The following is a 246508-nucleotide window of genomic DNA, read 5'->3' on the forward strand; positions in this document are numbered from 1 at the left end:
GTGAACTCAATGGTTTCTTTTATGGATCTTGTTGATTTCCGGCTTTTCTTTGTAGTTCGGAACATTTTTTAGGTTTTGGATTCAGATTGTTGCGTTTTCTGCTTTTTTTATTTTGGATTTAGTTTTCTGTTTGTAGATCCGTTTGGTTTTCAGTTTTCGGTAATTATTAGGGTTTCAGCTATTAGATCTTCGTGTGCGTGTTTTGAATTTTTGGCATACATGATTTAATTTGTAGATCGGTTCGGATTTTGGGGTTCGCTTGCAGATCTTTTGGTTAGATTCTCATGTGTTGATCGGATTGGATTAGAAGGTTTTGAATTTATGAGGATCCTTGTTTACATATCCTTGTTTTTCAGATTTGGATTTTCTGGTTCTAGGTCTGTGCTTTTGGATCGTTTTGGTTGGTTTGTTTGATGTTTAGGGTTTTGGATCATATCGTCTGTTCCTATTTTTGTAGTTTCAGGGTTCATATCGGAAGTTGTCTGGGTTTTTCTGTATTGAAGAGATTTGTTGTGTTTTGATTTAATTTGTGTGGATCACATCAGTTCTTAGTCTTTTTTGTCACCGTCAGGGAGAGGTTTGCGGCTCTTTTTTGGTTGAGAATTTTATCAAAGTAGGTTAATCTTGTAGGGATTGAGCCTCTAGCTCAATGATGAAGGCTTTGTTCTTCGACTGGAGGTTAGAGGTTTAATCCCATCATGCCTACCAAAAAAAAAGAGGTTGATTTTGTAGATCTGGTCTTTGTGAGTCGAATAGGAGATCCTTTCTACCTTTTGCTGTTGTGGTGATAAGAATTCATAGTATTTCTTTTTACAGATAGTTTCATAAGCCTGTGGGTTGGATCTGAATTTTGTTTTGGATTTTCATTTCAGGTGATGAGGATCTCCTCCCTTCTGGGGCATTATACTCAAATCTTATGGATTCAAGCATCATTTTGTCTCTCGGTCCTCATTTGGATGTTTACTACCCACCTCGCAAGAGATCCCGCATCAGTGCCCCATTTGTTTTCAGAGAGAGGGCTGAGCAAAAGATGCAGTACTCCATTGAAGTTCTTCCTGATGAGTGCCTCTTTGAGATTTTCAGAAGGCTGCCTCGACGCCAAGAGAGGAGTGCTTGTGCCCTTGTTTCCAAGCGCTGGCTTTTGCTTCAGAGTAGCCTTCGCCGGGCTGAAATTTGTAGCAACAAACCGAGTCCTTCTCTGAAACTGTCTGGGCAGGATAACTCTTCAAAAGTTGGGAATGACCATTCTTCAGATTCTAACGGTGGTGGAGAGATAAATTCTGCCATCCATAATGAAAAAGAGGAATTTGAGAACGATGGTGGGTATCTTACCAGGTGCTTGGAGGGAAAGAAAGCAACAGATATTAGACTTGCTGCTATAGCTGTTGGTACTTACAGCCGTGGTGGGCTGGGAAAGCTTCTGATCAGAGGAAGCAATGCCACTCGTGGAGTTACCAATTTTGGCCTCTCTGCAATTGCTCGTGGGTGTCCATCTCTTAGGGTTCTTTCGCTGTGGAACGTCCCTTATATCAGTGATGAAGGGCTATCTGAGATCGCAAATGGGTGCCACAGTTTAGAGAAGCTTGACCTCTGCCAATGCCCTTTGATCTCTGATAAGGGTCTTCTTTCTATTGCAGAAAAGTGCCCAAATTTGACTGATTTAACTATAGACTCTTGCTTCAAGATCGGGAATGAGGGTCTGCAGGCTATTGGCTGCTGCTGCCCTAATCTACGATCTATTTCCATCAAGGATTGCCAGCTTGTAGGGGATCAAGGAGTTGCTAGTTTGGTATCATCAGCCTCCACTGTCCTTACAAAGATAAAGATTCAGGCTATAAACATCACTGATGTATCTCTTGCAGTCATAGGGCATTATGGAAATGCCGTTACTGATCTTTCTCTTATTAGCCTGCAAAACGTGAGTGAGAGGGGTTTCTGGGTCTTGGGCAATGCAGTGGGTTTGCAAAAGCTGAAATCTTTTACAGTAACCTCATGCCATGGTGTAACAGATCTGGGTCTCGAAGCTGTGGGAAAAGGTTGCCCAAACCTTAGGAAGCTCATCCTTCATAGGTGTTCCTTCTTGTCTGACAATGGGCTGAAAGCTTTCAGCAGATTAGCCGTGTCCCTTGAAAGCCTGCATCTAGAGGAATGCAATAGAATCACACAGTGCGGTGTTCTTGGTGCACTTTCGAACTGTGGCACAAAGTTGAAGTCACTTGCTCTGGTAAAATGTTCTGGAATTAGAGCGACAGTTTTGGGTTTGTCTGCACTCACTCCTTGCAAATCTCTCCGTTCCCTCACCATTCGTAACTGCCCTGGGTTTGGTAGTGCTGGCTTAGCCATTGTTGGGAAACTGTGCCCCAATTTACAGACTGTAGACTTCAGTGGACTTTGTGGAGCAACAGATAGTGGGCTCCTCTTGCTGCTTGAGAGTTGTGAATCAGGGCTTATTAATGTCAACCTCGGTGGCTGCATCAATATATCAGACGCAGTGGTGTTGACTATGGCGAGGAAGCATGGAAATACACTTAAACATCTGAGTCTTGATGGTTGCAGGAAGATCACTGACCAGAGTTTGGTTGCTTTGGGAGACAGCTGTTCTTTGCTTATAGACCTTGATATATCAAAGTGCGCTGTCACTGATATGGGTATTGCTGCCCTGGCATGTGCCAAGCAGCTCAACTTGCGGATCCTCTCCCTATCAGGTTGTTCGCTTTTATCAGACAAAAGCATGCCATTTTTGCATAACCTCGGCCAATCGCTGGTCGGGTTGAACCTCCAACATTGCAGTTTAATCAGCAGAAAGGCAGTCGAGTTGCTCGAGGAGCAGTCATGGAGATGTGATATCCTTTTTTGATCTAGGGTAAGGAACTAGATCACGAAGAAAAGGTACAGGAACAAGAAAGGCAGTGAAGAAGATGGGCGACAAATAAAACACTAGTAGTAGAGGCATCTATAGTTTTGCTGGGGTATCATTCCAGTTAGGTTTTTTCAACCCACTTCAGTAATGGGGCTTTTCCTTCTCTCATGGCTTGGTTGTTTTCCAGGGACTTTGGCTTCTCTTCCCATTTTTGCAGGTTTCCTTATTTGGTGAAAACCTGTTTGGTTTTTGGCTCCCATTGATGGGAGCTTCCTTTGATGGCCAAAGTTCTTGAGAATACAGCTACCAAGTTCTGAGTTTGAGGTTATTTCTTTTTTTTCTTTCTCTGTCATGGAGTCTGTAATGTTTGCTTTCCATGTGATTTAGCCTCCTCTTTCACTGGAAGTAATACTGTTGTGTGTCCTTGTGTTTGCTGGTTTTAGAGAGGGGGGTTTCTCCTTTGTTTTGTTGCTTTTGGCAGTTCGTATGGTGCCTGGAGATTCATGGGCTTTGGCAATGGCAGTAGATTCTTTTGAGTCTGCCATGACGACCCTCCGGTTGTTTTTTCTCACCAAGCCCTACTTTTACAGGCTGCTGTAACTGTACTTCGCAACTTCTAAATATGAAATGGATATTGCCATTGTGTTGTGTTCTTGTATGTGAAATATTTCGATTGAATGTGATTTACTTTCTCTATTTCATATGCCTCTCAAGTTACCAAACGCAAGGTAATATACTTTATTGGGCGGATTTGATTCCCCCATAGAAAGCTAGCATGGGCATGTAAAATAGACCAACCATGTCATAGCCTGGGCGGTTAATCAAGGTGGAGGGCCACGGAGACTACACAATATCTTAGATGAAATTCGGGACTTGGTGAGGAGTGTGCGCCCTCATCTTACGCGTCAAAGGAGAACTGCAAATTCCTCTGCCGACACCTTGGCTAAAGAGGGTGCCATCTCCCCTCGATCAATGTAATCTATGTTGAATCTGTGGCATCTATGCAGGCATAGTCCTGCTGTACAGCCATTCTCACACTTGTACCGGGACATCTTGTCTGCCCCCCATTTTCTTTTCAATAAATTTACTGTTAATTTTCAAAAAAAAAAAAAAAAACATACCAACCCTACGAGCACAACTTGGAGGAGCCATTTGCTCGGAGGAACCATTCTTCTCATCGACACATTGGAGATGGATCCTGCCACGAGAGCTGTTTAACCATTGATCATACCCCATTCAATTATGTAAATAAATTTCCTAAAACAGCAAAAACCCTACCCTCATATTTTTAATAAAAAAACCATGATATTGGAGGATTAGGATCATCTGATACGGGAGTTCCTTAATGGGATGGGATAATACTTAACAGGTCTGGTGAGTGAATAGTTTCTGTCAATCCAAGTACCTTAATATAATCAATTTGTAAACTTGAGTTGAATTGAACCTTAGCTACTATCAACCTTACTTTTTGTAAGATCGACTCCGATGCTTAGCGGCCAAAGGAGGAGGAGATGACTAACAAAAGTCCACACATGCTACCAAGGAAGCTTCCCGAAGCATTCCATACGGATTATGTATCGTATAAAAAGACAAGGGAGTCACATTGCACACATTTTCTCACATGCCAAACACGTTGATGGCGCACACAAGAAAACAAGGCAACAATCACACTCAATACAAAATCCAAAACAAACACGGCCTTAGCAATCCCGTGTTTACAAAAGCCACTAATAATTAATTTCCTTTTGCATTTATCCTTCATCCTCTGTTCGTCTTGGATTTTAAGAATTGATCTTGAGTAAAAAACTGACCGTGGGCCTTAAGTTAAAGGAACAAACAGAGGGGGTTTAGTCACTTAGTTGCACTTGACTTTGTGGGACTCCATCGGACTCGGAGTATCGCGTTGGTCGTGCACATGATGTCCCGCTCCCACTCTCAAATGCAGAGTTAGTCGGATGGGGAGTGATTTACTCTAAAGACATCCCTAAAACCCGTACCCCTTATTAAAATCTTCACCAGAAAATCCCCGCTTAAAGCTTGGAACTTGAAATTAGCGGGCAACTACTCTCCTCCAACTCTAGCGACATCCCTAGTGGAACAGCCCTCCCTTCATGAGCAACCCTCATTCCCTCCAAGAGCAGCCCTGAAATACCCTAAATTACCCCTATAACAAAATCCGTCCCTTTCAATAGGGAGAAGGGTGTTTTTGTCCATCCCTAATTAGTGATTAGGGCTGCATTGTAATCAAGTACAAATACTAATATTAGACAAATCCTACAAAAATACACAAAATCCAAGAGAGGCGACTGTCCGGGTGAACCAAAACCGTGTGAGAAGAGGAGTAGAGGCTGGAAATCATGACCAAGGTTGGAAATGTTAGATATAGGTTTGTTTCCTATTCTATTGGAGAGAAAGTAGGAAAGGAAATAATAAAGAGAGAGAGAGAGAGAGAGAGAGAGAGAGAGAGAGAGAGAGGTTGTAGGAGAGAACATAGAAGATAGTGGGAGAATTTTTGGGAAACTTTTTAAACCCAAGTATCACACATTTTGGAGTGTTGGAAACACACCCAAAATGGTATATTGGAATGTCCATAAAGTTTTAAAAAGATCCCTATAATATTAGGTTTCTATCCTGGAAAACCTGGTTGACTAGTTACTATTTTAAAAGGGAAACTATGGAGAAATTTTAGGGAATGTTTTTCCAAAGAAACAACACTTTATATAAGATTAATAGGAGACGGTTTCTGCTGTTGCAGAAGTAAAAATACATGCCCACTATAGATCTGATTTAGTGAAATACAAGTATGACAATCCAAGAGGGGGAGGGGAGTGAATTGGTCAATTATAAATTTTAGGCTTAATTAAGGGAGATTAAAAATTAATCAATTTAATTAAGCACTAATTAGTCTAACCCTAGTTCAAATATGTATATCAATAAAAGCTAGGAATTAGACTTTCTAATCATGCACATTTACTAACCCTTGTTCAAATGGATATTATAATGCAATTAAGGTTTATAACATTTAACTCAAGTGCATTTACTAACCCTTGTTCAATTAAAGCAAAAACATAAGTATGGCTAGAAATTACCAATCACCACACGTCTGAGAGAGAGAGAGAGAAGAGCAAACATCCACAAGGCACAAGATTTATAGTGGTTCGGTCACAACTTGACCTACTCCACTCTTCCAAGTTTACCTCATTGGGATCTCCACTAAAATGATGAAGCCGTACACCCGACTCCTTCATCTCCAAAGGGAACAAACCCTTACTTTTTCATTCTCAAGGACCAAAGCGAAGCCCCTCGCACGAAGCATTGACAAGGGAATCAAACCCTTGCACATGATTCACCTTTCTTCACCGGCCGAATCGGAGACCCTTTTCTTCACCTTTCTTTACGGGCCGAAGAGGAGACTATCACATGAAAAGCAAATAAAAATAAAACTCTCAATGCCTCTTAATAGGCGGATTACAACATTATAAGCTCACATTCACTCCAACAAATAAACAAATAAAAGTCCTGTGGAGTGCCTCTTAATAACATGTAGAAATGGAAGATCAAAGAGGTTTTTAGCTTTTGAAATAAAATGTTGAAGCTCAAAGAGAAATGAGATTTGATCTTTCTCAAATGTTCAAAAAGCTTGTAGAGATAGGTTTTAATCACGTATATATAGTGTATTTGAAAATATGACTATTTGAGGTAAAACTGTAAATTATTGGCTTGAAAAAGTCAAGCAGAAAACGCCCAAACAGCTAGTTTGGTCGACCACGACGGTCGACGGGCTACGGCGGTCGCCTGCCACTATCGGACGCCCTATTCTATTTCAAATTTCTTTCCGTCGCGGTCGATCGGCCACATGGCGGTCGCCCGACGAGGGCTTACTGTTTGGTCAAAAAAATTTAGCTCAAAAACCTATCTCGGTCGACCAACCCACGGCGGTCGCCCGCCCTAGACCAAATTGGATTGTTCTGAAACAGAAGCGCATCTGCGGTTGCCCTGCTTAACCCGGTCAACCGGTCGGATAAAATTCGAGATGGCCTGAATTTCCAGGTTCCATCCCGCGGTCGCCCGGCATAGCCCGGTCGACCGACCCTGAGTGAAATTTCATTTTTACTTTAAAATCGAGGGGCTTTTGGGCTATGGTCTTTGGGCTTAAGTCCAAGGTTTTCAAACACATTTTTGGGTGTGTTGATTGTATTCAAAGATGTAAAATGTTATGTATAAAAACCATATGAAAACCTTTTGAAAGTACATTTAAACATAAAATCAAGAGGACTCCAAATACATTCTAAAAATAAGAACCTTGAGTCTTCTTGGAATGAACTGGCTCATTTGCACTTTCTTAGACTTTTTCGGCTTGGGTGGTGGCTCTTGTGACATCCTCCAATCTTCACTGCAGGTAGTGAAGTGCATGAGATGTCACCAATGGTATGTTCAGCTCCAAGCTCCTTCTTGACACTTGTTTAGGAACTTGTGAGATCTTCATGATAAGCTTCTTTACTTGAGCATCTTCAAATGAGGATGACTCCAATGTAGGTACAAGCTCTTGGTTCCTTTGATCTTTGATCCACAAGTCATGTGTTGTGAAGAGTTGTGTAATGGCGATTATGACATGAAATTCCTGTATACAACACAACACCTCAAAGCAACACATCAGTCCATAAATGCTAATCAATTTAGTTTGCTAGCATCAAAACAAGAAGGTAAGTTAAATGATTAACCCAGGAAAACCCTTAGGCTTACATTTAGATCAGAATACAACCAAGAACAAAAATTGTTCTCCATCCCTTTGTGAAAATCAAAGGATCCCATCGGATCAACTTGCGATGTTCACGAAGAAGAGTTCGTTCGTGATGAGTCGGGGAGTAGATCAAGTGGACGATTTTCTTCGTGTCTTCAACAACTAAGATATGATTATATGTTTATTTTATCACTATCAGATCTCTTAGTCTCTAGAATTCCTGGGCTAAGGCCAAAATTGAAGTATGTTTTATTTTGTTCTATGCGATTTTATTCTGTTGCGCATAGTGATTTTGCCCAAGGGTTTGTAACCCTTTCTAACAAGTGGTATAAGAGCAAACTAGGAAATAGATTAGGAGGCTAACGAACCAAAAATACCTCAACGGATGGATCGTGGGAACCGTGGCATGGCGATGCTCCAGATTGTCTGGCGGATGGTGGCGTAATTCAATTCAACCAAGGAGGGACATTGTTACTAATGTTTCTGATGTATTTATGCTTCATATGATAAGGCATATCAGATCTCACTCATTTGAAAAATTCGCTTTGAGGCCAACAGATTTTCCCTTGTACTGTTGCACATAGTTCACCCTCAATGTGGTAATATGGAATTATAGGGATTCCCTTGTTCTAATAAAGTGGGAGAATCCCTATAATCTAAGATACCATATTGGGTTCATGGATGTGTATGTTTATGGTCCCATGGTTTGGTTTATTTATTTCCATGTGAGGGATAGTAACATGTTTTTTATTCCATGTATGTTTTTACATTTCCATGCGATGGTTATTTTGAAAACATAAACAATGCAATTTTTACACTTCCACAAGAATAACCCTCTTTGATAATATTAAGTTGTAAGATGAGGTTTTAATAAAAAGGATTAAGCCCGTGGTCTTCCATAGCCATCTAACTGTTGACTAGTCTAGGGAATGGGATGGTTATATGCCAAAGCAGAAGCTGATAGTATTTTCTAGATTAGAGTAACCGTTAGATTCATATAAGGATAAGGGGAACATGTGGACATACAGTAGTCATATGCCAAAGCAGAAGCTGTTGTGTATTTGCATGGTTTTCCGAGGCAATGGGTCTAACTTAACCAAGCTAAGGGTATTAATGCCCAAAGGATAGACATACTGCGACGCTTGGAGGCGAAAGATATGTCAGAAGTTATGATAGACTGTAGACACCCAATTTTGTCAAGGTGGAACTAATGATAGGTTGTCGCAAGGAAGAGTCTCATGACGAGTCCCAGATCTCTTGTTATCTTTTTCTCTATCTCTCTCTAGGTTATTGAAACAGGAAAGATTTCTCGAAAATAAATTTATCCCAGAATTGCAACAAAGCCCGTCCTTACACGGCACCCGCCTTTTACGGCACAACCAAAAAGCTCGTTTCCACACGGCATTTCAACCAAGAAGTTAATTTTGAGTAAAAACATACATTTTTACCCAAAAATACTTCATGCCCCGAAAGCTTGTGATATTAGACTCATTGCAATCTCCACGGAATGAGGAATCTAACGGATCTGATCGCGTGCAATTTGGAGTCGAAACGAAAGAATTACGGCCCGTCAAAACTCTCAAAAAATCCCCCACAAAGGACAAAATTTATGAAATTCTAAATCTTATCGACCTGACACTGACGGCCAGGTTGTTAGAGTAGGTGCCCTAAAACCCAGTATATTTCGCATATTAATCAACAAAAGGTTCTTTTCATGACAATTAATGAGTAACTATAAGTTAAATATGTATGACATGCTACTTGTTATTGACACGTATTTGTCCTTAGGTAGCAAAGTAGGAAACCCATTGTAGACACTTCCATTTTGCTACGCTTTGAAAAGCGAGAGATTCGGAAGTTTCATCGAGTCTTGAGTCGGTCTTCCGCATTAGATTATGTATTCTTGTATTTTTTTAAGGAGTTTTGAAGTTGATTCGCAATCCTAAAAGTCTCTAGGGGTTCCATTGGCCTCCGGAAGATGAAAATTCAAGTTTCCGATCAAGTAAGAAAACCTGCTATTTTTGGAATTTATCAGGGTTTTCCCTATTTTTCATCAATTTTTGCACTACATGGGTATTTTGGTCATTTTCAGTGTGTCCCATTTGACCCCCAAGTTGTGTATGAGAAATATTGAGTGATTCCATGAATTTTTAAAAACCTTCTAAATTTAGAACTTCTCAGGGTTTCACTTGATTTGGAAATTTTGTGAGACGAGGGCATTGTGGGCATTTTCAAGGGATTCCAAGTGATCCTGTTGGATGTCACCCACTAAAAGGAGCCAACTTAAAAACTTTCTATTTTAGAAGTTTGACCATGAAGACTTTCTATTTTTAACTTTCTCCTTCAAGAGCAATTCGGTTTGATGGCATTTTGGTCACTTTTTGATATATGTTGATCAAACGAGGTCATTTGGGCAAAAAATATTTTCCCAACGGGTGAATGAGGTTAGACCATGTGTGTAGGACCCACCATGTGCATCACATGGTGTGGGTCCACCATTATAAATTTCGAATTATTCTTTGAAATAGGTTGGATTTCATAAAAGATGAGAAAGATAAAAGAGTTAATATGGTCAAGTTACTAAAACGGCCATAACATTTTAATAACTAGTTCAAATAATTCGTACTTGTACTTGTTGGAAACGTCTCGAGAAGCGCTATAACTTTCTAGTTTACAACTTCTCGTGATTCTTCCATGAAACAAGTAAAAAATAAACTTTAAAATCAGGCAATGCCTTTTGGATGAGAATTCCAGCCCACATGACAAACCTAGGGTGTGTACTCAATTTGAACATCATCTATTCTTTCTTATCATGATATTCTTGAAATAATATCTCTATAATTTCATGATAAGATTCTTTAGGAAAAAAAACGGGGCTTATCATGCTATGCTTTGACTTGATTGTGTATCTTTCATGATAAGCATAAAATTAACTTTACATATTATTGATGTTAAATGGGTCATAAGGTTTATAATACGCTTATTGCTTATTTTTGTATATTGTGTTATAACTTGCTAATCCACTGTGGACCCCTATCAGAGAGAGGCGGGGGACAAGCCCCCACGAGAAAGTCTCTCTGGAATCATCCACGTGAAGGAGAGCTCTACCAAGGAACTTGAAATAGTCAAGAGGGGGGGTGAATTGAATTTAACTCAAAATTAGGCCTTTTGAAAATTACCTATGAACCCTAATTGGAATTTTCTTCACTTAGTTAAATATTTGGTTAGTGTAAATAATTAGAAACAAAAAGGAAATGTCAAACCAAAAGTTAATAATGGAAATGCAAGACAAGAAAGAACACACTGATGTATAGTGGTTCGGGCAAAGCCCTACTCCACTCTTCTTAAGATCGTCCTTAAGGATTTCCACTATTGAAGACCTCCACGATGCCCGGCTCCGAGGCGGTTACACTTCCAAGGGATATTAAATGAGGATGCCCTTACACCTTTACAAAGACTCTCCTTCTCCGCGGAGTTCTAAGCGGTTGCTCTCTAGGGAATTAAAATAAGGAATGCCCTAGCCACCTATACAAGGAATGAAGATTGAATAGCTTGGCTTCTTCTTGAAAGCTTGATGCTCTTTGTAGATCCTTGATTGCTCTTCAATGATGGTTGCAAGTGAAAGCTCTAAAATCCCAACTCAAATAGATTTGCAAGTTGCAAGGCAAATTTGGGGAAAACAAAAATCTCAAGCAATAATAGGTTGCAAGTTTTCTTTGATGCTCAAGGATGTTTTCAAATGATCAAGAGAGTGAGAAAAACTTCTCTACATATTGTATTTATAGCCTCTCCAAAGAATATGACCGTTTGGGGGTGGAAATATCAAAATACAAGAATTAATTCAAATCCCAACGGCTATATTCTGAGCTGTCGCAGGGTTCTCGGAGTTCCGAGAATCATTCTCGGAGTTCCGAGAAATATTCTCGGAGTTCCGAGACAACGGCCAGAAGAAATAAAATTTCTACTGGACCATTTCTCGGAGTTCCGAGAAATTTTCTCGGAGTTCCGAGAAATTTTCTCGGAGTTCCGAGAAATTTTCTCGGAGTTCCGAGAAAATGTCCAGACGCTACTGGACCATTTCTCGGAGTTCCGAGGGAACTCTTGGAGTTCCGAGCTCGGAGCTCCGAGAAAAATCTCGGAGTTCCGAGAAGCCTAAAAATCCGCAGTTTTTTATTTTTATTGCTTGTTTGATTTTTAGCTTTTGGAACTCAACTCCTATGGTTATTTTGGAATGTTTATGAGGGTCCCAACATGTTGGTCCACCACATAACCATTCACTAATCCATTTTAAGTTCTTAAGTGTTCTTTGAAAAATAAATTGAAAACACTTTGAAAACGTTTTGCCTTGACTTGAAAATCTAAAGAGAAAGGATGTACAATGATACCTATGCAATCTTCGATCCCTCTTTAGCTTTGGTCTTCAAATGATCTTCCATCTTTGGATGCTTGCTTGAGTGATGATGTGAGCTACACTTAGCTCCTTTGGCTCTTGTTTGGTACACCTTTAAGCATGACCAAGTTGAGTGTTGGTTTCTTCAACGATCAATCCTATCTTAAACACAACACTTCAAAGCAAATTGATTAGTATTCAAAAAACACAATCAATTATGTTTAGAATCATCAAAACAAGATAGGAGAGTAGACCCTTGGGTTTACAGAACTCTCAAAAGAAGTGCCTCTCACAGCATGAGTGGCGATAAAAGGTGAGATACCTCTCGATTCGGGGACTAGCCCAGATTCGAGATGCACCTTAAACAAAGAAGAGTCGCGATCCAAGGAACTGGGCCCTAGATCCCATACTATACTCTGTTGCAATGGATAACCAGAGATATAAAGAAAGGTTCGTGCCTGGTTATGAATTTGGAAGGTCCGAAGAGCATCTCGTCCGCCCAAGTGCAAGCACCTGCTCTCTTATGCCATTTATTATTGATTTTGAAGAGTTTTGAGCGAAAGTCATGTGAAATGGGAACATATATCTCCGAGAAGACGTCTACCTAATCATGCATATCTCAGAGAAGAATAATAAACACACAAAATAAATGAAAGAAGTGTCACCTAAGAGTAGCTAGATTTTGAGTGACAAGCCTAAATGATGTCTAAGTTCTGGTGTGCAAACACATGCATGCTACAGCTAAAGTATATGATCTTTACATGAAAGTAAGAAAACACAGCAAAATACACAACATAATTCAACCCTATACACGACTCGGCAAGACGAATCCTAAAACTCTAATGCAATACTTGACTCGGACCAGAATGGCCATCCACCCTGGCTGCTCTACGTATCCCGGCCTCGGGAAGAATCAGAATCAACGTAGTTCGATAACCTATTCTAAACTACGATGCCTAACCATCTAGAACCGCTATCCTAGACTCGATCCACTAGACTCGACTGATTTTTACAGCTTTTTTTGGGCAATTGCTTAAGGTCATGTGAATTGTAATTTTTAGGACTCTCTATATGCCCTAACTAATGCAAGTTGGTTAGCCTTAAGTTAATGCAGGTGGGCCCTACATCCTATGTGTAACTAGGCTGTGCATCCTAAAGAAAATCATGGGTTGACTATATGCTTCCTAGTCTAGCCATCGGTTCGACTAAATGTCTAACCGACTAGGACTCGAGGCCTCCTAACTCTAGGGACACTCACACGACAAGACACGCAAAGCATCAACACAAACAAAACAGACTCCTAACTCTAAAACACCCCAAATATCTAGGACAGACTCCTAACTCTAGGAGAAGATCTTTTTGAAAAATAAGTTTTGAAGAATTTTTGTATTTTTGGAAGATTTGAAATACTTATTTTGAAAGGTCTGGCTGCACTTGGGATGTGAATCCCAAGCTGCACTACGTACCCTATGAAAATAGATCAAGCCAACGTAGTTCGGAACAGACTTTCCTAACTACTCTCAAAATGACTCAAGACTTTTGAGATTTGTTTGGATTTTGAAATGTTTTCAGATGTTTTTTACTCTAAGAGGACAGCATCCTATCATCATAAGGGTAAAACAGACTCCTGATATCCTGCAAAGGTTGGACAACATCCTATGCTTTGCGGGGGAATTGGACAGAATCATAGCTTTGCAAGGGTTGGACAGCATCCCATACCTCGTAAGAATTGGATAAAATCACATGACTTGATGAGAGGTTTGACAGACTCCTAACCCCTATGATGATAGGACAGACTCCTGAAAGACTGACTCTCTGGCTGAGGACAGACTCCTATGCTAAAAGACTGGCTCCGAAACTAGTAACTCTAAGAGGGAGGTGCTAATGAGACAAGGCATGTCTCTTAGAAGAAAATGAGACAAAAAAGGGCGTTAGTGAGACTGGGCAAGTCTCCTAGAAGAGAGAACACTATGACCAAAGAGACAAAGCCTGTCTCCAAAAGATGGATGACTTTTCTATCGAGACAAAGCTTGTCTCCTAAAAGGGTTTGATTTTTCTATTGAGACATAACTTGTCTTTCTAAATGGCGAGCTCTACATTGCCCTTGCAATGAATGGAAAATCCGAATGTCTTAAGGGATACACATCTAAAAGACTGTGCCAGTCTTCTAAATAAAACAGGGGAGTGCTACTTGGAGTAGGTATAAGACTTACTCCAGTACACAAATATGACCTAATAGGTATAAAATCTCAAAAATCTAAAAAGGGACATGGAGAATCAAAAGGTCTTGAATACATTGATTACATTAAGAAAAATAAAAGGCATTATCATAAGTTCAAAAAGAAATCTAAGCAATGATTTACTTTATATCTGAGAAGATAAACTAAATGTCCAACTCTTTTTTAGGTCATAGAGAAAACATTTCAAATAAAACTTCACATAGACATAAATAAATAGGGAATAATCATATCCCATTCGTATCAAACTAAACAATTATCAGTAAAACAATTAAATTAATTCTATGTTCTGATGAATTGGCATTAGTAAACAAGTAGTGTAAGCCAAACCATAGTAGTGTTAATTTTATCAAGTGAATGTCACATGAATCAACAGAAACTCCTTATTCCATATTAATATCATATCTGTTCTTTTAATCATTAGGGAATTTCATTATAACATTAAACCTTCTTGATTTAAACCAACTTAATAATGCAAACAAATTTTATTCATGTCCACATTTAAAGATATGTGTTCTGGAGATTTAAAAAAAAAGAATAGAAACATGTGAACCTGTAATTATATAAATATCCAAACATAAACACAATCACAATTAAAATTTGAGTATTTTCTTGATGGGAAGATATGTCTTAAACTATTACAACTAATTGGACTGATCGGTTTCTGAGGAACATACAAATCAGACCACACATTTGTAGGAAATAACTATAAAGATTCATTTATATTGTGGAAATCACAGGTCAAATAGAAAAGAAAATAATCTATAAGACACATCAGACCTATTATCCAACGCCTATTAATAAAAATGTCCATATTATGGAGCAAAGTTACTTCAAAGATTAAATATCCTTGCTTAGATATTCATTATTAGAAAGCTTTAATGTTCACAGTCAAACTAAGATATGGTGAAGGCTGCCAAAATCAATGGGATGGTGGCTAATACAAGGTGAAAAAGGGCTATAAATATCAAATACATGAGGGCTTATTATAGTGATAGAAACAGAGAGGAATAACACAATTCAAGGATCTTACTGTACATAAGAAACTGAGCCACAATGAAATGACTTGGAAACATGCAATTGAAACCATTAGCACACACACACTATCTTATCTAGATGAAATTCCAAGCCTAGTCTATTTCCCTTTGATTTCTTACAGCTTTCAATATCATAGTGATTCATGACAGATGCAAAGAATTTGTACAATTACTCCAAATGTAATAACACCAACACCAAATAAACCTGTCAAAGCATCTTAACATTCAAAAGATGGGATTGCTAAAAATCTAAACCTGAAAATAAACTGAATCTGTTTGGTAAAAAAAAATCTACAATGCCCCTTTATAAATTGACAATGACTGCCATTGAATGAAACTCTTAATTCTTACATTAGCCTAACAATGTAAACAGAACACAACCTTTAAGCACAAAAATATTGTCCATTAATGCAAAACTGGAATAGAGCTCAAATGTGAAGAATTATTAGATGACAGCTCCTTATTATATGCATCATGAAATTTAATATAAAAGATAATACTTAGGGAAATATTGCCAACACATGAAAAACAACTACTTCATCACTCAAACTCTTATGATATATACTCTGAAACAAAGACAAAAACGAGCTAATCTCCAAAATTGAAGTGCCTGCAAAGTTAAATTTTAAGGTAAAATTGATTCCAGTTGCATGTAAATACGAGTTCCAAGTAATACATCCCCACTATAGTCTAAAACCACTTGACATACTTATGACATTTTGCATAATAACACTGACAGACACAATTTAACTCCTGAGGATTCAAGATCTGGTTCAAACACTCCTACGAAAGCTGAGTTACATAAAAAAGAAAAAACAATCACTACGAAAGCTGAGTTACCTCTTCTTCCCCTCCTTTTTGCAGCCACCATTAAATCCGACCTCCCTACCCAAATCAACCACCCTTACCACCACAAAACCCATTTCATTTTAACCTCTCCCATTTTTGATCTTTTATAAACCCATTTCACCACCTACCTCCACCCTCAGCCACCTCTGCAGATTTCCTTCTTCCCCTTCTCAGCCGTTCCACCTCCTACCACCATCTTTTTCAACCTTCATTGTTTCCCTCTATTCTAGAACCCAGCCATAAAACCCATTCCCTCCATTGTGCTGCGGAAGAAAAAAGGGGGGAGAAGAGAATGGTGGTTCCTTGGGCGAAGCAGAAGAATCGCAGGGAGAAGAGAATAGATAGAATAGGAAAGAAGAGAGTGGAACAGCTGAGGGGAGACTGGCAGTGCTGCAAGTGCGGGTTCTACAATTTCAAGAGAAGGGTTGAGTGTTGGCAATGCGGGAAGATCTGGTCGTCGTATGACTGCAATGTCGATACGAGTCCGACAAAACCAAAGACCAACGCATTGAATGCATCAAGTAGTGGGAGTATCGAAGGGATTGATAAGCCTGAGTCTGGCAGTAGGAAATCTCCTTTGAATATTGTCTTTGGCGAGCCGGACAATGGAGCGGTTCTTCCATTGGTCTCTTTGAAAGGAACAGAACGTAGTTTGTGGGGCAAAATCGGGGAAGGATGGTCTGGCAATGTTCAGGCTTTGGAAGCTTGGTTGTTTGAAAGGAAAGTTGCAGAAGGGGCTGTTAAAGTTTACAAAATAGATGAAAGGGAAGTTATGATTGTTTTAAAGGCAGAATCTGCTCTTGAGCAATCGAAGATAGCCTGGTTTACTGCTAGAAATTCGCCATTTGTTGAATTGAGCTCTTGGTCGAAGAAGTTTGAGAATCTGACAAGGGTGGAGTGGTGGTTCATTTCTGGAATTCCACCTCAAGCTTGGTGTGTGGAGAATTTCAGAAACATCGGGAAGAGGATTGGTAGGGTAATTGAGATGGATGATTCCTGCAAAGCTGCTAGAGGATATCAGTGGGCCAAAGTTCGGATTGCCACAAGCTCTGGCTGCCCAGTCGTGGTGGCTTTTCCGGTAGGCATCGACGGAGCAACAATGTGGGTGAAATGCGAAATGGAGTCGGCGCGCAAAAAGGTGGATGGGGGGAAGACATATTCCACTCAATTCAGCTCGGATGATGATGAGGATGGGTTTGGGGCTGATGGATGTTCGGAAAAACAGTCTGGTAGTGGGGAGGAGGAGCAGGTTAGCATGGATTGGGCTGGAAGGAATAGGGTGGTGCACGATAGCGGGGAGGCACACGATAGCAGGGGGGCGCACGATAGCGCAGAATATGCAAATCAAATTTCCCAAATTTGTGGTGAGGAAAGAGTGGAAGGGAGTGGGCTGGAGTTTCTGGAAGGTCAGACGTCTGGTGTTGACAGAGGTAGGGGGGTTGACTTGATTGACGCTAGGATGGTGGGCTTGCCAGATGATCAAATCAGTGGACATATTAATGGGCTTAGAAGACATTTGAACCTGCTGGTGGAGAATATTATTGGACTGGTGGAGAACAACTCAGGGAGAGGTTGTGGGCCTGTTACACCTTTAAGACAAATGCCAATTGCTAGGAAATTTTGCAACATTGCTGATGGCCCGCCCTTGATTGACATGTCACCAGATCAAGGGAGCATAAACTTTGGGGCAGATTTGCATGGTGTTGCTGGCAATGAAATTAGCCTGGAAGAATGGAGGGCTGATTCAAGAGCAGTGGATAGTGTCTCTTCAAGTGACGCTGAATTAAGGCGAACATCGGTGAGTCGTAGGGAAGATTCTAACACTGCTTTGAGGGGAGGGTGTGAGGAATACTCTCGGAGGATTATCCCTTCGGAATTGGTTTTCCGGAGAATTAATGATGGGTTGGGTAACTCAGAGCACTCTGTACAGTTCAGCCTGGACCGAGCGGGAGAGAAAAGCACCACAAGTGCCGTATAAGATCCTATCTTACCAGGTATTGGTGGGTTAATGAAAATATTTCAAGTCAATCAATCACAACTGGAATGCGATGGTTGTAGTCTTGGCTTCAACTCCCCCAAAGGTATCAACTCTTTGTTTTCATTTCGTGGCAATGAGGTGTCTTTTCCTTATCCAAATATGCAGGGCACAAAAATGGGTTTCTATGTAGAGGACGAAATCAGTGAGTCTTTGGGTATGGATGTCCCAAACCATTGCTTGCTATCCTCTCCTATTCCTTCTTGTTATGCGCATCTTGATAAGAGGGCTTTGTTGGGCCGGGAAAATTCCAATAGTCCCGAGGAGATAGAGGGGGTTGAGGGGTCTGAGAGTAACATGGAGCTACTGGAGAGGGCAGTGGATAAGGTGATAGATGTTAGTGGGAAGGTGGGGTTAAGATACCTCGGACCATTACCGGAGTTTCGTGGTATGATTCGGTCGATTGAATTAAGGGATATGGTTGGGGGAGAGGTTAACGAGTCTCACAGGGGTGATTCTTCGAAGAAGTCACTCCGAGAGTTGGCTAGATTGAAATCGGGTGTTAATTATGGGGATAAGAAGAGTGAGGGAGGTAAGAAGAGTGAGGGAGGTGAGAAGAGTTCTCCATTGAGGAGTGTCAAGTCAGGGAGAAAGGGGAGAAAGTACGTGAAAATTGTTTCCTTATGAAGACGTTATCATGGAATGTAAATGGATTGGGTTCTTTGGCGAAGAGAGCTCAAGTGAAGGAAATGGTTAAAAGATGTAAACCGAGTCTTGTATGTCTACAAGAAACCAAATTAGAGGTTATTGATAAGGTTACTGTTCAGAGTATTGGTCTCACAGGTCAGTGGAGCTTCTCTTTTGTGGGTTCAATTGGCCTTTCTGGGGGGATTTTGGTTGCTTGGGAGGAGTCTTATTGGAATGTGGTCGAGGAATGGAAGGGTAGGTTCTCCTTGTCTGTTGTTCTGGAAAGGGTGGAAGACACGGTGAGGGTTGTTTTCTCTGGGATCTATGGGCCTTCTCAAAGGGTGGAGAAAAGGTTGTTATGGGGGGAGTTAGATGGGATTAGGGCGCGATGGTCCCATCCTTGGTGTTTAGGTGGAGACTTTAATGAAATTAGATTTGCATGTGAAAGGGTGGATTGCACGAGGTCTAATAGAAATATGGTCTTGTTCGCTGATTTCATTTCTAAGCATGAGTTAATTGATCTTCCATTATCTGGGGCTCGTTTCACGTGGAATAGAGGGGAGAGTCATAGTAGGATTGATCGCTTCCTTGTAAGTCCACTGTGGATGTGCTTGACTCCTGAGGTGATACAAAAATCCCTGGTTCATTCGGTTTCAGATCACTGTCCTATTCTTCTGGATCCGAGGTTAGAATCTTGGGGGCCCCCACCTTTTCGATTTGAGATTGCATGGCTCCAGGATCCGAATATGGAAGAAAGGATGGGAAAATGGTGGGCCTCTGAAAATTTTGAGGGGCCTGCAGACGTTAGAATAGGGAGAAAATTGAGATTTGTTAAGAAGATGTTGAAGGAATGGATTAAGGAGAAAAGAGGGTCTGACTCTTGCAGAAAGAATTGGTTGGAAAGTAGGATTGTAGAACTAGGAGATTTAGAGGAAGAGGGATTGGGGAACATTGTTTCTAGGGAGGAATTGGGGCGTCTTCGTGAAGAACATAAAAGTATTCTTCTACATGAAGAGATATCCTGGAGGCAAAAGTCGAGGGTCAAGTGGCTGAAGGAAGGTGATAAAAATACAGCTTACTTTCATGCTATGGCTAGTGCTAGAAGAAGGGGTAATAGGATTGTCTCATTGATGGTGGACGGGGCGGTGGTTTCCGGAAAGGAAGATATTTCGAGTGCTATATTGAGCTTTTATAATGCCTTATATACATCAGATGGTATATTGAAGCCTATTCCGGAGGGGGTGGATTTTAATCATTTAGAATGTGATCAGAGTAGGAAATTGGAGGATCCGTTTGAGGTCGACGAGATTGAGAGGGCTGTTTTCTCTTTGAGTAGAGATAAGGCTCCCGGGCCGGATGGCTTTTGTTTGGCATTTTTCCAATCTTGTTGGGAATATGTCAAGGGTGACCTAGTGGTATTTTTTCATGAGTTCCATCAAGGAATGGAGTTGGATAGAGGTTCGGGGGCTACTTTCATTACTCTAATTCCTAAGGTGGAAGGTGCTAGCAGGATATCAGAGTTTAGGCCTATCAGTCTTGTGGGATGCCTTTATAAGGTTTTGGCTAAAGTTTTAGCGGATCGCTTAAAAAGGGTACTTCCATCAATCATATCGGATTATCAATGTGCTTTCGTAGAAAAAAGACAAATTTTAGATTGCTCCTTGATTGCAAATGAGGCTATTGACTCATATCGCAAACCTCGTAAGCAAGGCATCTTGTGTAAGTTGGACATGGAGAAAGCTTATGATAGAGTGGATTGGGGATGTATGGATTACTCTCTTCAGCGTATGGGATTCGGATGTCTATGGCGTTCGTGGATGAAGAATTGTGTGTCATCTGCTTGGTTTTCTATTCTCATTAATGGATCTCCAAAGGGTTTCTTCAAGTCGTCTAGAGGGCTTAGACAAGGGGATCCTTTATCCCCTTTCTTGTTTATCATTGTGGCGGAAACCCTTAGTAGGTTACTGGCGAAGGGAAGCGGTCTTGATCTTTTTAGAGGATTCAGGATCGGCTTGGAGGAGGTGGAGGTCTCCCACTTGCAATTTGCTGATGATACATTATTATTTTGTGAGCCGGAGATTGGGCAAGTGAGAAACTTAAAAGCCATTTTGAGATGCTATGAGCTCATTTCAGGCCAAAAATCTAATTTCCACAAGTCTAAAATTTTTGCTTTGAATATTCCTGAGGAGAGGGCTCTGGAAATTGCTGTGATTCTGGGATGTCAGCTGGACACGTTGCCTTCCTCATATTTGGGCCTTCCGTTAGGGGTTGGTAGACCGAATAAATACATGTGGGTTCCTATAGTTGAGAGGATCGAGAGAAGATTAGGTTCATGGAAAAGGAATCTTGTTTCTCGTGGTGGTAGGCTTGTGCTGGTTAAGGCAGTATTGTCCAATATACCTATATACTTCATGTCTTTATTTAAATGCCCTGTTAGTGTCTCCCTCAGGATTGAACAGATTCAGAGGAGATTTTTGTGGGGTGGGAATGAGGATAAGAGAGGAATTGCTTTGGTCAAATGGGAGGAGGTTTGTATCCCCATCAAGTTGGGTGGTTTGGGTATCAGGAGAATTAGAGATTTTAATCATGCGCTCTTGGGTAAATGGTTATGGAGATTTGGGGATGAGCATGATCGTTGGTGGGTCAAGGTCATTAGAAGTAAGTATGGATGTGATATGGGGAGATGGGAATCCTTGGACTTGTTTGAAAAAAAAGGGTTGTCGGTTTGGAGAGACATTCTAAAAATCTCTTCTCTTTTCAAGTTAAAGGTTAGATTTAGAGTGTATAGAGGTGATAGAATATCTTTCTGGCAGGATGTGTGGTGTGGGGATGTGTCCTTTAAGTGTCGATTTCCGAGATTATTCAATATGGCTTCAAATAGGGAGGCCTTTGTTAGCGATTGCTTTGAGTGGAATGAGGGTGTTCTTATGTGGAACCCTGGGTTTAGAAGATCATTTTTTGAGTGGGAGGTGGAATTGGTCTCTAGCCTGCGGGCCCTTCTTGCGGGTTGTTACATTAAAAGGAATGGGGAGGATAAAAGGCTTTGGATTGAGGAACCTTCTGGGACTTTCTCAGTTATCTTTCTATAAAAGTATTATGCCCATTTCTAACCCTTCATGTTCGGCAAAGGTATGGAAATTTCATTGCCCACCTAGAGTTTGTATCTTTGGTTGGGCGGTTTGTCGTGATAGAATACAAACTATCAATTTTCTGAGAAACCGTGGTATGTGGCTTATTGATCATTGCCCACTATGTCTGCATGATGGGGAATCTGTGGATCACTTGTTTATGCATTGTTCGTTCACTAGGCTCATATGGCATTTCATCTTCATGCGATTTGGGATTTGTTGGGTTTTTCCAAAATCTATTCCGTCGCTATTGCACCAATGGGGAGGGGTTCCTTGGAAGGAAAAAGGAAAAACCTTGTGGAATTTTTGTTTACTTGCTACGTGGTGGTCTATATGGAAGGAGAGGAACTCTAGAGTCTTTGAGGGGAAAGCCATGAATCCTCATTGGATTTACTTGAAGATCATCACCTTGGTTATATCTTGGGTGAGATGCCTCCCATCCTTTCGGTTTGTATCGGCTTTTGATCTTTGGGAAGGTTGGCGGGAGGTGTGCTTTAGTGTTGAGCGCAGAGATCTTATTTTGCATAGGTGGAAGCCCCCTGCTCAAAACATGTATAAGGTTAATTTCGATGGTGCAAGTTCCGGCAATCCGGGTCCGGCAGGAGTGGGAGGGGTTTGTCACAATGATAAGGGGGATGTTATGTGGGCATACTACGGCTCTATTGGTGTGTCTGATTCCTCAGATGCGGAAGTAAGGGCGGCACATTGTGGCATTTTGAATATTGATAGAAGGTTGATGGATCAGACCATTGTTGAGGGTGATTCGTTAAATGTGATTCGTTGGCTGAAAGGTGAGGTGGCTCCTCCGTGGAGATTTCTTTCCATTTTTGATGAGATTGAGGACTTAACTGCGGGGTCCGCTATCGGCTTTCAACATGTTAGAAGATCAGCAAATGAAAAAGCGGATGCGCTAGTTAAGCGTGGTGTCTCCGGTGGTTCTATTCTGTGGTTCGACCACCTTCCTCCCTGATAAGGGTTTTCTCTGTATTTTGTTTTTTCTTCGTTCCTGTGTCTTTCTTGCTTCCTATTGTAGATATGGGTGGTCCATCTCGGCCTCCTAAATTTGCTATATATTATTATTGCCATTTCAAAAAAAAAAAAAAAAATATCTCTGTACGCAAACATCCACAAGAAAGCTATGGTCATATTATTACAAATGAAATTATGTCTTCTATCAAAATTTTAGAGGGCCGAATAGTAAAAAAAAAAATCACAAAAACTACAAGTCTTCAACAGAGATAACACAAATCTCATTAATACTAAGATCAACTCTTTTTAGAGACATAAAATCATCAAATTCACCATATAGTCAATGATGAAAACACAAAACATCTAAACAAATTTACTTTCACAACAGACTTATCTACACTAATAAAAAAAATACCGAAATAATCAGCATGTTAATTAAGAAATTTAAATAAAGGAATATTTCAACACAATCCTTAACTAATAGAAATAACGCGACAGAAGAAATTTTTACCTCAAAATAATGATGACATGATCAAGGTAGGGAAATCTACTGACCTGAGCAAAATGAGGGAGACAATTAATAGCCGGATCTAGAAATTGAAGCTCCAAACCTTCTTTGAAATCTCTCAATTGATCTTTCTTCTTCTTGCTCTTCTTTTCCTTTTAATAAGATGAAACACTTTCCAACCGGTTTTCAGCCAGAATTTCAGCAAGATTGCTGGAAAAAAGATCGATTCCTCTATTCCTCTCTTAGTTAGGGTTGTAGATCTGAGATCTTCAAGTTCGTGTTAGGGTTTTATACAAAACTACAAAGAGATCTACAATTCTTTAGAAGAACAAAGAAGAAGATAATAAGAGAATAACAGCCGGAGTTTTGCCAGAAGAATAACCGGGGAACGGAAAAGCAATGTTAAAGTTTGGAATTTAAAGACGAAGATGATGGAGGATTTGATAGCTTGAGGTGCGGTTTAGGGTTTGAAATGAGAAAATCAAGATGAAGATAATCAGATCAAGCTCGGCCGGAAGATCGACCGGAATAATGTCGGAATCTCACCGAAGAAGAAAGGATAACAGGGTTAGGGTATTGGATCGGGTTTTCTCCTCTCTCTCGGCTTTTTCCGATTTTTTTTTTAGAAAATGAGCTTAAGTCTCTATTTATAAGCAAATTTTGAAATTGATATTAGCACTCCAATTGATAAGGCGCGCGAAAAGTTGATATGGCGCGCCCGCCATTTTTGTCCTATTCGGCTCGGGCGCGTCCCCCACAGGATAAATTCACCCCCTTTTCTGCTTACATTGTAGCCCTCTCTCACTTCGTCTTATTTGGCAAATCTACTCAGATTTTGACGAAATTTTGCAGAGACCTAGTTGGGACCCTAAGCTAGCTTAGAGAGAAGTTTTGAGTTTTAAAACATTGGTTTGGTGGGGTTTTGCTCAAACATGGAGGGTTCAGGAGTTTGGTCAAAATGGGGTGTCTACATCCACCTTTTTGCTGATGCCAAAAGGGGGAGAATTTGTGAATTGATTAATCGTCCATGTATGTATATACATCTTGTGCTATAATGCGGTATCCATAGTTGTGTTATAAATGGATATCTTTAATGTATGCATATGTTGAGGGGGAGTAACAGCTTTATCTTATGCAAATATGCCTCTATAGAGGTTCCACTCACCTCCTAATCAATTTGGGTTATCATCATAAAAAAGGGGGAGATTATAAGCCCAAGGGTTCCCATGGGTTCAATCAATCACCATGTTTTGATGATTTACAAATACAAATTGATTAATGTTTTATGGACTAATGACTTGCCTTGAGTGTTGTGCTATAGACAGGATTTCACAGGTTGATATATTCTAGCACATCACTATACATGGCCTATGCTTGAGAATGAACCAAACACAAGTCAAAGGAGCTGGAACAAACATGATTCATAATGCCTTGGAGGTACAACCAAGGAGGAGCTCTATCTCAACCATCCCAAGCATTTGAAGAATCAAAGAAAGATAAAAGAAGGCCAAAGTTGAGGATCAACGTGCACAAAGGACAAAGAAGCTTGAACACATTGGTGACGTCATACCACAAGAGAAGACCTTGAAGAATGGAAGATGTCAAGCAATGAAGCTCAAGATGAAGATCCCAAAGGTAAGCCATGCATTGAATGGAAGATCAAGTAATGGCTAGCACAAGAGTCATTCAAGAGAGTATTAAAAAATGGTAGAAAGTATTCCTCTCTCTTGAATTTATTCTTGGTCAAGGCACAATCAAAATTAACTTAAAATAAACCCAAAATGTTTTCAAAACAGGCCCAAAACCAAGTTGACGCAAAGCCCAAGTGCTAATTGAGAATGAGACCAATCGTAGAGATTTTATCATGATTCTGGATTCCAAGGCTACTGTAGGACACTAAGGTAGTTTATTTCATGTTTTGGACAAGACCAATTGAGAATGAGATCGCTCACTTAGAGACCGACGGATGGTTTGAATCAACCACAGCATGGAGATGCTTCAGATAATCTGTCGGATGATGGAGTTTTTTCTACAACCATGGAGCAACATCCTAATGTTGCTGATTTGTTTTGCCTTATTAGATGACACACACATATATATATATATATATATATATATATATATATATATATATATATATATATATATATATACATGTGATATTCCCCTTTGGAAAATTGGCCTAGAGGTTGGCGGATTTGCCCAAAGTGCGAAGGCACTAAGTTGCCCAAAATTCACCCTCGATTTGATAATATGGTGTTGTAAGGATCCATTTATTCAAATAAAGTTAGTGGGAGGATCCCTATAATCCAAGATACCAAATTGAGTCTATGGATATGTGTATGGTTTATGCCCATGTTTTGGTTGAATGGGCTCATGTAATGGATGCCATGTTTATATAGCTTTTATGTATCTTTTTGTTCCATGCCGTGGATGCTAATGTAAAACATGCTAGCTATAATTTGAGACTCTCATAATGTAAATTCCCTCTTAATAACATTAAGTTGTTAATTGGAGTTCAAGTTTAAAGAATTTGAGCTTCAAGGCCTTCCATAGCCATCTAATGGTTGGCTAGTTAAGAGAATAGAAAGGTCACATGCCAAAGCAGAAACCTATTCTATTTTCTTGATTAGAGTAACCGTTAGATTCCCATTAGGATAAGAGGCATGTGCAAAAATGCAAATGTCACATGCCAAAGCAGAAGCCTTTGTAGATTTGCATAAGTTTATCAACCAATGGGTCTAACTTAACCAAGCAAAGGGTATTGACGCCCAAAGGATAAATATACCTCGATGCTTGGAGGCCAAAAAGGAAATTGGAAATTATGTTATACATAATGGATTAGAAGAATCCACTAATTATTTTTGGATAAGTTTTCGATACCCATTCAAGAAATAATTGATTTCTCTTGATTCACGAAGTAGAGAGACCCGTGAATGAGACGTACAATGGGCGGGACCATCGCAGATCGAAAACCCAAATCCGATAGATATATGTCATGAAATTAATATGGTTAATGTTGCTAATGTTTTCCTCTTTCTCATTTCATGTAGATTAATGGGTTCCTTCAACCCACTAGCTAGAATCCCAGATGATAATAATTTAACTGGCCCAAATTACATAGACTGGAAAAGAAACTTGATACTGGTTCTAACGGCTGCGAAAGTTTACTGGGTTCTAATCACTAATGAACCTAAAGAACCTGCTCTCAATGCCCCACACGCTGAAAGGGACAGAAGGCAGAAGTGGACTGAGGATAACGAAATGGCTAAGTGGTTAGTATGTTCTAACCACTAATGAACCTGAAGAGCCTGCTGCCAATGCCCCACAAGCTGAAAGGGACAGAAGGCAGAAGTGGACTGAGGATAGTGAAATGGATGTGTTATATCCTTGGCGCTATGTCCAATGTGTTGCAACAACAACACGTTGGAATGACGACAGGCTTGGAAATAATGCTGAATTTAAAAGAATTATTTGGAGAGTAGAATCACACAGGTAGACTGATTGCAATTAAGGCCCTTGTATCGGTAATTGAGGGAACCCCAGTTAGGGACCATATGCTAAAGATTATGGGTTTTCTTAACGAACTAGACATCTTAGGGGTCATCATAGATGCAGAGACGTAGATTGGCATTGTTTTATCTTTCCTCACTGGGTCATTCAAAGAGTTCGTGATGCCCTATCATATGAACAAGTTATCGATGACATTAACTGAGTTGTTAAATGAACTTTAGTCAATGGAGGATCTGCAGAAAATGAGTAAGAAAAGTGCTTTCTCATCAGAGGGTTGCGTACCTTCAGCCTCCAAACCGAAAGGTAAGAGGAAAAGAAAGAAAAAGTCCATGTCACCAAGAAAAAGGCTCCAGGGGTTAAGAACAAGAAAGCTTTCAAGAAAAAATCAACCAAAAGCAACGATGCATGCTTCCATTGTGGCAAGCCTGAACATTGGACGAGAAAGTGCAGGAGCTACTTAGCTAGCAAGCAAGGCGACAAGCTTTTCTCAAGGTATGTTGCAAGTGTTTGTTGCTGAAACCAATATGATTGGTCATGGTTTTTCCTAGTGTGTTGATACTGGTGCGACTTCACATAACTGCAATGTTTTGCAGGAGTTCAGGATAGGCATAAGGGTGACTGAGGGCGAGCTTAGCCTACACTTTGGAATTGATACAACTATTGCAGTCCAAGCTGTGGGTGATTTCAATTTGGCATTTTCTAGGGCATACTTACATCCAAAAGAATGTCTTTATGTACCTTCTATAAGAAGGAATTTGATTTCAATTTTCAAACTTATTTCTTATGGATATTTAGTAGAATTCAATAAAAAGGGAAATTCTTTGATTGTGGAAGGTGCATCGATAAATGGTTTGTATCTAATTAGCGCCAAAGAGAATGTAAGTAATATTGAGAGTGTTCCAAGTGTTGATGTTCCAAACCTCAAAATGGCAAGGGAAACGATAATTCCAACAAACCTTTGGCATATTCGATTAGGTCATAATGGCCTAGAGCGGATCACAACGTCAGTGAAAGATGGTCAATTGGATTCTATCCATGTGGAGCCTTTCCAACTTGCAAACCATGTCTCCAAGGCAAAATGACTAAAATTCCCTTTAAGGGCAAGAGTGGAAGAAGTGAAAGTGTATTGGATTTGATACATACGGATGTTTGTGAACCTATTTCTCATCCTGCGAGATGAGGGTTTGTCTACTTCGTGACTTTTACGGATTACCATTCAAGGTACGGTTACCTGTACCTATTGCGACATAAGCTTGAGACTTTTGACAAGTTCAAAGAGTTCAAGAATGAAGTAGAAAACTAGTTGAATAATAAAATTAAAACTCTTCGCTCAAATAAGGGGAGGAGAGTATCTCTATGATGAATTTAAAGACTACTTAAAAGAACATGGAATTAGGGGTGCAACTCGGGTCGGGCAAGTCGGGTTTTGAAGAACCCTAGCCTACCCGAGAAATATCTCGGGTCAGGTCGAATTTGGTTTTTTTTTCTCAAAACCCATGATTCCCAAACCCGGCCCTACCCATGATAATTCTCGAGTCGGGGTTTTTCACGTTGCAGGAAAAAAAACAAATCTTCACACCAAAAATCACTAAATTTGTGTAATCAAGTGTATAAATTTAAGAAGGAAACTATATTTCCACATCATAAACATGATCATGTCAATGAAAACAATTATATCAATATATTGAAAAACAATTTGCTATGTTATTCAAGAGATAATTAAAAATGTAATAGTAAACCTACATAAGTCGAGTCGGGTTTCAGGTTTTTTTCTTTAAACCCGACCCTACCCATGATAATTCTCGAGTCGGGTTAGGTTTTTTCACGTTGACGCGTTGCAGGAAAAAAACAGATCTTCACACCAAAAATCACTAAATTTGTGTAATCAAGTATATAAATTTAAGAAGGAAACCATATTTCCACATCACAAACATGATCACCTCAAGGAAAACAATTATATCAATACATTGAAAAACAATTTGCTATGTTGTTCAAGTGATAATTAAAAATGTCATAGTAAACCTACATAAGTCGGGTCGCATTTCGGGTTTTTTTTCTTTAAACCCGACCCTACCCAAGGTTGAGCCGGGTTTTTAAACTAAAACCCAACCCTACGCAAGACCCATGATTTCTAAACCCGACACATGCTATTTTCAGGTCGGGTCGATGCGGATAGGGTAAAACCCGACCCAAATTGCACCCCTACCTGCCACTCCATAGTTGAATGGTGTGTCAGAAAGGGGAAATCAAACTTTGTTAGGCATATTTCGATCTATGATGAGCTTTGCCATTATAAATGCACAATCGCTCCATTGGCGTCCTTTCACCTCTTTTCTACAAAGGGGCCTTCAGTTTAGAATACTTCTTATAATGATATTCCTCTAAAATATGGCAGAAGTATATCATTTCCCTTTGAATAGAGGGTAAAATTTTCGTAGGATAATTTTTCCAAGTAGAAATGTTATTCCTTCAAGGCCTTGGTTATTCCCCTTTTACAATTTTATTTTGGAAAATATAGTAGTTATATTTGTTGAGAAATATTATTTGAATATCACAATCAAAGTCTGGATCAACGCTTTTTTATCATAATCTGATCGTCCTAGTCCCTTCATCCGGGGGTCAACATAAGACTTACAGAAAATTTATCAATTGGCTGCATAACATAACATCGAGAAATCATTATAAAAATTTAATCCTTTTGAGTACGACTAGGAAGATTACTGTTGATCAATGCTAATTATCAACATTGGGTCCCACATAGGGATGAGTGTAATCAAAATCGTTGATTTTCCAAAAGATGCCATGGCGGTTGCCTCACAATTTTAACGAGGAAAAGCGAGAAGAAAACAGCAACTCGCCAAAATTTCCATTTTTAAGTGCAGTTGAGTTGATGCCTGATAGAACACAAGTTGGCTACGATACATTTCAAAATTTCTGATATTTTTATCCATCTCTTGTTATTCTGTATGATTTTTACACTCTGAATACATAATACGCTTGGGAAACTAATAAGACATTGCTCAATGATCACTTGGAGCAAGCACAAAATACCGACGATGCTTTTGAAAGCTCCATTTCCTTTCTCACAGGGCCAGCTTCTGAATGGTCCTTTCCTTGAGCGAGATCACTAATCTGTGAAAGACTTTTAGGCCGTGTCCCGTCTTATCCTACACAAATTAGGAGCCAAAGAACACACAATAAATATTGAAATCAGTGAGATAGGATGATCTATTGTTTCTAATAATTTCTTTCCAAAAGTTATTACTCGGAAAAGCAGTGTATTTTGAAATAAACATTCCAAGAATACGACATTAACCTAATTCAACTCTGTTTGCCTCGACTATGATATTAAAAAACCAACTTTGGGTTTTAAATTGATTGATTCAAATATATAGCTTAAATAAGATCGTAAAAGCAATTATGGGACAATAAACACAAACAGGCTCCTCCAACCCCCAGAGTATTTCTTTCAGCCTCTATATTTACATGTTGCAAGAGGCTTTGGAGAGAGAATAAAATAACACATTATGAGATTTATTGCTGCAGAAAGCACTTCTTGCAGGAGTGTTCTAAGGTTTTTCACGGAGCTCATAGGTACTGAGAGTCCACTTCCTACACGTAATAATATCCCCAAGAAACCACAAACATTCAAATAAAGGTTGTTCAATGTTTGAATGAGGATTCGAGTTGATCCCGATGATATCCAGATATGGATAAGGATATGGATATGGGTATGGGCACGGGATTGGAGATATCACTCAGTATTTTCCAAAATGAAGGATATGGAAGCAGATATGGGTAACCCAACACTACATAAAGCAGAAGACACCTAGAAATTCAAAATAATAATAATAATAATAATAATAATAATAATAATAATAAAGCAGTAAGGCACCCATAAATAAACTATCATATGTCAATGTGTGAACTTTTCTAGAATCTGTGCCTCACACCTCATCCATCTCTAACACTTGAAATGCATGCCCTATCTGAGTTACTTGAGTTAGAAGAAAACAGAGTTCCATTACTACACCCTGCAAAATATTAACCAAAGAGATCCACCGAAGGAAACAATGCAGTAGAGAATAAATCATTATAGGCATTGAGGAAGCATACCTCGCCGAGTAATTCAAGCCGCTCTAAAGTTGGAAGTAGTTTCCTACACAATTTAGAAATCTCCCCTGCTGAAGCTGTCTTGATACCATGGACAACCATTTGAGTAGTTATTGTGGATTCTGGAATTCCATGACTGCGGAGAGATGAACAAGAGGGGTGTCAGAACGACTTTTCTCGGAGGGTATGGACTTCAAGAATTATAACCACAAGAAATATAAAAATGTCCTACCTGTCTTGAAAATGAACCAGGAGAATGTTAAGTACATGCTCCGAAAGCTGAAGCAACAGGGTAATAAGCTGATCCCTATTCCCTGCGATCCGACACATTTCAACCATTGCAATATATCTCCTGTGAAATAAGAAAACCACTTAAGAATACGTCAAACGCACCAAGAACTAGCCAAACATGTATATCTCTGGCAAATAATGAACACCAAATATTGTTATCTAATGAACCTACCGAGCCCAAGGGTATATCAGCTACGAGACAGCCATTATCAAGCACAAAATGCATTTCCCACTTTTTGGATAGAATAGATGAATCATTCTTCTTTTGGTTGGGAAACCTAACTTGTGGAATGCCATTATTAAAGAATCTGTTTCTTTACGAAATTATTTGGTTCATGAAAGATAAGGTTTTCTTCTCTCAGGAATGATACTCCTCATTTTAGTTCTTATTAATGTTCTGAATATGTCATGAATCTGGAGCCCTCCGGTTTGGATTCTGTCAAGTTTCTCTCTGATGGGATCCACACTTACAATAGTATTTGTTTGACATCATAGTACTAAAAATCACCTAGACGACCTAGGCAACGGCATCCTCATGTGCCTAGAAAACTACCCTAGAACATTATATTTATAGAAAATTACCCGTTCCCGTACCGCATACAGGAACGAACCGTGTTCCAGGCAACATTGTTTTGCCCCCGTGACCCATCATTTTACACCCATGCATGGCATGGGCCAAAAATGCTAGTAGTTCTATGAAATATGTTGTATGAGATGGAGTTGGGGATTTTTGACAAACTTATATTATTGATAATACATCAATTTGACTGAGAATTGCTCCCGTTTCCTTCTTGGTTGTTTGATTGTGTTATACTTTCTTCTTCTTCCCTCTTACGCACCTGCATCAAGGGACCCATCGGAAGGCCAAAATCAGTACTCGGAGTCTCAATAGCCAAGGAGTTCACCTCAGATCCATCTGAAGAAGCCATTTTTTGTGTAAGATACCTCAAACCAACCAAAGAAGGGAGATTCTCATATCCTAACTGTAAGTGGTGTGAAAACGCACAAATTCCATAAGAAACGGACCCGAAAAATAGAAAATGCCCAAGTAATACAGCAACAAAAGTGGATGAAACTCGCTCACACGAGCTCCGATCTGAAAAAGCACCCAGTCCTTCTATTCCTCTACAAAAAAAGGCCCAAAAGGAAGCAAACCCCTTTCGAAACAAGTCGGGTTGAGAAAAAAAACTCTCATCCAGACAAAGAAAGGGATTTCTAGATTTTAAAACTCAGAAAAATAGCAAATAACTCCCCAAAAAATTTGAAAAATCACCATCTGATATGTACATCAGAGTCATGTATGTTTCAGGCCTAATCCATGATTGTACGACTACCGACGTCAGTCGTACGACCTAATGATGTCACAAAAGCGCCGTGCAGTCAAAGGTGTTGATTCTCTTGGAAAATATAAAAGATCACCTAGCTCTAATACCAAGTTGGAGTTGTTGGAGAGAGAGAGAGAGAGAGAGAGAGAGAGGAGAGGAGAGGAGAGGAGAGGAGAGGAGAGGAGATGGAGTGAATGGAATTCCAACCATAGGTTATTCCAAAAAACCCTACGTGACATTAAAAAACATAAATACCCCGCAAATACAATCCAATTCCCATACAAGAAATAACCCTTATTTCCTACAAAGAGTGTTTACAAATGTTTCATATTGTTATTAAGAGTGTTTCAGAAAGTCTTAGTAATGTCCTTTATTTTTAGTTAGTAAGATTGAATAAAAGTTGCAATGGAGCAACCTTACCAGTGCGCCTCTCTGCAAAGCAGGGGTAAGGGTGCATACATCTAGTCCTCCCCAGACCCCGCAATGGTGGGAGCGTCGTGCACTGGGCTGCCCTAAGATGGAATAGAAGTTGACTAGAGACAAGTCCATTCTAAATTTTTTGTAAGATTTCACCTACATAAAGAATGCAAATGCTTGATTTACTATGATGAATGGGAACTAAAGAGTTGAATCTTTGCTTGTGGAAGTCTTTTTCACTCTTGAGCGTGGGTATCATGCTCACATTCAAACCATTGGAGTGACTCTCTCGGTTCCACGAAAAGATTCCTAGGCTAATCCTCATTCCAAGGAAGAGCTATCTTGTATCTTTTTTGTTCTTTTACTTCCTCATCTTCTACTTCTCTTCTACAAACCTAACTCTACTTTTCTTGAATGCATGGGATAGAAAAACATAATTTCAAATCAATCCCCAAGGTTCGAAGCTCTTGGAATTGCTTCCTTGAGAAATTTGAGCCATGAGTCGGATCCTAATATTATTAAAATCACAAACCCTAAGTTGTCTGTATTCAGATGACTACAATTTCCACAAGTTTTGGCTTGAGAGACTACGTCTCTCTCTTAGACTCGATTTTAGACTGGATCCTCTTGCTTTGCTATCTTATCTCTTGGGATGCGGCGATTACATCAGCATTTTGAATACCGGGCGTTTGTTATGCTAATAGAACTAATGGGGTTTAGCTCGCAGAGAGGTCTGAGGGTATAGAGAGACGCATTTGGAGCCTTAAAAGATATGTTGCCAATGGCATGAAGAAAGAAAGAGAAGAAATGTTACTGTATTTTGCCTTGTTTTGATGTTCTATTATTTCCTGGTCCCGGGTATGCCCGATCCAGCTGTCTTTGATATTCTGTAATGTAGGATGGGACTCCTGGTCCCCAATGTTATTCCAATCATTGTTTTGAAAATCTTACGATTTACGGTTCAATTTACGATTCGATTTACGATTCTTAGGCAAAACGATTTGAATCCCATGATGAATCTTAATTTGTATGAATCTTACGATTCGATCGTAAATCGTACGATTCATACGATTTATGCGATTTATCCAAATTAAGTTTTGTATAAAAGAAAATATGTCTTTCTTTCAAAAAACCTCATTTCCTTTCTACATTACAAGAAACCTTTGAAATCCCTCTCATTAGAAGGAAGAAGACAGAGGAGGATTAGGACATCGAACAAATCGAACCAATCGAGCACAGAGCATTTGTTGAGGGCATTACTCACATCGAGGTGGGAGTCGACGTGGGAGGCTACCATAATAAGGACAACATCGATTCCCGTCTTTTATGATTGATATTTCTCATTTGATGTTTGAGACTTTGAGAATTGATATGATCATGTGCCTTTTTTTAAAGATTATTAACCAAAATTCATGGTTTTGGATGAGAATTAGATGATTAGTATGTGTCAAGTTTGTCAACAAACAATTTGTATTACGATATTGAATGCTTATCATGGTAGTTTCTGTTTGAATTAATGAATTTGAATGAAAAATGAATAATTGGCTATTTTTATTCTTTAATTTATTTATAATTTTTTATTATACATATTTTTTTTATATTTTTGAATGAATCTTACGATTTACGATACGATTTACAGTCCGATACGATTCGACCCCAATTACGATTTACGATTCGATTCCGATTTTCAAAACATTGATTCCAATATCAATGAAATATGTCAATTTTCAAAAAAAAAAAAATATCACAAACCCCAACAACAGATTTGGTGCAAAACCCTAAAATCTCGAGATTCATCAATTTCTGCAGTATTTGAGTCTCCGTTAGATCGACCATTGTGTCCAGATCATCCCCAAATTTGAATATAATCTTCGGTTCATATGCTCTTGACACATCTAAACTTGAGAAAGATCCAACGGTTACATCTACATCGATCGTTTGGGTCAGATGCAAAATTTAAAAACTTTTCGTACTCCGAAAAATTGAAAGAGATCCATTAACTAATCTTGATTCCTTACAATTGGTTCTCAGTTTAGGCCACTAGAAATCTCATCAAGAGCCTTAGAACAGCAATTTTCCCTTAGATCCTCAATTCCCTCCAAGTTTTCCTACGCTAGTGTGTCATAGATCCATGGAATTGCCAGCAGTCCATGAATCTAGGATCTAACTAATGGTACATTAACGACATATTAGTCGTATTTTAATAACTTTCTGGAAGTTTTATGGGCTTCGTCTTGTATGTTTTCTTTGCATTAACATGTGATGAATAAGGATAGGCATAAACTTGGCACTGAAAACATGCACCTTTGACATTACTAGAGGATCACTAATGATATTTTATTATTTTTCTCTGTTCTTTAAACGACATGTGCGAAATCATAAAAGCTTCAATTCGACACTAGATCATGAAATTATCTTAGTGAGTCAACATAAAAAGGAGGTTCTTAGTCAAATTAAGTCTATCGACATGAATGAAGAGGTTGCTCCTCTTCTAGAGGCGAGGCTAGGGGCATATTAGCTTTATAAGAGGTGTAAAGACTGGTCATTCAGGAAGAAATTAGATGGTGTCCATGTGCTACAGTGCTACAGTGCTAGAACCAAATGACTTCAATGAGATAAAAACACATCCTTTTATTATGAGAGATAATGCTTTGCTTCAGAGTCTTCTCTATCATTGACTATATGGAACCATTAGCTTGCTCATACAACCAATAGTGTCATAGTCATTTTTGTTATCTGTGATTCCATTTAGTTCTTATAATGTTTTTTTTAATGAAAATGCTTATAATAATACATTAATACCCACCCTTTTCCATTTGAAGTAGTTCATTCCAATCTTTAGGGCCCTACCCCCAATTGCTTCTCTATCTGGCTCACAATTTTGTGATTGTTTTTCATAATTTAAGGGAGATGATATTTTCACCCCCCCTGCATTACGTGCACACCCCCTTATAACCTGATTTGAAGTGAAAAGTGGGCAACTTTATGTCAAATCACGTTATAAGGGCGGGGGGGGGGGGGGGGGGGGGGGGGGTGAAAATATCATCACCCTAATTTAAATGTTATAAATGGATACACTTAGTCAAACAACTCAGAAGTGAGAGTGGAGGAGAATGCAACTCCCGGGCCTATAGAGACCTTTATAATACTAGTGATATTTTTCCACATATGCCACATTAGAATTGTCTAGTATAGTGAAAGCATTGTCACATATTAGATGCAAGGATGTCCATGATGTTCCACTGAAGTGTTTTTAAGCATCCGTGGGCGGAGGCTTCTATATAGCCACTTATATCATCAACAAGCTTCCATCATCTACACTTGGACATCGGACTCACACACACTCACTAGTAAGGCATCCTGCCTATGCTCTCTAACCCCCCTCAGAGAGAGAGAGAGAGAGGCGGGCGGGGGGGGGAGGGGTGGGGTGGGTAGGGTAGGGTGTGTGTGCGGGGGCATATGCGTTGTCATACTTGCAAGGCTTCTCATACAGCCACCCATATGATCAGCCAGCTTCCATCATCAACACTAAGAGCATATGCAATGTCCGCATACCATCTACATATCGGAAAAAGTTATTACATAAGCCGTGTATTCTTGTTGGATGAAGCAGTGAGAATTGTAACAATACAAAGCTCTATTGGTGCAGGCCGCAACCCACAAATGAAAATACAAAAGAGATTTGATCAAAGAACAAGATAATGGTAAAGAATAGCAAGGCCGAATCACACGACGCCTGATAGGATGCTAGGAATCACTCGACTAGCAAGGCAGAATCGCTCAACGCCAAAGGGGAATCACTCAACCCTTGGGAGGAATAACTCAACTCCAGATTTACAGCAATTTGCTATACAGAATTTTAACCAAAGTACCATCCCTTCTTTTCTCATTCTCATTGATATATATGGAGATAAAAGAAGTAAATGAGATGCATGAAAAATGACTTACCAATAACTTCTATGCCTATTCTCAATAGCCTATAATAACTTCTAGGACAATTTTCATGACAATACCATTTTCCAAGTAGTCAAAATACAAACCCAATAAGTCTTAACAAAGTCCCAAAGAAGCATTAAAGAAAGACTCCACTACTAACACCAATAACTAGAGATACTTATTACTTAGCCAACTTTTTATGCAACAACCCAAGACCAAGTCAAAGACAAACTCAAACCAAAGGATGTGCCACATGGATGACAAATGGCATTATCCTATGGTGCCACTTGGGTATGCCATTGCATCATTCACCCCTTCCAAAAAAAAAACTCGACCTCGAGTTCTTCGTGAGGTCATGCCAAAGCTGCTCATCCAATTGCTTCAATTCTTCCGCTGAGATCCATGCATCTTCAGAGTTTGGCTTTCCTTTCCATCGCATAAGGTACTGTGTATAGTCTCCACGACGAGTAGTGATAGAACGCATGTCCAGCACATCGATATTTTCTCGCGGCAAAGTAGCAGGTATAACAGGAAAATCAGTGCCTTCGAACAACTCTCTATCTATGTCACCATAATATGGGTAAAGATCGCTTACATTGAAAACAGGGCTGATCGCCAATCCATTTGGTAACTCCAAGCGATATGCATTTGCACCCAACTTCTTTAGAACTTTGCACGGTCCAAACTTTCTTTGCTTCAGCTTGTTATAAGTTCCTGTTGGAAACCTTTCCTTACGAAGATACACCATAACAAGATCTCCTTCTTTAAACTCAACATGGCGCCTATGTGCATCACCTTTTGCTTTGAAGTGTTGTGTGGCTTTTTGCAAATTTTGATGAACTTGCTTGTGCATAGCTCATATATGTTCAGCAAACTTTTTTGCTTCCATGCTTGTTTGATTTGGGCTTGGCAAAGGTAGGAAGTCCAAAACATGAGGAGGATTTTGACCGTACACAATCTCAAATGGCGCCTTCTTAGTGGATCGATTTATGGAGCTGTTAAAAGCAAACTCGGCTTGTGGTAGTACAAGCTCCCATTTCTTTGGATTTTCTCCCACCAAGCTTCGTAAGAGATTTCCAAGAGATCTATTGGCAACCTATGTTTGTCCATCTGTTTGTGGATGATATGCACCTGAGAATTGTAGACGAGTGCCCATGAGTCCCCATAGAGTACGCAAAAGTGACTTACAAATCGCACATCTCTATTCGATGTAATTGATCTTGGCACTCCATGCAAGCGAACAACTTCTTGAAAAATAGATTGGCAATGTGAGATTTATCTGTATAGTTCTTGCATGGCACAAAATGAGCCATCTATTTTGCATGGATTCTTTGCCCCCCTATGCCGAATCCGTGTCGACACGTCTCCGCATCCGAATCGGATATGGATTCACATGGGACCATAGTTATAAATTTCGTTTTGTTTCGTCCGAAATGGACGAAACATTTCGTTTCGGAACGAAAACGAAACGAAATCTGCAAAATTTCGTTTCGTCCAAAATTTCGGTCATTTCGTTCGAAATTGTGACCGAAATTCCGGATTTCTGACGAAATGGACGAAATTTTGAATATCGTCCGAAATTCAAAATAACGGCTAGTTTGACTGGATTTTGCAGAATTTATGATAATGCCCCTGGAACGGTTCTTTTTGGTTTTTGACCATTTTAACCTCAAAATGTGACCGTTTATAGCTGTTGGGAAGGGTATTTTAGTCATTTTAAAATGCACAATCAATTAAAAACTCTATAAATAGCCTTTTCCCTATCTTCTTATCCTCCACCTTCACATAAGTGATTCTCTTTCTTTCTCTCCTTCTTTCTCTACTTTCACTTGCATATTCTGTGGCAAAGTCATATCGGGTGGAGGTATAACCCGCTTGAAAAAACATTTAGCGGCTGTTCCTGGTGAAGTAGCATCATGCAAAAAAGTGACTGAAGATGTAAAATATCGAATGAACCAACTTTTAGATGCAAAGAGAAAAGAAAGAGCTGGGATGAGCCTATCCAGAGCAGAGGTTGGAGGTTTTTATGGCACACCAGACGAAGAAGAAGAGCAGGATGAAGAAGACATTGGCACACAAAGGAGTCATATTCCTCAAATCCGTTAATGCGTCTGGCATAGTGAAGAATGCCGATGAATTATACAATATCTTTGCAAAGATTGTCGGAGAGGTGAATCCGGAATATGTGGTGCAATTTGTAACTGACAGTGAGCCAAGTTACAAAGCTGCTGGGAAAAGACTAGAAGCTGGACTCCGTGCGCAGCTCATTGCTTAGATCTCATCTTGGAGCATCTATGCAAACTGACTGTATTTCCTCACATAGCAACCACAATTGAGAGGGCTCGGACGATTACAAAGTTCATCTACAACCATGGAAGCCTCTTGAATTTGATGAGGAAGAAGTTCACAGGTGGGAAGGAGTTGTGCCGCCCTGCTGCAACCAGATTTGCTACAAATTTCATTAGCATACAAAGTCTGGTGTTGAATCGGAAAGCACTTCGGCAGATGTTTGTGTCTGATGAGTATAGTACTAGTAGGTTTGTCCAACACCCACTGAGTGAAGGGGTAGTTAGTACTGTGTTGGATAAATCTTTTTGGGACCAATGCAAGTACATTCTAAACATCAGCGAGCCTTTAGTGAGAGTGCTGCGTTTGGTAGATCGGCAGGACAAACCGGCGATGGGTTAACTATATGAGGCCATGGATAAGGCCAAAGAGAACATCAAGGAGAGGTTGAAGAGAAAATCAGATTACAATCCTATCTGGAGGATCATCGACCAAAGATGGGATAAGCAACTCCACAGTCCCCTCCATGCAGCAGGATATTTTCTTAACCCTGCTCTCTTTTTCACTCCTACCTTCTCTAGGCACAGTGAAGTAACCAGAGGCTTGTTGGCATGCATCACTCGACTGGTACCTGATGAAGGTACACAAGACCTCATCACCAATCAGATTGAGGATTATCGAGAGGCTAAGGGTATGTTTGGAATGAAGCTTGCAATCCGCAACTGAACGAAGTTGGGACCAGGTATATTTGAGTTGTTTGTTTAATTAAGTATAATTTATTTTAACTTTCAGTTTCTCAACAAATAATGCTTTACTATTTGTTACTTTACAGTTGCATGGTGGAATCAATTCGGAGGTGACGTGGAAGAATTACAGACCTTTGCGATCAGAATCCTCAGTCAGACCTGCAGTACGACTGGGTGTGAAAGGAATTGGAGCACCTTCGAACGCATTCACTCTGCAAAGAGAAATAGGTTGGAGCACCAGAGATTAGATGACTTGGTGTTTGTCCATTACAATCTTAATTTTCGAGAAAAGTATATAACGTAATATAATGTTTTCAACTCTCACCTCATCACTTTAAGCTTTTAAGTTTAACCTTTGACATTAAACTTAATGTTTTCCTTTTCAGGGACTTGTTGAGGAAATCATCTACCACTAGTGACCCTTTGAGCATAGAACATCTGGATATCATGATGGATTGGGTTGCAGAAGAAGAAGATGTCATATTCACGCCGGAAGACATTGGGTGGGAAAATCTTGAAGCACCTACTGCTGTGGTTGGGGCCGGGGACGACGACGACGACTTTCTCATGCCTCTTGAAGAAGATGTCCCTACTGGTGGTCCAGGTGGTGATGACGGCGGTGACGATGACGACAACGACGACGACAACGACGAAGACATTGCGTATGATCATCCGGGTTATGATGACTGAGAGTTGTTTCTTCTAGCTATTGTCTATGTTTCACTTCATGTATCTCTTTTCTTTTATGTTTTTCTATGTATCAGACTATCAGTTGGACTTGTGCAAGACTTTATGTATTTAAGTAATGAATATGCCTTTTGGGACACATATTTTGGACTATTTATTAGTTTTTCATCTTTTTCTATTGATTTTATATTTTTTTGGATTTTTCTCATATTTTTTAATATATTTTTTGTGTGAACGAAAAGTTTCGACTGAAATGCACCGAAATCCCACAGAAATTTCGTTTCGGTGGCCAAAACGAAATGGCGACCGAAAGGGAATTTACAACTAAGCATGGGACACACCCGGATTCTTGTCGTAGCCGTGTCCCGCACGAATCTTGTTTTCTTCGGGCGAATCCAATTCATCGTTGTCGCTTTTGAAATGCGAATCCTATATATTTTCACTTAAATGTATTTTCTTAACTTTTTTTTATTTGAAAGCACAACCCGTACACCATTAATAAGAACCCTAGCGCCTCGCCCTCGAAGATCGCCCCCTTCCTCCTTCAACTCTCTTAATACAAAACTCGCTTCAACCCTCTATCCTCAAAATTTTCACATATATATATATATGTGTGTGTGTGTGTGTGTATTTAAATTTTGATTTTTTTTATTTTATTTTTTGAAATGGACCGAATCCGAATCCTACTTTTGGGCAAGGTTTTAAATTTCAACCGAAATTCAAAATTTTGAATTTTGGTAGTTTCGGATTTCGACCAAGACCGAAATCGAAATGGGCGAAATGCAAAATGGCCGAAATGTATGGTCGAAATTTCGGCCGAAATTTTAGAATTTTGGCTGAAATTTCGGTTTTGGTGGGGTCTGAAATTAACCCCGAAACCGAAATTTAAAACCTTGCTTTTGGGGTATGCCGAATCCGACACCTCGAATCCATGTCGGATCCCGACACGCGAATCTGAATCCATGCAACACTGTGAGCCATCCTAGAGAAACGATCAACAATAACAAAAATAGTCACACCCACGTTGAGTCCTAGGCATGGTTTCAAATTTCGCCCGAAATCGAAATGGGCGAAATGCGAAATGGCCAAATGTACCAAATTTCGGCCAAAATTTTGGAAATTTCGGTAATTTCGCTGAAATTTGAGAAAATAAATTTATTTTTAATCCTTTACCAAATTTTGGCCCAAATTACTGAAATTTCGATCCAAAAATTTGAAATTTCGAGCCCCAATACGAAATTTCGGAATTTCGACTGAAATTTCAGTTTCGGTGGGGTCCGAAATTAGCCCCGAAACCGAAATTTAAAACCTTGGTCCTAGGTGGGCCAAGAATGAAGTCCATTAAGAGATCTTCCCACGGATATTCAGGTATAGGTAGGGGCTGATATAAACCCACATTTTGAGATCCTCCCTTAGCTGGTTGGCAAATATGACACCTTTGCACAAAGCGAGCTACATCGTGCTTCAGTGTAGGCCAAAAGTACCGCTCCTTTACAAGAGCCTCCGTCTTATCTAGCCCAAAATGCGCACCAAGTCCACCACCATGTAACTCAGTGATAACTGGCAATCGTAAAGAACCTGTAGGTAGACATAGCCGATTTGCTTTGAAGAGATAGCCATTGATCACGCTATAATCATTGCTTGTTCCTTCTTGGTAGTCTTGCAACACTTCGGAAAAGAAGGGATCCGTAGTATAGTATTTTGGTAAGAGATCAAAACCAAGAACCTCTTAAGAAAGAGTAGTGAGTAAAGCTTACTTTCTACTAAGAGCATCCGCTAACTTGTTGGCCGTACCGACTTTGTGATGAAGGACAAAAGAGAATTCTTGCAAGTAAGACACCCAACTCGCATGGCGAGAATTTAACCTTTTTTTGTGCACTGAGAAACTTGAGTGCTTGATGATCTGAATAGAGAATAAAGTCCTTGTTGATGAGATAAAGACGCCAATGCGTAATGCTTGAACTATAGCATATGGATCAACATCATAAGTAGAATACTTCTTCTTGGCATCACTCAATTTCTCACTGAAATAAGCTACCGGTCTTCCTTCTTGAGTGAGGATAGCACCAATGCCAACATGTGAGGCATCACACTCAAGGTTTTAAATCTCGGTTTCGGTTTCGGTTTCGGTCATCACCGAAACCGAAACGTTTCGGTTTCGGAACGAAATTTCGGACGAAATCTTGTAAAAATTTCACCGAAATTTCGGTGAAATTTTGGAAATTTCCGAAACGTTTCACCGAAATTTCCGAAATTTCACCGAAATTTTGTACTTCACCGAAACGTTTCACCGAAATTTCCGAAACGTTTCACCGAAATTTCCGAAACTTCACCGAAATTTCCGAAATTTCACCGAAATTTTACCGAAACGAAATGTTTCGGCCGAAATTTCCGAAACGTTTCGGCGAAGTTTGGTACTTTTCCGACTCACAGTGAATTTCGTTTCGGTTTCCACCGAAACCGAAATATTTCGGCCGAAACGAAACGTTTCGGCCGAAATTTAAAACCATGATCACACTCAACTTGGAATGTCTTAGAGAAATTAGGTAAAGCCAACACGGGTGATTCTGTTAGCTTTGATTTCAGCAATTCAAAGCTGTTTTCCGTCTACTTGGTCCATTGGAATGCCTTTTGCTTCAACACATCTGTCATAGGAGCGACTATGCTGCTGAAACCTTTTATAAACGGCCTATAAAATGATGCCAAAACATGAAAACTCCGCACATCAGTGATGCTTTTAGGAATAGGCCAATCAAGAATGGCTTGGACCTTATCACCATCCATTTGGATGCCACCTGCAGTCACAACATAGCCTAGGAACACAATATGATCACTCATAACGCAACACTTCTTAAAGTTGATGTACAACATGTTCTCATGGAGGATTTTGAACACACTTTTCAAGTGTTCAATGTGCGACTTTTCATCCTTGCTGTAAATCAATATGTCGTCAAAGTACACGACGACAAATCTTCCCAAAAACTCCTTTAAGACTTGTGTCATAAGTCTCATGAAAGTGCTTGGAGCATTAGACAATCCAAATGGCATTACAAGCCATTCAAAGAGACCATCTTTTGTCTTGAATGCTGTCTTCCATTCATCACCAGGTTGAATGCGGATTTGGTGATAGCCACTTCGCAAATCAATCTTTGAAAATACCTTTGCACCGGCAAGCATGTCGATCATGTCATCAAGAAGAGGAATTGGAAACCTATACTTCATAGTTATCCTGTTCACAGCACGACTATCGATACACATCCTCCATGTCCCATCTTTTTTTGGAGTAAGAAGGCTCGGAACTGCACAAGGGCTAAGACTCTCTCTCACAAGTCCTTTATGCATCAAGTCCTCAACTTGCCTTTGCAATTCAGCATGCTCTTTTGGGCTCATTCGATGATGGGGCAAATTAGGGAGGGTCGCTCCAGGAATGAGGTCAATCCGATGTTGGATATCACGAATGGGCGGCAAGCCATGAGGCAATTCATCTGGAATTAAATCTTTGAACTCATTCAACAAGTTGGAAACACTTGCTGGAATTTCTTTCTCAAACTCTTGACTTTCTCCCATAGCTACCAAAACATAGACCACTCCTTTTCTTTGCAACATTGTTCAATGCTTTCGTATGATAGCGAACTGATTTGACTATTCGATTGCACCTTAGTAGACATGTCTTTTAATGGGTTAAGCACATACTTCACCCCATGCTTGATAAGAGAGTAGGTGTTTCTTTTCCCATCATGGTGAACACATCTATCAAATTGCCACGGCCTTCCAAGAAGAAGATGGCAAGAATTCATAGGAAGGACATCAAAGAAAATCTCATCATCATATTTTCCGATTGAGAACTTGATTCGACACCTCTTAGAAATCATGACTTCACCACCTCGCTTAAACCATGAAACTTTGTAAGGCCTACGGTGGTGCTCGCATTTGAGATTAAGCTATTCAACCATGGCTTTAGACACCATATTCTCACAACTTCCAAAATCAATCATCACTACACATTTTTTCCCATATGACGTGCAATATGTTCGGAAAATATTGTGTCTAAGCCACTTGTCATCTTCTTGAACAAACAACACACGACGAATAACAAGGCTCTCAACATCACAATCAGGATTAACTCTTCTTCTTCATTTTCAGGTTCTTCATCATATATAGGTTCTGTTTCTTCCTCATCTTCTTCAACTTCTTCTTCAACAATGTTTAGTTCAGCCTTTTTCTTAGAGTACTCATATGCTCTATGCCCAGGTTCAACACAACGAAAGCAAGAAGAATTCGGTGATATAGTCGCCTCGTTATGCTCCTTGTTTCCTCCCCCATCACATGGGTTTAGACGTTCAGAAGCATGTGAAGAATTCTTCATCTTTTCTATTGTTATCTTAGAGGATTCACCCCTTCTAAAAGATTTCCACCTGGACTTTTCTTCAGCCTTAAGAGGCATTTGATATGCCTCTTCAAGAGTGTGAAGAGAATGCATCACAAGCTCTCCATAAAAACTATATTTCAGTTCACTCAAATATCTTCCCACAAGCTGGTCATCATTTTCATTCAGATCTATACGGCTCAATAATTTATAAAATTGCTCCGTATAATCAGCCACGGATTGATCATTTCGTTGGCACAATTGATGAAACTTTTTATAAAGAGATTGAGAATAGTCCAAGGGTAGAAACTTGTCATCTAGCTTAAGTTTCATTTCCGCCCATGTACTAATACTTCTAAATAATCCCCCTTCTTTCACGATTGTTTTGATATTGTTGCCACCAAACAAGAGCATGTCCTTTGAGTTTTGTGGCGTCAAATTACAAATTGCACCTTTCTTTCATCCGAGAGATTTTTCTATTCAAAGAATGCTTCTAGTGATGCTATCCAATCAAAATAGTCATCGGGATTGAGCTAACCTTCAAAGTCCAGAGCATTCACTTGGACGCTTCTATCGGCTCCTTCAAAAGCTCTAGCCAATCGTTCCATACTCCATCGGTCATTTGGTGGGGGTGTTGGAGCTTCAATGGAACTAGAAGAGTCACACATCTTCATTCGTATTCCACTTTTCACGACCAAATGATGCACTTCTCCTACTTCGGGGAGATGAGTGGGCCGGCACTCTTTCTAAGAGATTATTCACCATTTGTCGAAACTCTTGATTAGATTGACAGAGTTTGGCAAATTCTGCTCGCACATCATCATCATCATATGTTTCCGTAATAGGTCGTCCACAAGCTTGTCGTCCATGTCGCATTTTATAAGCTTGAAAAATGAAGGAAATTTGGATTTGCAGCCCCTCCGTCGGCCTATAGTAAAACACTAATATTTCCCTATAGAAAACTCTGATTTACGATCTGTTTGTTGCGTTGGAAAGTAGACTCGACGAACTTTTCGTTGGTATATGGCTTGCTTAGATTGGACACCGATAACCCCTTCAAAAACAGTACGAAACAGACCCAAAATTTCTGGACAACAAAATTCTGGATTGTGCCGAATATCAAAGTGTGCCACAAAATCATCGTGCTCTGATACCAAATTTGGTGCAGGCCGCAACCCACAAATGAAAATACAAAAGAGATTTGATCAAAGAACAAAGATAATGGTAAAGAATAGCAAGACGGAATCACTCGACGCCGGATAGGATGCTAGGAATCACTCGACTAGCAAGGCGGAATCGCTAAATGCCAAAGGGGAATCACTCAACCCTTCGGAGGAATCACTCAACTACAGATTTACAGCAATTTGCTACAGAGAATTTTAACCAAAGTACCATCCCTTCTTTTCTCATTCTCATTGATATATATGGAGATACAAGAAGTAAATGAGATACATGGAAAATGACTTACCAATAACTTCTATGCCTATTCTCAATACCCTATAATAACTTCTAGGAAAATTTTCATGACAATACCATTTCCCAAGTAGTCAAAATACAAACCCATTAAGTCTTAACAAAATCCCAAAGAAGCATTAAAGAAAGACTCCACTACTAACAGTAATAACTAGAGATACTTATTACTTACCCAACTTTTTATGCAACAAACCAAGACCAAGTAAGAGACCAAGTCAAACCAAAGGATGTGCCACATGGATGACAAATGGCATTATCCTATGGTGCCACTTGGATATGCCGCTGCATCATCTATAGACCGAGAAGATATTAATCTCACATCGTCTTTAGTTTGATGAAGGCCATTTCTATAATCCCCCTCAAAATTGGATAAGAACTCAAGGGTAGACACCACAATCTACCTCTTCCTTTGCAAATCCATCCTTTCCCAATCACATGGCATGGTTCTCACAACCATTTGAATTACTATACCTATCATACCCCTGTTTAGAAAGTTGATGGACATAAATGGGTCTTTAAGCAAAGATAAAAAGTTGAAGGCACCATTTGACAAGACAAGTGTCACAGGCCTATTGTTTTAGAAGCGAAATAGCCCATGCGGCGCCCCAACATATGCGTATGCTAGGGCAAGCCTTCAACCGTGCAAGGCTCTGAAGGCCCTACACGCCAACACCTCTTGATGCTTCATATGTGCACAAAATCTCCAGGCTGTTCAACAGGATACTTGGTTAAGATCATGACATACACTTCTGGATACTTTGTTCACGACCACCAAACCTTTCATCAGGTTACTGAGTTTAGACTTGCCGAGACCAACCCTAAGCCCACTCTCGTGATCAGCCTGCATCATGAGTACATCGAACATCAGGCCTTGAAGCCCAATGCAAAGTCCATCGAGTACAAGCCATGACGATGCCAAGCACAAATTCCCCAAGAACAGAGGCTTGGTCATCCAAGGAGCAAGATGCCCCATGGACTTATCCGCAAGGTGTACACCTCGCGAGGGCAGCCGAGGTCGCCCCGGCACGAGCTCATGGAAGACCTAAAGATTGGCCTACGCACAAGACGTACCGCGATGCAGAAGGCAAGTAGTATAACTAGCCCTTTGAATCGTTCCGTACGCGCAATCATGGTTTTAAATTTCGACCAAAATCCGCCGTCAAGACCGACACCAAAACGTACCGAAACCGAAATGGCCGAAACTAACCAAATTTAGGAAATTTCGGCAATTTCAACGAAATTTTGAAAAAAAATATTAATTTTTTATTCTTGTACCAAATTTCAGCCGAATCGGCCGAAATTTCGGTCCCAAAAATAGAAATTTCGTGTGTTTGTACTGAATTTCGGCCGAAATTTTGGTTTCGGCTAGATCCGAAATTTATGCCTAAACCGAAATTTCAAACCATGCGCGTAATGCATGTGGGAACCCAACCCAACATGCACCGTCTTTGGCCCCCATCCTCAACCAAAGAAATCGGAGCATCCCTGTGGATAACTCGCAATCCGCACCCAAAGCTCCCTTATGGCACGTACACAAGCTCTAGCATGATTTCCTGCTGTGTGCCTCATATGCACAAGCAAGTCCTCTTGCAACTCACAAGTAAACCACTAAGGTTCTGGCCTACACCTGCTAGGCCTATCGAGGAAGGAGTCAGCATATCACGGGACCAACTCCTCCTATAAGGGAATTGCCAACCAACCCTCTTAACGAGGAGTGCCTACCAAAGGTGTTGTTAGCTATGTGCCCCTGAAAATTTACGTGATATTGATGGCCAAAAATGCCAACTACGTCTCCATGACACTCTCCCACCGGATAACGTCGACGCCCTCGTCGACACTGAGCACTCTGCGAAGCTTAGTTCCACAATAACAATGACTTCACAATCTTGAAATCAATTGCCACTTATACTTCAACAACTCGTCCCTCAGTGACCTCCTTGCTTCTGCATACCACACTGCCCCGAGTTCTGCCTACAATTGCCCTATCAATCTCTGGAGTTATCCTCAACAACGATGGTTTTCTCGGAAACCATCAAACTATACGAAGGTTTTGACGATCACTACAAACGCTGATGATGGTTTTGAGCACTCCACCAAACTCCCTAAGGGCAGAGCGACCAGACTTGAATCTTTCCCTCAAGCAACCCTCAAGTTCCTCCTCAGCAGCACCCGAACTTCCTTTGGAGCGGTCTTCTGAAACGGCCAACGTGCACCCCTTCGTCTCTCCCTGAACCCCTTCCAGCACAGCATCTGCCTCACTTTCGGCCAAGTGCAGCACTTGCCACCAGCAAAGTGCAAACCAACCACGGAAGCCACTAGCACTCCTGAACAAAGGGACCACCACATCAGTCCCGCCTCCTGAGGCCAAACATCCCCTTCTGGGAAAAGCACTTGCCACAAGTAAAGTACGAACAAACCACGAGAAGCCACCAACATTCTCAATCTATGGGACCACAACGTCAGTCCCGCCTCCTCCTGAGGCCAAACATCCCCTGCTGGTAGGGTTGCAAATTGGATCGGGCGGGCGGGTTTTTAAGAACCCTACCTTACTCGAGAAACTATCTCGGGTCGGGTTGGGTCGGGTTTATTTTTTTGAAAACCCCACGATTCATAAACCCGACCCTACCCAAGATAGTTTCTCGCGTAGGGTCGGGCCATTTTTCAACATTGTCGCGTTAGCTATGTTTATTTTTTCTCTGGAATTAGTAGGACCCTAAAATGGAATATTAAATCTGTCACAAGTACAACCAAACATTAGCCCTAGCTACACTCAATTCATTTAATAGATTCTTATTTCTTGATCATTAAGATAAATTAGAAAATAGACCAAGGTCCTATCTTTTTACAAATAAAAAAAAAAGGTGAATATTGAAGTAAGAAAATATTCTTCCTGATAACCCAAACAACAAAGTTGTAAATGTGCCCCAAAAAATAAAACACATTTGTCATCCAGTCAATTACTTGGATCAACATTTACATGCCTCAAACTAACACAGAACATGATTACGAAATCAGTAGAAGCAGATTAATAATAAGTGGTTTATAAATTAGAACATCAACAGCACCCAGTCCAATAAACAACATCAAAATTTAATCAACCAAATTTTTTATATTAGGCATCATTCCACTTGTTAGGATTACAAAAACTGAAGTTGCAACACGGGTCGGGCAGGTTGGGCTTTCCAAAACTGTACCCCACCCTAGAAGCTATCTCGGGTCGGGTCAAGTCGGGTTATTTTTTAAAAAACCCGAGATTCCTAAACCCGGCCCATGTATTTTTCGGGTCGGGTTGATGTGGGTCAGGTAAAACCCGACCCAAGTTGCAACCCTACCTGCTGGGATCAACCAACACAACGCACCCGCTACTCTTGCCGGGTGTAAACTATCGCGGGGAGCAACCTACATCCCCAAGCCACAAAGGAACCATCTCAATGGTCCCGCCCCATCATGAGGCCAAGGGTTTCCCCACTTCGGGATCCTCCACTGCAACACTTGGTCTTGCATCCTTCGCCCAAAGCCAACTTACTTCACCGGACATACCAATCCTTATACCACCAATGGTCACCTTGTGTACCCGCAGCCAACACTCACACTGTTAACCACCCAAATCTTCCATCATTCAGATTGAACTACCCTATCGGTTTTCCCCAACACTGAAGCTTCGAAGTAGTAAGAAGCACACACACAATGTCATCCCATACCAACATAGTCTACCCAAATGCCATCTGAGATCACCACACTGTCTCATACCAGTACAACAAACCCATTATCGATCTAAGCGGCCCAACCACCATCCAAGTACTTCAGGAAATGCCCAGCTCTTCACCCTGAGTATGCACCTTCAGTCCTTCGAGGTCGCAAAACCTTCACCCTACAAACTAGGCCGCTGGTATCACATCCCTCCTCATGGGCTCCACTCTCTTCCTTTCAAAGTGGATCGGATACCTTGACCATGATTCCTCGGTGCCTCTTCACCCCAATGAGCATACTGTTAGTCTGCGATCTGGTTATCCATCACACTAAGTAAACAAATTCACCTTTGTAAAGTTCTCTAGCACTGACACATTCAACAACTCATCACTTGGGGAAGACCTCTACCATCAAGCCAACCCTTTGACATTTCAAGCCCTCGGGCCATCTGATAACCCATCATCTGTTCAGCCAACACGGCAATGGACCATATCCAACTTCCCATCTGCCACTTCTGAGCTCACACATCGGTGGGTTGTTGGAATACGCCAACCCATTCATACTAATGGCTGCTGCTCTTTCACTGAATAAGCTTCAAGCGAATCCATTGACCAATGCTTACACCAATACTGACGGAACAAATTCTTTCCATGCTGTCACACCTCTACTGCACGACTCAAATAAGATAGGGGAGAGTCCAAACTTTCAAGCTGCCATATTTTGTCAGTTTGTTAGCCGAGCTTACAAAACAACCTGTGCCACCAACACAGCTCAATGATATCTCACACACACCACTGAGAAAGCGATGGATTCACTCTTTAGAAAGAATCATTCCCACACAATTTCAGCTCTTCTTTGGCTGACTAATGGACATACAAAGTGTTAGTTTCAAAGACATCCACAAATATAGCATACCAAGCTGCAACCAAGGTTTTAAATTTCAACCGAAATTTCGGGTTTTAGTCGCGAACGAAATCGAAATTGGGTATACACGAAACGATATAAAATTTTGACCGAAATTTCGTTTCCCCGTAAATTTTGGCCAAAATTTTAGGGATTTAACCCAAAAAGTAGAATTTCTTTGCGTTAAATATACTTGGCCAAAATTTTAGAGATTTCACGTAGATTTTTTTGTGTTAAATATACTTTCCCGAAATTTCAGTTTCGGCTATCACACGTTGGTAATCTTTTGCTGATATTTTGGCTTCTAGTTTCCTTACAATGACAAAACCACGCCTCCAATTTCAACTGATAGAGTGGGAGTGCGATAAAGAGACCAAATATGGGGCGAGATAGATATAGCAAATATTGTTTTTTTTTCAAACTTATCGAACTTTTCCTGAAATTTCGAACGAAGTTAACTAAAAGTTGAAGTGTTTTTTTTTTAAATACCACACTTCCCGAAATTTCGACCGAAATTTAATACAAAATATAATATTGCTTTTTAATAGGTGTACGGGATTTCGACTGAAATTTTGGAATTTCAGTCGAAATTTCGGTTTCGCTGGGGTCCGAAACGCATCACGAAATCGAAATTTAAAACCATAGCTGCAACTACTTGGCGAACATTCACGTTCCTTCCAACTTTGCCACAACTGAAAGTGTTTCCCGTTCTTTTGTGCACTGCCACATGCACTAGAGATGCACTAAACATAACCACAAACACTGCAACTTACTGCAACTATGCCAAGCACAGACAACTGTATCACAGCTCCTTGACAAACTCTTACACTCACAACCTTGATACCCATCTGATACCAACTATCAAAGCACACTCTGAATTTAGCTTGGACCATTTTGCTCAGATACCAACTGTCACGTGCAAATTGTTTTAGCAAGAAAATAGCCCGTGCGGTGCCCCAACATATGCGTACTAGGGCAAGCTTTCAACCGTGCAAGGCTCTAGAGGCCCTACACGCCAACACCTTTTGACGCTTCGTGTGTGCACACAATCTCCAAGTTGTCCAATAGGCTACTTGGCTAAGATCTTGACATGCACTTCTAGATACTTTGTTCACAACCACCAAACCTTTCATCAGGTTATTGAGTTTAGACTTGCAGGACCAACTTTGAGCCCACTCTCGTGATCAGCCTGCATTACGAGAACATTGAACATTAGGCCTTGAAGCCCAATGCAAAGGCCATCGAGTATGAGACATGACGATGCCACACACAAATCCGTCAAGCACAGAGGCTTGGTCATCCAAGAAGCAAGATGCCCCATGGACTGATCCGCAAGGTTTACACCTCGCGAGGGCAACCGAGGTCGCCCCGGCACGAATTCATGGAAGACCTAGAGATTGGCGTACCCACAAGACGTACCGCGGTGCAGAAGGCAAGTAGTATAGCTAGCCCCCTGCACCAGTCCGTACGCGCAATGCATGTGGGAACCCAACCCAACAAGTATTGTCTTTGGTCCCCATCCTCGACCAAAGAAACTGGAACATCCCTGTGGATAACTTGCAGTCCGCACCCAAGGCTACCTTAAGGCTTGCACATGAGCTGTAGTATGATTTCCTGCTGTGTGCGTCATATGCACAAGTAAGTCCTCTTGCAACTCACAAGCAAACCACCAAGGTTCCGGCCTACACCTGCTAGGCCTATCGGGGGAGGAGTCAACATGTCACGGGGCAAACTCCTCCTACAAGGGAATAGCCAACCGACCCTGTCAACCAGGAGTGCCCACCAAAGGTGTTGTTAGCTATGTGCCCTTGAAAATTTACATGACATTGATGGCCCCAAATGCCAATTGCGTCCCCGTGACACAAGGCATGTTCAGTAGTTAAAGGATATCATCAACAAGGACCAGCCTGTTTATGGTCCTCTTCTTCAAAACACATGAATTGAGTGCTTCTCCAAGGTTTTTTTCTCTTCCATTTTACTTTTAACAAATAATAAAGAAATGTGTTCCCTAAAGAATAGATAAATTATGAAATTAGGTATGACATCATCATAACATAAAGAAGCACCCATATATTGCATAGGTGGCCTCAACATTTGGTCAGACCAGCATGGCCTAAGAATATAACTAACCAACCAATGTTTACCATCGAACCAAGTGCTTGCAAATGAATGTTGAAAAAGAAAATCTATAGCATGGTCCATTTTTTTATGGCTGGTCCATTTTTTTGTGGACAAGTACATTTGATCGGAGAGTTAGACGGTTCCAACCAATATGATTTTTGGTCAATGTCAGATCCGATGTATGCCCCACAAGGTCGAGAATCCAGATTGATAAAAGGTAGGGGCCACCTCCAATAATGAATAACTCCTAGTAGTACAATAAGGTTATACCTAACTGGAGCATTTCCCCTAAATATCCCACATAATCCAAACATTTACAATTAGATTCATGAGACTAACACTGTAAGAGACCTTGTGTTACAGCTGAAACCTTCATGGAGATAACCTTTAAATACCAGTTAAAGAAGGATATGTTAAGGTAGAAGTCACTTTTCCAAATTTCAAAACACCAAAAGGTTGTAGTATGAATATGATTACAAGTAACTAATCATATTTTGCAAAATTAGGCTAAAAAATGATCCTTGCATATGAAATACAAAACAATTTCAAAAATTGTATCATATAAGTACAGGTAAATAACGAAGCAGAGCATTGAGCAATATTAGCTGATACCTTTTCCGAATATTGTCAGATGGCAATACACAGTCCTGTCGCATGCATATACTTATAATTTCATCAACCTCCTGTCTAGATAGTTCGTTGATGTCTTGAATCTAGGACCATGAAGAACTATTATTCATAATTGCAAAAAACAAAAAGAAGTCTACCTAGGAGGGAAAAGAATAGGAAAATAAATAAGTTATAGTCATTTGAAAAATGAAGTAACCTTGTTAAGCAATAATGTTTTTTCTTCAACCACTCTCGAGAGAGAAACTGTCGCAGAATGAAGAAGATGAACAAGTAAAGTCAATGTGGGTTGTAGTTGTCCCACAGGTGTTTGATAATTACCAGAGCTATCTGAAACCTGTCATGTCAAACATATGTTTCAAAAGTATGATCAAAACATCATGCATAAATGGAAAAAAGATGCAGCTTAAGAAGTTATGGTAAATCGACCCTTGTTTCTTTTAATACCAAGACTTCTATCGCAGAGTGATCTGTGTCACCTAAAGATGTACAATTAGCATTTTTTTTAATTTAACCTCTTTTTTGTTTGAAGCTAGAGAAGTCAATACATCATAATGAGTATTCTATAGAAGAAAAAAGTTTTTGGTTATGATTCGTGGACACTTTATGTTAAGAGCATAGCCAGTGTCGACACGGACACAGACGTGAACACATATCCCACCTGGATTACGGTAGGCAACAAAGAATTTAAGTATCTTTTCCTCCTTTGTTACGGTAAACAATGCAAACAGTAAGGTAGTGCTCCTCCATTGTTACGACAAGATCTCGAAAGCCGTCACCCGATGGTCGTCGTTTCAGTGCAGGCTGTTGCTGGTGGACTGGCCTTTAAGTGTGATATACGATCGAGAAACCAGCGCCCAAAGTGCCAAGCATTCGAGGATTCGCTTGCATGCAAGGCGGCAAAAAGCGCCAGGTAGAGCTATCGCGCGCGGGCGAAGGAGATGCATTTCTGGTACTGGTGGTACTGGACAAGCTCTCAGGGAATTGCTACCATTATTCACGTGGCGTTTCTTTGCCGATGTTCTTTACCCCACTGTCCCTCTCATCTTCACCGGAAAAGGGAACCAGATTGCGGGCAGGCTTTGTTATCCTTGCTGCAAGTTCTAAAAGTGAAACAGGAGAGTGGGAAATGCCACAAGAGCCGCCAGATTTGGCCGGTCCTCACCAATTGGGAGATCTGTAAAACAAGGTGGGAGAGTTCCGGGTTGGACTTATATAGATGAGAATACAAGTTCATCAATGTGGTGCTGGAGGAGAAACAAAGGTACTTACTGGAAGTGGAAATGGTGGATGGGGATGTCCTGACTCCTGAGTGTTAGATGCCATAAGGGCAAAATAATATTGCGTATTATATATATATATATATATATATATATATATATATATATATATATATATATATAACGTGTGAGAGAGAGAGAGAGAGCAGTTTTTGAACTCTCCTACTCACGCCTCTCTCTCTCTCTCTCTCTCTCTCTCTCTCTCTCTCTCACACACACACACACACACACACACATTCACCATGTAAATCAACATGGTATCAGAGACAAAGGTCGAAGATTAAGAGTTCTCTCCGCGAAGACGAAGACAAGATTGCTACAACTTCATCAAACCCGAACTGTATCCATCGAAACCCTAACCTTCATCAAACCTTAATCGATCCTCTTCAAACCCTAACCTTCATCAAAGCCCTAGCCGTACCCTACGCCTAATCAAGGTCACCCTATTATAACCCTAACCCTAGCCGCCAGCTACATCCTCCAACTATTTTGGGTTTTCTTCCCAATCGAATTAGCCGCACCCCCCAACCCTAAAACACTGTTTTTCTCTATCCTTCTACCATTCTCAAACAAACTGCCCACCCCTTTTTCTTTATTTTTTCGTATTCCAATCACCACCACTTCAACAGACCCGATATACCCTAGTTTTCCTTGTTGAATCCATCTATCCTTACGTCTTTCCATTCAAATACTCTAACCCTATTGCTCTCCACTCCACAAATCTGTCCCTAAACCATTTTTTCTAGTACTATCTACACCTAACCATGTTTTAAACTATCCTTCTCCTCCTCCTCTGATTTTGAGTTTATTCACGTATTTCGTTGGATGATCCTGCCGTGGATCAATGTTGTTTTGTCGTTGGTCATCGAGGTGCGTTATTTGCATTGTGTTGAAGACTGGTTTGTTGTGGTTCGTGCTGATTTTCTGATGGTCGAAAGAAATAGGTTGGGACTGTTTGTTGATGGTAATCAGTTGTTGGTGCTGGTTTTGATTGTGGTTGTGACTGTGGACATTGTTTTGGGTCGGTGGCTAGTGTTGCTGTGGTTCTTCTTTGTGGATGATTATTGATGGTGCTGGGCTGCTATTTGTTGGTTGTTGATGTCGATGTCGTGTTGACATCGTGGTTTCGTTGATTTTTTGGCCATGGTTATTCATTCTGAGTTGGTGGACTTGTTTGTTCTATTGTGGTTGGTGGGTACTTGTTGTGGTGTTGTGTTATTGTGTCTTGTTGGAGGTTCTTCGTAGTGTTGTGGGTGTTCGAATATTTGTAGTGGTGTTATTGGTGTTTGGGTGTCTTTGTTATGGAATCCGTGGACCAATCTTCTAAGCAAACTGCTGACAACAAGGTTGTTGAAATTCGTTCTTCGTCATACAGTGGCCAATCTAGTTATTCGCATGTCGAACCTCCCCTTCAGATGACTTCAATAAAGCTGGATGGGACTAATTACCCCCAATGGAAGATGGCCGTTCTACACTTATTTACTTGGCCGTCGGAAAATCAGTTTTTTAGAGCACGCACCACCGACTACTAGTGATTTGAAATATGATCAGTGGCGTGAGGACGATGCTGCAATCCGTTCTTTTCTCTGGGGTCGTGTGGAACTCAATATTGCTACTTCTCTGATGTATCTTCAGTCATCGAAAGAAATTTGGGAGCAGACGACTATGATGTATTCTGGGGTGGATAATCTAATGCGCATAAGTGATCGTTTTTCTGAGAGGTTTAGTCTTACGAGAGGCGACAATCAGGTGGACAACCACTACATGGACTATCTAGCACTTTGTCAGGAGCTTGATCTACTGATGTCGTTTACTACAGATTCTTTCGTACTTAAAATACGTCAGGAGAAGTTACGTGTGGTTAGATTTCTTGACTCGTTGGAGCTTGCCTATCTCCAGCTCTGAAAGCAGATTGTCAGTTCTGGATCGATTCCCACCCTTGCAGATGTATTTTCTTGGGTTCAGCGTATGAGAGTAGTTCAACCTAGTGACCCTATGATGGATGGGTTTGCTCATGTGACATGTTGGGACTGATTGTGGTCGTGGTGGTGGCCAATTTGGGCACGGTCGTAGCCGTGGCCGTGAGTCAGGGAGAGGCCGCAATGGAGGAGGCTGTGGACACGGGTCCCGTTATTATACTCACTGTCGTATGGAGGGACATACTGTTGATTTTTTATATGATCTGCATCCTGAAGTTCGTCCCTACAAACCTACGAGTGCTTCTGCTGCAGCTTCTGATAGTCCTTCCTCCTCTGCTGCTCCATCTGTGACTCCTGACACCATGGTAATCCCCCGTGCAAAATATGATGATCTGTTGCGTCTTCGGGAAAAAGGAAAGCAGTTACCTACCACATTTGCACATAAAGGTAGCACCTCATGTTTTTTTTCTGGTACTTCTTCTGGATCATGGCTCATTGATTCAGGAGCATCACACCATATGACTAGTAATCCTACAATTCTCTCGTCCTTCCAGTCATTTCCTTCTATGGGACCTCGTACTGTCGCTTTAGCAGATGGAACTACATCCCCTGTATCTGGAATGGGTGTAGTCTCCACCTCAACGGGTCTTCAATTATCTTCTGTTCAAGATGATCGAATCTGTCCCTTGGCTTGTTGTTTGAGAGTGAAAGTCTTAGGAGGGGAAAAAGATCTCCTAAGCTGAAGGTATCCTTCTGATCAGCCAATTGTCGTGCAGACAGAGAAAGCTTAATAATGGCATTTCTTTAGAGCTTGACTAAACAAAATCTCCCCCTTGAGAAAGATGGAATCCAAGTATAGGAAAGAAATGAAAGTTATGTTCCCTAGAGATAACATAAGCTTCCCATGTAATTGACTAAGAAGATAATCTTCCGGAGATCGCAAATCAAAATGTCGACAGCTCCATTCATATGTTCTCACCCTTCTACCGACTCCTCATTGTTCCCTAGCTCCCTCTCACATCTACACTGACGGTGAGTGTAATGATTGCCATATAAATTTCCTTCTTTATCTTAAAATGTGGACCCTTGGATCGTTAGATCATAACTTCGAGGGTTGGGATCATTGATCCACATTAGATTGACCATCGATCTTAAATTAAATCCTTCAATTTTCTCCTTGATTATCTTAGCTCCAATCATCTAAAAATCAAGGGTCATCAGTCATGGTAACATAAAACACCTAATGACTTAGAATATCAAAATTTTCCCTTGGAAATCTAATTCCATGAAAAAGCAAATAATTAAAGGGAAGTAGAAAATATGTCTCATAAGTGGACCCACTTCATGTCGCTTCATATTCCACACGCTCACCATGTCCTTTCACATTCCCACTGTTATTAAAAAGGAGCACATGTGCCCCTTTGCATTCCAACACCCCTCCCCCACACGTCCACTCCTTGTTTGTTCATATTCCCACCTTTTGATAAAAGCAGCACATGATCAGCCCTTTCACATCCCAGCAGACCCACACGCATAGAGAGAGAGAGAGAGAGAGAGAGAGAAGAAAAGAGAGAAGAAAAAGAGGAAGAGAGAAGAGAAGAAAAAAAAAGCTAGAGCTTTCTTCGATTAATTCTTCGCCTCAAGTAAGTGCCTAAAATTGATGTTTCTTGGTATTTTTCATGTAAAAACATTAGATTTTTGTTTTTTTTTAATTTAAAACGGTCTTTATGTATTTTCTTTTAGAAGTTTGTTTTCTTTTGGATCAAGAAAGGAATTTTGATATCTCTTTTTAGGGTTTTTGGTGTAATAAACTTGTTTAAGTGTTGGAAAATTGTTTTTGAGTGACAAAAATCCAAGTGTGTGTTTCCTTGGAAGTTTTCCTTGGATGTTTTCGCTATATATTCGAGGTATAGTGTATGTATGTTGTTATTTATAAAGATTCTGATATGTTTGTATGTTATAAGGGCTTTAGAGAGTATAACAATGCGAATATGGGTTGTCTGTGTCGATTTCTTTACTTATGTATTTTACAAGTTATAGGTATTGTCGTACGTTAAGTATATGTCATATATAGGATATTTCTAAACCTTTAAGGGGCTGATTTCTAAGAAAATCAGAAAGTATCATTGATTTTAAGGACTGTTTTAAGTAATCCCTTTCATAAAATTGTTGTGTAAGGTGTAAATAATACTTTTCAAATAAGGGATGATGTATATATGTAATCTACAAGTGTTAGGGTGTTATTTTAATTAAAATCAGCACTATCAACTGTTTTTATGAAAACAGCCCCTTACATGTGTGTTATTTATATATGGTTAAGGATCTTATGGAAAAACACTTTCGTATATATTTAATATGAAACATACTAATTATTTATATGAAGAGAGTCCTCTTAAGTGAAAGATCTTATTTTCTAACTTACATCCTTTGGAAAATTAGCATTAAAGTATAAAAATTAAGTTTTGATAGATTTTTATAAAGATAAAATATAAATACGATATAGCTACGAAAAAGGGGACTTTTAGGGGTAAGGGTATTACTTAGGTTTTCACATAGGAATGAATTAGGATAAATTATAAAAAGGGAGAATGAATAGGATTGAGAAGAAATAAATTAAATTAGCAAAGATATTGTAACACTTGGAATAACTAACTGACACCCTTTGACATGTAATATTTACATGTTACCTTCTTATTGATTCACAGAACATCTCATCTCTTCCAGATTCCACACTCAAAATCCAAGTGAAGTTATAGTGACTTATATAATAATGGTTTCAAGAATGGTTTCCTTACATAATCTCATTTCATGTGATGGTGTTCTTGCCTTCTATTTTGTATACCTTTTAGAATTGTTAAAATTAATAATGCTAACTCTATCTCAAATATATTGTTGGAAATTGTAGAAATTACTAATCATGACAGGTGGTAACAAATAAAAACCCCTCATAACAGAGGGAAGAGGTATAATTTATGATGCACTGAAATTTTTGGCCCTATATATATACGATGTTCTGAGCTATATATTTCGATATACAAGAAAATTGGTAGCCGTATATATACATATATGTGTGTGTGTGTGTGTTCGCAACAAATTTCACATGCATGAAAAAGAGAATCACACACATAAAATAAATTGGGATCAAATTTCCCTCTTGCGAGAAGAGGTTTTATTAATTTTGGTTGGGATCGTACACTTCCGGCTCTATTGGCCGTTAATTACATTTCATGACGAAGAAAACACCTCTAATTCCATCAAGAGGTTCCCTATCTAAATACAACTTTTATTAATTGTCCTCCACAAAGAGGGATTTTTGAAGATCTGATTTTTTGTGAACAGATCCTTTATAATTAATTTTTTTGGAAAATGTTGTCTTTGTCATCTTCCTCCTGGAGGAGAAAGGTCTTCTCCCTTTAGGGAGTCTCTGGGAAGAGATCCTAAAGGGACCTTTAGAGAGAGATTCTCTAAAGGGATTTTCCTCTGTCTTTCTTTTTGGGATCATTCATCTTTATCATCCTTCTCTTGAAGAAGAAGGGTCTTCTCCCATTAGGGAGTCTCTGGGAAAAGATCTTAGAGGAAACTTTAGAGAGAGATTCTCTAAAGGGATTTTCCTCCGTCTTTCTTTTTGGGAGCCTTCATCTTTACCATCATTCTCCTGGAGGAGAAGGGTCTTCTCCCTTTAGGGAGTCTCTGGGAAGAGATCTAAATGGACCTTTAGAGAAAGATTCTCTAAAAAGATTTTCCTCCAACTTTCTTTTTGGGAGCCTTCATCTTTACCATCTTTCTCCTGGAGGAGAAGGGGCTTCTTCCTTTAGGGATCTCTGGGAAGAGATCCTAAAGGGACCTTTAGAGAGATTCTCTAAAGGAATTTTCTTCCGTCTTTCTTTTTTGGAGCCTTCATCTTTATCATCCTTCTCCTTCTCCTGGAGAAGAAGGATCAAAGCAAAAGTTGGAAGGAAGATTGCTATAAAGAAGAAGAAAGGAAAACCGAACAGAAAAGGTGGTTGATCCCTGCACATGGAGGAAGATAAAAAGAGATCAAAAAAACCATGGAGGATCTATTGGGGCTGCTGCTTCCCGGAAGGGAGAAACCCACATAGCTCTTCTTCTCTCTTTATGGCTTGTTTGCTTGTTTAGGAAAAAAAATGAGTGTTGCACTCTCTTTATATAAGACTATTGATATAAGAAGAGAGGGAGAGAATAAGTGACCTAGTTTTGCTCATTTCCTACATCCCTTATCTTTTTTTTTGAAGAGTATCACATAACTCATATTATCACCGATTCTCGTCCTATTATATCTCACGGAATAGTCCTTCCATACTTATCATCTCCTTTCCCTAATAAAACTAGGACTCTACACATGTAATATACAGGTGGCCAAGATAAGTGGGCACACCATCAGAACGTGAAGTGTAAAATGACTGTCTCCACATTATGCCTAAGTTTTGGAAAATAATGGACCCCACACATGCTACCCATGCAGTAAGTACGGCAACATAAAATGTGGCCCCACCCTAGCACGGCTTGGGTGCAGATTATGGGACCTACATCATCAGAACATGGAGTAAAATGGTGGACCCCACCCACGCATAAGTACTTTGGACTGTGTGGAATAGGTGGGACCTATCCGAGTAAGATGATAAGCCCTACCACATCAGACCATAGTGTGTAAATATTGTGGGTCCCACCATCAAAGCACATGATGTCAAATGATGGACCCCATTTAATTAAAGCATGGTGTCAAATGGTGGGCCCACAACAGATGCACAGAGTGATGATGGCATTCCCAGCCATTAAAATATGAGATGAAATTGTGGGCCCACAACAAATGCCCAGGATCGATGATGGTGGTCCAAGCCATTAAAATATGCGATGAAGTGGTGGGCCCACAGATCAATAAAATGTGACCCCACCCATGCTAAGATCGAGTGGGGTTGGTGGGCCCTACTATACTAACTTTGCAAATTACTAAAATACCCTAGAGTAAAGGAAAATGGTCAAAATACCGCCAAATCAGGTAAAAAGACCAGGAGACCCTCGAGTAAAGGAAAATGGTCAAAATACAGCCAAATCAGGTAAAAAAGACCAGAATACCCTCGGGGCAAGGAAATTGGTAAAAATATCCCCAAGTGAAAAAGACCGGATACCCTCGAGTAAAGGAAAATGGTCAAAATACCGCCAAATAAGGTAAAAAGAAAAGAATACCCTTGGGGCAAGGAAATTAGTCATATACCCAGGTGAAAAAGATCGGATACCCTTGGGTAAAGGAAAATCAACAAAATATCCCCAAGTCAGGAAAAAAGACCAAAATACATTCGGGTCAAGGAAAATGGTCAAAATACCACCAAGTCAGGAAAAAAAGACCAAAATACCCTTGGGTCAAGGAAAATAGTCAAGATACCACCCAATTAGGGAAAAAAGACCACCATACCCTCAGATCAAGAAAGATGGTCAGAATACCACTAAATCAGATGAAAAGACCATCATACCCTCGGGTTAAGAAAAATGGTCAAAATACCACCAAATCAGGTGAAAAGACCAACATAGCCTTGGGTCGAGGAAAATGGAAAATTACTAAGACACCCTTATATCAAAATCAAGTCTTGCAAGCTTCAAAACCCTTCCCCTTACAAGATTTAAGGGGGCATTTGTTGGACCCAAAATTTTACTAAAAGGGCATAATAGTAAAATTCCTTACTAAAAAAAGAAGATAAAAAAAAAAGAGTGGTTAGACGTTACGTTATGCTATCCCTAAAATAAAGCGATATGCACAAAAAAAAACACTTAAGTGAAAAGGAGAAAATTCCTAAATCCACTAAAGTTTAAACTTTCGCGAGAATCACCCACTTTAAAAAAGAGGCAACGTAACTTCCCATAAAAGAGGGAGATTGAAATCGTGGAACCCAAAGAAATGGGTGAGGTGGCATTCACAGCAACTCCTAAAAAAAGAAAGTGGAGATCGTGAAATGAAAGATAAGGGGTGAGGTGGCACTTGCCAACCACTCTAAGGAACCTCTATAAATAGGAGGAAATATCCTTCGCAAAGGACGGATCCAATCCTGGCAAGAAAAAGCTAAGCAAAGAGGATCCGATCTTTGCGAAAGAAAAGCTACATGAAGAAAATGAGGAGAAAGAAAGGTGAAAAGAGATTACTGGCTAACGATGTTTTCTTTATTCTTTCTTTGCAGCCTTCTCCCATAAGGTTCCAGAAAGGAGACCAAGAAGAGAAGACCTTTCTCCTTCGGGAGAAAGAGGAAAATCTCTTTAGAGGATCTCTCTCTAAAGGTCTCTTTAGGATCTCCTTCCAGAGACTCCCTAAAGGGAGAAGACCTTTCTCCTCCAGGAGAAGGATGATAAAGATGAAGGCTCCCAAAAAAGAAAGGAGGAAAATCCCTTTCGAGAATCTCTCTCTAAAGGTCCCTTTAGGGTTGAAGAAAAAAACACCTCTGATTATCCATCAAGAGGTTCCCTATCTAAATACAACTTTTATTAATTGTCCTCCACAAAGAGGGATTTTTGAAGATCTGATTTTTTTGTGAACAGATCCTTTATAATTAATTTTTTTTGGAAAATGTTGCTTTGTCATCTTCCTTCTGGAGGGACCTTTAGAGAGAGATTCTTTAAAGGGATTTTCCTATGTCTTTCTTTTTGGGATCCTTCATCTTTAACATCCTTTTCCTTGAGAAAGGTCTTCTCCCTTTAGGGAGTCTCTGGGAAGATATCTTAAAGGAGCTTTTAGAGACAAATTTCCTAAAGGGATTTTCCTCCGCCTTTCTTTTTGGGAGCCTTCATCTTTACCATCCTTATCCTGGAGAAGGATCTTCTCCCTTTAGGGAGTCTCTGGGAAGAGATCCTAAAGGGACCTTTAGAGAGAGATTCTCTAAAGGGATTTTCCTCCGTCTTTCTTTTTGGGAGCCTTCATCTTTATCATCCTTCTCCTTCTCATAGAGGAGAAGGGTCTTCTCCCTTCAGGGAGTCTCTGGGAAGAGATCCTAAAGGGACCTTTAGAGAGAGATTCTCAAAAGGGATTTTCCTCCGTCTTTCTTTTTGGGAGCTTTCATCTTTATCATCCTTCTCCTGGAGGAGAAATGTCTTTTCCCTTTAGGAATTCTCTAGAAAGATATCCTAAAGGGACCTTTAGAGAGAGATCCTTTAAAGGGATTTTCCTTTCTCCTAAAAGAGAAAAGGTCTTCTTCTTGGTCCCCTTTCTATAAACTTTTGGGAGAAAACTGCAAAGAAAGAAAGAAAAAAAGCACCGTTAGCCACTAATCTCTTCTCACCTTTCTTTCTCCTTTTCTTCACGTAGCTTTTATTTCGTAAAGATCCGATCCTCTTTGCTTAGCTTTTTCTAGCCAGAATTGGACCCATCCTTTTCAAATGATATTTCCTCCTATTTATAGAGGTTCCTTGGAGTGGTTGGCAATTGCCACCTCACCCCTTATCTTTCATTTCACGATCTCCATTTTTTCTTAGGTGTTTCTGTTAATGCCACCTCACCCATATCTTTAGGTTCCACGATTTTAAGTTCCCTCTTTTATGGGAAGTTACGTAACCTCTTTTTTAAAGTGGGTGATTCGCACGAAAGTTTAAACTTTAGTGGATTTAGGAATTTTCTCCTTTTCACTTGAGTGTTTTTTTTGTGTATATCCCTTTATTTTAGGGATAGCATAACGTAACGTCTAACCACTCTTTTCTTTTTTTTATCTTCTTATCTTAATAAGGAATTTTACTATTATGCCCTTTTTGTAAAATTTCGGGTCCAACAGTGTGTGTGTGTGTGAGAGAGAGAGAGTGAGGAAACAGTTCCTGGGTTCGAGCGCGAATAAGCTTATCTACGTTGAGTGCAGGAAACATGGTGGGCCCACATTTTTTGGGTGATCCTTAGCATTCATTTGAAAGACCCCATCATGTATGGGGTGTCTACCAAAACTCAACACCATTGGATCAACCTAACCCTTCCATTGTGGGGTGAAAAAATGAGCAGATTTGTGGACAAACAGTATCTGTCCATTTTTTCACCCACAGTGAGACCCTAGGCGTCTTCGACAACATCATTGTCGATGGATCTTTTCTAACTTCCATTAGATCACGCCATCTCCCCTCTCATCCTCTTCGGCCCCATCTTCATGTATTTTAAGAACGAAAATAACAAGTCTTAGCTCTTGCTGTCTCTTAAACCAATAAGAGAAGTTGAGATCTGAAATCTCTTTCACCCAATTTTCTAGGGTTCTAAAGAGCAAAATTTTCATCGCTCTATGTTGACTCTAAGGAATTTCTAGGGTTTCAAAAAGAGTTCAATCTCCCCCCTATTGGATCTGGGGATTTTTTAGGGTTTGAGCCATGACTTTGCTGGCCTTGAAGCCTCTCATGTAATGACTGACCCTTTCAATTGGTTTTGTAAATTTAAAATTTGATAATTCCACCCCAAATTTTAATAATAAAGTGGGTGTGACTAAATTACCCAAATAAGTGTATTACATTAAGTAATAGTTTAGGGGTATTTTGGACTTGTAAAGTTTAAATTGAGAATCCACCTTTAGGCCTCCAAATGGATAGTTGTATCTCAACCTCCAAAAATACAAGTGTGCCCCATTAATTTCTCCCCAAAATTTGGATCGAAATTTCCAAATCCCTAAAATATTGCTGCCCACTCCAATTTTGGAGTGGGTACAGCAAATCGACACCCCTCCCCCTTTTTGGGCATGTAATGTGGGCCCCATGCGATTTTTGGAATGTTTGGATTTAGTTAATCTTTAAAAATCTGTGGAGATTTGTTATAACACCTAATATGAGCGCACATTCATATTCCTAAAAACACCCCCTGGCCGATGCATTTTCGTTAACATGGCTTGTCAACAAGATGCCCATGCCAAGTTGAAAATCCCTCTGCAACTTGGTTATTGCTCAGTATGTAATGAGTTAGAATATCACCATTTTCAACTTTCTCTCGAATAAAATGATAAATTTCTATATTTTCTGTCTAAGCATGAAAAGTTTGGCTTCTAGGATAGCTTGATTGCACACTGATTATTAGAGTAGAGTGTGTGACATCGAAAATCAAAGTGGAGTTCCTGCAAAATATGTAGAAACCAAGTGAGCTCGGCATAAGTAGATACCATCGCGTGGTAATCTGCTTCAACATTGGATCATGCAATTATTCTTTGTTTCTATTAATATTTAGAAAATATTGTCATGATCACATTAACTTCAAACAAGAGGAGAAAAAGAACAAAAGATGAGCATGCCGATCCAACGCATATTTACACCATTTAGCTTCATTAGGGCCACACAAACCGTGGACTTGTTCCGTAGTGTTGGTTTGGTGATAGTCTCATCGTATAATCAACCCATGACAGTTGGTTCCAAAGGTTTTAAATTTCGGTTTCGGTCGCATGGAAATTTAAACATTTCGGTTTCGGTGGAAATCTATTAAAATCACGAAAACGCATGGAAACATATGCAAATAATGAAATTTTTAATCTTGTAAAAAAATATGGAAATAATGAAATTTTAAGATGCAACTTTCTGAAATGGTAGAATAAGCACAAATGCATACTTAGAAGCCAGCACATAAAGTTACGAGGTACTATTGGTCCCATGCCAATCTAACATCCAACGCATGAATTTGCTACACAGTGCAATGATGTTGCTAACCGAATATCATTCTCTACATTAGTGAAATGCAAATAATATCTTTTTATTTTATTTTGTCATTCTGATCATTTAAGTTGAATTTCGAAAATTTCAGTCAAATTTCGAGAATTTCGGTCTAATTTTAGAAAGTTCGGTGAAAATTTCGGGAAAATAATGACGTAAAAGGAAACCAATGCTCCATCCCCTTCAATTAAAGTAATGTACAAGTGGATCCTGATGCTCTTTTCACATTGAACAAAGTGACTGTCCAAATGAAGATCTTCTTTTCCTCCTCCAAGATGGAATCAATTATGGACAGGACACAACTATTCAAATGGGAGTAGTCCCCTTTAAGACCTAAGAGCAGTTGAATAGTATGTCTTCAATTATTATGACCAGCAATAACAATAGACATACCTGGTTGGCATTTTTGCCCAGCGTTTCAAAACGCAAATGTGGGTCAAACAGCAGCCAAAGCAAATCTTAGTCGACTCGGCACGACGCGGTCGAGTACTTAGTTGAAGCAGCCGAGTACTCAGTTGATACGGTCACAACTCGGGTGAGTCAAAGAAGTTTTGATTGACTGGAGCTCAAAACACGGACAAATAAGAACGCGGCCAAGGTAAATAGGAGTCAACGATGGCGCAGTGTAGTTTTGAAACTATGGTCGTGCCAGAAATTCTACTTGTTCAATGAATGCCAGATTCGTTAGCAGATGCACCGTGCCGATCTTGATAGAGGCAGGGGTGATGGATTTGAACCACCTCGTAACTTGACGTGGTATTGACATAGAGTTGGCGTCAGTGGGGAGATGATTGGTCATTGTACTGTCTTTACATTATACTTTGTTACATTGTACTACTTTACTTCAAATCTAGAATTCAATTTTATTGTTCTAGACTTGTGTGATAGTGCATATCACTAGGTGTTCATTGTTAAACTATTATTGGTTCGCTTACATGCTTACATGATGGTTTCTATGTGTCTATTTGTGCTTATTCTAACATTTCCTGAAGTTTCATTTAAAATTCAATCATTTACATATGTTTCCATTTCAATGCTTTTACAAGATTTCCACCTAAACTTCCAACCAAAACTGACATGTTTCTATTTTCATAATGACTCAAATCGAAACCGGAACCAAAAATTAAAACCATAGCTAAAATAGATGGGAAGGTGAGGGGAAGGTGAGGGGAAGCTAATGGAATAGAGGATTTACGGGGGTGTATGGAGGGGATATGGATTTCAAACAAAGGCTGCCAATTTAGAAGCGATAAAAATGGATGGATGCTAGGGAAAGACTTTCAAATGAAAGAAATAGGAAGGGATGATGTGGAATGAGAGATTTGGTTTCGGGCTAGCCGAGGACGGATTTGAATTTCTTTAACCCTTCATTCTTTCTTTCTTTTTTTATGATTTTAAGAGGGAAGAAGAATAGACAAGATAGATTGGTGGGGTTTTTGAAAAAGATGGATCTGGAAGAAGCAAAGATGAGAACCTAGTGTTTAAAAAAAACAGAGAGGTGAGAAACAAGGAAGCAGGAATCTTCCCCTGCATCGGGGAATCACAACTCCCCAGAACCCGATTCCGAACCAGGAATCTCGATGCTTCCCCAAAAAGTGTGAATTGCGCTTCCCAAAATGGGACTCGCGCTTCCCCAACAACAGGAATCATGTTTCTCCAACAATGGGAATTGCGCTTCACCAAAATGGGAATCGCAGTTCTCCAAAATGGGAACGCGCTTCCCCGTCGCTTCTTATCGTTTTAATTTTATGGGAATCACAAAAAAGGGAAACACGCTTCTCCGTCGCTTCCTCGTCATGCTCCCCCGGCGCTTCCCTTCACTCTTCCCCCAACCCATCACGCTTCCTACCATCCCGGGAGCCATCGCTTCCCGCTTTCTGTTTTCCTTCCCGCTCTAGCAACCTGACTAAGAAATAAAGAAAAAAGATCCGGGGATTGGATGAAAAGGAGAAAGTGATAGATTCAATTGGTGCCTTTGACTTGGATCTAATTGCCTCTGAGTAAAATCAAATTCAATATTGTGTCTCACCACTTATAAAAGACAAAAGAAAGAAGATAATAGAAAGATAGATAAGCCGCTAAAGAGAAATTGAAATTCATAATCCGTGTAGAGTTGAGTTAGTACATAAGAACAGATGGAAAATATACCCTTCATAACATGCACCTAACAACCTACATGAGTAGCTTAAAAGCAGGAATCTTTCTCATGGGTGTCACTCCCGCCCCGAAACCGTGATTTGGCACTCCTTACGAAGGAGCATCCAAGGAGCGCGACCCTAAAGAGACGGAAACCGCTCCCATGACACTCCCAACCTCCTCCCCTATTACTCCATTACTCCCACCATCACCAACTTCCTATCATCAAACTCCTCCAAGTCTTCAAAGTAGTTCATTGGAGAAAGCAAAAAGGCATCTTCAAAAGGCATGAGAAAAGAGGGCACAAAAATGAAGATGGTTAGAACTTACTGCTTTTAGACGTATTTAAATTTTGAAAAATATATACGAAGATGGTTAGAAATTTCTATTTTTTAATGTACTTGAATTTTGAAAGATATAAACCGGAAAATATTACATGCACACTCCCATGGCACTCCCAAACTTAGACCCATCTAGACCCCACGCTTCCCTGCCCCGGTACCTGCTTCGTGATTCTAAACTCTAGTCCTATACCCAACTCTAATTTACATTACTACAACTGGCTGTTGATAGTTTTGTGGAAATGTTAAACTGCCACTGAAGTGTAACATAAAGAGAAGATTGCCAATATCAAAACAAGAGTTTTCACACATCATCTCTTGATAAAAGACAAATTAAGTGAATTAAAGAATGGAACGGCAGCCTAGATAGGAAAGCATAAAAAGGCATAAGAATTTTCATAAGGTTGGTTTCTAGCTTGAGCGAATGATAGCTTCTATCCCTTGTGCCATTTCCACAACACACAATGGCCACATCCAAACCTATCTGGACCATCCATCCAGCTGGGATCCAAGCGCATACCCACAGCACAAGAATCACATTGATCGGGTCATTGTAACATCCAATCAAAGGACTGGTGCCCATTGAATGTTCACAGTGCATTCCTTCCATTAACTGTCTGTTCGTACGCTACGACAGTTAGAACCATCCAACTAATGTGTCTTCAGATGGCGAAGAAAAATTTACAGTAGGGCTGACAGGATCATGATTTTAAACTTCGGATTTCGGTAGGGACCGAAACCAACCCGAAATTTCAGAAATTTCGGCAAATGAATTTTTTTTCCAAAAACATTCCATTTTCCGAAATTTCGGCCAAAATTTCAAAATAAAAATTCATTCTTTTTTTTTTCCGGTTTTCGGACGAAATTTCAGTTTCAGCCAAGGACGAAACCGAAACCGAAACCGAAATTTAAATCCTTCGGCAGGAGGGCTTGTTCAGATTACCATAGACATACACATATGACATGTGTATGAGAGAGAAGTCGCAATAGATGAAACAGCATTGCAGAAATTGCAGCAAATATTATGAAACAGAAATCACGACATGTACAGTAGAAATCGAACAAAAATAAATGATTTTTAATTGCAAGAAGCAAAGCAGGCATTTGCGTAGTGGCAGCGACCAATATCTCACCCAAGATGATCACGAATTAATTAAAATGCAATAACCAAATCTCTTTTACAAAGAACTGAAAGAACCAAAAATAATAACATAAAGAGAAATATAGGCTAGAGATTCTACAGACCAGCAACCTCAGAGATTTCTTTGTGACCAGGAAATATAGATAAGAGCTCAGACTAAAGCACAGACGAATCAAGATCAACTCAAACTTCTTCTGATTCTGATCAAGTCATAATGAACTTCAATCAATTAGGTGAAGATTGCAATAAGCAGATCAATTTATTTTCTACATAATAAAAGCTCTTAGAAATATCAAGGTTTACCTCAAGAGATTGCGCAAAATTAAAAGACTCCACATCAACAGGGAAAAGAGCATGCATCATACCAAAAAGCCCTTGAACAAAACCATACTCATCGCTCTCCTCATAAGGCCAAACCTAAACAACATCCAGAGCTTTGTTATGTAGTCAAAGGGAGTTATTAATACAAGCATCGATAAACCACAACCAAACACACACACACACACACACACACATATATATATATATATATATATATATATATATATATATAACAATAACAGTAGATCCAAACACTTACCTTGCTTAATATAGCAACAACAAGATTAGTCTGTTCTAATATCAATTCATCAGCTTCTGAAACATCCACCCTAAGAACTCGATCAATGATTGACTGATGTCCCTTGACAAAATCTAAAACCTCACGAACAATTTTATTCTTCACCTAATCAACACCGCACCCACCAAAATTCAATATAGAACCTCCACATAAAAATATCAAAACAGGAGTTTAAACAGGAAAAAAAATTAAAGAGAATTTTGTAACAAGGTATGATATTTCCATCATAAGCAATTGAGTATTCACTGCCGACAGCATAAAAAGTTGATTCTTCAGAAATATACAGTTCCCTGTGGAGATATATCATAATAGTTAGTTGCCTGATCAAAAGTGTATTCTGTTTCAGGGTTTATCCAATGTACCCAACTGCAGGGTCTAGCTTCTATCTGGGAAATTATTCTAATCAATATTTAAGTAAAAATCATATATAGTTGTGTTGCATTGTCCAGTTTGAAAGATTCGAAGGAATGAGACTATAGTTACTTAAAACTAAGCTAAACATAATCACGGAACAATCATCTCCATGCGGTTTGGGTCTGTTTGGTTGCACAGGATCTTGGATTTTGTAGGGGTTTCGTGTGGTTTTCGGATGCCACATCAGCAAAATACTCAGTTTGGTTGAATGCAGAGTTTCAAAGTACAAGGGGACTACTTGGCTGGTCTCCTTATTGTCTCCTTGTCTACCAACATGGCATACCAGCAAACTAGTAGCAAAATCCAAGCAAAAACCACCAGACATGGTAGTTTTTACCTAATAGAATCTTGGGATTAATGCTCTCTCTCTCTCTCTCTCTCTCTCTCTCTCTCTCTCTCTATATATATATATATATATATATATATATATATATATATATATATATATATAGAGAGAGAGAGAGAGAGAGGAAAAGGATTGTCGCTCGAGCGTACCAAGTTTATGGTACGCTCGAGTGCCCCAATCACATGGGTCCCACATTTTTTGTGGTGATCCAAAGCATTCATTTGCAAGGCCCTATCATAGATAGGGTGTGTACCAAAAATCAGCTCCATTGAATCATCCTAACCCCTCCAAAAGTGGAGGGCAAAAATGGGCAGATTTGTGGTCTGTCCATTTTGCCCTCCACAAATGGATGGGTTAGGATGATCCTATGGAGCTGATTTTTGGTACACACCCCATCGATCCTAACAAAGTGGGCCCACATGTGATTGGGCACTCGAGCATACCATAAGCTTGGTACGCTCGAGCGTACAATCCTTTTCCTCATATATATATATATATATATATATATATATAATGACACCCTCTACAAGGTTGACAACCAAACACAAATTACCACTACTCCACAACCACAAGGCAACTACAAGGAGACTATTTGGCTGGTCTCCTCCCCGTTGAATACTTAAATTTTAATTTACCACTACTCTACTAACTAGGTGCAACCATACCTTAGTTGCCACAGTGGGAAGCAAGTGCGAGAAGCAATGAGGGAAGTGAGCGATTTAAAGGAAGAAAATGCAAGCAACGAAAAGCTCTAAAGAAAGTAACGAGAAAATGTGTAAGAAACGTCGTTGAAAGTCAACATGAAGTATCATGTAAGAAGTGTCATTGGAAGCAAACAAGTACATAGAAATAGTAGGATTGTAGTAGGTTAGGGAGGAAGGGTTAATATAGGTAAGGTTACAAGTAGAAAAGAAGACCTCACAACTAACTAGAATTATAAAAACTAAGAATTTACAGTTTCATATGTTTTATTCATGTACATTTAAGGTTAAGTTTTCGTAAAAAGATCCAAATTTTCATTTGAAACTTAAAAGGATTTTTCGAGTTTTGAATGCGCTCTTTTTTTAAATATGCTCACTCAGCAATATCAAAGGAGAAAATATACTTTTAGGAAGAAATAATCATCAAAGTATAAAGCATACTCTTCATTAAGAGAAACCCGTATGAAGCGTTTGGGAAGCACACATCCCCTAATTTAGTAAGCGTTCTTCCCCTTAATTTGGAAAGCGAGAAGAACTCAGCTTCTTAAGAGAGTTTTCGGTGAAGCGGTTTTTCAGGGAAACGAGCTTCCCATCCGACTAGGAAGTTTCCGGTAACTATGAACCAAATTAAACCATACTGAACAGCTAATACCATTATGTGCTCAAAATACCATTGGCTACTAACCCCTCTCTTTACCAATTCAATTTGTGGCTCCGGTATATAGAATGATCATTAATCCCATTTATTTGGGATTAAAGAGCAGACTGCTCTAAAGCTCTTGCAACATCGACAGGGATAAAATGATCCCCTGACATTAAAGCATTATGCCAAATTGCCAACTAACATCCGTAATTGGTTTAACTCGATGAACAGACAACATTTTGTTATCCAATTAATGTCCCCTTGAGAAGCCAGTCCCATTCACTGGCAGTAATTAATGCAAAAGAAAAAGAAGTGATGATTTATTGTCCACAACTTGTTCTAGTGCGCTCTTGTTCATACTGGCTTTATTTGGTCATATACAAGCTGGTCCTCATATTCCAGGTTCTTTTCTTTTTTGGAAAAAGTTCGTAAGACTGTACATTCAAAATCACATGAACTGTATTTTAATAACTTGTAGTACCTAGGAACAATTTTAATCATAAGAATCACTATGGCAGAAGAAAGTAACAAACTTTGCCAAAACGTATATACTTCTCCACGCAGGAGTTGGTACAGACTGTGAAAGCATCAAGCCAAAAGATAAAATGTGGAGATACACAAGTCAAGTATGAACATGTTCTAAGATGGTAAATGCAGGGACAACTGAACAAGTACAAGAAATAATATTACTGCAAAATTGAAGGGGGATATTACTGCATCAAGCCAAAAGATAAAATGTGGAGATACACAAGTCAAGTATGAACATGTTCTAAGATGGTAAATGCAGGGACAACTGAACAAGTACAAGAAATAATATTACTGCAAAATTGAAGGGGGATATACTGAAAGAGAGAAACCACCTCTAAGAAGTCTGAAGTATCCACCAATGACATCAAGCAAGAAACCAATCTTAAAATTGGAGGCAATATTTGTCGTTGCTTATTCTCTACATTCAAGTCTTTGCGAACCAGAGCATCAGCGTTTACCTGATAAAGACTCCTATAAATTAAACCAAATCAAAGAAATAAATGAAATCTAAATCAATAAATGTCAGAATAAAAACTACCTTCATCGGCAAACAGGCCATCCTGAAAGAAGCCAGATGTTCTAAAGCACCCATCGAAAACAGAACTTGGGCACCAATCTTCCCGTAGTTGTGACCAATTCTTAACAGCAAAGCAAGTTCAGCCTCAAGAGTACACAATCGTTGCAAAGAATCCAATGAGTGCCAGCTATCCTATCGAAAATGAATTTTTAAAAAATTTAATTTATATTTATGGCATATGAAGCAAAGATACATACCAAATAAGAAATGAGCATCCAAACAATATTAGCATATAAAAGAAGAATTTCTGACGGTTATTTGAGAGACTTATGCTCTAACAGGTAATTTAACCTAACCAGCATCAAAATATAAAGGAGAGCCTAGAATAACAAGCTGTTAAAAATTATCCACTCAGCACCAACCATACGTAGGAAAATTCATTAATAATACAAAAAATTGGATATTTAAATGAAAAGCAGGGAAAGCATGTTCACAAGTTGAGACTTCATCATGGGATTCATTTCATAAGTGTCATTACATGCTCCCACATGTTTGAACTTTGAGGATCCTAAGGCAACAACATGCAAGTAGAGCTTAGTTCTGAAGTGTTAGAAAATAGTGCTAAAACGCATGCATTTCACAATGCTCGTAGTACGGACAGAAAAACAGGGCAAACCCCTGAAATCAAAGAAAACGGAATCATAATAGGAACCCACACTGCATGCAGATATTGTGGAACATAGATGATTTATATATACCATTACTGGAAGGGCGGCCCAATGCACGAGGTTCCCACCATTGTGGGGTTTGGGGAGGGCTAGATGTACACAGCCTTACGCCTGCTTTGCAGAGAGGCTGTTTCCATGACTCGAACCCGTGACCGCCAGGTCACAATGGAGCAACCTTACTGTTGCGCCGAGGCTCGCTTTCTTTATATACGCCATTACTGGGAGTATATAAATTGGCTATTGCAATTTGCTGAAATCCCGCTAACAGGGGTAGTCCCTTGTCACCTTGAGCAAGGAATGCCGTATTCTGTGAAGATCACCTTAAGTACATATCTAAGTTTCTGTCTCAAACAATCTAGAGAAGGGGGACCGGATATAATAATTTTTGCATGGGCAGAGCCACATACGAAATTGCATGACAGGAGCCGGCTGCACTTCTGGAGTTGCAAAAACTTTTTAGTGGTGCTACCCTGTTGAAAGAACACGTCATGTTCAGTCCACAAGTTCATAAAGCCTGTGTAAAAAGCTTGAATATCCTTGCTCCCTTGGTAATATTGTGATAGACCAAATGCTACGCGAAAAAAGTCTTGCCTGATTAGCCTGTCAATATATGTTTTTGACATAATTCCAAATCTTGACATGTGTTACAGGGTATATAATCGAGTTTTTATACGAGCATTTTTCTTCTTCCATTGCCGCATTTCATCAGTTGGAGGATTCATTTTGGTATGATGTGATTGGGTTCCAAAAACAGTCATAAATGAGGCCTTAGTGTTGTAAATTCTTAATCGGAGCCCTGCAATTAATTTATTATAACAGTCACAAAAAAGCCGGCAGGCATATTAACCGCATGTCTGGCAACTTGACTTTCAAACTTTCGTTTTGTTGCTACTTTTAACTATTTTTTAACTCAACTCAACTAAGCCTTTTTCCCAAACTAGTTGGGGTCGGCTAATGAATCCTTTAGAAAATTCTCATGGAGAAGGTGAAAGGATCTACCAGGCTCAAATTGACTAAGTCTAATCCTGACACTAGTTAGGTTCGTCTACATGGATCATTTTCTTCCATTCTATCCTACCCAAGGTCATGTTCTCTGTTATGTTCCTAGCCCTCAAGTCTTTCCTCAGTGTTTCTACCAAAGTTGTTTTCGATCTGCCCCTACCTCTTTCTACTCCATCAACTTGTCACGAGTCACTTCTTCTCACTGGACCATCCAAAGGCCTAAGTTGGATATGCCCACACCATCTTAAGCGGTGCTCTCTCATCTTCTCCTCAATTGGTACCACTCCGACCTTTTTACGGATGTCTTCATTTTTAATTCGATCTAACCATGTGTGGCCGCACATAAGTATGCACATCTCTGCTACACTCATCTTATGCACATGCTGCTTCTTGGTGGCCCAACATTCTGAGCCGTACAGCACGGCTAGCCTTACAACTGTCTTATAAAACTTTCCCTTCAACTTGGTACGTATTTTACAGTTGCACAGAACTCCTGAACCATCCTTCCACTTCAACCAACCTGCTCTTCTTCTGTGGTTAACATCTTCTTTAATCTCTCCTTTTTATGTAGGAATGAACTAAGATAGCGAAAGAAATCCCTCGTAGGTACCTCATGTCCACTCATATTTACTGCATCCTCACCCCGCCTCCTTACATTACTAAAGTTGCACTCCATATACTCTGTCTTAGTCCTGCTCAGTCTAAAACATTTGGATTCCAAAATAGTTCTCCATAACTCTAACTTAGCATTAACTCATGTTTTGGTTCCGTCAATTAATACTATGTCATCTACAAATAACATACACCACGGCACGTCGTCCTGGATACCCTCTGTAAGTTCATCCATAACTAGAGTAAAAAGATAAGGGCTTAGAGTTGATCCTTGGTGCAGTCCTATTGTAATTGGAAACTCAATAGACGTTCCATCTGTAGTTCTGACACTGGTTACTGCTCCATCGTACCTATCCTTAATCATATCAACATATTTAGTAGGCACTTTTTCCTTTCAAGGACCCACCACATAACACTCCTGAGAACCCTATCATACGCTTTCTCCAAATCAATGAAAACCAAATGAAGGTCATTTTTAGTTTCTCTAAATCTCTCCATTAACCGCCTAATCAAGAAGATAACTTCCATAGTCGATTGTCCGGGCATGAAGCAAAACAGATTCTCTGTCACCTTAGTCTCTTTTCTTACTCTATGCTCAATTACCCTCTCCCAAAGCTTCATGGTATGACTCATTAGCTTAATTCCTCGGTAGTTGGTTCAACTATTTTTAAATTACTACTAAACTAAAAGGATACAAGCAATTATTTTACATAAAGACGATCATTCAAAAAACAAAACCTAAAGAAATGACCAAATAAATATTAAATAGCGGTAAAAAAATTAACCTAACTACATAAGTAGTTACAAACAAATATTTTAACTAAGGAAATAATCAAATAAACAATAAAATAAGTAAAATATTAGCATAACTACCTATGATTTAGCCGACACTTCGAATTTATTGCTAGCACACGTGTCGTGTTGTGTCTGACATGACACCTATGTCCACAGGTGTCGACACTTTAGACTCTTCTACTGCTAAAAGTGCTAGTAACTTTAGATGTATGTACATGTACGAGTGTGCCACTATTTCTAGATTTTTAGGGGTTGCCATGTCAGATACCTCGTATCCGTGTCAAAACTCGGCACACGAATCAGTGTCCAGAAATCATGATTATATGTACTTTCTATTTTAGCCGTGTCCCCGTTTCTAAATTTAGGGACTATGCTGTGTCTGACACTCCGTGTCCGTGTCAACACGCGATGCTCGTGTCCGTGTCCACTAAATAGCCATTCAAAAAAATTAAAGAAATAATCAAATAAACAATAAAAATAGCTAAAAGATTAACATAAATACAGAAGTGCTAACAAGTCCCGCAAATAAAAAGAGTAAAATAAAATAGACAAGAATAAGCTAAACACAAATCTAGGTCAAATTTTCTAAAATGTCAAATATAAAAGAAATTTAATTACAAAATTTTAAAAACATGAAAAATATAGGAAAAAGGGTACAAACAGTTAATAAAAAGGGCACGTAGACATATACTTAAGTGGATCAGGCTCATAACACGTAGAATGCATTCACATTGGACTCCATGTTTCGAGGCAGCATATAGATATCTCAGCCGTAAAACACAGTCTGAAATTATAGAGGATTCGAACCCCTACTACTGATTGCACTATTTGTGAGTCCAGTCAGCGGAAGTACCAAAACGCTTCATCGGGCAGAAGCTTATTATTTAAAAACCACAGGCACACAAGAGTTGAGGGATACACTAATACAGAATGGCTTTTTTTTTTTTTGAATGGTAACTGATATATAAATTAAAAGGGGAAGGACCGAAAGGAAGCCTCCCGCCCCCCCCCCCACTAGGCCCGAACTACACACAGGAAAAGAAAAAAGAAAACAGAAAACATTACAATAACTAATACAGAATGGCTAATGCACTATTATAGATCATAGGTCAACATCTGGTTAATGTTCCCTTGTTGGGGGCAATAGGATAACTTTGAGCAAAAAGCATTTAATAGTGGCCTTATCTAACGAAAAAGTGGAGCACAAATCTATGGCATATGGAGAGTGAACTATTATGGCTAAAGATATTGTTGAATGAGTTAGGTGTTGGAATTCGAGAACCGGTAAGTTTGTATTGTGATAATAAGGCCGCAACCAATATTGCACATAACACAATTCAGCACGATAGAACAAACAATATCGAGGTGGCCAAGAACTTTACCAATCATAGGTGGAAGGTTGGTCAAATTCGCACACCCTATGCTAAAGCGGGAGAGTAGGTGCAGATGTGCCGACCAAGGGTGTTTGTAAAGCTTGTCTACAATAGATTTTAAGCAAGTTAGGCATGATAGAGAATTTTGCACCAACTTCACGATGTATTAGAAGAAGTGTTTAAAAACTCATTAACTCGATTCAGCACTCGCCCGATTCGACTCCCGTTTACCTTGGCCACATTCCGCGTTGCACCGCATCTGCGTTTTGCCCTACAGAGTCAATAAAAACTCCTTTCACTCTCCCAAGTTATGACCGCGTCAACCGTGTCAGCCGCGTTCTTGGCCGTGTCCGCGCCGAGTCAACGAGGATTTTTCTTGGCGGCGTTCCGCATCACACATCCGCATTTTTAAACACTAATAAGAAGGGCAGGCCCCATAGACTCTGTCGAACAAATCAGCCACAAAAGTTGTACCCTCTCCACGCCAATATCCCAATAGGCACTATACAGTCAGGGCACGTTGAGTCATCCCTAGATGATCATCCCCCACCCCACCCCCACAAATCAATTACATACTTTGTGTGTTGACATAACTCCAAAGCAGATGGTCCTCCTCCCCAAAAATCCAAAACCGCTAACCAACAAGGGTGAGGTTCATAAATCGCAACCTTCTAATCCACAAGATGGATAATAATCTCATTATTCAATTTCCTATCATCACTTATCTTCCTCCTCACTTTGTACATCCCTTTTCTTCTATATTAATCAGTCGCATTAATCAGTTTCTTCTATATTAATCAAGGGACTTGGACTCCTTTCTCGACAGGTTGGAGTTGTCCATTGGCGAGTTGCCAGAGTCTGGTAGGCTGCTCGGAGAGATTCAGAGTTGGTAGGTTCCGGCGAGGGGAGTCTTCTCTGGGGAGTTCCAATTGGGTTTGTGGTTGTATGTCATGATTCTCTTGCTGTCTCGTCTTCTATCTCTTCGGGCCGTTGATTCCCCATCTCTTCTTCTTCTTCTTCCTCTTCTTCTTCTTCTGTTTCTGAAGTCTCTGTTTCTGATCCCGTGTTTTCTACCTCGTGTAGATAAGGTTCTTCGTATTCTTCGTCAATTTTCCTCTTCTATTTCTGAGTCTTCACTCATTTCGGAATCGGAGTTTCGGAATCGGAGTCTGGAGTGTTATCCCTGAGATATACCCTGCACATCTTTCTGAGAGTTGTTGTCTGGTTCTGCCTGAGAGGCCGCTTTAAAATGAAGCGTTTGGTTGCTGGTAGGGTTTCTGGAATATCGATAGACAGGTATAGAGATGAAGTATGGGTTCTGCCCTGGGTGGCTACCGGTGCTAATCTGGTTCCATTAGGAGGAGGCACTATTGTCCAAAGTACTCCAACTGAGAACAAATGGGTTTTGGCAAAGGATAAGAGAACCAAAAGAATAGAAAGGGTTTCGAAGCGTCGCCTGGAAGGAGGTTTTGGTGACTAGAGATGTTGTAGATGTGGTTTCAAAAACTTTCAAAAAAGGAAGGTTTGCTGGGAGTGTAACAAGATCTGGTCTAGCCTAGATTTTAACTTCCCTCCTCAACAGAAAAGGAAAAGCACGGTGGTTGAAATCCAGGAAGAAGTTCAATCTTGTCTGAGATCAGGGAGAGTGGAACCGCAAACTTCGGAAAGAGTGGCTTTCAATATGGAAGTGGTCCCACTAAAATCTATAAGTAATGCTGATTTGGGTATTTGGGAAAGAATTAAACCAGGTTGGTCAGGAGATTTAAAGGCTATGGAAAATTGGTTAAAAAGTAAGAATGGTGTTCATTGTGAAGTTATTGTGTATAAGATTTCAGAGCTGGAGATATTGATTACTCCCCAGATGGGAGTTAATAGAAACCAACTCATGAATGCTTGGAAGACTACAATAAATTCTCCATTTATTGAGCTTTTACTATGGGACAAGAGATTCAGCTCGGAAGGTAGTGTTCATTGGTGGCACATTGAGGGTGTGCCTCCTCAGGCATGGTGTGAAGAGAATTTTCGAAGAATAGGTGCAAAAATTGGAAAAGTTGTGGAGTTGGATCTCTCATGTCAAGCTGGGAAGGGGTACTCTACTACAAATTTATTAATATCACCCGTAGGGGTCCTAGGAAAGGAGTTATCAATTCAAGCATCTTTAGATGGGGCAATCAGATGGGTGAGGGTGAGAAAGGAGGAAGAGAAGGGGAAATTTTATGTAGAAGGGGAATTCTCGGATTGCGAGGAATCGGTTAGTGAAGATGAATCTGAGGGGAGTTTTTCGGAGGAAGATTCTATCCTTGAAGGCCTGGGCCCAGTGGAGGTGGAGGTGAGATCGGACGGAGAGGTATCTCCTGTTGCAACGGTGAATCTGTTGGTAAAGGAGGCTCACGTTAGTGTGGGCTGCTATCCTGCGCTGCATGGGGTGCAGATTAGTAACAGGACACATGGCGGTGATTTTTAAATTCAAAATGGTTTGTCACCAATAGCGTACAGGTGGCGAAGTGTTTGTGGAGGTAGGTCTGCTAACTCAGAAATGGTGGACCCCACTTGTTCGATTAATAATTTCATTGATATTATCGACTCTATTACACCAAGGTCTATTCAAAAGGAAACCTCGCTCTAAGTTAATTCTCATCGGGGAGCGGGTCAGGTGATAAGTATAAGTGGGGCCTGGGATGTGGGCTTTATGTCCCCTGTAGTAGGTGATGGGCTTTGGGCCTTGACCCACTTCAAAGATGGTGGCAGTATTGGGCCCCATCCCAATAGTGTTGGGCCCGATGGCATTATTAACATTTGGCCCGGATTCCCCTGAGTGCTATTCAAGCGAATCTAATTCCATTTCTCCCCTTGATTCTAGTCTCGATTATTTCAAGGGTGGGGTAGGTGGTTCTTTGTCCTTTTTTAGCTCTTCGTTCTCACCTGTGGGAAAGTCTCTAAGATTAGATTCTTATTCCAAAAGTCGTAGCACGGAGGCCTGCTCTTCTAGATTGGCTCTGTTTGATGTGGATTGTCATCTGGATTTCGATTCGGAAGAAGATGTGGAGGATTCTTCGAAGGAGGTGTTTGGTTATGCTGGGAGAAGACCTCAAAGGGAAGTAGTATTGCCTGCGGATCCGGTTAATGATGGAAGCGTGCTGTGTAATCAGGAGCTTTTTCATATTAGTATCTTATCCAGTACAAGGGAGGTTGCGCTAATGGTGTGCGATGTATTTTGGGTGAATATGATGGCTGGGAGCCCAAAGCTGGTAATTAGGTTTGATGAGCTGCATAAAATTGCTGTGGAAAATCTTAGTTTTAATAATATTCTTAGTGATCTTGCAGCAGGAAGGTACCGTTTCAAGATAATCTCTGGAGTTGCGGCTAAGGGATTGGTTGGGTCGTTTTCCCCGAAGAGATTTCTTCAAAGTAACTCCAGGAAGCAGAAACACATTCAATTGGAAGTTCCTCAAATTCTTGAAGATTCGACGTCGGGTAAAGGTATTGATCTTTCTGTATCTTCGAAGGACATCATGAAGCCTAGATTGGTGGCTTCCGATGGTTCGGTTGGAGATAGTTCTGGGGAGGTTCCTAATCAGATTGATAACGATGTTTTTGTGAATCACACTTTGGGGGTTAGTAAGGAGTTGGGTCTAGTCTATGCTGGGCCTGAAGAGCACTACCTAGCTGAAATCAAGTCAGCTGAGTTAAGAGACTAGGCGGATAAGGAGATTTTGAGTAAGGGATCTGCGGAATCTTCAAAAAAGAAGGTTTGAGAATTGCAGAAATTGAAGATGGATATCAATTATGGAGGCGAAGTGGCAGTGGAAGGAGGTCCTATTGAGAAGAATGGGAGGAAGCCTAGTGGTAGGAAGGGGAGGTCTTCTGCAAATTTAGGTTTGTTATGAAGATTATTTCTTGGAATATCAATGCCCTGAGGCATCAGGAGAAGAGAATTCAAGTCAAGGAGTTGGTTAAAAAATTGAAACCTGATCTTATCTGTTTGCAAGAAACAAAGATGAAGTCTTTAAATAGAAACGATATTAAAAGTTTGGGGGTTCATGCGGAATGGGATTTTTCTTTTGTGGGTTCCTCTGGTGCTTCTGGGGCGATTGTAGTAATGTGGAATGAGAATGTTTGGAGTAAGCAGAATGAATGGAGAGGCAGGTTTTCTCTGTCTGTGACTTTAAGAAAGGAGGAAGACAACTCCATGTGGCTGTTCTCCGGCGTCTATGGGCCGGTCCATAGAGTGGAGAAAGGGTTGTTTGGGGAGGAATTCGGGCAGATCTGGGATTCATGCTCTTTTCCATGGTGTATAGGGGGGATTTCAATGAGGTCAAAGAAGTGGGGGAGAACTGGGTTGTATGAGATCAAATTCAAATATTAAGGCTTACGCTGATTTCATAGCCAAATTTGAATTAATTGATCTTCCTCTAGCCGATGCTTCTTTTACTTGGTCTAGAGGTCAAAGTCGGAGTCGGCTTGATAGATTTCTTGTTTGTTCTGGGTGGCTGGATATGGTCCCTGATAGCCCTCAGAAAGCTCTGGTGCACTCGGTGTCGGATCATTGTCCCCTTCTTCTTGATCTGAGACTTGAATCTTGGGGCCCTCTCCCATTCAGATTTGATATTGCTTGGCTTAGTTATCCAAAAATGGAGGTCAGATTAGGAAATTTCTGGGCTTCGTGTAGGGTGGAAGGTCCTGCTGATGTGGTGATAGGTCTCAAGCTTAAATTTGTCAAGAATAAACTAAGAGAATGGTCTAAGGACCAAAAGCTTCAGTCTCATGGCAGAAAGTCTTGGTTGGAAAATAGACTAAAGGAATTGAATCATTGATAGCCTTGGAGGAGGGTGGTTAGCTCAGAGGAGGATTGGGAGGAGTTGGGAAAAGTAAAACAAGAACATAAAGGGTTGCTGATGCATGAGGAAATTTCTTGGCGGCAAAAGTCAAGGGTGAACTGGTTGGAGGAAGGAGATAAGAACACAGCTTACTTTCATGCGATGGCAAGTGCTAGAAGGAGGACGAATAGGATCAAATCTCTCTCGGTGAATGGTCTCTTGGTGAATAGTAAGGAAGATATATCTTCTGCCATTGTCGAATTTTATGCTTCGCTATATGCGTCAGAAGGTATCTCTCGTCCTATCCCTGAAGTGGTGGACTTCAACTGTTTGAATGTGGAGGAAAATTCGAAACTGGAAAATCCGTTTGAGGAGGAGGAAATTGAGAAAGGTTTATTCTCTTTACCTAAACACAAAGCTCCGGGTCCTGATAGGTTCTGTATAGCCTTCTTCCAAGCCTGTTGGTCGTATGTTAAAAGTGATATTCTAAGATTCTTTAAGGAGTTTTACGATGGTATGTCTCTTGATAGGGGTACAGGGGGCTACTTTTATAACTCTAATTCCCAAGATCAAGGGTGCTTCTAGGGTGTCTGATTACCACCCAATTAGTTTGGTGGGTTGCCTTTATAAGTTGTTAGCTAAGGTGTTAGCTGATCGGCTTAAAATGGTGCTCCCTTATATTATATCTGATAGTCAGAGTGCCTTCATTAGTAAGAGGCAAATCTTGGATTGTTCCCTTATAGCGAATGAAACTATTGAATCGTATTCGAGAAGTGGGGCAGGAGGTGTGTTGTGTAAGCTAGATATGGAGAAAGCCTACGACAGAGTGGATTGGGATTGTCTAGATTTCCTTCTTGGGAGAATGGGCTTCGGTAATCGATGGAGAGGATAGATGAGGAAATGCATCTCTTCGGCTTGGTTTTCCATCCTGGTTAATGGGTCTCCAAAAGGCTTTTTCAAGTCTTCCAGGGGTTTAAGGCAAGGGGATCCTCTTTCTCCGTTTCTCTTTGTTATTATTGCGGAAACTCTTAGTAGATTGATGCTAAAAGGAAGTAGTAGGGGGCTGTTTGAGGGTTTCATCATTGGAAGAGATAGGGTGGAAGTCTCACTTCTTCAATTTGTAGACGATACTCTCTTATTATGTGCTCCTGATATGATTAAGATTTATGGACTCCTATTGTAGAAAGAATTGGAGGAAGACTAGAAACTTGGAAAAGAAATCTTGTTTCTAAGGGAGGGAGATTGACTTTGGTCAAGGCGGTGTTGGCTAATATTCCTGTGTATTTCTTATCTCTGTTTAACTGCCCGGTCAAGTGTGGTTTTGAGAATTGAACAAATCCAAAGAAGATTTTTGTGGGGAGGCTCAAATAATAACAATGGTATTCCTTCAGTGAAATGGGATAAGGTTTGTATTCCAATTAAGAATGGTGGTTTGGGGATTCGCAGATTGAAAGAGTTTAATCGTGCTCTTTTGGGTAAGTGGCTTTGGCGCTTTGGAGTGGAGCAATCATCTTTGTGGGTAAAAGTGATTCGGAGTAAGTACGGGTTCTTGCATGGGAATTGGGGTTCGGATGATATATATAGTAAGAAAGGAGGGACTATATGACGGAATATTATTAGGTTTAGGCAAAGCTTTGAGACGGGTGTTCGGTTAAAGTTTATTCAGGGGATCGCATAAGGTTTTGGTTGGATGCTTGGCGTTCCGCAGAACCTTTGGCGGTTCTATTCCCTAATTTGCTTTTGGTGGGCGCTGAACAAGGAATCATTGGTGAGTGATTGTTCTGAGAGGATCGAACATAAGGTGATTTGGAAGCCAATTTTTAGGATGAATTTCTTTGACAGAGAGTTACTTTCTATTTCTCAGTTCTTTCAATTGAGGGCTGCTATATCAAAAGAAGTGGGGTTGACAAAAGAATTTATATTTGGGACCCCTCAGGGTTGTTTTCCGTGAAATCTTTCTACTTTCGGTTGGTGCCCACTTTAGGGACCCCTCTATCAGCTGGTGTTTGGAAGTTCCACTGTCCTCCTTCGGTTACGTTCTTCAGCTAGGCTGTGTGTTCTGAGAGGATTCAGACTATTGAATTCCTAAGGAGGGGTATGTGGCTTGTTGATCATTGCATTCTTTATTTGGAAGATGGGGAATCTATCGATCATCTTCTTATTCATTGGAAGGTAGAGAAAGAGATTTGGGGGCTCATTCTGACAAGGTTTGATATTAATTGGGTTTTCCCAAATTCAGTTTCTGAGTTATTGAAGGGTTGGGATTTTGTTCCTTGGAAAAAGAAAGGGAAGGTGCTATGGAAGTTTTGCGTTTTAGCTATGTGGTGAGTTATTTGGAAAGAAAGAAATTCGAGAGTCTTTGGAGGAGTGGCTAAGTCCTCTTCCTGGCTCTCCATCAAAATTATCGCCCTGGCTATATTTTGGGCAAAAAGTCTCCCGATATTCAGATTTGTTTCAGCCTTTGATCTTTGGGAGGGGTGGCGCATTGTTTGTTTTGAAGGTGTTAGAAGAGAAAAGATTGCTCAGAAATGGGAAGCCCCTCTTGAAGGCTTTTTTAAGATCAATTTCGACGGATCCAGCTTGGACAACCCGGGTCCAGCTGGGGTAGAAGGTCTTTGTAGAGACTTACTAGGATTGGTTTATTGGGCTTTTTCGGGTCCAATTGGTAGAAGTGATTCTTTTGAAGCGGAAGTCAGAGCGGCATATCATGGGATAAAGCATCTGAATAGAGAGATTTATGATAAGAGTGATAGTGGAAGGTGATTCCTCCAATGTTATTAGTTGGCTCTCGGGGAGAGTGGTTCCACCATGGAGATTTCTTAGCTACTTTGAGGAAATCTCTGATCTTATCTCGGATTCGTCTATTGTATTTAAGCATGTTAGGAGGTCAGCAAATGGTGAAGCTGACTCCCTTGCTAGATCAGGGGTTCATAGAGTGGGGTTGGAGTGGTTTGACTATCTTCCTCCGTGAGATGTTTGTTTTATTGTTTTCTTTGTATCCCTTTGTATTCCTTTGTGCTCCTTGAGGACCATCTCGGTTCTCTTTTCAATATATTGCCATTTCGAAAAAAAAAAGATATCAAAAAGAAATAAAGATAGTATTCTGTCAAGGTTATGGCAACTAATTATCTGATAATAGGTAAATATGCATATGTAAGCATGCACAATGTATGTATGGACCAAAGTTATCTGGAAAGTGGTTCATTCCGCTACGCAGTATGTGAATGGGTATCAGGTATGATGATTAGGCCGGTATGTGGTACGATGGAATATAATGCATACTCAACCCTATTTTAGACACTGAACCCCTTCTCTCTCAACTTCAACTCACTCTAAAACTTCATTCTCTCTCAACTAATATTTTTCTGGAAATTTTCATACAATGCCGGAGAAATTCTACTCTCTTGAGTAAGAAATATTGAAGACTCTAGCATCCTTTTCATTTACGTAGGAAACACTGATGATTCCAGCAACCTTGGTTGAAACGACTTAATCCGTAAGTCTGGATCGCAAACGTAATGCATTAGGGGTCATGCGAACCAGACCTAGGGGGGGGGGGGGGGGGGGGGGGGGGCGAAGGGATTGTGACCCTGGTAACATTGGTGTGGATGTCAAAATGCATGAAAGAATTCGATGGTGGTATACAAGAACCATATTAAAGCGAAAAATGGAGCACAATCAGCCACGTCACACAGTTGTAAACCAAAAAAATAGGCAGCTTATTCATCAATGAAGTGAATGAACCCTCAACAAGAGACCAAGTTTTTAATCTATGTTGTGTTCACAAGTAAAAAATTATAAAAGAAAAAAAAAAGAGAACATAACTGTGAACCTTACAATTTGTAGTAATTGCTTCTATTCCAGTCAGCTTTACTCGTAACAGATCGAAAGGAAAAATACAAGCAATTAAGTTAAGTGAGCACATTACGGAATTTATTACCGTACAATTGATCATTGCTTCTATTACAGTGTGTTATACTCGTAACAAATCGAATAAAAAATACAAGCAATTAAGTGAGCACATTAAGGAATTTATTATTCAAGAAGCAAACCTTGAATAGTAGATAAATCTGCATATGTAAGGATGCAGCATGAACGTATGCATGCAAATATAGACTAAGTAATTGTATGCACATGAATACCCAGACACATGAAACAATACAATAGCATCATAGGACAGTCAGAAAGCACACGATGGACAAAATTTAGCCATAACACACATTCAGAAAGAAATAAGTGTCAAATTGGCAGTTTACGCACTCTAAAGCCTCAACAAGAGAAAGATTTAAATCAATGTTCATAAGTAAAAGAAAACGTATGACAGAAAATGAGCTAGATTATTGGAAGAATGGGAAACAAATGGCTTTATTCTAGAAAAAAAATACACCTGATAAGAGAAGTTGCTGATGCTCATAAAGCAGAACCTTAAGAAACCTCTACTTTGAAGTTGACCCAAGAAAAATCTGTCTTGATCAATACTAATAATTGCATCCAAAACATAAAGTGCCATTGCCTTTCCAGCTTCACTACCTTGACGTGCATCCTTTGTTGCCTGAAGATTTCAAATTTAAATCTATAGACATAGATACATACATATATATATACATAAAGAAAATTGAAGAAAGAAAAAGAAAACAAAAGATAATCATGTTTAAAAGATGAAAAAAATTACTATAGTGTTGTAACGATAAATTAGTATAGGGAGAATACATGTAATTATATCGGTGACACAGGTTAGAATTATTTTTATTAATTAAAAGTTAATTATTTATCCCAGATTTCAAAAATCATAAAAAGAGAGGCTTGTAATCGTAGATTTTTCATCAGTCCCAGCTTAAAATCATTTCAAAAGGTGAATCAATTGTTCTTCATGGGCTTATTAAGTCAGCCTAGGGTGGTTCTTCATGAAGTTCTTTTAGATTTCCAGGCCTTGCTTTCTCTTTGAACCTTTATTTCCAATTTAGCAAATTCGCATCTGTTCAAAGAAAAATATTGCTGCAAGGAATATCGAGGAAATCAAAGATGAAGATCGTCTAATGTAGGATAAAAAAGGATCAAGTAAATACAGGCCAAGATCCATGGTCAGCGAAAAGGGAGTGCAATGTTATCGTTGCAAGGAATATGCTCATATGAAGCAGAATTGTCCTCACCGGGCCAAGAAGAGGGCTGATGGTGATTAAGGAAACACTTCACTTTATCTCATGCCGAGGAATGATTATTAGATTGTTGTTGTTCAGTTCACATTTGCTTGAGGTGTTATTATTTTGATTTGTTCCAAGACAGAAGGGCAGGTGTTGTGTCATTAGGTGATAGATTCTCTTGTGAGTTCATAAGGGTTGGGACAGTTAAAATAAAAAATGTTTGAAGCGAGTGGTGTGACATATGTCATATTGATGAGAAACTGAGTGTCTCTTTCTTGTTTTGTACGGCCTTGGCTGAGTAGACAAGGGAAAGGGTTACGGTTTGCGCATTTCAGGTGAATCCCATTATAAACCTTGCCTATTGCTTTACCATAGTGGAAGACCGTGATCTCACTCGTGGATGTAAGAAGATTGTCCAAACCACGTAAAACTCAGTGTGTGGATCCTGTGGCTTGATTCTTTTGTGGAGAACTATCGTGTAATATACCCTCCAAGTGGAGTTACTTCTATCCTTTTATGTAGCACACCCGCGCGCGCGTGCACACGCACACACAAATATCTATATTTTCGTGTGAGAGACATACAACAGTGCCTTCACCGATTTCTACATCTTCTCTTCTCCTCCTTTCTGTTCTCCTCCTTTCTCTTCTCATATCTCTCATCTCTATTCACGCATGTAACATGGTATCAGTTCTTCAGGTAGAAGATCAAGAATTTACTCACAACGCTAACCCTAACATACAACAGTGCCTTCACCTTAAGATACAATTGCTACACCTTCACAACCCTAACCCTAACCCTAACCCTAATTGTACCCATCCAAAACCCAAATACCCAAACCCATAACCACCACTACTAGAAGTGACCTAAATCAAATCCTCAAAATCCAAAAATAGTATGCGCCTTAACCTAAGTCCCTTTTTTACTTTGTACGCATAACCCAAAATCCAGTTTACTTTGTGCGCATAACATAAAACCCTAAAATACTATGCGCATAACCCAAAACCCACTTTCCTTTGTGCGCATAACCCAAAACCAATCCTTCCATGTGCACATAACCCAAAAACCCAGCCTCCTTTGATTTCGCACCATCTAAACCCTTGTTGTATCCTATCAAACCCTAATCACACCCTACCAAACTCTAGCCGCACCCCTCAACAACAATTGCTTCCCCTTCCAAACCCATCTTTTTCGATCTTTTCCATTTAAACACTAACCCGAACATCCTAAACCTCTCAAATTAGTCCCTAATCCCCACTTTATCATTTTCTATCCTCTCCTAATCATGTTCTCGACCCCCTCATACTCTCCTTTTTCATCCTAATATTGGCTATGGGTCATTGATTGGTGATTTCATCCTCATGGTAGTGCAATTTAGTTGTGGTATCGACTCTTTTCGTCCCGGAGCCGCTTGTTGATGTGTCTGACATCTTTTGTTGAGCTTTTGGTTTGTGACCTCGTGGTGTATCTAAGTTGTCTTGTTGGTGATTTGTTTTTCATAGTGTTGGCGGCGATTTGGTGGAAGTTGTTTGGTCGATGTGGTTGTTTGGCACAAATAGTGGTTGAGATTTCTATTGATGTGGTTGTTGTTGTTGTGGTGGTGGTGGTGTTGATAGTGGAGTTAGTGCTGTTGGTGGAAGGTTATTTGTGTTGTGGTTGTTGATTGCCCATTTAGTTGATGTGTTGATTTGGTTGATGTTGTTGGTGGTTAATTGGTGGATATTCGTTGTTTGTTAACTTGTTAGTGGATCCTTGTCGTGTTGGTGTTTCTAGTTGTAATTGATCCTTCCTTGGTAATGATCTTTAGTGTGGGTGTTCACGCTGACTTCGTCTGCTCCCTCTACTGTTTTCGGCTCCTCATCTAAGCCATTCCCTGCGACACCCATGACATCCATCAGGCTTGATGGATCTAACTACCCAACGTGGAGTCGATATGTCAGCTATATCTCAGAGCGCAAGGAAAGTTACATTATATTACCAAGGATCGACAATCCCCTAAGGATGACTCCTATGCCAAGTGGCACCAGGAGGACACCCTTCTTTAGTCAATTTTGTGCCATAGTATGGAGCTGAAGATTGCTAGTCATATGTTATTTCTCGACACATCTCGGGATGTCTGCCTACGCACAGAAACCCTCTACTCAGGTACAAACAATCTCACGAGGATTAGTGATGTCTATTCCAACCTCCTCAGCTTGAAAGGAGCGACCGATCTGTTTCAAAAACCTACTTTGAGTTCGTTAGCTTATGTGAGCAGCTGGACTCTTACCTCCTATCCTCCATTGATCCTGCGGTGCTGGCGAAACATAAAGCAGAGTTACATGTTGTTCAGTTTTTTGATGGTCTACGAAGAGAGTTTCTTCCTTCGCCGACAGATAGTGGGCCTTGGCACCTTACGATCCTCTGATGATGCTTTCTCTCGTGTTCAGCGTCCCATGCATATTGATCTACCTAGTGACTCCTATGTTGAGCGATCTGCTCTAGCTCCTCATTCTCTTTATGGTCGTGGTACTCGCGGTGGTCGCGGCTCTGATCGCTGAGGTTATGGTCTTTGCTTTGGTTGAGATTCAGTGGAGGGAGGTCGCGGTACTGATGGCCGTAGTTCCCAGTATTGTACGCATTGTGGTATGGAGGGTCATTCTACTGACTTTTGTTATGATCTGCCTCCTAAGCTATGGCCACTGAGAACAGCTCATCACATTTCCAGGAAATCCACAGAGAGCTACGCAATTGTTCCATCTCTGCCTGATGCTTCCGATACACTGGTAGTTTCCTGGGCTGAGTACAAGAATTTGTTATGCCTACATAACAAAGGGAAACAGGCAACTGCAACTCTAGCGAAAGAAGGTACCCATCCATCCTACTCCCTTAGTCAGTCGGGTTCCTGGCTCATTAACTCTGGAGCCTCTCACCATATGACCGGTAACCATAGCTTTTTCAGTTCTTTTCAGTCACCCTCTTTGTCTGCTGCTTCTGTCACTTTAGCAAATGGGATGATGTGTCCTATATCTGATGTAGGGGACACACCTCTCACTCCTGATATGTCCCATAGTTCTGTTTTGTGTGTACCAAGTTTCCCATGCAATTTTTTATCTGATAGTCAGCTCACCCGTTCTCTTAATTGTTATGTAACCTTCTTTCCCTCTTACTGTGTTTTTAAGGATCTAACGACAGGGAGGAGGATTGGTTTGGGCCATAAGGTGGACAGGCTCTACTATTTTGATCGTGTATCTCCCTACACTGCATAAGGTACTATGATTGATTCCTTCATGTCGCACTATCACTTGAGCCACCATCCTGCTGAACGGTTGCGGCATTCGTCTCTTATATCGAGTCCAGTTAGTCCTTTTTCTTGTGAGTCGTGACAGTATGGAAAACACCCTCTTGTTTCCTTTCCATCACGCTCTGTGAATCATGTGTCTAGTGACTCTAGTCCGTTCGAGCTTGTTCACTTTGATGTTTGAGGTCCCTATAGAACTCCATCTCTCTATCTGTTTTTGGTTATCGGTATTTCATTGTGTTTGTGGACAATTATTCAAGAATGTCATGGTTATATCTAATAAAAGATCATTCAGAAGTCGTTAATATTTTCCGTTCCTTTTATGCTGAAATTTTTAATAAATATTCTTGCTCTATTAAATATTTGTGAACTGACAATGTAGGAGTATACTTTTCAGTATCTAATGGATTTCAGGAGTTCTTATCGAGTAAGGGTATCATTCACGAATCTTCTTGTGCCCATACCTCTTAGCAATATGGGGTTGATGAGAGAAAGCTTAGGTACCTTGTTGACATGCCACGTACGCTTCTCTTTTAGATGAGTGCTCCCAAATCACATTGGGCTGAAGCTGTTCTTAATTCCTATTTTTTGGCAAACCGCCTCTGTCGATTTTGAACAACCATTCACCTTTCTCAGTCTTGAATCCCTCAAGAAACCCCTATCCTCTACTGCCTAGAGTTTTTGGTTGCGTTTGTTTTGTTCAGGATCTATCTCCTGGACTTGATAAAATAAGTCCACGTGCTATCAAATGTGTGTTCCTTGGTTATTCCGGGTTTCAGAAGGGATACCGTTGTTATAGTCTTAGAAGCTAGAACCTTCCTCATGGGTGTCGCTCTCATGTCAGAAAAGCGATTTGGCGCTCCTTACGACAGGAACCGCTCTCATGGCGCTCCCAACATGCTCCTATTACACCATCACAAACTTCCTTGTATCAAACTCCTTAAACTCTTCAAGGTACTTCATTGGAGCAAACACAAATGAATCTTAAGAAGGCACATGGAAAGAGGCACAAAAATGAAGACGGTTAGAAATTACTACCTTTTGATGTACTTAAAATTTGAAAGATGTGAATATGGTTAGAAATTACTATGTTTTGATGTACTTGAATTTTGAAAAATATCTAAAGAAAATATTACATTAACGCTCCCACGGCGCTCCCAACCTTACTCTTTTTTACCACCACGCTTTCTCACGCCAGCTTCCACTTCCACCCCAGCACCCGCTTCGTTCTTCTAAGACTATAGTCCTCAGCTCTGTCAAATGTTTCCTCATCCTACTCCTCCAATACCACTGCCGTTGCCAGCTCTGTCTCCGCTTATTTCCTACTCACCACCTAGAAGACATACTCTCGTGGCCCACGACAAACTATTTTTCCTCATGAGCCGATGAGACCCCATCCGAGCCAACACGTGTGGATGACACCTCATCCACTCCGCCTCTTCCACAGCCAGCTGGACCCACGTCCAATCTTGCAGTTATTGTCCCTGAGAGTGTACCTAATGAAGCCCCGTGTCTCATCACGTACTCGCTCTCGTTGTGGTACTCATTCGATCTCTGGTGTTGTTTCTTATGCTAGTTTATCTCATGATTAGCGTTCCTTTCTCTCTTTTGTTTCGATTCCACGATCAGTTGCAGACACGTTACGTCACCCTGCGTGGAGAGCGGCAATGGATGCAGAGATGGGTGCCCTTCAATCTAATCACACTTGGTAGTTGTACTCTCTTCCTCCACGTGCTCAGTCAGTGGGTTGTAAATGGGTATTTACAGTGAAATACCTTCTGGATGGGACAGTGGAAGGGCTCAAGGCCCAGTTGGTTGCGAAGGGCTATACTCAGACCTATGGCATTGACTACACAGATACTTTCTCACCTGTGGCCAAAATTCCATCAGTCAGGGTCCTGATATTGAGTGCGGTTAATATGTCCGGCCACTATTTCAGTTGGATGTTAAGAATGCCTTCTTGCTATGGTGATCTGCAGGAAGAGGACTACATGGAGCAACCTCCTGGGTATGTTGCTCGGGGGGAGTTGAGGCACTCAGTTTGTCGCTTGAGGAAAGCTCTTTATGGTCTCAAGTAGTCTCTTCGTGCTTGGTTTCGAAAGTTCAGTGAGGCGGTGGTACAGTTCGGTATGAGACTGTGTGTTGTCAACCATTCAGTATTCAGTTCGCACTCAAGGATGGTCAGATTTTCCTAGTGGTTTATGTAGATGATATTATCATCACTAGGAGTGACAGTGCACGCATACATAGACTAGGGGATTTCCTTGGGATAGAGGTTTCCTACTCACGCAAGGGTTTATCTCTATCACAAAGGAAGTATGCATTAGATATATTGAAGCAGACGGGCCTTCTGGGGGCCAAACCTGCTGAGACACCCATGGATCCAAACATCAAGCTGTCACCTGACCAAGGAGAGTGGTTAGAGGATCCTGGCAGATACAGACGTTTAGTAGAAAAACTTATATATCTCATTGTGACTCGTCCAGATATATCCTTCGCAGCTAGAGTAGTCAGCCAGTATAGGAGCACGCCACAGACATCTAATTGGTTGGCAGCTACCCAGATTGTGAGATACCTGAAGAAAGCTCCTGGTAAAGGACTATTCTTCAGGAAGCATAGTCTCAATGGAATAGAGCGATATTCTGATGCAAATTGGGCAGGGTCTCCTACTGACAGGAGATCTACGACTGGATATTGTACCTTCATTGGAGGCAACCTAATGTCATGGAAGAGCAATAAACAAGATGTGGTTTCCAGGTCAAGTGCAGAGGCGGAGTATAGGGCTATGGCAAATACAGGATGCGGAGTATAGGGCACCCCAGGTCATTTTTTTGCCGATATAAACCCGAAAAAAATAAAAAAATTTAATATATCCCGAGATTTTCCCTTGCAGAGAAATTTCCGAGAAGGATATTTGTGACATAGCTTCCGGCAAGGTTCTCACACTACACCAAGTTCTCTATGTTTCATAAGTCAGGAAAAACTTAATTTCTAGCTACTTGTTGAACAAGCACTTGGAAAGGGTTATGCTTGTGGGGGTTTATTCAAGCTCAATGTATCCATGAATGAAATCAATAAAGTTTCTGAATTTTCTGCTTATATTGTTGATCTTATGATATGTGGCATGGTAGATTAGGACATGTAAACTCCCAATCTATCAAAAGGATGATGAACTTAGGTATGATTCCAAATGTTTCCATTGAACAAAAACCAAATTGTCAAATATGTATTCAATCAAAGTTTAGCAAAAAGCCATTTAAATCAATAGAAAGAAATTCAGAAATTCTAGGACTAGTACATAGTGATGTTTGCGACCTAAAAAAATATTATTACTAAAGGAGGAAATAAATACTTTATAACCTTCATCGATGATAAATCAAAATTTGCAATGGTATATCTTCTTAAAACTAAAGATGAAGCTTTAAAAAAATTTATAACCTATAAAACTGAAGTAGAAAATCAATTAGACAAAAGGATTAAAATACTTACATCAGATCGAGGTGGTGAATATACCTCAAATGAATTTTCTGAATATTGTAGAAAATATGGAATTATTCATGAGGTGACGGCACCTTATTCTCCACAACAAAATGGAGTTGCAGAAAGAAAAAATAGAACTCTAATTGACATGGTAAATGCCATGTTAACTAGTTCAGGGCTATCGCTCAACATGTGGGGGGAAGCCTTATTGTCAGCTTGTTATATACTAAACAAAATACACTATAAGGATGAAAATAGAACTCCATTCGAGTTATGGAAAGGTAGAAAACCAAGTCTTAAATACCTTAAAGTGTGGGGGTGTTTAGCTAAAGTGAGCTTACGTCCCCCTAAGAAAACAAAGTTAGGATCTAAAACAGTGGATTGTGTGTTCATAGGATATGCACAAAACAATGCAGCTTATAGATTTCTAGTGGTGAAATCTGATCATAACTCCATAGATGTAAACACTATATTAGCGTCCATAAATGCAGAATTTTTTGAGGATGTGTTTCATCTTAAATAAACTAGTGTGAGCCAAACTCTAATACCTCAAACAGAAGTTGCATCTAGTAGTCCTGGTATTCCTCACATGGAAAACCAAGAACCGAAAGGAAGAAAAAGAGTTAGAGAAGAAAATAACCTAGAGGTAGAAAATAGAAGAAGTCTAAGAGCAAAGAAAGCTACTGACTTTGGATCTGACTTTTATACCTTCTTGATAGAAGATGAGCCATCTACTTTTAAGGAAGCTATGTCTTCTATGGATGCAAACTTCTGGAAAGAAGCTATAAACAGTGAAATTCAATCCATTATGTCAAATAACACATGGGAGTTAACAGACTTACCTCCTAGGTGCAAACCAATAGGTTCCAAATGGATATTTAAAAAAAAACTTAGAACCAATGGATCAACAGAAAAATTTAAGGCTAGATTAGTAGCAAAAGGTTTTAAACAGAAAGAAGGGGTACACTTTTTTTACACCTATTCTCATGTAACTAGGATTACTATAATAAGAATGTTGATAGCTATAATGGCTATCTATAACTTAGAAATCCATCAAATGGATGTTAAAACTGCTTTCCTAAACGGAGAATTAGAAGAAGAAATTTACATGGAACAGCTTAAGGGATTTGTTGTCCCTGGTCAAGAACATAAAGTGTATAAACTTATAAAATCCATTTATGGTTTAAAACAAGCGCAAAAACAATGGCATGAGAAATTTGATAAAATAGTGTTATCAAATGGTTTTACCATAAATGCTTCTGATAAATGTGTATATAGTAAATTTGAAGGTAATTCTAGAGTTTTGATCTGCCTTTATGTCGATGATATGTTAATCATCGGTAAGAGTCTAGATGCTAGAACTGACACTAAGAATCTTTTGTTAAAGAACTTTGACATGAAAGATCTTGGATTGGCAAATGTAATCTTAGGGATTAAGATAAATAGAAACTCAGAAGGGATTATTTTGACACAATCTCATTATGTTGAAAAGATCCTTAGAAAATCTAACAAATTTGATAGTACTCCCTTGAGTGTACCATATGATCCTAGTTCAAAACTTAAGAAAAATAAAGGAAAAAGTATATCCCAATTAGAATACTCCAGAATTATAGCCAGTTTAATGTATCTAATGAATTGCACTAGACCAGATATAGCTTACGCAGTTGGTAGGTTAAGTAGATATACGAGTAACCCTAGTCAAGAACACTGGGATGCACTTATCAGAATTTAAGATATTTGAAAGGCACAATGGAGTTTGGACTCCACTATGGTGGTTATCCCGCTGTATTAGAAGGATACTACAATGCAAACTGGATTTCAGATTCTGAAGAAACAAAATCCACAAGTGGATATATTTTCACTTTGGGCAGTGGTGTTGTCGCTTGGAAATCTACCAAACAGATCTGTAGAGCACATTCCACCATGGAATCTGAATTTATTGCTTTAGATAAAGCAGGAGAAGAAGCGGAGTGGCTTAGGAATCAGTTAGCAAATATTCCTCTGTGGTGCAAGCCAATTCCAGCTATTTCTATTCATTGTGATAGCCAAGCTACAATAGCAAGGGCTAAGAGCAGAACATATAATGGTAAATCCAGACACAATAATGTGAGGCAATTTCTTTTTGATGGGGTAATTACAATTGACTTTATAAAGTCTGAGAGAAACTTGGCAGATCCACTGACGAAAGGATTAGCTAAAAAGGTAGTGGCGGAAACATCAAGAGAGATGGGGCTAAAGCCTGTCAAATAGAATCACCAATAACGGCAACCCAACCTATTTGGCTGGAGATCCCAAGAACTAGGTTCAATGGGAAAAACAAGTTATTCGAGTGATCGGTGAAAGCACTATACTTAAATTTCAAGAGAATGAAAGACTTCTCTTGGCCTATCCCTAAGATGAAAATAGTGCTAACTGTAACGATATGGAGGAAGACCTTTGCTCTGAATGGGTCTATAGCTATTTATAAGCGGGGTGCGTTGTTACAGGTACCCTTGATGAACTCACCTATATGAGTGTGGGAGTGGGGCTGCTTCCTATGAGAATTAAGGCTTGTTCTCTAGAGCGCTCATGAAACATGATCAGCGCATGGCCGAAATGTGCTACCCCGATAGAACATGGTTACATTGTCGGTATCGTGTGTGTAATATATGAAAGTCTATGATTCAAGGTTCTTAGTTCAAGACGTAGTTCACTTGGAACTTTTATCGACTTGAATATATAAACACTAAGTGGAGGTTCAAGTCCACAATACACCTTCACCTATTGCATGATATTTTAAAGTTGCCCATATTTTTTTATTTGAATTTTGATTCATGTGGAGGATTGTTGGAATTTTATATTCTTTTAAAAGCTTTAAGTATTTTTGGCTTTTGTGTGAATTAAATTTCAAATGCTAGTGCTTTGAATTTAATGCTTTTATTATTTTATAATTTTTTGTAATAGCAAATCTCTCCATATACGTTTTGTGTTTTTAACTCTTTATAGAATTTATTTGTCCCTTAATATTGCTTTATGACTTTTTGCAAACGTTCCAGTGGTTTAAATGGATAGACGTTGGGGAGTGTGGATATATACACTTCCATAGGGTATACAATAGCATTCCTCTCTTCCTCTTGTTGACAGTATACAAAAAAAAAGATTGTTGGCTACAAGGTAGAAGATTGTTGCAGTCTTCTAATAAGTCACCAGAGCTCAAGGATTTTTCGGAACCCTTTTCGAACATTGTTTCGAGGGATTTTGTACCAAAGCAGGATGACTTTATCTACTCCTCAGATGCAAGGAATTTTTGTTTGGAAGGAGGGGTGGATTTGGTTGTCAATCATACAGTAGATGTATGCCAGATTTTGGGAGTAAGGTCCCCTGGGACTATGGAAGATTTCAAGGCGCAAATAAGGGAAGCTGAGCTCAGAGACTTGAAAGCTCGGATTTCGGCTAATAAGGTTGAAGATCAGAGAAAAAAATAGGCAAGAGAGTTGAAACGTTTGAAATCCGGTATAAATTATGAAGGGGGTTTTTCCGGCGACAATTCATCATCAGTTCAGAAGGAGAGAAAGAAAGGAGTAAACAGGGGAGGTTCACTCATAAAATTTATTTCTTCATGAAGATAATTTCGTGGAATTCAAATGGTATGGGGTCTCAGGGAAAGAAAATTCAGTTAAAAGATTTAATTAGCAGTTCAAAGCCAGACTTAATATGTATTCAAGAAACAAAATTGGAAGATATTTCTAGAGAAAGAATTAGGAGTTGTGGGGTGAAGGCAGATTGGGACTTTTCTTTTGTTTCATCCTTGGGGGCGTCTGGCGGAATTCTTGTAGCTTGGGATGCTGTGTGTTGGCAAAGTAACGACATGTGGAAAGGATCATTTTCCATTTCAGTGGCTCTTAGGAGGCTAGAGGATGAATCTTTGTGGCTCTTTACTGGTGCTTATGGGCCGGTCCAAAGGGCAAAAAAAGAGGCTTTTTTGTCAGAATTGGGGAGAATCAGAGGTTTATGTTCCTATCCATGGTGCATTGGGGGTGACTTTAATGAGATAGTCTCTAGGAGAGAAAGTGGGATGCAATCGTATTAATCAATGTATGAGATCTTTTGCAAATTTCATTGCGGATAACGGACTGATTGATCTTCCTTTAACGGGCTCAGCTTTTACTTGGTCACGAGGAGAACATCGAAGCAGACTCGATAGGTTTCTAATATGTGTGGAGTGGATGGCCATGGTACCGGATGTCCTCCAAAAGGTTATGATTCACTCAGTTTCAGATCATTCCCCTCTTTTGCTTGATCCAAGGCTCGAATCTTGGGGCCCGACCCCTTTTAGATTTGAAATTGCCTGGTTGAATTATCCTCAGATGGCGGATAGGTTGGGAGAATGGTGGTCATCTTATCAAGTGGCAGGACCAGTGGTTGTGACAATAGGGAAGAAGCTTAAATTTGTGAAGCAGAAAGTTAAAGTGTGGGTGGGAGAAGAAAAAAAACAGATTTTAAACAGAAAATTAGTTCTGGAGAATAGAATGGAAGAATTACATGCTCTAGACGAGTGTAGTTTGGGCGGAGAAGAGGAGTGGGAAGAATTGGGTAAACTAAATCAAGAACATCACACTTTTCTTCTACACGAGGAAATCTCTTGGAGGCAGAAATCTCGAATTAAATGACTGAAGGAAGGAGATAAAAACACTAAATTTTTCCATGCTACGGCGAGTGCGAGGAGGAGAAGAAATCGAATTGAAGTTATTAACGTTGGAAACGATTCGATCACAAATAAGGATGTTATCTCTCAAGCCTTTGTTGAATTCTTTTCATCTTTGTACACTTCTGAGAATTTATCTCATCCAATTCCGGAGAATGTGGAATTCAATAGTTTGGCTTTAGAAGAGAGTTCTAATTTGAAAAAATCTTTTGAAGAGGAAGAGGTGAGAGCTGACCTTTTTTCTATGGAGAAAGATAAGGCCCCTGGTCCTGACGGTTTCTGTCTAGCCTTCTTCCAGTCTTGTTGGTCTTATGTCAAGGCCGACGTCCTTCGATTTTTCAAGGATTTTCACAGAGGTATTCCTCTTGATAAAGGATCTGGTGCCTCTTTCATTGCCTTGATCCCTAAAGTAGAGGGTGCCTCGAAAGTCTCAGATTTCAGACCTATTAGTTTGGTGGGCTGTTTATACAAACTTTTAGCCTAAGTTTTGGCTGATCGTTTAAAAATTGTCCTGCCCAGGGTGGTGTCTGATAGTCAAAGTGGTTTTGTAAGCAACAAACAAATTCTTGATTGTTCTTTGATTGCGAACGAAGCTATAGATTTCTATTCAAGAAATGGTGGAAAAGGAGTAGTATGTAAGCTGGATATGGAGAAGGCATATGGCAGAGTCGAATGGGACTATTTAGATTATATCCTTGGGAGAATGGGTTTTGGGAGTATTTGGAGAGGCTGGATTCGAAACTGTGTTTCTTCGGCTTGGTTCTCTATATTGGTTAATGGTTCTCCTAAAGGTTTTTTTAAAGCAACCAGATGACTCAGGCAAGGTGATCCATTATCTCCCTTCCTTTTTGTTCTAGTAGCAGAAACTCTCAGTAAACTGATCCAGAAAGGTTGCGAGAAGAAATTAATTGAAGGCTTTGTAGTCGGTAAGGATAAAGTGGAAGTGTCCATTTTGCAATTTGCAGATGACACCTCGCTTTTCTGTGAGCCGAAGGGCAACAATCTTTTAAATCTCAAGGCAATCCTAAGATGCTACGAACTGATAACAAGACAGCGTACAAATTTGTTAAAATCCATAATCTTTCCTATTCATATTTCTTCTACAGAGATTAATTTGTTTGCAGAAACTTTGGGATGCAAGGTGGATTCCTTCCCATCTTCTTTATCTTGGCTTGCCTTTGGGAGTTGGAAGACCAAACAAAAGTCTTTGGGATCCAATTGGGGACAGAATAGAGAGGAGGTTGGACACCTGGAAGAGAAAATTAGTCTCAAGAGGGGGAAGATTAACTCTGATTAAATCGGTTCATGCTAACATACCAGTTTACTTTTATCCCTATTCAGGTGCCCGGCCAGCGTGGTTTTGAGGATTGAGAAAATCCAGCGTAGATTTCTTTGGGGAGGACCTAATCACAGGGGTGGAATTGCTTTAGTAAAATGGGATACAGTTTGCCTTCCTCGTCACAAGGGAGGCCTGGGTATTCGCAGAATAAAGCAATTCAATCTTGCTCTCATGAGCAAATGGTTGTGGAGATTTGGAGAAGAGAGAGCAGCTTTATGGGTGAAAGTTATTAGCAGCAAATATGGTACTCTCCGAAAATTGGGAGTCAGATGACCTTTTTGAAAAGAAAGGTATAACTACATGGAGGGATATTTCTATTTTGAGAAATGATTTCAGAAAAGGGTGTTCCTTCAAGGTCTACTCTGGAAATCGAATCAGATTTTGGATTGATGCTTGGTGCTCAAAGGATCCTCTGAATATTATCTTCCCTGATCTTTTTATTGTCGCTGCAGAAAAGAATGTCCTTGTCTGTGACTGCTTTGAAAGAGTGGACCAAAAAGTGGCTTGGTGCCCAAAATTTCGCAGGAACTTTTTCGAAAGAGAATTATCTTCTCTCTCATCACTTTGATTTAATTGAAAAATGTTTTATCAAGAAGTCTGGTTCAGATAAAAGAATTTGGATGTTGGATTCGTCTGGCCTCTTCTCGGTTAAGTCTTTTTATAATCGGGGAGATACTCGGTCTGAGGAATCCTTTTCGGCAAAGATTTGGAATTTTCATTGCCCGCCAAGAGTAACTATCTTTGGGTAGTCTGTCAGTTGCCGTCGCATTCAGACTATCGATTTCTTACGAAAAAGAGGTTATGTGGCTTATTGATCACTGTTCCTTATGCTTAAAGGATGGTGAATCAATTGATCATTTGTTTATACATTGTGGTTATGTTTGCGAAGTATGGGGTTTGATTTTGGTAAGATTCGGTATTCAGTGGGTTTTTCCGTCCTCTACCGATCAAGTTCTTGAAAGCTGGGATTTTGTTCCTTGGAAGAAAAAAGGCAAGGTTCTATGGAAGATTTGTTTATTGGCAGTTTGGTGGTCCATTTGGAAAGAGAGTAACGAGAGAATCTTTAATGGAAAGGCCAAATCTTCCTATGGTCTATATTTGAATATTATTGCCATGGCTATTCATTGGGCAAAAAGCTCTCCTCTCTTCTGTATGGTTTCGGCCTATGATTTGTGGGAGGGTTGGCAGATTATTTGCAATGAGGCTACTTCCAAATCCAAGGTGACTAAAAAATGGTCTCTTCCTCTTGAAGGTTTTTTCAAGCTTAATTTTGACGACGCTTCTTTTGGGAATCCGGGTGCAGCTGGAATTGGTGGTCTTCTTAGAAACGATAAAGGTGAAGTGGTTTGGGCTTTTTCTCTGGTCCAATAGGTATAACTGATTCTTCTGAAGCGGAAGTAAAAGCGGCTTTTTTCTGGAATCTTACATATAGATAAAATCATTTTGGACAAGGTGATAGTAGAAGGGGATTCAGCAAATGTGATAAAGTGGATATCGGGTATGACTCCACCGTCGTGGAGATTCCTCAATCTTCTGGATGAGATTTCTGATTATGTCTTTGGCTTAGCTGCAGTCTTCTTACATATTCAGAGATGGGCAAATGGCGAATCGGATTCTCTCGCTAAATCAGGGGTTAGCAGGGCTAGTTTAGAGTGGTTTGATTATCTCCCACCGTAAACTGTATTTGTCTTTCCTTCTCTTTCTATTTTGTGAACCTTCTCGGTTCCCTTCTTCAATCTATTAATATTTCAAAAAAAAAAAAAAAAAGCCTCTCTCTCATCTCTATATGAGATACTTGTTCTTTACAAGTTCTTTTTATTTTTCCCCAATCTTATAGCCTATTTGTAAGAGCATTTCAAGTGGGCAATTTGTTCGGCATCAATCGTGTTCGCAAGGTCCGAGCCGGTGCGTGCACACCGTCAACGACAAGGAAAGCAGTGTTGTATCCTGGAGATAGGTCGCAAGAGAACCCGATTGCATACCAAGCATGGTGAGGGCGATAATCTATCTTAAGGGTAGCGTTATTCCGTAACGTGCCTCTACCACTAAACTCATTCCATTTTCTTACATATTTCCTTTGATCTTTGCTTACGGATTTGCGGTTTATATTCGGGATCATCAAAGGTAATTTCTTTATTTTCATTTCAATTACATATATCACTAGTTTTGTTGAACTAATCTATTTGACCACAAGATTTTATCCAACATTTTGTGCTTCATCGGATCGATTTTTCCCAGTTGGATTTTTCACTCCTCGGAGCCTTTTATAATAGCCAACAATGAATATTATGGGCTATTGTTAACTCTATAGAATTCATATTTGTGGTCATCAAGACAAATCTGAAATCTAGTGACCTCTACATCTTATAAATCTGAAGAGCTTATCATAATAGCCAACAATGACTATCATGGGATATTGTTAGCCTATAGTATTCTTATTTTGTGGTCATCAAGACAAATCCGAAATTTAGTGACCTCTAAGAGGCATAGTTTGAACCCACATGTCAATGCAGCAATCATGATAAAATAATCATATTTTCTCATGTTCTCTGGCTTGACTTCATCTCGGTGATTACATAAATGATTATAAGATTCAGTAGGTATAAAAATGCTTATAGGAAAATCACAATAAATGATCATGACTTACAAGATACGTACCACATCAAGAATTGATTGAGCCTCTTTCTTTAGAATAGAAAAATTGGCTTGTGCTAACTCAGCCTGTTCTTTGTCAATCTAGAAAGAGCATCAAAAACATAATTGAGACAAACTATTTTATTCAAATTCTAAACCATGACAGCAGCAGGTTTCTTGGCATAGCAACCAAAAATAAGAAACCTTTTGGAGGTCCAAATCTTCCTCTCCATCTTGTTCTTCACGCAACAAGTATCTTAGTACTGATGCCGGGACATCCGGGTCAAGCATACTACCACAATACTGAAGGTAGCTGAGAAGTAATGCATATTGCCTGAAATTGATGAAAATCAAGTAAAATCAGTATAGCTCCAAAGGAAAACTAAAAAACAAATAAGATAAAACACTCGAGGCAAAATTAGGTCTAGTACCGTCTCCTCAGTATTTCTGATGATTCATGCCTGAGAAATGCCATGATAAGCTTAAACAATATGGAGTGACAAGCCCCATTTGGCAATTGCTTCGCCAAAATAATATCGAGACATGTGACATTGTCGGAATTTACACCTCCAGGACATAAGAATCTTTCGTCCCGCAGTTTGGCCATGCATGTAAGTGCAACCTTTGTATGTCCCAGATTATGAAGACAGAGTCAGTCTCAATAAAATGAAGAATTGATGAATGCAGTAATTGAAAGAAATAAGTAAAACACAATAATAGAAATTGACAAAAAACAACAATGATACCTGTGTCAATATTAATGACATTCTTAACGAACAATCAGGAGAAGCCGAACCACTTAAAGAGGCATCGAGCACCCTGCCATTGAAAAGACAAAAACAATCAAAGAATTTCGAAGGAAAAGGTAAGTAATAGTTAATGTTCTACAAGCAACGATCTGACTCACCCAAACAGAATCTCTAAATGATTTTCAAGAAATGACATTCTTCGGGATACAGAGACCTGAATTAGTTAAAGCAGAACGTGTTTCCTCACTTAATCAGGCGATAAAAAAATAATTGAATCCTTACCATGTATAAGAGAGAAAAATAATAACTGTAAATAAATTCTACAGAAATATAAATAAATAATAACATTCACCTCTACAATCTGAGACCAGCCAGTTAACATGTGAAGTTGAGCAGCTTGCTCCTCAAGGTTCTTATTGTACCTCCAACCCCATCTTAACAGCTGCTGAATTGATTCTCTTAAATCACCAAGTTCACCTTCACTATTAAGGGAGCTCAGTTGTGGATTAAGAAAATTGCACATCTAGCAAAACCCAATAGGAGAGAGTTAATGCTAAAAACGTTTGCCTTTGTACAAGTTTATGGGTGTCTTTATTTAGTGAATCTAAACAATATCTTAAATCATTTGTAAGCAAGATAAATGCATAAATTAATATTTCGAACTCATCAATGCATCAAGTGGGGGTGCAACTCAGGTCAGGTTCAACCAGATAAAAAGTCAGGTCGGGTTGGGTGTGTTTCGGGTTACGGTTGGGTTTTCCTAACCGGGGTTGAGTTCAGGTCGGGTTCAGGTTGAGGGTTTGGGCAACCCGACCTGAGTGAAACCTGACATTTTTTATTTTTTTATTATTTTTAGTTTTTAGTAAGCTTAAAAACTCGGGTCAGGTCGGGTTCGGGTTGGAAAAAAGGTTCCTCGGGTTGAGTTGGGTTGAACCTCATCGGGTTGGAAGTCGGGTCGGGTCGGGTTGAGTTAATGGTTCCTCGGGTCGGGTTCGGGTTGGCCTCGACCCGACCCGACCAGAGTTGCACCCCTAGCATGAAGCAAATACTGAATACCACAAACTGATCACTGAGAAGAAAAACAGGAACAAAACCTGCCAAAGCTTATCCCGGAAAGAAGCAAGGTCAATCAAGCGATCACCACGTTCTGAATGGTAGTAGACCCCACCTTTTTCAGAGGTTGCAGGATTGCTAAGTATATCATCTACCTGGAAAGATAATATTAGAATAAATAGCAGTTAGAGCACAACAAAAGCAATAATTTCATTAGATTCAAACTTACCCGCATGTCATACTTCAAATTTGGAACAAAGTGGGAGTATTTCATAGTGGTATCTGGAGATCTGAACTGCACAACTTCAAGCAACTCCAATACCTATAAATTGAGCAAAGAGATCCTCAACCTACTAACAAATGAGTGCTAAAGAAACTCGCCTCACATTCAAAGCCAATTATTATGGCAAAAAATATAAGGCCCTTATTTTCTGGAATTTTGAGAAATGATTTAAGTCCCAAATTGATTGTTAGACTCAAATTTATGTTAGATTTTGAGTCCAATAATCTGTTTTGGAATCACAATTGGTTTTCAAAATCCAAAACAAACATGGCCTAAATGCTAGCCCCATCACACAAAAAAGTACAGATAAAATCAACTCATATCATGTAAATATCATCATTTTAGGAGAAGATAATACGGTGGAACAAAAGCGAAAATACGATTCAGATGACACAATCAGAACAAATGACTCGCAAATGAATCTTGCAAAACCAAGAATCTCTCCAAGTCAACACACACACATGTTTTCTTTAACCGCTCATGCATTCATGGCACAAGACTTGACAGCTCAAAAAATATGAAAGCCCAAAACATAAAAATAAAAAATAAAAAACACATATATACACACACAAAAAGAGCAAGAAAGGAAATAGAAAAATTGGAAGTGGGTAACAGACAAAATAGCAAAGGTGAGAGAAGCACATCTAGAGATCATCCACAAACAACCTCAGGGCATGTTCAAACGAAGATGGCAATAAGAGATCTGCCATATCAGGTTATCCCTACAAAGAAATCATTTCCAATAGAAGGATGATTCTTCCAGTATCGAAGTATGAACAAAGATCTAAAGAGTGAGGAGAACCAAAAGCAAAACTTAAAACTAAATATAGGACAACATGGCAGGACAAAAACAATACCTTGTTGTATGGAAATAAGAGGTAAAAAACAATTTCAAGAATGAAGCATATGATATCGAAAAATTAAAAATAAAAATCAAATCAAATCAAGAACATGGATATTGAGAATGAAACATTCTTTAAAAATAAGAATTAAAACATTCGCAAGAAAAGGAACTGAAAAAGATGGCAAAAAACATTTAAAAAAGGGAGGGGGGGGGGGGGGGGGGGGGGGGGGGATGAAGGCAGCCCAGTGCACGAGGCTCCCGCCATTGCGGGGTCTGAGGAGGGCTAGATGTACGCAGCCTTACCTCGGCTTTGAAGAGAGGCTGTTTCCATGAAAAAAAAAACGGAAAAGAAATTAGATTAAGCCATACACAATTTTCGATCATATTTACCACAAACTACAGACAACAGAGCTATCCTTCTACAGGGAAATAAAGTAAACACAATCTGAACTTTGGATTTCCAAGCAAAGCACAATATAGTTCAAATGTTGAAACGATCAATTCAAGATGCTGTTTAGTGTTATTTTATTTTTATTTTTTGAATATTTGATGTTGCTTGGTTAATCCTAGTTTGACATGGTTTGAATCAAATATAGCATGCACCTAACTCAACTCAACTCAACAAAGCCTTTGTCTCAAACTAGTTGGGGTAGGGTAAATGAAATATAGCATGCAACTAAATTTAAAGAGAAAAAAAAAGGGAGAAATATAAAATGATTTCCCGAAAATACGCAAACATCGGTCAAGCACTCAGCTATATCTTGATAACAGTGATGAGTACATGGCATGACCAGCCAAAAAAAACATTTCTAGAAATTTAAGGCTTGCTTCTTCAATTTCCTTCTCAGTTAAGGCTAGGGATCTGTCTTTTAGGAATGTTACTTACAGAGGGACGGATAGAAGTATTCGATATAACAAGGATTGGGCATTGGGATACTCTAACTTTGATCGTCTAATACATTATCTCAAGGATCCAATTGCAAAGATGTTATTGGATACACTAGCCTTCTGAAGGATCCAAATATCCTATGATTTGTGGACACGGACACGGGTGTCGCGTGTCGATACGAACACGGAGTGTCGGACACGGCGACCTACCAAAATGTAGAAATGGGGACACGGCTACCAACGGGGAGGGGCTACATTTACACACATGATAAAGCATGGTTTTCTATTAGGAAAATGATATCAGCACAACCATGTTTTGTAATATGCAAGGACCTAGCTTGTTTTTCCTTTTTTAATTGCTTGTGATAGCATTTTAGGAACTGTAATAACCTTTTGGTAGCTCCTTAAATACTAAAAGACAAGGTGCTTGTTTTTTCTTTTTTAATTGGCTTGTGGGAGCATTTTAGGAACTGTAATGACCTTTTGACAGCTACTTAAATACTAAAAGACATGATGCATTTGTGCATATAACAAAACATGGTTGTGTTGATTAAATTTCCCTTCTATTATATTTAATACTAAGTAGATATGTAACTGAGAGCTTTTTAGAGCCCCTGGAAGCAGTCAGCAGCTACTTCTGTGTATTTTGACAACTGACAAGTGACAACACAGTAAAAAAAAGAAAGTAGGTGAGAGCTTTTTACAGCCCCCTAGAAGCAATACGTCTGGCAGTCACTTCTGTGTATTTGTGACAAGTGAGAACACTAGTACTGGCAGCTGCCACATTTGACTTAAATAAAGAAAAAAAAAGAGAAGCTTTCATAGGGAATGAGGAGAAATAAAAAGAATAGTACTGTAGTTATATACTTTCTACAAAACAGTTCTTTCTGTATAAAAAAATAAAAAAGGAAAGCTGGAAAGGAGACTAATATTGCATTTTATATAACTTACTTTTTTCTCTTTTTTATGAATTAGGTAAATTTTCTAGTTTCCTATCAAAAAGTAAAATAAAAGAGAGTTGACGTATGTAATTAGGAGAAAAGGAAAGTGGCTTAACGAAGGATGTATCTAATAGCGTGTCGACACGTGTCCGTGTTCATGTCGACACGTGTAAAAGCAAAAAAAAAAATGACTTGTTTATCATAGCAAATATCAAAGCCTTTTAGTCAAATACTTCCAACCCCATCACTCACATTACTGCCTATTTTCCTACCAAGTCCTCCAAAACAATTATTTTTCAATACCAATATCAAATGTATCTCCTCGATCCTCATAACATACGTACTCTTGTCACTTTTTCATGTTAGGTATATTAGTTTATGTAGAATTGTCTTGTCAATCATTTACTTTAGTCATATATATGTGTGTGTGTAAGGGAGGATGTCAAGAAGAGTGACTAACTCATTCTCACCTCTTTACTTCTTCTCCTCTTCGCTTCCTTTCATTCTTTAGTGCATTCCATGGTATCGAATCACTAGGATTTTCTTAATTTTTCTCCCCTTTTTTTCTTCTTTCCTTTTTCCTTGTTCAACCAAGGAGAACAAATCGATAGTGTTGAATAAAGCCTACAAGTTCCCCTCCAAATTTTTCTTTCTTTTCCTTGTTTTACTTTTTTTTTTTTTTTTTTTTTTTGTGTAGTTGATCCTACATGTAGAGTATTTTGGAAGTGTCGAAACATGAGGGATGAAGGTTGCCGAGGTTGTTGTCAAGGTCATGCGAAACTTAGTGCTATGTGTTGCAATCGTGAAGTATCGTGAACAGTGTGGGTGCACAGTATAGGTGAACAGTGACATGAACAGTGCCGTGAACAATGACATGAAAAGTGTTTTCCAAGTGTACTGTTTTGTCTATGAAGACTGTGCAGCTGTAATCATCTGTGTGTGCTTGATGTTGGGGTCTAACATCCACTGTAGTGTTATGATAGGTTTTTGGTGAGTTGCAATGGAGATGGGACAAGGTAATCCAGTCATTTCAGATCGATCCCATATTCAGATAACTTCAATTAAACTTACTGGAATCAGTTATAAGTCGTGGGCTAAGTTAGCAATTATATGTCATGGGCTAAGGCTGTGGAGGTCTTTTTAAGAGCAAGAGGAAAGTAATAGTATCTAATAATGGACAAACAAATTACATACGGTAAGAATTGTAAGAAGTGGCTTCAAGGAGATGCTAAAATTATAATGTTATTATGGAATATTATGGAACCAAATATCAGTTGTGCAATGATGTATTTGGACTTTCCTAAGAAAGTTTGTGAGCATGCTAGGATGTTATTCGCATAAAATGACACAAGTGCGTGACAGTTCCGCCGAGTATTTAAATCAAGGTTTTAAATCTCGGTTTCGCTTTCGGTCATCAGCGAAACCGAAACGTTTCGGTTTCGGTACGAAATTTCGGACTAAATCTTGTAAAAATTTCACCTAAATTTCGGTGAAATTTCTGAAATTTCCGAAACGTTTCGGCGAAGTTTGGTACTTTTCCAACTCAATGTGGATTTCGTTTCGTTTTCCACCGAAACCGAAATATTTCGGCCGAAACGAATCGTTTCAGCCGAAATTTAAAACCATGATTTAAATCCACAAGAAGGTGATACAAACCCAATTGAGTATTATTCTTCCTTGGTGAATTTATGTGAGCAAATGCACCATCCTTTTTCGAAGAATCCTCAGTCTCTTAACAGGCAAGAGGATCTGAGAGAGTGGTCAAGTTTTCTCAATGGTCTTCATTATGAGTTTACTCCTATTTGACATCAGATTCTTGGTGCCAGTACTCTTCCATCCCTACCAGAGGTTTTCTATGGATTCAGAGGACTGTCAGGTGAGCCTATTGGTGATTTTGTCTGAGACATGCATGCAGTAGTTGCTCAAGATAGAGTTGGTCGTGGACATGGAAGCAGCACTCAAGGTTTTGAATATCCGTTTTTGTTTTGGTTTTGGTTGGCATGGAAACTAACACATTTCAATTTAGATTGGAAATTTCTGCAGAAATTCTAGAAAATCATGGAACGTATAGAAATATATGCAAATGATGGATATTTAAGATGAAACTTCAGGAAGTGCTTGCATAAGCACAAATACACACTTAAAAACCATCACATAAATAAAAAAATATTCATACTGGTTTTACAATATCGAACACCTAGTGCATGCATTGTCGCACAAGCCTGATAAATTAATACGTAACACATTTCATGTTCAATTCATGTAAGTATTTGTACATAACACATGCTAAGTATTTCATATGCAATTCATATAAAGATATTCATATAACACACATCGGTATAGTATATCACTAATACACTTACGATTTTGGTTCCATAGTAGTAGCGGTCATCGTCGTGTACATGGTAATGGTGGGAGATTTTGGTGGTCGTGGTGGAGGTCTATTGACAGGGGAAGGTAGAGGTGCTGGCTGTGGACTTTGAGTGTACCAATTGTGGGTATGAACATGGTCAAAAATATTTGCCTCAGGAATTATATATCTCGGGAGATTTTAAACTTTTTTGTTGCATTCGGGTTTATATCACGAAAAAGCTAGAAAAAAATAAAATATTTAAACATATATAAAATATATAATTTAAGAACTAATATAAAATAAAATAATATCGTATAATTATAGCAATATTTTAAACATGAAAATATCGCGATATTTTTTTAAATAGCAGAATTATTTTGGTGGTTTTTTTCGTTTTAATAAAATGTCGTGATAAGTATTCTAGGATGACCTGGCTATTTCTTATGAAAGATCGATCTAAATTGTTTTTGTCGTTTTAATAAAATGTTGTGATAAGTATTCTAGGATGACCTGGCTATTTCTTATGAAAGATCGATCTAAAATGATCTCTACTTTTAAAACGTTTATGCTAAAATTCGAACTAAGTTTAATTCGTGAATGTGTGTCTTGAAAAGAGATAATGCCAAAGAATATATATCAACAGTTTCAGGTTTTCGATCATTTTTAACCAACACAGCATTTATTCATTAGAATCATGTGCATACACACCACAACAAAATTGCATGGCTGAAAGTAAAAATAGACACCTTGACACGGCTAGAGCCACAAGGATCCATACGAATGTACTGAAAAACTTCATCAGACTCCATGTGCATACACACCAAACAAAATGGTGCGGCTGAATGTAAAAACAGACACCATAAAACAGCCAGAGCCATGATGATCCATACGAATGAATCGAAAACCCATTTGAGTGATGTTCTTCCCTCCTCCTTGATTAATTATTTATCTTAATCTATTATTGGCAGAAAGTCACCGCATTCCATTATATTTCCTACAATTCCCATGTTTCCTTTGGCCCCACTCTTTTTTTGGCGTGTTTTGTTCATCAGTTGTCTCCTGAGCATGACACTCTTGATCTTCAAGCTACTAAATGTATTTGTTTTTACTTTTTGGGTATTCACATACTTAGAAGGGTTATAAGTATTATTGTCCAAATCTTCATAAGCATTTTGTTTCTGATGTTGTGTCCTTTTTTACATCTACCTGCTTCTTTTCGGCGCATGATCTTGAATCTGTTATTCCTTGTTAAACAAGGGAGAAAAGAAGAGTCGACGAAGGAAGAGGAGAACTTGAAATGAAAGCTCAATGGAGTCTCTTGCCCTGGACAAAATTTACAAGGTCAATCCATCCAAAATTAGAAATTTGCAATGGGTACAAAACACCCACGCTTTAGCACCCGGTACAACAGTTCCTGGTGCAACAACGAGCACCAGCTTCACTTGGGGGTCATTAATTTACTTAGCCCACACCTGTGTTCTAACTCCTCGTTAGACAACATCGAATTGAACCACCATTCTTCCATAGAGCCTTCCTGCCCCCTATTTGAAAATACAGTAAAATAACAATAGATGAATAGTCATTCGATGAGCACCCAGTGGGTGGGTGCCGCCGGGAGTAGCTGCTTTGAGTTAGCCCAAAAAAAACAAATCTGCCAAGCTCCCCGAAAATCACGTTCCTTTTTCTTGGGTTTTACAGGTACACTGAACACCAACCCAATCTCTATCTTCCCATGCGTCCCTTCAAGTGGCAGGCCAGGGGCTTCGGTTGATCGGTGCATACACATGGTGGCATCAGTCTTCGGTCAACTGTAGTAAATCTTGGAGTCCGGTAGAATTACCAGTTCTAGATCCAAATTCAGATGCAGATAAAGAAACAGAAAAAAGGGATCGCAACAAGTGCTCTCCGAACCAAGCTAGGTAATCTAATGTCACTAGTCTCACCAACCAACCTGGACTATGATTCTTATTATTCCTACTGGATATCAAAACCATAAGGATTGTTTCCAGCCAAGAGTTCCCTCTTTCGGCTTGAATTCTGATCTTTGCTTACCTTGAATTGAAAGCTTTCAGTCTGAAATACTTGCTCATAAGAACCTTGAATTGAATCTCCCACTAATGTGGAGAGATTCAGGGCCACAGCCTCTAACCAGTGATAGAAAGTGACCAGATCGACATGATCCTCAAGACGACGAACAACCCGTTAACCAGTATTTGGGTGTTTCCGCTTGAGCCGTACGAGATGAAATTCTCATATATGGTTTTCAGAGCTACTAATGTTTTGCCACAGCATGAACAGTAGCCAAATTTTGAGGTTTATGTTTGGCGCTCTAAAAATGCAGAAGCGCCACTAGGTCTCATGTGTACATCATCTTCTTCTCCCCCTGAGGATTCATCTCTTGGTATTTCTCTGAGCAAAATATTCCTGTGGCTAATGATTTACTTGTTGCTCTTCATAAAAGTAACAATCCGGGAGTGAAATTTATTGATACTCCGATGGAACTCAATCATCAACTATTTGCAGAAGATGGAAAACTTCTTGATAATCCAGGTAAATATAAAGAACTTGTGGTCAAGTTCATATACCTTACCATCAGTATGTTGCCACCGTGGTCAGCAAGTTCATGTATGCACCAAAGACAACTCATAGGGAAGGTAATTTCTATCATCAGCACGTTTCAGCATACATAGATGCCGATGGGGATGAATATTCTAGAGAGCATTTTTTTTTTTTTTTTTTTTTTTTTAACTGGATGGATCTTCAAATGATAAAATGTCAACATCTGGTTATTGTACCTTATCGGAGATAATTTATATCTACTGATACTCCTATGGAACTCAATCATCGACAATTAGAAGAAGATGGTAAATTTCTTAATAATCCAGGTAAATATCAAGAACTTATAGGCAAGTTAATATACCTTACCATCACTAGACCTGATCTTACTTACGTTGTCAACGTGGTCAGCCAGTACATGTACGCACCAAAGACAACACATATGGAAGTTGTACATTGGATATTGACGTATAATAATAGTTGTACATAGTGTGGTAATAAGGATAACGTACATCTTGCATTTCAGCATATATAGATGCCAATTGGGATGGATCTTGTAATGATAAAATGTCAACATCTGATTATTGTGCCGTATCGGAGGCAATTTGGTAAGTTGGAAAAGCATGAAATAGAGTATGGTGGAAAGATATAGTGTGAAAGCTAAAAATGGAGCGATAGAGCAATAATTTTTGAGTTGTTCTAGTTGAAGACCTTACTTTCTGACCAGGGTGTTCCTGCAGATTATTCAATGCAAATGTTTTGTGACAATCTAGCTGCTACCCATATAGCTTCTAACCTAATGTTCATGAGAGAACCAAGAACATAATGCAAATTGTCACTTTTTGTGGGAAGAAGTAGAAGCTGACATTATCTCGAGTCCTTACATTCAGTTATAAAATGTGATTTTTTTAGTTTTTTCAAAATTTAGGCTGAAAATTCAGTACTTCCCACTAATAAGCAATTGGAAAGACCCTAAGAGATTTGATAACCCTCCCTTGGTATTTGATAATCCACCTTTGAAACACAGAAAACATTAGCCATGACTTCCACCGTTGGTAGTCCGTCAAGACAGGACTCCATTGTTTAATTTGACTTCTTTGTTTCATATGAATGAAATTTGCTTTTTTCTTATTACGGGATTTTGGCCGAAATTTTGGTATTTTGGCCGGAATTTCTGTTTCAGCTATGTCCAAAACCGAAACCGAAATTTAAATCCTGGGCTAGTAGAAGCAAGATGAGAACAACAATGATGAAACCTAATAAAAAGGATCCGATCCAAAACCTCGTAACAGTATGACAACTGGTATGTGCGGAGGCGAGATGAGATATAGACGAAGAAGAAACACTATTCTACATAAATTCCAACCAAATGTATTAGTTGGTAAAACCAATGCCCTTTTCAACTTGTTAAGCTGCGAACTAATGATGAATATATGATAAATAGAAAATCAAGCAAATCTTCAGTAGCTCACGGGAAATACCTTACTCTTACGGATACTTTCGATTCCAGAATGATCAGAATTTGTTTGAAAGGTAAAAGAAAGCTCTGGATCTGTGCCAATTTCTATAATTTGCCGAACATAAATATGACCAAGAATACTAAGACATGCTTCCCTGTGTTTAGGTGCCGCCATATCGCAAGCATGCAACTCCAATGCTAAGAGTTTCAATAGCCATGCTCTCTGAAAGGTTTAAACAAGAAAAATATGAAGTATAAAAAATTTAAGGAAAATATGCATGAAAGAAATTTCATGGTATCTAGTAGAAAGTAATATTAAAGTCACACAAAAATATGTTTACGTATATTGTGCAAGAAAAGTAAGTCATTAGGGTAAAAATGGGCCTCCATAACTGTTCGATAGGTTGCTAATAACTCAGTCTAGTGCACCCAGAAATACATTAATGGATTCACGGTTCAACTCCAAAATCACCCTCCAATGTTCTAGAGTAGAAATAATAATTTCTATAGTTCACCAATACCTTTTCTACATTAGCTAAATAATTGCTCCTAAAATAATCAGATCTTTCTCTACTGTAAATGCAGTTGGGGGAAGGTAAACCAGGGAAAGGAGAGGATCTTGGTTGCTGACTGCAAATTGGGTCACTCATTTTCAGAATCCTAGAATATGTGCAAGCAGAAAAAAAAATTAAATATCAAGCACAACAGGAAAAAAAAAATAAGTAGCATGAAGTCACCAAAATACATGTAGGTTAAAACATTTTGCTCTTGAATAAATTCATTAAGAGTAAATTACATTATTGTATGAGTCCGTGACAATCTCCACATTATTATCCAGAATACTCTTTTTCTTAACAGTAGGAAGAATATATTAATAAAAAGAAGGGAGACAGAGGGAGTCACCCCAAAAGAAACAAAGGAAAAATGCCAACCAAACAAAGAAAAAGAGAAAATGCAGAGCTCCACGCAAATCAAGGGTGTAAATAATCAATCACTCCAAGCGATCAGCCACACTATTAGCCGATCTCCTTACATGATTAAAAGTAATGGAGGACAGCTCAATTTTGTCAAAAGTCTCATCAAAAAATTGAGCAAACCTCCAAGGTGGAACTGCAGAACCCCTTAGCCAACGAACGGTATTTAGGGAGTCACCTTCAACTATCACCTTGTCAAGAGATTCACTATCCAACCAAAGGATTCCTCGATGAGCGGCTCTAACCTCCGTTTCACTAGCATCCATTACTCCGATTGGCCTAGAAAACGCCCATATTACTTCAACACTTTCGCCCAAGAGATCGTCAAAGCTATGACTTTGATGAAAAGATAATAGGATGATTTGGCTACCCCATAAAAAACCCTCGCATCCCTTTCTTTACAAATAACTCATAGGGTTGCTAGTAGAGACAAAGACCAAAGCACCTTCCCCTTTTTCTTCCACGGCACCAAAGACCACCCATTAAGTAAAACCTGATAATTTAAAGGGGAAAACCAATGCAATACCAAATCGACAAAGAATGCTTCTCCATACCCCTCTGGCAACTGCGCAGGGGATAAATAAATGGTCTACCAATTCTCCAGCCGCTATGCACAAAGCTCAATGATCAACAATTAAAAAAATTGAGCTTCCTAAGAAAGTCCACCGTTTGAATTCGATCCCGAAGTGCCACCCAACTGAATGCATAAGCCCTTGGAGGAGCTTGAATCTTCCACACTTTTGCTTCGACGGGCGAAGCAGGAGATAGAACTAATTTTTTGTAGAAAGACTTGACGGTGATTACCCCAGTAGACTCCCAAATCCATACCCTCTTATCCTCACCAGATCGAAGAATATAACAGCCTTCTAAAAACTCAAACAATCTCGTAACCAAAGGAAGCTCATCATCAAAAAAAATTCTTCTGAATGACAGTCTCCAAACCACCTTATTCCTGATTCTCTCAAAACAATCCTTCACTACGGCATCTTTATTCAAAGCAACAGTAAATACAGAATGAAACAATTTGCATGCCAAACACTAATTCTATCCCCGAATAAACTCTAAACTGAATTCCCTGGTTGAAGAAATGACCATACTTATAATGTCTCTCCAAACGGCGGCCCTCGGCTTTCTATATGAATTTTAGGCTCCCAATGGCCCGGTTCAGCCCCATATTTGCTCGCAATTACCATGGCCCACAGTTGGGAACACACACACCCCCCCCCCCCCCCCCCCCCCCCCACAAACCACCACAACCATTTGCCCAAAAGAGAATGATTCATATCCTTGATTCTCCTAATACCCAATCCTCCTCCCTTGATGGATTTGCAAACTTCCTCCCAAGCCACTAGGGATATCCCCTTTTTACCATTTGAACCACCCCACTAAATTCTTCTCTAGATAACACTGATAGCTCATTTATTAGGGACGACTGATATATAGGGAACTTCCTTGATTAGCATGATTCTGCCACCCCTAGAAACAAGGTTCCTTTTCCAGGAGTCTAATCTTTTAACAATTCTATCCACTATAAGATCCCAAGCTGATTTCTTTGGTCTCTCAGACCCCGGAGGAAGACCAAGGTGCATGATAGGAAGCTTTTCCAATGGACACCCCATAATGCTAGCTAAGTCAGGCGCTACTGTGATGGAGATCAACGCCCATTGCGCGTTTATTCTAGAAACTCTTTTTATTATTATTTGTGCCCCTTAAGGATCTTGTTGTTATTTTTAGTGTTATTAAGCGTATTTTGAGGCATATTTGATTTATTAGGGTTATTTTAGCATTTAGGGTGTTTTAGTTTTTTAGAAACTCTTAATTTAGCAAGTTTCTTTATTTGAGGATTGTATAGGCAAAGCTACAGCTCTTTTGGGAACTTTTGGATGAAATACAATTGAATTGAGTGAATTCTTCTTCCCCTCTTGTGTTCTTCTACTTCTCTTCCCCAATTCTTCTCTTCTTCTTCTAATTCTTCTTCTTCCTTCTTCTTCTCATTTCTTCTCCCAACCTACATCAACTTGGTATCAGAGCCAAAAGATCCAAGCCCGCTCAAGTTGCTCGTGGTTGAAGATCTCTTCCTTATAAGTTGTGCCCACATCTTCTTCCGATTTCCAGAAATCAGCCATCCTTTTTTTTCCTTGAAGATCTCTTCCCTACAAGTTGTGCCCACATCTTCTTCCCATTTCCAGAAATCAGCCATCCTTTTTTTTTCCTTTTCTCAGCCACCAATAAATCACCCACCAGCCAACCTCCAGAAGCCTTATGCCTGAAACCTAATCTCCTAGCCACAAGACCCTCAAACCAACCCCCTCTAAATCTGTCAACCCAAGCCCATCGACCAGCCCTGTAAAACAGATTCTGAGCCCTTCTTTCATAGCCCATCTCCCACCCTATCAAGCCCAAGGTTTACAACACCCAAATCCCACCTTTAAATTTGGCCTATAACCTAGAAATTATGGGTTACTGTTGCCAAAACAGAACCCCTAACCCTTGTGTCCTGATTCCAAACCCATCCCGCTGAAAGAAAAAGAAACAAAATTTGTTGCCCGAACCCTGAAACCCTCTTCGTCGGAGCTTCACAGCCAGAGTCGTGCCGCACCATCGCCATCACTTGCCAGAGCTCCACCACTATCCTCGCACCACCACCCCTCCGTGAGGAAGGAAAAACCAATTTGGGTTTTTCTTCAACGGAAGCAAAAAACCCATTTGGGTTTTGCTTCTATTGAGAGTCAGAAGATAAGAAGAGATTATTCGCCCCTTTATTTACGCAGGACACCCTCCCTCTTTTAAGTTATTAAATACCTTATAACCTAAGGTATATCAGCCCCCGTTGATTTACCCTAGACACCCCTCATTACTTAAGTTACATCATCCCCCTTTCTTCCTTTGGGCACCCCATTTATATTAGTAAGACCAATAAACACCCCCTTTTCCCATAGGCACGCCCCCCCCCCCCCCCCCAAAAAAAAAAAAAAACAGAAAAATTTTAAAAAAAAAAAGGAAAAAAAGAGAAATAGCCTTTTGTTCTCTCTTCACTTTCTCTCTCTAGCTTCTCTCTCACTACTTTTTCTCTCTTCATTGGCGCCATTTCTGCTCGAAATTGGCCCTCGACCTCAACACAAAAGTGGTTTGTGACAACTTTTAGAGCGAATCCAGCACATTTTCAGCAGCGGACAGCAGCCATCAGCCCAAATTCAGGAGCAATCTCAGCCGTTGATCACGCCCTTCATCCGATCATCAGCTTTCACACCTCCGATTGACGATCCACGACAGATCTGCTGTCAGGAAGACCATCAGGATTTCTTTAGCTATTCGTAGGCTTCCGAGGTACGCATCTTCTTTACAAAAATCAAGATTTAATATTCCTATTAGTAGATAGTCATTAAATTTGCACTTCGGGCCCATCTTCACCTTGTTTTCATCAAACCCTTATTTCCTCAACATTAAAACCCCTTTTACCTTGATTTTTGAACCCAATTTTTACACCAACCTTAAGTAGTTTCCTTTATTACGTACTTGTTTCCTTGCATTACATTAGCATAGTTTAGTTGCATTACTTTTAGTTATTTGCGTCGTATATCAGCCACAACCCCATTCTTTCCTTACCCGTAGTTCATGAGCATACAAACACGTTCACAAACCAAAATGGAAGAAAAAGTCGCCGCCTTGGAAAATGTCGTGAACACTCTTAGGGGCACAGTACAACAAATGGCAGGACACATAGAGCAACTAGAAGAGCCCCTTACGCAGTTGGGTGACAGGTCTACCACTCACGTGGATGGACCTGGGCTCCAGGCAAGCCAATCCGGCAATGCTCTTGGACATCCTGACAGTCCAGGAGGCCTTCTCCCCACCCGTGCGAGACTTCGTCCCATTGCCAGAGAAACCCCTGCTCGGGAAAGTCATATGCAGGGCAATGATAGGAGAAATCACCATGTTGGCCATCCCTACCATGAGGGATTTGTTAACGAGGGGCAAATTTCAAGAAGACGACCCAGAGAATTATGTCCAGTCACCTACCCAAGCTAGGTATCCAGATAGGCGTTTTGCTACTCGACCTCCGAGACAGAGTCCAGATCGTCACCATACTAATCATATTGATATAACTAAAAAGGTCAAACTTGAGGTTCCTAGTTTTGATGGAAAGTTGGATTCCAATGCTTTCCTCGATTGGTTAGCAGACTTGGAAGCCTACTTGTCAGGTTAAGCTAGTGGGATCTGCCAAACGGCATTGGCAAACTGTTCAGAAGAACTTAGTGCGTTTCGGACAGCCATACGAATTTACCTGGGATGAGATGAAGACCAGGCTAACAGTTAAGTACGTGCCCCCCTTCTATAAGCATCAGTTGCTGGACGAATTGCTAAATTTGAGGCAGTCGAACTTTACAGTCACTCAAGACTTGTCATGAGGGTAATGACACAAATATTACGTCCGTTCTTAGGCAAATTCATGGTGGTATATTTTGACGATATTTTAATCTTTAGTCGATCAAAAGGATTACATCTGGATCACCTTAGGCAAGTTCTTGAGATTCTTCGAGAAGCTAAATTTTATGCAAATCTCAAGAAGTGCTCATTTATGCAAACCCGCTGTATCTGCAGAACCTGAAAAAATGCGAGCAATTAATGATTGGCCAATTCCTACTACACTTTCTGAGGTTCGAAGTTTGGTCACATTTTATCACAGATTTGTTAAGGGTTTCAGTACCCTTATGGCTCCAATAATGGACTGCATGAAGAAACTGCTACACGAGCTTTTCAAAATATCAAGCCGAAGATGATGGAAGCTCCTGTCCTAGTTCATCCTGACTTTTCTTAAGTCTTTGATGTCTCATGTGATGCGTCAGAAGTAGGGATAGGAGGTGTTTTAAGTCAAGAAGGACATCATGTCGCCTATTTTAGCGAGAAACTTAATGAGGCTAAAAAGCGTTATTCCACATTTGATAAAGAATTATACGATGTTATACGGGTATTGTCCTATTGAAGGTATTATCTTTTACCTCAGGAGTTTGTCTTATATTCTGACCACGAAGCGTTGAAATAACTTCATTCACAGAAGAAATTAAGTCAACGTCACGCTAAGTGGATAGAATTTCTCCAAGAGTATACTTTTGTACTCAATCATCGAGCAGGAATTGAAAATAAAGTAGCCGATGCCTTAAGTCGTAACGCAATGGTCTTAAAGTCCATGAGTGTCAAAGTCATAGGTTTTGATAGGCTGAAGGACGAATATCCTACGTGTCCTGATTTTGGCATCATCTTTCAAGATGTCCATGATGGTAACCGTCGAGAAAATGTTGATTTTTTTATAAACAATGGTTATCTCTTTCGAGGTACTAGGCTATGCATTCCCCGCACTTCCCTTCGCGATTTCTTAGCTTGGGAAATGCATGTTGGAGGCCTAGTAGGACATTTTGGCCGTGATAAGACAATCGCGTTAGTTGATGATAGATTTTAATGGCCATCTTTAAGGAAAGACGTAGCGCGAATTGTGTCACAGTGTCGCACATTCCCCGCACTTCCCTTCGCGATTTCTTAGCTTGGAAAATGCAAGTTGGAGGCCTAGCAGGACATTTTGGCCGTGATAAGACAATCGCGTTAGTCGAGGATAGATTTTAATGGCCATCTTTAAGGAAAGACGTAGCGCGAATTGTGTCACAGTGTCGCACATGTCAATTGGGAAAGGCTAAGAAGCAAAACACTGGATTATACACGCCATTGCCTATTCCTTACTCTCCATGGCAAGATGTCAGCATGGACTTTGTCCTTGGACTGCCCAGGACAGCTCGAGGACATGACTCTATCATGGTTGTGGTAGACCGTTTCTCACGGATGGCACACTTCATTCCGTGTAGCAAAACAGCTGATGTCGTGCTAGTTAAGCTGTTCTTTAAGGAAGTTGTCAAACTTCATGGGCTTCCTATTTCCATTGTGTCAGATCGAGATGTCAAGTTTGTTAGATATTTTTGGCAAACACTTTGGAAACTTTTTGGCACACAGTTGAAGTTTTCCTCAGCATTTCACCCACAAACTGATGGTCAAACAGAGGTAGTTAATCGCAGTTTAGGTGATTTGTTGCGTTGTTTAGTTGGAGATCGTCTTGTTACATGGGATTTGTTATTACTGACTGCCGAGTTCGCGTACAATAGTTCCATCAATAGGACTACTGGAAAAAGACCATTTGAGAGTGTCCATGGCGTCAACCCTCGTCAACCTGTTGATCTTATACCTTAACCGCCTGAAGCCCGTCCCTCTCAGTCAGCCGATTCTTTTGCCCAGCACATCCATGACCTTCATGCTGATATACGTCGTAGGATTGCTACTAGTAATGTTGACTATAAATTAGCAGCTGATGTACATCGTAGGAATCTTGAATTTAATGAAGGCGACTATGTAATGGTTCGTGTTCGTCCAGAACGTTACCCTCGCCATTCTTTTAAAAAGTTGCATGCTAGAGCCATCGGACCTTTTCGTATTATCGTAAATATGGCCCAAATGCTTATTTAATTGAAATACCTGCTGATATGAATATTAGTCCTGTTTTCAAATATTGAAGATCTAATCCCATATCAAGGTACCTTTAAGCCTCCTTCTATGCCTACAGATATTTCTACAGGTCGGACTGCCAGCTCCTCTGTTCCAACACCAGTGCCCCCACTTCCTTCAGACCAGATCGAGGCTATACTTGACGATCAGATCGTTTCCTCCCGCCATGGTGGTTTTCAGCGCTACCTTGTTCAGTGACGTGATCGTCCTTCAGACACTACTTGGCTTACAGAAGACGAGCTTCGCCGTCTAGATCCTGACATCCCGGAGCAGTACCACTCTCTTCACTCTCCGAAGGAGAGTTCTTTTCAGCAGAGGGAAAATGATGGAGATCAACGCCCATTGCGCATTTATTCTAGGCGGGCCCTCGAGGAGCCCCGTAGAGATCTTTTTATTATTATTTGTGCCCCTTAGGGATCTTTTTGTTATTTTTAGTGTTATGAGGGGTATTTTGGGGCATATTTGATTTAATGGGGTTATTTTAGTATTTAGGGTGTTTTAGGTTTTTAGAAACTCTTAATTTAGCAAGTTTCTTTATTTGAGAATTGTTAATTGCGTATTTATAGGCAAAGCTACAGCTCTTTTGGGAACTTTTGGATGAAATACAATTGAATTGAGTGAATTCTTCTTCCCCTCTTGTGTTCTTCTACTTCTCTTCCCCAATTCTTCTCTTCTTCTTCTAATTCTTCTTCTTCTTTCTTCTTCTTCTAATTTCTTCTCCCAGCCTACATCACACTGTGTCATCTACATTTATTGCGAACACCCAAGACTTGATAAAATTTGATCTCTAGCCTGTAACCATTTCATAGCATCTGAGAATATCCTTAATATTCATAATCTACCAACTATGTGGTGAACAAAAGAGAAAAGTATCATCAGCAAATTGAATATGGGACACCGCAACCCCTGCCTGGCCAACCTTAAACCATACAATCAAACCCTATGATCTTTGCTTTTCCATAAGGCGGCACAAAGTCTCAGCTACAATGACAAACAAGAAGGGTGATACCGTATCGCCTTGACGTAATCCCCTAGAAGAGTTGAAAAAGCCTTTAGAAGACCCATTAATTAGGACAGAAAACCAAGCCGATGAATCATAACATCTCATCCACGCCTCCACCTCGATCCAAACCCCATCATTGCTAGCAATTAATCTAATCTTTGGCACTCCACCCCATAGGCTTTTTCCATATCCAATTTACAAACAATTTCCCCTTCTCCAGATCTAGAGAAGTAATCCACCGCTTCATTGGCAACTAGCGAGCAATCCAGAATTTGCCTCTGACTAACAAAGGCACATTGGGATGCCGAAATAATTTTCGGAAGCACCCTTTCAATTTGCTCTGCCAATACCTTCGCCAAAACTTTGTACAAACAACCCACAAGACTATTAAGCCTAAAGTCAGAAACTTTCAGAGCACCCTCCACTTTGGGAATTAGGAGCTATAAAAGTTGCACCGGTACTTCTATCTAAGTCATCCCTTCAAAGAATTCCCAAAAAAAAAAACTCAAATTATCTCGCTTCACATAAGCCCAACAGGTTTGAAAGAGAGCAAGATAGAAGCCATCTGGACAAGGCGCTTTATCACGCATAAGAGAGAATACTCCTTTCTCAATCTCCTCTTCCAGAAGAGGTTCCTCCAGGGCAAGTTTTGTCCCCCTCCTTCAACCATTTTACCCTTGATTTCTTGCGCCAATAGATTTCCTCCTGCAGTACAATCCTTTTATGTTCCTCTTTGACTCTTCCCAATTCTTCTCTCTCCAAATCTATAGCAATACCACTGTCCTCTACGCCTTTAAGATCCCTGATTCTTTGCAAAAGCCAAGACTTTCATTCTGCTGAAGCTTTAATTCTATCGCAGTTCCACTCTTTTATTCTTCTCTTAACATATCTCAATTTTCCCCCATTCACCTTATCAGTAAAACCACTGACAGTATGGCTCAGCCACCAACTTCTCAACAACTCTTCAAACCTAGGCTGTTCTAGCCAAGCCACTTCAAAACGAAAGGGCCAGGGCCCCCAAAATTCCAACCTTGGGTCTAAGAGATCCAACCTCGAATGGACAAGTGCCTTTTGGAAAACCTCAGGGAAGAGAGATAATCATTGGGGACATATGAGGAACCGATCAATTCCACTTCTACTACTATTTCTGCCCAGGTAAATTGATCCCCAACCAAAGGAAGATCAACCAGCACATTTTCAGCAATGAAGTCTGCAAAAGCTTCCATGTTTTGAGACCTACTCCTACACCCAGATCTCTGCGAGGTGAATCTGATCTCATTAAAATCACCCCCAATGCACCAAGGGTGCACCCGCTTCCCTCTAACAGCCTCTAGCTCCTCCCATAACAAATGTCTGTCTGATGACTGGCCCATAAACACCTGTAAAGATCACCCTAGTGTGCTCCCCTACTCGTAATACTACCGAATCCGAGAAACTTCCAACCCAACAATCTTGTTTAACACATTTAGATTCATCCCATAGAATCAGAATGCCACCAACAGCCCCTACTACGTCCAAAGATATGAACTCCCAATGAGCTTGACCACCCAAACCTTTAATTGTATCTCTTTCACCGAACCCAGTTTCGTGTCTTGAATGCATACAAGATCCTGTTTGTTATACCTAACCAATTATTTCACTTGAGCCTGCTGATTTAGGGCTCCAAGGTTTGTTATACCTAACCAATTCTTTCACCCGAGCCTACTTATTTAGGGCTCCAAGCCCATTCACATTCCATGATAAAATCCTCATAAGAAAACAGAGCAGCTAAGATCTCTCCCCTTAGGCCACCGCCTCTCTTGCCGCCATCCCTGCCTCCACCTGATATTGAATTCTTGACAGGCACACTTTAACCGAGCTTTTTCGTGGAGCATTCTTTTCACACCCACCAAAGTCGAAGGATCCGCAACATCTCAAGTCCAACGCTATTTTCTCCACAACTCTAAACATGTATCTCCGATCATCCGAAGGACCTGAGTAGACCAGACCCAAACAGCAAATATTGCAGAACTGAACATACATTAGATGCAAAAATTTTGGAAACTTATTAAGTTGATCTGGTATTTTAAAATGAGGCGATCAACATCTACGATGGTTCCCGTCTATGCATTAGACCTGAGAAAATTGTCATTTGTTTATTTCTTCCCATTATATTAGATCATCGCTAGGGAAGTGCACTGGGAGTGATTTGACGTTTTACTAAAAGTGTTCTTCATCTGCATTTGAGTGACTGAAAGTTGAGGAGAAGTCTTCAATAAAGTACAATTTATAAAGAAGCAAAAAAAATGATCGAAATGTTAAATAAATACCAAAGCAGTGCTCGTTTTGGAAGTTTAATGAAGATGGAATAGGGTTCAGACTCCATATTTTCTCTCCTCTCTCATCTCTTCACCATATTTATGGTTCATCATATTTATGAAATTTTCTACATGGTATCAGAGCAAAGAGATCACGATGATCAAGGTCAAGAGCTCAGAACTAGATTGAAACACCTCTAATTCTTTTCCTTTCTACTTCATTTTTTGCTGCCTCAGAGTCTTCGCATCTTTCCCCTAGCATCTCTTACACAAACACGCCCTATCTTTGCTTTTCATTCTCCTCTCTAGATCAAAATCCACTATTTTCTCCATTGTTTTACCAAAAAACTTCAATTCTCTAGGTTCCCCTTAAACCCAGCGAACACTAGGGTTTTTCTTTCTTTTCTCTCAACCCCATGAAGTCCTTTCATTTGGTTGCCAAAGCATCACTTAAATGAAATGTGAGTTTACAAACTCACGTAAGCTTCTTGAAGGGTCCACCCATTCTCATTTATGTTGTTGCATTTTAGCTTGTGTTGCATGGATTCAGATTCGCGTGTCGGGATCCGACACGGATTCGAGCTGTCGGATTCGGCCAAACCCCAAGAGTAGGATTCGTGGATTCAGTAGTATTTATTATAGAAAATAAAAAAAATTAACATTTAAACTTTAAATATATATATATATATATATATATATATATATATATATATATATATAGCAAAAGAGAAAAGGCTGGATTTCTTTTCATTTTTCGTAAAATTTGTGACTTTGACATGTGGAAGTTGACCCCATTTTTTACAGTCTTATTCAGGTTTAAACTCCTTCCTTTTTTATCCCTACTTTCTGTCTCCAGACACCCACTACACGACAGATTTTTCTTCTGCCTGCAACGTGTCTCTCCCCCTTCTCACCACCACCGCCACTAGTGAACCTCACTTTGACAAGTGGAATTTACCCCATTTTGACGCTCTTATCTAGGTTTGAACTCCAAAATTCCCTTATCATCCCTCCTTTCTCTCTCCATGCACCCTCTCACGATTTTTCTAGAATATGACCCCATTAAGGGAATTGTTTGCATGTATTTGTTGAGAGATAAGAGATAAGAGGATAGAGGAGAATGAGAGAAAAGAGCGAGTTAGAGATATGTTCCTACTCACTTATGTATTTATAAAAAGAGGAAAGTACAAAGACCAAAGTGCCTTTAGGTACATATACGGATCTAGTGAACGTAGTGCATATCTCCTTTTTGGATCCTTTGGCGTATGAAATGACAATCCACCTCTATGTGATTGGTTCGCTCATGAAACACAGGATTGGTGGCAATGTGAATAGCAGCTCTATTATCACAATAAAGCTGAGCAGGAGATGAGGAAGGGAAGCCGATCTGAGATAGAAGAGAGCGCAACCAAATAAGTTATACGTCTGTGTGTGAAATGGCACGATATTCTGCATCTGCACTCAACTTGCCTACCACATCTTGTTTCTTACTTTTCCAAGATACTAAGTTACCTCCAAAAAAGGTGCAATGTCTTGTGGTAGATCTCTTGTCAACTAGTGACCCTGCCCAGTCTGCATCACAAAATCCTTCCAACTTCTCATGACCATGCTTCTTGAATAGCAAGCCTCTGCCTAGCGCACTTTTCAAGTAGGGAAGAATCTGAATCATGGCAGCCCAGTGGGAGGTGTGTGGTGCACTTATGAACTGGCTAACCACTCCCACGGCATATGAAATAATTGGGCGAGTAACTGTGAGGTAGATCAACTTCCCTACTAGTCTGTCAAGGTCATCTAGCAAGTCTCCTTCATCTGGATGTAGCTTTGTATTTGGGCCCATGGGGACAGCAGCTGACATCCTATCCATAGAACAAGTCTCATCTAACAGATCTAATACATACTTCCTCTGTGAGAGGGAGAGAGTGCTACCAGAATAAGCTACCTTGATTCCCAAAAGTATCTCAGACATCAAGGTCGTTTGTAGAAAATTCTTATTGAAGAAATGCCTTTAACCTCTGTATGCCACCTGTGGCACTCCCTGTAGTGATAATATCATCCACATAGACTATGAGAAGGACATGCCCAGCATCATATCTCTGACTAAATACAGAGTGGTCAACTGCACACTGTCATACCAAATCACATAATAGCATCACTGAATCTCCCAAACCATGCTCCAGGAGATTGTTTGAGCCCATAGAAAGATTTGCACAATCGGCACACTGAGGAGGACATCTCCGCCTGAGCAACATACCCTGGAGGTTGCTACATATACACCTCCTCAGTCAAGTCGCCATGGAGAAAGGCATTCTTGACATCAAGTTGAAATAAGGGCGATCCTCAGTTGACAACAAGAGATGCACCCTGACAGAAGGTATTATGGCAACGGGGGAAAAAGTCTCTCTGTAATCAACTCCAAATGTCTGGGTATACCCCTTTCCAACAAGGCGCGCCTTAAGGCGCTCAACTGTCCCATCTGGCAGATACTTGATGGTAAAACCCAACGACATCCCACTTTTTGAGCACCATGAGGTACGGGAACCAGGTCCCAAGTGTGATTATCCTGAAGAGCGGCCATCTCAAGGTCCATAGCAGCAAGCCAGCCCGGATGAGCAAGGACCTCGAGTACAGACCTCGGTAAAGAAACAGAGGCTAAGGAAGACACAAAACTGTGGAGTGGGATGATCATAAGAGAAAGCGAGAAATAGGATGGGCAGTAGAAATGGAACGAGTCTGTGAAGCAATAGGGGAGTCTACAGCCACATCAGGAGAGGGAACAAGAGGTACCTGAGAGGAAGGGTTGGGATTGAGGGCTGAAAAGATGATGCCTCGGGTGCAGAGTGATGGGCATCTGGCCTCGAACGCTGCTAACTTCGGCCCCCTCTCCTCCCCCAGCTCGTAGGAGCTAGAGGAGCTGAGACCGGTAATGGTGCAGAATCCGATACAGGAGGAGCCACTTATACCCCTAACGGTGGAGAAGAGGATGCAACCGGGTCGGTAGGATCGTAAGGGGAAGAGGAACCTGAGGGTCGGATATAATAGGACTACTCTCAGCAGAAGCAGTAAAGTAGGAGACGGACTCAAAGAATGTGACATCAGCGGAAACAAATAAGCGTCGTAGGCGAGGGCTATAACAACAATAACCTTTCTAGGTGCGAGAGTACCGCAGAAAGACATACCGCTCTGCCCGAGGAGCCAATTTATCCAGGCCAGGTGAGAGGTTGTGAACAAAACAGGCACAACCAAAGACACATGAAGTGAGGGGAAAGGAATCATCATGAGGATTTAGAATCGAGAAAAGGGAGGTATTTAAAACAGAAGAAGGAAGCCGATTGGCCAAGAAACGGGATATAAGGATGGCATCGCTCCAATAGAGTTGAGGAACCCGCATTTGAAAGAGAAGAGTGCGGGCCATATCAAGTAGCGGGATTTCCTCTCGACAACACTATTTTGCTGGGAGGTGTAGGCCCAAGAGGACTAATGAATAATGCCATGGGTGGATAAGAAATCCCGAAAGTCAGTAGAGAAGTATTCCCTGGCATTATCTGTGGGCAAACCTTAAGAGAACAATCATACTGGCTAGTACTCTCTGCATGAAATGTGTGAAACCAGCGAAAGACCTCAGAGCGGTCTTTAAGGAGAAACCACCAAGTCACACGAGAGGAATCACCCACGAAGACGACAAAATAGCGAGAACCAGCGAGAGGTAGTCCGGGCGGGACCCCAAACATAAGAATGTACTAGCTCAAAAGTAGCAGAGACACAACTAACGACCCGGGAGCGGAAGGACACACGATGGTGTTTCCCAAGCAGACAGGACTAGCACTGAAAGGGCTGAAGAGGGCCAGAAACAATAGAGGACTGTTGAAGACGGGAAAGAGAGGGGTGGCCAAGCTGGCAATGCCACTGGTAGGCAGCAATAGAAGCATGCAACGCAGTAGGAGGAGGATCACAGTCAAGGTGATAGAGGCCATTTACCACACGACCCAAAGCAATCGTCTTCCCAGTCGAAAATACACAATGGGGGGGAAGAAAGAGACAAAACAGTCAAGACCCTTGGTAGATTGGCTAACAAAAAATAAATTAAAGGGTGGCTTAGGAACACAGAGTACCGATGACAAGGTGAGACCAGAATGAGGAGCGATAGTACTAGTGGCGGAGCGAGGTGGCAATTGCCCCCCCCCCCCCCCCCCACCCCTCCCAAAAAAAAAATCTCAAAAAAAAAAAATATATATATATATATATATATATATATATACGCACACACACAAAACTGATAGGACGAAGTTGCCCCTTGCCCCCTTCAAATTCTTAGTTTTTGTCAATGGGGGGCAAATGTCTTTACTTTATTTGTTTTCCCTTTTAAAGCAAACTTTACTTTTTTATGCTGATTTTTAGGGATTCTCTCTCTCTCTCTCTCTCTCTCTCTCTCTCTCTCTCTCTCTCACGATTTAGGATTCTAAGATTTGGGCAAGTTTCTCTCTCTCACACGATTTAGAGTTTTTTGGCAATATCTCTCTCCCTCTCTCTTGAACACGATTTGGGGTTTCTTTTGGCAATCTCTCTACCTCTCTTGAACACGATTAGAGCAATTTTCTCCATCTTCATCTCCTCCCCATCTCTCTCGGTCTCCATAGTTTTTGGGCTACTTTATTTCTTCAAGGTATGCTCTCAATCTCTCTCTTTGTATCTCTATCCCTTTGTCTCAATTTCTTCATCCCTTTTATTTAGATTTGGCATGGGACTGTTCCTTTTTTTATTTTGAGAACCAATTGTGAGCCAAACAGATTTGAGTCTTCGGGTATTGGGACTCAAAAGTCACAATCTGTTCTCAAAATACAAAACAGAGATATTTATTTTGGGTGCAAACCTATGGCTATTGCCTATTCTGACTGATTTTTTTTTTTAATGATTTAACCATGAAGTTATAAACAAAAATATTGGTGGCTCAAAATGTTGGGCCAGCAAGAAGCAGCATGTGCATAAGATGAGTGTAGCAGAGATGCGAATGCTTAGATGGATGTGCGGCCACACAAAGTTAGATAGAATTAAAAATGAAGACATACGTAAAAAGGTGGGGGTGGCACCAATTGAGGAGAAGATGAGAGAGCACCACTTAAGATGGTTTGGACATATCCAACGTAGGCCTTTGGATGCTCCGGTGAGAAGAGGCGACGCGTGCCAAATAGATGGAGTAAAAGAGGTTGAAGCAAACCGAAAACAACTTGGCTAGAAACAATGAGGAAAGACTTGATAGCTAGGAACATAACAAAGAACATGACCTTGGATAGGATAGAACGGAAGAAAATTATCCACGTAGAAGAACCAAACTACAGCAAGGATTAGAGCCGTGTAGATTCCTTCTTCATGAAATTTTTTGAAAGAATTTAATTTAGCCGACACCAACTAGTTTGGGACAAAGGCTTTGTTGAGTTGAGTTGAGAACCATGAAGTTATTAAATGATTGTTCGCCTATAGCTATTTTGAGTGTTTTTTTTTTCAAAATCTATAGCTATTAGGACTTTTTTTTGGAATGATTTAACCAAACCAAGGAGTTATATAATGGCTATTGGGACTTTTTCTTTTGTATTTTGAGAAACCGACTGTGAGTCCAAAACAGATTTAAGTCTTTAGGACTCACAATTGGTTCTCAAAATACAAAGACTCACAATCAGTTCTCAAAATACAAACAGTGCCTTCAATTTCCTTCAATTTGTTAATTTGGATTTTAAAATCCTATTGGGACTATTTGTTTTGTTTTTTTGAAAACCGAATCTGTTACCTTTCATTTTTCATAATCAAATAATGGGTATTTTCCGGTTGGACGATTTTCTCTCTCCCTCTCTCGGTCTCCCATAGTTTTCCAACAGGGCGATTTTCTTTCTTCTCCCAATTTTCTAAAGGTATGCTCTCTCTCTCTCTCTCTCTCTCTCTCTCTCTCTCTCTCTCTCTCTCTCTCTCTCTCTCTCTCTCTCTGTGGTTGTCTTAAAAACGTATGCATTAGTTTGCAAAGGTAGATTTACAGAAGATATGTTTTTTTAAGCAACATATAACTACAATAGATGGGGAAAAAAAACAATTAGTATTTGTAGTGGCTTTAATGTGTTTACTTGCATGGGTGGAAGCATGTTTACGTGGATGATACAATCAATGTTAACGTTTTATTTCAGGGATAAAGTTTTCTAAATTAGAATGTATTCTAACATGTATCTGATATCTTCTGTTTATCTTAAATGAGACTTTAGTTTCCACATTTATATGACTGGTAAATGTAACATGTATCTGATATCTTCTGTTTATCTTAAATGAGACTTTAGTTTCCACATTTATATGACTGGTAAATGAGCATAGTTTGGTTTCCATTGACTAATGAATATTTTCTAGGGATTCAATCCTAGTTTTCAATCGCATTCACGGAGAACCCTAATCAAAATCAAGACGTTACTTAAGAGGAAGCACTAAGAGGAAACCCTAATCGTGTGGAGGTTGATGTGGCAAATCTTCCTGTAGATCCAGGATTAAGAAATCGAACTTCTGATTACCATCCTAACGAGAGAGACCAAATCCGAAGAACATAATTGCAAAGAGGCCCTTGCCAACCTCAGAATCATAATTTCCCTCAAACAAAATTTGGAACAATCTGGCGTCGTTTCAGCCCTACTTGGTTTAATGAGCATGCTCGTTGGTTGGAATATAACATAGAAAAAGATGCCGCCTTTTGTTTATTTTTGCTATCTTTTTAAACCGGAAATTGGAGATCAAAGAGAAGGAGATGCTTTTATTGTTGAAGGATTTAAAAATTCGAAAAATGAGAAATTAGAACATCACGTTGGTAGTCATAATAGCGCGCACAACTAAGCCCGACGTAAATGTGAAGACTTGATGAAACAAAATCAAAGCATTCAAACAATGATCCATAAGCAATCCGATCGTGATCGAGATGAATACCGAATTCGTTTGAATGCATCAGTTGATTGTGTTCGGTTTTTACAACAGCAAGGATTAGCTTTTCGAGGTCATGATGAACCTGATAACTCTAGTAATTAAGGAAAATTTTTAGAATTATTGTGGTTTCTTACCGAGCATAATGAAGACATTAATCGCATGGTGTTACGAAATGCTCCTGAAAACCTTAAGTTAACTACACCTAATATGCAGAAGGATATAACAAATGTTGTAGCAGTTGAAACTACGAATATCACTATCAGTGACATTGGGGATGCATTATTCGCTATTTTGGTTGACATGTCTCGTGATACATCAACAAGGGAGCAAGTCGTTGTAGTTATGTGTTATGTTAATCAACGAGGACTTGTTATTGAATATTTCCAGTGTATCACTCATGTTACTGATACGACCGCCATAACACTCAAAGCGACAATCGAGTCGATGTTAACTAAACATTGATTAAGCATTGTAAGATTGCGCGGGCAAGGATATGATGGAGCAAGTAATATGTGTGGTGAGCTTAATGGTTTGAAAACACTTATTATGCAAGAGAATAAATCTGCTTATTATGTTTATTAATTTGCGCATCAACTTCAGTTGACCGTAGTTGCAATTGTGAAAAATCATATCAAAGTTGCAACTTTCTTTAACTTGGTAACAAGTGTTTTCAATGTTGTTGGAGCATCATCCAAGCGTCGCGATATTCTTCGTGAAAAAATATCTGCAGAAATTATTGAAGCGCTTACAAATAATGAACTTTCAGTGGTTGTGGTTTGAACCAAGAGACTAGTCTTAGACGAACTGGTGATGCACGCTGGAGTTCTCATTATGATTCGCTTATCTGTTTGATCATCTTGTATTCATCTGTAATTGATGTAATTGAAATTGTTAAGGAAGACGGTTTGAATTCAGATCAGAGAGCATAAGCAAATATCTAGTTAGATACACTCCAAAGATATGATTTCTTATTTATCCTACACTTGATGAAAGCTTTGTTGGGGATCACGAATGAATTGTCCCAATCATTGCAGCGAAAAGATCAAGATATCATCATTGCAATGAGATTAGTAAATATTTTCAAGCAGTGGTTACAAGACATGAGAGAAAAGGGGTGGAATTCTCTTTTGGAGAAAGTTTCCATATTATGTGATAAACATGATCTTGATGTTCTTAAAATGGATGATATATTCTTTCCTCAATGTCGTTCTAGATGAAAAGTTATTCAAGTGACAAATCAACACCATTGTCACGTGGATCTTTATTGTTCAGTTATAAATATGCTCCTTCAAGAGCTTAATAGCAGATTTGATAAGACAAATACTGAGTTGTTAATTTGCATTTCATGCTTATATCCAACTAATTCATTTGCTGCTTTTGATAAGCAAAAGCTGATTTTGGCTGTCCCAATTTTATCCATATGATTTTTCAAGTCAGCTAATTGTTCTCGACAATCAACTCGATACATTTATTTTTGACATGCGCTCTCAGAATGAATTTTCATCACTAAATGGAATTGGGCAACTTGCTAAAAAGATGGTTGAAACAAAATATATATATATATATCTCGTATCCATAAGTTTACACATTGGTGACTTTGGCGCTAAACCTTCCAGTTGCAACTGCCACCGTTGAAAGAGCATTTTCTTCAATGAATATTGTAAAGAACCGACTACACAATAAGATGAGGGATCAATGGATGGATGATAACTTGGTTACATTTATTGAGAAGGATGCGTTCAAGACAGTTAACAATGAAGTAATTATGGATCGTTTTCAATGCATGAAAACTCATAGTGGACAGTTGAGTAAACTTTCTGGCATCATGAACAAGTGTAAATGTTTTTTTTTTTTTGGTTAAATTAGAAGGTAGTCTTTTTTGCAAATAATTTTTTTTATATAGAGGTAAGGTGATATGCCCCCTCTTTGTAGTCTTTTTTCGTATAAATAAAATTCAAGGTGCCAGCTCGGGTTCCTAGATAAATTCTGGGTAATTGTTTTTTTTTTCCTTTTGCAAAAAAAAAAATTTCTGCCCCCCCCATCCGCAAATTCTTGGCTCCACCCCAGGTCAGTACCAATACCAGAGATGGGTGCAGTGGTCCCATCGACCATAGTAACAGCAGAGGCCTGACGAAGAGGCTAAAATGAACTAAGGGAAGCAGAGTGACCCGTCAAATGGTTGGAGGCCCCAGAACCAATAATCCAATAGCCAGAGGTAGTAAGAATCGAAGCTGACGAACCACTGGGCTGAGCAAAGGGCGCAGTAGGTGCTCGGATGTGCACTCCCAAGCGCAAAAACTCACCATAGTCGGTTATGGAGATAAGGAAACAATCATCATGTGCTACCGGTCTAGCGGAGAAGGATGTAGAGGCATAACACGTAGCCACAGAATGTCCCGCTGCCGGATGAGGAGTGCAGTAAGAGCGTGAATGCCCATCAGCGATACAGCCACTCGTAGAATCACGGCCACGAACACAGCCTCGATGGCCCTGACCTCTGGCAAAGAGACCACCGCCACAGCCAGAATGGTCACCACCAACATACGCGCCACAAATAGAAGGACCAACCGAATGGAGGACCCCAGGGAGGGATAGAACGGACCCGTCAAGGAGAACGGAAGTCGTCGATGGGAAAGCCGCCTCTGCCGAAATGGAATAACGAGATAATGTAGCCGAAGGTGAAGGAGTCGATCCAAGAGTATGAGAGGAACTAACGGGAGGTTTATGATGACAGAAATATAGATATACTCTCAACTACAACTACAGCAAAAAAAGAAACAAGAGAGGTGTAAAATCACACGGCGGGCCCGGTCATGATACTGTAGCGGCGATGAAGAGACTGATCAGAAGAAGACATAGGACCACTAGCCAAGACGAGAAAAAGGGCTAGGAGATGAAGTGAGAGGCACAAGAGCTCACTTAGACATTCCAGCAAATACATGGTGTGCAACTCAGATACCGCGACTTCAATTAAGTGACAAAGTAAAAATGACGTATGAGGATTAACCGATGATGGGAATGGAGGGTAAGGGGCAAAATCGGAGCCACGGAGGCGAAGGATAAGAGAGGGCAAGGGGATTTAAACCATGAAGTAGAGAGAAAATGTGAGGGTTTAAGAAGAAGAAATTAGGGTTGTGAAATGGAGAAAGGAAATTAGGGAGGTAGGAGTAGAGAATGAAAGAAGTAAGGGTAAGGAGGGTTGTAAGGGTTTTAGAGAGGGGGTTAGAGAGCTAAAAAAAAGGGTTGAGGGTGAGGTTTAGGGTGCAGGGCACTATTCACGGCACTAGGTTAGAGAGCTAAAAAAAAGGGTTGAGGGTGAGGTTTAGGGTGGAGGGCACTATTCATGGCACTATTCACAGCACTATTCACGGTACTGTTCATGGGTACTGATCACGGGTACTATTCACGGTATTGATCACGAGTACTGTTCACGGGTACTGATCACGGTACTGATCACGGCACTCTTCAAGGTACTGTTCACAGGTTAGGGTTTTGGTTGAAGACGCCATCGTCTTCTCAGCCTCCTCAACCCTTCTATCCCTACCGATTAACATCTCCTTCAGTTTTGCAGATGGTCGGTCACACTGTTACAGAGAAGGTTTTGGCAGACGTTCACGTGACATGGTGATGCCTGTGGATTTTACATTTGACATGGTCGAGATCTTTTATGCAGTTTACCACGAGTGACCATTTACAGTCTATGATTGAGCACAACCGATTGGCCACTTTTCCAGTCTTATACGGATGGACCACTCCTGATGGCCTATATCATATGTGACTTCGACGACCTTCTACTGCTGCGAGAGTGGGTCATTTACATATTTGATCCAAGCGGACTAGAAATCGAGGCGAGTTCTTTTCAATAAGGGGAAAATGATGCGTATTGTAAGTTCAATAAGTGGCATATTTGCCCACTAAAACTTTTAGGACTTTGATTTTCATGACATTTAGTTCCTAGGATTCTTAATTCCACGTTTTAGTTTTTACAGATTTGATTTTCCATGTTATTTTATTTCCAGGTTATTTTAATGGCCTATATATAGGCCTCACGTATTAGGGTTTTTAGATTTTGATGATGAATTAATGAATTGAGAATAAGATTCTCCCTATCCCTCTTCTTCTTCCTTCCCTCTTTCTCTATTCTTCCTCCTCTTTCTCTTCTCTTATTCCACTTCTCCTCTCATCCTTCTATTCTCCCTTCTTCTTTCTTTTCTTCCCTCTTCTTTCTTCTAATCTCTTCCCCTTCCTTTCTTCTATTCTTCTTCTCTTCCCTTATTTTTCCCTTTTCCTCTCTTAATTCTAATTCTCCTTGGGCTACATCATAAATTATTGGAGGAAGTATTTCAAGACTTCCAGTCACCCTTTTAAACTTGAATCTTCTCTTTTATATTTGCTAAAACAAAGTATATCACATCAAGTGCCATGAATTATAAATAAGCTAAAGTGCAAATGAAGTAAACTAACATAAGTGACTTGTATAAACTTATAATCGTGTATTTCAAGTCGCCCCTCGTGACTTCTATTGTCTCCTAGTAAACTGTATCCTCTCCTAGTAAACTAAACTTATACTCATGTATTTCTCATGACTTGTATCCTCTCCTATATATTGCTAAACCAATGCAAATTACATCAAGTGCCATGAATTATACACAAGCTGAAGTGCAAATGAAGTAAACTAACCTAAATGACTTACATAAACTTGAACTCGTTAATTTATTTTTCCACATAAATAAATAATAAATTAAGAAGACATACCTGATGGAGAGAACTAATACGAAGTGCCTGATTGTTATTCCTTTTCGGAAGTGGGGCAACACCAATAGTATCCAAATGCTGAAATATTAAGGCCTTGTTTAATCAATGAGGGCACCTAAAAAAAAAGAAGAAGAAGAAGAAAGAAGCACTTCTGCGAATTGATCATCACATAAGCTGATCTATTGTACCATTGAGAAGAACTGATACTTTTTTGTGCTAAGAAGATCCATTGTAGGACCACATGTCAGTGGATCCATGCACAACTCGTGAAGAAGCTGCAGAAAGCAAACAATCAAACACCTTTTAACATGCATGGAGACAAAAAAAATCATGCATGGAAACCAAAGAGGAATCATTCCAAGACAAAAGGCAATTCTAACCTGGAAACCAAATTCATGCAGTAAAGCATTCACATCTGGCTTTGAAAGCTTTTCCAAGATATCAAGAATAACCTTCAAGCAACTGTAAAACATGTAATAAGTTGATACTGAAACAATGATGATAGACTAGAGATATTTGGGATTATAAAAACCTGAAATGATATTTTGGCAGTAAAATTGTCCGTTCCACAGGCGTATCCATGTCAAATTTGAGAAGCATGTGTGTAACATTTGGGGCCGGCCGGTTAATATTATCTATAAGAAGCTGAAGAAATAAAGAACAGAAAAGCATGAACCTCCCCAAAAATGGGCCAAAACTTCAGAAGAACAAATAAAATTTGAACCAACCTGTAGTATAAGGACACCAGGATCATCACTGGTGTTCTCTATGACTTGAAACTGTTCTGAGCGCAGTTCTAGACAGGCTGCATAATCCTCGACTAAAGAGTTTGTAGCATTTGATTTGAGCAATAACTGTACAAGGCCGACCATGCGTGAACTGTCGACAAACAACTTCAGCATAAATTTCAAGAACATTGATGAGATTTTTGTGGATGCTCACAAACTATGTCACAAATATCGTTCTCTGGAATTTCTCGGCAAGGGAAAATCTTGGGATATATTATTTTTATTTTTATTTTTTTGGGTTTATAACGGGAAAATGATAAAATAAAAATATATAAATTAAGAAAAAAATATAAATATAAAATAATGTAAAAATATTGTGATATTATCTCGGTAAATGGAAATATCGCTATATTTTTAAATTTCAAGATTATTTCAGGATTTTGTCGTTTTATCAAAATATCACAATAAAATCACTATATTTTGAAAATAACGGAGATATTTGTGGCATAGCTCACAACTCAGAGAAAAACAATACTAAGACGACAAATAGCAAGAAAGAAATATCCACTCTGTATGTAAGCCTTATCCAAGAATAAATGATAAAAATAAAAAATAAAGTTTAGAGAGAGAGCGAAAAAATACACCTTAGAATACTCATGATTTTGATAGAGCATTGCTGGATTTGAGGCAACATATCATATCGTACATACTCCAGCAAAGCAACAATTTGACTATGATCTTGCAACAGTATAGCATCCAAAGGCTGCATGGCAATGGGGCAACAGATGAGAAGTACTTGGTAAATCATAAGCTACAGTGAAGGACCCAACAAACTAAAAGTTAAATACCTGGTATAAAGGGCGCCAAAAATCAGAAAGAACCAGATCCTTCTCGAAGATCAGAATAATAATTTCCAATGAAAGATGTACAGCCTTCTCTAAAAGATGACAGTAGATTTGACTAGTCCGGTCATACGTGAGAGCATTCGCCCCAGGCAAAAGAATCCCCATGATATTCCGGAAAACAATTTTTCCACTCATGAAATCCTACAAAATCCATCAGATAAAAATGGTATGTATTAAAAAGAATTCAGAATACAATTACAATCATTCAGGATCCAAATATGCAAGCCAAGATTCAATGCACCAAATATCATACAACTTTAGGCCGATATATATATATATATATATCTGTGTGTGTGTGTGCGCGCGCGCGTGCATATAAAAGGGGAAGGGGGCAGTGCACGAGGCTCCCGCCATTGCGGGGTCTGGGGAGGTCGAGATGTACGCAGCCTTACCACTGCTTCGCAGAGAGCCTGTTTCCGTGACTCGAACCCGCGACCACCATGTCACAATGGAGCAACCTTACCATTGCGCCAAGGCTAGCCCTCTACCGATATATATATATATATATATATATATATATATATATATATATATAGAGAGAGAGAGAGAGAGAGAGAGAGAGAAGGGGGAGCATAAAAGACTATCTCCTTAGCAAAAACTGCTAGATAATATAAGGCAGGTATGGCATGATTGGAAAGTCAGTCTTTGAAGGAAAAACTAGGAAAGAAATAAAATTCCCAGAAAGAAGAATCGAGAAAACAAAGAATGCATCATAAACAAAAGACGAAACTAATGATGATCAAAATTACTCATGTTCCCATTAATGAAGACTAAGTAGAGATGGCATCACTGGAAAATTGATTTCTGAAGGCAAAACAGGGAAAGAAATACAATTCACAGAAACAGGAATCGAGAAAACAAAGATTGCATCATAAACAAAAGATAAAAGCAATGATGACCCCATTCAAGTCACAAGCATTCCCATTAATGACGACTAACGGGAAACCACAGTCCAAAGTCAATACACAACATCTTTTCTTTCTTTTTTTGAAATCGCAAATTGAATTCATTAAAAGAAAAGAGGGCCGAGATGGAACCCCCCCCCCCCCCCCCCCCCCCAAATAATACAAGAGAAAGAACAAATGTAAAGAAAGTAAGAAAACTCTCGAGGAAGAAAGTCAAACCACTCTAACTCCAAACGGCTAACCCCACCCCTAGCCAAAGAGTCTGCTTCCCCATTAACAAATCTCCTCACATGATTAAAAGAAATAGAAGAACTCGAGATTAGATCGTCTATTTCATCAAAAATAGAAGAAAATCTCCATGGCGGCAACACCGATCCACGCAACCATCTAATCACATTAAGTGAATCACCATCCACAATAGTACAATCCATACTCCCTCTATCAATCCTTTTAATTCCTTGACATGCCGCTTTCACCTCTGCCTCTGAGGCATCACATACCCCAATAGGGCCGGAGTACGCCCAACTAACATTGCCGCAAGCATCACGGCAAAGACCACCCACGCCAGCTAGGCCCGGATTACCAAGACTCGACCCATCGAAATTGACTTTGAGCATCTACCATAGGCTGATCCTCCCTACTGAAACTTACTTCCCTCCAACCCTCCCATAAGTCAAAGGCTGATACAAAAAGGAAAGCCGAAAGGCTTCTTACCCAAGATATAGTGAGAGCAATAATTTTCACATATAGCCAATACGGAGATTTAGCTATCCCCTCAAATACTCTAGAATTTCTCTCTTTCCAAATCACCCACCAAGTCACAAGAAGGCAAATACTCCAGAACATTTTGCCTTTCTTTTTCCACGGCCCAAAATTCCATTGACGCATCAATTCGGAAATAAGGAAAAACCCAACAAATACCAAACCTCTGAAATATGAAACTCCATATCTTACGGGCAAAAGAGCAATGCATGAAGAGATGACCCACAGATTCCCCATCTTTCAAGCATAGGGGGCAATGGTCAACAAGCATCATACCACGATTCCGAAGGAAGCTAATCGTTTGAATCCGATCGGAACTTACTGCCCACCCAAAAGAATACACAACATCTTGAAATAAACAAAAGCAATATTTGGACGAATATGTGTGGAATATCTTGCGGGTCAACATAAATTTCAGACTTTCTGGTTGGTCAGGTAAAGTGGCAGCATCCCAAATCAAAATCCCCCTTAACGACGTAGGAATGACTTGTAGGAAAAAGCCTAGCCCAATAATGGCGATTATAGCTAAAAAGTACCGAGGGATGCCCAATGGTTAATCAAAGTGACAAAGTTAAAGAGGAGCACTCAAACTCAAACAAGCACACGGGATTTTGACTTCATAAAACTCAAGAACTGTTTGATGTATTGGAGTTTTCATATATATTTGAAAATGGATTCTTATGTTACTTAGAAACAAAGCTACTCCCTAAACTTGACCAGATTAGATTTAGTAAAGCAAACACGGCAACTTTATCAAGTAATTAAGAGAGCATTTGAATTTTGAAGCTGCAATGCAGGAGAGATGACCCTCAGCCTGATCAATTTCAGAAAACAAAGCTGTTAGCCAGCTATCGGAAAAGCCAACTCCATCACCAAATGTTTTGTCAAAAATATGCTTGCCAAAAAATTCTGTTGTTTGAAGTGTACATGATGCAGGCCAGGGAAGAGAAATAGAAGAATAAGAGAAGAATAAGAATAGGAGGAGAAGAGAAGAGGAAGAATAGCGGAGAAAAAGGGGAAGGAGGAAGAAGAAGAAATTTGGGGAGAGAAATTCTAAGTCAATTTTATTTCATAAAAAGCTAAAAATCTCTAATACATGAGGGCCTTATATAGGTAATTGAAATAACCTGGAAATAAAGAAACATGGAAAACAAAAGCCCTAAAAACTAAAACATAGAAATAAAAATCCTAAAAACAAAATATCATGGAAATAGATCCGTAAAAAGTCCTAATGGTCAAATATGCCACTTATTGGGCCTAATCCTCATCATTATGAAATGTTCAGCACCATGAATTTTGATAAATGGCAGAGACCAAGACTGGACATAGTATAGGTGGAATTTAAGTAAAAGCTAGTTTCAGCATTCTAAGCATAAAAAGAAGAAAATTATGAGAATGTATATACTTTAACAAGCTCTAATATAGGAAGCTGCATTTCAAGTGGAGCTGAGTGCGCCATAGTTGAAGGCTGAGATTGGTCAACAACACTATCAACATCCTCATCCCTGATATCATACATGCTAAGGATCCTGCACAACACAAATAAATAAGATAAACTACTCCTAGACTTCTTCGCTTCATAAACTGCAATTCTCGTCAATTGTGAAAAGGAAACCTGGATAATTAAATGCCTCGCATTATAGAGAAACAAAATTGTTGAAAATATATTCTTTCATTTATATCAGAAACATGTTTCACGGCTTCCAACTCAGCCCTAAACATCAAAAATCTATTTTCTATTACAGATACTAAAGTTTCGATATTTGAGTAAATGTACTCACATTTTGAAGTGTTGAAGGCAAGCAACAACTAGCTGCCATTTCTCACTAGGATCTGCATAAGCTCTCTGGGGAAAAGGCCCAAATACATGATCATACACAAATCTAAAGATGCCAACAAACCTGGTATAGAGTTCACATTAGAAAACCATTTAAAAAATATATATTCCATGTTAAATTCAAATGGCATCATGAATCTATACCTGCGCCCTCTATCAGTCACATCCCTTTCCTCGGCAATAAGAGCATTCAATAAATTAAGGAAAGATATGGTGGAAGGGTATCTTTCCCTCCTAGCTTCTACTTCATTTAACTCAAACCGCATATCGTAAACCTGCCAGATTCACACTTTAGCATCATCATCATCATAATAATAATAATAAAAGTCATATTAAAGGTTGAGTTTGTTCTGTTGCTTCCATCAAAGTTAAACTTGTGGAACACTATATACAAATTTGTAAAGGATTCATTTAGCCAACCCCAACTAGTTTGGGACAAAGGCTTTGTTGAGTTGAGTTAAGTTTGAGTTATATACAAATTTTACTAATAACAGCAGACATTATTTCGATATAGTTTTACGCAAGTTCATGGGAGGTGTTCCTAAGGTTTATTAATAACCATGGGTTTCACGCAAGCACTATTCTTACCCCATTCCATCATGCAGCCACAAAAAAATCAGAGGTGCAGCACAATGTTACCTAGAACATAGTTCGCCCAGGTACGTTGTACGGGAATGGGTACCCCTACGATGGTTAGACCTGTATGCAGTATGATGGGGGTATGCCATACATATTTATTCAGAAAGAAAGTTTTAGTTCCAAACTGAAAAAAAAATAATAATAAAAAAAAAAAAAAAAAAAAAAAATTTAATGATCACAAAATATCACAAAATAAAGTACCATCATATATTGCATACTCAATACTAAAAGAATGCAAACAAAAAACAAACTGATCTCAAAATATCACTAAATAAGTATCATCATATATTGCATACTCAATACTAAAAGAATGCAAACAGAAAACTATCTAGTTATGAAATAAAAACATAAAAAAATTAATATATGACCAAATTAATAAGCTAGTGTGCATATTTGTCTTTCCCTTGTCCACTGCAATGTTCCCTCTTGCAAAGATGCGTATGCGAGTTTGTTGTCCGGGACGACGGGGTCATCATTTTTAGCGATCTTGATCTCGAGCGTACAGCGTTTGGGGAGTGCAATCTGGATCGTGGGACAATAGAGGTGATAGCAACCCCAGTAACATTGGTGCAGCATGAATAATAACCAATATGCGAGATACAAACTAGGGTTACTCTTTTCTTTTATTTGGTTTACTATTTTTCTTTCCCTAGAAGAAGAATGAATGAGACAATTTTATAAATTCCAGAACAAGATGATAAATACAAGAGGAGAATAGAGCCATTGATTCTCTAGGGTTACCTTGCACGTCATTAGAAGACAAGTTTCTGCTCAAGTATCTATTCTTCTATAGATTATTAAAAAATCTAACAATATAATGTAGGGGAGTGATAAATCGACTCCCCAAATTGATAAATCGACTCCCCATGTGTCTTTCTCTCTCCTCTAGGTTAGAGAGAGAAAGAGGAGAGAGATAGACACATGGGGAGTCGATTTATCCATTTGGGGAGTCGATTTATCACTGCCCTATCATGTATTGCAGTTTATTTTTATTTTTATTTTTATTTTTATTTTTTAAAAGTGACAGATTTCATTGATATTGGAATAGCATTAGGTACCAGGAGTCCCGTCCTGCATTACAAAATATCAAAGAGAGCTGGAACGAGAATACCCAAGACCAGTAATAAGAATGAAATAAAACAAGGCAAAATATAAACATTTCTCTTCTTCCCTTCTTCATACCATTAGCAACTCTTCTTTTCAGACTCCAAAAACTTCTTTCTACACCTTCAGACTTCCTTTCAAAGTAAAGCCCATTAGGTCTATACACTTAACAAGAGCTCGAATTAAAACGCTGAATTAGTCGCCACACCCCAAAAGAAAAACGTAGCAAAGCAATAGAGTCCAGAATAATATCAAATCTAAGTGAAAGACATATTCTCTCAAGCCTAAACTTGTGGGAGTTGTTGTCTACTAAACACGAACAAATTTCATCCCCTTTGCTATATAACCATGACGTTCTATCCCTGAAAATCCTTAAATCAATAAATAAGCTCCGTAAAGCTTTCCCAGTCTAACAACTAACAGCCTCCAGATAAACTTCAAGAAAACTAGTGAACCATTTATAGACAAGAAAGATACTGAGGAAGGATTACACCCTGAGCGAATGACACAAAGGTCTCTCAAGCCCAGGGGAATCAACCTCCCTACTATTAACTCTTTCTTTGCATTCATCAAACTTTTGAAATCAATTTTCCCCCTCTTTTATCTTTTCTCCTATTTTCTTTCGTTCTCTCTTTTTTTCTCTTTTTTTCTCTCTTTTTTTTTAATAGACTCTCTAACCAACTTCTGAAAACCTAGAAAAACTCACCATCTGTCTACTTGGGCCGGATGGCCCTTCCTTTAAGGTTTGCTACCCTCGGCCCCCGACACTTCATCATTTCTCCCCACCTCCTGTTCCGTAGAGGCCTCCCTTCTTTCCTTCAAATCTCTTATCACCATTAATAGAAACAATTTTTCGGTAGCTTCTAAATCATCATCAAACCAAATTCTAAACACATCTCCTATAGCTAACATCTCATCCAATTCCTCAGACGACAGAGCATCATTTTCTCCCTCCCCCAAACTGTCCTCAACCATTCTACCTTTCCCTTTATCTTCAACCTCCCATTCCCATCTGATCGCGAACCTCCATGCTAACTTCCTTATCTAATGTGTCCCTTGAATCACAGGATTCCTCTAATGAGATCGCAATCAATTTTATAAACCTCTCTATTCCTCCTGTTTTTTCCTCTTCCCATCGCTGTCGACGAGCCCTTCTCTCCGCTTCCAACGCCTCCTTAAAGAAAGGAAATTTATAAATCTGAACAAACACCTCCCTCGGTTCTGTCGACCCGAAAATTTTCTTGAGCTCTTCCCTATTTTCCAAACCATCCTTCTTAAACTGTTTCCATTGCCTCTTCCAAATCCCGATAAAGATTTCTCTCAGAGTGGGACATTCCTTGGACGTCATTTTCTCGTCATATTCTAGTTCTTTTAGGAATTTGAGGTCTTCTACTTCAAAGGACACAGCCTTCCTCTTCCTGAGTGAGGATCCAGATACATTCGACATTTTAGGAGAAAGGGGTTTGTCAAAATCCTTCAAGAGGAGTTTGAATTTAGACGCTAAAATATTCTTACTGGTTTCTTCATTTCTGTGTCAACCCAAAAGCCTCCTTCTAAAGTGGGAAAGACCCCCCTTGGTGGCTAATAAATGATTGTCAATTCGCTCACCTCGCCCAAATTAACCGACCTTCTCTACCCGGCTTGAATTACTTCTCCTTCGTACATTGACACAAGTGTTATTTTCCTGATCCCCTAACCTACGTTTAATCTTTTTGTTTCTATTAAAAAAACGATTTTTAATTTTTACGGCCCTTTCTACTGACACCGACCGCAGCTTTAGATCGTCAGAGAAATCTTTTTGTGAGGCTTTTCCCACAATGGTACAAGATTTAGCTTTTAATTAAGGCTGACCCGCACATTTCCCATGCCTGACATCCTTCCCTATCAATGATGGATTCTTCCATTTTGATTTATCTGGCGACACTGCCTTTCCCGATATGGAAGATAATTCAAAATCTGACCAGGCCTATCCAACGGCTCATTAACCATGGAAATGTCAGGATTGCCCTCAAGGATTCCTGGGAGCGGCCCTTCCACTGAAAAATCTTTCTCCGGCGATTCCTCATCGGAGGCTTTAATTTCAGGAGAAAAATCCGAGGAGTTCTTTTCCGCCGACCGATCCCAAGAGGAAATAAATTCCTCAACTACCATCTTAACTCCCACTGGGTATACAGTGGAGTCTACCATAAGATTCATGAATGATGGTATACATTTCCACAATGACGTTAAGACCTTAACAGATGCAAATTCCAGACAGTGATCGTGACTGCCATACATCCGTGATTCCAAAATTTGTCCAAAATACTGACCCAGAGCCTCCACTGTGGATACTGACCAAGCATGAAGTGGAATGTCGTAGAACCTAAGCCACACTGATCTTGCACCAGTATTAAGAGCAGGAAACCATGGTTGAAGGGAGACAAAATATCCTTCCAAAGCATCCCCACCTCGCCTTAAAATGGTCAAGGCCTGACCCTGTGACTCAAAGCAAAACAGTACCATTGAAGGACTGATACAAAACGGCTTATTGAGTAGGGGAAGAGCCCAATGTCTCTTAACCCAACTCCAGACCTCTTCCGGCAAGGACTTATTTCTCAACGTGCCCACCAAGCAACTTTTTAGGGTCCTCATCCTCTCTGATATCAAGCTTCTTGGAATAGAAATCAATGGGGTTTTATCCTCCACTTCAGGTGGAAGATCCTCCTTGGGAGCTACCTTAGGAACCCAAGATTTTACCACCTTTACTTTTTTGTTGTTTTTGTCCCATAACATTTTCTGTAGACAGTGCGAGTACCAAAATTTTTCTAATTGCATTTCAAGCACATCCAATCACTTCCACTTTGGTTTCTAGTATTTCTTCTTCCACGAGGTCTTCCATTACTAAATTTAAATCGTCTGGTCATCAAGTCCAAATCCTCATGAGTTCCCAGGGAGAGATCTTGGGGGAACCGAGATGGTCCCTCCCGGAACCCCCCTTGACTCACCAAGATCAAAGATCTCCGGCAGCGACTATTGAAAATCCCTAGGCTGCAAAATGCCTCCTGAGCTGAGTTTCCACTTTCTACTAAATCTAGAAAGGAGACTGCCAACCGAACAAGATTGGTTGGAACCACAAACACATATGATGGGAGTGTTGTTTTCCAAACCTGGCGGGGGATTTTCCGGCCGGCGACTAAAGTATTCTCGAACTGTCATCCCATTTCCGATTCCTCCCCACCCCCACATCCCTTACTACCCTTCAGATACCCAACGACTTCGTCTAAGATGTACAGGCTAACTGATTTGGATTTTCGATACCTAGGGAGAGTTCACAATCAAAAGTGCCGATTATTGCAGTTTATTTCTATTACTTCATCATTATTGTTATTATAAGAGGTAGAGCAGTCGTTGTCTTCTATTTTCACATGTGTGGAATTTATGTGACCCTCATGAATTTCATTTTAAAATAAAGACAAGAGAAAAGTCATTATAAGAGGTAGAGTAGTCGTTGTCTTTTTTTTCACATATGTGTGGAATTTATGTGACCCTCATGAATTTCTTTTTAAATAAAGACATGAGAAAAGTCATGAGGTATGAATCACAAAAGTCATCATCCTCATGAATTTTGTCTCTCTCTTCTTTCCCTTTCCTCTTCTTTCCTCTCTTCTTTCCTTTCTTCTCAACTTCTATTCTCTATTTCTTCAGCTTACTCCATTGGCATGGTCCTTTTGATCGACAAACCTCCTTGAACCCATTATCTATAAACTATTTCCCCCACAATCTCACCCTTTGAACCTTCCGCTTTGCTTTCTACACAGCAAACCCTTTTCTAACAATTTTTACACCCCAATTTATCCCAATTAACCCTAACCATGTCACTCATACACCCACCCAGCTCCTTTCATCACTGCCTTACTTCCTTACCCTATTAGCATTGTTTGGGCCTTAGTTAAGTATTTTTCTTTACAGATTTGATTTTCTAGTATAGATTTGACAAGGGTATAATTTTTATTCTTTAGATAGTCGTTTTCATTTTTGGGAATATTCAATTATTTATGATTGGTTTACGTTGATTTGGGAACTTATGCGGCTGCTTTTATTGAATTAGAACCCATATTATGCTCCTAAATTCTTAGAAAAGTACCTACAAAGCCTAGGTTTGCACCAAATCTCCTCCGGAAAGAGAAGGAATCTCTTCTAATAATAAGAAGACTTCCTCTGGGAATGTCTAAGAAGATGGATAGCGATGCAACAGAAGGAAGAAACCCTCAAAGAAAGTTAAAAGAATTTAACCAAATTTGTTCAACCTTTGAAATAGAGCTCCTCTAAACTTAAGGATTCTAATCCTACAGCTATGCATCTGCAAATTATAACACCATTCTTCCTCAAAATAGTTTCCCCGGTACACTTCCTAGTGGATTCTCCAATAATTTTTTGTGCGGTCATGTAGGAGCCGGTCATATTGCTGAGTATCACACCGATCAATTCCCAGATCATCATACCTTCAAATTTTGTAATCATGCCAGTGGATGTTCAAATTAATACCATGATTGATCTTAGAAATGTGTCTATTGTTGATATTCAACTCACGAAACCAATTGATCGCCATGGTTGTCACCTCTATGAATATTAAGATAGTGAAGACAAATTAACAAAGAACCTTCTTCGAGAAGAAGTCCAATTGCTCGCCTCAAGGACTGTTAGAGGAGACAACATTGCAAAATTCTTTAGGAGAAGACTCTTTCACAAAAAGAGTCAAATTGTTCACATTTTCCTACAAAACAAAGGAGTTCGTCTCCCGAGGGGTGGACTATTTTACAAAAGAAGAGTCAAGTTGTTAACATTCTCTATGACTCAAAGGAGTTACTCTTTTGGGAGGAGTCTTATACAAAAGGAGTCAGATTATAAACATTCACTATGACAAGGAGTTCCTCTTTCCTAGGGACTCTTACAAGTTACAAATAAGTGTCAAGTCATCAACATTCTCTATGGGTTCAATGAAGCTCCTCTCACGGGAACACTGTTCTACAAAAGAAGAGTCAAGATGTCAATATTCTAAGATTCAAAGCTTCTCTCCACCAACAGGACCCTTAAATGGTTCAAGCTGCCAAAATTCAAGACAAATCCAAGAATGTCATCCTAGAAGATTTGTGAAAGAAACATCTACAGTCCTACTCAAAAAAACAATAGGGACAAATATTGAATTTTTATATTTTATACCTTGTAAATTGTTTTAGTTAGGAAATGGCTTAATGAATAATCAAAGGTGTTTTCTATCATAAAGAAATGTATTTAACAGATATTAGGACCGAAAGTGTACTTTCCCACTATATTAATAAAACCTATTTTTGAAATAGGGAAATTTGATCTGAATACTCTTACGACTGTAATTTCTCATGAATAAATTTGTTGTGAACACTACATCACTAAATGATATGTCCATATATAAGTTGTTTGGAATTGTCTTTTATACCCTTTGGCTTAAGTACGATAGATAAGGGCTTTCTTGTAAATTGGTTTCTGATTGTTTCATATATAGAAGAGACAAGTCCTAAGAAACTTGAACTCCCTACTCCCCAAATTCGTGGATTAGAATTTACCTTATATGATCTTCTTCTCTATATTTTATAATCCTGTATGGTTTGACGTTTGGGTCAAAGTGAAGAACCATCATCATCATCTTCTTTATATGCATGAGAAATAGAAGTAGAGAATGATGGAAAAGAGATGGTAAACAGAGAAAGAGAGAGAGAAGAACTTCCATGTGGGTTAAGCTCCCGACAACTCCATAGGTGAAGAAGGTAGGATACTTGGTGCATGAATCTAATAGCAAAGAAGGTAAGACAGAAGAACAAGAAGAACGAAAAAATAAATTAAACATTAGTCTTTTTGTGGAATCCTTGATCTTCATGCTTTGATACCATGTTAAACTTCATTGTGGATCATCTACACACCCAATTCATATAGAGAAAATGAGTAAGGACGAGAGAATTGGAGAAGAAAGGAAAGAAGAAGAGAAGATTAAGGGAATAGAAATCAAGGAGGTTGTTACTCCAACCCCACATCCCATATGCTTCTATATGAGTGATAAATACGAATTGCATAAAGTACCATTAAGGCCATCCTAAGATGGACCCCATCCTCCTAATGAATGAAACCATAAAAAATATGTATCAGAGTTACCTCAAACCATTCATATAAATTTACCTACACTGACTTAAGGGATTTGCTATCGTCCATCGCAAAAGGCATTTCACGGATGGTCCGCTGCATGTGAGAGTGGCCACCTCAACCACACAGGCTCACTTTTCAACAAATTTTGTCTTCATTCATGAGGTGGAGCTAAAAAAGAGCTTATAATAAAAGAAGAGTTAATAATAAAACAGGTAACCACAATATGCAATAATAAAACAAAATGTCACACTTGATACGGCACAAAAACGTGTCCACACACCCACATTAAATCTAACACGTATGGCAGTACATTGAAGACTGTCCAAAGGAGTGTCAACATGGGTGGACACGAATGACGTGTCGGACACAGCATGACACGTGCGTCATCAATAAATTCAAAGCGTCGGCTAAATCATAGACGCTAGCAAATCCCCCGACTTAAATCTTTAAAAAGTTCATTAGTTGAGAAAAATTAGGCATGCTTCTTATGCGTGCCTTTTTGTCAAATTTGAAGCAATGAAATATAAATATATGAGAAATGTCACTCAAAAAATTTCTGTTTTCCTCTTTCATAAATTTTCCACTTATAAAAGTTGGAGAAGTCTTACTGCTATTCTTCTCATCTTTTTTCTTTTTTATATTTTCATTTTTTAGAAAATACTCAATTAACTCACATAAGTACTCAAAAGGTCCTCGCTCCACTGGACTCAAGCCATTATTGTATCCAAGATCCAAATCGAATTTTGAGTTCTAAGCATTTTATGCCGCATAACAACGAACCAATAAAAGTAGTCACATAATACAAAAACCACATCAATGTCAAATTATACTGTTTTGAAGTATGTACAGAGTACAATCTTTAAAACCTAATTTACATATGAATCAGCCCTCTAACATGTACGAAGATGAATTGGTCCAAAGTTGGGTTCAAAAAAAAGATGCAAGAAGCCAATTTCAACCGGTGTTTAAGAATCATAGATCACCAATATTTTGTATTACAATAACATTTTCAAACCAACTCATTATGGATTCTTAGATGACCCAAATATGTGATGCTGACGAACGCAGGACAAATAGCTATTATTATTAGTTTTTAAAAATTTCCAGCACTAAAAAACAAGTGTAAATGTGCACAAGCAAAGCCCACTTGTTTATGGTGATCTCACAAGTTCATGCAATTTATTTGCCCATATACAAAACAAATATCCCATGTATTATCTACAATCTGCACCTGTGTAGACATTTGTTGCACACTATTTCCAGGAGGATGACCAACAACAACCGGTAGATCATATTGCTCAAGGTAGCTCCAAATAGTATCCTTTAAGACAGGAGCGACTTGTATGAAAGTTGCTATGGTGTTCCGCAGTGCACCCTACACAAATATATATGGAATAATTAATCGAGAAAACAAAGCAAGGGAAAACCAGGTGACAACTACAAACATTTTATACAAAAATAAAGAAATAAAAACTACAAACCTTCAAATAAGGAGGTACACTTTCATAACTAAGAAGTTTAAATAAGGGTTCAATATTTGGAAACCATTTCTTCCTTTCAATAGGATTTCCATTTTCGATGACCTACATAGCATTTAAAATGACAGAGTCTCATTAGTAAGTCAGATGGTCTCCAACATAATTAAATAATACATATTATAAATGCCAAAAACCTCATCATTAACAAGGTACCCAAAGGTCTAGTTAAAGCCAACGAATAAATCGCTTCAAGTTGAAAGTGAATGAAAATTGGCTAAAATCCTGCAAAACTCATAAAAAATAGAAAAAAGAGAGAACCACCCCCAATAATAAGGGAGGGTTGTTCCTAAGAACCACCAATAAGACTCTACTTTCTCAGACATGTTGCCAGAAATGTAATTTCCTCCGTCGAGCTCCAACAATCTCACATTCTACTTTCTCAGACTTGTTGCCTGATATGTAATTTCCTCTGTCGAGCTCCAAAATTGAGATTAATTTAATTTTACATCAATGGATTTTCTTCATTAAGTCATTTTTCTTTATCTGAAAAAATGAATGAAATTAATTAATAATTAGATGAAATAAGGGAAGGATTCATTAGCCGACCCCAAATAGTTTGGGACAAAGGCTTTGTTGAGTTGAGTTGAGTTGAGAAGGGAAAGATAGAGAAAAATAAAGCAATCTGGAGGGGGTGAGGAAGAAATTTGGCATCTAACATTCTAAACCTAATTAATTTCTAAATTAACAATGTACACGAAAATCAAGAATAAACTTTTTAACATCTTAGCTTTAAAAATGATGCTTTAAAGTAACAAAAATAGTGGATGCTAAATTTTGAAGTAATGAATAGTCTAAATTTAGTATATAAATGAATTGGTCAATTCATTTATATACTAAATTTAAACTAATTGTGACTTATTGTAGGTCGGCTTGGTTCAAATTGTTCGTACGATCCAGTCAAAAAACGGGGAGTTTAAATTGTTTTGTTTTTTATTATGGCGGCTTGATCAAATTGGACCAAAAAACATGGTCAGTTCCAACCGAACCTGCTTACAGAGACCGGTTCGGTCCTGTTTTTGGAAGAGCCTTATAGCTTGATCTTCAATTGGTGACCTTGTTGCCATCAAAACAAAGCATTAGTTGTTCATCGGGCAGCTTCAACCATTCATTAGGCTTCATGGATTTGAACTTATATTCCTTGAAAGCGACCATCAAATTTAGATATTAAAAAATTAGGGGAATAGTGTTAGGGGAACCATTCAAAAAAAAAAAAAAAGTGTTACGGGTGCAACTTGGGTCGATATTTGGGAATTTGGGTTGAGCTTTTACCTTAAAATTGGGTCTTGTTCAGATTGATTCCAATTCATTTTTTACCTAGAGATGAACCCGACCCAGCCGAAGTTGCACCCCTAAATAGTGTGAATCACAGACAAGCCGATATCAACAAAGTTATTCTAGTCTCCACTAGCAACATTATTTTAGGTTTGGCGAGCACAGCTAGCGAAGCGCAAGCTCATGCTACCAAGGCTAAAGCAAGGATTTAAATTTCGGTTTCGATGTCGACCACCACTGAAGTCGAAATATTTCAGTTAGGGTGGAAATTTCAACCGAAATCATGTAAAAGTCGGTAAAAAAATTCGTTTTTTTTTTTTAAGTTCGGTGGGAATTTATGAAAGTTCAATAATTTCGGCAATTTTGGTGGAAATCTTAAAATTTCGGAGGAATTTTTAAAATTTAGGTGGAAATCTTGTAAATAACCTGAAATTTCGCCGAAATCCTGTAAAAACCCGATTCAATATTTAGGCCGGTTTGGATCGAAAGCGAAATATTTAGGCCGAAATTTAAAACTATGGGTGAAAGTATGTGTGGTACAGCATGAAGTTTTTGACGAACAAATGCTCATCCAAGGCTTGGGTGGAGGGCACTTCTTTGTTTACTATCAACTAGCTAAAGAATATGTATTGGCCCATTGGCGCTTTTATGGCATGTTTAGGGAAATCGAGGATTTTTCTACAATGGTCTCAGGTGTCACTTCTCCCATATCAATATAGAAATAATTTCACAGGCTGATTGCCACATTAATTAAGTTATATAATTTACAAATATAGATTCATGGCATCGTATGCTTATTATGTATTTTTTTTCTTTCTTTTCGTCTTCAGTTTTGAACCATAGCTTTGGGCCTTGTTTGAAAATGCAAAAAAAATGACTTCCTTGGCCAAAACAATAAAAGGAGCACCCAGTCAAATTTTGTTTGAATTTCTGTATTAACTCAACATCTTTATGCAAGCTTATTCTTAAGTTTTACCCAAAGATGACAAAGTGCAGTTTAGAGTTTGAGTAGCAACATATAAACACAAGGGATAAGTAAATATAAGTATATAGACACGCATATAACCATTCAAAAAGATATATATATATATATATATATATATATATATATATATATATATGTGTGTGTGTGTGTGTGTGTGTGTGTGTGTGTGTGTGCAGAAAGAGAAACAGATAAACACAGACATATACAGAGATTTTATAGGGCATGTGCATCCGAATTCCAATATTTTTCAATAAGTACAGTGGGGCCCACTTCATAGGATTATCATGACTGTTCATTTGTTGGGCCACAACGTAAATAGCTAGTACCCCGTAATTCGTCTCCATAGGATGATCCTAACCCTCCGATCTGTAGAAAGGTTGCACATTATAGAAACCTCTACACAGATTAGACGGTTAGGATCATCCTATGGAGATGATTTACGGGGTACAGGCTATTTACGTTGTGTGCCAACAAATGAACGGTTTGGATCATCCTATTAAATGTGACCCACTGTGCGTGCGTGCATGCAGCAAAGAGATAAAGCAAAATACAACAAAGAACTAGAAACTACCAAAATCAAAGAGAATACAGCAAAAACAGAGATATCCAAAGTAGCTCAAAGAAACTAGAACCCATTACAAGATATCCAATTATGGACAACTCCCTAGTAGATAAAGCTATGAGGAAATTCTAAGAATCACTTAAAATTAACACCAGTGATTAAAAGTAAAAACCTTCTGAAGAACATCCAAATATGCCACAAGTGCTTTTGCATCACCCTCCTGAAACTCGGGCAACATGGTTCCAGCACTTTGGAGAGCATGTTTGAACTTCTGTTCGTAAATAGATAAACATTCAAACAATATATTCCATCCTACAGACCGGAATGCTTTTCCCTGGAGTAACTCGAAAACCTTTGAAGCACCCTCCTCACTAGAAGCCTAAAAAGGCACAATACATTAAATAATAATGCAAATATGATAGGCCTATAATAAAGCATGTATTACATGGAAAGGCATTTTTAGCTTACCAAGGTACTGAGCATTCTCAAGAAAGCCACGAGCGTTTGAAAGTTAGTATGATCCTCTCCAGCAAAGTTTATGAATGTCCACAACACCTCATTTCCAGACAAGAGCTCTGGTTCCTTCTAATAACATATCATAGATCATAACAGATTCAGCAGGACTTATAAGAGCAACTAAAATATTAAAATAGAATTCGAAAGATTCCCAAGAGATTCATAGATTTGGTATCAAAATTATCCAACAAGACAATAAAAAATGTTCGAAGACATGTAAGTATTTCCATGGCCTACCATCTCTTGGAGAAAATAATTACATTAGCATTTTAATCAAGGTTTGGGTTTCAGTTTCGGAATGTGCCCCGGTCATGATGAAAATGGAAACATGTCAGTTTCGGATTAAAATTTCAGTGGAAATCCAGTACAATCACTTAAATGCATGAAAACATTGGCAAATGAGGAACACTTAAGATGAAACTTTAGAAAGTACTCGAATAGCACTTCAAAAACCATCAGATAACTTAAAAACACTCATAATGGTTTAACATCAAACTCCTCGTGACATGCCATGTGGTACATGTCCGATAATTATCAACGCATATGACATTTCAGATGTAATTCATATATATATATATATATATATATATTGTGTGTGTGTATATTTATACAAAATACATACACCATGTCTCACACTCAATTCATATACATATAAATACGCAACACAAGCTGGTATAGTATACCACTAATACATTTATGGCTTTGGTTTTGGTGGACATTTCAATTTTGGGATGGAAACAAAATCGATCGTTTCTCATTGGTTTCAATGGAAATTTGAAACCATGATTCTAATAGTCCAAAAAAGCATTCAAGCATTATAGTATTAAGTGTATAAGAATTTTTTTTTGTTTTTTTTTAAGTGAAAAGTGTATATAAGTGTAAGAAATTATGAAGCAAAGCAAGTATTATTACGAATAAGTTACTCCAAACTGCTTTCAAAATCAAATATTATACTCCATAAAATGGTCAAAAGCTAATTTTAAATAGCACAGATATGTATATGGGACAGATACGGATATATTGTAAGGTCAGTTTGATATGGATGTCCCTCATTATTCGGTCCCGACCAACACTCTTATTATTTGGTCCCCACCAACAGGCACACTTTAATTCCATCTCTTCGCCTCCTTTGATGTTGGGACCACCCTGCCACAAGGCATCACATCTCTTTTTTACCATGTACATTTCTCTGGTGTTGACACGTTCAACACCTCATCCACTACATCCGAACTATATCAGAACCACGGATGCCTGGCACTTGCCTTGGGTTTGAAGGCCGAACCACTTTAAATCTTGCGTGCAATCTTCTTCTCCTTCTTGGTGCACTCTCTCTATCCCTACTCTTTTATTTGTGCTTTCTTTGTGACTGGGATTATCTTGTTCTTGAATGATTCACTTGCATAACTTTGATTTAGGCATATACATCTTGCAAGTTAGCCAAATAGTTTCTTAATCAAGCATTAACTAGGGATTTAATGATTATCATTGTTATTGTCTTAAAGTCAATCAATTTGCCTTGATTAAGTAAACAAATAGTAACTAGGGATTAGCAAGGGACTAACTAGTATTGAGTGTTAAGTGTTGCTAATCAATCTACTATTGTTTAAGCTATTAAAAGCAACACTAGAAATCTTAATAGCAAAAGTTTTTAAAAGGTAAAATTTTTATAAGAAAACCAATTCACCCCCCCTCTTGGTTGTCCAACTGGGATTTTAATATGATCTTGTCTTGTATTATTGTTAAGAGTATTATTCAATATGCATGGGTTAATATAGGAAATAGATGATTGGTATGTGACAAGTCTGTTAGCAAATAATAGATATTTGTCTTATAATATTAAATAACTAATCATGGTAGTTTCTATTCAAATTCATTGTTTTGAAAAAATTAATAATTGGCTATTTTATTAGGGAAATGATTTCTGCGCTCCAATGTTTTGATAAACAAGCACTCCAATTTTTGTCATGTAGCATTTAAAGGGCTGTCAGAGGAATATTACAGTTCTCAAAAAGCTCTTAAAGCCCTTTAAATACTACACGACAAACATGTGTAGCGCATATTTATCAAAACATTTTGCACTGAAATCATTTCCCTTTAATTATTCTCTGATTTGTTTATGATCTTTCTATATTATATAATATAAATATGAATGAATCGTACGATTTACGATTTGATATGATTCGGCCATTATTAAAATTTACGATTCAATTCCGATTTTCAAAACATTGACGAGAAGGGCATAGATTATTGTATTTGACGGATTATGACTGTATTTGCATTTTTATTTTTTTTTGAATGGTACTGTGTATTTGTACTTTTTATGTCGCAAATTGGGGATTGTACTATAAACTTGTTGATCACTTTAGTTTCTTTCGAATTTGTATTATTGAGTCCAATGTTTCAAAACGTGGATGCAGGTCAAAGCGCGGCCAAAGGAACTTGCCCCGACGCGATCGAGTACTCAGTTGACGCGATTGAATGCTCGATCGATGTGTCATAACTCGGGGGAGTCCACAATGACACGGGGGAGTTTTGAAGCTATGACTTGGTCAGTAACTTAGTAATGATATTTAGATACTTCTTTTGTTATTGTATTGATGATTGAATGATGATATTGTGTTAAAAATGAAGCACAAATTTCTTCTATAATTTTTAGCAACTTTACTCGTATCTTTCTTCTACAAATTTCTTCTAGCAACCAAGGTTTCATGTTAAGGCTTCGGTATGTGTTTCAGTTGCTACAGAAACGGAAACTTGTCAGTTTCGGTTGCTAAATTTGGTGGAGATCTTATTAAATCATAGAAACGTATGGAAATACGCAAATGATGCAAAAAATTGAATGATCATGCAAATGATGAAAATTTAAGATAAAAATTAAGCAAATGCGAGAATCAGCCAAATACACACTTAAAACCATCACAGAAGCATGACAATCATCCATAATGATTTAACAACAACGAACGCCTAACATTGTCACGGTTGTCAAGAACAAAAAGGTTCATTCTAAACTCAAAATGTATACAGCCACACAAATGTAGGATGAGTAAGTGTATAGAGGTTATAGCTGCAACAATTGAAATTTACTCCTGTATGTGAAGATGATTGAAGATTGTGCATTTCCTCATGTTGTCTCATAAGATGGTAAAAGGTTCTAAAGAAACTTACATTTATAGTTCTTAAAAAAAGTACATTTAATATGATATTTGACAATTAAAGGAAACTTTATATTTGCAAGTTGTGTTAACAATCCTACCATGACTTTTTTATACTTTCATGGGGGAGTTTTCTCCAATTCTAAAACTCAGGTTATTCTATCATATACAAGCCCTAGTGGGGATTGTGACAATGCAGATGCAGAAATTCATGCAATATGGAGTCTAAAGAAATTTATATGCATAAGAAATTAAACTGTTATAAAGAAATTTATAAGGAGTTTTTTTTTATATTGCCCCAACTAGTTTGGGACAGAGGGTTTGTTGAGTTGAGTATAAGGAGTTTTTATATTTATAAAGAAATTTATATTTATAAGGTATTTCATAGGTAAAGAAATATATTTACATATCTACATCGATCTAAGGGCTATTAAGGGGGATGATATTTTCACCCTCTCTGCAGTACGCACACCCCCCTTATAATGTGAACAGTGGGCAACTTTAATGCTTTTTTATGTCAAATCACGTTAAAAGGGGGGCGAATACGTACTGCAGGGGGTGAAAATATCATCGCCCGCTATTAATTATTAAATGTGATATATCTATCTAGAAGAGTTTTTATATGGTGTCCGCACATACACGCAAGTACAAGGCCTACATCATTAGATGATCCACACCATTCATTTGTTGGGCTTGACATAAATAGGACATTCCCTGAAAACAATCTCCATGGCATGATCCTAACACTTTGATCGGTATAATTTTAAAATGGACAGCGAATCAGAGGGTTAGTTCTCCCAAGTAAACTCCTTATAATTTAAATTGTAGGTAAAATTTTCTATAATTATTAAATACTTTATAGATGTAAATTTCTTTATCAGTATTAAATGCCAAGTTATTATAAGATGCCCGCATGTACATGCAAGTACACCAAAATAAATACAGTGGTGCCCACATTATTGGATGATCCAAACGATTCTTTTTTCCAGCCCCGACTTATAGAGTCCGTGCCCCGAACAATCATTCATATTTTTATTTTTTGTCTTTATGGTGTTGAGTATGCGAACTTGTTAGCCTCTCTGCTCTATATTATTTGGTTGGTAAGTACTTGCAAACCCATGGCCAACAAACCATCAATTGATTGTGTGGCTCTTTCAATTGTTGTAATATCATTTAGATATGTGTTCATATTTTTCTTTATAAGTGTAATGATGGTTGGTTGATTTCTGAACATAAATGATGCACATATTTTTTTCTAGATTTTATAGTTATTTTTTGGCATTTTCTTAAATTTTTCTATTTTTGTTATTTAATTATATTTTATATTTAAAAATTCAGAAAATAGTAATGCATACGTCTCACCTAAGAGGGTTGAACGCCGCATCCCATGCCTCAACTTTTGAAATGTTAGGTCCAACTAATGATGACGTAAGTTTTAAAATTTGACATTACTATGTTTGTGCATGTCACTAATTTGTCAACGATCTCCCTGAATAATGAGTTCATGGACTTTTCCTCCTGAGGTTCGTCTGTTTAGAAAGATGTTAGAAAACTATTGCGCCTCTTTATTAATGATCTTTGGAAGTGACAAGTGTCTTCCTAATCAACAAACACTTCACTTTGATCAATTGACAAGAGAATCATCTCATCTATGATCCTCGTCTAGAGACACTTCTACATTGAATTCAATTAGTCTTGTATTCCTAAGTCGATTCTTTTCTATGAATTGAACAAATCAATCCTCATCATAACTTCACCCTTGATCACAATCATCACGGTGTAGAACTTCACATACTAGAGCCCCAAGTCGATAAAAAAAAAAAGGTTGATGCTGGAGCATCCTCCATCATTCAATTCTCAATCAGCATCATCTTTGTTCCTTAGTTTCCCTCCATGAGGTGAATGCACAAACAATGTTAATTGTTCAAGCCTTTGCAAATCCAATTTAACAAGCCTTCAATGGAGATCAATGGCCTGCTTTGATGTCATCATCTTCTAATGATTTTTTGAATTGAACTTGCTTTGCTACCAATTGGGTGCAACTACTAGGAAACCACCCAACGTACAAAAACCTTGCTAAAGAATTGAAAAACACAATAAGAAAAAACTTTCAATATTCATTCTCTTGAAAAGTACATCACAACTTCGCATATACATTGGCCCAAATTACCTTTTACTGTAACGACCACAAATTTTGGAATCCAAATTAAATATAGTTTAAAATTTTGGGCCTCCACCCAAAGTTGGGATGTGCACCACACTCCCAAAATTTGGAGGCGTGCGCATGACTTGGGTAGGCCCCACTAATTTTTTTTGTGGAGAAAAGAAAAAAAAAAATGAACAGGGGAAAAGAGAAAAGAAAATCTTTCTAATTATCTTTGATCTGGTGATAATTATAAAAAATAGGAAGCCAATAAACAAAATCCTAAGAAATGGGAAAGAACCAATAATAAAGAAAGATATATAGATAGGTAATCTTTTTATTGGGGAAAGAATCCCCAGCAAGGAGGATTCTTCTCTCCAAAATCTCTATTAATATTATATATATATATATATATATGAAAGATAGAGAGAGAGAGAGAGTAGATTGGGCGAGAGAGAGTTGGCCGAGAGAGAGTTGGCCGAGAGATAAAAGAGGGAGTGAGAGAGAGATAAGAGAGAGAGATAAAGAGAGAGCCGAGAGAAAGAGAGAGGGAACCGAGGGAGAAAGAAAGAAAAGAAAGAAAAGGGAGAAGAGAATAAGGGGGAGATCTAGGGTTTCTTCGCTCCAATTTTCTTTCGCAATTCGGGTAAGTGCCGAAAACCTAGTTTTTTTATATTTTCCATTGATTTTTTATAGGGCTTTGAGTCCATGCATAATCTGTTAGATTTTTGAGACGTTCTTGGTATCTAAACCCAAATCCTCTCACAAAACCATGAAAATCCATTTTTGATAACAGCACCAAATAGGTTTGTCTTTTCTGAAAATTTAAGAAAATAACTGATTTGGGACAAAACCTTTTTTATAACAACACAAACTAGGTTTGTCTTTGCTGGAAACTTAAGAGAATAACTTACTGAGAAGAAAATCAAGAAAATAACTGATTGAGAAGAAAATCCACCTTATAGCTACACAGACCGAGAGCATAAGACATCTGGCTGGCGATGCATGTTCGGGTGAAACCTATAAGGTGACCCAAGGGAAATCCTAGAGATGATCAAATTCCAATCGGGAGTTGGAGGGTCCTTGATGGTTGGTGATTGCCGGCCAGGCTATAAAGCCACCGCAGCAAAGATGAGAAAAAAATATATGGGAGTACGTCACATGATCACTGGGGATGAAGAGTTGCATGTTGTGGCTGATCATTTATTCATGCATTACATTTTTAACTTAAGTTGATTAATATTCTGAATTCTTGTTAAGAAGCTTGCAACTGTTCATTTTACGTTACTTCATTGTTGTAATAATTAGTGTTATAATACCATATTATTTTTGTTTTTCCTACTGTGCAAGCATTTCCATTTCTTTGCTCTAACCCACCTTCCCTACAGGAAATGTAGGCGACAGGGAAGGAGCATTCGCCAATGAGAACGTATAAAGAACCACACGGGAAATGGGAAATGCTGAAGTCGAGAGTTGGGGAATGATACGATAGTCAAACCCAAAGTCTTTTAATTTTATTTGGAATTGAAATTTTTATTAGTTTTAGTTTTCAGACTCTAATTTATTTGGGTTAAGTATAAAAGTTTGAGATGATGGTTTTTATGAATGTTATGGGAATGGATGTTTTAAATTATTACGGATGGTCATTTATTGAACAGTATTCTCATCGCTTCCGCTATTTGTTGTTATGGTTTAAAAAAAATTTACCGGATTTTATCTGTTTTTCCCGCAGCGACCTGATTGGTAGGAAATCGGGTCGTTACACTTGGATGAATCATTGATATGGGACCAATGTCAGCCCATAGAACAACCAAATAAAGCCTAATTTCGATTATAGAGCAACCCAAAATAAAAATAGCATGTTACATGTTGCTATACAAGGAAAAAATATATTTTATAAAATTTCTAAAATTAAACTCCCTACTAGGAAAAAGACTATTCACGTTTCTTCATATGGCGTACCAAAACCTAATGAAACAGTTCCCAAACATAAAATAAAATAATTAAAAACCACTATAAATCATAATAACCCAGCTTACCAACTTCTGCCATGAATGGAGCTTTGTTGGTGTGAAACAACCAGTTACTCCAAAAGCTTAAGCAGTTGGAGAGGGCGTTATTGTAATCTTTTATACTTTAACAGTTGAAACTCTGCCTGTGTTTTTCACAGCCTGTCCCAAGCCAGGATAAAGGAGGAGGTTTGGGGTCAGGTTGGCAGCCGGCCGTAAACTTTACCACTATTCCATGAAATGTATACTTTAACAGTTGTGTTGGTATAAAAAGGTGGGGGTGGCACCAGTTGAGGAGAAGATGAGAGAGCACCGTTTAAGATGGTTTGGGCATATCCAACGTAGGCCTTTGGATGCTCCAGTGAGAAGAAGTGACTCGTGCCAAGTTGATGGAGTAAAAAGACAAAGGGGCAGACCGAAAACAACTTGGGTAGAAACAGTGAGGAAAGACTTGATGTCTAGGAACATAACAGAGAACATGACCTTGGATAGGAGACAATGGAAGAAAATGATCCATGTAGACAAACCCAACTAGTGTAAGGATTAGACTTAGTCAATTTGAGCCGGGTAGACTCTTTCACGGTTTCACCTTCTTCATGAGAATTTTCTAAGGATTCATTAGCCAACCCCAACTAGTTTGGGACAAAGGCTTAGTTCAGTTGAGTTGAGTTGAGTATACTTCAACAGTTGGATCCACTATTATGTTAGCATGATGTTTTTGCTCTCCTTCATCCTACTTTTGGATCTCAACAATGAGAAATTATATGGTGAAAGGGCGTACAAACACGTAAAGGTGGTAAAGGTGGTACGATGGAAGTACCACCCTTGATATTTGATTCAACAGCAGCTTCTCAAAAAGTGAGCTGCTGTTGGATCAAATATCAAGGATGGGATGATGAGTACGAGTTTGTCGTCTCAACAATAGACCTTTTTCTTCTTTCAAATCATCTTTGCTGAATTAAGGAGTGGTTCATGAACTATGCTAGCATCATTAGGTCTCTCAAATGTTCCTAGGTTCAAAAACTCTTACAGGATATTGATATATTATCCCCAAAAAAAGGCTGTGGATATAAGGAAATTGTATTCATAATCATATATGTCACCTTTCGTGAGGATATCCCATTTGCTTTGAAGAAAAGAAGATATTGTTGTGACTACAACTCCCCTCCTCAATAGGAGACTACTGATAGTTATATAATTGATGAAGATAGTAGTTTTGACAGGTTCTTATGAGTAGTTCTTCAAGACCTAGTCCTAGTACTGTAAGTTCAAGTCCAATGCACAATTACTCTGAAACGCATTATTGGAATGAGCACAAATTCTATATGAGGAAAAAGATGCATGTACAACTTCCAATGCCTACGATTTTGCATCATGACACCTCAAACCCATGTACTCACTCTCCTCTGTTCAAGATTTCTGTCACTCAACAAAGCTAATGCACACCAACATACAAGCATAGTAGCATACTACAATATGTGTTCAATTATTATCCTTTAAAAAAAATCTGTCTAATTAATATTATAATCCACAAAGTAACACTGTGGAAGGGGATTCCTCCAATGTTATTAGATGGCTTGCTGGTAAAGCTCCTCCTCCATGGAGATTTCTCAGCCTTATTGAGGAGATATCGGATTGGGTGTCAGGATCGGAGATTTCTTTTGCCCTTGTTAGAAGATCAGCTAATGAAGAAGTTGATGGCCTAGCTAAATCTGGGGTCATTAGGCAGGGTCTAGAGTGGTTCGATTATTTACCACCTTAATTGTATTTTGTATGTTGTTTTTGTTTTTCTCTTCTTTCTTCTTTCCTTTGTATTCTGAGGACCATCTCGGTTCCGTTTTATCAATATATTTCGCTATTTCAAAAAAAAAATCCACAAAGAAACACAAACACATACATATGTACCAGCATATCAATAGCATTAAGAAACATATGTTCACATGAAAATGAGTTAAAAAACATTATATAATTATCCCAGTCAAAATCCATTCATATAGTCACAGAAAAACTACAAAGTAGATTCAAGCAAGGGAGAGAATATGCATTGACCTGATAGATTTCGCTGACCAAGTTCAAAAGTGAGACAAATGGCTGAGACCTTGTTTGAATATGTTGTGAATTTGCATCAGTGCTATTTATAAGGTCATGTGACCCAACACTATGGTATGGACTGAGGGCACTCGTTGCCTTCTCCTTCATTTCTTTCACCTATCAAATAGTGTTGTGTCAAGCAAATGGAAGCATAACAAATGAAATGAAAAAAAAAAAAATCATATTGTGCAGGAAATGAATTATAACCTACTATAACCTATATAACAAAGAGAATTCAGTTTTTCAATAATTGTTGCCTGGAAATTTATCATATTCAATGTGACAACTATGACATAATCTTATTTTGTTATTTTTTGTTTACAGTATTAGTCATTAAGGATTAGAAGTTCAACTTATCTATATTCGTTATACAGTGGGTTTTGCCAATTTTATTTCTCTTCTCGATGCTTGGGTTTTGGCTCCATTTAATTGATTAGGAAACTACATGTGTTCAGGTGCACGCTCAAATTTCAATTTGGTTCTATTGGAGATTGTTAAATTGCAATTCGTAAAATGAACTGCAACCTAGAAATGACCAAATTGTAATCTGTGTTTATACCCAAAACAGAGACCAAGTATCTAGGCTACATAGCATACAATTGTTGAAGAGACAACTAATATAAAATTAGGAAAAAGAAGGCACATCTGTGCTTTAAGGCATTATTATGAGCCAAGAGGTCGAGAATAAGATAAAGAGAGATGGTAACCCTCCCCTAGAAATTAGCTTAGGTTGAGTTGAGAGGCATTGCTGGAAATCATTCGCAGGCGGTGAGACAGACCTTTTACAGTCTGTAGAGCATACTTAGGTTGAGTTAGGAGGGATTGTATTTGGGCAACGTAAGCGCAACAAAAGTGAGAGGCATTGCTGGAAATCATTAGCAGGTGGTGAGACAGACCTTTTTCGGTCTGTAAAGCATATTAAGGATTAAGGAATTTAAAGTGAACCAATGTTCTTTTATTCCAAAAAAAACGCGAACCAAGGTTCTAGCAACAAAGCAAGACTTTGAATACCTTTTGGCCAACTTTTATACCCCTTTGTGATGAGTAAGATTCTTTGAATGACATTAGGTGGGTTAGTATAACATAAGGAACTACATCAGAAGTTTTTTTTTTTTTTTTTTGAGAGGAACATAAGGAACTACATCAGAAGTTCTTTCAGATCGATTGAGGAGATCTTTGATCTATGTCGTTTGATTGCAATTTCTTTCTCCCAGATTTTTCAAAAGGACCTTTTTCCAAGAAGAGACAATAAAGGCAGGATTTGATGATCGAACAGTAACTTCCTTTGTAGTCTTGTTTAAATTTTGTGTATTACTATCTTGCTTACGATTACTGTAGGAAATAAGGGTTTTTCTATTGTATGGGGGTTACATTGTGATGCAGGGGCGGGTAGCGGAGGCAGAAAAGGAAGGGAAAGGGTTGGTTATGGAGATTAAAGAACAAAACAAGAAAACTTCTTGGGTTAGGTTTTGAATTTGATGGGTATAGAGAGAATAATATTGAAATTAAGAATGAGGGGGCTGTTGGGAACAATCTGTTGAACAAGATGGAAAGAGTACAAGTTACTATCAATATGGAGAGGGTTTTGGTGAAAAGTAAAATTTAAAAACGGTTTATGGGCTTCAATTAAGAGGGTCGGCTGAGAATATGGAGGAATAAGGTGGCTGTGGCTAGCAAAGGTAAAGGGTGACTGCTGGGGTAAAATAGTAGGATCTAGGTAAGGAATGAAAAGGGTGGAGGTTGAGTGGCGATATTGGTGATCTTAAGATGGGGAATATTATTGGAAGATACAGCTGGAACAAGAGGATATATTCGTGTGATGTGAAGAAGCCAGGAAGGTGTTTGAGTGGTGTAAGGGATGCTCGTGAGACAAGGGCTGGTTTGGAAGAAGTTTTATTGACTGGTTTGGATGGGTAGATGAAGGGCTGATTTAGAGCCTAAATAAACTATTGAAGGTGGGCTCAAGGTAGAAGAAGATGTTTATCGAGCAGCAGATGGCTCTTCTCTATGGCGATTTCCGAAGGCAACGAGGCAACAAGCTATTTTCAAATAAAAAACTAGCTTTCCCTTCCTTAATGGCAAATATAGAGAGAGAGTCTCCTTTACAAAATAGAATTTTAAAAAGAAACCACTGAATGCCTACTTTCTAATAGAATTCCTACTCCTATTAAAATTCTATTTGACCAATAATACTTGCAAACTTCCTAAAAAGTCTCATATGACCACTTCATACCTTATGTAGGCTATGCTAAAAAAACAAACTTCTAAAATCTCTAAAACTCTTCAATGTCCAAACTAAAGAAAAGTTCTAAAAATAATTAAAATAAGGGGGCATGGTTCGTGAGCTAGAGTTCACAAATACACCGTCTCCATGTTCTTTGACTCATCCAACCCATTGATTCTATAGGACCTCACATAGATAGTGTGCACTGTGTGCTCCTAAGAAACCATCTCCATACCATAATCCTAACCACTCAATCTATAGAAGCCCATTTTCTAGCCATCCATTTTAAACCTCCACAAATCATAACCCTAACCATAACCTATAATCCTAACCATAACCATAACCTATAAAATGATTGGACTAGATGAGTCAAATAACTATGGAGATATGGTTTGTGAACTCTAGCTCAGGCTGAGCTCTAGCTCACAAACCATATATCCTTAGAATAAAATCTAATTAAAGAAAATTTAAAGTAGGACTCTTTTGGAGCTTGTAATCAATGAGAACCGTCAATCTTGGCGGCTTGTTTGGATGATCTTGACCGTTGATCTGCGCCATTGGGCGAGATGCACCTGCATCACATTGTATTTTGGGGGTAACTCATGTCACATAAGGTTTTATCATTAATATACAGGAATAGCTCATAGAAGGAACTATTCCATTCACTCCAAGTGCTTCCTCTCTCCTCTTCTCTCTCCCCACCGTCTACTCTAATCTCCAACATCACCAACTTAATATTAGATTAAGGGCTTTTTCACATATTTTGCCAAGAGAATGAAGGATCTTGATTGGCCAACACATTAGTGATGTCAGCAGGTCATATGGTTGACGTCAGTAGTCGTACTTCCATGGAATATGTCTGAAACCTAAAAGGCTTGGATGCACATATCATTCCCGTAATTATATTGATTTTTCAAGAATTTTTTAGAAGTTGTTTGATGTTTTTCTGATTTTTCTAGAAGAAAATAAAAAAATCACGTTTTTTGGGTTGAAGTGACATTTCGCTAAGCTTGGAAGAAGTTGGGAAGGATGATTACCCTCTTTTGGAACTTTCTTTCATAAGAACACAGTCGTGGTGTTCATTTTTCAATTTCATTTAAGTGTGAGGGAGTTCTATCGATTTTTGTGGCTACATATTCCATTTTCTGGGGATTGTTTTTCCTAAAATCTATGTGATTTTCACACTACTGACCACTGTTTTAAAACACGGGTGCGGGTCAAAATGCGGCCAAAACAAATCCTAGTCGACTCAACTCAACGTGGTTGGGTACTAGGTTGGCGCAGTCATAACTCAGGAGAGTCAGAAAAGTTTTTATTGATTTTACAGGGCAAAACACAGAATTGAACAAGAACGCGGCCAAGGTAAAAGGGAGTCGACTCGAGAGAGTCCATGATGACGTGGGGGAGCTTTGAAACTATGCTACTGACGTTCAGGGGTTAAGGATCTCCCCTTTCAGTTGGTTTAAGATATCTCACAACAAAAATGTCCTCTCCGGATGTATCTGAAGTGAACTCCTTGGATGCTAGGACTCCGAGATGTGGGTTTGCTCCTGCAGGTCCATATGGTGATAACCCTAATGTGCAGATACACAACGATGACGTTAGATGGAACCAAAAATATGGAATGGGCCCAGTCTGCAAAGATGTACATCAGTGGATAGGCAAGATTGGCTATATTACAAAAGTAAGACAAATTTTTTTTTATTGAATTGCTACTAAAGTGAGATAATGAGCCAGATAGAGAGCGATCTCGGAAACGGGTTGAGGAAAATCGCATATTTGGGTTCCTAGCTGGTTTTAAACCTACATTTGACATCACTCGGGGTCGAATCGTAGGCTGCGACACTCTTACTACCTTGGAGCAGGTATACTCCCTTGTCTAGAGTGAGGATGGTAGGAGGAAGGTCATGAGTCTATTATCATACCAGACTAACCCTTCTACATTTGCTTCTGTATCAGGTGCCCCAGAGAATACAGGGGAGGAAACTAGAACAAGTCCTTTGATGACAAGGATAAACTCAAGTGAGATAAACTGTGGCAAGACCCGTCATACCAGAGAGACATGCTAGGAGCAACATGACACTTCAAGCCTAATCTGCTAATCACCTTCAAGTCATGTTGTAGGGACTTCTCAATCTAGCTCCTCCCATGGGCACGCCAACAACACTTTCGGGTTCTACTCCTTCGAGCAGTTCGACACCTACCTGCATAGATGGAGCGCTTATGTGGCCTCCTAATCCAAAAGGATAGACATGTCTCTTCATCGTTTGCCCAGACAAGTAGAACTTTTACCCTTCTATGTGAGTCTATCCCCAGGTTCATTCTGGATTATTGACTCGGGAGCCTCATATCACAGACCGGTATATCCTCTTTATTTGATTCCTATAGCTTATTATCTGACAAGGATAGAGTGAGAATTGTTGATGGCTCTTTGTCAAGTATCTTGCGTAAAGGGGCCATCAGCGACAACAATAGCTTATCCCTGCAATTAGTTCTTCATGTTCCAAATTTATCTACCAAACTCTTGAATGTCAGTAGTCATACCAAGAGTCTCAATTGTGGTGTAATGTTTTTCCTACCCACTCTATTTTTCAAGACTTGGTGAAGAGGCGAAAGATTGGGAGAGGTTGTAACTCGAAAGGCTGTAGGTCTCCACATTTTGGGCACTAGATCCCAGTTGCTTTTCAGAGTAGTGGAAATGAGATCGTTGCCCAAATTAGGGTGTGGCATGTTAGGTTGAGGCATGTTTCTTTTCGATTTTTGTGTGTTTAATTTCTAGACTTGCTTAAATCTTTCCCTTATGAGTCACCACAATGTGAATTTTGGCAATTGGCTTAAAAGCTATGATTTGACCGACACTTCGAATTTATTGCTGACACACGTGTCCTGCCGTGTCCGACACGACACGCGTGTCCACCCATGTCGACACCAAGGTTGCCAAGGCGGGAATCGAAAGCGAGATTCGATTCGGGATTCGAAAGCGGGAATCGAAGGCTCCTGAGATGGTGGGAAGCGGGAATCGTGGGTTTGCCAAAGAGTCGACGGGGATTCGCGGGGGATTCGTCGGGGATTCGCAGGGGAATCACTGAGAGTCGTGGGGAGTTGGGATTCGCTGGGGATTCGCAGGGAATCGCCTGGGAATCGAGGTTCCTATAAAGTGGGAATCGGGGTTTTCATTAATTGGGAATCAGGGTTCCCAAAATTGGGAATCGGGATTCCCCAGAATCGGGGATTCGAATCGAATCACGGTTTGGATTCGCGATTCGGGGATTCGCTAATCCCCAACTCTGGGTACGAATCCTACTTCTCTGGTCGACACTCCTTTGGACACTTCTATATTTACTGCTATAAGTGTTGGAGTTAATGTGGGCCTGTTGACACATTTTTTTGCCGTTTCAAGTGTGACATTCTATTCTATTGTTGCATATTGTGTTTACCTCTTTTATTATTAATTGTTCTTTTATTATAAACTCTTTTTTAGTTCTTCTATAACTAATATTTGTTGTTGTATCATATATACACTTTCTATTTTAGCCGTGTCCCCGTTTCTAAATTTTGGGGGTTCGCCGTGTCCGACACTCCGTCTCCGTGTCGACACGTGACACCCGTGTCCGTGTCCACAAATCATACCTTAAAAGTCTAGATCATCTTCTCCTGTAAGGATGAATAGAAGTTTACATTCAGTCAATATTACACATTCTAATGTTTGGGGTCCCTCTACTATTGTCTTTGTGGATGGTTATCGCTAATTCATTACTTTTGTTGGTTATTGTACTTATGTCACCTTGTTGCATCTCATGAAGACAAGGAACGATGTATCTCAAATTATTACAAAATTTAATCAAATGGTTCTCACTCAGTTTGAAAAGAGAACTAAAGTTTTCTGTTTTGACAATGCTCATGAATATTTTGAGGGAAGGCTGCAGAAATACCTGGAGGCATATGTTGCTATCTATCAGAGCATGTGTCCATACAGAACTCAATAAAATGGTGTGCCAAAAAGAAAATAACCCAAGAAATCCATTTACTTTGTGTCCTATGTTGCCCTGTCTCCTTATCGAGCCTTCTTGTCTTCTGTGCACGTTGTGTCTCTTTCCTTTAGGTTTTCTAAGGCAGTGGTTGATCCTAAGTAGAGGGAAGCTATGGATGACGAAATGCAGGCTCTGATAAAAATGGATCTTGGGAATTAGTGGACTTGCCGAAAGGAAAGAAGCTCATGGGAAGCACGTGTGTAAACAGTCAAACACAAGGCTAATGGGTCAGTTGTAAAATACAAGGCCAAGCTGGTTGCAAAATGATTTACACAAAAGTATTGGATAAAGTAAACTACAAAGAAACATTTGCTCTGATTGCAAAGACGAATTCCATTAGTCTTTATGTCTCTTGCTGCAAATCTGTCTTGGGAGCTTCATCAACTGGATGTAAAAAACTGCTTTCTTACACATTTATTTATAGGAAGAAGTCTACATGTATGCTCCTCAAGGGTTAAAGTTTCTGAATTCGGAAAATAAAGTGTGCAAATTAAAAAAGTCCTCAGTGTGCATGTGGATGATATTGTGGAGACCAGAAATAATTCATCATAAATTCATCAGTTGAAGGCCTTTTAGCCATTGAGGATGAAATTACGGATCTAGGTAAACACGAGTAGTTTATTGGAATCAAGGTGGCAAGGCCCAAGAAGGGTATTTTTATTTCTCATTCCTCATCTCGAAGCAACCGAGAGAATCCTTCAATCTTTGAAATCTTGCCCAGTGGAAGGATTATTATTTGCTAACCATGGTCATTTGAAGATAGAAGTATTTTACGATTTTATGGTGCGGGATACGTTGATAATAGGAGATCTACCACTAGATATTCTACCTTTGTAGTTGGCAACCTCATTATTTGGCGCGGCAAGAAGCGGTCTGTGGATGTTAGGTCAAACTTGGAGGTAGAATAACGTGCTATAGCTCATGAAGTGGGAGCATTACTTTTCTTGAGGTACATTCTGAAAGAGTTGCAGGTATATGGTCTATACCCTAGATGGTTGTAATGTGACAATCAGGTGGAATCAACGTAGCAAACAGTCATGCCAATCATGATCGTACGAAGGACATTGAGGTGGATAGGAACTTAATTCGCGAACTTGTTCTAAGGAAATTTGTCTTCTCTTTGGTCTACTAGTCAACACTGACAGATGCCTTAACAAAAGATGTTGTGAAATCTCAGTTTAATTTCACGACTCAAGGTTTGGCATGATTGATATCTATGCTCTGCTTGAGAGGGTGTAGGAAATAAGGGTTATTTCTAGTACGAGAATTACATTGTATTTTGGGGGTATTTATGCATTTTTCATGTCAAGTAGGGTTTTATCATTAATACACGGGAATAGCCCATAGAGGGAACTATTCCATCCATTACAACTCATTCTCTCTCCTTCACTTCTCTCATATCTGCCCCTAATCTCCACTAACACCAATTATCATGATGGTCAAGCCCTTGTAACTATCTCTTTCTCAATAAAGTTATCTCTAATGTTCAAATTTTTATATATCCATACGTGTATCAGTTATTAGGTGATTCTATATTTTTAAGTTATTTGGGGAAATTCAACCTTCATTGTGTTCGAAAGACTGATCACATAAGAGGGCCTAAAATCCCATAAAATTGATTCATAGGAGGGCCAAAAAGCCCATTACATTGATTTTTCTTACTATCTTGATTTGTAAGGGCCTAATATAGTGTTAACCCCAATCCTAAGGGATAAAAAGTTTTTGAAAGCCTCCACTGAGTTTTTTCGAGATGCTGCTAAGCTCAAAGACTTCTATATTTATCCTTTTTGAAACAAAGATCAAGTCTTTTGGGTTAATGACAAACTGGCAACTTGCTAAATCACTCTATCCTATGAATTCTAAATTAATTCCTACTATCAGATTTCCATCTCCGTGGTGTTGAATCACACATTAGTTACATGCTTTATTTTAGTGTCATTTATATGATTTTTTGTCACTTATTTATGTCATTAAGTCATATGGGTATTTATGTTATCTTGTAATGTCCCCACAAATGTAAGCATGTGATCATTCCACGATTTCCCTCTCTTCTCTTTTCTCCTTGTCTCTTCTTCTCCTCCTCTCTACCTTCTCATGTCATTCCACGATTTCTGACTCTTCTTCTCTTTTCTCCTTGCCTCTTCTTCTTCTCCTCCCTACCTTCTCACCTTCTCTTGTTTCTACACCTCGGCCTTCTCCCTGACTTGTTGCCTTTTTGTGGCTTGCAATTCATGGCAAATCCTGAATGGGGGACCACTAAAGAAAAGAAAATTTTCCAAATGACCAATTTTAAGTTTTGAGGTAGCTCCAAGGAGAAGCCAAAGCACATTTTTTTCTTAGCAATTGGACCGCTCAGAACTGCTATTACTTATTTGGTCTTTGTAACACCATGTCCAATTTCGCATAATTGTAAATAGTCGTCCATTCGGCAACGCTAGATTGAAAGGTCTTTGGAAAATACTTTTTCCCACCTCCATGTGGCTCATTTGGAAGCCGAGAAATTCTAGATTTTTCTTGGGAACAGAAGGCCTAAGTGGATCGATTAATGAAATAATTATCAAGATTCCCAAAAGGTTACTAAATATGAGGCTTTTAAGGATGTATCTTTTAATACACTAAATTCTTATTGGGATAGAGCTTACAGGTATTTTATTCCTAATTTTAAAAAGCTAGATGTTTCGCTTGCGCCTCTTGAGGAATAGATAAACAATTTCGATGGCAACAGCAAGGTCATTCACAATTATCTACGGAACATCAGAGAGTTGGCTTCATGGGATTCTTTCAGATGCTAATGGAAAAATGGCATTGGTCTTTGCATGACCAAGGGGTGAGGTGATGTGATAGATGTCAAAGTCATGTTGAAATGGTGTGAGAATTCTGGGGGAAGTTTTTTGTTCCAAAGCATGGATAGAAGGCGACTCCCTGATTGCTATCAATTGACTCAAGAAAGTTTCTAGCACTCCATGTTGTTTCACTAACAAGTTGAGAGATATGGGGATTAACTCCTATGGAAATTCAGAAGCAGATCTTTCAGCAAATCTCACGGTCACGTGTAGAGAAATGATTAGATGGAATTATAAGCCATCTTTGTAATTATTGTGTTTCTAGGATTATTCTTGTTCCTATTTCTCTTTCTTTTCTTTTATGAGTGGAGCCCATCCTTGACCCTTGATTTTTTTGTTGGATCTTTCTGTCTTTTTAATGGATCATCAATTGAAAAAATAAATCAGTTTTATTTATCTAAATATGGTTGTAAGCTACAGTTTTGCATAGTAATATTTGTATAATTAAAAATTCCTCAAAATTAACATGCAACTTCATGAATTTGTTAGTATGCAAGTTTCAACCAGCTTAGCATATCCACATAAGGGTCCCTTTTATTATTATTTATTTCCTATAGGTGATACTTGTCTACTAATATTATCCATGTCTGCCACAACACTAGGGTCCCTTTTAAATTTATTTAATTCTTATAGGTGATGCTTGTCACTTATTCTAGGATGCTAAGAAATATTCAAAACTATTATGAAATCTAGAAAATAAAAAGTAAAATTGAAAAAGTGCAACGCCTTTAATCTTTAAACATACCCTTCTCAAAACCGCACAACATGACAATTGAAACAAGTGAACCAAAAAGAATTGTGAAATACAGCTGACCTTGTCTCTAGCAAGCGGGTGAGAAAGAAAGCATGTCATAAGCTTGTGCATATAGGCATTATACATATAGATCATATCCTCATCGTCATTCTGAGCAAAAAAAAGTACAGAAAATGTAATGATGCACCTTAGAAAAGAACAATAATAGCATCTATTGAAGTAAAAAAAAATCAATGAAAATTACTACAGTAACATGTAGCTCGGAGTACAACAATCACCTCAATCCATCAATGTAAACATGAAACATTAAAATAACTACACAACCACATTATCGTAATTGGAACTCTAAGAAACATCTGACATTAGCTATTCAAAAAAAAAAAAAAAAAAACATCTGACATTATGAATTTAACAGCCAGATAAATAGCAAATATAATATAGGGGTTCAAGTGCAAACTGAGATAAGGGATGAATAAAATAAAAAAGATTAAACCGAATGAACACAACAGTGAAAATAACCAAACCATACAAAGGTAATCTTAAATGTCTCAGTGATCAAACAAGCTCAACAAGAAACAAAGAATCATACAATCTTTCATAAAAATCACAAAATGCAACACAGGACTCATAGCGACTATCTTACATGGATTCTTCTGAATGAGCAAAGAATCAGTCTTGGACACATCTCAGATTCCAATTCGATTGAGTCAAAAGAGGTTTTGATTGACTCGATGGGGCTAGTCTCAAACTTTGACGATAACTCGGCCAATGTAAAACTGAGTCAACTCAGGCAAGTTGATGGTTGACTCGGGAATTATTAGGCAGTGGTATATATATAGTGTGTTTGTGGCGTATTAATTTATTCAATTGTTTTTATTTTAATTTTATTATAAGGCAGAAGGGTTGCATGGATTCGATGAAGACAAGCAAAACCAACCACTTTATAATCACTATCAGATGTGGGGTATAAAATCTTCATAATGTAAAATTATTGCTACATCAAATTTAAGGGTAGTCTATCCAGACCACAGTTCCATAAAAATACAATACTTAGCCTAGTTCACAGATTTAGCCGAGAAGTTATAATCTGCAGCCCGCGGTTTAATGATTGGTTGGCTACAGATCTGCAAGTGTGACGATTTAAATGATCCTATTTATTGTTCTATGGTGAAGTTCTGATGAATAACGATGTCCCCACAATGAAATAACTTATTGGTGGTAAAACAAACATCAGTTTATCTTAACCAAAAGAACATGTGGCAATTGCTAAAAGTTACTGCATGGTAAATAGCACCAAAAAGAAAAAAGGACGGACATTCCATGCAGAATCACACTTATCATTCCACAATTGAATTGTTTACTGTGATCAAAAAATCATGGCATTCAATTAGTGCTCGGACCTGGTAGGCTGCAGTCCGGAGAACATTATCCAGTAGAAACTGGAAAACGTTGTTTGAGACAAAAAGTTCCAGACAAGAAGAAAGAGCCAAATCACTGGACAAAGAACCTGTAGTAGTTTCTCTAGAGGTACTTCCATCTTGTGTTAACATCAAATGTACAGTCCAGGCGAGTCTTATACCATCAACAAACCCCTCAATGTTTGGATCATTTCCAAATGCCATCACCTAATGTCAAACCCAAGATCGTCAATATAGCAAGGAGAGCACATACAGTTTTCAAGAAGGATTTCAGCAATGTTAAACAGAAAGACAAAAGGCAAAGCCATAAATTGTTAGCTTACAAGTTCCTGAAATTCACGCCTGAAGGTAACATCACAGGACAGGACAGAAGCTTTATCGGTAACTGTGCTTAAAGCATCTGACATGAAAGCGATCACAAGAGAAAACAGGAGACTGAACACAATCTGCATAGAGTAAATAATGTGCACGGAGAGTACGAAATAATAAGAAAATGATTAAAAGACCAGTACTTCCTCATTTTCAAAAAAAAAATAGTACTTCCAATGAATTAAAGATAATAACAAAATTCATAGGAGAATGGGAAAAACAAAAAGCAATCCATTTCAATTTTTTACAAGGACATTATAGAAAGGACACAGAACCATGAGAATGTTAGTCAATAAAGAACCAAAAAATTGGACCTGAAGTTTTAGGGTGGATCCACTGTCATTAACATCAGCAGCACAATCTTTTAAAGCAGAAAATACATCCTTTACATCTTTTTGACCTGCAAGAAGCCACAATTCAAACCATTTTTCAGAAATTAAAGCTCCATTCCAAACAAGCTAAGCCTATCAACCAATGAAGCATTTTCTTTAAATCCATATCAGATTTCAATTAAGGGAGGAATCCTTTACGACCCAACAAACTTCAAGTATGTTGGGAAAAAGAAACCCAGCTCCAACCCCTACTTGTTGATCCACCTAGTAACAGAAATACTTGACAAATTCTAGAAAAAAACGTGGAAGGGTTAAACAATTCTCCATTCTCGAAACAAATAGATAGCATTAAAAAGGGAAAAGAAATAGATACAAGACCTGTGGTTATACAAAGGAAACCCCGAAAATTATTTTTATTCAGTGTGACTAGTTAGTTGGAATTGCCTTTTCAGTTTGTTCAATAATTATTCTCCCTGGCTGAATTTCCAAAAATTTGTGAACTAAGGAAATAGTGGTGCTGTCCTCTAGATAACGAAAGGTGGAACCATCTCCAGACTCCAGAACATCCTTCTCCCTTCGTCTATCCGGCTCGTAATGAAATAAATAGAATATTTACTGGAAGCAGCAAAAGCTTTTAGTACGTTGATTAATGATAGAACCAGTGATTCAAAACAAGGATGCGGACCAAAACGCAGCCAAAGCAAATCCAAGTTGACTTAGTACAGTGCGACTGAGTACTCGGTTGACAGGATGATAACTTGGGAGAGACAAAGGAATTTTAATTGACTTGGCAGGGCAAAAATGCGGCCTTGGGTAAGAACTTGACCATGGTAAATAGGAGGCAACTCAAGCAAGTCGATAATTGACATGGGGAGTTTTGAAACAGTGGATATAACTAATGAAATCTTTTAAAGTGAGTAAGAATCTAAGCCCTTCCCTAATATTACTTCTAATATCACAATCTTTGACTAAGTTGGTGTGTAAGGATTAAGTCCCTCCTTATACTGTAGATGATGTTTGACCTCCTAAAGGCTAGCTTAAACCCATTTTTTATGGTGGAGCAAAGCCACTGGTAACGAAGAAGCTGCTACTCAAGTGGCAAGCTTCTTGTCGTGGGGTGGTGGAGGGGGTGTTATTTCTTGTCTTATGGAGGTCCCTGCAGCAAGGATGGCGCACAATGTACAATGGATGCTCCAAAGTCTAGATTGAAGGCAACTCTTTAAAATTGAATGCTATAAATTGGCTTCGAATAAGGTGCATGCCGCTTTGGCAGTCAATCTGTTTAAGATGGACCTTTCTGTGTGTTCCTTCTCCCACATCCACCGCGAAGGAAATTCTAAGGGTAAATGGTTAGCACACTATAGTGTTACATGTAGAGAGGCTAAATTGTGGCATTAAATGTTATACCTTTTTTTCCCTTTTTCTTTTCCTTGTTTTCTTTTGTATTAACTTTTCTAGTGCACCACACATCAAAAACAAAACCTTTTCCAGTGCCTCTTGGATGTTCTTTGTCTTCCAATGAATTACTTGCCCAAAAAATGTCAACAGAGTCAACTCAACTCAACTCAACAAAGCCTTTTTCCCAAACTAGTTGGGATCGGCTAAATGAATCCTTTAGAAAGTTTTCATGAAGAAGGTAAAAGGAATCTACCCGACTCTAATCCTAGCTCTAGTTGGGTTCGTCTACATGGATCATTTTCTTCCATTCTATCCTATCCAAGGTCATGTCAACAGAGTAAAGCCCCAAATAACACGAAAAAATCTGCAACCGATAAAAAACTTCATTGACCTACAAGTTGAAAGAAAAGCCAGCACTTGCAGTTTAGCAGGAAAATGGTTGTGCAAAAGCAATCTCAACAATCAAGAAACTTTAGTTTCATCCCATTCTGCCCCTCTTTTAAGTGAGTCACTTTTATCTTGGGCCAACTGTTGGTTGTTGTGAAAATATAAATTCCACTCCAACAAAACATATTTGTTTGGGGCAAAATTCTTATCAAAAGAAACAAACGGAAGAAAAAACAAAAAATGCATTAGGCAAAGCAAAACATGCGAGGCCTAGAGAGCGCAATTGCCCAGCAACCTTGGGTAATAGTATAACCGCAATGACAATAACACATAACATGCCAATTGTGTCGCATTCGTTATTGACGATGACAATATGGGCGATCTGCTGCCTGGCAAGGTTGGAGGGAAGGAAGATGAGGGGGAGATGATGACATCGGTGAAGCTGCCGAGAAATGAAGTAAGATATGACTATGATTACTAGCATGGAAGAAGTAATGATAGAAAAAGATGACAAAAATTGGTCATCCTTCAAGGTACACTGGGGCTCTCATAATTAATGCTCCATAAATTTATAATCTCTTATATCCTATTGTTAGACCAGGAACCGACATTATTCCTATGTTGCTAATTTAAAATCTCTTATTTCTAATACTTAATAAAGAAAAATAGAAAAAATCTAGTGATATAAGATATAAGAGAGTACATTCTTAGAAAATATTATTCAAAGTACATATACTTTACAAAACTATATGTAGGTACAACATAGGAAAGGGAGAAAAAAGAAACCAGGTGCCAAAATTCACAGATCATATCGCATTTTATACCACTAGTATTCTAACAGGATTATAGGGTGTGTATATAGAGTATGTTTCTAGCCAAAAGAGTGTAAGACCATAAACTCATGTATCTCAAATGACAAGAAGTGTAAGACCGTTAATCTCTCCCAACACCCCCCCTTCCCCCACCCCCCACTCCCGGACCTGAGTATCCGAGTATTAGATGCTAAAAAAGAAATGAAATTTATGGGATGGTGAGATTACAAGAAAAATCGGGTGAGACTTATTTTCTAACATTTTCCCAGTCTTTCTTTTTTATTTTTTAAAAGCAATCTATATGAAATGACTCTTCTAATTCCTCACTATAAATGAGGACCTTCGCTCTGTAGCAGCTATCCACTCTAATATTTTACATAAAAAGATGGCACCGGGAATATAAAATATAAGAGCCCCAATTGTACCTACTGAAATTGGCAGATATGAAAAGCAACATTTCAAGTTTTGATTTCATTGTGAGTTACGGTGATGATGGAAATAGAAACATGTCAGTTTCGGATGGAAATTTCAGTGGAAATTCTGTAAAATTACGTAAGCGAATGGAAACATATGCAAATGATGAACATTTAAAATGAAACTTTAGGAAGTGCTCGAAAAGCACATATACTCACTCAAAATCCGTCATATAAGAGAGAAAATTACTCGTGATGGTTTGACAACATCGAACACCGAGTAACATGCATTGTCGCACATGTCTAATAATTCAGTACATACCACAAATGTTGCATGGATTCTTCTGAATAGGCAAAGTACCTGTGTCGGACATGAGTCGGATTCAATACTCGAGAATTCTTTGTGACACCTCTAGATCTCTTTTATCCCCTTTTTTCTGAATACTACTACCACAACTTCAAATTACCGCATGTCATAAGTTTTATCCATCCTAATAGTTAGTTTGGTATATGAAAATAAAACATTATATTTGTTTAACCTATTAAAATTTTCAATATATTACTTGTTATAAGCATAATATTATGTAAGATATTAAAATTTGAGAATTGATTAAAATATTTTGGCAGATGCATGAATCTTTCATTTAAAGGTGTGCCCTCGATATCCGTGTTGAATTCTGACGTACCCGTACTGATGCAACATAGCATACCACATTTCATATGCAATTTTTATAAATATTTATGCATAATACATACACCACCTTTTGCATGCAATTCATACAAATACAATTATGAAACACGTACTCTTATCGTATACCACTAATACACTTCTATTTTTGGTTTCGGTATGTATTTTGATTTTGGTGTGTGTTTTGATGGAGAAGGAAACGGAAACATTTTGGTCGTTTCATATCAGTCTCGTGAAAATTTAAAATGAAGACATTGGTAAAAGGATGGGGGGGTGGAACCAATTGAGGAGAAGATGAGATAGCACCACTTAAGATGGTTTGGACATATCCAACGTAGGCCTTTGGATGCTCCAGTGAGAAAAGGCGACTCGTGCCAAGTTGATGGAATAAAAAGAGGTAGGGGCAGACCGAAAACAACTTAGGTAGAAATAGTGAGGAAAGACTTGATAGCTAGGAACATAACAGAGAACAGGACCTTGGATAGGATAGAATGGAAGAAAACGATCCACGTAGAAGAACCCACCTAGAGCCAGGATTAGAGCCGGGTTGATTCCTTTCACCTTCTTCATGAAATTTTTCTAACGGATTCATTTAGCCGACACCAACTAGTTTGGGACAAAGGCTTTGTTGGGTTGAGTTGAATTGAGTTGAGTTGTTGTAGAGGGTAAGCAATGTAAACACCAACATGACAATGATGAATGGCTCGAAGATGCTAGCTCTTCATTCGGACTGTTTGTGGAGGCCAACAAGACACAAATCCAAAACAAACAAAAAAAGGAACAAGTTTTCATTTATTTAAACGAGAGAGAGAGAGAGAGCAAGAGAAGATAAATGAAAGTTTCCATTAAGAATGTGGAATTCTTTTGGAACTAGGCTCCCTTCCTTGCAAATTAAGAATCAGAATTTCACAACAATCCTACCAATTTCTCTATGTATCACATTCACTCAATGTTGTCAAAGACGATGCTGAAATAGAACAGTTCAAAAAGCCTAACTAGCGATCATAAGAGATAACAATACTTCACCATGATTCTAAGCCTTTAACGGATAGGCATATGTCACTCTACTAGAAGAATATCAATTCAGTGAAGTATTAAGTGTCTTACTCATTCGCACAATGAGGCTAGAGAGTACAAGGCAATGACCAAGACTCAGCCTTTCTCGACAAACCACCGCTCTCCGTTCCACAAGAGCACCTCTAGAATCAAGCACATAACGATCTGCATGGGGCCCACCCAAACCAGCTGATTCTTCCCGATTGAGTTCCTGAAACAGAGACAAAGAATGCATTTAAAAACCAACTCCAACCAAAAGTGTCAGATTAACTCATAAACTAATGTCTTCAATTTATCGCAAAAAACAAATGAATTAATCTGCAAAAGGCTTTCAAACTATGCAAATTGAACACAAAAATGTTAACAAGTTAGCGAAATCTTTGAATGGTATTCAAACAATAAACATGCATGCTCAAACTGTGGATCTATATAACTACGATCACATATATGTTTAAAGTAGAACATCAAAGTTATAGAAAAAAAAATGAAACAGCCCATGGGAAAGAAAAACCTTAATAAGACTAATTAATCTTTGCCTCAGTCCAGAATTAAAAAGGTCTTCCAAATGCTTCTGAATGTCATTCACAAGATCGATGTCAAGTCCCTGGTCAAGCACAACAGCCTGCAAAAAAAGTACAAGATGTACCCCTTTTTACGAAATTGCAAAAAAAGAAGAAGAGAAGAGTACTCAATTTGATCAATCGTGAACAATACCCGTAAGAGGGTGTACAGTGCAGTAATGAGATCTCTTCTCTCTGTGTACCAAAGCCCTGTTGTGAGACGCAAAATATCCAATGGTTCTCGCCCCGATAAACCCCACTGGATCAAAAAAGTTATAGATAAACCAATGGATGAAAAAAATAGTTCTTCTGAAAAAATAAGAAATGTACCAATAAAATAGAAAATTTATTGTCATCAAAAAATAGAAAATTTACTTCTAAACGAAGAAAAAAACTGAAAATTACCTCTTGATTAGCAGAAACAAGCAACCCAACACAATCAATTTCATTTAGATTGAGAACGTCACTCAACTTCAGAGCCTAAGGTCCACCATTAAACCAATAAATATGAGCAAATAAAAAACTCAAATAAAAGAGCAAACAAAAGCAATCAATATCATCAAAATATGTATCTAAAATGAGTATTGAATGAAAAGGTGAAAAGGAAAATTCAAACTCTAAAGAATTCACAGAGATCAATTTCACCTTCACTTTTGGAACCTAAAACTATATCAGCCCATGACCATTAAGAACAAATGAAAAAAAAGAAAAATACAAGTTTATAGGAGCAATACAGCAAAATTGAATTTATTGAAATTTTATCCTACGCAGTTCAAAGCCAAGAAATATGCCACTTAAACAAGCATTAAACAAAAAAAGAAGAAGAAAATGCCACGTTAAAAGAAGCAAGACAATCATTTTACATATCAGTTGAACTATTAGCAAATTCATGGATAAACGCATCGGATGATACGGAGACTTATCGCCTGGCAGGTATTGGCTTAGCAGTGGGACAGTACAAGCAGCATGTATATAAGTATTCTGAGACATGCACTATTCATCCAAAAACGCACGAATTGTATGATACAAATATACAATGTTGTATCACACAATATGAGACATATTGTAACTTGACGTTCCGATGTGTAGCGGAATTATGATATATTAAACAATGGAAATGAAAAAAAAAAAGAGAAGAAAAAACAAAAACAAAAAAAAAAAGTTAAAACAAATGAAAAAAAAAATAACAATCAGTATTGGAAGGATTCATTATTCAATCAATGGGTAAAACTAGTTAGGAAAGATAGAGAAATGCACAAATGATTGTGATCAATTTTGTCATGAGCATTCACATAAAATAACAATAAAAAAAGCACAAGGTTCATAGAAACTATCAACCAATTCTATTGTCCAAACGATTGAGATTGAGATCATCTCTCAAATCCAAAGCAATCAATTCTATTGTTCAAATGATATCAAGCAAGAATATCAGAAGAAGATAGATTTTGTGGCATGGAGACTGCTGCACAGTTTTATACCATAACAATCTAAAAACAGGCACAAGAAATAAAAAAAGATTGTAAAAAATTAAAATTACAAGGAAATATGTAGTGTTTTTGCAAATGTTCAATCTAAAGCAGTCAATCTTTTGAATAGGAATTTACAATCTAATGATGATTTTAGTGGTAATCAACTTCAGAGCCTAATGTTTTGCCATCTGAACAGATGTAAATAAAAAATAATGAGATAATGGGAGGGAAAAAACTGACAATATGAACATCTTGGTCGTCGAGTGAAATCGGGGTTGAATCGGGGAGTCGAACTTCTTTAGACTGAACTTGAGATCGATCGGATGCTTTCGGAGCCTAATTAGGGAAAAATAAATGGTGAGTTAGAGAAAATAGTGAGAAATGCAAGTATTAGATTAGACAATGAGAAGGCTGGGAAAGTTACCGGATAAGATAGGAGGGAACGGAGAGAGGGGAGAGATGAACGAATGGCGTGTATGAGTTCGATTCTCTGGCGAGGGTTTGGAGGAGAATTATCGAGCAGTGCTGATTCGATGGTGGAGAGAAGGAGCTTCGGAGATACCATCTCTATTTTCTTTGAGTGTAGTTTTTTCAAGTCGGGAACCCTAGAGGAGAGAAAGAGAGGGGAAGAAGAAGGGCGCGAGGTGAGAACAAAAGAAAACCCCCCCGCCTTGGCTATTTTTGAAAACCCTGTGCGGACTTCTACATGCGCTGTGAAAATGGGCGCTCGATGTTGCCCTAGCTCCCACTATATGGAGTGTGTCTAATGTGCGCGGGGTGCAGACAGAGAACGAAACGTTTTGTATGAGAAAAGAACATGATATCGACACCCTTTTGTTTTATAATGGAACTCCATATTTTATTAACTATTATTTGGAGTGGCTGTTGAAGGCATCTAAAAAGCTTATTTATAAAAGTACAAGGTATGATTCTGAAAATGTCAATCTCACTCTAAGATTCTAAAGATCAAGATCTAGAGACAACTCCAAGAAGATATAGCAAATATAGAGTAACCAGACATGAAAGCCTAGGCGAGAAAATGAATCTCTCAAGCCATAGTTGTCTAAAAATTTAGAACTTCCGGATAACGGCATGCAAATCGCATTGCTATATATATCTATATCTATATAGTAGAAGAGAAAATAAGAGAATTTTTTGTAGAATTACACATCACTCTTTTTTACCTTTTTTTAACAAAGGCACCCATTAAACACACATATTTTCAATCTTACCCCCTCCTTTATGCTTTTTAACAAAGGCACCCATTAAAGCCAAATAATTTCAATCCTACCCCCGCCCCCTTTATGCTTTTTTAATAAAAAAATCTATAGGGTGATCTTAACCATCCGATTTAAGATGAACAACATATTATGGAAACCTCTATAGATTGGAGGGCTAGGATCAGCCTATGGAAATGATTTTTGGGGCACAACCTATTTATGTTGTGTTCCATCACATGGACGGTTTGGATCAACCCGTGATGTGGTCTGTACAGTTCTTTGTCAGCCCGTGCATCGCACGGGTTTTTTTACTAGTATATATATATATATATATATATATATATATATATATATATATATATATATATATATATATATAAGGCCGTGAATTTAGTTTCTGTTTTTCCTGTCATTGATGGCAGAGTGAAACAAATAAGAGTTTGAATATTTCAGATTCAGCCAATCCACTCGTATTTTTTTGAATTAGGCCAGGGTGTTTATAGTGAGCACAGATGTTAGGATACCTGTTGAGCCATTCATTGTTGACTAAGGCCCGATTAAACCTTCTAAGTTTCATCTCCTCTATTTTGGAGCTGTTGTTCCAGAACAAAGTATGTCCTATGGATCGTATATCTGACTGAGAACATGATTCCATGCGAAGATTAAAGTCTTCCATGTTGACTTGGATAGGATCGGCTCCACCTACTCCGTCATCAGCGTCACTGGTGTAGTTAAAATCTCCAATTGCTATCCATGCTTGCTTATGGATGGGACAATTTTGAAACAGGTGATCCCGTAGTTGGCGCCAATCCTTTCCACTTTTGAGCCCACAAACTGCTGTTAGTGCAAAATTTTCTCTGGAAAGAAGGAATTCAATGTCCCCATGAATATGTTGTTCTGAGTCTTCTGTGAATTGAACTGTTACCGCAGTTGGGTCCCAAAGAATCCAACTTTTCTCCTTGAGAGTGTGACCATAGTTTGCCAAGTGTAGGCCCAGTTGGGGCTGATCTCTTTGATGTTGCTATCGAGTTTATCCTTAGGCTTATGTTTTTTGCAATATGTGCTTTTTTCCCTGTTTTCTTCATATTTACAGATTCTTTTACTTACTTGCAATCAGGTCAGAATTCCTAGGTGGAACAAAGTGGAGTAGGGGGCAGTAGCTGAGCAACAGAATTCCCAGGTGGAAGAAATTGGAGTAGGGGAGGAAGGAGAAGGCTCCAAGGGAGAGGAAAGTGCAGTAGGTGAGCAAGGTGGGTGGGAGGCAGTTACACACATGTTTATTATGTTTTTTTGAAATGTGTGCTTTCTCCCTGTTTTCTTCATATTTACTAACTCTTTTACTTACTTGCAATCAGGTCTGAATTCCCAGGTAAAAGAAAGTGGAGTAGGAGAAGAAGGAAAAGGCTATGAGGGAGAGGAAAGTGCCGTAGCTGACCAACATAATTTCTAGGTGGAAGAAAGTGGAGTAGGGGAGGAAGGAAAAGGCTAAGTTGAGTAGCTGAGCAAGGTGGATGGGAGGTGGAGTAAGGAAGGGGTATAGCATCTATAAATGGGAGGTCTGAAACATTGTATTACATTTTTTTACATCGAGTTCTGAGATTTTCAAGGGAGTGAATGATCCGGATTCGGGTGATGTGGGACCCGATCCTGCGAGAGGGGGCACGACCCGCCTCCCTCTATTGGTCTCTCATACCCACGCGAATGACGTATGCTTTTTATTATTAATTTAATTCATCTTTTTCGTGAACTTGTGATCACCAAAGCAATCCGAATTTCACGCAAAAGAGAATGACCAGAGTCGCCACCTAAGTGAGGGACCTAGGACCCATAAGTGACATTGCAATGATCAGCAGTCCCAGAAGTTTAGATTCGTTACCTGATTACGAGAATGGAAGGTATGGGGAATTACCACCACATGCACCATTCTTGCCTGGTAATCCGGTCTTCAATTCCAAAAGTTAACTCTCTTGAATTTCTTTTAAATAGCTCATTTAAACTCTTTTGATGTGCGAACTATGTGACATGCATCATAAAATTTAATTTCAACATAATTCCTAAATGTGTATCTTGATTTTCTTGATTTGTTGAGATTCAATTTATGTGAAAGTTCTCCTAAAATTCTAATTTGGGAAAAAATCCTAAGTGATTTAATCAATTTAATTTAGGGTTTAAAATGAGAAAAGAAATAAAAAAACTACCATAAAAACCCACTGATTGTGTGTGGGGCCAACTCGTGCTAGGTATGCCGTCCAGGCATCAAAGTCTTACTGGGATCAGAGTCGACATAGTTCGGTGGCCTAAACTAAGCTACATGCCTAATATGTCTAAGACACCGATCTAAACTGGACTCACTGTTTTAACAGTTTTTAAGAGATTATTTAATTCAAGTTGTTTAAGTTTTATTATCTTAGGACTTCATCTAAGATGCTATATGGTCTTATCTAAATGCAAAACAACCCTTAGACTAATGCAGGTGGGCCCTACATCCTAGGTTAACTAGGTTTGTCCTATAGGGGAAAATTGTTAACTAGTGTAACTAGATCTAATGGCATGGTTGTTATCCATAGCAAACGGCCGTGATGAGGCTAGACTCCTAAATCTAGAACATTCTAAAACCTAGAACACAACGTGACGTAAGTGTTCCTAAGGGGCCTTAAAGGTTCCTACGATGTGATACCGTTATCCAACGGTTCCAAAAACACGAGTTAAATTAATTCAATTGTGAAGTTAATGATTTTCAGTTCTTTAAAGGTTTCTAACTTCTAAAATCTAAGGAATACCAATGGCTCTAAGGCGGACAAGTTTCATCATTGGGTTGCATCCATGGAAGGGAATCAAGCTTTCCACCATTGCACAATTTAGCATATAAGTTATAGTATATTATTGCCTGGCATGTTTCTCAGAATTTTCGTGGACTACAACCTCGGTGTCAACAACATAGTATAATTTAAATGCTCAAATTGTCAATGATTGATCGCAATTAGGATACGATTATGAATGCCACCTTGGCATCTAAATTATCCTTATATGACAAGTTTACAAAGGAGATCAATGATTCTAAAGGTTTCTGTTTCAGTGGCTTAAGGATTGAATACATGATGGAAAATTATAGTTTTCTAGAAATTTTCATGACACTTCGAATTAATTTCAATTTTTAATTGATTTTACTAGTTTCAGGTCAGGTAGGTGATTTTACAAATCAACCCGTAGCAAACTAAGTTCTCTATTATAGAAACTATGGAATATGATGTGTTCTGTCAAATTATGTTCTTACTGAATTGTTAACGATTTTAGAGATTAAAATTCAATTTTTAATTGATTTTACAAATTTTAGGCCAGATTGGTGACATTACAAAGCAATACTAAGCAAACGAATTCTAAATCAAACCAAACGTTTACTAGAATATGCTCATATTAGTAAACAATCATAGTAAAAATTTCACACATTATTGCTAGATTTTACTATTTTTAACGGATTTATTTATATTCTGGTCAAATCAATTAAAAGTCAATAAAAAATATTAAAATGCGCCCAAAAATCTCTAGAAATTCTGTAGACACCCCCATTTTTTCTATACTTTAAAAAGCAAAAGATTTGATAGTTTGTCAAGTTTCGAGTCCGTATTCCACCTAGGATTAAGCATCTGTGCATTTTATGATAGATTTTGCCTCGTTGAAGGAATTCTGAAGTTGATTCGCGATCCTAAAGGTTTCTAGGGTGTTCCAATGGTATCTAAAAGAAGGAAATTCAGGTTTTCAAGCAAGTGAAAAAACCTGTTATTTTTGGAAATTTTAAGGTTTCCTTCATTTTTTGCCCATTTTTGCACTACAGGGGTATTTTGGTTATTCCCGATGTGTCTCGTTTGACCCCCGAGTTATATTTAATAAATCTTGAGTGATTTTACAAATTTTGAAAAAGCTGCTATTTTTAGAAACTCATGGGGCTTCCACATTTTCATCATCTTATGGATATTTCAATCATTCTCATATATCCAAAGCCATCTCGAGGGTACGACTGATGGATTAGGAGTAATTTCGTAAGATTTGGAAAACCTGCTAAATTTTGATCTCTCAAGATTTTCTCTTAGCGTTGCACTTCGGGGGTATTTTAGACATTTCAAACATATCATATTTGGTCCCTAAGTTGTGTCTAAGAAATCTTGAGTCCGTTCATAAATTTTTGGAAATCTGCTATTTTTGGAATTTCTCAGGATTTTTCCTAGTCTCGCCAAATTCTAGCACCTCGGGGTAATTTAGTCTTTTCCTGTGTAATTCTTTTGATCCCCGAAATATGTATGAGAGATTATGAATGATTTCCTGAATTTTGGAAAACTGCTAAATTTAGAATTTCTCAGGGGTTTCGTTTAATTTGGAAATTCTAAGTGTTTTGGGCATTTTGGGTATTTTCAGGGGATACCAAATGATCCTGTTTAAAATTGTTCACCGAAAGGACCAAATTTTAAAAGTTTCTATTTTTAAAGTTTGACCACAAAGACTTTCAATTTTTAATTTTCTCCTTTATGGGTGAACCAATTTGAGGGTATTTTGGTCGCATTTGGATGTCTAACAGTCAAATAGGGGCATTTTGGTCCGAAAATTTATTTTCCAAAAAGATGGTCCGATCATGTGTGAGGGATGCACCATAAATGTCAAATGGGTTAGCTCCATATATAGAATGCTAAATTTAGAAAGATTTTATTGAATTTTTACAGAAAAATCTGAAACCCGTGTGAAATGGCCCATTGGGCTAAAGCCCGCAAAGATGGAGCTCATCTGGGTTCACCCATATGGTTCGACCACCATAGTAGGCGCCCCACATGGCCGACCCACATGAGTTGAGTACCCAACCTTGATGATGTCACAATGGTGACATCATATTTGTTAAAAGAATAAAAAAAGAAAAGAATGAAAGAAGGAAAAGATGAATGATTGCTTAAAAAATGTTTTCTTCCAAAGAAGCAATGTGGAATGAAGAATAGCATGTCTTGATTGACAAGAAATTAAGATTGCAATCAAATCCAATTTGGAAACAAGAAAGAAAGATAGCAAGAGGAAAAAATTGGAAACAAGCTAAAAATGGAGATCTCACATTGGAAACTACTATTTCTCTCTTAACCCTAGCATTTTTTGTATAAAAATCAAAGCAAACAATCCTATAAAAGATTCAAAAAAATCCAAATTCGTCATTTTTCTCTCTCCTCCCAAGAAAAAAAAAGAAAAAAAGAGAAAAAGAAACATTTTCTCTCTTGAAGTGGGTTCATCTCTCAAGGGTTCTTCCCAAAAGGGATTTTTGAATTCCCTTTTCTTCTTCAACAAATCATACATCAAGGATCTTTGGGGTGTTCTTTGGGTCTTCTTCATCATATAAAAAGGTGCGACAAAGCGTATGCCTTGGAGTTACGCACCCTAGAGACAAGTAGCGCGATCAACGGTAGGATCTTTATCTTTGTAATATCAAAAGTAGAAAAGCATGCTAGGGTTTTACTTTTGATAGATCAAATCAATGAATTTTTCCTTGAAATTTCGGTATGTTATAATATAGATTATAAATTTTCAAAATCCAAAATTTCACCAAAAAATTAATTTCTTCCTATTTAATAATGATTTTCTTTCATTTTTTATTCAATATGGATTTAAATCGAATTATCAGAGCAAGTGTTTGAAAACGTGGGTTTCTTTAAAAATTGATATTTTTTTGGGATTTCTATAAAATAAAATACTACTGGAAACTTAATTTCCAATCGCGGTTTGGCCGTTTTAATTTTCATTTTATTTTTCAAAAAATAACCCTGAAAGGGGTTATTTCTTGATAAACGAAACCAAAAGTATATCAAACTATGTTCAAAATTTGTGAACTTTTGTTTCCAAACCAATTTTTTGATTTCCAGACCACCCAAATTTTTTTGGATATTTTTGAATTTCTTTAATCCAGTTTTAAATTATTTTAAATTTTGGCCATTTTTAATAAATATTAAAAGGTTTTAAAAATTGATGACACACTCCAGAATTAATGTTCAATAATAAATTGAATTTTGCATGAAATTTGTTTTTTGAAAAAATGTTTGTTTATTTGTTTTCTAATCGCTTCTTCGTTTTACGTGTCGTAATTCTTTTTATATCAAATTAGCAAAATTTTGAATTTTTCTCTTACAAACCAGTAGTTTAGGCGATTAGAAGGTTAGTGAAATTTTTTTAAAATATTTTACAAAGGTTTAATATGATTTCACAATTTTCTTTTAAAAAAAACGGGTTTTAATTCCTATGAAACGAAATCCCCTTTCTATAAATCGATTTTAAGGAGGAGATTTAATTTTTAAACTTTAAAATTTTGATAGAAACTTTTATAATCTATTTTATATCTACTGAAATTTTTAATTTGATTTTAGGATACCATTAGGTTTGCTTTTTAAGTAATTTTTTGGTTTCATTCGATTTTTGTCTGAATTGCAATTTGCATCAAATCATAATAAAAATCCATGAAAGTCATACAGTAGTCTAAGCTCATGATTATCTTTATACTGTAAGAGTTTGAGTTGATTTGAAATTGATCTGATATAGGTTGCTGTGTTAATCTATAATCTGATTTAAATTTAAAAAATCAGAAATTGATATCAAATCTTAATGATAATTCATGTACATTTTTAAGTAAGCTTTAATCATTTATATATTTATCCTGTAAAAGTTTGGAGTAATTTAAAATTGATATGATATAGGTTGCTGTGTTAATCTATAATCTGATTTGAATTTTAAAAAATCAGGAAATGATATCAAATCTTAATGATAATTCATGAAATATTTTCAGTAAGCCACAATCATCCATATTTTGTTACTGGAAACGTTTCCACTGATTTGAAGTTCGATTGCTTAGGGTTACTGTGTAATCTTAGCAATCTGGTCTTAATGATATTAAATCACAATTTATTAGAAAATCAATACAAAAGTCAGTAAAATCTCCAAAAAACCTTAAATTTTCATCATAAATTCAATCCCTAACTTTTTTGAAACAGAAACCTTAGGGTTCATAGATTGCCTTCGTAAATTGGCTATGCTATGACAATTTAACTGCCGAGATCGTAACCATAATCGTTTACTAATTGCGATCGATTCAGCATAATTGGAGTGTGTAAATTATAGTATGTTATTGGCTCCGAGGTCCACTGTCAACGAAAATCCTGAGAAACATGCCAGGCAATAAGATACTATAACTTACGTGCTAAATTATACAAGAGTTGAGAGGACGATTCCCTTCTATGGTTGCGATTAAAGGCCGAAACTTGCGAACCATAGAGCCTTTGGTATTCCTTAGATGTTTAGGAATAAAAAATTCTCAAAAATTGAAAATCATTAAGTTCAACAAATCGAATTAACTCGATCCGCGTCTTAGGAGCCGTTGGATTACGGTCTCTTATCGTAGGAATCTTTAGGGCCCCTTAGGAACACTTACGCCACATTGTGTCCGAAGTTTTAGGGAGTCCTAGAGTTAGGAGTCCAGCCTCATCACGGCCATTTGCTATGGATTGCAACCGTGCCATCGATCTAATTACACTAGTCACCCAATTTCCCCCTAGGACAAACCTAGTTACCTAGGATGTAGGTTAACCTGCATTAGTCTAAGGGACGTCTTGCACTTAGCTAGGATAATATAGCATCTTAGATGAAGTCCTAGGATAATAAAATCTTCAACTTGAACTAAATAATTTCTCTTAAACTGTTAAAACGACCAATCCAGTCTAGATCGGTGTCCTAGATGAGTTAGGCATAAGTAGCTTAGTTTAGGTGCACCGAACTACAATCGACTCTGATTCCAGTGAGGCTGGGATACGTAGGCAACTTGGATACTTGAGTGGCATACCAAGCCCGAGTCGGCTCCACACATAAGTGGTGGGGTTTTGTATATTAATCATTAAATGAAAAGTAATTAAATCATTTAGGACTTTCCATAAAATTAGAATTTTAGGAGAACTTTCACTTAGATTGAATCCAAACAAATTAAGAAAATCAAGATACACATTTAGGAATTACATTGAAATTAGATCTTAGGATGCATGTCACGTTGTTCGCACATTAATATAGAGTTAAATGAGCCATTTAAAAGAAATTCAAAAGAGCTAACTTTTGGAATTGAAGACCGATTATCGGGCAGGAATGATGCATGTGGTGGTAACTCCACATACCTTCCATTCTCGTAACCAGGTAACGAGTCTTGATTTCTGGTCAATTATGGGTCCTAGATCACTCGTCTAGGTGGCGACTCTATCACTCTTTTTTGCGTGGAATTCGGATTTCCTTAGTGATCCCAAGTTCACGAAAAAAGATGAATTAAATCACACCTTGCTAGGCTCGGCGGTTTATGTAACGACCCGATTTCCGTCGTGTCGCTACGAGCAAAAGAAAGTAAAAATCATGGAAATATTTTTTTTTTTTTTTATACAAGTATCAACGACGATCCCGATAGAATCTTATTACAACTTAAAAATGATACATGACGTAAGACGTCAAAATGCAAGGACTCCAGGAACGAACTCTCTGATCACACAGTCCCTTATCCCATGGTTCCTTCATTTGCAAATGCTCCGCCATCTAATGCCTCAACCCCTGTGGTGGAGGAATCAACGTCAAAGCAGGGTCATCCAAAGACCGAGCAAAGTAAAAGAGACAATAATAACAGTGCATACAATAAAATCCACATTTCAATAATGTCTAGAATAAAGATTACAATGCCCATGGCAATATAAATCAAAGGAGTGACAATAATTTCAATGTATGCTATGTATGCATGTATGCAACAATTTTATAAAATGAGACAGCACATTCCCCAGGTACATCCGGCTTTTCCCCCATTTATTTTTCTGTCAGTTCTTTTCTGACTTTTTCATTTTCTTTTATTTTTTTCTGCCGGTGTCCTTGCCGCACGGCTAACCACTACCCCTGTCTGAAGGTAGTGACGTTATGGACTTGGATTACGGTCTCGCATTTGCCGAGCCGGGGATACTATCCCTCGGGGATACTTTCCCTTTTTGGTTGGTTTGCCAACGAAAGGCAGTACACGCTTCTCGCGTTGGCCTTTGGACCTTAGGTCCCAGGATGATTCCACCACACCCTTAAGTTCCCCTTCACTTTCCCCCATGTATGCAACATGTATGCAATTACTTACCTTTGCCTTTCTTCCTGCATTCATTTCAATTCATTTGATTCCAGCATTCATTTCAATTCATTTGATTCCAGGCAAGCGAGTATAAATTCACTAAGCAGGTATTTATCAGGCAATTTATAAGCAGAGCTACATTGCATAGACAATTATATTGAACACCATTACAAGACAAGGTCTAGCTGTCACCTGCCTTTTCTTATAGTCGCAGTAGGACGAGATGGCTCCTGTAGGCAAATAAGTGAAATAGGTCAACTTATTTTAGTCTAGGTCCTTTTAATATCACACAGACAACACTTGTCCTTTCTGTGTCCATTTATGTCCTAAAATAAGGTTCCCTGTGTTCACTATTCATGTGGGCCCCACATGCTACTATTCATGTGGGCCCCATCATGTCACTATTTATGTGGGCCCTGCATGTCACTATTTATGTGGGCCCCATCATGTCACTATTTATGTGGGCCCCATCATGTCACTATTCATTTCACCATAAGTTGATAAAGTTTACTTTACGGTTACTATGCTAGTATTTCACCGTTAAGTATATAGGTGGTAGAACCAACCATTACTTTATCCATATAGGTGGTAAAACCAACCATTACTTCAAATAAAATATAGGTAGGTGGTAGAACCAACCATGAAAGAGATCATTAAATAATTTAGGTGGTAGAACCAACCATTGAAAGAGATCATTGCTTTCAAATAATTTTAGGTGGTAGAACCAACCATGAAAGAGAGACTATTATAAAAGACTTACTTGGTAGTGGATTTTCTTTTTCCTTCTTCTCTCTCTCTTCCTCTTTCTCTTTCTTCTCTTCTCTTCCTCTCTCTCTCTCTCTCTCTTCTCTTCTCTTCTCTTCTCTTCTCCTTTTCTTCTCCTCCTCCTCCTCTATTTATAGACATTTTTTTGCATAGTACTTTTTGCATAGTAAAGACTATTTACTATTTTAAATTATTATTTCTGTCGGTCAATAGTATTTTTGCATAGTACTTTTGCATAGTAAAAACTATTTACTATTTTAAATTATTATTTTCGTCGGTTAACAGTATTTTGCATAGTTAATAATATTTTTTTATTATTAATTTTGTCGGTCAATAGTATTTTTGCATTTTTTTATTATTATTTTCGTCGGTGCGATGATATTTTCGTTTCCACTAGGGATGGGTCCCGCTGGTGGTAGGACCCGCTGGTCGTGGGGCCCGCTTGTGTGGGACCTACTTGTGTGAGACCTACTTGTGTGGGGCCCGCTGATGTGGGGCCCGCTGATGTGGGACCTGCGGGTGTGGGGCCCGCTGATGTGGGACCTACTGATGGTGGGACTCGTTTGTAAATAGTACTCGGTGGGTCCTACTGTGAATAATACTTTTAAATAGTGTATCTCAATAGTGAACTTGCATAGTATTTCTGCATAGTAATCTTGCATAGTGACTATTGTGAATAGTAATTGTGAATAGTGACTATTGGAAATTTTTAACATATATATATATTTATTCCGTTTTTGTTGACATCTGGGGTGGTGGCTTAGTGGTAGGAAGCCGTTCAATCTTAGCTTAGACTTGGGTTCGAATCGTGTACGCCCCATTATGCCAGATGTCCTCATGCCCGATTAACTTGGGGAAAATGAGTAATGGCCGATGATTACCCACCTATGAGGCCATTTTTATATTTATATATATATATATTTTACCGGTTCTTACATTCTACCCCCCTTAAAAAAAAATTTCGTCCCCGAAATTCCTACGCCCATAACCTAGATATCTTGATAATCAGAATCTCGACACATGATAATTTAAGATCATCTCCTTTACTTTGTAAATCTTAATTTTGATTAGAAATCAACGTCTTGTGAAATCCATCATAATCTGCACTGCCTCTTAAATACTACTAATCTTCTATTCTAGGCAGACATTTTACTCCTATGAATTCCCTTGTTTCCCATAATCCATAATTTATAAATAAGTTTTCTGACCTTCTGTTGCCCCATCCTGTACCTCGTTGTCATCGTTGATTAGGCCCCATCCTGTACCTCGTTGATTAGGGCGAAGAAACGCTTTTCAGTTCCTGGCTGTGCGTTCTTATCTTGGGTCAGAGGGCGGTACTGATTTCTTCTTCCCTGGTTCTGCTGATTTGTTTGCACCGGTTGATATTGTGGCGGAGGTGGGCGGTTTTGGATGAAGGCTGGTGCCTTAGGGCAATCCCTTCTTCTCCAGCATTGCCCAACGTGAATCCTTCCACAGTGGGGGCACAAGTTCTTTGATGGTGGACCACTATCAATTTTTTTTTTTTTTTTTTTCCAGTTTACCCTTGAAATGTGACACATCATATGTCACCTATTAGCTATCTAACCCTACTTAACGACACAACCCACAAGCACCAGGGTTTCCGTAAACCCGGGCTTTGATACCACAACTGTAACGACCCGATTTCCGTCGTGTCGCTACGAGCAAAAGAAAGTAAAAATCATGGAAATATTTTTTTTTTTTTTATACAAGTATCAACGACGATCCCGATAGAATCTTATTACAACTTAAAAATGATACATGACGTAAGACGTCAAAATGCAAGGACTCCAGGAACGAACTCTCTGATCACACAGTCCCTTATCCCATGGTTCCTTCATTTGCAAATGCTCCGCCATCTAATGCCTCAACCCCTGTGGTGGAGGAATCAACGTCAAAGCAGGGTCATCCAAAGACCGAGCAAAGTAAAAGAGACAATAATAACAGTGCATACAATAAAATCCACATTTCAATAATGTCTAGAATAAAGATTACAATGCCCATGGCAATATAAATCAAAGGAGTGACAATAATTTCAATGTATGCTATGTATGCATGTATGCAACAATTTTATAAAATGAGACAGCACATTCCCCAGGTACATCCGGCTTTTCCCCCATTTATTTTTCTGTCAGTTCTTTTCTGACTTTTTCATTTTCTTTTATTTTTTTCTGCCGGTGTCCTTGCCGCACGGCTAACCACTACCCCTGTCTGAAGGTAGTGACGTTATGGACTTGGATTACGGTCTCGCATTTGCCGAGCCGGGGATACTATCCCTCGGGGATACTTTCCCTTTTTGGTTGGTTTGCCAACGAAAGGCAGTACACGCTTCTCGCGTTGGCCTTTGGACCTTAGGTCCCAGGATGATTCCACCACACCCTTAAGTTCCCCTTCACTTTCCCCCATGTATGCAACATGTATGCAATTACTTACCTTTGCCTTTCTTCCTGCATTCATTTCAATTCATTTGATTCCAGCATTCATTTCAATTCATTTGATTCCAGGCAAGCGAGTATAAATTCACTAAGCAGGTATTTATCAGGCAATTTATAAGCAGAGCTACATTGCATAGACAATTATATTGAACACCATTACAAGACAAGGTCTAGCTGTCACCTGCCTTTTCTTATAGTCGCAGTAGGACGAGATGGCTCCTGTAGGCAAATAAGTGAAATAGGTCAACTTATTTTAGTCTAGGTCCTTTTAATATCACACAGACAACACTTGTCCTTTCTGTGTCCATTTATGTCCTAAAATAAGGTTCCCTGTGTTCACTATTCATGTGGGCCCCACATGCTACTATTCATGTGGGCCCCATCATGTCACTATTTATGTGGGCCCTGCATGTCACTATTTATGTGGGCCCCATCATGTCACTATTTATGTGGGCCCCATCATGTCACTATTCATTTCACCATAAGTTGATAAAGTTTACTTTACGGTTACTATGCTAGTATTTCACCGTTAAGTATATAGGTGGTAGAACCAACCATTACTTTATCCATATAGGTGGTAAAACCAACCATTACTTCAAATAAAATATAGGTAGGTGGTAGAACCAACCATGAAAGAGATCATTAAATAATTTAGGTGGTAGAACCAACCATTGAAAGAGATCATTGCTTTCAAATAATTTTAGGTGGTAGAACCAACCATGAAAGAGAGACTATTATAAAAGACTTACTTGGTAGTGGATTTTCTTTTTCCTTCTTCTCTCTCTCTTCCTCTTTCTCTTTCTTCTCTTCTCTTCCTCTCTCTCTCTCTCTCTCTTCTCTTCTCTTCTCTTCTCTTCTCCTTTTCTTCTCCTCCTCCTCCTCTATTTATAGACATTTTTTTGCATAGTACTTTTTGCATAGTAAAGACTATTTACTATTTTAAATTATTATTTCTGTCGGTCAATAGTATTTTTGCATAGTACTTTTGCATAGTAAAAACTATTTACTATTTTAAATTATTATTTTCGTCGGTTAACAGTATTTTGCATAGTTAATAATATTTTTTTATTATTAATTTTGTCGGTCAATAGTATTTTTGCATTTTTTTATTATTATTTTCGTCGGTGCGATGATATTTTCGTTTCCACTAGGGATGGGTCCCGCTGGTGGTAGGACCCGCTGGTCGTGGGGCCCGCTTGTGTGGGACCTACTTGTGTGAGACCTACTTGTGTGGGGCCCGCTGATGTGGGGCCCGCTGATGTGGGACCTGCGGGTGTGGGGCCCGCTGATGTGGGACCTACTGATGGTGGGACTCGTTTGTAAATAGTACTCGGTGGGTCCTACTGTGAATAATACTTTTAAATAGTGTATCTCAATAGTGAACTTGCATAGTATTTCTGCATAGTAATCTTGCATAGTGACTATTGTGAATAGTAATTGTGAATAGTGACTATTGGAAATTTTTAACATATATATATATTTATTCCGTTTTTGTTGACATCTGGGGTGGTGGCTTAGTGGTAGGAAGCCGTTCAATCTTAGCTTAGACTTGGGTTCGAATCGTGTACGCCCCATTATGCCAGATGTCCTCATGCCCGATTAACTTGGGGAAAATGAGTAATGGCCGATGATTACCCACCTATGAGGCCATTTTTATATTTATATATATATATATTTTACCGGTTCTTACAGTTTACCCCTGCCCTTATGGGTACTGGGTTGCATGTTTGTTTGCACCCTATTGCTTGGTTGCTACCTGCTTGGTTGGGTAATTAAAATCAATAATAAACGGCACACGCTAATCGCGTGGGTACGAGATACCAAGAGAGAGTGTAACGCCTCGCGCGCTTGCGACCCTCTCGCGGGATCGGGTCTCACAAATTCACAATATGATTTTGCTTGGCCAGTTCATCTTACTACGAAATTGCAGCTTTTGCGGAGTTTACTTGGTGGTATCTCTTTTATATATGTGAAAATCAGTGATTTTATTTAAAAATTCAAATAAAAATAATAAATAAACTCAAAATCTTTTGAAATTTTTTATATAACGTTCAAATATTAAAAGGATTTTGAGAACAAAATTTTGTCCAATTTCGAATTACTTTGATACATGAATGAATTTTTATTAATCATATTTTCCATTTCCTAGTATTTTTGAACGAATTTTAGAGTCATCAAAATAAATGAATTCTACTAAATTTTTTTGATTTCTAGCGTTCTTTTAATCTTATTAAAACTCAAAAAATGTAAATTTATGAAAAATCCTTAATTTCAAAACACTTGCTTTGTAAAACGATTCAAAAGCCACTTGAAACCCTAATTGGTTAAACACCCAATTTTCATATATAACATGATTCTTCTTTCCCCAAAATCGGTAATAAAGCAAACTGACCCATAAAAAATCATATTAGATCATGCAAGATAACTTCTCATGGGATTCTCTACAAAAATAATATGAAGAAAACGAAGAAAAGACACCCCGAAACATGCTTTTCTAGTTCTTAGATAATAAAAAGGAAGAAAACCTACGGTTGATCGTATCCTCAAGAATCAAGGCAACGTAGTTCTTCGCACCTATTCTAAACTATGATGCCTAAGACATCTAGACCTCTATCCTAGACTCGATCTAAAAGACCGGACTAGTTATTAACGCTTCTTGTGCGATTATTTAAATTCCAATGGATTATGGATTTTAGGACACCCTATACGCCCTAACTAAATGCAGGTTAGCCCTGAGCTAATGCAGGTGGTTCCTACAACCTATGTGTAACTAGGTTGTGCTTCCTAAGAAAAACAAAGGGCGGACTAACGCATCATATTCTAGTCATCAGTCGGTGATGTGGATCGCCAACTGACCGGACGGAGGCGTTCCTATAACTCTAGGACAAACCCCTATAAAAAAACTCTCTACCAAAGACAAAGTCGTAACTCTAGAGGAAGATCTTTTTTGAAAAAAGGTTTTAAAGATTGATTTTTAAGCAATCTATTTACAAAGTTTGGCCGGACTTGGGATACAGATCTCAAGCTGCGCTACGTACCTCATGGAAGAGGATCAATCCAATGTTAGTTCGAAACGAACTCTCCTAACTACCACTAAAAGTAAACACTCCAAATGATTTAAGGCTTTTAATGTTTTCAAATGTTTCTGATGTTTTTTAGATTTTTTAAAAATGTTTCAAATGTTTTTTGGATTTTAAATTGTTTTCACCCTTTTGGTCAAAGACCTAAGGGAAGACGCAAAGCAACACCCTATGGCCAAACCCTAGGGCTAACATGAGAAACCCCTAAACCGGGTAAGCTAATGTCGCATGAACACTGAAAACAATCTAAGATCTCAAGCAACCAAAGCTCTATTAAACTGAGATAGTTCTTAATAAAGAAGAGTTATGACAACACTAAGGAGAAACTCATAATTAATAACACTATCAAAAGCGAAGGTAAATGAGTCAAAGACTCTCTAATAATACCAACAAAAGAACAAATGAGTCAAAGACTCTCTAATACTACCACTAAGAGGACAAATGAGTCAAAGACTCTCTAAGAAAACCACCAAAAGAATGAATGAGTCAAAGACTCTCTAATAAAGTCACCAAAATAGAGCAGGTAAAGGTGAATCTGCTATATAAGGATATGATTTCTTTGTTATCTGAGTAGGTCATCATCATAGTTTAAATTTTTTTATGAACGAGTATGATAGTATTAGTTTTCTGCATGAGTTCAATTTGCAATTTCTGTTTTATAGGCAGTTACAAAAATTTCTTGTGTTAACTTTGCAAAGGTTTTGGAGCTAAGTTCATGGCATGTTTACTTTCATGGTTGTTTTACTATTATAAAAAATATATATATGATAAGACATTATGGTGTCCGTAGCAGCCCATCTTTAGGGGACTCGCTCAATCCAAGTAGCGCTCCCCTCTTTTGTTTAGTAGGCCTACCCAGCCTTTTGGATTTCTTTTAACCATTTTTTTTAAAAGAACCCTTCTGTGGGCAATGATAAGGTTACTTGGAGCCCGTCTTTGTGTTTTGTGGCTCACCGTTTTTTTGCACTTGAATCTGCACAAGTTGATGCCCCCTGTTATGCACCAAAATTTATAAAAATCAGAAATATCATTGCATGCATTTGTATAATTTGTTAAAAATTTAAGATTCTTCTTTTATGTTAAGTTTTGAGTTAGGTTCTGAAGATGAATGGACTGTTCAGGTGAGACTATCTTGAAAGCTTATCATACTTATTTTTTATTTAAATAAATTGTTTAATTGAAGAAGGAAATCAGATGACTACTCTATTCGATGTTATCGACATGAGTACTGTTTGATTTCAAGGCGGTTTGTAGAAATATTATACGTGTAGGAAATCAGATGATTACTTTAGCATCATTTGATTTCATTGGAGTCCCCGTATTGGGGTTTGTGGTTGGCTTTGAAGTGTTTGATATTGTTTTTACTTCATTAGGCTACCTAGCGGCTGGTCTGGGTTAATTAATGTTGTTTATCATGCTATGATTGCTATTATTACAGGTTGTGTACTCTTTAGTTATAAGTCTTTCTTTGCTTAGTACTTGATTTGTTTATATAAGAATTGAATGGAAATTTGAGATTGCCTAGTAGCTCTTTTCTGCTCTCTTGGTGGACTAACGCAGTCTTCTAGACTTCTTTAGATACTAGAACCTGTACTAGGAGGCATATTCTATCTCATTAGGAAATCCTCCTTTGGAGGCAAGCCTCATTTTTAGCTTAACCTCAGGGAGGTTGCTTTGATTTTGATAAATGGTGTACCCATAGGAGGCATGCCTTGCCTCATTTAGAGAGCCTTTGAATCATTCGTTTGTGTGGTGATGTTATCGGGGGAGTCTTTGACTCATTTGATCTTTATTGATGTTATTAGGGAGTCATCTGTCTTGGCTTTGTAAGTAATTAGTCTTTAGAAGGCCTGCTTGGCCTCATTTGTAGAATCCTCTCTGAGGTTGCACCTCAATTTGTACCTCTGTTAATTAGAGACCAATTTGGTCAATTAGTTGTCTTAGCCTTGCTTACCCCTTGCAAGAGCAATGATAAGGTTACTTGGAGCCCATCTTTGTGTGTGTTTGGGAGACCCGTCCGGTCTCATTATCTCGCTAGTTCTCCTCTTGGTGCGTCGTTTGGTTTTTGAGAGAACACCCTACTCGGCTTGGCTTCATACTCCTACCCTTATGGGGTACTGGGCGCACATTTGTTGCACCCTAGGGCTAAGTAGCTGTCCGGCCCGGCTGGGTGTTTTACCTCTACCAAATGTGCAAATTCTTGTTCCTTTTCTTTTAGGGAGTCTCTGACTCATTTATCCTTTAGTTGGTGTTAGTGGAGTCTTTGACTCATGTTCCTTTTCTTTTAGGGAGTCTTTGACTCATTTATCCTTTAGTTGGTGTTAGTGGAGTCTTTGACTCGTGTTTCCTTTTCTTTTAGAGAGTCTTTGACTCATCTATCATTTAGTTGGTATTAGTGGAGTCTTTGACTCATGTTTCTTTTTCTTTTAGAGAGTCTTTGACTCGTCTATTCTTTAGTTGGTGTTAGTGAAGTCTTTGACTCGTGTTTCCATTTCTTTTAGAGAGTCTTTGACTCATTTATCCTTTAGTTGGTGTTATTGGAGTCTTTGACTCTTGTTTTCATTTCTTTTAGAGAGTCATTGACTCATTTATCCTTTTAGTTGGTATTGTTAGAGTCTTTGACTCATGTTCCTTTTCTTTCAGAGAGTCTTTGACTCACTTGTACTTTGCGGTGTTATTAGAGAGTCTTTGACTCATTTGCTCTTATAATGGTATTATTAGAGCCTAGTTTCCCTTTTTAGTCCTAGGATTTTGGCCATAGGGTGTTGTTTTTGTATTTTCCCTCCGGTCTTTGACCAAGAGGGTGAAAACATCAGAAACCTATAATCCAAAAATATCGAAACATTTGAATTGTTTTAAAATGTTCTGAGTGTAGTTAGAGAGTTCGTTTCGAACTACGTTGGCTTGATCCTCTTCTACGAGGTACGTAGTGCAGCTTGGGATTTACATCCCAAGTCCAGCCAAACTTTTTTGTAAATAATGTTTTAAACCTTCTTCAAAAACCTTTAAAATCTTGTTTTCAAAAAGATCTTCCTCTAGACTTAGGAGTTTCTCCTAGATAGAGAGTTTTAGAGTTAGGGTTTTTCTTTTGATAGGTTGTTTGATTGATTGTTTGTTGTGTGCTTGTTTTAGAGTTAGGGGTCTGTCCTAGAGTTATAGGAGCGCCTCCGTCCGGTCAGTCGGCGATCCACATCGCCGAGTGATGACTAGAATAGGATACGCTAGTCCACCCTTTATTTTCCTTAGGAAACACAGCCTAATTACACATAGGTTGTAGGAACCACCTGCATTAGCCTAGGGCTAATCTGCATTTAGTTAGGGCATATAGGGTGTCCTAAAATCCACAATTCACTGGAATTTAAATAATCGTACAAGAAACTTTAATAACTAGTCTGGTCTTTTAGATCGAGTCTAGGATAGAGGGCTAGGTGTCTTAGGTATCATAGCTTAGAATAGGCGCGAAGAACTACGTTGCCTTGATTCTCGTGGAGGCGGGGATACGTAGGCTTCTTTGGGTGAATACCAGACCATCCGAAGACTCGGGCTAATCATTTAGAGTTTTAGGATTTGTTGTGTAGTTATTGTATGATTTGATATGTTTTCTTACTTTTTCGTACTGATCTTATACCTTTAGCTATAGCTTGCATGTGTTTGCACATCAGAACTTAGACACCCATTAGGCTTGTCACTTATAACCTAGCTATGCTTAGGTGACACATCTTTCATTTCATTTTATGTATGCTTATTTCTCTATCCTCAGGAAATGCATGCTTAGGTAGACGATTCCTGAGGATTGTTCCCATTTCACATGATTTTTACCCGAACTTCTTTGGAGTTAATAATAAATGGCATAAGAGACCAAGTGCTTGCACTCGGATGAATTGGGGGTGCTCTCAGACCTTCCCCATTCGTAACCAGGCACGAACCCATATATATATATATATATATTTCTGGTTATCCATTGCACAGAGGATTTGATTTTAGGGTTCCATGGCATATCCATGGATGGCGACTCTGAGTTTATTTTAGGTATGTCTCGGTTTCGAACCTCGGTTCCGGATCAAGACATACCTCTTTCTTTTTATATCTCCACTCGTGCTATGTTATGAGGGTGGCATCCGTTTCGAGAGTTCCTTGGTAGAGCTCTCCATTCACGTGGATGATCTGGAGGGTGTCAGGGACCCGTTCCCTCCTGCCTATCTCGGATCGGGGTCCACAATACTGAACGATATTTTAACTGAATAGTGTAAAATAACACAGTACCTTGAAGCAATGATATCAGTATAAACCTTTAGTAAAATGGAATTTTTCCCGTGTCTTTTCACACCACTAAGAGTTTGAATAAAATGCTAGGCATTTACAATAAAATAACAATTCAAGTCTAAAGCTTTGACAGTTCATATGAACAATTGAGAAAACAAATAGCACCATTATTTCAAAATAAACTGGACATACTCCAAAACTGGGTAATTTTCACTCCAATCCAATATATTTACAATTGGAAACACTGAAAATGCCAAATGATCACACATCCTATGTTAGAAACTGTAGACACCCCATTTTGACTGTACCCTTAATAGTGTTCTGTGGTTTAAAAATCTTATCAAAGGAGTGTTTTAGAATCCCTATTTGTGCCATAGGATGGGTTGAGGTCTCAAGAGAGTCCCTGCAAAAATCCGGTAAAATCCGTTAAGGTTTGCATAGCGAACGAGTGGGGTGTGACGAATGGTATAGAGTAAAAGGGTGTAAGAATGGGAGGGTGATTTAAACAAGGAGGGTTGTGTTAATATTAACCCATTGTGCAAAGAAGAGAAGATAGAATGCTATCCCATCCGTTTTCTACCCGGGACCCCCCTTTGTATAGTTGAAAATAGCCATGAATATGCTTAAAGGGGACTGTCCAGATGAAATGAAGGGGGTACAAATTTGTCCTTCCTCTATATAAGCTAACAGGGATTAGGGAATAAGGGGAGGAGTGCAATTACCGATGGGTATGGGTGCTAATATTAGCACAGTTTTTTTTAGCTATAAAGAGCCGGCGAATTAGAGATTAGAGAGGAGGGAGCTCATTTTTGGGGGATTTTTCTAGATCTAGAATTACAGGGAGAGGCGAAAGAGGGAGAAATTGGAGAAGAAGATGAAGGAGGCCCGGTCATCTCCATCTCTGACTACCTCCTCCATTTTTTCCGGCCATAGGCCCGGTCATCTCCTCCTTTTAATCATTTTTTTCCCTTCATAGGATCATCAAAACCTACCTCCATTAGATTCGAGCTCCACCATTTCTTTCGCCGTAGATACCATCATCCACTTCACTCATCTTCTTCTTCCTCACCTCAGTTACAAATTCTTCCTCTCTGGAATTTTGACGAGATCCATGGATTCCGGCAAGCCCTGTTAATTCCGAGAAATCGAGCGGGTGAGAGATTCAGAGAAGAGGTCTGAAATAGAGAAGGATTGAAGTAAAGTTACAAAACCCGAACCCTTCGTGTCTTCTTCTCCAGTGGAATTCCGATCGATTTTCCGGTAGATCTGGGTTCCGGCCATCATAGCTCAATCTCAGAGAGAGGGAGAGAAGAGAGGAGGAGATTTGAAGGGGAAATCTCAGATCCGAATCTGAGATTTTCTCTCTGGATCTGAGATTTTCAGAAATTAAGGTTTGGTTTTTCTTCATTTTTCGTGGAGAAGAACAGAGGGGATTTTGGGATTTTCCATCTGAGAAAACAGAGAAGCAGAGAGAGAGAGAGAGAGAGAGAGAGAGAGAGAGAGAGAGAGAGAGATCTTGCTTTTCTTTTTCTCTCCGATTGTCTTCTCCGATCAGCCATTCCGGTCGAATTGCCGGAACTCCCGTTGCCTAGCTATGAATATGAAAAGTAATTTCTCTACCTTGAATTCTCTTTAGACAAAGCTTCAGGTAACATTTCTACCCTCTGGTATAACCGAAACCAGTAAATTTGTTCGCCTTGATTTTTTCAAAATTTGGTATTGATTCATGGGTTTGATGTTAATTTGTTTCCTGAATGCAATCTAATACTTGATTTTCTGCGATAAATGGACTGTGAAGCTATGTGTGTTAAATGAAAAATGTGAATTAGATGAGCATTTAGCTGTGCATGGTCATTTGATTTCATAGTCCTATAAGCTTTTAAAGTGTTATATATCAGAAAGATATCTCAGTTCATTCTTGGGTTCAGTTAATAGTAAATCCGAGCAGTCTTCAGGCTTCATTGTTACATGATAGCATGCTTTAGCTGCAAAGAATGATAAAGATAGTGATTTCCAACGAAATGTTAGAGCATATTCTGTTGTAATTATGGTTGAAATATTGTATCATTATATGTTACATTCATCGATGAGACTCAGAGAATATTCTGCTGCTTTTATTGCTAAGATTGCTTAACGTATTGTGTAGCATTTGTACACAAGATTTCAGCATTTTTTGTTGCATTTTGTTCATAAAGTCTGAAGCACAATCAGTTGCATACATTAAGGAGATTTAGGGCATGCTCTGTTGCATTTGTTCAGGGAATCTGTTATATTGACTTATGAAATTCAGAGTATGTTGTGTTTTGGTTTGTGTTGTTTTTCCATTGAAATTACTCTTAGCTATTGACTTAGGGAATTGGACAAGGGTAGATGGGTTTCGTGTTGGTTATGACATAAGGATTGTTTCAGATGACTATAGGTTGTTTGGTTTTATGAATGAAATAACAATTAGTTAGGTTGGGGTAATAGCATGAAGAGAATGCTGAGTGGAAAAGAACTAGGGGTACATAAAGTTCTGTTGGTGGATGAGATCCATAAGGGAATAGGCAGATAACAGGTTGTTATCTCTGCAATTTGAGCAAATTTATAGCGCGTATTTTGAAGTGCTATCTCTCATACCTTGGAAAGGTTTATTATGAAGTGATTGGAGAAAAGAAGTGCAGGGAGATTATGGTTTGAAACTATTTCTTTACGCTGCAAATTTCCAGAGTTCTTTTCTTGTTTGAGTTGAGCAGCTCCAGCAATTTAAAACGCTGGTTTTGTCTTATGGTTGTAGTCCATATCAGGGAGCTGAAGTGAATACCTTCTAATATTGCATCTATGTATGTACGGGTTTACCAATCATGTATTAGTAAACTTGTACATATGTCTTTCAAATGAATAGCTCCGCATATAAGTTTGGGCCTCATGTAATCTGACCGCTCTTTTCTCTCTTTAAGCAGATTGTGTATGGTAATATCCTTACTATTGGTATAAAGGGAAACCTACTGTTTCATGCTTTTGTGAGAAGATCATATCAGGAATGCAATAATATCTTGATCCCCTGTTTAGAATGTGAGAGCCTTTGGAAAGTTCAATAACCTTCTCGACATCCGTAGGGGGACTTACCTAGTCTTTGTAATATCCCCTTCCTTCTTCCCCTCTTTATAGAGACATTCATAGTCTTTTAGACAGCCTCGAGTCATCAGTTCCTCTATCGTGGTTAGGCGATGAAGGCGCTAACGCAAGCCCATTATTTTAGGGGACTTGTTTAGTTTTAGTAGAGCTTTCCCTCTTTTATTTAGAGACTTCTCTAGTCTTTTAGAAACCTTTAAGTGGTAGTTCCTCTTCCTCATTTAGGAGACCATTGTGGTCTTATTAGCGAGTTCCGTGCTAGGAGACACACTCTGTCTCATTGAGGTAGTTCTCTTTTGAAGACAAGCCTCATTTTGGACCTACCCTTAGGGATGTTGCTTTAGTTTGGTAGGGAGTATACCCATAGGAGGCATGCCTTGCCTCATTTATAGAGCCCCTATTTGGAGACAAGCCTTGTTTCATTTATATGGTTTCCATTTTTAGAAGGCTTACCCAGCCTTATATTAGAGCAGCTCCTTTTAGAGAGTCTTTAACTCATTCCTCCTTTAAGTTGTAGTATTAGAGAGCCTTTGGCTCATTTATCTTCGTTAATTTTATTTATTTATTAGAAAGTCGTTGACTCTCTCGTCCTTCGGTTGGCATTGTTAGAGAGTCTTTGACTCGCTCGTCCTTTAGAGAGTGTTATTAGAGAGTCCTTGACTCATCTGTCCTTTTAGCAGCGTTATTTGAGAGTCTTTGACTCATTTACCTTCGCTTTTGGTAGTGTTTTTAGAGGGAGTTTCTCTTTAGTTTTGGTGTCTTTTCTCTTCTTTAGAGACTAGCACAGTCTTATTAAAGCTTTGTTTAGTTGTTATCTTAGATCATCTCATTACTTTTGATAGCTAGCTTATTCGGTTTAGGGGTTTCCCCTGTTAGCCCTAGGGTTTGACCGTAGGGTGTTGCTTTGCATTTTTCCTTAGGTCTTTGACTAAAAGGGTGAAATCAGAAATTAAAATTTTTAAAAAACATCAGAAATTTGAAATCCAAAAACATATAAAAAGCTTTAAAGCCCAAAAACATTGAATACGTTTAAAACTCAAAAACATTAGAAATTTAAAACATAAAAAATATTTGAAAAATCTTAAAAAAAAGTCTAAATTGTTAAGTGTTTTAGAGGTAATAATTAGTAGAGTTCGTTTCGAACTACGTTGGCTTGATCCTCTTCCGAGGTACGTAGTGCAGCTTGGGATCTTTATCCCAAGTCCAGCCAAACCTTTAAAAATAAATTTGTCAAAACTTTCCAAAAATGCAAAAACTTATTCAAAACCTTTTTCAAAGAGATCTTCCCCTAGAGTTAGGAGTCTGTCCTAGCCGTTTGGTTTGTTTTAGAGTTAGGAGTCTGTCCTGATTTGTTTGATATGGTGTATCCTGTCGTGTGAGTGTCTCTAGAGTTAGGAGGCCTCAAGTCTATCGGTTAGACATTTAGTCGAACCGATGGCTAGACTAAGAAGCATATAGTCAGCCCATGGTTTTCATTAGGTTGCATGGCCTAGATACACATAGGATGTAGGGCCCACCTGCATTAGCTTAAGGCTAATCAACTTGCATTAGTTAGGGCATATAGAGAGTCCTGAAAATTACAATTCACCTGAACTTAAGTAATCGTGCAAAAATCTTTAAAAATTAGTCGAGTCTAGTGGATCGAGTCTAGGATAGCGGTTCTAGATGGTTAGGCATCGTAGTTAGAATAGGTCATCGAACTACGTTGACTCCGATTCTTCCCGAGGCCGGGATACGTAGAGCAGCTGGGATGGACTGTCATCTTGGTCCGAGTCAGGTCACATTAGAGTTAGGATTCGTTTTGTCCTGTCATATATATAGGATTGATTTGTGTTGTATGTTTTGTTGTGCTTTCTTATTTTCTTGTATAGCTTGTATGTGTTTGCACATCAGAACTTAGACACCCATTAGGCATGTCACTCATAACCTAGCTATGCTTAGGTGACACATCTTTCATTTTATTTTATGTGTGCTTATTATCTTTATCTTCAGGAAATACATGCTTAGGTAGACGACTCCTGAGGATTGTTCCCATTTCACATTATTTTTACCCAAACTTCTTTGGAGTTAATAAAAATGGCATAAGAGACCAAGTGCTTGCACTCGGACGAATTGGGGGTGCTCTTAGACCTTCCCATTCGTAACCAGGCACGAACCCATATATATTTCTGGTTATCCATTGCACAGAGGATTTGATTTTAGGGTTCCATGGCATATCCATGGATTGCGACTCTGAGTTTATTTCAGGTATGTCTTGGTTTCGAGCCTTGGCTCCGGATCGAGACATATCTCTTTTTTTATATTGCCACTCGTGCTATGCTATGAGGGTGGCATCCGTTTTGAGAGTTCCTTGGTAGAGCTCTCCTTCACACGTGGACGATCCAGAGAGGGTGCTAGGGACTAGTTCCCTAGCCTATCCTCAGATCGGGGACCACAGAAACTAGGAGGCAATCCAAGGAATAGGACAAGAGGGAAAAATCGATAGGAGCATAAAAGTAATTAAGAATTAAAAAGTCCAATATATTTCAATTTTTTTTCCTTTTTAGTCTTTTTCGGGTGGGGCACAACCACATGGTACTACCATTTGGCAACCCACTACAACATAATAGGTCTCACCTTTGACTGATCCGAATTGCTCACTTGATAGACCTTGCTTTGGATTTTATGAGGACCAAAGATCCCCATGATGTGCATTATATTTGAATGTGAACAGGTACTTGCACATAATTTTTACTGTCCATGTTCATCAACGATGAGGATAAAATCTATCAAATGAACAGTTCAAGTTAAACAAAGGCGAGATCCACCATGCCATAGCAAGGCAAACTACAATGAGGTCGTGCATTAACTAGAGCATTCATCTTGACTTTCACTGTCCTCACAACCACTGCAACCTTATAAACATGAGTTCATGTCAACATTGGAAACTAATTCATAGACCAAAATTAGAACCACACTTTATACAGAGTCTTCAATCTTTATAAATGAAGTCTCGATACACATGCGCAAACACTCAAAGTATAGAATCATGTCTAATTCCAAAATTTAATAGACCAAATGACTATCATAATAACCTGAACACATCTAAACTTGAATATACAATTATCTATTCGGTTTATTAAACCCAATATGATCAGTACTATTCTACCAAGTGTTTTATCAACTTAAGATGGCAACAAGCTAGTAGACAAGTTCATGAGAGATGAATCCAATCTGATAGATACTATCACACCTGTATCCAATGCCTTAGGATCATGTCCTAGAAATGAAGTAGTCATAAAACACCCACTGAATAATGAACTAAACTCATAAATTTAAAATATTCATGATAAGAGATGCACTTATTAAGAGGATCAGAACATGCCTTTCATAGCTTTTCTAATTAACAGTTACTTTAGCTTTCAATAACCTTATAGACACATATCATATTTCAATTAGGTTATGAAAACCATCTAAATGTTCATAATCTAACAGATCCATATACTATGATGAACAGCAAAACGAGAAGAATAAATTTTAAAAATAATTTTAAAGACACAATACCTCTTTTCCTTAATTGAGAATGAAAAATTAAGAGAAAATATTCCAAAAGATGATGAGTGCTTTGATCTCCTCCTGCTTGAACTGTTTTAAGGTACAGATTTATTGACCTTACTAGTATAAAGGATAATCTCACTTTCCTTCACCAATTCAAGCTTTGAATTTGAACTAGAATCTATTTCTTCACAAATCTAAGATTAATATGAGGGAAAAAGAAAATCAATGAAGAAAATGAGAAGAATATGATGATCGGAGGTTTACCGAATCTAGATCGGATCTCAGGCGAGATCAATTAGAGAAAAAGATAAGAAAGAAACTAGGTTTTAGATCTACCAAATTGAAAATGAGAAAGTGAAATCCGTAATCAAAACAGTGAAGGCAAGATCGGTCCAAGAAAAATTAAATAGAACCTGATCGGAGATTATGCCGAAATTTAACCGGAGATCAAACAGAAAAGAGGAAAGCAAGACTTGGATTTCAATTTTTTTTTCTTAGATCTCTCTCTTCCTCTCCAGATCTGATTCCTTTCTCAGATCTAATGTGAAGAAAAAGAAATGGGTCAAAACACAAATCTGAAAATGACAGAGCTCGGAGGTGGAAGGAGATGGAATAGTGATAGATGAAGTGAAGGAGCAAGAAAATGATGGCATCGACCGGATTCCGACCGGATACCACCGGAGAAGATAGAGATGGGTTAGGGTTTGCTAGAAACTTCCTCTCTCCCTCTTTCTCTGAAATTTCTCAGCGAAAATGAAAAACCTCTTTCTAATTTTTTTGTTGTTGATTTTTTATACCCAAATGCCGGCTGCTGATATTGGCACTCCCCATTTTGATGGGCACGCGGTTGTGCGGGGAAAGTGATGAGCGCGCGAAATTGGATATGATTTTGACTGGCTAATTCACCCCCCTTCCATGGTTTGATGAATACATCCCTCTTTTCTTCCATGGGCCATCCCTTTTCTAGCTCTTTATACTGATTCTTGCATGCCTAGGACAACCCCTGTCTGGACCAATTCAACCCTCTTATTCCTATACTAACACTACACCACAAACCGCGCTCATTTATCGTGCAAAATTCGACAAATTTTAACGAAGCTTTACGGGGATCTACTCAAGACCCTAAACTACACTATAGGTGAATTTAGAACTCTAAGACCAAGGTTCACTAGGGTTTCAACTCAAATCAAAGTAAAGGGGTTTGGTCAAAATGGGGTGTCTACAACTAGAACCGAAGATGCTTTGGCAAAAGGGTCTGACTACGAAATTGTCTGCTGATCCGAAAAATGAAAAGGAACCTCTGATGATTTTTAAAGAGGTTAACAATGTGGAGACCTCTCGTAAACCTTTCAAGAAGGTAGCTCAAAAAGGAAACAAGCCTATTCAGAAACCAAATGAAGAGATTATTCTATTGCCTAAGCGTCTTGATAAAGCTTTTAAGAGAATTGGTAGAAGTAGGTAAACTTGAACTTCCTGAACCTTCTCCTCCTCCAAATCCTCTTCCTAGTAACTTTTATGAACAAGACTTTTGTGAGTATCATCGAGTTCATGGACATTCAACTAATAGTTGCCAAGCCTTGAAACACAAGATCTTGAAACTTATCAAGAATGGTAAGGTAGTTGTTGGAAAATCAAGTGTCACTAGCAAACCATTACAAAGACCAATTGGCCCTTTACCTATGGTAGGAGCCATCTCTATGGATGAACCATTGTTAGATCCTGCACCCCTTATCCGTCCAATCTCAGATACACCACCTGTTCTATCAAACTCTCGACCAATAGAGGAATCATTCGAAAGGTCAGCACTCATCAGAATGGAAAAATGGATGGTTAAACGTTTTGGTCAAATGGCCATGTTAACTGAAGAAGTGAGAGAGATGAAAGTCCAGATGCAATGCTTGTTCGCAAGATGTGATTCAACTCCTAAGCAGTTTGCTGATATGTGTACTATGACAGAAGAGACACCAGTTCAGAGTTTAATTCTTGACAGATATGTTGATTTGCATAGTGGAAAAAAGCCTGCCATTGTTCCCAACGAGGTTAAGAATGTTGGACCCTATCATCAACCCTTTAAGAAGCCAGTGGTAGTAGAAGGAAAGATGGGTCAGAAACTGAAGAGAGAATTCACTCAGCTACCTTGTTCTCAGGAAGTCATCATGAAGAAATGGGTCAGTGAAGGTTGTTTGACACTTTTAGATCCGATGCCTCTTCCTAACCCACTCCCTAAATATTGGAGAAAGGATCAGTACTGTGAGTACCACAGAAGTATTGGTCATACAACAGAAAAGTGCATGGCATTGAAACACATAATCCAGGGCAAGATAGAAGGAGACTCTTCCCTTCTTACTGAACTCCATGCTTTTGTGAATCATGCACCTGTAAGACTCATCCAACCCTTCAAAGGTCCCACCACCTCTGCTTATACCACATCAGAGCTAAGAAATGAATCGAAAGGAAAAGGAAAGATGTCAGAATTTGAACTTCCGAAGAACGTCAGGGCAGAGAACATGATGTCACCAACAAGTTTTCAAGAGCAGTTTGGATCAAGTTGACAGAATTTTATGGGACCACCTCTTCCGAGATTCCTATACCAGGGTCGAACTCCCTATTCAACCACATCATGGAGGAAGTCGTGCTACTCGTGAACTCCAGTGCCAATTCCTTGCCCATGTCTAAGTGTCTCTGTTCAAGTATCATGTTCCAAATGTCATATTATAAGATTTAGTTTTTGTCAAGTGTATACCAACTCTTGTGTTGAAGGTTGGTGAGTCATAGTGTCAATGTCAAAAAAAAATGTGTGTCATGTCTGCCAGTCTTTCTCATTTGGAGTCAGTGTTTTTTCCTTTGTCAAGTCTGATGCAAAAGCCCATAGAGGCGTGTCTGTGAATCATCAATGTACTTGAAAGTTTTCAATTCAATAAAATTTTGATTTCAATGTTATCAATATTCTTATGATTCAGTCTTAGATCTAATGTTTAAAATAACTAAAGACACCCTCCTCGGATGAGGATGCAGACGAAATTTCCCTCCAGATCTGAAAAATGATCAAACGATAGGAAGAGCGTTGAGCATAGCCACTCAAAGAAGAAATCGAAGCTATCGATAGTGGTATGAAAATTCAAAACTCGGGAAAGATGGATCGGCAAAACTTTACCTCCCGAGGAGTGCAAAGAGTTGATAAACTTATTTAGAGGGGTTTGAGGTAGTCTTGATTGATCCTATAAGGATAAACCGGGTGAATGCCCTGTAAGATGCAAAGCAAGACTTCATCGACTTTAGGCACTCAATTAAAGAGCAAAATTCAAGAGAAATGAGCATCGGAAATCCAATGGAGCTGATGAGATATTGAGAGAAGACTTTCATAAAATGAAGTCATCGATCTGAGTCTAAAAAAAGCACTTGGGCTACATGTTTTCAATGAGATTCCGAGGTGGAATACTTCAAGAGTAAGGGCATTCCTAATGTCTAAAAGCAAAAGGGAATTTGAAAGAAAGACAAGAAGGAGAAGGGAGATGTGTCCCTAAGATAGTTCCTTAGGAAATTCAAAGACTCAGATGATGGAGTCAATGAGATAGATTGAATAAAAAGAATTGTTTTCAGCGTTTGCAGGCTCATGAGAGCTATGGAATCTTGGACATAGATTCGAGACTTCCGAGATGAGAGTGAAGCATCGTGGTTGAAGTTTTGCTTGACAAACCGCTTAACTTCTCGACAAGAACATTCAAAGCCTTTGAACCTAATTCATTTAAAAGAGCTTGCATGTCAAAACACCAGGAGGCCATCTTTGGACGTTTGAGCCTTTATAGCCAAAACCCCAACGTTTAAAAAAACTATTTACAAACCTTTGAGCCGCAAAGTTAAAGCGAAACATTTCTTTCAAACACATAATAAACCAGGGGCATTTTTGCACCCGAACTACGTTGGGCCTGATCCTCAGTTCTTCATGGGTATGTAGGCAACCTGATCAATTCAGGTTCGGCCAACCTTTGGGAAAAAGTCACATTATTTCCTTTCAAAATTTTGAAGCTAAAAGCTAAACCATTCTTTGTCAAACCCCAAAAAGTGAACTACGCTGATCTGATCCTCCATTTTTGGGATACGTAGGGAATCTGATTAGACCAGATCTGGTCCACATCCTTAGAACCTTAGATATCTAACCCTTTTAAATCCAAGCCTACATAGAAATTCCTTCTGGTAAAATAAGAAAAGGTTCAGGGCGAAAAAAAGCAAAACCAGAAAGAAAAGAAAAGAACTAGAGTCTGAAGACCCACTAGGTTGAAAACCCGAAAGGATGACCTAGACGAAAGCAAGGATCATTTACCTGCTAAGTCAATAATCAATAATCAAAGGAGCTGGCTTATGCAAAAATGAGAGTAGCGGTCTGCTAGATTGAAAATTTGAAGGGTCAATATAGTTAGGGGCAAAGATTTTCCATTGGCATAATTTGGTGTCATACATAGGGTTGTAGTGCATTCCGAGATCTTCGATTTGGCATATTATGGCCCTAATTTGGCCAAAAGATGAGAGAGTTATGCTCTTTTTAAGTTTCAGCCATTCAATGTGTTAATTTTTCAAAGTTTTTTGAAAATTTATCTCGTCGAGTAACTTCTGGGCTGCTTCTGACCGAATTCGGCTGGAGATTTTTCTAAAACTTTGTCAGTGTGTACATTTTTCTAGAAACAATGTCTAATGCGTCAAAAATCACTTTCAAAATTTTAGTTTTTTGGTAAAACTGATTGTCAGCTATTTTTGGGGCGCTTCTGGCCGGATCTAGCCGGAGCCATAGAAGACAAAGTTGTTTCTTGAATGATTTCTTAAAATTGTCCTCAGCAAATTTTTCAGAAACGATGTTTTGAGTGTCAAAACTAAGCACGAATTTTTAGCTGAAACACTAATATGCCTTTTAATGGCGATGGATAGGAAGCGACCATTTTTCGGCCACTTCTGGCCTGATCCAAATGAAGTGGTCAACTGAGAGAATGTCACTTATGCTGAGATCTACAATTTTGGTTAGTAGGGTTTTTGATGGTTTCGATGTTTGAGGGGTCCGAAATTCAATGCAAAGTTGTATTTTTCACACTATATGACTAACTGTACAATTTCTTGAAAATCATGGACAACATGAGCTCTAATCATTTTTAGTGATTTTTTTTTTATGTTTTGAGCTTAGTAGCAAGTCATGAATCATATTTTGGATGTTTTCAATGATTTACTCGGTATTTTTGGGCACTTTTTGTGAAAATTGCATGTTTGGTGGAAATTGTCTTTTCTTCCTTTTTAAGGTTGTTTTGAGCTTAGATTAATTTAAATGGATGCTTTTAATTATGTTGAGCATGCTAGCAGATTATAAATTATATATAGAGTAATTCTTATGATTTATTTTGATTTTTTGTGCATCTGTAGTGAAATTTACATGCTGTGTTCTTTCAATGCCTTTTCAATGCTAAGTGATTGAAATCAATGATGTATGCAAACAAATGATTTAATCATGATCAAACCTTAATAAAACATATTGAAAATATCTAAAAGAAGCTGAAATTAAGCATTAAAAGATACTAGGACCTTGCTAGAGACACACCACGAACAAACTTGCTCCAATCTTCTGTTCTTGAATTAAATGACAGCTTAGCATTTAAAACTCATAAGATTACTTCTAAAACATGTTTAAACCTTCCAGATCTTGCGAGTTTCATTCTTGGAGACATGCCATGTCTCATTCCGTCTTTGAGATCCATTACTTACATCTCTTGCATCTCGGTTGCATCATTGCCTATTGACTACATCTTTTGCACACATTATCATTTTTCCTTTAATCCTTCCCTCATTGCAAGGGCGATGAAGGTGTTAACCCTAGCCCATTCTTTTAGGGGACTTGTCAATTCCTGGTAGCATTTCGTTCTCTCATTTAGATGACTTGTTCAGTCTTTTAGATTTGTTTAGACATTAGAACCCTTATCATTGCAAAGGAAATGATAGGGATACTAGGAGCCCCATAGGAGGCATTCCTTGTCTCATTAGAGTTAAATGATTCCCCCATTGGAGACAACCTTTGTCTTATTTCTCTTGTTTATCTCCTCTTCTGTGAGAGTCATACTTTGACTTATTTGCTCCTATTTGGTAGTGTTATTAGGGAGCCTTTGACTTATTTGTCCCTTTTTTTATAGAGTTGTGAGATATGATTTACCTTATTTGCACTCGCTCTTTAGTGTCACTTGTTTAGGAGTTTATCCTTTGTCATAGATATTTCTTTCCCTTTTAAAGACTAGCTTAGTCTTATTAGAACTTACCTATTTTGGATCTTAGCTTTCATAGTGGGACACTAGTTTATTTGTTTTGGGATCATTACATTTTTAGTTAGTTTTCTTGTTTTGGGTTTCCCCTTTTAGCCTTAGGGTTTTACCCTAGTTTGTTGTTGTGTTTGTGTGTTCCCTTTGTCCTTTGACCAAAAGGGAGGAATCATTTGAAAAATTCAAAAAATATTAGAAAATTATAAAATCTAAAAACATAAGAAATTTGAAATCCAAAAACATCATAAATTGAAAAAATTCAAAAACCTTTAAAAACTTAAAATTTTAGTGGTAATTAGAAAAATTTGTTTCCGAACTACGTTGGGTTGATCTTCTTCCACGAGTTACGTAGGCAACTTGAGATTTTTATCCCAAGTCTAGTCAAACCTTTGTAAATAAAATTTTTTCAAACTTTGTAAATAAAACATTTAAACTCTTTAAAAAGCACAAAAATCTTTCATAAACTATTTTCGAAGAGATCTTTCTCTAGAGTTAGGAGTCTTGCCCTAGATAGAGTGTTTTAGATATAGGAGTTTGTCCTTGATATGTTGTGTGCTTTGTTTGTGTTCGTTTTAGTGTTTTGAGTTTGTGTTAGAGTAAGGAGTTTGTCCTAGCTAGGAGTTTGTCCGCGCCTCTCTCCGGTCAGTTGGCGATTCACATCGTCGACTGATGACTAAATTTAGGATGCGTTAGTCTGCCCATTGTTTTCCTTAGGACACACAGCCTAGTAGCACATAGGATATAGGAACCACTTGTATTAGCTTAAGGCTAACTTGCATTTAGTTAGGACATATAAGAGTCCTAAAAGTTAAAATTCACTTGAACTTAAATAATTGCTCAAGAAGCTTTAATCATTTGTCCAGTCCGATCTACTTGATCGAGTCTAGGATAGTGGTCTAGATGTCTTAGGCATCACAGTTTAGAATAGGCGCACAAGAACTACGTGGCCTTGATTCTGTGAGGCGGGGATACGTAGGCAGCTTTGGATGAACATCAGACCATCCAAAGATTCGGGCCCGAAAAATAATTAGAGTCTTAGGGTCTGTTGTTAGAATTTTAGGGTTTGTTGTTAGTATTTTTTGATTTGAGTCTATATTCAGCATTGTTTCATTACATAAGTATATGTTAGTGTGTTTACTCTTTTCTTCTGGTTATCTTTATTTTTTACACAGCCTCCATGTTTACACACACTTAGCTCTAGTGTTGAGTTGTTTTCTTTATTGCTCTTCACATGTTTAGATGTAGTGATCTTATTCGTTTACCGTTTCTCTTATTGCTATTCACATGTTTAGTTATAGCTCTTTACTGTTTTTTAATTTTTTGCTTTATCACATGCTTAGTTGTAGCTCTTTACTGATTTATTGTTCATCATATCTGCTCTAAACTGCTTAGCTGTAGTTATGCATGCGTATGCTTACCGCTTTCTTAGATGTGTTGAGTTTGGATTAGATGTGATGAGTTATGACTTGGATGTTTATTTTCTTTTACCCATCCCCGGAACATGAATGTTTAGGTAGACGTTTTCTCAGGGATATTTGTTCTCATTTCACATGATTTTTGCCCAAGACTCTTCAAAGTTAATAAAAGATGGCATAGGAGTCCGAGTGCTTACACTCGGGCGGATGGGGTGCTCTTTGGACGTTCCTCATTCGTAATCAGGCACGGACCCATATATATTTCTGGTTATCCATTACATAGAGGATTTATTTTTGGGTTCTGTGGCCTAACCATGGATGGAGACTCTGAGTTATTTAGGTACGTCTTGGTTTCGAGGCTTTTGTCTGAGGATCAAGAGGTATCTCATTTATATCGCCACTCGTGCTATGCTATGAGGGTGGCACAATTTCTAGAGTTCCTAGGTAGAGCTCTCATTTTCACGTGGATGATCCAAAGGACAGACGGGGGACCCGTTCTTCACCGCCTCCTCAGGATCAGGGTCCACAGACGGTCATCTTCAGGGTTACGTTTCGATGGATGCCATTGACCTAATGCGAGTATAGTTTAACTACAGAGTGAGATCACAGTGGGGCCCACCATAGGGTTCTGCAGGATTGACAGTCGGATCCCTGCGACGGTCCCACTCACAACTCGAATGACCCGGTAACATCCAAATGGACCAGGGTTCCGCATTTTATGTAATTGCACAGACGGATATGATTCATTAGATTAATATGGATATAATATATACATATATATATATATGTATATATATATATATATGTATATGTATATGTATACATATACATGTATATATATATATACATATACATACATATATACATATATATATATACATATATATATGTATATGTATATATATTAATATGGATATAATATATACATATATATATATATGTATATATATATATGTATATGTATATGTATACATATACATGTATATATATATACATATACATACATATATACATATATATATATACATATATATATGTATATGTATATATATACATATACATATATATACATATACATATACATATACATATACATGTATATATATACATATACATGTATATATATATATATATATACATATACATGTATATATATATATACATGTATATATATATATATATATATATATGAGGAAAATGATTGCGAGCTTGAAGCTCATATAGCTTGTATGAGCTTGAGGGCTCAAACACATGTGGGCCCACATTGTTAGGATGATCCAAAGCATTCATTTGAAAGGCCCTTACATAGATAGGGTGTGTACAAAAAAACAGCTCCATAGGATCATCCTAGCCCATCTAAAAGTGGAGGGTAAAATGGACAGAGACCATTTGCCACAAATCTGCCCATTTTTCCCTTCGCTTTTGGAGCGTTTAGGATGATCCAATGGAGCTGATTTTTGATACACACCCTATCTATGATGGGGCCTTGCAAATGAATGGTTTGGATTACCACAAAAAATGTGGGACCCATGTGTTTGGGCCCTCAAGCTCATATAAGCTATATTAGCTTCAAGCTCACAATCATTTTCCTATATATATATATATATATATATATATATATATACACATGTCTTTATTAGGAAAGTAACAAAAGACACTAAGAGATTTTTTCGAAGACAAATTGGAGCTGAAATAACTCCCATTAGATGTGAGTAATTAATCGATTAAATTATTAATTAAATAATTAATTAATTTTTAATCATTATACGTTATTATTTATTATTAATTGGGAAAAGAGTCCCAATTGCTCAAGGACTTTGAGTTGCACTCAAACTTCTTGTTGGATAAGATTTGCTAAATTGTAGGATCTACAAAGTAAGCAATTTGTTTCCAACACCAAGTCTTATGAGATAAGGCCACAAGGGCTGGAGGGAGGCCTCTATACACGTTCTCCCATGTATCTTTAGTGTCCCCACATAGCCTTGGAGGTTTGGGAGAGTCCCATTCACTCGAGGAGTCTCAATTCAAGTCGGTTTCTCAATTGGATTGAAATTGGGAGAGAGAAACAAGGATTTATCAAACCAAAACTCTACTTTATATAAAAGAGAGAGGGAAGAACGAAATTTCAAGTGTGGACTACTCAAAAATTCATTCTCCGTTGTTCCCCCTTTGGAAAAATAATTTTCCATCTTTCTCTCTCTCTTTATTTCTCTTCCAATTGAATTAGTTTCAAAGAGAAAGGCTTCCAATCAATTTCTCTATTATGTACAACAAAAGTACTGATTAGATCAAACCTTAAATAGGTGAATAAGAGTTATTCACATCCTCAATAGTCTAAGCAAAGAAAAAGAATCTATCGGTTCAACTTGCGTGGTCCGCGGCGTTTAGAACGATCGCAACCGTTCGAGGAGTAGATCAAGTAGTGTGATTCCTTGATTTCTTCTTCAAAGAGGTATTTATTTATGTTTGATTAACTTAATTAACTAATCTAGACTCTAGGATCTTGGGAAAAAGCAAGATCAAACGAAAATTTTAAAATTCAATGCGATTTTTGTTCCGCTGTGCATAGCGATCTTGCCAAAAGGGGATAACCTTCCTTCAATTCCATGCCGGGAACACCGCAACAAATGGTGTGGCTGAAAGGAGGAATCACACGCTAATGGATATGGTTAGGAGTATGATTGCCATTCAACCCTCTCATTGAATTTATGGAGTGAAGCCTTAAAAACAGTCATATATATTTTAAATAGGGTTCCCAGTAAAGCAATACCTAAAACTCCATTCGAGTTGTGGATTGGTTGGAAACCCAGTTTAAAACATTTAGGGATATGGGGTTGTCCACCTGAGGTTAAAGTATTCAATCCATATGAGAGTAAATTAGACCTAAAGACCGTTAGTAGCTATTTTATAGGCTATGCTGAAGGGTCTAAAGGTTATAAGTTTTACTATCCTAATCATACTACTAAGTTTATTGAAGGAAGGAATGTTGTTTTCTTGAGTATGGTGACAATAGTGGGAGCGAACCAACTTGAGATTTAATCTTTGAGGAAGTGCAGAATCCAGTTACCATATTTACACCTCAAGATCAAGTGGTAGGAATTCATGACCCTCCACAGGATGTGGTTATGGAGGACGGACCAATATATGGTTTGCCACCCCAAGAGGATGTTGTCATTGAAAATGCCAACTAGAATTCACAAGAAGTGGAGGATGTAGTGCCACTAAGGAGATCTTCAAGAATAAGGAGACTGGCTATCTCTATGGATTACGTTGTATATCTTCAGGAAGTTGACCAGGAATGTGTGAATGATGGAGACCCTTTGACATTTTCTCAATCTATGCATGGTGAGTAGTCTAATTTATGGCATGAGGCCATGAAAGATGAGTAAGAGTGTATGGCCAGGAATCAAATCTTAGATCTTATCGAATTGCCGAAAGGGACTAAAGCTATTAGCTGCAAATGAGTCTATAAGATTAAAAGAGACTCTGCCGGCAATATTGAAAAAAACAAGACTTGTGGCAAAAGGATTCACTCAAAAGGAGGGCGTAGGTTATCAAAAGACATTTTCAACAGTTTTGAAAAAGGATTCATTAAGAAAAATAATGGCCTTTGAAGCTCATTTTGATTTAGAGCTGCATAAAATGGATGTAAAAATGGCTTTCCTCAATGGTAATTAGAGGAAGAGGTTTATGTGAATCAGCCTGAAGGGTTTTCAGTAAGAAAGTAGTAGTTATAAAGTTTGCAATTAAAGAAATCTATATATGGACTAAAGGAAGCCTCCTGTACTGGTACCTTAAGTTTTCTAACATGATTGAACATATCTTTAAGTCAGTGGGAGTGAATTTTATTTGTTGGTCTTGTATGTAGATGATTTTGCTGGCTATTAAGAGTTTGAGAATGCTATGTGAAGTGAAACAGTTCCTAACTCAAAACTTTGATATGAAGGATATGGGTGAAGCCTCATATGCTATTGGCATTGAGATTCACATAAATAGATCTTAAGGTATCTTGGGACTATCTCAAAAGGCCTAATTAACAAAGTTTTGGAAAGGTTTAGGATGCAGAACTGTTCACCTACTGTAGCACCTATCCTTAAAAGGTGATAAACTCAGTAAGGCACAATCCCAAGAGAAAGATTTGGTAAGGGAACAGATAAGTAATATTCATATGCTTCAGCGGTTGATAGTTGATGTGTGCACAAATCTATGTTACACCGAACATTGGATACACTATAAGGATGCTAGGGATATATCAGAATAATTCTGGGATAGATCATTAGATAGCTGCAAATAAGGTTTTAAGGTACCTTTAGGGTACGAAGGATTACATGCTTACATATAGATAATCGAATCACTTGGAAGTGATCGGATATTCAGATTCGGACTTTGCCAGGTGTCTTAATACTAAGAAGTTAATATTAGGGTATATCTTCCTACTTGAAGGAGGCACCATTTTGTGAAAAAGCATAAGGCGAAGATAGATTACTTCTTCCACTATGGAGGGAAAGTTTTTTACGTGCTATAAGGTAACTATGCAGGCGTTACGGTTGCGAAATTTAATCACAAGGCTTAGGATTCTGGTTTAAATCTCCAAGCCGTTAGTGGTTTAGTGTGATAATTCTGTTACGGTATTCTTATCTAACATGGAGTTCCTTAAAGTTAGAGAGAATTTTCTGAATCATCGAGTAGCTAATAAGCACATTCTACTTTACACTCAACAATGGATCCCATGACTAAGGACTTCCGCCTGAGTTGTATGCAGAACATGTGAATCATGTGGGTCTTGTAGTATTTGGTGCTTAATTACATTTATGTAACTTTTGGTTGCAATATAAAGATGATGATTCTATTCATATGTTTTTACATATGTTTTGTCTTATATAAAGTGTGATAAGATGGACTGTCCATGGGGACAGATAAAGGTGGACCCGAATGGGCATTTGAGAGCTTATTCAATAAAGGTTTAAACCACACATAAAGTGTACATTAGTGTGGATCGGTGTATGTGATACAAAGAAGGTAACATTTTCTATTTTATGTGTGCGCTGTTATGATTCATACATTTGAGATACTATAAGGGTGTACAACAAGACAGAGTTAAAGATATTTGGGATTGATGTTTTCCAAAACCATGGCCATAAAGTTTTAAAAATTTAAGTATGTTAAGACTCCAAGTTACTTTATGGATATACCAATGTGGACCAAGTGGGAAAATGTTGGCATTTTTAGTGTGGCCTACGTTGGTGGGACACCACTTTAAGTGAAAACTGTTGGTTTCCTATTCCACGCCGTGTTTAGTTCACAGAGGGAGTTTTAGGGATAAATCCCAGGTGTTTTGAAACTCTTAAACACATTAGTGTTAGAGGTGTGGAATGACACAAACTCTTGTGATCCGAAATCTCTCTCTCTCTCTCTATACGTATAGCTAAAGTTCCATCTAAAGAGAGGGTCCCCTAATCTGAGAGGAAATTGTGCCTGCTATTCCATCGATCGAGCCCTAAGGTCTTCTACAGATTAAAAGAACACTCTTTCATTGTTCGTGGCGTAACGGTGTTCATGGTTTCAACTAGATTGAGGGATTCATGATCTTCAATTCTAATCACCATGGCCGGAGGTGAGTTCCACATTAATTTCGAATTAAATAAAGTTTTCAAGAAGAGCCCCCATGTTTGAAGAAGTTGAACGAAGAGTTCAATGAGAGGATCATCGAGAAGGCTTGTGGGATGAAAAAGAAAAAAAGGAACATAAAAAGGGAAGAAAAGAAGAGAGAAAAAAATCAGCCATAAGAAAAGGTCAAAAAGCCGCAGAAGAAAGTTTGTCTCCGAAGAGTCTATCGCCATCAAAAAAATTCCTACCCACAGCCATTCCATGCGTCAACATCCAAATCATTCAAAAAAACACAATGCAGGAACTTTGATGCAAGTCGTGATATGATCGATTTGAAAAATGGAGTTGTCTCAACCATTGATGATGACATATCAAAACACAAAGAGAAGAAGAAAAGGAGGGCGATGGAAAAGACTCTCGAAAAATGCATAAGATCTGATTTTTCACTGATTGGTCCACAATCTCTAAGCTTGAGGACAAGGTTCATTTCAAGGCGGGTGGAATGTTACGTACCAAAATGGGTCCCACTTGGGTAGCGTAAATTAGTTTAGATAATTACGATTTTTAGACTTTCTCTTTAGTTCATTGGTAAAAGTAGAGTCTTATAGATAAGGGTTATTTAGATTGGTAGTTGGAGTTTTAGATGGAGTGGTAACTATGTTTTCTATTTATACATAATGTGTAACCAGTCTTTTGAAATTAATAAAGAAATTTGGTACAGAAATTGTGTCTTGTGCACAAAGGAGGATTGATCCTTCCCTCAAAGTGGATCAAGAGGTTGATCTTCTCTCTAAGAAGATCAAATCCGTGGTGAACCGATTTAGGTTTAGAACATAATCTAATATTATCGTTTGTTAGACCCATGGTTGAGATGATGTGAATTGTCTGATAGCCAGCCCTCACTTGGGATTGGAGGGAGACGTAGGGTTTAGGGCTGGCAATTAAACCCGCGAAAACAGGGATCCGCCCCACCCCACCCCGCCCCTTGAGGGGCGAGGATTCCCCGATTTAAGCGGGTTCGGGTTCGGGGATTACCAAAATTCCCTGAAGCAGGGGCGGGCATGGGGATGCCTCTGGACCCGTCCTGCCCCGCCTCGTTATCCCCATTTATAAAATTACATAAATATCCTTATAAGTGAATCTCTTTCCATAAATTGTTATATTTTTGTTTAGAAATTTGAATTCTTATTTAATAAGTGTTTAATTAGATTAAAAAAGTAGAAATTTTAATTATAGAAAGGCGGGGACGGGGCGGGGAATTTTTCCTCGTAGTGTTCGGGGTGGGGGATGGGGATTGCCCGACATCCCCGAAGTGGGGACGGGGAATGCAACATCCGGCCCCGCCCCGCCCCGTTGCCACCCCTAGTAGAGTTGGAAGTTTCTAATATTGGTAATGGCAATTAATTTTACTTAGTTTTAGAAAGATATTTTAGGAGATTTTGTTGGGTTGGAAAATTTAAGAGAAGTTTTAGATAGGAGATGGCCTAAAATTTTGGAAGTGACGTGTGGAGGAGGATTTCCTTAGGGAGAGTTTTTAGGCTTTATAAGAGGTTATGAAGATTGACAATTTTTTTGGAAGGTGGTTTTCTTCATTAAGGTTTAAAAATCAAATAAAAAATCGCGGCAACAGGTGGAGAATAGAGTGCTACTTGGGTCGGGCTCAACCCGAACCTCACGAGTTCAACCCGATTTTGGCTCGGGTTGGGTTGGGAAAAGCCAACCCGATTTAAATTTCGGTTGGGTTAGGGTTGAGGCCTTGACAACCCGAACCCGACCTCCATCTTCTAATTTTATCATGATTTTCTCAGGGTTATGTTTTTCTTTCTTGTATTTTTCTATTTGGTTGTAGATGACCTGATCCCAACCTGACTCAACCCGAACCCAACCCGACTCAACCTGACCAGATTCAGAGGCGAGTTGGGTTAGAGTTGAACATCCTCAACCCGAGGCTCAGGTTAGCGTGGAGGAAATGCTATCTCGAGTTGGGTTAGGGTTGGCCTCAACCCGATCCAATCCGACCCGAGTTGCACCCTACTATTACTTGAGAAAGTAAAACCGGTTGCTGAAATTGACGTGTTTCCAATGGGACGCCCTTTTCCAGGTTTTTATGCAAGGCGTCTTGGTTCTCTCATTCCTCTTATTTTACAGGTTGTTGCTATTTATAATTTCCAGATTGGATAGGGTTTCTTTCTTGGATAGAAAGCCTACAAACCGTACTTCCCAATTTCAAACCCTTACGGAAAACCACCCGCCTCCCTCCCTCCCTCCCTCCCCACCCACACCATGTCTTCTTCCCCTTCTTCTTCTTTCTCCTTGTACGAGGATATTGATTTCTCTGAATCTGAGGAAAGCCTAACGGAAGGCGACAAACTGTTACGGCTCATCCGATCTAATCCCGGGGGATTCAATGAGCCTGTTTCTGCCGATGTCATCCTCACTCTCAAAGACGATGATTCTTCCTCGCCATTCAACCACGATTACCAATCTATCTGATATGTACATATTAGTGGTCTTAGTTGTGTGTAGTTATTATGTCTTGTGATGTAATGTGTGGTTATTGTGGTAGTGGTGTGCGGTTACTAAGTAGTGGTGTTAGGTTATGCAGTGGAGTCAGTTATGATAGTTTTCAAGTGTCATGTATTTGTATTTAACTTTTGTATTTTCAATGAAAGGAAGGAGAGAAGAATTCTACAGCAGCAAAGGAAAGAGTCATGGCTCTTCTCGAATTGAGCCGGTAGAAGGTCCGTTTGCCTTGAATCAACCTCTCTCCCCCTCTTTTCTCTCTTTTGTTTTGTTTATTTGTGTTACGGGCAATTAGGCAATTAACAAATTGGTATCAGAGTAGTAGATGCGTAGATCATTTGCCTTGGGGTGCGCAGTCAAAGCTTTTGGAATCCCTACGCGATGATTTTCAGCAAATTAAAGTTAAGTTTTTGAAAATGATGGAGGAACACTGGCGAATCACGGAAGACTTGGAAAAAATCAGCAAAGAGATCAAAGAAATGCGAAAAGAAAATTAAAAGTTGAAATTTGGGAAAACTATTGCTTGTGTAGAGAAAAGTTCAAGATTTGACGGTGACAAAGATAGTTTTGTTGATTGTTCTGCCAAGAATCTTATTGATGTTTTCCAGCCATTCAATCACTCCATTATTTTGATGCGGTGTCATGAAATATCATATTTCTGTTTGAGTTTGATTGCAGTGAATTTTGAAGGCGAGGTTAAATTGTTCGTGACCATTAAGATTTGGGATCCCGGTGGAATAAAGATTTTCTCCAACAAATTCAAATGTCCTCCGCCGTTGCAAGTACTTCGACACCCTCTTATCTGACAGATGGCAGACAAATTCCGAAGAGGATTCGCATAATAGGATTTTCCGGTTGAATCTGAAAGTTCCAGCGTCGATGAATGCTCATCTGACTGTTCTGCGACTCCTCTATTTAAAAGATATTTCCAGAGCAATCCGCAGATCCTCGGTCGCGTTGCTTCCAGTCGCTCTTGAACTACTTTTTGAAGAATGAATTAAGGTTTGCGTTCAATTCCTAGAAGCGGTCCCTTGGAGCATAGAAGAAGAGAAGATGATTATGAGTATAATCCCTACTTTGGGACTGGAGGAATCTCGGGAGCTTGTCGCAATGGTTTTGCCATCACCTAACGATTCCTCTGAGGAAATGCTCCGCATGATAATCATGGCCTCAATGGGCTGCTATTCTTACGAGAATGCAATAAAGGTAAAAGCGTCCGCGGCCGAGACACAGAAGAATTTCCCATCAAGGGATTCGGTTAGACGTGTGTTGGATGAGGTTTTAGAGAAGAGCTTGAAGAAGGTGAAGGAGTGGTTGGGGAAGTATTGGAGTCCACATTTAAGGTGCGACGACGAAAATGAGAAGTTGAATTTTTTCATGGCAGTGTCCCACGAGAGAAATCTATTGTGGTTGGTGGAGCAAATGATCGAATTGGGAATCGCGGATATGGCATTAAAGGAGTGGAGCGAGGAGACATTGTTTGTGGCAGTACTCTGGCCAACCTGTGAGGATGTTTGGAGAAATGCCCCACCTAGACTCCCGGAACTTGTGCTCGAGTGCACTGCCCACCTTGCGGATGCTGTGGCCAATGGTTATATTGTGGCCCCAAGAGAGGTATGCCATTCAATTCTCTATTTATTTATGTACGGATTTCTTACTTTTAAGGTTGTGGTTTTTATTGCAAGTTGATTTTAGCGGCAGTATTGCAATTGAAATGTTTGATTTCTATATGATTTTTTTATTGAGAAAAACAATGTAGAAAATTCGATATTCACCGGCTCACTGCACAAACATGGTGAAAACAAACAAGTCACAAGACTCACATGAGTGTGAGTGTTGGTTTTGGATAAAAAGCCTACCTCAACATGTTAGAACCAAAGTATACAAGCTCAAGCTTGCCTACATGACATATATGCTTGTTGAGAGTGGGCTTATTTCATACCCACCTACGTGAGGGTATTAGGGTATTTCAATCATTTCAATGTAACCATTCACTTTATGTATATATATATATATATGAGAAAACGGTTCCTACACATATGTGTAGATAAGTTATCTACACACTAGCTTAAAATACAGTGGGGGCCACATTATTTGGGTGATCCAAACCATTCATTTTTAAGGCCTTCACATAGAAAGGGTGTCCACAAAAAATCAGATCCATAGGATCATCCTAACCATTCGAACTGTGGAGGCAAAAAATGGACTAATTTGTGAAGGTTTAAAGACATCCATTTTACCTCCACAAATCGTAGGGTTGGGATGATCCTATGGATCTGATTTTTTGTAGACACCCTATCTATGTGAGGGCCTTTAAAATGGATGGCTTGGATCACCCAAACAATGTGGGCCCCCACTGTATTTTAAGCTAGTGTGTAGAGAACTCTCTACACATATGTGTAGGAACCGTTTTCTCTCTCTCTCTATATATATATATATATATATATTATTGTCATGTGGAAGGGAGGAACACACAATTCTCTTCTCCACATCTTCTCTTCTCTTACCTCTTCTCTCTATCATGAGAGATAGGATACCTCTAACATGGTATCACAACTGAAGGTTAGAGGGAGTGTACATCAACATTGACAAAGGAAAAGAAGGTTCTTCATCATCTTTCTTCTTAGTTTTTTGGTTGTCCTACCCTACATTAGCCAAACCTTAACTTTTTTTGGGTTTTTTTTCTTCCCACCCTAGCCACAACCTCTCTCCAATCGTAACGCTTTCCAAACAACCTCATATCCAACCCTAATCCTGACTCCCTGATGCAGAGTAATCGCGCGGAAGCTTCGAAATTTCCACAAATCCGGCTAGTCTTTGGCATGGAGATACCAAAGCATATAGATTTGAAACAACCTTGCTATTCAAGGTATGAATGGTGATGAAGAAGAAGAAATCGCGCGGAAGCTTCGAAATTTCCACAAATCCGGCTAGTCTTGGGCGTGGAGACACCAAATCATATAGATTTGAAACAACCTTGCTATTCAAGGTATGAATGGTGATGAAGAAGAAGAAAGAGCTTGAGACTCAAGCTCAAAGACTCCTCCAATGGCTGAAAAATACCTAGAAACCCTCGTTCCCAAGAGATTTTCTATAAGGAGAGTAAAAAACATCAAATTTTATTTCCCAAATCCAAAGTCTACAATCTCCCTTACGAAAGAGAGAGAAATGGCTATTTATAGCCAATTACAATAGTAAAATGACCCAAATACCCTAACTAAAGTAAAATGACTAAAATGCCACAATCTCTATGAAAACAACCAAAATGCCCCTACTATGCTAAAAGACATGAAAGCATTTGGAAAAGCGGGAAATCATAAGCCAATGAGCAAATCTAGGTCAATTTAAAAATTGACAAGGGGATGCTCCTGCATCAAACTCCCCTCTTGAAAGAACTTGTCCTCGAGTTCCCCATCAACCACAAATAGGGGACGTCGCCGCCGGGGTCAAAGACAAATATGACCCATGCTCTCTTCATGGTACTCAGCTTATAATAGTCACATCAATAAGTCTCTCTGCACTTTAGTAGTATGGCTGTAATCATAGTGGTAGAGGGCAACATCAGAGTGAATGATATGCATATAGATCAGTCCATGTAGTGGGGGTGCCGGATATAATTCATAGAATTCATCTTGAAGTGTTTCATCTAGCTTGGACAACATCTCAAAGGCTTCAACTATAGCTGCTCTAGCCCCTTTTGCATCATGGCTGAACTCATTCTTTTGTATATTCTTATTCTTTTCAATGTCATCAGCATGCTTAACCTCAATGCCACTTGTTTGGATAGTGTCAAACATAGAAGAATTAACCTCATCATTATCTAAATCAAAGAGATACGCAGGCATATCAACCTCATAGTCTTGATTTGCACTCTCATCTTCATAACCAAAAGTATAACTGTCAATGTCAACATTAATCTCATCAGCAAATTCATCATGAGTGTTATACCCATCATCAATGTCAATCAGGGAAACAGCTTGAACATCCTCCTTTTGTTCCATGTGAAGTTGCTGCCCTATGCTATCCTCTTTATCAATGACCGCTTTTTCATGAGTAGTATCCACCTCTAGCTCATTTATCTCACTCCCAACATCATCTAGTTCAATGCCTTCATCATCCGGTTCCAAAACAATGACCTCTTCGGCCTCCTCTTGGGTTTCAATTTGTGAATGATAGTTATGCTCATTTTCCTCTTCATTTTCATGGCAAATCTCTTTAATTTCTTGCTTATGTATTAGCTCATGGCGGTCTTGGCTGTAATGATCATTTATATAGCAAGTGGAAGATGCAAAAATCAAAGGCGAAGGGTAAGAAAGTACCCTAGGTGCTGGTGGCGGTGACGGAGGTGGAGGGGAAGGTCTAACAACCCTCAGCCTTGATTTCAACATATAGTGATATCCATAAGGAAGAAATTGCCGTGCCACCTCCTTCTTCAATTCTTCCCAAGTTTGAATTGGGAGTTCATCTAATTCCCGTCGCCGGTAATTCAATGATTGCCACCAACCCGGTCTCTAAATCTTGCCACAACCTTAGGCACTTGATCCCTAGGAGGTACTCTCTTGGAATCAAACTCTTCCTCCACTTCATGAACCCACTCTACTATTTCCATGGCCTCCATTCCCCAATAAAGCTCAGGGATCTCCATCCATCTGTCACCATACACGCACGAAGAGTATCTAGGGGCTGCTTCATGGGTAGAGTCATGCTCACAGTCATCCTCCATATACCTATCCCACTCCCATTCTTGATAAGTAAGCTTAAATAAAGGACGAGACTGGTTATGCCTTGCAGCCATGTCAAGCTATCCTTGTTGTCACTGGTCCACCAAAGAGAAATTTTCTTGACTGAAATTTCAGATGTAATCACCCTTTGAATCTTTTCAGCTCAGATTAAACTAATATGTGGTGTAATAGCAGGTCACTGTTTTGCTACAGGCTGAGTTCCAAAAACTACTTAAGCCTTCTTCACAAATTCCAATCGAGCAAAATTCTGCTAATAAGAGTGCTCCATTTAGAAATTTCTGCTCCTTCAAAAGTGCACTTGTATGATCAAATCCCTTCAGATCATCTCCAACTACAACAAATATAAGTGGAATATGAACTAGTGCCAGGAATTGAAGCTATGATTCCACTATGGCATTCGAAGCAGGTGGTAAGTCATGTATGGAGAATTATTTGGACAGCGAGCAGATGGCATATGGCATGTGGTCTGACGCTTGCCTTGCATCAACACATGTTACTATGCACCTTGCACTTGGAGGAAGGATGGGCAACCACAAGAGCCACTTGTTGCTCTAATAATAACACTTTCTGCAGAGTGTCACACAATCGGAAACCTCAAGACCTTTCAATAGCAACAAGATGAAGATACGGACAATATCTGTTGTGGTGGTGTTTCCTTGTAAAACATGCACATATTAGGGAATTTGACATGAAGTCAGCAACAATAGAGCAATGGAAGAAATCCAATTGTGCTCATCTAGCTTCAGCACATTCCCCTAATTCAAGGCTTCTGGAAATGAAGGAAAAACAAGTAATTCCAGCAAACAAAGACTATCGAAATAGGGAAGCAAAATTAGAGAAAAGTTCACCATGTTCCTGCTTCTTATGAAACCCTATGGAACTCGCAAGAATCGAATCCGTGATGCTTCTGCTAAAATTTTCAACTTGCAGCTAGTAGTTCACAAGCAGAGGATTTCTTGTCGTATTCAAATGAGTTAAAATCACAACACCGATTCTAATTATACAGTTATGTATTTGAAAGTTTCCAGCATTTCAAGTATACGAATTTAGTTCGAGAATTGTTAGAAGGCAAAGAACTTATGGCAATCAAGTGCATTACGTCCACAACATTTCCATACCTAAAAGCTTAATAATTCGGCAACTATCTCTCAAGGATCACTGAATGTATTTGATTCTTCACTTTCAATCCAAATTACTTCAGCTTTTGTTTCAAAAGAGTATAGACATTACAGTTGTCATCTAGATGCAGAAGAAATAACAATCACTTCTTTCCAGTTCTGGTTCTAATTCAATGATTTACTTATTCCAAATGAAAACGGACATATGCTTCTCGGCTAGGGTTTGTGGATCTAATTTTCACTAGAATTTCAAAACTCAGCAAAATTTAAGCTATAAGCAATCAACATCTTACCAGGAAGTAGAACAATTGACTTTTTGAAGGAAATTTTGCAAAAAAAACTTGATTTTGCTGCAATTTTTACTTGCAGGGGAAGCAATACATGCCGAATCTATAGTTTGATCCAGAGAACTGAAGAATATGACGTTTGAAACCAATTCCAAGCGTGGAAATCACGTCAAATTTCTCGGATCAGAGACCAATCTTGAAATTTCTGTTTCTTGTAGGTTCTGATCATTGAAAGGAACAATCTCTGCTCTGAATTTCAATCAATTAACACAAATTTCAGCACTGATTTTCATGAAAACTACCAATTTTTAGCAACACTTTGCAGTACAAACTAGTGTTAAAGTATAAAAGATTAAATACTACCTTTCTTCAACAGCTTGAGCTATTGGAGAAGTTGGTAAGTTAACATGGTATCAGAGCGAAAGGTCTCGAGTTCAAACCTCCTTGATAGCAAAATTCGCATGCAATGGCTAAACCCAAAAGTGGGGCCACATGTGCCACGTGTAGGCCAACCCTAGAAAATGGGGCCACACGTGAGGGGGAGTGTTAAAGTATAAAAGATTAAATGCTACCTTTCTCCAACAGCTTGAGCTATTGGAGAAGTTGGTAAGTTAACAACTAGTAATATGTCTGATCATGCACACTTTCTTTGATCTTGTTTGTTGTCCTTCACAAATTGAATCGTATCTCTACAGATTTCTTCCAAGATCAGCCGAAATTGAAAAATTCTAGCAATCTATGCTCTGATACCACTTTGATGCAGAGTAATCGAGTGGAAGCTTTGAAATTTTCACAAATCCGGCTAGTCTTTGGCGTGGACTGTGGAGACACCAAAGCATATAGATTTGAAACAACCTTGCTATTCAAGGTATGAATGGTGATGAAGAAGAAGAAAGAGCTTGAGATTCAAGCTCAAAGATTCCTCCAATGGCTGAAAAATACCTAGAAACCGTCGTTCCCAAGAGATTTTCTATAAGGAGAGTAAAAAACACCAAATTTTATTTCTCAAATCCGAAGTCTACAATCACCCATACGAAAGAGAGAGAAATGGCTATTTATAGCCAATTACAATAGTAAAATGACCCAAATACCCTAACTAAAGTAAAATGACTAAAATGCCACAATCTCTATGAAAACAACCAAAATGCCCCTACTATGGTAAAAGACATGAAAGCATATGGAAAAGCGGAAAATCATAAGCTAGTTAGCAAATCTTGGTCAATGTAAAAATTGACAAGGGGATGCTCCTGCATCACCCCCCCCCCCCCGAAACTTGAGTTTGTTCAAACCCTAGCCCTAATCCCACTCAAGATAAAACCCTAACCCTAATGCCACACAAGATAAAACCCTAACCCTAATACCACACAAGATCAAACCCTAACCCTAATCGCACCCCCTCTCTTGTTAGTTTTTCATAATCATTTCCCACCCCTTTGGATTTTACATACGCTTACCCTAGACGCCCCATCCCCAACCCTAGTTTCATTGGTTTTTCATCCCTAACCCTCATCCTTTCCATCCTAACCTATCCTATTATCGCCGCCACCCCTCAATAACATTTTTCATCCATTTTTCTTCGATGAAACCTTCATTCTTTCAACTAAAATTCCTACATCAGTCCTTAAATCCCATTTAATTCACTCATTCTCCTTAGTATTCATGGTCTGAACACCTATCATCCCTCCTTTATTATTATTCCGTTGTTGGTTCCGGGTTGATGTTTGGTAATTTTCTTGTATTGATGGTGCATTTGGGTGGTGTTGTTGTTTCTGTTTCTTCTGGAACCATGTTGATGTGTCATACGACGTCTGTTGGTCGCTTCGTGGGTATTATAGTCGTTGGTTGATGGTGATTACTTGTTAGTTGTGCTCGAGGTTATGTTTTTGGTGGTATTGTTCGTGGTTCTTGGTATTGATGGTGATAGTTTCAGTGGCCTGATTTACTGTTTTGTTGGTAGCCCAACCATACATGGCAGTTGGTTTCTCTGTAGTCCAACCGTACATCGCAGTTGGTTTCTCTTCCTCCTGGGGTTCAGGTAGTGGGCTGTAAGTGGGCGTTCACAATCAAATACCTGCCAGATGGGACAATGGAAAGGTTGAAGGCTCGTTTGGTTGATAAGGGTACACACAAACTTATGGTATTGATTACAGAGACACATTTTGTCCCGTAACACAAATTTCTTCAGTCCTAGTTCTGATATCTCTTGCTATCAACATGCCATGGCCACTTTACCAACTGGATGTCAAAAATGCTTTCTTGCATGTTTGTAGGAAGAAGTTTACATGGAGCAACCTTCTGGGTATGTTACTCAGGCGGAGATGAAGTATTTTGTCTGTACGTTGCGCAAGGCCTTGTATGGCCTGAAACAGTCTCCTTATGCCCGGTTTGGAAGATTTAGTGAAGCAATAGTATGGTTTGGCATGACATAGTGTGCTATGGACCATTCAGTATTCAGCTTTCAGTCTAAAGATGGTTGGATCTTTTTGGTTGTTTATGTAGATGATATTATCGTTACAGGGAGTGATAGAGGAGGTATACAGAAGCTGATGGATTTTCTTCAGAAAGAGTTCTATACCAAAGACCTTGGACGTCTAAGGTACTTTCTTGGGATAGAGGTAGCATATTCGTATGGAGGACTATCTATGTCACAAAGGAAGTACGCACTTCCTTTGTGAAGAGACATATATTGGAAGAGATAGGTTTTTCAAGAGCGATGCCAGCCGAGACACCTAAGAACCCAAATGTTAAGCTTTCTTCTGATCAGGGGAGTTACTAGAGGATCCGGGTAGATACATATGCGTAGTTGGGAAGTTGATACACCTCACTGTCACACGTCCATACATCTCCTTTGCAGTCAATGTGGTCAGTTAATTCATGAGTACTGGTCAGCAATTACTCAGATAGTGAGATACGTGAAGAAAGCTCCTAGTAAAGGAGTGTTCTTCAAGAAATATAATAATATGAGGATTGAGGGGTATTCATATGCAAACTGTGCAGGGTCTCCTGCAGACAGGAGGTCAAATACTTGTTATTGTACCTTTGTTGGAGGCAATCTGGTATCGTGAAAGAGTGAGAAACAAGATGTTGTATCCAAAATGAGTGCAGTGGCAAAGTACAGAACCATGGCATACAAAGGTGTGAGTTGAACTGGTTGTGGTCATTTATGTCAGAGATTGGGTTACCCTACTCATCACCTGCTACACTCCCATTGTGATAACAAGTCCGCCATTCATATAGTCCTGAATCCAATGTTCCATGAGAGGACAAAACATATAGAGCTGGACTGTCACTTAATACGTCATAGAATTAAAAAAGGGGAGATTTGCACAGTATGTAAGAGGTCAAATGATCATATAACAGATATGTTTACCAAACCCTTAGTAAATCAAGGTTGAGTGGGCGTATTTCATACCCACTTACATGTGGTTATTTCAATCATTTCAATGTAACTATTCACTTAATATACACCCTATCTATGATAGGGCCCATCAAATGAATGATTTGGATCCCCCCAAAAAATGTGGGCCACCTTGTTGCTGCACTCGAGCGCAGATAAGCTTATCTCTTTGCCTTTGCTTATATATATATAAGCCCAAGCGTTCCCATGGGTCTCATCATTCACCTTACCTTCTTGTTTTGATGCTAGCCAACTCAAATTGATTAGCATTTATGGACTAATGTGTTGGTTTGAGGTGTTGTGTTGTATACAGGATTTTCATGTCATAATCACTATTACACAACTCTTCTCAACACATGACTTGTGGATCAAGAAGCGAAGGAACCAAGAGCTTGCACATACAGTGAAGACATCTCCATTTGGAGACGATCAAGTCAAAGAAGCTCTAAGATGAAGATTCCACAAGTTCCTAGGAAGTGTCAAGAAGGAGCTTGTAGTTGAACATGCTATGGTGACACCTCATGTACCATTCAACATGTATTGAAGATTAGAGGAGGTCACAAGAGCTAGAACGAGTTCAAGAAGTTCACTCACAAGCCGAAGAAGTCCAAGAAAGTGCAAATAAGCCAACCATTTCAAGAAGACTGAAGGTCCTTTTACTTTTAGAATGTATTTTGGAGTCCTCTTGTTTAGATGTAAAATGCACTTTCAAAAGGTTTTCAAATAGTTTTCATACCTAACTTTTGATGTCTTTGGAAACCACTAACACGCCCAAAAATGTGTTTGAAAACCTAGGACTTAAGCCCAAAGACCATGGCCCAAAATTCCTGAAACTTACAAGTTAAAATGGAATTTTAATCAGGGCCGGTCGACCGGGGGTCTCCCGGGCGACCGCGGAAGCAAGGCTGGAAATCCAGCACTTGCGAGAAAAGAGCGGGCCGGTCGACAGGGGTAAGCTGGGCAACCGCGGAAATGGTTTGGTCGAAGCAGAACGATTTCGTCATGGGTTTGGGGCGGACGACCGCCAAGGTCCAGTTGATGGCGGAAAGGTTTTGTGCTTAAATTTTTAAGAAACAAGAAGCCCTCGCTGGGCGACTGCAATGTGGCCGGTCGACTGCGACGATTTGAATTTTGAAATTAAAAAGGTTTGCTCGATTGGGACGGGCGACCGTCGTGGCCCGGTCGACCGCGCCGGTCTGGCAAAAGAGTCGTTGGGGCTTTTGTAAGTTGACTTTTTCAACCCAGTTTATTACAGTTTTACCCCCAAACTGTCATATTTTCAAATGGGCTATATTTACATCATAAAAACCTTTCTAAATAACCTTTTTGCAAGATTAAATCCTATCTTTGTGAGCTTCAACTTTTGAATCAAAGGTTGTTCCTCTTTGAACTTGTATTTTCACATTTTCTCAAGAGGATCTCCATAGGCTTCACACTTGTATCTATTCCTTGGAAAGTTTGAGAGCTTTATTGTTTGTAATCCGCCTACCAAGAGGCAAGAGAGTTCTTTTCCTTTTCCAATTTCTTCATTTGTATTTGAGGGTCTCCGATTCGGCCCGTTAACAAAGGTGAATCGTTGAAAGAGGGAGTGTGCCATCGCCAAGGCTTCGTACAGAAAGGGTTTGTTCCCTTTGGAGTTGGAGGAGTCGGGTGTACGGCTTGGAGATTCGCCCGTTGAAGAATCTCATCATTTTTTAGTGGAGCGCCCAAGGAGGTAAACTTGGAAGAGTGGAGTAGGTCTTGTGATAGACCGAACCACTATAAATCTTGTGACTTGTGGATGCTTGCTCTTCTCCTTTCCTTTGCACATTTTGGTGATTGGTAATCTCTACCCTTTAATTGCATTTATGTTTTATTGAACAAGGGTTAGAGGATATAAGCTTAAAGTTTAATCTAAAAACTAGCTTTCATCATCTCGATTATTTTAACAAGAGATAGATTAACTAGTGCTCAATTAGTAAATTAACTTTAATAATCCATCTTAATTAAGCCAAAAATTTTAATTGACCAATTCACCCCCCTCTTGGATTGTCACACCTACATTTTATTTGGTATCAGAGCTTATACTCTTAAAGAGATTTTTAATTTTAAAATCTACAAGAGATAAAGATCCGTGACAATCCAAATGATATTTGAGGAAGGCCGATCCGCTCTAATTCCTCCATACTTTGATGTAACGAATTATAGAGCTTGGAAAATCCAAATGCTTGCCTATCTCAAATCCATAGATTTTGACATGTTAGATGTCATTAAAAGGGGATTTTCTATTCTAAGGAAAAGTTATAAAGATGATGCAAAATTAATTTCATTATATTCAAAAGTTATATTTATATTATGTTATGGATTATTTTCCAATGCTTTTGAGGAAATTTCATCATGTACAAATGCAAAAGAAATTTGGACTTCACTTGAAACTTTTATGAGAAAAATCTTTTATCAAATGATAAAAATATTGTCCTTAGACAAAAAGAAATTTCTCAAAAATCTTTTGCAAATGAAAATACTTTCAAACTCTCAATCTCCGTTTTGTAAAAGCAAATTGAAAATTTGAAATTGGAAGTTAATGAAAGTTTGAAAAGAAATGAAAAATTAAGTCATTTAAGCAAAGTTTTAATAAACAAAAATGATGACTTAATTAAAAGATGTAATAGCCTTGAAAAAGAAAATGAAAGCCTTGAAAACACAAATATGGAATTAAAGGAAAAATATAAACATGTTTGTGAAAATGAAGAACAACTAAAAATTAATTCTTCTCATTAAATAGATCATCTTAAGAATCAAGTAAATGAGATTGAATTAATAAATAAAGAACTCTCTTTAAATTCAAAGACTACAAGAAGAAAAAGATAAACATGTTTGCTTATTTTCAAAGTCTTGTGATCCTATTTGCTCCTCACCTACCAAGTGTTATTCTTGTAATAATTTTGGTAGATTAGAGCATCACAAATCTTGGTGTAGGCTTAGATTTGTGAAGTCAAACAACTTTGTTTAGATAAGAAAAGACACACTCCCACAAACAAACTTGAGTGGAACCAAACTAATTTAGGTCCCAAAGTCCCCCACTCAAATCATTATTTGAATATGTTGATATATAGGGTTGTGCCTAAATGTGATATCATATGAATTTCTTCTAGATACTTCATCTCATTACATTATTACTTTGTATCTAGATCTCATTAGCTGAATTGGTATATTCTATCATCCTTGAATATAGATACTCATATGTATGAAGTTTAACTTGAATTCATCTATATTCATAAGAGCTTAATGATCACATCATTCTTTGTTATTCATAGTCTATAAAGAGAAAAATGTTATATTCATTTTAGACTATATTTGTGCTTTAGCTGTATATATCCTATGAAAAATCCATCTGAGTGCAAAATCACATTCTTATGCACTTAGCATCCGCAATTAGAAAGCTTAACTTGTCAAACTTTGCTAGACATAGATTAATCATGTGTCATTATCCATATCTAGTAAAATCCATCAAAATCATATCCACATAGATCTTAATGGAAACATATGTCCAAACTGTTAACTAACCAACTTCTCCAAAGGCTTAAGCTGGCTCTGATACCATGTTAACTTACCAACTTCTCCAAAAGCTTAAGCTATTGGAGAAGTTGGTAAGTTAACATGGTATCAAAGCCAAAGGTCTCAAGTTCAAACCTCCCGGATAGTAAAAATCCACATGTGATGGTCGGCCCAAAGTGGAACCACATGTGCCACGTGTTTGCCAAGTGGGCCACACGTGCGGAGGAGTGTTAAAATATAAAAGATAAATAATGCCTTTCCCCAACAGCTTAAGCTTTTGGAGAAGTTGGTAAGTTAACACAAACATTCACATGAGCTTAACATGGAAGAAAAATAGAAATGAATTTTTAGATGTCCCCACATAGCCTAGAGATTAAATATACATGTCCATCATAATACCATAGAAGAGAGAAAAATAGGAAAAAATTAGATTGACCAAAAAATCCCTTGAAAAATATTGAAAAATTGGAAACAGGGGTGTGGCGGTTGACCGAGCCTCGGACGGCGACCGTGGTATGCAATTAGAAGAAAAATAAAAAGAAATAGGTTAGTCGCGGAGGGCGACCGACCGCGGATGGTCTTGAAGGCAAAAAATAAAAAGGACGGAGGGTCGCTCGGACGACCGCGACGGTCGAAAACTGCTTTTTAAAGACCTCCCGCCATTCATTTCTCACCTTCTACAATAGGTTCTTCTCCTAGGGTTTTTGGGTCTTCTCTTCTCCAAGTCCATTTTTGGTGCCAAAACTTTAAGATTAAAGCATTTAGGGAAGTTTCATCCATCTTATTCGTTCATTCTCTTATTCTCCATCTTCCATTACGTGTTTCCTTAGTTCATCTTCTTCATTTTTCTTGCCATTGCTCCAACAAATCCCTAGATTCTTCTTGTCTTTCATCTTATTCTTCCATCTTCAATCATCCTTTTCTTAATCCCTCAGTTTCTTCTTGTTTCTCTTCATCTTTCTCACAAAACCTAACCCTAGATGTCTACTTCAAAGAAAACCAGCTAAAAATGGGAAACAGACTAGAAATGAACCGGAAGAAGAAGTATTCCCCAACGAACACTTCTTCAACAAGAGGACAATCTATCGATTCACCGATTTCACAAAGCGAGCCATCATCTCGGGGCGAAAAGTTATCTTCCGGGACTTAAAAAAGTTCGATCTCTTATCATTATTCGAATTCCAAGGTTGGACCTTCTTTCTCTCATATAGCACCTTGGTTTATCCTGAGCTAGTTAGATACTTTTATGATAATTTGGAGATTGCCCATGGTGGAGTAGTCATGAACACCTATATTCAAGGGAATGAATTTGGGTTAAATTTGAAAGACCCTTTGTACTTGACTTGATGTGCCTAATGATGGCAGAAGGATCTACTTTTTGGGTAAGGATGAAATTGAAAACCATTTCATTAGAACGGATGTGTATAAGACTTTGGGAACCGTTCCCGCTCCTAGTGACAAATTAAACATCAAGGCCAATGTGATGAACCCTACGGCCCCAGTCATTCATAAGGTTGTAGCCTACAACATCGCCCCGAGAGCCAGAAATTTTGATGCCGTCAAGCCTTTTGAAGCCCTGCTGATCCACTGCATTATGTAAAAGATTAAGTTGAACCTAGGATTCATCATTCTAGGTTACATGGATGAAGCTGTCAAAAGAAGACAGGGTGGTCTGCCATATGGAATGCAAATCACAAAGCTTCTGAGGCTTAGAAATATCAATATGGAAAATGCATTCTTTGAGATCCCCGATCCCGTTCTCAACCACACCGCCATTACTCTGATGAGAATTCCTATACTAGGTGGAGAGGGTCCTAGTGGGGTTGTGCCTGATGAGGTAGAAGAGGCAATAAAAGAAAGAGAAGAAGTAGCCCAGAGGCAGGAGTAGAGTCACGCACATGAGTAGTAGTGCCAGGCTCGTACCACTGGGTCATATGAGGATCTAGCCAGAGATGTTGCATCATTGAGGACTGGCCTAGACACCCTCACGACTGGATTAGAGTCGCTCTCCACTGGCTTCACGACTGCAGAGAGCCAGAGAGCTGCTGATCACTCCGCTATGATGGAGTTCTTGAGAGATGACAGGAGACTTAGAGCCAAGCAACTTACCGAGATGATGCGAGCCTATCAGAGGATCCAGACCACCAGATACTACACCCCCAGAACTCCACCTCGTGACGAGGCCCCTCCTCAGGAGTGACGTATGCCCAGCACCTTCTCGGCAGCAGATATAGTCGATCACATCTTTCTGCTAATTATCATCTTTTTGATTTCTTCTTTTGCCCAGTTTGGGCTTTTGGACTATGTTTATATTTTCTTTTCTTCATGGATGTTGTTCATGCCCGATGTGGGCTTTATGTCTGGATGTACATGCCCAGTATGAGCTTTATGACTTCTGATGTGGATGATGCCCAGTGTGGGCTTTTTGGTTTATGTATGATGGATGATGGTGCCCTGTAGGGGCTTTTATGTTTCTGCAGTTGTGGATGGATATGCCATATGTGGCCTATATATAGATGTATTGGGTGTTGCCCAGAGGGGCTTTATGTTCTATGTTCATTTTGATATCATGTTCAGAGTTCATTATGTCTCAGTTGTTGTAGCAGTGTTGAGAAGTACTTGTCGCTCTCACACTCATTTGTATTTCTCTAACATGATATTCTGATGTGAAGAGGATGTGTATATCAATCCACATGTTTCTTATCTATATATATACATGATCTTTTGGTTGCCATGGATGTGTATTCCCTTATTGATACTTGTGTATCCATGTGTTTATTAGACTGCATTCTATTCATTGTCATATCCTTAGTCTAATAATTAGGGGTGGTTATTCGGTTATAACCGAACCGAAATAACCGAAATTTGATAACTAAAATAATTTCGGTTATCAAATTTCGGTAACCGAAACCGAACCGAAAATTTTCAAAACCGAACCGAAACCGAACTGATTAAAAATTCGGTTATTCGGTTATAACCGAATAAACCGAATAACCGAATAGTGGGAAAAAAAGAGGGAAAAATTCAAAATCTTGGTTTTGATCGGAGGGCTAGGATCATCCAATCGAAATGATTTTTGGAGCACAACTTAATTAAGTTGTGATCAATCAAATGGACGGTTTTGATCATCCTTTGGAGTGCCCGTATCACACTTTTTTTTGAAAAAACAATGATTTTTATCATTATTTCGGTTAACCGAATTGTTTTTTGAGATAACCGAAACCGAAAACCAAAATTTGGCATCCATGAAAACCGAAACCGAACCGATTGATCTTCCAACCGAACCGAAATAACCGAATGAATTCGGTTCGGTCGGTTATTTCGGTTAAACCCGAGTAATGAACAGCCCTACTAATAATCCTCCATTCTTGTTCCATTTATAATTATCTTTTTGAAATGTAAGTGTGACAGCCCAAGAGGGGGGGTGAATTGGTCAATTAAATTTTTGGGCTTAATTAAATGGATTATTAAAATTAATTTAATAATTAAGCACTTATTAATCTAACCCTTGTTAAATATTCAAGATAATAAAATATACGGTTTAGATATTACTTTAAGCCTATTTCCCCTACCCTTATTTTAATAAAGCATAAATACAAGAAATGATAGAGTTTACCAATCACCACGAAGTGCAAGAGATGAAGGAGAAGAGAATCAACCACAAAGAACAAACAATTTATAGTGGTTCGGTCTATCACAAGACCTACTCCACTCTTCCAAGTTTACCTCATTGGGATCTCCACTAAAATATGAGATTCTTCAACGGGTGAATCTCCAAGCCGTACACCAACTCTTTCAACTCCAAAGGGGACATACCATTTTTCGCACAAAGCCTTGATGAGGGGTCACACCCTCTTACAATGTCTTCTCCTTTCTTAACGGGCCAGAGAGTAGACCCTCACAACGTCTTCACTTTTGTTACCGGGCCGAAGAGAAGACCCTCAAATACAAATGAAGAAAGTGAAAAAATAAAAGAACTCTCTTGCCTCTTGATAGGTGGATTACAAATTTGATAGCTCACAAATACTCCAAGGAAGATAAAATGTAAAGCGTATGGAGTTCCTCTTGATAGAATGTAAAAGTCAAGTTCAAAGAGGTTTAGCTTTTGATAGAAAGGTTTTAGCTCAAGGAAATAGAAATTTATCTTTTCAAAAATGTTCAAAAGCTTGTAGAGATAGGTTTTAATCATGTATATAGTGTATTTGAAAATATGACCGTTTGGGGTAAAACTGTAAATAACTGGCTTAAAAAAGTCAAGCAAAAAATGCCCCAACAGCTAGTTTGCTCGACCGCGGCGGTCGACCGAGCTATCGCGGTCGTCCGCCCCTATCGGGCACCCTTTTATATTTTCAAATTTCTTACCTTCGCGGTCGACCGACCCCATGGAGGTTGCCCGGTGAGGTCAACCTGTTTGCTAAAAAATTCGGCTAAAAAACATATCTGCGGTCGACCTGCCCATGGAGGTCCCCCGTCCAAACCCATGATAGAATGGTTTTGTTGAAACATAACCCATTCCGCAGTCGCCCGAATTGACCAGGTCGACCGGCCTGATAATTTTCGAGATGTTCTGGAATTCCAGGTACCATCCCGCGGTCGCCCGGAATATCCCGGTCGACCGGCTCTGTGTAAAATTCCATTTTTAACTTTAAAGTTCCTTGGCTTTAGGGCCATGGTCTTTGGGCTAAAGTCCTAGGTTTTCAAACATATTTTTGGGTGTGTTAATGGTTTTCAAAGATGTAAAATGTTAAGTATAAAAATCATTTGAAAACCTTTTCAAAGTGCATTTAAACATAAATCAAGAGGACTCAAAATACAATCTAAAAGATGTAAACCTTGAGTCTTCTTGGAATGTATAGGCTCCTTTGCACTTTCTTGGACTTCTTATGCTTGAGTGAATATCTTGAACTTGTTCTAGCTCTTGTGACTCCCTCCAATCTTCAATGCATGTTGAATGGTTCATGAGGTGTCACCATGGCATGTTCAACTCTAAGCTCCTTCTTGACACTTGCCTAGGGAACTTGTGGGATCTTCATGATGAGCTTCTTTACTTGAACATCTTCAAATGAGGATGTCTTCACTATAGGTGCAAGTTCTTGGTTCATTTGATCCTTGATCCACAAGCCATGTGCTGAGAAGAGTTGTGTAAAGGCGATTATGACATGAAAATCCTGTATACAACACAACACCTCAAATTAACACATCAGTCCATAAATGCTAATCAATTTGATTTGCTAGCATCAAAACAAGAAGGTAAGGTGAATGATTAACCCATGGGAACCCTTGGGCTTACACTTTTGAATGGAGCAAAATTTGGTATGGTTAAAGGTGATTGCATTCAAATCAAGGGTCTATTTGCCTAGAACTATTACATTTAGATTAGATGCACATAGTCATTTAGATTAGATGCACATAGTCAGGGGCAACTTTTACTTTCATATATGTGTGAATCTCTAAGGGGCAAGTAAGTTTAGATCTTGAAAAGTTTTATCATAGTTCAGAGCATATTCATGCTTTGGAAGAGACTTGTCTGCTCATTGTCTAGAGAACCCCTCATTAAGCAACTTATGATCTGGAATAGTCATGTCTTAAATCTGAGCATATCCTTGCTTAGGTAGAAACTTATCTTGCTTTAAAAAGTTACAAATGGAGCCCAAGTGTTCAAATCATTCACATTTCAACCATGGTATCCTGTCATGCCCTGCTACATAGGTTTCACCTAGGGCCAATGACAAAAACATAGGGGGAGAGCCAAATGGATTCATATTCATATTTAAATAGATCATTGTGATGTGCTCACAAGATTTACTGCCCCATTAGTTATACTTAAACTTATAAATCTTTAGATAAAAAAGGGGGGGGCTTATCATGCATTTTACTTTGTCCTTTCTTTGATAAGCATCACATAAGCTTAAATGTTATATCATATACTATATAAATAGCTTCTATAAGCTATTGTACACCTTGACACCTCACATGTACTTTTACTTGCATATCCCTACCTTTTTGTTTTTGCCAAAAGGGGGAGAATTTTGGAAATTGATTAGGTAGTCCACATTGTATATGCACCATATGCTTTACATTATCATTTCATACTTGTGCATATAGTGTTGGGGAGCATTGCCCTATTATTTATGCTAGTCTAGTTATCTCCTACCTCCCTAATCAATTTGTTTGCCATCATAAAAAAGGGGGAGAATGTAAGACCAAGGGTTCCCATGGGTCTAATCATTCACCTTACCTTGTTGTTTTGATGCTAGCAAACTCAAATTGATTAGCATTTATGGACTATTGTGTTGCTTTGAGGTGTTGTGTTGTATA

General features: G+C 38.8%; 3 protein-coding genes across 4 annotated transcripts in view; 2 read left to right on the plus strand and 1 right to left on the minus strand.

The window, feature by feature from the left end:
- LOC143893081 (EIN3-binding F-box protein 1-like) overlaps positions 1-3518 on the plus strand; it is a 4402-nt gene extending 884 nt beyond the window's left edge. Inside the window, exon 2 of the mRNA XM_077398033.1 lies at positions 873-3518. Coding sequence (XP_077254148.1) covers positions 873-2857 — 1985 coding nt within the window. The 3' untranslated portion in view covers positions 2858-3518. The remainder of the gene's footprint in view (positions 1-872) is intronic.
- A 26196-nt stretch (positions 3519-29714) lies between these two features.
- On the minus strand, positions 29715-184469 carry EMB3142 (nuclear pore complex protein (DUF3414)). Of its 2 annotated transcripts, XM_077354707.1 has the most exons (46): positions 184125-184469; positions 183941-184036; positions 182637-182711; positions 182386-182490; positions 182183-182293; positions 181723-181882; positions 176900-176985; positions 176540-176662; positions 176199-176423; positions 174859-174948; positions 164905-165063; positions 155504-155620; positions 155208-155414; positions 152160-152261; positions 151910-152053; positions 142927-143057; positions 142727-142846; positions 142351-142474; positions 139222-139419; positions 139018-139136; positions 138374-138524; positions 138178-138290; positions 138026-138107; positions 137834-137920; positions 137646-137723; positions 115151-115351; positions 107235-107252; positions 106034-106126; positions 105846-105959; positions 105104-105274; positions 104910-104965; positions 104749-104821; positions 104434-104624; positions 104207-104336; positions 104027-104104; positions 87832-87996; positions 74139-74309; positions 73933-74058; positions 70930-71073; positions 70653-70766; positions 70454-70549; positions 54075-54212; positions 53861-53961; positions 31240-31359; positions 31011-31143; positions 29715-30061 (listed from the first exon to the last, which is right to left on the minus strand). In XM_077354707.1, exons 1-46 carry the CDS (start codon positions 184263-184265, stop codon positions 29978-29980), a joined length of 5661 nt encoding a protein of 1886 aa, XP_077210822.1. In that variant the 5' UTR covers positions 184266-184469; the 3' UTR covers positions 29715-29977. The 2 variants fall into 2 exon arrangements, with proteins under 2 accessions (XP_077210822.1, XP_077210823.1); XM_077354708.1 differs by lacking the exon at positions 107235-107252.
- Positions 184470-222239: 37770 nt separating this feature from the next.
- Positions 222240-228822, plus strand: LOC143846474 (uncharacterized). Its single transcript, XM_077354910.1, has 4 exons — positions 222240-222324; positions 227788-227891; positions 228112-228723; positions 228805-228822. The coding sequence occupies exons 1-4, from the start codon at positions 222240-222242 to the stop codon at positions 228820-228822; spliced, it is 819 nt and encodes a 272-aa protein (XP_077211025.1).
- Positions 228823-246508: the final 17686 nt, after the last annotated feature.

The sequence above is a fragment of the Tasmannia lanceolata genome, unplaced genomic scaffold (genome assembly GCF_043159265.1).
Source record: "Tasmannia lanceolata isolate RefF3 unplaced genomic scaffold, GAP_Taslan_0.1 ptg000015l, whole genome shotgun sequence".
Taxonomy (NCBI): domain Eukaryota; kingdom Viridiplantae; phylum Streptophyta; class Magnoliopsida; order Canellales; family Winteraceae; genus Tasmannia; species Tasmannia lanceolata.

Excerpts from the sequence above, each read along its gene's own strand:
- LOC143846474 (XM_077354910.1), top strand. The coding sequence starts at position 222,240 with ATGGATTACGTTGTATATCTTCAGGAAGTTGACCAGGAATGTGTGAAT. Across the intron at positions 222,325-227,787 it reads ATTTTCTCAATCTATGCATG|TGAATTTTGAAGGCGAGGTT; the intron begins GTGAGTAGTCTA and ends GTTTGATTGCAG. Across the intron at positions 227,892-228,111 it reads AATGTCCTCCGCCGTTGCAA|GTTTGCGTTCAATTCCTAGA; the intron begins GTACTTCGACAC and ends GAATGAATTAAG.
- EMB3142 (XM_077354707.1), bottom strand. The coding sequence starts at position 184,265 with ATGGTATCTCCGAAGCTCCTTCTCTCCACCATCGAATCAGCACTGCTC. Across the intron at positions 142,475-142,726 it reads TGCCTTCAACACTTCAAAAT|GATCCTTAGCATGTATGATA; the intron begins GTGAGTACATTT and ends TGTGTTGTGCAG. Across the intron at positions 115,352-137,645 it reads GTATTAGTTCTCTCCATCAG|AGAGCATGGCTATTGAAACT; the intron begins GTATGTCTTCTT and ends TAAACCTTTCAG.